A 225,085-nucleotide genomic window follows, 5' to 3' on the forward strand; every position below is an offset into this window, starting at 1 on the left:
AATGATGGAGAGGACAAGGAGGAAATTCCCTGGAGGGGACTCTGCCCCAGACCTTCAGAGCCTTTTCTGTGTCAAATGTCAGAAATGTCTCTGGGCGATGTGGCTGCAGGTCCTTCCTCCACAGGCACGACCTGGCCCCTGCCCCAGCTGTGCACAGCCAGGTCAAACCCCAGTGTGCTCAAACCCAGACCACAGACTGCAGCTCCTGTGGGAGACGTGACCCCCTCAGGATCCAGCAGTGATATTTGGCTCTGGCAGGACACAGCACCTTCTAAGACTCAAGTGAAGAAGGGGGTGACATATTTTGGGGGAAAAAAAAGACTCATTTCCACACACAAGCTTGTTGCGTACAGGATGCCAACTCAAGTGCCCTTCAAAATTTAAAATGCTTGGTAGAATCCAGATGGAAAGGCATAATCTGGAACCTCCTATGCTCTTATGACATTCTAAATTTGTTTTTTTTCTAGTTTTCCTCTGAGATTTGTTATTCTTTGTACGTTTAACTAATGTAACAGTGATAAATTGTTGCATCTTTTTTGTTTATGTCAAAATATCTCAAATAGAAAAGTTTTTCTCAAATAAGTAAACAACACTAGTACACATTTTGCTACAATATGTAACTATCTTACTGAAAACACTGGTACTCTTGAATGTTGACAATAATGATCCTTACCATTTGATTTCCATTTTCATAAGAGATCAGATTTTCTTGTCATATGCCATGAAGCTCAAATTAAATTAATTCTAAATATACTTTAAAAAAATTCTGATGTAAAGAATTTATTTACTATTTAATTTTTTACTTATTCTTGATTACTCTTATTTTTTTTTCTAGGACCTTCTTTGCCCTAAATATTGCTTAAGCAACTTGTCTTCATAAAAATAAATAAATAAATAGGTTTCCATTTACTGAAAGCACAGAGCAGTCATCCTTAATTTCTCTAACTTCTTCCAGTGACTGCTGTATTCATTTCCAAAAGAATGTTCCCTGAGACTTCATCTGGCAAACAAACACTGCTTCTAAGGTTTGGTCATGATTTTCCTCCTGTTCCAGTAGCTCTTGCCTAATCGGTTTGAATATGAATTTAGAGATGAATGAAAAATCTGTTATTCTATATATGTCAGAAGTAAAGTATAATCTCATTTCCCTGAGGGGAATTTGTCTCAGCAGTCTGGGAACTTGAATTGCTGATACAGTGAGTGCCTGCTGCCTCCCCTATTTTTCCTTCTTTATTGTGTCTTTTCCTGTACAAATATATACTGTTCAGAATTCCAACAAGAATTTGACCTTTCCCAAAGTACTGGCCTAGTTTAAAGTGTATTTTAAGCTATTTGCTTTTGACTGTGAGCAGAATCTGAATCCTGTGATAGGGATAACTGGGCAAGCAACTGTGTCCTTTAACATGAGATACCATCACTTCCTATTCTTACACACAGCTTCAGTCTGAAGGCCACTAGTGCAGTGCAAGTCTTTCCTTTGCTCAAGCTGCAGCAAACAGCAGCTGGAGCAGACCTTCCATGTCTGGCACTTGATCAAATACTTTCTGGAAGTAGGATAATGGATTTACAGTTTTGTCATTTTTGCCTTCGTTGTTTATTTCTTTGATCTTCAAATATCTCAGTTTAAAGGTAACTAATAATTATTTGGGTGTTTTCAAAGCCTCAGATGTGCTGCTTTGGATAGAGAAAACCCCTGTGAGGGAAGGGGCTGTACATCCCTGGGGTGGGGTCCAAGGAGGTGTGCAGCAGACAAGGAGGACCAGGACAATGGCAGGATGCTGAGCAGCAGAGCCCTGACCAGCTCCCCGTGCATCCCTGCTGTGCTGGGCTGCGGCCCCGCTGCTCCCACCCACACCCCAGTCATGGCCATGCTCTCCCCTTGTGTTTGGCTGCAGCAGGACACACTCCCACTGTGGGCACCCAGCACTGGCCCCTATTTCCATTCCATTTTATCCTTTCCATTTTATTCTGCCTCGTCTTTCCTGGACTCATCGTGTCTGTATTTTTCCACCATGGGAATAGCCTCTTCCCAGTTAAACCAGCCTTCCTGCAGCTTTCCTTCTAAGCACCAACACTGCCACTGTGCAACCTTCAGACTCACTAACTCCCAAGAAATCCTCCCATGTAACCTTTTGTTTATTCCCCACATAGTCAAATCTCATGTTTTAGCTGCACTTTTGCTATTGCAAGAACATTTTCTATTATTTTGTCCTTTTTTCCCCTTCACTTTACACACCCATTGAGTCCCTCATTTGCCATAGCTTTTTACAGCAGCTTCTCCCTCTAGACTAGTCTTTGTGTGTCTGAGACTTGGATTTGGATCCCGAGCAACTGGAATATATTTTCCCCTTGTTTTAAGACTCTCTGTAGGTAAAAACAGTTTTGCAAATTGAAACAAGATTTAAATCAGTATTTTTTTCTGTAGCAGATTTCTCCCTTTTAAGCACTGCTTTGATTTCCACAGTATTTCTTCTAAAGTTCAGCAGCAAAGTCTTGAGAGAATAGCAGCTTATTGCTTCTGTGATAAACTCTTATCTTTTTTATAATTTAATAACCCTGCCACTAAGCAGAAAACTTCTCTGTCAGTCTCTGTGCCTGTTACATAGCCTGGGAAGCAGCAACAACACTTACCCTGTCAGCTCTTAGGACAGCTCAGAATAAACAGCTTTGCAATTAAAGTGTTTATATAGTAGAGCCTCCTCCCTCCTTCCTCATTTAAGGCAATTTCATCAATCAACTGTCTTCTCATTGACTATTTTTCTGTAGCTCTCTGGCAGGGCTCACTCAGGCTTGGGATGTTTTCTCCTTGGTCTGGTTGAGCACCATCCCTCCCCTTCAGGATCCTGGACCACCTCCCATCCCAAGGCCATGGCCTGGAGTCGGGTGGGTCGACCCATCCTCCCCTGCCCCTTCCAGTCATTTCTTGTCTTTGCTGATATGGTTTCATTTCAGCCCAAGGCCAACCAAAACTGCAAGCTTGAAACACCCGTTTCAATGAGACATTTCCAATTTTCAGGATTCTTTGCCAGCAACTCTTTCGTAAACCTGTGCTGGGCTTTAAAGGGGTTGGTAGGTTTTGAGTACAAATGAAGTGAGTTTACCTTGAGATACAAAGCTAAACAGACAATAAACAGCTAATATAGCTAAATAGAAAAAAAAAGGCTATTTCTGAGCCAAGACCCCTTTCAATGCTGCATCCTCAAATCTAGTAACTGCCTAAGGGTGTTTTCAGATAAAGACAAATCAGCCAGCTATTGAGGGGGACAGTGAAGTTGCAACTGTCAAAGGTGCAAAGAAAACCAAGAGTAAACACCGTGCTTCCAGCTCTGATCAGATTTGGGACTTGCAATGCTGTTTGTAATGGCTGTGTTCCTTCACATGGGAAACTGCTCAGAGGGAAAACGTTGTCAAATGGAAACTGCGGAGTGATGGGGGCAGAATCACTCCTGATGTTCTCTGGGCTGCACTTTGCTGTCAGAAAAAGCTCCATTTCCTTTATCTCAAAGGGTTGAAAAACTCTGAGGCAGGGAGGAGATTGAGGGAGACAGGCCTTAATTACATTCTTCTTTCTCGTATGATTAAATATGAACAAAAGAACTACTACACTGCATATCCCCTGCACTGAGATCCTACTGCAAAAGAAGAGACAGAGCCAAACTTTGCCAGCAATCTTCTCATTTCATCAACAACTCTGTGTTCTGCACGTCAAAGTCTGCTCAGGATGACAAGAGAAGTAAACTCTACAAAATCCAAAGAAGGGTGTGACAGAGCTCAGCCAGACAGGGGGCTTGATTAATAATTCAAAATAATACTTTGAACACTAAATGGTCTTTCATGTTCCTCTGAACAGTAGTATAAATCTAGGCTGAATCTTTTCCAACAGGTTTGTGTTAGCTGTGACTCAGAAAAACCAGTCCCCTTTAAAGAGGTGTGAAGAGAGAGAGGAAACAGGTTTTTCCTCTGAGTGCTGCCTACAGCTTCTTGATGACTGCAGGTTAACCTCAAGGAACTGACATTGCTTACGTGCGTTTGAAAGGGAACCCCCCCACACAACTGCAGATAACGTGGAACATCAATGTGGGGACCGAGTGGCTTTGAGGTGACATCAGAACCTGAAATGTGTGGGTTTGGGGTGCATTCCTGGCTGTCATTTTTCACTTTCTCAGTGTGCTGAAACAAAAAAAGGTCTTTCTCAAGGCAGATTGGTTTTAAGTATAAGTGAAACAGCAGATGAATTGCCTCAAAAGGAGGGAGCATCTGGTACCATGCTGGTCTTTGTGCCCCAAACCCCCTTTGCAGATGTTTCTGGAGAGCTCTGCCCAGCTGTGTTGGGGAGGTGTGGAAAAAACACTGACATATCTGTTTGATATGGTGTCAAAATGCTGTCAGAATTTTGGGGACAATGCTGTCAGAATGAATACTGATGGACCTGACTGAAGATTGGTTGTAAAGGATGTTGATGGAGAAGATAAGAAATGAATTTGATGCAGGAGAGGAGAAGAAAGACGGAGAATTTCATAGGAAAGTAGAGTGGTGGAAATGATGTCCCAGGAAAGTGGCAGTTTATTCTGGACAAGGGTGAAACAAGAAGTCAGAAAAAGAGCTGGTGTGGTTGAGCCACAGAAAACAGGAGGGACTGGATATGTGATTCAGCTGGGACAGAGTAAGGAAAGGTTGGATCTTTCCTAGATGTGAAAGGAAAATTTGACTCCTAAGGCTACTGATGCAATTACCAGAGTCATTGAGAAAAAAATCAACAAGAGGTCAGGGAAAGCAGCATCCTTTCAAGGCTAAACGATGCAAAACCGCACATTCTGAGAAACATTTCCCACGGTTCAGGAATCCTTTGTAAACACAATTAACCATAGCTCTGATTGTGAGAAGAAAGACAGCTAATGTTGTGTGGAAAATGCACACAGAATGGCTCAGTGAAAATAAGGCTAATGTCAGAAATACAAGGATAGAGCAAGCAGTAGGGTGTAGCTGCAAGTACAGACAATATCTACTTAAAGCCAGGTATGTTAACACCATTGAGACACAGTTCTGCAGCATATGGTAATATTTCCAGAGGCAAAAAGTAACACCAGGCTCCCTGGAGCAGGCTCTGCTCTTCTGCAATAATTAGTGTAAGGCTTAAAAAAAGAAGTGAAGCACTGCTAACTCGCCAAATCAGCACAACAGAGGCTTGTGTTCCAGAGATGGTGTTTATTCAAGGGCTAATTACAGTAAGCAAGAGGCTTCTTAATGCAACAGTGTGAAGGGAGAAGAGATTCCTATAGGAACTGACAAATTACAAGGAATTTACCTGTCTTGTGCAAGTTTGTCTGTCCTTTATCATCCTCCTGCTTCTCAAATTGCTCTCCAAGTGCTGTGGATAACTGATGTCCAGAACTGGTGTCCATGCATTGAGGTTTGAACTCCCACATCCTACTGGCAGTTACACAGGGGGGTCCAGTGAAGTCCACAGAAGGTGTTTGGTGCAGATATCCAAAACCACTCTTGTGGCAAAGGATCTGGAGGCTCTTGAGATCATGTCACTGCTTTCCTGTGGGTTGGAGCTGGTCGCTGGAGTGCCTGCAGGCACACAAGAGGGAGGCTCTGTCCTCACAGCATTAACACAGGCATTTGCCTATGCAAATTGGTCTTTAATCTGCTGCCTATGTGGTGCTGGGTACTGGATGTGACACAGTGAAAAGCAGCACTGGACTACCCTAAAATCAATGTACAAGCTCACCTCCTTTCACAGATGGATTATGTAACAAGAGGCAATGACTTCTGATGTTGTGGTATGTTTGCAGGTCCTGATCACACAAACCAAGGACAGTGGCCCCAGCATTTGGTCCCTTCAGCAAAACTCCTCCCACTGACATTGGCTTTCCTGCCATCCATCTTATTTTAAAATGCTAGATGGTAATGGGAAGCTCCTTTTGGCTGTAGCCTTGTCTCACTACCTGAAGGGCCACACACATGGGTCACCTTCTCCTGGCCCAGACCCTGCTGTGAGTGCAGGGTCCTACACGCGCCAGGCCATGAAGCTCTGGGCTCCCACGCTACTGGAGGCCAGAGCTGTCCTGCTTTTCAGGGGGCAGCTGCTCCGAGTCGATTTGATCCACAGGCATTGCCCGCCCGATGTCGCCGAGGCAACAAGATCCCCAGGGAAGTGGGATGTGTTGCCATAGCAACACGATGCTCTTGCCTTCTGCCTCCTTCCATTGACGCCATGGAGGGAAAATCTGGGGCTGCTGGAAGCCCTGAGTCCTATCGGCGATGAAAAGTTGGGGTGGCCAAAGGAGAGCGGCAAAGACAGACATAAACACCTATTTGTAACCCTAATTATAAGCAGTTGCAATTAAAGGCTCCAGCTGCCGCTGCAGCAGCTTTGCCAGTGCTTACATTAATGCACTGCTCTGAATGAAATCATTTATGTCACATTCCTTTATTACTCATGATCACATGTTTTGCTTTATAGTTAAATTATGAATAATCTAAGCAGGATACATCTTAATGAAGCTGTCATTCTTATTCTGGATGTATTGATTCAGCAGGTTCTTTCAACACAGACTCTCTGACAGTTAATGTAATGAGCATTTTTAAATAACAGAACACTGAAAGGAGAAAGAGGGAAAATATATGACTGTCCCTAGAAACTGATGACTGCTCCTTTTCCAGAATGGTGGAAAATACTGATTCACTCTCCTCTGACCTTCACAGGAGAAGTTCAAGGCTGTTCTAGCTCTTTTTCAGCAGGTTTCCTGCTGTTCCAAGGCAAAGATCTATTATTTTCACACTAGTAGCTTCCACCAGCCGGCAAGGACAGGACCTTGCCATGTCAGGTATCACCAATCCAAGAGAGAGCTTGTCTTTCCTCGTGAGATATTGAGGAAAGGCTGGAAAGGGATGAATCATAAAACACTGCCAAGAAATTATGGAGTCCATGAGCCCCCTGGATATACAGAGTCCATCATGGACAGAGGCAGTGCCTGGTGTGCATCCTTGAACCAGTTGTCTTTTCCTGAAGCTGCAACACAAATATTAGGACAACATATCTTGTTAAGCTTTCACAACATAATTTATTTGGAATAACTGCCTTTGTGAGCAGATAATAATGGAAACGATCCAAGTATGAATGTACAGGGAGTTTTCAGAGTAGGGAAGGACTTCACACTAGTCTAGGACCAAGCATGGTGTGGCTGTGACTCTGGCACCGCCCCTCTGTGCACACCCCAACAGAAGCACTTCAGGCTGGCTGAAGGAGCAGGAGGAAGTACTGCAAAGGAAGAGTTCACAAAGCAAAGTGTACAGTAACAACATGATTAATTGCTCACTGCCATTGTTCAAAATTTTGCAAAAGCAGAACAACAAATCCTTTTGGAAAAACTTGGGATTTCTACAGTATATATAAATAAGTATGAAAGTAAATCTCACCATTTTAAGAATAAAGACACTTCTCTATTAAGTATCTTTCAGTGATAAAATAGAGTGTAAAAAATATTTCTATCATTGATAATACTCTTCTTTAATTAAATATATTTAGAATAATGCCTGACTACAAAGTACAATACTTCATAAGATCTGTATTGAATATTCATTGGTTCACAATTGCTTGTATGCTCTGAGGAAAGAGATACAGATTGAAAATATTTTACAGGTATTTACAGAAAAAATTTAAAAGGGATAATATTTTTGCAATGCAAAGCACTGAAAGGGGTTATTGGAGCCATTCAGAACATAGCTGTACATGCACGTCTCTGATATCACTGTTAGGATTAGGGAGATTGTTTGTATGATGTGTTTGCACCATCAGTCTCACCTACTGGCTGGCCTGGTATGATCAATAGGAGCTCTTAATAACTACACAAGGAAAAAATCCTTAAAAATTTATAGATAAATATTGCCAGCACGGCTATGAGGAATCTAAAGATCTTTCTGTACGGACACTAGATGTCAATGGAGAGACACTTCAAAGCAACTGCAACAAAAGGCAATGCTGCTGCATTTCTCTAAAACCACATTCTTCTTTTCCTCTTTTTCTAATGCAACTCTTCTGGGCTGATAGCCTTGGGAGTTAAAGTCAAAAACTCCCTCAGGAGCAGCACTGTACACGGAACACCCATTCAATTAGTTTCCTATGCAGACATGATTTAAGTCATAGTTGAAGGCAGCAAGCATTTTTCAGCTCTACAAACCAATCATTTTTTTGCTGAGACTGACAAAGAGGGATCTGGAAATGGTGAGGTGGCCTTATAATCCTCTGCTTTGGATGATAAAACCACCTGTTTCCTTGAATGAAGACATCCAAGCTGCAGTCAGACATCAAATACTTTTATAAAACTTAAGAACCTAAACTGAATCAGAAAACCAGCCTAGAAGTGAGAAGTTTCACGTCCCCATTATCCTCCCCTGAGATATAGATAGAATATATCATATCCCCTGAGATATGATAGAATCCTCTATCAACATTTTCATAATGTACACCAAAGCACAAGATGTGAAAAATGACAGTAAAATACAATAGGAACTGCTTACTGATTTTCTCTGAAAACTGGTTAACTGATCTTCATGCTGCAGTATGAGTTTAATTTAAACAAGTACTAACAGCTGTAATAAAGTTCATAAAAGGGTTTTCAGGTGGAAATATAAAAATTTGGGGATTTGGTGGATAAAGCTCATTTCTACTGTTGCAATCTACATTTAATACTGCAATTTCAGCACTTGGAATTAGTTAACACACCATGCCAACCTGTAAAATGAGCCCTTCATTGTAGTATTGCCCCATGTTTGTGTACAGCACTTCTGTGCCTGCAATGGATCTGTGAGCACCAAAGGGCAGGACACAAACACTGGGAACAGTGCAATGTGTCAATGGCTTCTGGTGGACACCAAAAAACATTGCCAAAGAGCAAAGACGCAGTGGCTCCTGTCTCAGTGAGAGATAAGGTGCTGCAAGAGGAGGGAGAGACTGAGGCTCAGCCTGGAAGGAGGCTCAAGGTGTCCCCCCAGGGGAGGCAAGCAAGATGGGGTGAGGGATAGATTGTGGGTATAGGGCAAACCTCGGAGGTGAAGGGAAGGGCAATTGTTGTTTGACAAGCATCTAGTGAAGATACATGACAAACGGGCAAATGCCACGTGTGAGAAATGGTTGATAACATTCAAAGGACAAAGGTGACAGCAGAAGATGTGAAAACCAGAGCTGTACCAACAGTGACAGAGCAATACACGTCTGAGTAGTGGCAGATTGGGACCCAGTACAGAAATGCTGATAACCTGAACTGCATCAGGTGGAAATGTGAGAAGATGGGGAGGGCACAAGTGTGTACATAGAGCAAAAGACAATTCCAGATTTGCAAGCAAAGGCTCAAGGAAGAAATAAATTTCAGAGCTCTTCGTATGACAAACCCCTCAACATCAACAAACTTGTGTTTGAACAGGTTCTGATGGAAAACACAGACAGAAATTGATAGTTTGGATTCAGATTAGTCTTTGAACAACTCACAGGGAAGTTAATTTTCTTTCTTCTCTTAAAACCAAACAATCTGAAAACCTTCTACCTTTATTTAGTAGCAATGTCTGTGTACTCTAAGGCCAACAAAGCCATCCAGCAGGATCAGGGCTACCCAGTGAGTGACTGACTACCATAGGACACGCACAAAGGTCTGTTCCCACCAGCTCCCTCTGCCCAGAATTCACACCAGCCTCTGTGAAGAAGTTCTTAATATAATGTTTTAAGTGCTGGGGCCAGACACTAAAGTACAACCAAAATGGGTACAGCTTTGCTTTGTATGCAAGAGAACCAAGTGCTTAGCTAAGTCCTTATTTGAATATCCCCTGTTTACACAGCAGTGCCGTTGCTTAGGGCTTCTCTGACGTGGGAACCATAAACTCTGCATCTGCTACGTAGTGTTGCTCAGGGTAGTTTAAACAACATGGTCAGCCCACATGTCTTATGTCACAGATACTACTTCTATCTAGATTCAGACACGTGCCATTTTACGTCACAAGTATGACATGACAGTCAGAGGTATTCCTTTTTACATCTAGATAACACATAGGACAAATGATTTACAAAATCAGGTGTTTTAAAGTTGGCATTTTCTACTGCCTGAAAAATTGTAATTGTTATCAACAGAATCAGTGCTTTCTGTGTTCATAAACTGAATTATGCCAATGAAAATCTGGGCATTTATACAGATGTTTCTCCCAACTTGATACTTCGACATTTATCAACAAATGCAGCAAAGCATCTTTCAAAGAATTATCCAAAATATTTTTGATGGACTAAAGGTAGTGTCAAGGTAAAAAATTTCAGCTGACACAAATACTTACATGCATTTACTTAAAAAAAAGATTGATTTTTTTCCTCATTTGTACTATTGATAGACAGTCCCATATGATTTGTTGAAGTACACAGTACTCAAGCTACTCACTCTAAAGGCTAACAAAAATACCTACTAAATCTTGCTTACTGTCACAAGCAAACCAGCTGGTGAGAGCACCAAAGTTTGGTTTCTGAGGTTTAGCACCTTCCTGAGAAGGAAACCAAAGAGAGGCAGGAGAAGCAGTTTCATCTGGCATATGGTGTTCAAGGATCTCTGCATCCTGGTGGTTAAGCCCAGGATCACTTGTTTGTTACTATTACTTCTGGTAAAAGGCAAACTCAGAAGGTTTGTGTACATTATGCACAAAGTTATATGAAGTTTATGCACATTTACAGCAACAGGAGCAAGCAGTGTGTAGAAAAACATTTGAATGTTAAACATACAAAACTTAAAACTCAGCATGTTTCTTGCAGTGAGGGTGGTCAGCCACCAGCCACAGGAGAAACAGAGCAAGGGAAGTGGGAATTTTTTCATCTCTTTATATCTTAAAATGAAGACTGGATACATTCAGCTCATAATGATGTGGCAGCCAAAAAAACCTAAGGAAACGTGTTAGAGAACTAAACAGACAGAATAATTTTTCTGCTGTGTAAAACCAGGGTGAGCCCACATTTTGGGATGCGGAGACCAGAACTGCACACAGTGCTCATGAAAGGCACAGAGGAGTTGAGCAGCTACAGAAAGGAGAATTTAATGTGATCCTGGGGAAGCAGCTGCTTTTGGAGGAGAGACTGGTAGGACTGTGAGACCTTAATTTTGAGAGGGCTGAAGCAAGATAAGAGGTTTACAAAAATCACAAAGTAGCAAAAAACCACAGGTAGATATAATTTGCCAAATCCTGGAATACCAGGAGTAGGGGGCATACGGGGAGAATGATCCAGATCTTAGAAAAAGAAGTGCTGCTTTATCTGACAGGCATTTAACTTCTGGAACTTGCTGCTTTGAGAAACCTCGGTCACTGGCTTCAGCACCAGGGGGATGTGGAAAATGTGAAGCTGTGTTCACTAATACCTGTCATCAGAATATTTAGTGTTTTCTTGCATGATCCTTGTACAGAGTTTGAAGGCAAGTGTAATTAATCCAAGATGTACATATGTTTATATAGTGTCTGAGCTCTGGCTGGTGCTGACAGGTTTATGAGAAGTGAAATATTACTTGTTATAAAAGGATTTATTTTACTTTTTAAGGAGCCAGTCAGGAGGTTTAATTTGATTATTTTTCCCCAGTTCAGGACTACACAGACTATTTTGCTTTTTCTGCTGGCAACTTTGCTGCTCCTGCCTGAGCAGGACAAGCAATGAAGCTCCACAACACTTTCACTAATGACACATCAAAGTCACATGGATCTGGGTAGAACAGGCAGGGTAAAGGGAAGAGACCTCACCATTTGGGAGCACAGACACGTGGTATATATGGGAATAACTTTCAGCCACTAAGACATTCAGCCACTAAGACATTATTAGGAGAACTATATTCTGAAATACATGTATTTTTTGATAGGAATACTGTGGTGACCAGCTTCATCAGCTACATAATTCTTAATCTAACTATATACTGGGTGCTGAACATGCCATGAAGCCAGAGGAAAGAAATTGCATTGGTCATGATGCCTGAATTAAAAATTTTATTATCAAGGGGATCAAATTAAGGCTGCAAGTTCATTTTCTAATTTATTTTCTACCATTCTTTTAATGTGAATGCTTATTACAGTAATAATTTAAAAAGTTATGCAAATTCAGGGAGAAGGAAAGCGTATGATGAGCTCTATGTATGCACAGCAGGCACTATAACAATTAACTTGATCACTGATGAGCTTCTCGTGTATTTGTGCCATCCATTCTGACGCTCACAGAAAAAAAAGTATATAAAGAAAAAGGATAAACTATGGCATAAATCAACTTGAAAATGTACTTCGTGTGACCTTGGATGCTTTTGATTTTGTCAGTTGACCTTCAGGAAGAGGATAAACAGAGCTCTGCTCTTTACTTTCCTCTGAAGCTGATTAATTGTGTGTGGACATATAAATATCAGAAGGCCAATACAATGCAGCCCTTCAGAGACTTAACAATATTTACTAGTAACACATTTTTTTCATATAAATAACCAGATTTATATTCACAGACACACATGACATAAAATTATCAACAAACATTAAAAGCTAACACAAGAGCTGACTAATGCCAAAAGCAGGCAGTTGTCAAGTGGCTGGCTGTTGTGCAAAAAAGTGGGAAAGAAAAGTAAGTGTATTCCCTTGGAATTAGACTTTCCCTTTCTTCCTTTGAACCTTCTTCCCAGTGCTTTTTACTGGTATCTGTTTCACCATTTCTACAGCATTTTAAAACTTTCATTTTTACTTCTTTACCACCAGCAATATCTTCAGCACCCAACCAGCAAAGTTCTCATCCGAAATCTAAATTTTGTGGGGGGACTAACCATAGTTTTCTTATTTATCAGAACCTTTCTCTGCACCAGTTCTGTCAGTAGCTGAAGTACATATATTGAGCAGTGAAATGTGCTCTTGTAATGTTTGAGACCATCAGACAGACACTAATGGTAGGAGTGGCAAATGAAAACTTTTGAAAAAGGTGATGGAGCAACAGTTGTTCCTGCTGTAGAAAAGAATAGAAATTAACAGAAATAGCTTGACACAAGATCTTTGAATAAACTGATGAGATGTGGCAAATCAACCTTCTGTGCTTTTTTTAAAAAATTGTTCTCTTTGTATGGATACACAATGTAATCTTACTTCGCATGAAAATATGGGATCTGTATTACAAAGAACACCTTTATGTGCCATAAGATTTGCAACTGGCCTCCCTCACTGAGAACAGCCAGTAAAAGCACTGGATGTGGTGTTCAGGGATCTGCTGCTGTGCTCTCTGTGCAGCAGTGATGAACAGGCTGCCTTTATCTGGGAGCGCAGTGAGAACCATCTGGATGAGCAAGGGGGACTCCTTGGCACATGAGCAAACAAAACCAAAACACACAGTACACTGCCTCAGACACTTCTGGGCTTCTAAGTGAAATTTTATACTTTGAGTATGAGTTGATTTCTCCTCTTTTATTGTTGAAACAAAAGAAGAATTAAATAAAAATATGTACACTGACAACATGCAGTGGTGTCACTAAGCCAACATCCGTATTCCCTTTGAGTCATGTTTGCACAGGCCTATTTTCTCCCAAGACAAGCTTCCCAGCAACATCAAACCTTAAGGGCTGATGGCTCCACTCCATGCAGCCCCTGGGCATCTGCCAAACCTCCCTTGTACACACAGATAACAGGTTTTGTACAACAAACACAAGCAAAAATCTGAATAAAGCACATTTTAACAGCATATGAACGGGTATCTCCAGAGCTCACACATATTAGCAATTATGAGGGCGACAAGGCACTGGCACAGGTTGTGCAGAGATGTGGATGCCCCATGCCTGGAAGTGTTCAAGACCAGATTGGATGGGGCTTGGAGCAACCTGGTATAGAGGAAGGTGTTCCTGACCATGGCAGAGGGTTTGGAACTAGGTGACTTTTAGGGTTCCTTCCAACCCAAACCATTCTATGATTCTGTGTTTCATTTTCCTGAAATTCTTTATCTTTAATGCTTTATTATTATCAGATCAGCACTACTGCCACCCTTTCAGACTATGTCATGGCTCTATTCAGCATTTACCAAAAGGTGTGAAGACCTGCACGTTGCTTCTCTTGCACTGACTTAAGACTGTTCTTTAATGATGTCATTCTGACAAGAACCAGGGGGTCATAGGTCCTAAATCCAACTTCAAGCAAAATTGGATGGAAGTTTGATTGGATCTGACCCAGGTCAAAACCCCTTGCTCTCCTGCTCCTGTGGGAGCTTTGAAACACCCTCACATGCTCTGTGAGGAAAGAGAACCTCTGTCCTTGGCATGGGTGAGGCCACACCTTGAGTGCTGTGTTTGGTTCTGGGCTCCTCAATTCAGGAAGGACATTGAGGTGCTGGAGTGAGTCCAGAGAAGGGAACACAGCTGAGGAAGGGTCTGGAACACAAGTCTGATGAGGAGCAGTTGAGGGAGCTGGTGGTGTTTAGCCTGGAGAAATGGAAGCTCGGAAGGGATTTTACTGCTCTCTACACGTGCCTGAGAGTGTAGCCAGGTGGAGATTGGTCTCTTCTCCCATGCAACTGACGAGAGGACAAGAGGACGTGACCTCAAGTTGTGCCAGGGGAGGTTTAGGTTGGACATTATGTGGAATTCTTTCACAGAAAAGGTGATCAGATATTGGAACAGAACAGGCTGTCCAAGGAGGTGGAGGAGTCACCGTCCCCGGACATGTTTCAGGAAAAGACTGAATGTGGCACTCAGTGTCATGCTCTACACATGATGGTGTTTGGTCAACGACTGGACTCAATCATCTCAGAGGCCTCTTCCCACCTAACTGTTCTGTGATTCTGACAAGAAATGAGTGTACGGGGTCACTGAGGTGAAATCAGAGAAAAATAAAAACGCAGCAGCAACGGCCAGGGGCCTGCCTGATCTCCACCGCTCCACACATCCCGCCGCCAGCTCTGGTCAAGAGGTTTTCCAACCCCGCTCAAACCCGTCCCAACGCGCCGTGACCGGGCTTTAACGACTCCGGCGGGCGCAGAACGGCGGGCGCCCATCAGTTCTCCAAAGAGCTGAACCATCTACGCACACACCCAGTCAACCACCCCGTCTCCTCCTGAGCCTCCGCCGCCTCCCGTGCCCGGTTCTCGTTCCCCGCTCCCGCCCCGGCCCCGCCGCGCCCCGCGGTGACGCACGCGCCCCCCCCCCCCGCGCACGCGCGGCCGCAGCCCCGCGCCCGCTCCCGCGCCCGCTCCGCGCCTGCGCCGCGGGGCCGCTCCCGCCCCGTCCCGTCCCTCCCCTCCGCGCCCCGCGGCTCGTGTGACCGGAGCGGCGGGAGTCGGTTCGCGTCCGCCTGGGAGGCCCCGAGCCCGCACCGCAACCGCCACCGCCGGCCGCGGACGCGGGGAGGGACGGAGGGAGGGAGGGAGGCGAGGCGGCCTCCCGGGTGTCCGGCACCATGAGCATCGAGATCCCGCCGGGCCTCACCGAGCTGCTGCAGGGCTACACGGTGGAGGTGCTGCGGCACCGGCCGTCCGACCTGCTGGGCTTCGCCGCCGAGTACTTCGCCCGCCTGCGGGATGCCCGCGACCAGGAGGCGGGCGGTGGCCGCAGGGTGGTCAGCTTCGACGGGGAGCCCATGCAGACCGAGTCCAACGGCGACGAGGAACCCGACCGCGGCGACGACGAGTCCGACTCCGACTTCGAGCGTAAGTGCCGGCGCTGCCGCTGAGGAGGCGCCGGGAGCGCGGGGTCCTGTCGGCGGGATGCAGCCAAGGGCCGTCGGCCGCCTCCCCGCCGTGGCCGGTACCGCTGCCGCGGCCGCCGCCGCTGGGCAGAGCGGGCAGCAAGGAGGGATTGAATGGGGGAGAGGCTCCGCCGGCTCCCGCAGCCCCGCTGTGCCGCCGCTCCCGCCCCCCGGGCTCCCCGCGGGCCGCCGGCGGTGCTCCGGGAGCCCCGGATAGCCCCGACACTCCGGCCAGAGCCCCGTCCCGGGGGTGTCCGGCGCTGCCCTGGGCGGCCGAAGTGCCCCGGGGTCTGACCGGGTATCGCCGGGCAGCTAGCGCGCTGCCAAGCATGTGATAGGGAAGATCATGTGTTATTGTGCAACCTCTTCTGTACTTATCTTTACATTTCTGTCTTTAAATCATTGTGGACGAGTGGTGTTGGGTTTTTTTCACTGAAACTGGGGTGGTTTATTGCCGCTGTTGTGTATTTAAAGTGGCTGTTATAAAGCACTGAAATAACTTTCGCTATTTAGCAACATATTAAAATTCAAAGCCATCTGTATATTGCTGTTTATACTGCCAGTCTCGAAGATGGAAAAGATACTTAACCTGAGCTGGACAATGAAATGCCACTTGCAATACTGAAATTTTTATTCTGTCAGAATTGTACTGTGTGTGTTGCACTATGCAGAGTGTTTGTAATTTGGGCTGTAATTGAGCCTCAGTGTGAGAAGTTATTTAAAATGCTTGTGCATGGTGGTACTTGGCACACCCAGAATTTTGGACCTGAAATCACTGGGTACTTTCTCATTATTAGAAAGTAGCTTAAAGAGGGGGGAAAGGTGAGAAAAGGCATGCTTTCCCTGAACTTTCAGTGCCCTCGTTTGAAGGTCTTGTGCCCTTGACCTATAACGTAAAGGTTTCTGACTTTTATTGATAGAGGATCCTCTTTTAGACCAATTACTGGATGTCACCTTGTGGATGAAGTGTGCTCTTAACATCTGCTCCCTGGTTAACAGTTTTAGAGAAACGAGAAGTTAAGCTATGGAACAAATAATTGTTTTTATTAAGGAAGCATTGAGACACCAGCTATTTTTGCAGCGCTTCTAGTCTGGGAACTTCACAAAGTAAAACACATCTTAAGCTCTTCAAAGTAGACAACCTAAACAGGACATGGAATGTATGAGAAGACAAGAGTGAAATGTACAGTCAGAATGAATTAAAAACCAGTTTGCAATCAGTGTCTGGATTTGGATGTTTTTTCTCATGAGGCAGAAGCTCTGTTTAGGGCATCAAGAAGAAAAGATGAGAGGCGAAGGGTAAAGACGTGGACACTGGTGGTGACTGAACTGAAGTTAAGGGAATGCTCAAGTAGGAGCAGAGATTTATGGAAATTACAAGTGATTTTTTGCCCTGCAGCCAAGTCAGTGGTATTTTCAAACATCTCTAAATATGAAGGAAGATAGAGTTTCTTGCAGAATGTGTTTTAAAATTAAACTCCAGGTTGGAAAAATTGCAGTAGATAGTTGGATGTAATTAAAAAAAAAAGTTCAATGTCTTTGTAGTTAATATTTTCCTTAAAAAAAAAAGAAACCCAAACCACAAAAAAAACCCCAACTGACAAAACCAAACAAAAAACCCACTCCACCAAAACATCTAATGTCTTTGAGTGCAATTTTGCTATTTTGTGATCAGTTTACCTAGATTTGTGGTTTGAACTACCATTTTCACAGAAGTAAGTGTAAAATTTTCTTTTTGAATGTTGCAACTTCAGCTGGAAGTTTAAATGTTTCCAGATAAAAATGTAAAAATTAGATGGTGGCATACAGCTTTTCAAATGCAGCTTTACATGGTGAGGCTGTCCAAAGCAGAAGGGTGGTTCCTTTGCTTCATGTTTCTGCTTATCATCTTTCTATCTTAGAGAGAAAATTAAATTAACAAGGTTGGGCATTGTCACTTGTTGTAGTAGAGCCCTTTGGGCAAGTGCCACTGTCAGTAATGCTGTTTTGCTTCCTCTCTGAAAACCTGTGCTGTTCCCTCCTTGTGGTTTCTCAGAAGCAATGCCATGTTCTCTGTAACAGCAGGTGAGGATCCCTCGGTAGGGTCAGAGAAATAATTGTTTCTTACATTGTTTAGCAGTGTGGGTGACAGTCAACCATGGCTTTGTGTTAATTAGGTTTCTGTTGTAACTATTATCTCTATCAATGAAAAAATGTTAAGTCAGAGGTTCTGATATCTGATGACTGTCATGGATAGGACAGTTACCTGTGCCTTGTGGAAGACAAGATCCTGGGTGCTTATATCTGCTTAGTATTTAAAGAACATGTGGAGATAGGGAAAACACACACAACAAGAGACTCAGATAATCTCATTGGACGGACCAGAGTCCCGTTTGTTAAGACTGCAGTTTTTCATCTTAGACAATTTAGGAAAGACTTCAGTGAATTTCACTGTTCTTTCCTAGGTTATGCTTTGTTACCTTTGAGTTGCTGTGACAGGTCAAATGGATGTTTTAAACATGTTTCCATGTCTGTTCATAAATAAAAAGATGAAATGGAGCAGTTGATTTTGTAAATCATTACGTTGAGGAAACTTAAAGCTAGTTTAAATAATTACCCTTATTGTATATGTTTGAGTAGGAAAGATCTTCACAAATAATGTGCTTGTCTTCATGTGTCTGCTTCTGGCCCAGTATTAAATCTGTGTATGTCGCTAGGCTGCACCTGCACACTCGGACTGAGAGAACGTTTTAGATAAGTTATGTGGAGTTTTTTGTATGCTCTGAGTGCATATGTTAATAGAAGCCAGAATAAGTCAGAAGGAGATCTTGGCCTGTGGTGTAATCCATGCGGCAAATGTCTTTGAGTAGTCATAGTGATGCCATAGTGGCATTCCATCCATGTGGTAAAAGTCACTGAAACTAGCTAGGCTAGCTAGTTTCAAAAAAAAAGACTTCTATTCTCTTGTGATGCTTAGGAAATGATTTCCAGGTTCGTCTCCTGTCTGACCACCCTGGAGTTTCATCCTTCATTTTAAGGACATCAGGATGTGGCTGTTCAGCAGAGTGCATTGTAAGGCATGTGTGGAAATAAAATTGATGATAGTTGTGGAGGAACCTCCAGAAACATTTATCCACTGGGCTGTGGCAGAGAATTTAAGATCCAAAGCTTTCCTCAGAGCCTTTATTTGATCGGTATAACTGCAAAATTGAGAACTTGGGAGGGTTGGAAAGGTGCAAAGCAAGACCTTCAAAAATCAGGCTGAGAATGTAACCAAGGACTGATGAGTATTCTTAAAGTGTGTCCTTGACCATGACACTTGTACTTTTAACAAGCAGGCTCTGAATGGATGTGCTAAGACTGTGAAATTAAAGCCACAGATATGGTCTGTTCACTGTTTGAGTCACAGCTTTGGGAAATCTGTTGAGGAGCACACCTGAAGGAAGGCAGAGGCTCTGCTTCCCTGTCCCTTGAGACAGCTGCACAAAGGTGCAAAGTGCTGCACCATTAACTTGCTGCTTTGTCTTATCTTTTGTAGCAATAAAACCACACCTGTATGTGTTCCTGGAGGTATTAAATACAACTAACAATGGAACTGAAATATTTTTGGAATTATGCTAACTTGAGCAACTCAGATGTTTCAAGTAATTGCAAGTATTTTATTGCAAATAAAATTTTTCCTTCTCAGGATTTCGCCTTGATATTGAAGGAAAGATTATGTGCTTTTCAGCTGCTCCCTGAGCAAAAGAGAACCCTTCTTAGTATTTTGCTTTTGAAATAATCCTCTTCAGTATGCTCTCTTGTTGTGAAGGGAAATGGTGCATATGAATCATGGACAGGTGAAAAGATTCTTTAGCTCTGCACTGAGCTTCTCAATTAAAATTCGAGGATTTGCTAAATGTCATCTTTAAAACATCAGTAGAATGTCTGAGCAGAAGGGAGTAGAGAAATGCTCTTTTACATTGTTAGATCTTGAATGTGATACAGAATGAGTTCAGTGCATCTTTGAAATATTTAACTTTTTAATTGTTAATGGAAACACTTGATATTAAACCTGTTTTAGATTGCTTGTCTTCTTATTCTTAAACATCATTTGCTTATGCTTTCTTATTCTGAACTGATATCCTTTGGAATTCCTCAGAAATCACTGTATTATATCAATCACAAAGCATTTATGCTCTGCCTACGTCAATTCACAGGTCAGGCATAACTCCTTGCTGTTTCCCTGAAATATTTCAATGAAACTTACTGAATTATAGAAGTTGAATGATGTTAAGACTTCTGCAGTATAGCATAAGAAGAATAGTGGTTCTGTTGAAAAATACTGTTGAAGTTTTCAGATGTAATTCAGGTTCATGGGATACTGCACATGTTGCTATGAGATACCATCAGCTTTAAAATGAAAGTACTTTGAACTTTTTACTAGTGCTTTCGCCTACCTACTTCATCCTTAACTGTTAATTAACTGGGAATAAAGCACAGTAGCTCTCTTCTAAAATGTGCAATACAAATTCAGTCCAAAGAGTAGCTACTGTGTTTAAAATCTAGGTAGCAGAGTGAGCACTCTCATAATCTGATAATTACTAGTTCTGCATACCTTTTTTTTTTTTTTAATAGTTGTTATAACAAAGATGTTTTGTGCTCTACTTAAGTAGTCTTTAGATTTTTAGGGAGGTGGAGGAAAAAGCTATAGATCAGCGCTGGGTTAGTGGTTGGACTCAATGATCTTAAAGGTCTTTTCCACCTTAAACACTTCTATGATCTAACTGTATTAAACCTTTGAATTTGGTATACAAAGAAAAGAAATGCACATTCTTGCTTTAAGTTTTAAAAGGTATGTTCGAGCAAGCCTAGTGACCTGAAGGTATGGAAGAAGCTTTAGAATTTTATTTTTTCTTTGATCTCCATCAATGACATGACATCAATTATAAAGCAAAGTATTAGTGATGCATCTATGTTTTAAGAGGAATATATTTCTGCATTTAATTTTCTAATTTTATTAATTCTGGCAGCATAGTATCTTGAATGAGTCTAACATAAAAAGTACAAAGTGAAGGGCTGCTGTTGTGCAGCTGCTATACTTGCACACGTCTTTGCTTGTACAGAGGCAGTTCTCCATGACTTAAATCTGAAGGATTAAGTAGAGTAGCCCCTTTTAGTACTAATGGAACTTCACTCCCTATATTTATCTTGTTCTCACGGGGGAATTTTGAAGATAAACTAAGTATTAAGGAAGACTGATTTTACTTTTCTTTAGTGGCTTAGTTGCTTGGACAGAACATGGAAATCCTTTTTTTTCCTGGAGGCCTTTTTGCTTCTGTTTTTGTTTATTGCAATAAAACAGCTTTTCAGCATTTGTTCTTAAGGTTGCAATTACTGTATTACAAGGTTAAACTAGGAATTTTTTGAATTAAATAATGTAGTTCTAAGGAAGCCACCAATTGTAGCTCAATGGGGCTTGAAGGAATGTTTCATCAGTAATCCTCTGTACAAAGGAAAGGTAATCAGAATGTGTGTGTAATACATCCTTACCTGAGATAGTAAAAGAACTGAAAGTATGAAATAAAGGGATAAAAGGTGCTGACTGGCTGAGAAACAGAGAATTGTAGGTGGGTTGACCTAAATTCAGATATCCCTGGATATTGCTAAGTGTATGTTGGTTTACATCAGGAAGGATGAACATCTATGTTAATTATAAAAACTAAGTTTCTTGAAATTTTGACATAGTATCCTTAGAGTTATTTGTAACGTCTTGCCCTCAGCACTGTTAATATTCCTGTAGCATCTATTAGATATTCCTTACAAGCTCTTGAGAAAGATACCCTCTTGTTTCAGTTTGCAGTTAATGGCTTGACATAATTGTTCTGCTTTAAGTGATCAGTATGTCCTAAAATGTGAGGAAGCATGCAGTATTTTTGTTTGTTTGTTTGTTTAAAATCTCATTTAAATTAATGTTTGTAGTCTGTTGCATACCAGTAACTTTTCACATAACTATTAGGCTTGTTATTTTCTGAAAGAGCTTTAGATAGTTGCTATAACTGTACAGATATGCTGAATTCTTAAAAGCATGTGTTTCTGTGTTGAAGAAGTTAATGGTAAGAAAAGTTGTATGAAACTTCTGAAATTATATTCTTCTAGCTGGTTCTAAAATTAAGCTAAAGGAAAATACCGTATATCAGTACTAGACATTGCACTGAACGTTAGCTTCTATTTAACTTTGCTATTTTTTGTTCATTTAATAAACTAATGTTAGAATGCTGGGGCAATTCTGTCAGTGTTCCCCTTGTGCTCATACTGAAGTTTTCTTGTACCCTCTTACCTATAAATAGAACAATGGAGATCTCGGGGAAGAGGAGGAGACAGCACTTCAAGCTATTCACCAGTCAGTCATTAAAAAGCGTTAATGTCTGACAGAGCAGTTGCTCATTATTCAAATGAAGACTGGAAATGTAGCCAAGATGAGCTATGAATGTTTCCCACTGGCTTCAGTAACATTTTCAGCTTCATGAATGATCATTCATATTTTCTTGTGAAAGAAGAGGGAGACAGTAATAAATATAACTCACAAACGTACTGGTTCCTCTTTTAGAGGGTTGTTATTCCTTCCTCTGTAATGGTCCTTTAGATTCCTTTAGTTATGCTTCTTTGTGTTCCATGCCTGTCTTTGCATCAGTACTTTTTTGGTATGTAGTAATTGTTTGGTGGTTTTTGATACATCGAGATTCTTTGATTCATGTAGATTTAATTTTTTTTCCTGAGGTACTGTCAGTTCCACAGCAAATGGTGTGTACTCTTCTCCAATCTGCAGTTTTAATGTCTTTATACGCCACTGTAATATGAAACAAAGAGGGGGAATAGTAAATCATAAAAACATTGGTTAGAAAAGCAACTCTGGGCGAATTTGGGAGACCTGAGTGTGGACAAAATGCTCATGTATAAAGGACTTGCACCAAGATAGTAATACTAATAAAGGTTGTGTGCTTATGAGGGCCTTTAATGAAAAAGCGTATTTTTCTTTTAAAAATATAGATCTGAAAGCGGGGCCATTGGATGGAAACTCCAGAAATCCATTGTGCCGAACAAGCAGCTGTTTTGTGGTCATTGGTGTTTTGCCTGTGAGAACTGTGGAGATGATTGCAGTGTTTTCTGCTGTAGTGGGAAGGATACTTAGAAGAGAGGAGATCTAGAGTAAAGCACCCTGTCTTACAGTGTTCGTACTGCTAGGATTTGGCCTCTGTTTCATAAATACACAATAAATTGTATATAATAAAGGCCGGCATTGTATTAGTAGCAGTTTTGCTTCTAGTCCTTTCCATACAGGGGCATTTCTTTTCTGTGTAGAAATGCCAAGTGATTGAGAGTGGCAGTTCTCTGTGCATAGACATGGAAATTCTCTTTAGGGGAGAAAACATCTTTAGGAGCAGCCTCTCTTCGAGGCATGAGGTAGGGACTTGCAGGTATCCCTTCTGTAGCATTGCTTTTATTGTCATTTAAAACCAACAACAATATTGGGGTTTATTTTGTAAGAAATGTTAAGGCACTCTCTGTTCTTTCATTTTATTTCCTGGTGGCTTGCAGAACAGCTTTGCTTCTGTTCAGAAATGGTCTCTAGCCTGCAGGGGCTGGCATGATGTCAGGTTTTGGTGTGAGGTCATCTTACAGAAGTCTAGAACCCTGCATTCCTTTTTGGGTATTAGTGAAGTCCAGACCAAGGTGGTCTGATCAGGGGCCTGACCAGCAACACTGAGCAAATAGTCACAAAATCTCACTCTAAACTGTTGTGTGAAGAAGGGTTAGGATTGCACGTTGGAGGGAAAGTGCATGTTCTCCCACCAGTCACTGTTCTGTCCTTCTGGATCTGAGCGGTTTTGTTGCAGAATATTGTAAAAACGTGTGGAGTTTATGTGGGGAATGAAATGTAGCTTTTGGATGAGGGTTGAGAAACTGCTCTGTAGTTTTCCTCTGTATTTTTAAATCAACTGTAGTGCCAATTTCCTCATTCTTGGTGATTGCATATTGACAAACTGCTATAAAGCAGGATGTCACAATGGCTCTTCATTTCCATTTTGGTTCTTCCTCCCTTGGGACAGCATATTGTTTTCTGCTTCCTATTGAGAAAACTGTATTCCATAGAAGAAATTAAAAAAAAAAACCCCACAAATATTTTTGTATTATTTTTCCTGGTGAGGCTCCAGTAAACACTTACTTCTGTGGCAACACTTGTGCTAATTATGATTGTTCAGGAAGAATTGCTTCCTCAAGGACATCTGTAGTGCAAGGAGCTGGTCAGTCTCTGGTTGTCATGGGTATGGGGGGTACCCTTCTCTGAAGGATGTCTCCGGTACAGCCCCCTGGAATGAAAATTCGAAGATTGAATTACCTCTTTTTTTAAAAATATTTTTGTATTTTTTGACAGTAATTGTTCAGAAACAGTTTTTAAACATTTTATGTTATCCATGTTTCTAATTAAAATTTTTAAGTATTTGTAAGACTCAAAGGTATCTCAGATTATTAAATTATGAAAGATGTCTTATTCTAATAGATTAACATTTAGTCTTCTGTCTTTCACACCTTGAGGGAAGGGTGGGGGAAAGATTCCATGCATATTTTTGTTACAAAATGCTAAAAATTAATGCTATTCAGTGGTGATGTTTGGAGACCAACTTCTGTAGTGTATAGAAATTAAGTATCACTGGATACAATGTTTTTAATTCTAATCTTGAGATGGTGTAATTATGATAAAAAGCCATAAACACAACTTGTATTTTTTACTAGCATCTCTTATATCCCTGTGAAGTAACTTTAATTTCTTACTGCTGGAAACATTTAATAATTAACTTCTTTACCAATTTTTTCATAGCACTGTGAAATAATGTAACTTTGGATGATGTGTACTGTTTTTGCTAGTGGTTTTAGCTTTTCTTAGCTTTTACATGCAGACACTTAGCTTTTCATAGCTGGAAGATCTGCAGTGTGTACATTTGTTGTGAAGCACTGTGTGACTCGGGGGAGTTGTATCCTAGAAATTCTGCTACTAAAAATCAGTTCATCTAGAAGCTGAACCATGCAGCACTTGCCACCTGCTGCAGCTCACTTTGCTCGAGGAAGTTTTTATTGTTACATCCAGATGTTGTCAGCATGAATGTTATTTGTCCAAGCCTCTTGCCGAGACTTCGGGCATCCATGAGCAGGTTTGGCAGGGTGCTTAGGGGCCTGGCTCAGTGGTGGGTTGTAGCAGTGTTGGGTTTGTTGGTTGGACTCAGTCAATGATCTTAAAGGTCTTTTCCAACCTAAATGACTCTGTAAAAGTGGATTTTCCTGGTCTGGGTAGAACACACTGATATTTTTTACTATTAACCCTTCTTAGGATAGAGAACATATGTCTGTCTTCACCCTTCCTCTTTCCCAAAAATCCTCTTCCTGTGAAAGTGCACAGGATGCAATTACTGGAAGTGTGTGTGTGGGGGGCTGTCTTGTCAAAATATGTTTTCACATGGAGATGATTCTTTTTACAGCTATATGTTTTAAGTAACTGTTGAATGTTGTTAGAAGTGTAAATCTGAAGGAAGAAAAGCTACAAAACTTTTTTTTGAGATGTGGTACAGAAGTTGTTTTTGTTCATGAATTTGGTTGTGTACCGCAGCCTAAAGATTGACAAGATTAGAAGTTTAAACAGTTTTAAATTTTAAAACATTTGTATTTATAATCCAGTCAAATTTGTTTATACTTTATTTACTAAAAGGAGCTGTAACCAATGAAACAAGGTTCACTTGTGAATTACTGATGAATATATTGTACTGGCAATGAAGTAGTACTTCATGTTGTATGCTCATAATATCATAAAATTGCTGGAGATGTTAATGTTGCTTCTGTGGAATTGCTCATACTCTTGTGTACATTCTCCCTGATCAGTATGTGTCACCCCTCAGTCCTCTGCCTGTCACCCTCCTGCAGAGCTTGGGCTGTGCTGGCTGCTGGAGAGGCATGGAAGGACTGGGTGCAATTCACATTTTGTTGTCACTACAAAAGCACCCGACAAGAAAATGATCATGAATTGTAGAGTCAGTTGTGCTTACACAGAGGATCCTGCACCTTAGAGATGAGGGAAAACAAGGCAGAAAACCTGCTGTCCAGTGCTGTGACTCTGAAGCTCCCACTACAGTATAAAATCCTGTAAATCCAGTGTACCTCTTCTGTCACTTCTGTAGATAAATCTGTATATAGCAAGGACACAAATTGTGGATTGTTGTGGGGGTTTTGGTGTGTTGGTTTTTGTTTTGCCTTTTTTTTTTTAAACTGGAAAGCAAATCACTTGAGTTCCAAGTATATGTAGAACTTCTTATAAGCAACTGACCAACACTTTCTGGTTTGGGTTATTAAAAATGTGGTGTGATACATTATACAATTTTTTTCTGCAATTTTTTTTAACGTATCACATATGGGAACACTAGCTATTTGAATAAATTTTTTAAAATTTCACAGATCAACAACATGTTGTCAGTCTTTTTTATAAAAAAAGACTGTAAGCACTTAATTAAAAAAAACCCAAAACTGTAAAAGTCAGACTTCCAGAAGAATTGAGACATCTTAAATTGTTGATCTTTTGAGAAAGACTGGTTTGAGAAAGGGCATTTACAAACTGTTCAAGCAAGAATGAGTCTTCAGAGGTGATTATGTGTGCAGGATAGAGTGCTAAACCATAGAAAGCTGATGTCGTAGCTGATCAGCTGATAATAGATGCCTTTTGTGACACTGGCTAAGCTGGTTGATACTCTTGCTGAGGTTTGTCCAGGATGTGGATGCTACTTTTATGTGGCATTACTAGAATAAGAATTAGTTTGGTATACTGCAGTAGTGTCAACATTGAACATTTTTAAAAATGCCCAAGAAAGTGCTCAGTTTGCAGTTATGAGGAACATGCCCATAGTAACAACCTGTAGAAGTCCAGGCTATTTCTCAGCCTCGCTCTTCCTACCTTATTCCCCTTAAAAAAACCCAGCCAAACAAATTAAACCCCAGCAGCCCAAAATCTGTGCAATGGCTGTGTCAGTGTTTGTAGTTACCTACCTGGAAGAAGGATGTCTGAAACTAGATGCATCTACCTGCAGGTGAATTTTATTTCTATTTGCCTTCTGGCCATCAGAACTTAAACTGGAAGCAAAGCATGAATTTTAATGAGCTGTTGAGTATCTTTGTGGAATTACAGAATGGTTGAATTTGGAAGGGGCCTCATCTTGCCTGACCCCTGTTGTGAAGCTGGGCTGCCTAGAGTGGTTGCCTAGGACCACGTCCAGATGGCTTTTAAGTATCTCAGAGCATGGAGACTCCAGAACCTCTCTGGGCAATTTATGCCAGTGCATGGTCACCCTCAGAGCAAAAATGTGTTTCATCATGTTCAGGTGGACCTTTTCTGTATTTAACTTTGTACCATTGGCTCTTGTCCTAGCACTGGGTGCCACTGAGGAGAAACTGGCTCCATTGTCCTTCAGTGCCCTTCAGGTATTGATAAGAACTCCTCTGAGCCTTATCTTCTCTAGGCTGACAGTCCCAGCTCTTTCAGCCTGTTCTCACACAAGAGATGCTCCAAGTCCCCCTCATCATCTTTATGGCCCTTTGCTGGACTCCGTCCCGTATGTCTGTGAGTCTTCTGTACTGGGGAGCCTGGAACTGGACACAGAACTCCTCCAGGTCTGGCCTTACCGGGGCTGAGTAGGGAAGGGAAGGGAAGGACCACCTCCCTTGACATGGAAACGTTGCATCAAAAGCTGTCCAGAATACCCTGGAACGAGTGTGCCTTGCATGGCACATACAGGTGTGCTTATGCCTTGAGTTAAATGTGGATGTGTGAGATTAAGCTCTGAATCAGCTTGAAATGACACTTGATTGAAATTCCTTGTGCTCTTTTATTCAGATCAAGTCAGATGACAGCACAACCTATTGCAGTTTTGCCTTATGTTAAAACACACTATGTTTCATCATTCAAATCAGTCATGTCAGCAGGAATTGTTAATGAAATGTGAAGTGACCCAGGCAAAGAACTGTGGGCTTTTATGTGCTTCTTTTACGTGTAGGATGCTATTCTTAAATTCTGCCTACATACCTATAATTAAACGGTCCTGAACTCAGGTTGACCTGGCAGGTATAGCTGTGTAACATGCCTGCTGGGTGTATGAAACACCAGGCCCTCTCCGTGTTGCTGGTTGTTTCTGCTGAGCTTCAAATCTCCTGTTCCATATTTTTCTTCTAAATTGCTCTTTTGTAGAAGTAGTTCAGTTACAGTTGTTTCATACTGTCACATGAGATACACCTGACTGAGAGTGACTCCAATGTGTTTTGTCTGAGACTAAACGGCTAAGAGGAGAAAGGAAAAGCTTCTTACTCTGCATCTCATCCGTGACTGTCCATGTTAATTTTTCCTTTCTGTTCTCATCCAAACTCAAGCAGACGAGCTGCACATCACGGATGAAATGCTAAGACCAGCCCTTTTTTTCCTTGGCATTGACACAGATTGGAAGTGCTGCTACAATCAGTGGTCAGTGATAGGTTTGTTGTGTGCTCAGGTTTGGGACTGAAACCTAGCTCTACCTTCTCAGTTTTTTTACTTTTTTACCTTTCCACTGTAATGTGTTCTGAAATGGTGGCAGATCTGCAAGTATAGGCTTGAAACTGACCATGTATGTATGCCCTGAACACAAACAATTACATCTTCCCCTTCTGTGTAATTTCCCTTATCTATGTTGGGAGCTGCTCTGAAGCTAAGAGGATCCAGTAATCCAATTAGTCTATCGGAGGAGGGCACTGGATCATGATGACTCTCTGTTCTGATGTTGCCTCTACTTGCATAATTATTTTCGTGGCAGTGTAACTGTGTACCTTAATGAGTTGTGGTCTTGAATTTTGTTTGATTTGTGTTTGTTAAAATACAGTGGCAAAGGTGGTGGAATATAAATTCCCCAAGAAAATGTATATTTCATGAAAAGCAAGTGTTGCTGTTCTTAGAGTTCCTTTGTCATTCTTACATACTGATTAGACTGAAATTTCTTGCAAGGTATCTAAGATCAGTGTGTCAGTATAACAACCAGTTGCTTGTATTGGACAGAACTTTGGTTTGTCATACAGTTTTCTCTCTGTAGATTGCTGCTTACTGCCCCATTTGTCAGAAACTTACAGCAGAGTACAGGCAGAAAATATGCAGATGACTGGGAAAATGTAATTTTGTGTTGCCATGGTTTGGCAAGAATTTGAAGCAAATGATAATGCTGTTGACTCAGGGTTGGTTTTTTTTTTTATTCCAATAAAAGGTAACTATATTGTTCGTTCTAGAATAATTAGTCTGACGTAGGAAAGTATCTTAATTCACTGATCACACCTGTTAATTGAATTTTTATTCAGGTGCTCTCAGGTCCTTAGCAATGCTTGAGTTCTAGATTTTTATAAATGCTTTGAGCTTCATTACACCATTTTGGTTGACTGAAGTTCAGTTATTGTCTCCTTTTGTATACAAGTTAAATTTGCTTAATTATCTATCATAGTGAAAGATGTGAGTGTTCAGTTGTATCAATTTGTTGTCTCTCTTTGAAAATTATGGCTGAATATGAATCATTTTGCTTATAAGTAGGTTAGGGTGCTAGTAAATTATATTAGTTATGGATATGATAGTCAATATTTGATTTCTCAAGATAGCTTTTATATCCTGATACCACATTATTTAAAGACACTATCAGTCTCAGTAGGACTTAATACTGAGCCTGCCAAGCAGCTGCCAAGTGCAGATAGCCAACATTTACATTCAGTGTTGTGTGATGGTAGCTGTGACACGATTCCAATTAAAAGCTTGGTCTGTACACTGCAGATGTCTTCTGAATATTAATGCTCATTACAGACAGAGCAGATGGAATCTCTTTAAAATACAATGCAGTGAATGTAAAATTAAGGTTGTGTTTCTAGTGAAAAACTAATAGGCAGTCAAAAATTTTCTTTTTTCTTTGTTTTTCATTGCTAACCCACAAGAATATCTGTGCATCATCATCATCTTTCTTTACATATAGGAGGAAATCAACTCTTCATTATGCATTCAAATAAAAATACAGCATTATGCCGTATTGAAGTTTTCTCAAATGCCAGATGTACCTAGAGAAGTATTAGGAACACATGCAACATCTGCTGTTGCCTCTGCCTAGAGGGCAGATAATAGTTGAAATGTAGGATGTCTGTAAGTTATTTGAGGAGTTGCTCATTGGAAAAGGCTTTGCAAAAGTATTTATAGGTGTGTGTGTGTATTTAACTGGGATTAGGAGGTGTTCTGTGTGGTGTATTAGGAAAAGTCCATCCTGCACAGGCTGGGTAGAACAAAACTGGGGAATGTAGAGAATGACAAGAATATCAGTGGTGCACTGCAACCCCGAAGTTAACTGTCAGAAGAGAGCAGCAATCCAGCTGGGAAAGTGTGTATTAGTCGCTGAAATATTCATGCATCCATTGCAGTTCACAAGACACGGAGTAAAGCCGCAGTAGTAGGAATAGATTTAAGGCCTTAAAAACAGGCAGGTTAAGTGTGGTATCGAAACTGAAAGTAGAAGGGTTTCTGTGGGAGTGGGAATTGTAACTCTCCTATTTGCAACTGTGTTTGTCTTTTCCTCTGGGCAGAATGGAGGTGTGTGAGGAGAGTGTACAGGGGGCAGAGGTTATAGAAAAGGCAGTGACAGGAGGTGTGAAATACATGGAACCAGTGCAGTGCTTCACTTGTGCCATTACCATAGCTGTGACATGCTTGTCTTCCACTCTTTTCAAACTTAATTTTACAACTGCTTATATCTGAGGCTATGTAAACACTAAAGCCAGTGCCAGTGATAATATTTTCTACTTCATCCCTATTACTTTATGAAGATTTCCCCCCAGATCTGTGTTTGGATTATATTTGTCTGTTGTAGTTATATTGCCTGGCTAATATTTCTCTCAAAGTTACTGGCCAAGCTGCTATGAAAAAGTTCCTGGCTTCACTGATGGTATTTATTTGATACATGCCTACTTTCAGAGAAATTGAGTGTGTGCTATTCCTGAGGATAATATTAATTTGGTAAGAGTGTTTTAAAAATCTAGACCACACTGGGACTGAGAACAGAGCTGCCCATGAGGTTTGGGAGAGGAGGGCACTGTCAGGGTGAAAAAGAGCTGTGTCTGGACCTTGCTGAAGCTGGTTTTGATGGTGATGTCCCAGACTGCAGATGTGGGGACCATCTCACTTACGGAGGAGTTTAGGAGTTGCCTGGTGAGTCTAACCTCCTGGTGTGAGAGGCCTTCAGTGGGTTGTTGCTCTTGTTAGTTTTTACAATGTTTAATGCATTCAGATGTTCAGAATAACGGCGGGAGTTTTAATTAGGCTTCTGAAAATTGAAAAACAAGTCCCCTTGATTGATTCCAGTGGCAGATCAGGACTGAGACTGTTCTCTTTGGAGCAATGACTTCAGTACCGTAGACATATACTTAGCAGTGGCTCTGTACTGTGATAGAATGCAAATTTAATAATAGTGAAACATAAAAAATTGTCTCAGGTTTATTGTGGGTTTTTTGTTTGATATTTTTTGGCTTGTTCACATCTTTTAGCTTACTCAGATTGCATTCACCTGTATACAGTTCATTATTTTGTAGAAAGAGATTTATGCAAGAGGCACAGCTGGAAATAATAAAAATAGACTGATGTGCTACATATAGTTAAATGACGTTTCTTATGACTCATTTAGGAATTATCTCCAAGATTTTCAAGTATGTTTGGTGGAATTCAGCTTTCCAAATAACCAAAAGTCTTTGGGGTTTGATGTTTTAAAAGGAATGAGGATGTGGAGTTAAGTCTTAGAAATCAAAACCACAGTAAAAAACCAGTTGAAATACAGAAAGCGTTGCTCTGAAAGAACTGTGTTTGTCAGAATCGAATGTTGCTTTAAATGGTGCTTCCAAAGTTTCTAATGAAAAGATTTCAGACAAAATTTGTCTTCATTAGGTTTCAAAAATCGTGAGTACCCTGAGGTATTAATCCTTCTGCCTCCTCCATCTCTGATCTCTGGTGGATCAGGAGACTGGTAAATAAAAAGATGAGGTTTGAAAGCAGGACTGGTAAGATAGGAAGAGTTAGTCAAGAGCCTTGGAAAAGAAGGCGGCTTTCTGTTCTCTGCCGCTGCATCTGGACATGGGGGTGAATTGCCCATGTTTCCTGCTGATTAGGAAATGCCTTGTGGTTCCCTAGATAAGATGCCACTGTCTTTTTCTGTATGAAGCATTTATTTTAAGGGAACTTCCAGTTATTTCTTCTTGAGATGATATTTCTGTTTCTCTGTAGTCTCATTCTCATCTTTGACCCTTTCTGGCTTTTCCATTGTCAGACAATCCCCGTGAAAGTCACATTCAAATATGTTTAGGATATTTTCTTTTTATTATCTACTTAATGTTGGGTTTGTAAGCTTAACTTTTCTGATACTACTAATGTGGCTCCTTAGCTTCCCTCTCTCTGAAATGCCTTCCTCTCTAAGCCTGCTCCTAAAAGCCCAAGCAAAATTCTCTTTTTCACTTGCTTTGCTGTACCCTCCAATGTCTTGCCTCTTCTGACAATGCTTTGAAGATTTGTCAGCTGCTTCTTGACTCTTCTGGTTCTTTGCTGCATTCCTCTTTCTCTGTGCAGTGCATAGATTTGTCTTTCTAATAATTGAAAACATTCCTAAGTCTCATTTCAGTCCCTGACAATCTCTGTTTTAATATCAGCATATGGTTATATCTTTAATCACTGCGAAATGTGTCCTTTTAGCTGAGATTGTACCTTAGCATGGGAAGTTTTTCTAATTTCATGTCTGTAAAGCAAATGCATGCCTTGTTGCTCTGTCTTTGATCTTCATAATAGAGATTACACTCATAAAAAATCAACACCAAAAAAAAAAGTGCTGTGTTTGGCTTGATCTGAGACATGTCAGCAAGAAATAGGAGACGGCTGTGTGGGTCATGTCATTGCAATGTCAGATAATGTGAAGTGCTGCTTGACAGGTATTTGTTCTCCTGTACTTAGGGTTCAGTCAGGCTGTATTAACTCCTGAATTCTGAGAGCAGGTTTATGGTCTTTTTTTGTGAGAATTCATGTCTGCTGAGAAATGTAATGAAAATAGTACCATGCATGACTATTTGGATTCAGTTGTGGAAAGAGAACATTGAAATAGTGATACATTGGAAAAAAGGATCTTTGATTTAAAAACAAACAAAACTCTTAAGGCCTTTGTCAAGAAGTGCCATCATAACCAGAGATTCACCCAGATTCCTTTCAGTTAGTCAAGCACTGATTTCTTTCTTGAATTTATCAGCTGTTTTAAAGTCTGTCCATTCCAGAGTGCATATTCATTTTTCTACTGTATTTAAAAAGCGAAAAAGAGCCAACCCAAAATAGCACAACAGCTTTAACTTCATAAACGTCTTTCTTTCACTGTCATAAATGCTTTGCTTGTTGAGTCAACTTTTCCCTTCAGAAGTTATTACATTCTTTCTATCAGAGGGGTTCTAAAAAACTTGGAAAGCAAGGGTCAGAGACTTTTCTAAAACGAGGCTTTCAGTGTTTCTCCATTTTGTGTCAGTAGTTTTAAAATCCAAATTTTAAAATATCAAATAAATTGGAGACCAGGATGTGTTGCAACTTTGTTTTTATGTTTTAATCTCTTGCTACTGTTGACAGCTGTTTTTCAATACTGAGAAATAACAAGGTGTCTGTCTCTGTTAATTTTGCTGCAGCAGAGAGGAAAACAATGTTTAATAACAATATAATTTTTGTTATTGTTTTCCAACTTAATAGATGTAAAAGTCTATTACAGAAGAGCAAAGCCTGTGTGTACCCAATCATGGATCATGGTTTCCATTTTTCTGCCTTTTTATTTTTTTAATGTTCTGTGCACCTCTCTTTGTTTCTGAAAACTCACTTCTTCCCTAGTGTTTCGTGACCTTTTGTCTTCCTCCAAATGTCTGGCATGCTTCAGCTGACACCATCAGGGTGTCTCCTGCCTGTCTCTAACCAGGTTCTGAGTTTCCATCCTCCTCTGGCAGGGGGGTGGGCAGAGGAATAGAAGGAAAAATAAAAGGGTGTCTGTAAAACTCTGACCTGTTTCTGTCTATTTTGCTCTTCTGAGAAGCCATGAGGAGAACTCTTGGGTTCCAGAGCTGCCTCTGAAAAAAATCAAAGTAGTTTGTAGCCCCACCCATGGTCCCCACCTTATAAAGCAGAGATGTGGAAGGGGTAAGTGAGAATTTGCCACTATCCAGCAAGGACATCCTGACAGAAATCATGGATACACAACTATTATGTTAGTAACAGTCACAGGGAACTCTGTTGTTTTACTTGTTGAAATAAAAGGTTCAGATTGGTAATTATTGAAGTACAGTTGCATATCTGATGATGAAAATTCTTCTTTCTGCTCTGGCATTACTTTTTAATTGCTGGGAATCCTAAAAAGCTGATAGTTGAATCTGTGAGTTTTCTCGGAGTTGTGATGGTTCCTATTTATGTAAGTCCATTAACATCTTGGTGTGTAGAAAAACAGTTTGACAGCTGTAGTCTGGCACTTCCTTATCGTAACTTGATATAACATTCCATAGAGACAGTCACGCCTCAGATTTATACTCCACTCTGCTTCTGGTATTTTGGCTTTAATGGTTTATAGTGTGAACTCGTGTTGTTTGGATAAACTTAATTGACTTGTTAAATTAGAACAGTTTACATTCTGTTTCTCTTTTTGTCTCTCTTCACATAGGATGATTTTGTGCTATGATTTGATGGGAAAGTACTCTGTAAATCACTGATTTGACTGCTTTGTTTTAATAAAGCTGGTATTTTGTGCCTATGCTCTTTGAGTACTGTACTAAGTTTATGCCACCTACTATGAGCTTTGCTCCATCTTCCATCAGGAAACCTTCAAAAAGTTGTTGATTAGAGTTACACAAAAGAGCTGTATTAAATATTTATGTGCACAATAGCTTAACTTGGTACGCTGCTATAAATTGTATTCAGGATCACAAACAGTCACGTGGGGATTTTTTTACCCTAGTTGTAATTAGGAAATGTTCATGGATCCTAGTAAAAACCAAAGTGCTGGTGAAGAAAGAGAAGTAAGTTTTCAAGGTATCTAGAACAGGGCAGTAACACCTAATAGTCTGCTGTCATGCCTGGAATACCAGTCCTTTGTCCCTCAAGTTTTTTTCCTGTGACCCTGAATTGATCTTTTGAGGTTTTTTTGTCTTTTCTGTAAGAATTTAATGTTCTTAGGATGTGTAAGAAGTGGGTAGCAGTAGCTGGGAGAATGATGGTTGTACTTCTGGTAATTTCAGGCTTGTGAGTAGTGTAGAGAAACAGCTTTCCCTGTTATGGTAGTAGTGTACATCTAAAAAAGCCTGATGGTGTTTCTTTACCAGTCACTTTTCAAAGTCACTGACAGAGAAGGGAGCCCACGCACTGTAGGAAAAGCATGCTTTTAGGTCTGGTTGTAAAGAGTAGTTTTGCTGTCACTTGCTTGCCTTAAATACTGTAATTGTTGGTTTGGTTTGAACACAGTAAAGAGAGTAATATCTGTGTCCATTTTTCACCTATGGGGCTGTATTTTATACCTGCTTATAACCATAGTCAGAACTCTTGTAAGTTAAGCATAGTGAGCCACAATTGAGTGTCAGATATTTCAAATTAAATCTCAATGCCAAAGCACGCAGAAGGATACTGGAGAAATTCCTGTTTTGTCACTTATGGAAAGTTTAAAAAAAAAAAAAAAAAAAAAAATTAAAAAAATCCCAGTGTCTGATTTACATCCCTAATTTTTCAAGTGAGAAAACTGAATGAAATCTAGCCACTGGCAAGTGGCAGTATAGTTAGTAGTAGCCACTAACTGCGTGGCACTACTGCTGTTTGATGTAAGGAACATTTTTGAATTTAAGTAATGGAATGTACAGTATTGATATATTTATGCAATTTATTAAAGTATTTTCTATTAAATAAATGTAGTGACATTCCTTTACTTTGAGCAAGAAAGGTTTTTCAGTCTGAAGCAGCCTTTTAAGTGTTCCTATCTAGTGCTTGCTTCAGTCTGTGCCTCATCACAGTATGGAGAACATGTACATGTTGAGCAGACATTCCTGATTTTTCTTGAACAGTGGAGTAGGATCATTGTCCTGAGTCACTTCTGGCAAAACTGTGGAATGCACAGCTTGATCTGCCTTTCCACTGCCAGAATCACTTGCCTTTGGCTGCCAGGGAGGAAATTGGGCCGTTTTGCTCTCTTCTGGTACAATGGTTTAATTTACCTCAGTTTTTGTTGTGTTTACCCAATTACTGTGTCTTGGTTCCCATGAGCCAAGTAAAAGCAGGAGCTGTGCCAAAGGTATGAGACATTTTGAACTTGAATATTGCTGCACCTGAGGTTTTGACATAATGGAGAGTTTACAATGCAATCATCTCACAGCAAAATCTTTTAATCTCATTATAGTTTCTGCAATTAACGTATAATAACATTCATGTCATTACCGGAGACATAGCCCGTGGTTCAGTCTGAGCCATGGCCCGTTGGTGTGCGGGCGGGGGGAGTTCTAACTGGAGATTAAAAAAAAGGTAATTGTTTCCTCTCTCAAAGCAGCAGTTTAATCTTGCTTTTGGAGATCCCAGATCGCTGAGTCGTACCAGGTCGGTGTGCTGGATCTACTGGATTCTTGTCACAGTGTGGGCAGAGTTGTACTCTGAGGGCTGTGCTGGTGTAAGAGGTTGTTACTGGTGTGTCCATCACTATTGCTTTAAATTAGGTGCCCTTTGGTGGTCAGTCTAGGAAGTAGGCTGTTAACAGTAAATGTATTATTCCCTTCCTCCCCACCTATTTTTTTGGAATCTGTCCACAGACCAGTGTAGGGGTATGTGGGACCTTCAGGAGTTGTTTCTCTTAGCAGTGCTCAATGCCAGGCTTTTCCTTCATGTAATTCTGATGGCAAGGATGCCATAGGAGTGGCTATACTGACTGTGCAATACTGAAAATTGTCATAAGCAAAGAGAGCTTTTCATTGGTAAGCCAGAAGGAAAAAAACACCAACTAATCTGCTCTACTAGGAAATGTCAGATTTTATCTCTTTAGCATAAAAATAGTAATCTGACAACACATAAAAGTGAATTTTATACATGTTAGAACTGTCACTGGTGTAAGAGATGCAAACTATCATTTTAATCTTAAAAGGTTTGTGGAGGCAGAATAATAGTACTCTCTTAACTGTCCTTAAAAGGGTATGTGTTTTTCTCATTTTTAACACTGGAAAACTTGATGCAGTTTTGATTACGCTGAACCCTGCTATGGGATAAAACAGTTAAGATTCTAAAAGAAGCCATAGTTGTTGAATTTTTTTTCTATGTTACACAAAGTATGCCAGAGTGTTCTGTAGTATATTAACTCTGTTCAAAGACATGAAAATGTTATTCTTAAACATGAGCAAGAAATGGGTATAGAAGTCACAAGGTGGAGAAAAAATTCTGTATGTGCAAGATAGAGCCCGAAATAATGTATTTACTCACTAATGGTGTTGATTATAAGTATGCAAATCTATCCATGAGGCTAGTTAAACATTTACTTAAAACTATTATGAGGTGCTTTCACAGCAAACTTATCAAGTTATGTTTTGAATGTAGTTTTTTCTTTTGTAATAAGTCACTTTGTAGTGGAAACTGAACTAATTGGTTTTGGTTCTCTCATTCTTCAAAACCTTAGAGAACTGGTAGGCATTTGACTGTGTCTCTGGACAAAAGTAGTGAGTGTTTCTGTTTCTTCCGGTCCAAACTGGTCAATTTTGAGTAGTTAGTTAGACTAGAGATGAGAGTGAATATACTGTTGCAGAGCAAATTACTGTCCAGAGCAGTTTTGTGTCACCGCTGGTGGCCACAGGCAGACCCATGAGGAAAAGCTAAGAACAGGGCAAAATGTATGAATGCTTTCAGATCAGGAAGTTGCACAAGTTTGTGTAATAAACCTGAATGGATCTATATTCCCAATGCCTGTTTCCCCTCAAGGTGAGGTAAACTTCTCACATCCATGGTGTCTTTTGGCAAGCGAGATACATCCCTCCCTTATTTGCAGGAAGGATTGCTACTGTTATAAATTGCTTAAAGATTTGAAGAGAAAGTTGCTTGAATTCTCAGGTTTATTATTCAGTGTTTTTGAACCTCTTCAAGCTTGATGTATGAAACACTGTGTCAGTGTTATTTTTGTAAGGATTATGTCATATTATAGAAGTTAAGATCTAAACTGTACAATTCAGAATAATCTTGCTTTTAATCCTGAGCATCTTTTGAGGCTGAGCATTGTCTCCCTGTTGATAGATTTGGCTGAAAACTCGATCGAATTAGTCTGATTATTCCTTACCCCCCCAACCTCTTTTGATTTCCTTTACTCTTACAAAAAAATACACAATAATAATTTTGGTCTTATTTTTCTGGTATTATTCTCAGTTTTTCATTTTCATATAGATGCAGGGTAGTTCTAAGTGCTCCAAAGAAGCTGAGTTCTTCTGTCTTTGCTAAGAAATCATTGTTCTCTATATTCTGGTGGTGCTGAGATACTCAAAAGTTTCTAACGTCTAACAAATGATGGGTCATTAAGATTTTTGTGGCATTCAATAAATCTGGCTCAGTGATGCATGTGCTTTGATGGGGCATAAAAGCTCCTCTAATTTTTAAATATTTAAAGAATGGAATAGAAAGGTTACAGGTTGTATCAGGAAAAACAGGATTGCCTGTTGAAGGGAAGACAAGTGGGAAAGCATGAAGCACTCAGAGTAGAATGATGTTGGTTGTTAGAGGTGAAGGACAGCAGGGTGCTTTGATTTTGTTCTGGATGAAACTTTACAGGTTGATTTTTTTTTTGTTTTGTTTTTGTTTTTTTTTTTTTTTTGTTTTTTTCTTTTTGGTGTTAAGTCTGAAGCAACTCTCAAAGACAGTATCTTGGTTACCATGGAAGGGGAAAAGGTGCTGTTTGCTGAAGGTTGGCTTAATGTCGAAATGTATGTGACTAGCAGAAGCCAGGCAGTTCATCCCAATCTAAAGTTCAAGTACCTTGTGCAGCTACAGCATGAGCAAAGAAGCAATGGGTCCTCCATCTCAGCCTTTTCCAGTTTCAGTGTGTGCCCTTGTAGGAGACAGCCTTGACCAGGGATGGATGACTGCAGTTACTGTGGGAGCACTGCCTTGGCAGCTCCACAGCCTGTGCAGTGTGGGAGCATAGAATGGGTTGGTGATAAGTTCTTTGGCTTCTGATCCACATTAAGTAGGTACAGCTGACCTAAAGTGCTGCAATGCTTTGCCATATTACTAAGTAAATGAGGCTGGTAACTGATGATAGGTTAGGATTGGATAATCTGTGTAGGAGGTATATTTTTTCAAAATTACGTAAAAAACCCCCCCTCAACCCAAAACTACTTACCATCCATCTTAGCATGTAATGGCCCTCAGGAATATGAAGTTTTTTTTGAATAAACACTTACTGGCTGGCAAGTAAATGGATGAAAGCTTTATACTGAAGCATTTTTAAAAGAGATTTGTATGGGGTTTGTGTACTAAAAGTATATAATGATTATTCAATTCATTCATTATACTTTGTAATAATAAATACAAATGTGTAATTTTGATTTATTTTTATTTTTTTCCAGCTCCAGTTGTTAACCGATACAACAGAAGAGTATCAGGTATGGTTTCTTTTTAAGAGTGTAAAGTATCTGAAATAGTTTTGAAATGTGTATCTGACTAAAGGAATTACATTAAAAATGACCTTACTCTTATTGCCTTATTTCTCAAAATATTTGCATTATTTTTATTTAAAATAATGAGAATTGTTTCTTAATTCGCTGTAGACACCAATGGACAACACATTTAGAGTAGTTAGAAAACAGAAATGTGGGGGGGTGCTCCTTTTTTGTATTGTTTTAGTCCCTTGCTTGTGCAGCTGATATTTATAGTTGTTGAATTAGTGACTGTTCACTTGTTCTAGAGACACAGATTATACTTTTTTATTTATTTGTTTTCTATCTCAACCAGTATGAAATGCTTTAATGAGAAACTGTTATCCCCAAAAAATTTCTTTACAAGTTGATTTTGAAGACTATTACATGAACAAAATGTTATTTGTAGATGAGAAGTTACTGCATTGTTTTTTCATTTGAGGTACAGTGTGAATTACTTTGCATGTGGTACTTTTTTTGTCTTCAAATATTTTACTAACATTTAGCTGGTCTAGAAAGTTATGGTTCTGATTTGACAAATATCTTTATGAAAATGCCAGTGTATTCAGTGTTTTCTCTCTAGTTTTGAGTTCAAGTCTACTCAGTTTGTAATTTGTGTAGATGATCTGACATGTTTTTGAGTATGTTAGTATGGTGGGGCAATATATATTGATAATATATATATGTGGTATATAAATAAATGTAAGATAAATACATGTTTATGTGCAAAATGTCCTTATACTCATGCAGTTCATTTGCTTTTGTACTGGTTGCTTGGATATGATTAAGGGTATGATTGTGTATTTATGCCACTACAAACAAATAACTGAGTATGAGAATTTCATAACTCCTAAAAATTGACAGTGCTGGTCATTTTGAGATATGATTACATGAGAAATCTAGGCAGGAAAAAATTGTATCTTGAATGATGGAGTTTGATACTCTGATAGTAAATATTGAAAGTCATATATTGTATAGTATCTTAATTTGGAGAGGCCCAAGACACTTCAGTTTCTCTGCTAATTAAACTAATCCATCTTGGAACCTACTGATGGAGAAAAATCTTAGAAATGAGGAGTGAATACATCTCAGATTTAAATTTATATAACGGCTGAGTTATTCCCAAAGTTAAAAAATTGAGCCTTAATCAGAAAGCATTTGTAATCTTTTTGACTTTGCAATACTGAAATGCACTGTTGGTGCTCACACAGCACTGAGTTGCTCTTAGTTAAAAAACAGGTTCTGTCATTTAGAGAGTCTAAAGGTTAATGTGAACAACTAAAAGGCAAATGTAAAATTGAATTGCTAAGTTGTGCAATTAGATTAAGGAGGACTGTTTAGTTGCTTAATAATGCTCCTGCTTCAGGAAGAGCTAAAATAATTCAGGGTTTACAGTTCATATTAGAATTATCATGGAGACAAACAATAATAGAATATGTGTATATTACTTCTGTGTGTTAAATACTTTCCACAAAAAAAAATGTCCGGTTTCTCTCTGTATACACTGTATAGGTCATGATCAGTGTGGGATTTGTTAAAATGCACAGGCAATGCAAACAGCATCCAAGTGTATACAAAGAGATGCAGTTTTCCTTCTCTTGGCAGGAAAAGTAGAGAAACTGCTGGTTTGGGGAGGGGGGGGGTTTGGTGGGGTGGTTTTTTTCACTCTGTACCTGCTGTGTCTGTCAAAACCTACACAGGAATGAGACTGCCTGGGCTCTGCTGGGTTACCAAACTCAGCCCCCTGCCATCATAGGCAACCACATTTTACAGTCCCTCGCATAAAATGACTGACTGATTTCCTGGGTTTGTGCTCTGAATTTGGTTTGACTTGTGTGTTAGATGCATTAGGTTTTAAGCAAGTTTTCATTCTGCAATTTTTGTAAGATAGCTTTTGTCTTTATAAACCAACAAATAACAGCAAACACTAAACCAATGTTGCCTTACAGATTACTCAGCCTAGTAGCTAAATGTTTCTGGATTTAACTAATGAAGTAAAGCAGAACAAACCATGGAGAAGAAAAGCTGGCATGTAATTCTTTTTGTAATTGCATTTAGTGTATTCTTTTCTGCTCTTCTCTTCAGAAGAGCTTTCGGCTAGTCCATGTTGAACCTTGTCAGTCCAACCAGTATTTCTGTATTTCCAGTGCAGTGTGTGTTTGTAAGGGGAATGAAGAGCAGAGCTCAGTTGCTTGCTATCAACATTTACATGCACAAAATTGCAGATTTACAGAGAATTAAAAAGGTAACATGGGATGTATTGAAGAAAAAGTCAAGCAAGAATTTTCTCTTTAAATATTTGGCTGCCTAGGGAATTACAGCATTGTCCTCATTGTTCACTAGGTTTTAATTAAAGGAAAAGTTGATAAAGTAATTGTCTATGTTATACACACAGTTTAGGACAGGCTAATAATTGTTCTGGTAAAACATTCAACTAGAGATATGTTCTTGGAGGCTAACAAGTGTTTATTATGCTCTCTTACACATAGCAGTTAGAGAATCTCTTTTAAGTTGCTTTATTAATTCATAATATTAAACTTGGAGTGTTTTCTGCTGGTCTGTTGTGATTAGTTGCCTGCAGATAACAGGATGATCATGATTCCCTTGGTGCACTATTGCAAATTTTAGAGATCTATAAACCCATAGAATAAATCTGTTCTAATGATTACTGAATTTTCATTTAGGTGTTTATTTCTAGTTATGAAACATATAAACTGTTTTGGCAAATACTGCCAATGTTGTAAATATTTAGCTGTTGTTCTTTAAAACTTACTCAAAATGGACTGTGCAGGAGGGTCATCCTGGAAAAGGGGGACTTATCTAATCATGTTCATGTAATTATTTATAGAAGTGCAGAGTGGTAAAGTAGTGTTCTCATGAAGAGAAACAGCCTTTTCCATGGAATGCTTGGAGGGAGAAGGAAAAATGAGAGCTTGATGTTATCCTAGAAATTAATCTAGTGAATAGCTGGCTTGTGTGTGGCATGTTTGGCCATGTAACTTGTTGAGATCCATGGTGTGCACACAAACAGTTGGTCAGCTCTAATTTGTATCTGAGCTGGTAGCTGATTTCATTAAAATGATCTGTTTGTAAAATCATAAGCTATATCTGTTGTAGGAACTAAAATGGAAAAAAACCACCTCACTAATTTGGAAACCTCGTAGCTCTAGGGTGCCATAGGCTGTGGTGCAATTTCAGTGCTAATTATCCAGTAGAGCTGTTGTCTTGCTGCGGCTCTAAGTGAGTTAGCAAAGTCTGAGCCTTCTGCCAGTGTAACCTGTGTTACATGGATTGCTGACTAACTCCCTTTGCCCAGGCTTGGATTGAATGGCCTGAAACCCTTATAAATTCCTTCCTCCCAAGAACTGGACTGGGTTGAAATTCATACTTGCTTCATTATGTGCCTTGATTTTCCTCCAAGCATAGCGGCTCCTGACAAACTTAATTATGTTAGTCACTTAATTTTCTGTAATGAAAGGCTGCAGAGCATGCCTGTATCTCTGCCCTTGGTTGAGGACTGACTACACGGCGCAGGGAGTGAGAAATCAGTGATACCTCCTTTCTCGATTATATGAAAGCTGTTTCAAAACTAGAGGAAGAGAGCATTGATATTTGTCCCATTATAACAGCTGGTATGTAACACTGAGGAGAATTTTGCTCCTGGCAGGATATGAATGAAAAGGTAATTGTGTTTTTGGAATGAAGAGTGTGACGCCCACTAGAGTCTCACTTGTGCATAGTTTCTCCTCTTTTAGTTTTAGCATATTTCAGAAAAGTTAAGTTATTTGATAGATTTCTGTATTGCCATTTCTAGACACCTTTGATTCATTCCACAGAACACCCACTCTCCAGCAGACTTGCTGATTTCTTCTTGGGATAGGAAAATCTGACAAAATGAAACCCGTACCATACATATGTCGCAGAAGGTTTTAAGCTTTTTTCTCCAATTATTTCTGTTTATCTGAGTGACTGGTATAATATATTTCTTTTGCCTTTGCCTGTACTCCCTCATGAGCCTTTCTTTGGCCCCAGTGGGATGAGATTACAGTTTTCACACTCAACAGCTATAAGCAGAAAATTGACCTATATAATCTAGGGAAGCAATATATGATAGTTATTTCCTTAATAGTAACATGACTGTCAGGGTCTGTGCCTGTTTTCATGTTAATATAGAAAATAATCAGATGAACAAGACTTGCCTCATTTGGTCCCTTTGGTGGGGCAGCTTTCAGCAGAGACAGAGTGGAGTGAGAAGGATCACATCTGTTCCTGGAGCTGGGTGCTAAACCTTCCCCTAAGATGGGGTTGCTGAATAAAGGTTTTGTATGTAGAGGTTAATTTTGTTTAAATGTTACTGAATCCTGTTTTCCTCTGTGGAACAAACCTTAGCATTGTGTGGGACCCTGACAGTCGCCAACTGTCAGTGTCCCCAGCAGATGCTGGATTCAGAATCAGTACTCTGGATATTTCTCTTGCCTCTAACAATCTGATGTGACACTATGGTTTGGTGTTGTGGAGTTTTTTTGGGTTTTTTTTTTTGTATTTGAGTAATTTTGTGTTTTGAATAATGTGTAAATCAATATTCCCTGTCAGTTTCTGGCTTTTTCTTTCCTCATCACATAAGCTTCCGTAAAAGGCCTTGAACTGTTGATTCTTCCAACTCACTGGTTCTTCTCTATTTTGACAATGGTGGGGATTCTTTACCTTGAACTCTTCATTAGTCTGGCTCCTGCCAAAGATGAGCAGTCATCTCATAACGTACATATGTTGCTAAAGTCTGATATTCCTCTGTGCTTTCAGTGCGATACAGCATTTTCTTCACACCCTGGCAAGATGAGATGTCAGGATATGATATTATTACACATAGTAAATTTCTTTTAGGAGCTTTAACAAAAGTCATTTTCTTATAAAACTTTTCTGTTAATTATTGCCACACAGCATGTTAGTATTTGGTAAAAAATACTGTTTTGGAACCCTGTTAAATTAGGACATCTAAGTAGCAGCAATGAAGCAAGAGGCAACACTTCTCTTGGGAGGTTGTTTTGAGTATTTGCTCTTGCAGAATACTATCTACTACTTCAGTGATAAAAATCTCATCACTTGAAATAATCAAGGGAGGAAGATGGAGAGTGATGATGGGCTTTCTCTGTGCTGTTCTCTTTGCTGTATATTTATCTGATTATTATCTGATTATTAGGTTGACTTGAAAGTCAGGATCTGGTTTCTTCTCTTGAAGCTATTTAATGAATTTCTGTATTGATTATTCATCATCTTACAAAACTGATGGCATAATAACTTCTGCTGAAAGATTTTTAGGCAGGTGATAAATGATAAGAGACTTAAGAGTTCAAAAATTCACATTTTTACAAATGGCACAGTTTTCCTGTATCAACAACCTGAAGCTTCTATGATTTTTTGCTAGCCCTAATGATAGCAAAACTGATATCATAACTAGAGTGAAAATAATTCATTTTAAAAAATGTTGATATGAGCAAAAGCCAAGCATGTGGGATGACAGATGAAAGTGGTGATAAATTGTGTGGGTGCTCTCCTGTAAGAAAGTGTCTGAATCATTATTCGTTAAACAAAAAAAGCTTGTTTTCTCTGTTTGCAATATTGGGACTTATTTAAAAATTCCTGGCATGTGATTGACATTCAGTGAATAATAAAAAGCTTATTTTTGGAAATTAATAGTCATGACTTCACAGTTAGTTGGATTTCACAGTGTTGTGAACAATTCTGCAGGGTTTTTTTAATGACATAAAGAGAAATACAGCACTGTGAGCATCCTTACTTAAAATTTAAGTCAGTGCAATACGTGGTCAGAAGAAATCTGATCCAGTCTGCTTAATGCACATAAGTGCTACAGTGGAGTGGAATTAATTAATATTTAATGTTTTAAATTTTTTTTTTCTTTCTTAATAATAGTTCATGGCTAGAGTGTCACATAAAAATTAGAAGTTGTCCAAAGTAAAATGTTTTAACTGAAATTAGCCCTTACTAAGTGGGAGCATAAGTATAGCTCTGCATATTTTAAAGCAAGTAATGCAGTATGGATCAGTTTTTCAAAAGTATTCAGATAGCAAAAGGTGGAAGTTATTAACTTCCATTAATTGTTTTACATTAAAGATCTTTAAAAAGCCTACATAAATGCTGGTCCATGTCTTTAGATACATAAATACTTTTGAAAACATCAGCTTTTAGCTGATTGTTTAAATAAAATTTAATTCCCCTTTGGTGGTTGGAATTTAATTTTTCTCTTTTGTGTGACAAAGAATTGTTGTTTTTTTTTTCTTTTGGTTTGAACTCAAGATGGTTTTTAACATGGGAATAAAAGCCAAAATGAAAATATTCCAATATGGTTTGTTGCACAAGAGACAGAAAGCAAACACACCTTAGGAAATCTCAAACTGCCTGTGACAATGCAGGCTAGAAAAGGCAGTTTTATACTTGGTGCAAAACCTGGTGCTGTGATGTATCTTTAGAGTGACCTCAGAGTCAGATGTGCTTTGTATTTTTCTTGTGAATATGTAAAGCTGCACTTCATCCCTATTTTAATATAAAGTTTCAGACAAAGTCACAGATGTTGTTAGGCTCCTGTACTGATTAATACACTCATGCAAGTTTAGGTTGCTGTAACTTCAGTTTAAATGTGAAATTGATTGAATAGTCCACGTAGAACAGAAAAGTTTAAACAGACCTGATTTAAATATGAAAAGTTGTAATTTCAGAAACTTTACTCAGTTGTTTTTAACACCAGAACCTTGCTGAGTCTGTGTGTACCCCAGAATAACAGAAAACTTCATAAGAATACAAAAAACCTCACTATAGGGAATAGAATGGCAATATGAAAACTCACTACAGGAAATACTAAAGCAATCTCAGGAACTGCTGTGAGCACTTTTACAGGGTTCTCATTTGAAGAGAGACTTGAATCAGGGCTTGACTTTGGGAGGTGGCTTGTGTGTGGGTACTTGGCTGCCTGAAGCACTTACCTGATTTGGTGTGTTTTTCCCACGTCTCCAAAATTTGGGAGAGGAAAGAGCATAATTTTCTTAAGCTCACTAATCTTCTCTAATGGAAAAACACAAAACTGGTCATAAGTAAAGCACACAGATTCCAACTGATGAAGTCCTACCCAGTATTAGTCTTTTGCCAGACCTCTTCAACTGTGTATTTCCTGCAAAGACAATCCATTTATTCAGTGAGACACTGAAGTCCAGAGCTGGCTGGAAACGAATGAGTTTGCATCAAGTGAAAGAATTACACCTTTGCCATGGCTGGTGCTCACCAGCACTGGAATTGCTCAGCAGCCACACAGGAATGGGGGGAGCTGCCAGGTTTTTCTTCAAGAGGTTGGACAGTAACTTCCCACATTTCCTGCTTTTCTGGTGTGCTAGGAAAGGAAGCAGTAGTTTCCAAGCACTGGGACCTGGGGGCTTCCACATCATTCCTCTGCACACAATCCTTTTGTGTCAAGCCACGCTAATTTCTTACTGTTCCCTGTTGCTACAGGTAAATAGGTGTTAGTTGTTCTATTCAGGGTAATGTGGTTTTTAATATATTTGGACATTCTCTAGAAATCTTTAAAAATCATAGATAGGTTGCTGAACCATTGATTTCAGAAGTGCCTTCTAACACTTAGACATCCTTTGGTTCTCTGTCATGATAGATGTCAGAAAGATACAGGTAATCTTCATTGCTAAATGAAATTTTAAGGCAAAGAGTGCTTCACTACACTTTCTCAAGATGATGGAGGTTCTTTTAAAATATTAGTTGACTTATTGCAGTTTTAGCAATTCATATGGCAGAATTGCAAGTATAAAAGCAAAAAATGCCTTATCTGTAAACTGAAAGAAAATTTCTTATTTCTATACTAGAAAAACACTTTTCCTGTTTTATTCCTAGCTAAATTCTCTCTTCTATCTACAGTTTGCAACTAAAAGCCTGTAAGCTACGTGCCTTTTTTTGGGGGGGGAAGGTATATATTTGAGCCATTTCTGGAAACTTGTGCTGTTCTGATGTAAACTGAATGTAAAATGAACATTCTCTGTGCTGTTTTTAACTGAGAAAGTATCACTGTTTCAGGCACATAAACATTATTGATGCCGAATTTCTGGTTTTATCTGCCTTGCTTACGTAACACATTTGGAAATGTGTTAAGATTTATGTGATAGGCTAAACCAGAAGATCATTAAAGCAGAAGGCTTACTTCTACAATTGTGAATCTGTGTGCTCTGAAATAGTAGTAGCATCATGTTTTCCAGGAGACCTTTTTTATGGATGACTATCTCATCGGTAAGGCTCTCTTAGAAGGCTTGAACAAGGTCAGCAGCATGTTTATCCATTTCAGTCTTCTGATTTCTTAACTTGCAAGAATAAAGCCTGCTCCATTTGAATTTCCCAGGCTTCACGACATGGAATAATGTGTAACTCCAAAATACCCTGCTACCATTTTAGATTTCTATTTATATGTAGTAAAGGGAATTGGAAACACAAGTAGCAAATTGTAAATTACTGTTTTAAGATTAAAAGGGCAATATTTTGCTTTTGGTTGTTACTGTGTCAGAGCTGTTTACTGCAATGATCAGCCACATGGAAAACCTTCTTTTCTTTTAGTCCTCTACCATGATGGAAGTATTTCTGTTGTTTTAATTTTCATGCCGACTTACCTCTTACTGCAAGTCCCAGAGCACACCAGTGTCTGATGGGATGTTGGGCTCTCTTGTTGTGAATTGAGACATGGAAGCCCAAAGGGCAGGAGCCCCAGTTGTGGCTTAGTTAGCAGATGGTTCTGTGAAATCAGGCAATATTGTCCCTTGGCTCCTCCAGCTGTACAGGAGAGACTTGCAGAGTGCTCTATTTTATCACCAGAGTGCTTTCGTCATAGGTCTTCTGGAAATTGTAAATTTTCAAATTATCAAAAACTGCAGTCTGGGAATTATAGCCTCATGAGTTTATCATCATTCTCCTGCAGCATGTGGCTTCAGTGAGGTGAGAGAGTATAACCCTTCCAATGTGTGAGCATGCAGAGAGGAAGGATAAGGTAAAACATTTGGCATAACTCATTATAACATTTATATGTAACTAATATATATAACATGTTATATGTAACTAATATATATAACATGTTATATGTAACTCATAATAACATTTATTATAATCATTATTATAGCTATAACATTTGGTATAATAAGGGCATTAAGTAAAAGTTGCACCTTGATATAATTAAATAGGCAACCACATGAAGCAAATACAATGATAAACAGCTGTTGGTTTAGTTGCCAAAAAAAAAAAGGCAAATGTCATGTTCATTTGGTTATGCCAAAGAGGTAGGAGAAATGCTTAGGAGAATTCTGTCTCTAGTCCTACACTGGCACAAGTTTTTTTATTTTAATTGCTCCTGAGTAGGAGGAAGATTTAAATAAAGATATACAGGATGAGGATTGTCTTCTGAAGTTTTGATGCAGTTCAGTAAGACCCTCAGCAAGTTGCCTCTTAGTTTGATAGGGAATGTCTTTTCCTGACAGGTCCCTGGAGCAGATTCCCGGGGTGCTGTGAAGCCTTTCGTCCGTGGTTTGTCTGGTGCTGTGTCCCTGAGTCAGTTAACCTGGGGATGGTTTCCAGGCCAGATCCTGCAGGCTGCAGAAGGAGTTAAGCAAAACAAAACAAAAAACCAACCCTGAACAAAGCCTACCTAGGAATAATAATTAAGTAGGAATGCATTGTATCTTGTTAAAAGTGCTTTATGCTTGTCTTTAAAATCTAGTTGAAGAAGTATTGTCTGCTTGAAATGCTTTCATGATATGTGTGTAAAGATATGAATCTAAAAGAGATTGTGATTATTTACTTTCTGTTTATTATTCTAGTTCTTTCATCATGAAAGTTCTCGTTTGCCCCTAGGGAAATGTAATTTTAAATACTTTGCCAAATCTTCCTGTAGCAGGGAAAAAAAAAAAATTTAATGGTTATTCTGCTGTAAGGCATTGTCTCAATTGTTTTACTGTACATCTGATGATAAAGCCTTTTAAAGAAACACTTAAAACCAGATTTTCTGTATGAATGTACTAAGAATATTTGAAAACTGCATTATTCAGAATATATAAAACAAATGCACATATGGAAATAGCTGTCAACCAATTATCATAATTTTAAAGGGCTTATTATGTTGCCTTTACTTACGCATCTTGGGAGAAAATATGTCTGTTCACGTAAAGTTGGATTTCCTGTGAAGAAAAAAAACCTATTATCATAAAAGGTGGCATTTATAATTGATTGTGCAGTCTGTTCTGAACTTGCTACTGAAAAGTAGTATGAAGTAGGAGTGTGTGACAATGGTGTTACAGTTTTGTCACAAGCCATTGTCGCTGGAACTATAGCATTTCTCTTTTGATGGAAAGAGAACAAGCTGGAGAAGTCTGATTTAGATAATCCTATTGGAAAGTCCATAATAGTGGTGAGGAAATGGTTATCAAAGATTTCTAAAGGCAAGATTAGCAAGCACTGTGACACATCATGCACTTCTCTTGGCAAAAGGGTTTATCCAGCTGTGAACTAGAGTGGAGCCTCTCCAAGCTCTACCTGGGACTTAAGTTTTGCTACTCTGTTAAAGTAATGGGCATAGGTAGTGTCCATATCAGAGGGGGGCATTTTCAGGTTGACTTGGGGCTGTAAGCAAGGCTTTGGGTAGAGCCAGCTGAGCATTTCAGCAGTGCAGGATTTTAGGGCCTTAAGCTCCATCAGTGGTCATAGGCTTCTTTGCCTGACAAAAGAAGCTGCCTGATCTGTGCAGCTTTTCAATCTGAGCAGGCTTTGGGACCAGTGGAGTGTGCCTGAACCTGTAATCCTGACTGGACAGAGCTGGTTTGGCACAGCCATACTGTGTCTGAGTGTCTTTGTAGTTAATCTGTAATACAGAAGAACTCTGCCTGTGAAGAACCAACTTGATTTAGTTTCCTTTTAACTTTAAATGACACTTGAAGCTGTTTAAAGAACTGAAAATCCATTCTTTTCCTTTCCCTCTGAAATGAATTATTTACGAATATTTCTCCACTGAAAAAAATCTTACACTTGATTTGACGTATTTGGCCATGCAAGTGGTTGCATGTTTGAATATTCTGCTTTGGTGTTTGACAAAGTTTGATGGGGGGGTTGTTTGCTCAAGTCCTGGTCATTGTAAATCATGTCCCAGTTATGCCTCTATGACAATTAAGAATGAAGTCAGGAGGTGGTACTGCATCTGGAGACCAGTCTTTTAAGACCCAAGATCTGAGTTTTGGCCTGATGCAGCAACGTTGGTTTTAACAAGAAAATTTACCCTTGATTTCGATCAGTTCTTTCATTAGTGAATTGAAGGCTGAAACCGCTGATTTTCCTGCACATGTTAACTGTTCTTTGGGTTTCAGTGTTGCTTTTCTTTCCAACCTGTCATAAATGTGAAAATGGCTCAGGTGGTGCAAATGGGTGCAGGTTCTGTTTCCTACTTGCTGGATCGAGGTATGAATCTGTCGTCTGCTTTGACATGGTGAGATCTTTCACTTGAGAAACAAAGTGCAATTTTTAAACCAAAAAGTTCTGAGCTAACCAGCAATAGAAGTGAGAGGAAACTTGAAGTTGTTTCCCAAGTGTGGAAAATCACGTTTAGCTGTGCCAGCAAAGACCTATGTATAAGTGCTGTTTAAGCTTCCTAATTCATGTGACTGCATCGTTTTGAAGTGCAACTCAGCTGTCAGAGAGAATGACAAGCCACTGGAAGTGGTCACCTTTCCAGCTGGCATAGTGCTCCCAGAAGAGGCTATGCATCTGTCCCTTGAGAGACAGACTTAGAAAATGTTTGAAGCTTTGACAAACTCAAATGCAAAGAACACTGCCTTAAACATAGTTTAAGATTACTCATCTGAATAGATAACTGGAAAAGCGGTTCTGCATGTACTGCTCTGGGTGGATTTTCATTAATGGGTCTGATAGAATCAATTGGAGGTGATGCATCCTCATAAGTAAGGAAGAGTGAATAGGATTTCACTCTGCAGTACAGAAGGTGGCATCCAAAATTGAAAAGAGAGTATGACAGGGCATCTATTTGCTACTTGTTTCAGTAGCAACAGAAATATTAGTAATGCATTCACCTTACATAAAACATAGAACTTTAATTTCCTTCTTTTGTGTGTGTCTGAAGGTCTTCAGGCCTCAGCCTCTTGGTTGTTGTTTTGAAAAAAACTGATCTTTCAGGGACAGGGATGGTGTGCATTTCTCTTGGAGGCTGAATTTACTTGCCAGAGCTAAATGCTCAACTGTTATTTGCATACAGATTTGCATAGAGTGCAAGGACTTTGATCTTGACAAAACATATATTTTGCAGAACAATATTATCTTGAGAGCGATTAAAACTTGCATAAACAAAGGTGGTGTTTGTACTGGCAAACTTGTCTTACTGCTTTTCATACTCTCCCCACCCCTTGCTTCCCCCTCACCCATCCACTACTGATGTCATTGCTGCAGCTACAGAGATCTTGGTTGCTTTCAGATGCTGTCACCTGCATAACAAAGCAGCGATGGAGCTGTATCATTTCTGAGCCTTCAGAAGTGTTAACAGATGTTCTTGAAAGCCAAAGAAGGTGTGGCATGAGAGAAAGCTAAACTAGCTGTAGAAGCTGCAGAAGCTAAGAGAGATTAAATGTAGATGGTAGGATAAAAGCCTGAATTTCTTTTTATCTCAAAGCTTCATAAAATTGAGAACTTTTTTATGTTCCAAAGCTATTTGAACTATGTATGGGTGGATTTGGAAGGAAGCTTGGTCTGCATGGTGTGAGCTGATAGAGCTGTGGATGTGTCACGCTGGTGTGTAACTTCCACTTATGAATTCTTGCTCAGCACTTGCTCAGGGGCAGAGTTGTGCTGAAAATCTCACCTAGGCAAGGTGTGATTTCAGCAGTCACTTCAAATTGTATGACGATACTGGTGAGCTTTAGGTTGCACACCATACTTTAAATTGCACATTAGGAAAACGTCTTCCCCAGGAGGGTGGTGGAGCAGGTTAGCAGAAAGATGTGCAATCTTTGCCCTGGGAGGTTTCTAGGTCAGCCTCACACTAGCATTCCAAATAGCTCCCCTTGGAGGGGTAGGTTGGACTGGATGACCTTCATTCAGAGAGAGATCCCTTCCAACTGCCATTTCAATGAGTCTGAAAAACTACACTTTTCAGGAGAATCTTGTGAGAACAAGCTTGCCTCAAGAGTCTGTTTTGTTGGGACACTTAAATAGTTAATATGTGAATTCAGTCACGTATCAAATAATGGGCCAAGGACGTTTTCACTTTGTCAAGATGAAAGATCAAATGTTTTTTCATTAGGACTGGCTGTACTGTAATGCACAAATGAATAACCTTCAGGAGTCCTGAAATTCCCTAGATTTCTGACAGGGATTGGCAGAGTTTAGGGTAGTCATGGGGTTCCTTCACAGCCAGAAGAATAGCAAAGCAGTACAGATAACATGAAATATTTTGAAGGTAAGACAGACACAAAGGTAATATGTTCAACTGTACAGACTTCCCCAAGTGATTTACCAATTAAAAATAGTAGAAAGAAAAATTGGACATATTGCAACATAAAACATGGGATGGGTTTGATGTAATGTTGCTTTTTCTTTAGTCGTGTTTTAAAGTACTTGGAAAATACTGTTGGTTGTTATGAGTAGTCTGAAAAGCTTTCTGTTGGCTTTCCAGTATATCACAATATTAATTAAGCTTGAGATCAAAAATAATAATTTTGTGTTTCTCCCCCTTTTTAACCATATCGCAACAGATATGTTACATTAAGTGTGACAGCTCTGCCTGCAAGTAAACAGGGTCCTGTCAATCAGAGCTGTCCAAAATTGAAGTCAAAATGTCTGGCCTACTCTTCTCCATGGAAAAAGAAATCCCAGCAGGAGGCTGAAGAATGAAAAGTATAATGGGAAGGCATTCTATGTGAAAGCATGGGAAGAAGTGGTATTTTGCCACATTTTTGTTGTATTTCTGTGGTGCCCATTCATGGGCATTACAGAAGCGATTTCCATATGTAGGGAAGGGCACTAAGTCCTAGTCTGTATCCTTGGTGGGCTTTGGGAGCTGTTTTCACCCTTAGTGGGTAAGATGAAATAGGGGAAACCTACATGGACAAACCTTAACCAAAGCCATTTCATACTGCAGTTATAGATGATTGTGTTGCTTTGATTGATGTGTGTTTTAAGATAAGGTTTTGCTTTAATGCTGTGGTTTTAGCTTTGGAAATAAAACTTGTTTTCCCAAGGAAATCTTGAATAGAATTTCGTGAATTACAAAGCATTTTTAGCAATAGCTTCCCTGCAGCTGAGATGGGAACAAAATCAAATTTGCAGCTTAATATTAAAATTTGAATGATAGAATGATCTTGTGGTACAGCGATCTCTGAATTCATAGATCTTGAATTTGCTTATGCACCAGTTACTTTCAGAAAGGTATAGAAGTGCATTTATAGTATGTAATATTGTGCTTAATAGAGAATTGGACTCAAATTTCTTGTAAGATACACTGGTTGTACAATAGGAAGAGAGTTTATTATCTCCAGTTTCACTATACTGTTTAAACCATGGAGCCTTTCTTCTTAGTAACTGTTCCTTATTAGAAAACCCAAAGCTTTTACAATAGACTTTGATCTTTAGTGTAAAATGGAAGGAGGAGGAAAGCTTTCACACCAAATTGCTAATAATGTTCTCTTTGTAAGTACCTTTGTATTGCATATTAAGTGGATCAGCCTATCAGTCCATGTTCTGCAGCTTTGTAGGCATCCACCTTCCCATAAACCAGTCATCTTTGGACTCTGGTGTGGACTATACTTTTTTTCAGCTGGGGAAGAATGCTGTTTATCCTTTGTGGAGTATCTGCCCTAAGTGTGGGTGGTTCTGTTAAACTAAAAGCATGTGTGTGGTAGGTGCGCTGTCAATACACTGTTTCTGTATTGTTAAACGGGTTTATTGTATGAGCAATACTTACTCTATAAATGCCTGATGCCTAATGATTATATGATTGTGTTTTTACATTGTAGTTTGATAAGTGGAGTGCTTGTTGTTGTATTTGAGTCTCCTCACTCTCTCCAGGGAAAAAAAAAGGAATTAAAATCCAGTGTCCTAGGAAAGACTTGTATCTTTTAGGTAGGGAGAAAAAAAATCCAAATAAAAAAATCAAGACACACAAAGCCAACCAAATTTTTCCTAGTAAATTATGCTAGAGTTTTGCATTTTTATAGTCCTGTTGAGTGCACAGTGACAGGGTCAACAAGCATGTGTACATTTTTGAGCTGTTTACAAGTTGCTGAATTCTAGACTTTCTGGATTTTTTTTTCTGCTTATTTTTATTGATGCTTTCTTAGTCCATTCAGCAGTTAGATGTCATTGCAGTGGGCTTCTGGGCATTCTGCTAAGTCTTCACTACTGTCAGGATGCTGGATGAAGTACAAGGGAAAATGCTTGTCTGTGTTTCCTTGTAAACTTTTGTAAGTAATGTATAACCTCAGAAGTGAGACCACCCTTATTAAAGTAAGAACACAGCTAGATGAAAACAGGACTGACTCACTTTCCTTGACTGTCTGTACAGGTGGGTAGAATGTGCAGAGCACCTCAACATGCAAGAACTGTAAATATCCATGAATTAATAAGAAAATCTGAGCTAGAACCATGGGCTTTTGGCAGCTAAAGTGTCTGTATTTAGTATTGTAAAACTGTGTAGTAGTGTAAGTGTTAAGATAACTGAAGATAGGCCTTTTCTGAGGAATTAAAACTGAACAAAAACGGTTTGAAGTTTCAGCAGCTCTGCATTATTGCCTCTCTTCCAGTTGATCCTGTAGGTATAATGATATGTTTGGCAGAGCCGTGTTCCAAAGCACAATAATGTGTGGTTTTCCACAACTGTTCTCATCCTTTAAAAAAAAACCCCACTGTGTGTAAATTTTGGAGTTGGTTTTATATCACCAATTGATGTTAATTTGGTTAAAATGTAGTAAGATAGAGGAACATGTGGGGGATGTGACTAAATATTATTTTTTCATAGACTATACTATGGTGAAGTGGATTGTTAATTTCCCAGGTTGATTTCTGTGAAAACATTATTTCTCTGTATGAAAAAACCTCCCAAAATATAGATACTCACTTGCAAATCAGAGTTGAGGTGGAGCAAGTGCCTCATCCTTCCTTGTGCTCCTTTTTTTTTAGTGTTTTGCTCTGTGCATTGCTCTGCAAAGAACAAAGCAGTGTAGCAGCAGTATTTTCCCCCTGCATTTTAGAGAAGATGCTTGTAAATGAATCTGAATGGAGATTGTTACGCTTTGATACCAGCTGAAAGGAAATCTGTGTCCATGCTTCAGAGTACTTGCTAGGCAAGATTATTTACTAAGTCACAGACTTTTTACATGAGAGTCTGAGAACAGCCATGCTGTGCCTGCTCAGAGAACAGACAGGATTTGAGCCTCTGACACTGTTATGACAAAATGAAAAGTGATTTTGTTTTTCCTGTAGGAAAATAGAAGAAATGTATTTAAACTGATTTGTTTGCTGTTCTCATGTAATTACTTCTTTTTACTTACCTCCTCTCTCTTTTTCTTCCAAGTTTGTGCTGAAGCTTTCAATCCAGATGAAGAGGAAGAAGATACAGAACAAAGGGTAAGAGTGAGGGAATCACTCCATGCATGGTTCTCTCTACAGATGGACAGGCAGATGTACATTGCCTTTTCTTACCACTTGTGCTTTTTGTGCTGAGTGTGGTGTGGTGACGTTGATAAAGTGACATTGCTTGGAAATTTTGAGCCACTTTGTCTCATGGACTTTTTTAGTCACTACAGCTTTAATACAATTTTACTTCAAAGGACTCGAGAGCTGTGCTTAAGTCTAACATGTTTAAAATTTTGGCTATTTTCCTTTCTTAATTCTCTTAAAGGCTTGTTGAGGCAATTGCTAGATCATTGATGCTATTGAGAAGAATTAGTTAAGCTTTACCACAGCTGTTTCTTCATGGGTGCTTAAAATTCCTCACATGCTTTTTTACTGTCTTTCTTGTCAGAGCAGTTCTGCCTGGGTAGGAGAAATGCTTGGTTGAAATATTTTAAGTCTGCAGCCACCTGTTTTTTCTCTTGTTCTTGAAAGCTGGGAATTTCTAGGAATTGCAAATCCAGATACTGTAACTGTATTTCTTTACAGATGGGTTTGTGTGACCAAATCTTGTAGCATGGTTGGTGAGAATCAATGTTTTTTTACTGGACTTCTGGCATTCCTTTCCACATTCCGTCGCAAGGATGCTTACACTTCTGCAATGAAAATCTAATTTAATTTCTCTAAAAAAAAGAAGGGATACTTCATAAATACACTTCATAAATAATTTTTATATACTATAAAAAGAAAAGACCATGAATCTGTCTGGTTATCTAAATGTTTGTAGACTTGGACACATTTATTCCATCAAAAGTCTTAATTTTCTTGACTGATGATTCAGTACTCCATTTTCTTTTAAACAAGGATCTGAGACCTGCTTAACTTTGGAAAATAACTTTTTAGAAATGCCTACTGATAGAACTGGTTTTTGGAATTCTTGTTATTCCAGAAATAAGAAATGTTAGTTTGGTGCATGTCAGGTAATTAATTTTTTAATGTATTTTCATGATTAGACCCTAACAAGTATATATATATGAACATTTTTATGATACAGTGAGTATTGATTCCTTTAACCTGATGTTTATAAATGGAAGGAAGTAACAAAAGATCTCAAACAACAAAGCTTTTATTTAAGCGATTTTGTTAGAAAAAAACCACGCTTCTTCAGTAACTTCTTATTGGATGGGCTGAGACTCATACGTGTGATATATGGTATAAACTCCCTATGGGCCAACAGTAAGTATACTGGGACTAATACAGCCAGAGTTTAGGGAGAAAACTGTTCACTTCTTCCTCTGTTTCATGTGCTCTCAAGCTTTGACTGCGGCTGTGGCTGTGTTAGAAGGGAAGGGAGTGGAATGGAAAAGGCATCCTCTTCTTTCTTGTCTTTTGTGACTGTTACTTTTAGTATGTTAATTGTCAGCATAATATTTTTCTTATGTATCTTTAATTCCGTTTTGCATTGTGTTTATATATATATATATATATATATATATATTTATATATATATATAAATACTGTTTATGCAAACAAGAGAAAAGGACTGTATACTTTTGACAGTTTAATTGTGTTCTGCTTTTTCATGATGAAGTTTAGTTTGTAATCATATTTCTTTGTTGTCATGACTGTTCTGTTCTACTTTGTTTTAAAGGTAGTTCATCCAAAAACTGATGAACAGCGATGCAGACTGCAGGAAGCATGTAAAGATATCCTGCTCTTCAAAAACCTAGATCAGGTAATAGCATTTTAAGGAAATCTTAAATTCAGTTAATTTTTTGTTAGGTACAGTTAATATGATCTAAAAGTCCAGACACCGTTTTTAAAGACAAGAAGGTAGGATTCTATTTAAAAGATAAAGAATATTTTCAGTGTAGTGGTGCCTAGAGATACTGCAATGAAAATTTCCAACTTCAGGAGCGCAGTAAATATTTCAAGTGTATCAGCAGCATGAAGACTGGCTTGCATGTTCATGCAGTGTATTTTTAGAAACTCAGCTGTGATCTACATCTTCAACTTTGAACATCTGGTCATTGAAAATGCAGCGAAAGTATATTGTTAATGGGCTTGGGAATTGCAAAGATGGTAAAGCAGGTCAGCATCAAGGCAAGGCATTTATATGGTGTCATCTTTCTTGGCTTTCACAGCTTCCCTGGCTGTGCTGCCTGCAAAAAAAGGAAGTTTAGTTGTGGCTGATCAGGGAAATCCAGCTGGAGCCTACTGTGCAGACCAGCATTATCCCATTTTCTGTGTGGGCTCCACATCAGTACCTGTCCTGTCTCATCTGGGGCTGGAATTGCAGCTTCCCTAAGACACAGACTACCTGGGGAGATAAGTCTATGGAGAGTCTTGTTCAGTATACTCCTGATCATGACTGAGGCTCTTAGATGGTGACCGTACAGGTAATTGACTAATAGATCATGGTGCAGTTTCTAGATATACATACAATGAAATACACGTACTGTCGACAGGAATTGATGTGTGTCCATTGCAGTGAAGCTGTGAAGATTATACCAAACATATGTGTGTGCTTTGGCACTGAAATACTATGAAAATTGAGCCATTTGGACATAAATTTGAGATAATGGCTCTTCTGTGATAGAAGTCTGGTTGTCTGCATTATTAAACTTATACTAATAAGCTGGAAAGGAGTGAGGTGCTAGTGGAAATCAACATGTAGTATCAGTATTACTTGTATTTTTGTACAGTAAAATGTACAAAAGCATGGTGCATGTTCCAGTTCACTATCCAGACCAAATGAAACGAACTCACCCTTGCCCAGCAGTAATGCTAAGGTGTGTTTTCTGATAGTTCACTTTTCCCCTTCCCCTCCTGTTTGTTTTCCAGGAGCAGCTGTCTCAGGTCCTTGATGCCATGTTTGAGAGGAAGGTGAAACCTCAGGAACATGTGATTGACCAAGGTGATGATGGAGATAACTTCTATGTCGTTGAGCGGTAAGCAGCTGTGCCTGTAAAATATAGAGGATGTTTCTTTTCAGCTTCTTAGAAATGGCAGGGAATGTTTACTCTACACGACAGTTTCTGAAGGAAAATTATTTGTTCGGTTCAATTTTTGTGCCCATCAGCATGAGCACAGCTTAACACCAGCCATATTACATGTCTCTAGACCAGGTTCTATTTTTTTCTGAAGGAAGGAGGGGGAGAACCAGCAAAAGTAGCACTGTGATAAGGGGAAGGGGTAGGAGATTACTTTCAGGAAGGAGAATATAGGAAATAAAAACCCATGGTAGTGGCTACCATGGAACAACCTGGACTTTATCCAATTAGTTTTGATGACTGACTTCAGAGAGAGTTGGGGTTGCTCTGCCTCTGTTGGTCGTGATTTGTATTTGCAGAGCTTAAGGTACCATTTTGGAATTTCTTGCATCAAGCAAATTCACATCATAATTTTGGGGATCACTTATATATACAACAGGCATATAATAGATACATGTGTGCATGGACATTTTGAGTATCTTTTACCCTTTTGAAAAGAAATCTGACTAATGTTACTTTGAATAACCATATCTAAAGAGTAATTAAGAACATGGATTTATTTCCTTCTGCACAACTGTAATGTTAAACAGAATATTACTGAGTGATTTATAAATGTCTGTTGGAACATGATCTTAGCAAACTGCTTTTGGTGCACTGTTATCTTGCTTATCACTGAAATAATGGCACTATTAATATTGTATGAAATGCTTTCAAAGCAGGTCTTCAAGACAGGTTGTTGCTTTTTGACTTGCTACTTATGCTGTGTTTAAGGAATTTGCAGAAGAATTTCTAGGTCAGAAATTGTTCGTTTGAAATTATTCTTGTTCATTTTAAGGACATTCCCCTTTTTGATTAGTGTAATTACAGAACATAAGGCTGCAGCAAATATATTCCAACCATATGCCCATTCCCCTGTCCTCTGCCGTACCAACCCCTTAGCCTAAACCAGTGCCCCATTTCTGCACTCTGGTATCTTCCTCAACTGCTCTCCTTCAATCCAATCCTATGTCTTTGGCTAGGCAGGCCAAGTCCCTGCTCTTGCCATATTCACCAGAGAGATCAGGCTGTTACAGATAAGAGTAAGGTAGTGCAGATCAGAACTTGTGGGAGCCAGAGCCACCAGTTCTGCAAAGATGAGACCTGTGCAGAACAGTGGTTCATAATTTTGAGGAAACATACACTCGGTTTGGCAGCCTCTCAAAAATGTTAGATACCATCAGTCTATCTTGATTTGTTTCTGTGCAAGGCTCTTATCCTGTTGGTTATCAAAAGCTCCCTGCTATGAGTTTTAGCCTAAAATGAAGAAGTGAAATGGAACCTTATCTTAGATATTCAGGTAAATGCTTCTATGGTCTCTGTTCTACTGATGTAATGTTATTCCACAACAGGTTTTTTCTGTCAAGAGATAGTTGTGTTGGTTTTCAGGCTTTTAGGTTTTTGTTTTGTTTTATTCCCAAGTTAAAAGTATGTGGCAGAAAGGTTGTACAGTGGAGGAAATTAAATTTGGTGTTGTCTAGTGACACCATAGCAGCCTTTGCTGTGAAGTAACTCGGCTGCAGCTCTTTTGTTGGCTATTTGGTTATTAGGAATAACTTCTGCAGTTAGGAATTTTCAGTCCCTTCTCCCTTTCCAGTCTTCCTCCACCTCCCACTCACTTATTTTTTCATGCAAAAGAATAGCAGAATACTGGACCTTATGGAAAACCACAATATTTCCACTTGTTTGCAAGTGCAAGTTCGGAGGACTCTGGCTCTTTCATGAGTAGGCATGTCTTGTTACTCCCAAGTAATTAATGCCTAAATATTCCTGAGGATTAGTTTCTTTCTGTCTAAATGAACAGTGACTTTGTGTTCTGGCACAGGCCTTTTTTTCCTTCTACATGCAATACTTCCTCACCAGATGGCTCGTGTCAGTGTGTTTCACCATGCACAGAGGGGCAGCAGGCAGGGCAGGTGCAGCCTGAGGATGCAGCAGGTGTTTAGTGCCCTCTGCATGGAGGGGAGAGCTCAGAGGAATGTGCTGCATGGCTGAACATGGGATGCTCATCGCTGCTGAGGAGGCACCTGCTGGGTCTGTGCTGATGGACCAGTTATCACTCAGGAGGGGCAGCACTGGGCTCTGCTGCCTCTTGGAACAGACTGATCTACAATCTTGCTGAACTGCTTTTTTGCTTTTTTTTTTGCCTGAGGGTTTTATATTTTTTCATGTCAGTACTTTTCACTTGAGTCCTTGGGCTTGTAATGATTACCATCTCAACAATTACACTTTGGTCTGTTTTTATTCTTCTTATCTTGCAGGGCTTTAGCTCATGGACTCTCTCACAGCTCAGCAACAGTTTTCTCAGTAAAGCTGAGCCAAGGTCACTCAGTGTTGCCTCACCAGTTCAGTCCTTGGGCTAAAGACAGCTGAATGCTTGACTGAAGGTTACGTGGTTATAGTTATTTGGAAATAAATAGCACTAGTAAGTGACTTTCAGGCTGAAAGATGGGGAGAAGTTGTTGTTGCTTTTGCTTAAGGTGCTCACATCTGGCTCTTCCAGATCGAAAAAACAGCTCTGAAGGTTGTTGCCTCTGGTGCCTCTCAGAGAATCATTAAATAGATATCAGACATTACAAGAATTAGTGACACTTTCCATCGACACTAATCCTTTTCTAGTTTACTTTTAGTATGCTGCTGGTTTCTTACTCTCCTAGGTGTGAGTAAGCAGTAGAGTATAAGAGGTGTCTGCTAGGATTGTTACAGTCTCATGTGCCTGCCTTCCTCACCTTCCTCACCTAGTACCATTTCTGGTCATTCTTTTTCCTTTTTCTTTTTATGTGCCTGGTGATGTTGTGGGATATAATACTATTTCTTCTGACAAAGATCTGAACTTGTCAGGAAAATTATACCTGTATTCAGTTGCTTAAAGCCAGGAAGGTGTTCCCTACCTGCTTTTCTCCTGGGCATGATACATTTTGTGAAGTGTCTTAAGCCAGTGGGTAGTCCCTGAACAATCTTTGTTGCCATAGCTAAGAATTAATCAAGCCTACTCCAACTGTATTTTTAATTTATTCTTTAAAGCCCTAAGCATGACAGTCCTGAAGGTGTTACAGACACTTGTTTGACCTTCAAAGGGCTAGCTTTCTGTGCACAGCCTTTTTTTTTTTTAATAGGCAGTTCCTGTGGTGTAGTTTGATGCAGATTTGTGTCTTGACTTCTGACTCGCTGTACTTGTACCTGCACTTCATCAGAGTAATCTTTTGATTCTTTGTAAATTCTGGAATAATGTTCTCTTAACTTCATTATAATGTAGGAAGTGTGCCTCATGGAGAACAGGGCAAGGAAGGCCTTTCAAATTTTAACAGGTTACAGCTGGGTATGAAAAAAGTGCAAGGAGATGTCCAGTGGCTGGACCTCTTGATCTGTTCAGAGATCTTGGCTAGATATCAGAGGGTTTAGAGCATTTTGGGGTTATGATATACCCCAAGCTGAGACAAACCCATAGTAGCAAGCGAGCAGTTGGATTGAGTGTGTCCCAAAGGTCCTGCAGCAATGCTGTCACTGAGAAAATGGGTAGAGATGGATCTGAGTCACTCTAAAGAGGCCTCACTGGGTAACACACATGCTGTGAAATGTCACTCTTTAAAGATGATGAAACTACTTCTCACCTTGGCCAGAACAGCAACATCAAAATACTGTGCAGAGGAAACTGAGTAGATCCTGCTCGTATCTATCCACAGTGAAATGCTTTATTGAGACAATTATGGTGAAAATAGTGTAGATAGAAGCAGGCGAGAATCGGGCAATTGGAAAGCTCAAAAAGTTTCATCTCACACAGCAATAAAAGGACCATTTGCATAACAGCAAAAAGCTGTTTTCAAGATTTGTACTGGAATGTTGTCTAATAAAAAGTGTTTATTCTGTTGTTTTCCAGAGGACTGTATGATATTGTTGTAGCAAAAGACAACCAGTCTCGCTGTGTGGGCCGCTACGATAATCACGGCAGTTTTGGGGAACTGGCATTGATGTACAACACTCCTAGAGCTGCCACCATTATTGCCACAACAGAAGGAGCTCTTTGGGGACTGGTAAGGAGAGGAAGTTGCTCTTACATGCATAATATTTTAAGCAGTAACTCACTGTGTCCAGAGCTTCTCTTGGTATGGCTCCTCTGCTCATAGGTATTTTATCAGAGTCTGCTATCTCATCTCCTGGCATGATAGATCGATCCATTGTGCAAATCTTTTTGGCTGACTTGCTGGAACAACTTGTCTGTAAAAACTATATCACTAGTTCTATCTGTCCCTTTATAGTTTTGCTTTTGCTGTAATTGTGGCTTTTGTTAGGGGGGAAAAGAGCCTCCTGGTTTTGTTTTCGTCCTGCAGAGGACAGTGGAGGCATTAATGCACTTTTTTTTGGGAGGAGGAAACAATATCTGAATGATGTCCTTTATTTTCAACTCACCTTCCTACCGTTTTGTCTCTTGATGGAATGGGAAGGTGTTACATATTTTCTTGAGGGTGTTAGTAATTTGAAGAGGTCAGAAAACTGTCCAAAGCTTTGTTTTCCTTCACAATAAACTGTCATGATGTTTCTGGTCCCTTTCTGTTACCTTGGAAGAGGCTCTTGGGTCAGCATGACCTATGAGATACCAAGCTAAATGATGGTGTTGCTTTGTCTCTAGCCCAGCAGTGCTGAATGTGAAGCTGTAGCCATTAGTTTCCTTTTTTAGTTCTTTTCTCTGCACTATTTGGATGGGATTATTTTCCCAGTGCCCTCTTACTCATCTGTGAGGGTTGGCATAATAAGTGGATTGTACGATCAACCGAGCCTTTGAAGCAAACAAGTGTTGTGTGCTGTCTGTGTGCCCTGGGCTCCTCGGCAACTATCACTGGGGGTTGGCTGTGTGTTGTGACCTTGATTGTAGGACTGATAGGCTGTTACACATGGCTGTTTATGCAATCTCAACGCTTGCTGGGAGATCTGACTTCTCTTTTATTTGTGAGGTGAAAGAAAAGAGTTTGGTAAATCAACCAGGGAGTAATGTCAGAATCTCATTTCTGGAAGAAGGCAGAACAAAGCAGCTAGCTACAAACTGAGCTCATTTATAAAAGGAAGAAAATGAGAAGATGATTCTTTGTTCCAGTTTGCCTTTGAAAAGAACTGCATAAATTGGGTTAATTTTGGATTTAGTTTTTCTGTGATTATGTTCAATTAATTAGCAAGGTGTAGATGAACAGGGACCTCTTGCTAGTCATCTGTTAATGTGAACATTTTATTAACTAAGGCTGCATTTTGCTCTCAAACTTCAGTTATTTCTTCCAGTTATTCTGTTTGTTGCCATGTTTTATTGTACTATTTTGTCCCTGATGTAATTTAAACATATTTTTATTAGTCTGCAGAAGTCATTGCTAAAGCTCTTTGGTTATGTGCCATTTGGGAAGTGTGGATTACTCCTGCTGCATTGCAGGCTTAGGCCAACAGAAATCTGGAAGGCTCAGCACAAGGCAGTTATCACAGTGGGTCCCTTCTGGAGGAGGGAAGCATCCTCAGCCTTTGCTGCTGAATGTGTCTGGGGGAACCTCACTACCACATATGCTGCCTTCACATACTGCCTTCATGGCTTGGCTTTTTTTTATTCAAATACTGCTGCTTCTCCTCCCTCACTGATACTCTCAAGCAGGTGAATTCTGATTTTTTATGTTTTTACAATCCCCCCACCGTTTCTGCATCTTTCTGCTTCTCCAAACATGAACGTTTGAAGAGACTTTTACCACTGAAAAATGCCTTTAAAAACTGAAAAAATCCCTTATGCTTTATCATCTCTTGTTCTCCTTTGGATAACAGTAATACCGCCCTGCCTTTCATCTTCCTCACCCTTCAATTTTAAAGTTCCACTGGTATCACCTCTGTTAGTCCTTATTACACGTATTTGCAGCATGCATCCCTTAAAAATATCCGCTTACTTGAAAATACCTCTTCACCTCAAAATGCTGCTGCTTAGGTACCAGCTGATGGTTTTGGGAACCGGAGGAATGGCTCTCAGGATGTTTCTACTAACTGTAGGTTTTTTGGTACCATTTTCCTAGCCAAATTTCTGCTTCTTTCCTCTGACTTTCTGATTTTTACACTTACGGCCCCACCTGTGCAAGGCAAACTGCAGCTCTGGCTAGGTTCGCGATCCTGCGCGGATCCAGACGGGGCAGACGCTATGAGAAACACCTGGTGGGCAGGTGCCCTTCCCTTCAGGCTGTCCGTGCGGCTCGGTTGCAGCTCTCCCGAGGCCGTTCGGGCCGGTGTTTGCCGGGGCCGATCGCGGCGCTGTGCGGGCGGTCCCGGAGCGCGCTGTTGCCGCTGGGCCGCGGCGCTCCCGAGCCTTCGGGCCCGGCCAGGCCCCGGTGCCGCGCCCGCAGCGCCGCCCTGTGGCCGCGGGGCGCGGCGGGGCTGGGAGGGGGATTCTGCCCCGCGTTTGCGCTTCACGAACGCCCCGAGCAGTTCTTCCTTGCGGGCAGCTGGCACTCAGGAAGCGGTCCTTCCAGAAGCCGGCTCTTGGATCTGAGAAGGTGGAGTGAACAAGCATGCTGCTGTTTCATATTCTGTTCCTGACCTGTTTGAGACCCGTATGAATCTCCAACTTTTGCCTTCTGTGACTCAAGTAGAGAAGAATCCAATTCAGACTTAGTTCTGCAGCTGCCTTAACAAGTGCTGGAAATGCCAGTTTACAAGTGCTGGAAATGCCAGTTTTCACTGGCTTCAGCAGGAAGAGCCAAACTTCTTCATTTAATGCAGATGTATGAAAGATATATTACCAAACAGGCAAACAAAACCCCAAAACTCAACTGGGAAAAACAGTATAAGATAGAATAAAAATTGAATTCCTAAATGGTTGTCTGAGAAGGACCAGGTCTTACAGCTCCCTGTTTTTCAGTTTGTTATTGCCAGAAGTACTCTAACAGGAGCTGTTGCAGTCGCTTTTGGTATCACTTTAGCAGCTGCTTTCCCAGCCCTGGCGTTTGCTGTAAATACTCGTTCACGTTTGTCAGTTCTTTAAACAGGGACCATTTTGGTGAAGAGGAATAATGTATTTCTCTGTGCTGTTTCTTGCAGGATCGGGTGACGTTCAGAAGAATTATACTGAAAAACAACGCGAAGAAGAGGAAGACGTATGAATTATTTATTGAGTCTGTGCCCCTTCTTAAATCCTTGGAGGTAAAACCTCTCAGAGACATCTACATCAAATTCTTGCATTAGCAGTAGCTCCAGTCAGTGTTCCTGCTATATCAGAAACCTGTCATTTTTGCTCAGAACAAAATATTAAGTGCTGCTTTGGTATCACATAGATTATACAAATTAATTTGTATTGCTGAAATTATTTTGTTAATTTGTGTAATATATGATACTAAAGCAGCACTTAATATTTTGTTCTGAGCAAAAATTTGTATTGCTGAAATTGTTTTGGTTTTTTTTTCCCCAGATCCTTTAATCATGGTAGCAATTTGCTGATTTTTATCTCAGTCTGATTTTTTTAAAGTTCTTTACACAAAAAACCCCCCCACAAAACAAAAAAACACGTATATGTGTATCAGGGAACAGGTATCAAAGTGTAGTTTGGAACTCAGGGCTGTGGTTTCCTGTGAGGGTGTGATACTGAAGTAAGGATACAGTCACTGGGATATTTGGCCTTTATCAGCCAGAAATGGTTTTAAATTTGAGACAAAGGTGTGGGCTGTGGTTGTCTTGCTTTCAGCTTAACTGATATTCAGGAGTTAAACTGCTAAAGGGAAGCACTGCTACCTGGGAACACAATGACACTGTCCTGTTGGGGTGTGTGGTGCCTGACTTTAGGAACAGTGTGTAAATTGTCACTTCCACTGATTCACCCTGTATTGTCAGAGGGCTTTTGGAACTGACCAGTTTGTTTTGGCATTACTCTGTCTTTGCTTTAAACCATAATTTAACTTTTCTTTGTTTTCTTATACTAAGAAAATCTTTTCCAGCATTAATCTTTAGTATTTGAGCTCTTAATCCCTTTGGGAGAAGATTACAAAATTGTGAAGTGTCATTAGGTGTGAACAACAGCCTCTACTATGTATTATTTTGGACATATGTTGTAGCTGTGGAAGGGGTAGATTATACAACACCTTCTCTCTCAGTGCCTGGCTTAAACTGGTTCCATCAATGTGACTTTTTTTGAGCACAGAAATGACTCAAATATTTAAAGATACAGAAAAATAACTCATTAGCACTGGATGGCTTTTTGCATGACACATTTCAGTTGAATCATGCATGGACCAGAATTTGATTTCTCAAACATAGGCAAGAGGAAGGTGCATTTGGGGAATGAATGGATTGATTACAACTGAATCATCTGCTGAATTTTAACTGTTAGGATTTTCTTCCTTTCTTGGTATGATTTTTTGCACTGCTCTGAAGCAATGAAATTGTTTTGCGGGGTTCTAAATAGGTGGTGGGAAACACTGGAGATAACTCTTATTTCTCCCTTCCTGTTTGTGAAGAGTCAAGCATGTTTCCTGGCATGCCAGGTGGGGCCTCCTGCCCCTGCTGCTGGGCATCCCACTGCAGGGCCTGCTGACAGTTCACAGCCCTTGTCCTTGTCATGTCACCTTCCTGTTCACTCTAGGAATGAGTTCTTGGACACAATTCCTCCTACACACATGTTCAAGTATATGGTGGTTAAAATATTTAAAAAAATGTTTTGCTGGTATTTCTCATTTAAGTTTGTTCTTAGGAAGTTTATAACATTTTTTCTGAGTGTTTTCTTCAATTTTCAACTGAATATTAAAGAAAATTATTTTCCCCCCCCCTCCCCTTTGCTCTAAACCAGCCAAATCAGGTACTTTTTAACGTGGGGGGTAAGACAAGCACAGGGGTGGGACACTAGATCATTTATTTCCCTGTTGATTATGGTTGTCTTGAGACCTGTGTTGCACTACTACAACAATGTCATTTTGGGGCTGTATTTATAAATGTTGTGTTTGTGTGTCTAGTGAGCGCCTGTTCATTTCAGGAGGGGTCACAGAGATTCAGGAGAGTTCATAGAGATGAACTATAATTGATTATTATTTTTAATTTTCCTCTTTGTTCCAGGCATCAGAGCGAATGAAGATAGTGGATGTTATAGGAGAGAAGGTGTATCAAGATGGGGAACGTATCATTTCTCAGGTACTTGAAATCTAAACTTCTCTATATCATTCTCCTTTTTTTTTTTTTCTGTTTGGAATTGACTTGCAGAGTTCTATTACTTGGACCAACTTGGCATTTATTCTTTTAATATTTCTAATTTATTTAAACACTTCTTGAATGTTTGGGGAATGGACAGTATGTATTTTGCTGCAAATTTATTCTATTACTTTAGCTTCTGGGTATTTCTTCTCTCATCTATGTTTTATAAGTAGTCTTTGCATGGATTCAAGATGAGTGCGCCTTCAGAAGCCGAAATTAAATGTCTATGCAATTTTCCATGAAATCCCCCATCTAGAGTTTTCTTAGGCCCCTATGACCAGAAAAAACAAGGAGTCACTAGCTCTAAGAAACTGTCAGGGTTAATTGAAACCATTGTTTTTCCTTGTGCTTTCCTGAGGTATTTCAGTGGTGTGGTCTGGCTTCAGTTGACATCCTTTGGTGGCTGGTGAATGTTTTGTCTGCTGCAGTAGATCAAGGCCAGGGAAGTGGAACATGAAGCTGGATGAACTCAAGCTATAACTATGTGATTTTTTTTTGGCTGTGACACAAATAACTTTTTGGAACACTGTTACTGATGAAATACTGTAATTTTGCATCAAGTTTAGCGGTGGGTTGCTGTGTTGTAAAAGTGCTCTAGTTCAAGTAGAAGTTAATGCAAGAAAGGCTTCCCTGAAACTGCAGATTTGGTTACAACGTTGTTCTTGTTGTATAGACAGAATACGACTCCTTGATAGTGTCTTGAATAATTGATCTTAATTATCTTGAATGTCAGATAACTGAATATAGGAAACAGGTTTGCTGATAACTGTCGAATTACTTCACTCCAAAAATATCCTCAGTTTTTAAAGTTGAAACTCTTGTTGCTTGAGACCCTGAGAAAAGTGAACTCTCAGCAAAATCAGAGCTTATAAATCAGTCTCAAAACTGGGAATTCACACCATCAGTGGTCCAATTACACAATTGATTTTAATCTTTTTTAATAACTGAATTAAGGACAAAGATGTAATTATCCTTAAAAGGAGGATTAATAGTTTGGGTAGGTCTGGGTGATGGTAATACACTGTTAAAGACGATGGAATTCTGTGCTTGGAAAAGATATGATAACTCTTACATTACACCAGTTGCATCAATACCAGGAACTTTTCTCTTGTGAGTAGTTTTACATTTTAATTACCTTTCTGGAATTTGACCCTTCAGTTAAGGGCAGTAAGCTTTAAAGCACTTGAAAATTGTTAGTAGTGTTATGAGGGTGTCTCCCACTCAGTTTGTTTCCATTCTTTTTAAAAACAAAGTACTCTTTCAGTAGTTACTCTTTCAGAAGTTATCATAGAGCATTAGTTCATGCTGTGATAGGTGGCAACGGTGAATGAGAAGTTTGCACTGGATGACTTATGACCATCCCCAGGAAGCTTAGCTAAAGGCCTAATTTTTTCTATAACTCCATGTTTAAATCTTACATCATCTTCTCCCAGCCCATATTTCATACTCCAGTCACAACCATTTCTCTCCATCCTTCCCATCACATTTATCTCCTTGACCACTTGACTTAATGTCAGATTTCTCTCTCTCCTCACTTTGTTTCAGGTTTTTCTGCTGAGCTGCTCCCGTTCCCTTATCAGTCTGTTTTCCAGCCTTTGTCTCCCTGAAGCCTTTAGTCCCTTTGCTTTTGGTTTGTAGCAGGAGGCATGTTGCAGATCTCCACTCTGACTTCCAGCCCTATGCCAGGCCCACAGGGGCAAATACAGAGGGAAAGTCCTTTCTGTCACAGATAAAACTTTAAAATTATAAAGTGTTGGTGAAGCTCTCCAGAGCAGATGTAAACTGGGATCACTTGAGGATTTGACACATGATGAGGTTGAGAGAGATGTGAAAAATGTTCCAGAACCTCTCACAGGATGACAGAAGAGTTGAGGTTGGGAGGGACCCCTGGAAGTCACCTTGTCCAACCCCTCTGCTTAAGCAGGGCCACGGAGAGTTTAATGGAACTTCTTCCTGCTGAAAGAAACACAGTTGCTAAAACCCTGTTTAATTAAAATTTGCTTCTGGAATTTCTAGGTTCTGCTTAGTTTTACTGACTATTGCCTACTTCCATTGGGATCAGAAGATTTGCATTTAAGTGATTTTGCTATATATCATCAATCTCCTTTGTGTTTTCCTTTTCTCCTGCCCTCTTACTGAATGATGTGCACTAATAGTTCCTTCCCTGTGGGCTCCTCTGGTGTATTACCCAACCAGTCACCTTTTAATGTTAAGAATCTGAGTGTTTGTCAATTCTAGCAGATTTCTGCAGAAGACATAGTTCAAAGTGAATGCATTAATACCATTTATGCATACTTTCACAGTCAAATAAAAAAGAATTTATTTTACCTTTTCTTCTTCACAGGGCGACAAAGCAGACTGTTTTTACATTGTAGAATCTGGAGAAGTAAAAATCTTGATTAAAAGCAAGGTGAGATCAAATTGAGTGACTAGGCTTTGTATTAATCAATCCCTGATTTGACTGATTAATACAAGAGATGTGAAAAAGTCCACCCTGAGTTATTTTAACATAGATTTATTATGCTGATCATCATTATTCATGTGATGTAGGTTGTAAACTCCCATATCTGTTCTGAAGCAGCCAGAAGTCATTTTACTGAATTGCAAAGGTCTTTTGCTTCTGTGTGCTGCTCTGCAAACTAACCTGATACACTCTCCCTGGCCTTAAGGTTGGAGATGAAACTTTTCTTCCATGATTATAGAAGACTGCACATTACAAAACGTGGGGTCTGTTATCTCTAGTGACACACTAGATGTTGGCATTTGAATGGATCTCTGTACAGTCTGAAGCAGCCAGGGGAACAGCCTGTGGTGCATGATAAAGCCTGTGTTAGGCTAGGTAACAGCAGTTCCCAAAGCTGTAGCAGTAGATACCTGCCAGCCTCAAAACTTGTGGGCTGGCACGTGTTTTTCTTACCAAGCTTCCAATTGAACATGTTGTTGAGGTGTTCCACCATGACTTGGGAGCAGCTAGGTTAAAGACCTGAAACCAAGGAGCTGTTGTACATGTGTAAAGTATCTGGGATTAACTGCAGCCTTGTGCAAGGACAGAACTGTGTGCAAATAATGAAACTGCATTGTTTGACAGACTATGACGAGTAAAGAAGCTAATCAAGAAGTGGAGATTGCCCGGTGTCACAGAGGGCAGTATTTTGGAGAGCTTGCACTTGTTACCAACAAACCGAGAGCAGCCTCTGCCTATGCTGTTGGGGAGGTCAAATGTTTAGGTAAGCAGATGGTCTATGTTTGCAGTCATCCTTTTCTGTTCTTTGCTTGTGTCATGGTCTGTGCTTGAGTGAGCAGCCATTCAAAACCCAGCAACTGTTTGGTAATTGGCAGTCAGATTCCAGAAGCCAGGAGCATGGGCTGGAGTGGAGCTCCAAGTGGAAGTTGCTTCCTCATGGCAGATTCTCTATTTTCTCTGTGTGTGGCCTGTACTTGTCACACATAGCCTTTAGGTCGTCTTTTAATATCACTGTGGGGTGTATTTGGCTTCTGTATTTATCCTTGAGATCAAGTTTCTATTTCATTAATCTTGTTTCTCCAAATAACAGTACAGAGGGAAATCAGAAATGTGATTCCTGTTTCTGTTGAATGAGGTTTCTGTTGAAGCCTCAGCCCTAAGTGGGTTCAACTGAAGGTTGGTGTTCTGAATTCAAAAACCAGATTGGTATTTGGTATCCTTTTTGACACAGTCTTGTTTTCACCTCTGTTCCATTACAGTCATGGATGTGCAAGCATTTGAGAGGTTGCTTGGACCCTGCATGGACATTATGAAGAGGAATATAACACATTACGAGGAGCAACTGGTGGCAATGTTTGGCTCTAGCATGGACCTGATGGATCCAGGGAATTAGGCACAGGGTACCTCAATGCCTTCTTAGTTCAAGACACAGAAAAGCCTCCTATCAGCAACACAACTCACAAGGACAACGGACACTACGGAACAGTTACTTCTGCTGTTTTCTTGGGCATTTTAGAAACCATAAACAAGTCTCAGCACAGATGGATTGCTCACTCCCTGCCTCCACTTTGCTGCTGATACTTCATTATTAGACCTAGATTAAAGATGATTCTAACCCTATGTTCACTTGGTTCAGAATGGCATCTGTCCAACAGTTCAAGTGCCTGATACGAAACCCAAAGTGTGCAAGATATAGAAGCCTCCTTCCTTCTGGGTGTTACTGTTGGGATAAATTGTCCCATCAGATTCTGTAGTGGGAGGTTGCTTGTTCTGCAGAGGCAGCCTGTGGAATACAAGCCTTTTACAGGCTGATTTCCCTCATCTGAAGCTTTCCTTACACAATATCAAATTTGCTTTTAATTGTAGCATCTGGGTTTGAAGTTAAAGTATCAATGGAACCAATGAATAAGATGGCACTGAAGTTTTGGTCCACCTGCTTAAAGGAGCAGGTAATAAATATAAAGAGCTCTTTAAACCAAGTAAACTTGAGCTGGGGACATGGGAGAGTCTGCTTAGCAACCAGATGCAGAAAATGTATTTTAAGTGTTTTCTGAGCAGCAAAGAAAATTGGTTTACTCTATGGTGTCCAACAAAGTGCAGTGGTTCAGATCAAATGGCCTGAAGGTGTCATAATTGTCATCTCCCCAAATTTGCTCCTTGTTCCTGACACTAAGTACATTTTGTGGTGGTGAGATCACAATATATGACCTTCTCTTGCTTACAGAGATCCTTTATACTGCTACATTTCCCAGGGTGCAGTTGTTGACTGGGTCAGTTTTAAAGCTTTTTAAGGAGGTGAATGTTTTGTAATTTAAATGAAGACTACTTCTGTACTTGTTTGCAGGAGCTTCCCCTAGTCCTAACATTTCACAGTATTTTAACTTCATTAGACACTTGATTGCTTCCAAATATCACGTTGATTTGCCAAACTTTTCAAAAGTTGGCAACATTTGACTTTGTAAAGCAGATGTCTTTGCTAACTACGCAGTTGGTGTGCTTGAGGAGTCTTTTTGGTTTAGGTGATAACTAAGCTAATGATCTAAAATACCTGTTAAATTTGCAGCATTTATTAGGTAGATTCTGTTTCAATAGCTTTAAGGACCTTAATTGGCATATGGCTGAGATTTTATCAGGGTATTATCTAAATAAGAGTCAGACCATAAGAAGGACATTTTTATGGTGTACAAATAGAATATATATATTAAGACATTGAATTTGGAGGTAATAAATCTAGTAACCCTTTGAATTTGCATTCTTCCACAGGTCATGCAAAACATACTGGTGTTTTATGGGGTTATAAAATTTTAATTGTGAATAGTAGTGTAACAGAACCTGCTCTTTTTATTCACGGCCATGTAAGCAAGAATGGAAGGATGCTAATCTTGAATTCCTGCTTTTAATTATTACAGTGGACATTTCTCTAAGACATGAGATGCTTAGCATCACAGAGTTGGTTTCTGGACACTTTTTTCCCCATACTGGATGAGCTTCTCCCATTTCCTGCAATATGAGTAAGATGGAAAGTTGATAAATTTGAATGACTGTTGTCCAGTTACTGTAATTGCAGTCATATTTTTATATAATGCAAATGATTTGTAATGGACACCACAGAACTTGGTGTTTCCATATTATTAAAGTCCTGGTCGTGATGTCTAGTGGCTGTTCAAACTGCATGTATTTTAGAACAGTGAATTTCCCTTGCTTTCCTGGGCTGTTTCTTTGTCATAAATTACAGCCAAAGAAGCAGCAGGTACTTTTCACTCATGCTTCCAAGGTTTAACACCAAAGACAAAAATAATTGTTTTCATCACAGAATTTAAAAAACCAAACAAAACCCAAACGAAACCAACAAAAAAAAAGACTAAAAAAAAGAAAAAAAACCACTCATCAGCTCCTTGCAGTGATAGCAGATATAACTTTAAGATACTTTGGGCTCCATGACAAAGGGTGTTTCTGAAGCCAGCTTGTGACTGTCCTGTGAACCAAACATGAACTGGTCTCTGAACCAGCCTGAGCTTCTGTGCTGCCTAAACTGTCATGTGAGCTAAAGAGAAACTTGCTGTGAATAATCACCAGCTGGCCTTTGTTGCTCCCAGGCAGAATATCCTCTCCTTTATCCAGAGGAGATTGGCAGGTTGGGCTGTCTTACAGATGGATTCTAGTTCTTAATGCCTTTGGTTCTGTGCAGGACAGGACTGTAACCTCAGCACAGGCAAACACAGGCAGTTGTTCCGAAGCTTAACCAAAAACCAGGCAAGGAAGGCAGGATTTGATGGCTTCTAAAATTCAAAGGAAAAGATGAGAATATAAAATCAAAAGATTGGGATCCCATTGTGAACAAAAACAAGCTTTTGAAATTTTACCTTTCTCTGGGCTCCCTGGAGCAATGGCATACTGGCCAATGCCATCCTGCATCCAGGGTCCGTGCAGCATCATTCCATGGTGTAGAGAGGCAGCTGACTTGGAGCTGATCCATTTAAGAATGATAATGTGCAATGTGCCTGATTAGTTTAGTCTAGTTTAACCAGCCTGTTTGTACAGTTTTGGAGCATGAAGGTAGTGGAAGAAGCTTTGGTGAGATACTCAGTATTGCCAGGAATCTGGTTAGAGCACCAGCAGTGAGCAAAATTGGGCCATGTGCGAGTGCTGATACCAAGTCCAGGGAGCGAGTACAGCACCTACCTGTGACCATCTGCCCCATCCCTGTATCTCAGCTCATTGCTTTACACTCTGTTCATTGCAGTTGTTACTGAGAATAAGCCCAGGTGTTTTGTTACCACTCAGTGTTCAATAAATCTGCCACAGAGTCTCTGAAATTGGCACTAAAGAGGGATTTAGTTTTTAATAAAACAACTCAGCAGCAAAGTGGGCACAGAGGATCATGTTCTCGGGGCTTAGAGGAAGACAGATCTCCTGTTTGTGATCCCTGCTTGTGATTGTTGTGAAGTCAGTTAGAGGAGCTTTCAGTGGTTAAATATCCTGGCACTTGGTATTTCTGTCTAATGTCACAGCACAGGTTTGACAATGTAAAAGAACAGAAAAGGGCAGAAGTGCTCTTTTCTTAGAAATAAAAGTGCAAAACTTAAAACTTTAAAAACAAAGTGCAATTTTGCACAGAGGGCAAAAAACCTCCGAAACCCCTTTGAATGTCACTTCCATTCTTTATTTTCCATTGGCTGAAAGCAGACTCTTGTTCTTGACTTGTATTTGTAAACTAGTCTTGCCAAAATACAAACACGTTGGGTTTTTTCACTTCAGATAATTTTTATTGTTACAGTCGTTGCTGATCATTTTAACTTTTTTCAAACCATAAATTTTATTTCAAGAGACCTTCCCTGTGGATTCCTCCTGGCACTCTGCAGCACTACACTGCTATTTCAAGAGGCAAGAGAAAGTCACCTCACAGGAGACACTCAACACAGCTTAGCTGGCTGGAGCTAATAATGCGCTACTAATTTTCCTCTGTGGGGCAGGAGGGGAATTAAATTCTGCATAAAGTTGCTACCTCAAGGCTCCAAGTGCTTTTAAAGGTCTTTCACTTGGGAGAATTCAATAAGACAGTTCTTAAAATTGGTCTGTTCTTTTGAGTGAAATGTTTTTTTTAATTGATTCATTGAGGGACCCTTATTTTAATTCATTTTATTTTTACTACTTGATTCTCAAAGGATGAACAGCTGCAAAGTTTGGTTCTTGCACTGTAGTGTCGAACACGAAAGAAAAATATCTGCCATATAAACATATGGTTTTAACAAGTTAAACCACTCTGGGGTTCAGCTTCACTTTTGGTTAATAAAAAACTGACCTGTTGTGTCCAGCCTTCCTGTACAGTCCTGTGTGTGCTCGTTATTGACTCGCTGCAGCTGACACAACCCCCAGCCTTACAGCAGCTCCCTGGATACACTTGGAATGCCTGAGTTCCTGTTGCCAGAGCCTCACAGAGAGCAGCACTTGCCCTACTGCAATAACCAAAAGAGATTTTGTACAGCACCTGATCTCCAAGTTTTGCTGCTTGGTGATGAAATTTTACTAATATCCTAAAAGTAATACCAACTTCTGTAGGTACTGTTGGTCCCAATAAAACTGGCTGCTCTGATAAGTCTGCCAAATTATCGTAGAACTGATTTACTGAGCATTGCAATAACTGGTTCTCAGTTCCCTGGAGGAAGACAGTATTCCTGAAGCTCTTGTGTTAGCCTACACTTAAAGCTACTGAATTTTATGTGGCAGGCTGCCTTTTATTTAACCTCACTAACAATCTGAAAATTACTGTGGTACATGTGAAATCGAATTTGCTTTTGCTGAAGTTTTATTTCTGAATGTCCAGTGGTTTATGTACCATTTTTAAGTCAGCCCAGGAACGGAGTTCAGGTGGATTGTGGTGCTAAGCATGAGAAAGCTCATGCAGGACCTTTGCACAGACTGAGCTGTGTGAAGGTGCAGGCAAAAGGTGTCCTGTGAGTTGGGCCTTGACTCAAGCACGTCATCTGTCCATTGGGCTACTGCAGTGTTACCGTGCTGGTGTCGATGCTAATTCCTGGATAAACCTTTTGGTAAAAGAAGGGAGATTCTCTGAATTTCTTTTGAGGATGTTAATTATTTCAGCAAAGCAAACGTACTTCCATCCTTTCTGCTGTTTCTCTGGTAAGGATACATTTCACGCCAATCTTTAGATCAGGTACAAGCTACTAAAATTGTGTTATCATCTGAACAGCTGTTGACTGGTGAGGTGCAAAGACAGGCTGCCAGCGTCGTTCTGTGCACTTCTCGAGTTGTTTCAGCTGTGTGTCCTTGCAAAACCGAGGCTGGGGCAGCAGAGGCTCCTCAGTGTTTGTAACCTGGTGCCAGACAGCCCCTTCAGCAGGCACTGCATCGGGACCAACACATTTATTTGGAGAAGCGAAGGAGCATCTCTGCGTGCCCGTCTCCAACAGCATGTTTGTGGTGCAGCGTGCCGTGTTTGCCTTAGTGAAGTTAAAAGCTTGCGTGCAGCACTTGGAAACACTATCTGTTCCCGCCGCTTCCCAGAGTATTCGTCTCAGACTCAGACACTGCTCTCGCTCTCCTCCGTCTGCAGGGCGGTGCCGGGGGCCCCTGGCCCGGCGCTCGGCGGAGCGGCCACGGCTCGGGGCGGTCGGGCCGCGCCTGTGGCGGTCGCGCGCAGGAGGCGCCGCGCGGTTGCCCTGGCGACAGTGACCCTGCGCGGCCGCCGTAGAAGGGGCGGGCTGGCGGCGCGCGCGGCCCGGCGGGGCGGGGAATGGCGGCGGCCGCGTTCGAGCGGCGCGTGCTGCGGCGCGCGGCCGAGCATCACTACCTGCGCGTGCGCTTGTGAGTGGCACCCCCGTCCCCCCGAGCCGGGGCCCCCACAGAGCCCCCACAGAGCCCGCCTGACCCCTGTGCTCTCCGTCCTGCAGGGAGCTGCCCGACGGCGGGGCCCGGCCGAACGCCGCGCAGTTCAAGCAGCTCGTGGTGACAGCGCTGAGGGAGCTGCACGGAGAGGTGGGATCGGGACCGGGACCGGGATCGGGGTCTGTCCGTGGCCGGCGGCTCCGGGCTCGGCCGGGAGAGCCTTGCGGGAGCGGGCGGTTGCCTCCTGGACCAGCCGCTCTGGCTGCAGAGCAGTGTCCGAGCGGTGGGACAGGGGCCGAAGGAGCAGGCGAGGCAGGGTAAATGTTCTGGGTTCGACCCTCCGGTAACCGGTTACCTGCTCGCCAGCCCTCGTTCTGACTTGCTCCTAGTGAAGCTGTGCATTTCTGTTCGGTGCCCGTAGTGAAGCGGCTTCAGCCATCCCTGGCAGTGCTCAAGGCCAGGTTGGACCGGGCTTGGAGCAGCCTGGCCTAGTGGAAGCGGTCTAATGGCAGCGGGGCTGGAACTGGATGAACTTTAAGGTCCCTTTCGCTCAAACCATTCTTTGATACTTGTTTTTAAGAATTTATGGTATTGATCCTTTTGCTGTAGAGAGGCTTTAAAAGAGGAACAGCTTTGTGGATGGGAAGGTCCAAAGTACTGTTTTTGTTCTGTTTATTGCTGGGTGACTTTAAGCAGGTTGCATCACCTCTGGGTCTGTGTTTCTCCAGGTGTAATGTGGAAATAAAAGTGGCTTCTAAAGAACTCTGAGAGGAAGGGTGCTGTTTAAATTCCAGTGGTGGTGTAGCTGAAACACTTGTGTGAGATTTGAGCATAATTGTAACACCTTTAATAATGTCATATGCTGGGGGTGAAATCAGTTGCTTATAAACCATGATAAGAACATAGGGTGATACTTACTAAAAACCATTTTTTTTTTCATAGGTTGGAGCAGCTTTGCCTGTTGATGTCTTAAAATACGAGGAAAAAACTTTGTCTGCCATATTAAGAGTTATTAGCAGGTAAGGTGCAGTCAGTACGAGCTTCCATGCCATGAAAGTATTTTTCATAAGAAAATAGAACTCTTAAACTAAGAATGGCCTTTGAAGAATTAAGCCTAACTTGCAGATACGTGCATACAGCATGCAGAAAATAATTACTGGTAACTTCGTGCATCAGTACATTATTCCTGGTTTAAACCAGAATGATTTTAATGGTTTTAAGATAGGAAGGAAGCACTATTGAAGTAGTGACTTTAAATCTCTTTGTGTAGTAAAGATGAGAATAGTTACTCTAAATGGTGACAACAGCTGCAGGTGATTTAGGTGATGAAGGAGCTTAAATGCACAGAGGGAACAAGAACAGGGCTGGTAAAGTGAACTTGAGGTTACAGTACATATCTCTGTGTCAAAGACAAGAGACTGCAGCCACTGCAATAATCCTTCAAGATACAGTTTTGCTACTAGAACTCTCTGGTGAAATTATCTGCTGTTAAACTGTTAAGGTTTTGTTACTCTTTGCATAACATTTTTTTTTATTTGAGATGTCTATGCTGCAGGAAAACAAAACCCCCCAAATTTTATTAATATATTTTGTTTTCTTTTTATTTAGTGGCCTTGTCAAGCTGTGGAGTGCTCTAACCTTGCTTGGCTTCTACCAGAACAGGAGGTGTGCTTTCCGGGTGCTGCAGGTAAAGCCCTGCGGGGTTGGGTGGCTTCCCCCAGATGTCAGCTCTGGCTCTAAGCTTGGCAGGCTGCCTAAGCCTGCTGCCTTTTCACAGAAAGATGGCCTAGATGCAAAAATGCCTTGGTTTGGGAATAAAGTGCCTGTCAGTGCCAGTGTGTGAGCCTGTGTTTGAGCAGTTCTGATCTTAAAATGTATCTTGTACAATGTGACAGTAGCGGCTGTCTCATTACTTTATGGTTTCTGTCCAGTGACAAGCCTGATGTCATTAATATATCTGCAAGAAAATAGTTTCTGGCAAGTGTTGTTCATGACCCACATGTTGGTCCAGGTTTTATTTTCCCTACCCCACTTTTTGCCTTTCTATTGGTCACTGTCAGCTGACCTTGTTTAACAATGCATGTATGAACGTGCACTTCCAGAGCTTATTTTTTTCCAGAGGATGCTGCTTAATAAAATGAGTTCTGAGAATTCTTTGTTTCTGAAGCCATGGCTAGACAAAAATCTGCTCAGGCATAGCTCTAAGTTTTTAATCTAGCATATAAAAGGAAAATTTTAAGTATTTTCAACTTCGAGTGCATTTGATGGTGGGGTTTTTTAAGGCTTTAGCTGTTCAGTTTCTGTTGGTTTTTTCTTTCCCCAAACTAGACATCTCCGTTTCTACTTGCGTTATCTGGCAACAGTAGAGAATTAGTCTTGGACTGAATGCGGTTGTTGGTTCGGCTGCATGAAGAAGGAGTTCCTGGAAATGTTTCAGCCCTTCAGGCATGGGATTTCTGGAGGGATTTTCCAACAAAGAGCCTTGACAAAGCTAACATTTATCAACTCACTACTTGGACATCCCATATTTCAGAATTTACACATAAAAGTTGGAGACAAAGCTGAACTTAGCAAGGCTTTTACACAGAATGATGTAGTTACTTTTTCTTATTTAACAGGTGACACAAATCCTTTGCATTTAAATGAAGAGTTTGCGAAGAAGTCTAGGTTTGGGAGAACTGTTGTCCATGGAGTTCTGATCAATGGGCTTATTTCTGCAGTTCTGGGTACCAAAATGCCTGGTCAAGGATGTATATTTCTTTCCCAGGAGATCCGTTTTACAGCTCCTTTGTACGTTGGTGAAGAAGTCACAGCTGCAGCAGAAGTGAAACGACTGAAGGGTTCTGTTGCACACATTTCTGTATCATGTCAGGTCAGAGAAAGTAGGAAAACTGTTATGGAAGGGATGGTGAAAGTCATGGTGCCAGAGAGTTAGAGCTGTTCATCATGTGTGACTTCAGTATAAAGTCCAGAACCAATGTACACTTGATTTTGACTCTTTTTACATGACATCACTTAAACCAGTAAATTTGCAATAAAAACCTTTCAAAATTTCTGAAAGACAGTGCACAAACTTAACCTTACTAGAACTGCATGAATATTAGAGCTTTTCCTTTTTTCACTGTGATGGATTTCACTGCCAAGGTGAAACCAACAGAACTAGGCGCTTGCTGTTACAAAGTGGCACATTTAGACAAGCCTTTGTGCTGCCACAGTGGGAAGTTTGGATTGGTAGCGCTCACACTGGGGCTGTTCTTTCTGGTAAAATCGCAGTCCACACCAGAAAAGTTCAGTTAAAACTTGTTCCTTCTGTACAAAGCAGCTGTATTGCCAGTAAGCACCAGGGGAGGGGACAGTGCTGTGGTCAACAGGCTGAACAAAAGTGGAGGTACTAACATGAGTACTGCAAGATGTGTTGTAATCTCCATGACAGCTCCAGGTGGTGTTTCCTCTGAAACTTGCCTCCCCGAAACAGTGAAGGAGGCTTTAAAAAAAATATATTGTCACACCTTGTACTTACGGTACTTGTGCTCCTAAGGGAAGACAAGCAAGGGCAGATGATTTGAGTACTAACTAAATGGCTTCTATATCCTCTCTTGAGTGTGTGAACATGGATTTCCCTTTGTCCACTGAAAGTACCTTGGTAAAGTAGATTTCTGGTGAATTCATTAGTAAATCATCTGGGTTACATTATTTTAATACTGGCATAAGATTATTGTACACTAAGAAACTCTTTTTTGGAATGACTGAGGCCATCAGGAGTAAGGCCTCCAATTGGTGGCTCATAGAACGTTCTGGCAAAGCGTCTATTATCCCCCCATCTTCTCTGCAGCAGAAAGGCATTTGAAACTTCCCTTGACTCCAAATAACCTCAGAAGTTGTCTGCTATGAAGAGAGAGTTTCTCCTCGACCTGTGATGAAAACTACTGGTAAAACAGCTGCACACTCTAACCCCAGCTGTTAGTGTGACACTGGAGCAGAGGGAGGGGTAATGTTTCAGGTGTTTGAATCCATGCCTTCCCTTTCCAAAGCTTGTAGTTTGGCCTGTTTGCAACCTGGAAGCAGTAATTAGGAAGAGGTTTCCTTATCTCGTCTGTAGGAGCTGCTTCACTTCCTGTTTCCTTCTGCCTCGGGTCATTGCCTATCACTGGCTTTTGCTGGACAAAGCACTTTGTCAAAGCAGGCCCCCTCCTTACCCTGCTCTATGTTCACCTGCCTCTCCAGGTGGGAAGTTGGCTTATGAAGTCCTATTAACAAAATTAATCAGATCTGTGCCTTACCTCCTGGGTCACTTGCAGGAGTAGTAGTCTGGGGAGTTGGGATTGCTGTTCCAGGCTGGCTGCTGAACCACAGCCACACAGTCCATTTTCCTCTCATTATGGAGCTGCAGGACAGAGGGATGAGGCTGTTCATGACACCTGCTCCAGGTGTACAACAAACTCCAGCTCTGCAGTCTTACAACATCTTACGTGTGAGTAATTCCTGTCTATGCTGTAAAAAGAGAAAATGCAGACAGGTGTCCGACTTGTAGTTCTCAAGCACTAAGTGGTAGTATTAAAATAGAAAGTTTCTTACGCTGTTGCAATCAAAGACACATTGTGGAACTCAGTTGCTAACAACTTTAAGTCTGTGTTTTGAAAAACAACCAAACCAAAAACCAAAACCCCACAAAAAATCAACTCCAAACCCTAAAATCTAGAAATTAAGTAGAATATATGGGATATTCTAATTATTTTATTAACTACACGAAATACCCCAAAAGGTAAAGAGCAGCAAGTGTACCAGCCCTTTTAATTTTCCCGGTGTCTCTGGGAGGACCAGCAGTGTCTCGGGGCTGATCCCCCCGGGGCTGCAGCGGCTACCGCCGCTGTCGGTGCCACCAGGAGCACCGGGCGTGGAAGGCTTGTGCGGCGGGGCGACTCGCCTGCCTTGCAGCCTCCGGTCGAGCCCCTTTCCCGTTCCTGCCTGCGGGGCCGGGCCGCCTCCTCGTGTCCCCATCCCGCCCGTGGCGCGCGCTCCCGGGGCGGGACCCGCGCGGAGCGGCGGCCGCGGCGCCCCCTGGCGGCGGGCGGCGGCAGCGGCGGGCGGCGGCGCTAAGGCCCCGCGGCGGCGGTGGCGGCGCTGCCGTGTTGACAGCGGCGGCCGCGCCGGGAGCAGCCCCGGGGAAGCGGGTTGGCGGCGCCGGTTCTCCGCTCCCAGCTCCGCTATGGCCTTCATGGAGAAGCCGCCGGCCGGCAAGGTGCTGCTGGACGACACGGTGCCGCTGACAGCGCAGATCGAGGCGAGCCAGAGCCTGCACTCGCACACGGTGAGTGGGGCAGGCCGGGCCGCGGGGGCAGGCGGGAGCGGCCGGGGCGGGGGGAGGGAATGGAGGGAGCCGGTAACGGGGGGTGCCCAGGGGTGCCCGGGGTCCACGGGGCCGGCCGGGGCACGGCGAGAGCGGGGCTGGGCGGGGGCCTGCGCTGAGCCCGCGGCAGCGGGGTTGGGGGTGGCCGGGGTGGGGGGGGGACTGCGCCGGGGCAGTGCGGGGTGGGCTGGGGGCGGGGGGCAGCGGTGCGGGAGGCAGCGGGGCCGCGACCTCGCAGCGCGGGTTGTAGCGCCCCGGAGCCCCTCGGTGAGATGCGGCGGTGCCGCCGCCTGGAGCCGAGGGTCGTTCGGCTCCTTCGCCCCCTCTCTGTCCGCGGGGTTCCCGGGGGCAGCCGGCAACACTCCCCGGGAGGGACCGCCGGGGGTCTGCGGGGGCGGCCGCTGCGGGGTTCGCGCTGTCTCGCGTCCGCCCCGAGCGAGGCCCTGTGAGTTACTGTAATTCCTGCTTTCCTCGGGGTGTTGCAGCCTTTGGAGCAGAGATGGGCTCTGGCTGCCTCGTTTCAGTGGCTGTGCTGAAGTTACACGTGAATGGGCTGCATTTGCCTCCGGGTCCTGCCGTGTGGCTGAGCGCAGGCTGTGAAGCTGCAGAGACCCCGCAGCCCCAGCCCCACTTCTTTGCTGTGGGGAGCGGTGACACTCAGCAGAACAAGCCCTGCCATGACTTGGGTGTCACAGATTAATTCTTCTGGGATGCCTAGGACACCTGCACACTGCTTCCATAAGAATGAGAATTGAACATACAGTAATAATCCAAATTTCATAATGTCCTGTTTGCAGTTATTTTCCACTTTAAAAACTGGGTTTCCTTTTGGTATGACCAAGCAGTAGTGTGAATCAGACAACTGGCTGTCATTTCTGATTCCTGCTTTAGCTGAGAGCAAGGGATGCTGGAGAGGAGGCCAGAGGTACCTCAGCAGCAGATATGCTAGTGGGAAGTGTGCTTTCAATGGAGAGAGAGTTTCCTTCTGTCCCTTACACAGCTCTGATTCCTGCATTGTGGATCTCTTCCTTGTTCTTTGCATCTGTTGCATACTCTTGACCTGAATGACAATAACTCTAGGTTCACCACGGGGTATACAACTAATTTACAGACTGTCTTACTAAATACTATTCATATAACTAATTCACACCTAAGAAGTGGTTTATTTTTTGTGTGAGGAACTCGCATTTACTGATGTTCTGGTCTTTCTCTGAACAGAAGTTATCTATGAGAAATTGTCTAGAGGATCTTGTGAATCTATCAGGCTGTGGCTCTCAATTGTTGCAACTCATTTTTTTATAAGTAAGACTAAAGAGGTTTAATTTCTGGCAAGTGTAATACTTTTTACCTGTTTCAATAGCTGAGGGATGGGTATGCCAAGTCCTGTGAGAAGTTGTGTAACTCCTAATACTCCCCAGTTAGTAGACCAGATTAACTTTCGTTAGTAACTTGTTTCCTTATTATGCTTTTTGTTAGTGCAAATGACAATAGCTTTTTGTGTTCTTTCCTTTGGTTTGCGTGATTCTGGTTAGAAAAGAAAATGTCACAAAATTCTTTCAGAATGATCACTCGGCAGAACTTTTTCAATCCAGACTTCTTGTGTTGTCTTGTCTGAGGGAGTGCAATAGCAAATGTTGCTGTCCTCCATCTTTCATCTCTGTATACTGTTACTAAAGGGTGTGCAGAAAAAATTATCTTCTTTACTCTGTTTTGTTCTGATCTTTTATTAATGACAGAATGCTGGAGCACCATGCCTTTTGATTTAAAATCTGTCTCTAAGATACATCTATTAGTAATTGTTTGTTTTACTGCAGAAGCTCTGTTGATAGCTGAAAGATGGCTTGAAGTGTGTGCAGCACAGATGGTTTATATAGAGCCAGTATGGGATAACAAAATACAGGAAGCCATTAACAGAGACTTTGTTTCTTACTTGATGTAAGTGGACTATTCTGTCATTTCAGATACTTCATCTTATGTCTCTGGTGTCTGAATAGTTTGCATATTGGTGGGTGATTCCATCCCTGATTTGAACTTTCCTGATTAAAAATAAGCTGCACAAATAAATACTTGTGTCTGAAAAGGTTTGTAAATTAAGCCCCTCTAAGAAATAAGGGTTGAAGTGTTTTTGTGGGGCCTGAAGACTGTATTTTACTTTGTTAAATTATAGTTAGAAGAAAGTAGGTCGTTAACTGAGTGCTTTTTAGGTTTGTTCCTCATCCCACCTCAAAGCCGTATCTTCAAAAGATTTAGATCTAAAAAATCCTTTATCCCAAACTAAGATTTGGAGAACTAGGCCTGTTCTAAAGCAAAAGCAGCCATGAAAAAATTTTCTGTTTTTTTTTTTCAGCAGCATATATTAAGATTTTATAATGTTGTTTAGTGTTGCAAGAGTTGTTTTAAACTTGGGTTTGTATTTTTTTTTCCTGTAGATCATAGCTTCTTAAAGCATTCATATGAAGATGGCTTAGGCTGAGTTTAGGTGCAACTTTAACGTGGCAACTGAACTAGTAATTATGTAAACCATCTGTTGGTGCTGAAAATAGTCAGTCTTCTGAAAAAACAGCTAAGGAAAAGGTGAAGAATTTCAGGAAAAGCTTTGTAGACATGGTGAAATATCACACAGAAGACCAAAGCTTGTGTCAAATGAATAGTTTGCTTGTGTATTGTTCTAAGCAGTTTCTGTTAATTTAAATTTAGTACAACAGACTGGGTAGGTGTAAACTTCATAGCATTGAATCAAGGGCTGTACTTGGCAGAGGCTGAGTTTCTGTTTCCTGAGGCTGAAGGTGAAACTAAACAAAAAGCCAGAACTGAAAACAAAACCTGAAACTACTATGTTCTTACCTGAAATCTCCAGAAATTTAAGAAGAGATTAAGCTACTATTGAAAATGTACTTTTGAGGATTTGCACTTTTTTCTTAGTAAGAGTATGTCAGCTCCCTGTAAATGGGGTTTTTAGATTGTTAGGGAACCAACTGCAAAATTCTCTGATAGGCTCACAGGCTCTCTGTGTTCTGTTCAAGTCAGAAGAGCTCAGAAGTTCTTACCGGAGTTAGTACATCTGAGCTGGAACATAATCTCCATGTTTCTGTGTTGCAACAATGAAGTTGTTCACTAAGGTTTTCTTTCTGTGTATTTATTTCCAACCATAATTTGAAGATGAAAATGATGCCTTTCTATGTTTGCTAAAGTTATTTCCCTGGGTAAGTGTGTTACAAGCAGTCTGAGTTTTGCTGGAATGTGCACTTAAATACAATTAATCCTATAATGTGGTGTTTGTGGAGTCCTTTTCATTTTGAAAGCCAAAAAAAGTACATATTGCAGGTGCACAATGACATCTCACTTAATAGATTCGAAATTACAAGAGCAAGCCCTGTCAGCTTCATTTTGTCTCCTGCTTTATGCTTCAATCACTAGCACTGCATCAGAGAGTAACTATGTAACTTCCAGGGGTGTGTTGGGCACCTTTCCACAGCCATGAGTCAGTCCCTTCATAGGTCTGTGTACCAACTCTTTTGTAGAAAATGAAGTTTTGTTGCTGTTGCATTCCTTGACTTCAACAGGAGCAGAATTACGTCCAATATATTAAGCCATTTGCAAGTGTCTCATCTTGATGCCAAATGTTGTGTTCTGACAACAGAGGCAATTTCAGCACTAGAGCTTTAATAAATTTTGGCTGTTAAACTTGCCTCATATTGCAATATTTTATCTGTGTATTCACTATTTAAAAGTGGCTTTCTTTTTAAGCCTTAAAATAGGATGCTATTTTCTTCCATGATAATCTAGACATTTTCCTTATAAAGAACTGCATATCTGTACCTTCAAGTCTTTTCAGCAGTAAAACTACTGGTGAGTTGTACATGTTCTGAACATTTCTTTATTCTTTTCTGAAGTGATTTTCCTTTTTCATGTGTTTCATATTTTGAAATTGAAGTAGTGAAACAGCCAATTTTGCTACAGCACATTGTTGTCTTAAAGGCAATTGGAAATGAAAAGCTGAAATAAATCCCTCTCCTGACAGACTTTCAGAGTTTTTAGTTTTCCTTAAACAATGATGAATGTTGACACTCATAGCTTTTATATCAGAAAAATGTTGGAAAAGCATTTATATTTTTCCTATATTATTCCAAATAGAAAAATGGAGCCACATATTTCTAGGACTGTAGGGTTTAGTTTAAAAACTTGTAAAAGACTTTGCACATCTACTTTACAAGGAATTCAGTCTTTCCAAAGTTGCATTCACTTTGGACAAAAACAAACATGAAGTTACTTTTAGACATGGCTTTACACAGGGAACTGTTACAGTTCACTTGTTTGAGGTTTCAGAAATGCAGTTCCTCCACTGGACTTAGTAAGCTTGATTACTCCCACCTCTCCTCCAGCCTGAGCTCACAAAAGATGGTTCTTTCATCACACCTAATTTTAAGTATTCCAAACTTACAGTTTTCACTGGCAATCTTACTAAATTAATATTGCATTTGTAGGTTCTGCGAAGATTGTAGTCAAAATATTAGTTTCCATATCATACTTTAGTAAATCCTAATTAGAATATTTTTGTTGGCTACTGAGTATTTCCTGAAAAATAATGAGTAATTTGCCTTTCTGGTGTAGGCCATGGTGATGCAGAGCACTGAAAATCTGTGATTTCTCATCTCTCTCCAAAGCTTTTTGTGTTCACTAAGTTTCATTACATGTAAATGTGTGTCCTATTTTTTCCCTGCAGTTGTCCTACTTCATAGCTTTCACTTATTGAATGGCTGACTCATTACTACGGAAGTGATACAGTGTGTGAGTGGTGCAACACACACACACCTGCATTGTTTAAAAAGTAGGGAAACGCCAACCATGGCTGCTGCTCCTGCCTCAGATGGGCTTAATGGCAGATTGTTCAATAGCAAATAAATACTGTGCTCTGTAACAGAGAGGTCTCTGAGCTTGAGCAGCTTTCCTGATGTTGTTGCTACTTTTCACATGGAAGATTTTCTAAATAAACATTTAAAAGAGCTTCTTACTAGAAATTGTTCCAATCCAGCCTACTTAAGCAGGGATTGTATTCATGCTTAATTAGGCTTTCCTCTCTTTAATGCTTATAAAATAAAGCCCTTTCAAACTTTTAGTTGATGTGACCTGAAGGTGACCTGGATCTTTATAATGGTTGGCTTTTCAAGCCTGTTGGATTAAACAGATGTAAAGCAGAAATCTGTGGAAAAACAGACTGGCTATCCTGAGTTGGAAATTTAGAGACTATTTGCTTGGGGAAACAGCATGTATTACCCAGTATTGTTGAGACTCTACATTTTATTATAAGAATCTCTTAACTCACCACTTTTTTTCTCCCCTATTTTGTCTCTGCAAAAGCCTTCTTTCCTGTTTGCTTCCTGTTTCAAAACCTAGGAATGGTGATAAAGAGCAATTGTTAAACATTTGGAGTGCTTTGCTGTGCAATTTTCACCCAGGAATGTTAACAAAATTTTGCTGAGGAAGGAGCTCTGAGCTGCTGATGCTAATGTTTTAATAAGTGCTGGATACCAGGGACTAATCTTGGTAAATTTTGGAAAAAAAACCCCACCTAAATCTTGGCTCTGCATGAAACTGGGTAAGTTCAGGAAAACATTAATCCCACACAGTGAGTATGAAACTGTTACTGGCAAAGGATTGGAGAAATGCAGTGTGGTTGTCACTGATCCATGTGGCTATTTGGAAAATATTCCTTTTCAGAAATTCTATCCAGAACTATGTAGTGCTAGGAAGATTTTAGGAAATGACAGTGTGCAACTGGGGTCACACAGCTTTCCCTGCTCCTGACCTCCTCCTCCCAGCACCACTTTCCGCTTTTTTTGACTAATTGGAGCAGCCAGGAAATGATCCCATAGGTAAAACTACTTTCCTTGGCATCTTTAAAAATGTATTTTAATCTGCTGCAGGAATATCAAGGTTGTGTCATGAAGTGGCTTGGCAGTACTGATAGGAAGAGCAGCGGATGTACAAACCTTACCTGTGTGGAGGGACGCAGGGAGGTTGTTTTAGGAATGGTTTTGTGGCCTGTCTTGTTGGAGACTCTTGCTGACAGTGACCTTGCTGCCCGTGGGCAGAATCAGAGCGGGAGGTTGTCTCTCTTCTGCAAGCTGAGACCTTTCTTTCCCAACCAGCAGCTGTTAGGGCTTCTTTGAAGTTATTTGGTAAACTGAGTCATAGGAAAAATTCTGAGCTATTCATGTAGGAGTGAAAGATGCCATGGGAATTTCTGCATGAGTGTAGCTGACCTAGACCTCCCTGAGACTGGCTGTTGATGCCTGAAATTGTTTGCAGAAGTGAACTCTGGTAATTACTAGCTTTTTCTGAAGGCATTTCCACCCTGTTTTCCTATGTTAGATGATGCTGTTAAACAGAGATGATCCTGAGGGTGCCTCTGTTTTCCTTATGCGTTCATTTATTTCCTATGGGCACAATCTCAGTCCCACTATCAGGCTGTCTCTGAAGAAGATTGTTGTAATTCAGGTTTTTTTTCCTAACCAAAACAGAATTTGGCAGAGTAATAAAGGCTTTTGTGCATTTAGACTTGAAGTATTGAAACTCTTCTCTGCTCCTATGGGAAGCATATATCAGTGGTGCTAATTATAATCCCACAACAAGCTTGTTGCCACATGGAGGCAATAGGAAGTATCAACTTCTCACTAGAACTCAGCATGCTATGGTCTGCTGATTATGTGTAGCCATGGCAGATACCGGGAATGGGATTGTATTTCTTATCCTGGCTTTTCTACTATTGCTGTTCTTTGACTTTCAATCTCATTACCAGCTTTGGGGAAAAAAACCCCTTAACCAACCCTGAAGACCATTTAGGCTTTTTCATTAATTGTATTGACAGGGTAGTGCTGAGTTGGACAACGATTTGTTATGCTCAGTGCTGATGGAGAGAGTGTGGTGAGGACTTACCTTTTCCATACAGACAGAACTAATGACCACACCTGGAGAGTGTTTGCTCTTCTCTTTCCAGTTGCAAACCCTGTGACATAAAAAAGGGACTTGATTAGTGCTTTAGGACACAAAAGCAGATATGGATGGGATGGGAAAATGCTTGAGTGAGTGTGGGGACAGATAGTTGTGGCCCAAATATGGTTTTATTTTAATATAATTTTATTGTGTGAATGATCTCTGAGCCCCGACCTGTTTATCACGAGGCTCTCCAGAAGAGCCATGTTGACCAGGGTGGTTGTGTGCAATAAGATGCTTTGATGATTGTTTAATGAATTTGTATTCTGCCTGTCCTGGCACATTTTCTCGGGGCACAATAGAAAATGACAATTACTGGATAAAGAGCAAGTGCTACAAGGGATTGGGCAATAACTCTGCTTCTTTCAAAATCCTAGAAAAGATGAATGACTGCATGTGGTGAATCATCACTGGCGTGGTTTTTCAGAGAAACAGCCAGTGTTCCTTTGAGACTTGATGAATAAGCAATTGCTGCAAATTTTTGTCTGTGTGTGAAGTAGCCTCTTCCTACTTCCCAAAATGCAGCAATGGTCACAAAACAAGAAAAGCTATGTTGGTGGCAAATATGGGTTTCCAGGTATCCCATGAATTGATTTCTGTCACATAGTTTCCAAAGATAATTACATTGGTTGAATGTCATCAGCTCTGTGGATTTATGTTCCTATTTATGGGAAATTGGGCTTCTTGTTTTGCAGGAAGATACCATAATTATGACTTCAAATGGGTAAGAGGAAGGAATATGAAGGGAGCATGTCAGGCTGACTTTCTGAAAATAGACACTTTAATTCTAATTTAACAGTTATGTGTCTTGGTTTGTGACATCTTGGATTTCTATTATTTTCAACTAAGCTGCAAGGACAAGAAGTATTTTAAATCACTCTGGTTTTCATGCTTACTTGTTTCTTCTCAAGGCTAAGTGGTTCAAACTTGCTACAGATATTTGAGAGCTCTGATAATAAAGGACATTTTAAGTGAATGTTAGAAAATAGAATAGCATTTTTGCCTCAGCAGCACTGGGCTTTGGAAGGAAATTTCAGTAAATAAAACCTGGATTAGTTAAGGTTGAATACACAAGGTAATGCCAACTGGTAATTGTAGCTTTTGCCTCTTGTCATAATTCTTGATTTACTGTACTTACTTGGTAGATGTTAAATGAGAATTTAATTCTGTGGAGGGATTCTCTGATGTGCTCCACATTTTTTGCATCCAATGGTATATTTATTTATTTATTTTTCAGTGTTACAGCTTTTCATTTAATTCCATTTGAGAGGGGAATTAGCTCTGTGAGGTTCAGAAGGCAAATTCCAAAACCAGAGGACACTTCCCGGTACCTGAAAGAAGTTACTTATAAATGCATGTAGTGGATTTTTAACTGTGAACCCGAATTTCTACTACTTCATGAATTAAACACTCACTTAGTTGGATTATCTACTTGGTATGCAGGTACATGTCAGATAGAGTTATTGTTACAGAATGGACAAATTTGGTATTAAGCACAAGGTGCTGGAAGTATCTTTTTTTTTTTTACTTGTTATTTCATTATTGTTTATTCATGATCATTTGGAATGCAGCATTAATTTTAATAGCTGAAAAGACCTGCAGATAATGCTCTGATTTGTCCTTTTGTTTGAATTTGAAATTGAAAAATTATTCAGCACTTCACATAAACCACGTTTGGTAGCTTGTCCCGGGGTGAATGAAGTCACCTGAGCTGTATGGCAGCGATGCACCGTGTGTTGCTGCACTGCAGGCAGGGCTGGTGGCACAAGTGCAGGGAGCCTCTTGCATGTCCCAGCCTGGGAATGCTGTGCAGGGAGTCTGTGTTTGGGTTAGAATTCCTCATTCTCACTTGGACTGAGTGGCTGCAGGTGCCTGGTGTGACCGGGTGTTCCCTGGGGGGTTGGTGGCACCCTGAGCCCCGGGGCAGGTCCTGCACCCTGGCTGAGCATGGTAGGGATGGTGAATGTGCTTAAAGGGCACTGGGGTCATGGTTTTTCCTACAGCTTTAGAGTGGCACAATTAGAATAAAGTGTAAAAGCACAGCTTCTGGTGTGGCTACTTCCTCCTCATCTGGCTCTGGGCACTCTCCAGCTCTCCTCACGGTTGGAAGTTTCGTTTTCTCCAGCAGCATTGTACTTTTTGGCTCTCCAGTTTCATGTTTCTCAAAGTAAATTATGTGGCCATGGAATTATATGTGTAATAAGACTTAGACAAAAAGAGCTGCATTTGTAGAGTTTTATGTATACTAATGACAAAGAAGTATCTATTACTACTTTTAGCCCAGATTAATTTTATTTCCTTATTAATTAAACAATGTCTAAAATGGAGATTATAGGATCTTATAGGACTATGTATCTATATTCTGATCTGTATATATAGTATAATCTATATTCTAGTATCTCTGTGTTATAGGATTCTGTATATCTATACGATCCTATAGGTTTATAGGATTTCCTTTTCTAGAAAAAGGACTTGCCTTGTTTATGATCTTTGAAATATCAAAAGTGTTTTCAAACTGAAACAGAGTAGGGGTAAGTAGGGTACTTTTTTGAAGTATGTCTGAGTAGGTGTGGGAAATACTTAATATCTATTTTTGAGATAACTGGATAAATCTCAAATTATGATATTGCTATATTGACCCGGTATTAGTCTACAAAAGGTATAGTAGAACTTGAAATGAAGAGACTGAAAAGAATTGGGATTTATGAATATAATTGTGGTGGGAGAATAATTAATTCTTAAAATTCAAAAGTGGTTCACTGAGATTTAGATATATCTGCATAGCTAATATATAAATATTTAACATTAAGCATGCATTATAAATGAGGAATTAACATCATGAGAAACAGATATGTTCTAGTTACTCAAGCATCTTCCAAAGCTTTTGTGGTAACCCTCGTAGTACAAAAATAATGAAAAGCTGTGCAGCTATGGGTATTGACTGGCATTTTACTTTGTTATGGTGGTGACAATAATTCCTGGGGGTACTTATTAGATACTGGAGGTGAGTAGTGAGAGGTTTCTTCGGCTGTTGTGTGTAGAGATGTGTGCTGAGTATGCTTTTGCTGGCTTTTTCTATAACTAAATTAAACTGCTCAAGTGCTCCACACGTCTGCAAGCTCTTGGAACTCTTTTGTCTTCTATGCTGGGAAAGCAGAGCGTAACAACTGTTAGGGACGGGTGGGTGTGAGCAAACCCAGCTCTGACTTTCCCCAAGGTGCTGGATATGAATTTTCTGGGTTTGAGTGTTAGTGGTCATATTTGAAGAAGTACCTAATAACTTTCTTCAGCTCATTAGTTCTCATTTCTAATGACTTTTTCCTTTTATTAGGAATACATAATCCGTGTCCAGAGAGGAGTTTCAACAGAAAACAGTTGGCAGGTAATTTCTTAAGTTGTGGTTTGTGTAACCAGGATTCTTTTTTTAGGAAGAGTTTGAAAGTTGTCTATTCCTAGCTTTTAAAATTTGAGCTGAAAAGAGAAATGTTGATTTGGAATTGAGAACATGAAGTGCTTGAATTCCTTTGGTCAAAACTAAGAGAAAAACAGTATTGCTGCCAGCTACAGAAGGCATGTTTGCTGCTATTCCGAATATTCCAGGGAAAATGCCTGTCATATGTTTCTACTGTGTGTTGGTACAACCATAATTTTAAAATCTCAAATGCCAGTTTGCCTTTCTCAGTGCTAAAATTACAGCTCTGCTGGTATGAGACCAATGAAACCAAGAAGTAGTAATGAAGATGAATGACTATGAAAAGTTGTTACATCTAATATGGTAAAAATGCCTTGTTTGCAGACAACTTTGCTCACAAATACTGTTTTAAGATAATTTTTAGAAATGCATTTTCTGTCTGATTGAGTTGTGATTAAAAACTCTTTTTTGCTCTCTGGCAGTGTGACATAAATCCAGCAGTTAGGCATTTGTACAAAGATTGTAAAAGAAGATGATCGTAAATGGGAATTACTTTTCTCTGATGGGATTTTGAGGAGTAAAATGCTAATGGAAAAAGTAATTTGTTTCCTGAACATTGTTTTTTATTTTACAGATTGTGAGGCGATATAGTGACTTTGACTTACTGAACAACAGCCTGCAGGTAATTTTCACTCCTCATATAAATTAAAAATGTCATTAGAAGGATATTCAAAATGTCTTGTGGTATTTTTATAGATTGTGGTGAAGAAAAAATAAAAATTCATGTAGCTGTAAAGAGAAATTGTGATTTCAAATGTAACTTGAATGTGTACTTTTTCACCCTTAAGTTTTCTCTTGTAAAATTTCAATTTTAGCATCAAAAGGATCAGTTTATATAGAAATGGAGGAAATTGGCAGATACTGAATCTTTCCCTTCAGTCCTGTGACTTGTTCCGGTTTTATGTGTTTTTATTTGTTCTTCCTTTGATTTGGGGAAAGCCAAGGCACATACCAACCTTATAAATTCAGCATTGAAGTGCTATGTGTCTCATTATTTATATTCCTCTAAATCACTACCAGATGCTGCTTCTCCTGTGATGGTTTTCTGTGTCACTGAGGAGTGTTCCTTGGTCAGACACTGGACTTACTGTGTGTTTTCTTCTGCTTTTTAGGACAATTATTTCTTTTTAGTTTGTGTGGGAAAAAGCAGGGTGTGTGAATGTGTTTGGGAACACAGGGGAAGCAACAGTGATTAACATCTACAGCATACAAACTCATTACTTGAGGTTTCGATACTGGTCAAACAAGACAAAAAGTGAATGAGGATAGATTCTTGTGACTTTAAAATTTTTCCCTTGTTAAATGAACTCAAGAGCTTAATACTGCTTCCACTTCTTCCCTCCTCCCCAAATCAAACCAAATCAACTATGTGCTTGATGAACCTCGGTGAGCAAAACCCTGTAAGGGTGTTGATTTGTGTGCTCTGAGTGCCCGCTGTAACTGCTTCCTGTGCTGCAGGTGGATGGGGGCAAATCAGTCATAATTCAACAGATGCAGCGTGGTTGCCTTGTGGAATTACTCTGTTAAATGTGCAGTAGCACGTAGGAACTTCTATCATGACCTAGAAACCTTCTCTGTGGTGTGCTGAATAAATGCAATACAGAGGTGTCTCCTGCTCCAGAGGCATCCAAGATTTAAAATTAGACAAACACCCACGGGAACACAAGTTGAGATGGTACTAGTCATCAGAGTACCTTGGGGTCATTGTGGTCTTAACCATAGTTTTGATAGAGATCACAGAGAGAATTTTGTGAAAGTTTTAAAAAGAAGGAAGAGTTCACTTTGCAGCCACCTATAACAAGCTACTCTTAACCATGAGGGAATAGAATGTGTTAAGGCATGAAAAGGCTTTGTTGCCTTCTCATTTACCTTTCAAATGAGGCAGCTTTAGTAGAGAAGGCAATGGACCTTTAAGGCTTAAAATCCAGAAATGACAGGTGCTGCCAAGTTAGGCCTGTGTGGCAAGTCTATAAAGTGAAGGTAAATCGGTTATGTATGATGGAGTTTAGAAAGAAAAGGCCTTTGTATCTGAAATAGAGGTGAATGATAGAAGTGTAGGGTCCAGGATATTATCTGACAGCAATTTGCAGAGTGGGACAAAGGGGAAATTTGAAACAAGAGAGACTAAGATCCAGGACAAAAATCTTAGCTGCTTGGATGACTGGAAGACATTAAAAAGGATTATCAAAATGTACCTCTCACTTCAATGGGAGGATATGAGAGGGTGGCTAAATTAGCAGGCCATGTGCTTTAGCAGTTGGTCTCCTCCAATGGCTCTTTTCTCTCACTGTTTCAGAGTTTTTTATAAATTACTCTTTGTGCTGCTGGAGCTGAAGTTTCCTCATCCATTAAGACAATGCAACACTCCTCAGATGTTTCTATCCAAAACTCTAAGCAACAATATTCCATCACAATATTCAAGTACCATGACATATTTTTAAACTCTTTAAACCCCCATTTTGTGTATATTGAAATTAGAGTAAACAAACAAAACTCCAAACAAAGCAACCTTCCCAAAAGAACCAATACGAAGATACCGAACCCTAATCTTTTTCCTTCAAAGGTAAAAATCTGCTGGAAAAATTGCTGGAGTTTCTTTTGGGTGTAAAGCCCAAGTTCTACAAGTTCTTGTGGCATGCTTGACCTCTCTGTATGTTTGTGTGGATGTGTTTGAGCACAGCTGCAGTTGAGTTGGAATGTGAATTTTCTGTTGTTAATCTGGTACTACCTATATGATAATAGTAAGGATTGAGAATTTCAAAATTGTCTAGGCTAGGGAATGCAGTCCTGCCAAATACCTTGGAAAATAATGAGGTATATGTATGTGACCCTGATCTGTATAAGAAAGTTTCAAGATAGATTCCCTTAACTCTCAGTTGTACTGGATTGAAAAGCTTCTTCCAGTCGGTTCTGCGTTTCTTCCTCTTTACTTATTTGACAGAGATCAGTGGAGATCATTGGCTGCTCTTCTATTTTGTCAAGTGAAGTGCTGGTACTGGAAGTACTGGAATTCACAGCAAGATATCTGGCTTTTGTGAAGCATTTTATTGCAGCTTTGAACAGACATTCCTGAGCAGGCTGTGGTTTGAAGATAAGAATGTTAATTCCCTGGTTCTTCCATGGAAAAGCCCATCCTGGCTTCAGTGGTGAGCTGGGGCCACTGAGAAGTAGTGTCTGAAAGCATGTGAGGTCTTTGCAAGGTCAGGCCCTCAGTGAGGTGTTCTTCTGTGGTGAAGTGTTCTTGCTGTGCTGTGCTGTGTGTTTTGGCAGATTGCTACAAAAACCTGGGCCTGAATGCTACTTTCTGCTGAAAAATAGCGGAAGTCTGATTTATAAGTTTTAAAACAAGTAATAGTGGTTGGAAAACATGTGAATTAGAGTCAGTTTCTCTCTGATGGTAGCTAGCTGTCAGGTCAAGAAGGTAAAAGGTGATTATGATTTGACATGCTTTTTAAGTGAGTAATACTAGGAAAGGACTTAGTTCTTGTTTAGAAACTCAGTTTTGAATTGAAGTAAGAGTGGTCTGCCAAAGGAGAGTTGTTTGCCTCTGGTGTTAAAACTGATTTGGTGAATTACTGGCTGTAAATGATACATGGTTGCTTTTGGATTTATTCCTGGTTTTTATTAACAGCTTCTTGTAATTCAGACATAGTTATAGTTCTTTTTCAGTCCATAATTTGAAGTCAGAAAACGAGAAGTAGGAGAAGTGCTAAAGTTAGTAGGAGACAACTCCTGTGCAAATGAAGGAGGTAGAAAGGAAGGGGAATGCTACTTCTGCCCTAGTTTGTTGTGCTAATTTGTTACCTTTTCCACTGGTTAAAATGAAAGTTGTTCAAACGCCAGAAGTCCCTGTCTTCTCCCTGGTGAACTGTTTGCTTTAGAAATGAGGTTATTGCATCTGGTGTAATTGATTCCTGCAACACACAGTTCTTAAAGATAACTCCCAAGGAGATTCAGCTTACCGAAGGCAGGTGCTTTCATCTGCAGGACAACGATGTGTTAACAACACGAAAAATGTATTCTGGTAATTCACATGATGTAATTGAATATAAACACTAAAGATGATCTCTTTGATCTGATTTACACAAGGCTTTGAAATTTTTTTCATTGTCCTGCTTTGAAGGATTTCTCTGATTTTTTTTCCAAAGTTTTGGATCTGTCAGTATAAAACAATTACTGTACATCCCCTGGTAGATTGCAGCTATTTCTGGGTTAGAAAATGGGTTTAAAAAATGTACAGGAACAAATTCAGAAGATAAAATGGAAAAGCTGCACTATATTTGAAATTACAGATTTAAAATACTAACAGAAAGGGCTTTACATTACCTGCAAACACAGAGGCAGAGGAAGGTTACTAATCTGCACTTGATGAAATAAGAAAGCATAGATCTTACCCGGAAAAAATGGTAAGGTGGGAATTGTTTTTGTGCTGTGGCAGAAGTATGTCATAGAAAGAATCTAGCTGAAAATTGTAGCCATTTAGTATCTGAAAGTTTCGTGTAGTGATCTTAAATATATGACTCACTAGGAAAAAATTGTCTCCTTGTATTTTCAGTGTCATTCCACTTACTAATCTCTTCACAGTGGGATGCGAGCTGTCATCTGGCTCTGATAACGATGCTTAGGAAAAATATAAAAGCTTGTACATACACAGTACAAAAAGAGTTATCCAGTAGTTAGCTTGTTGCTGAGAGTCTTTTACTTTCTGGGTTGCTAGTTTTATATTCTTTAGGCATTTTGAGAGCAAGGTTAGTAATTTTTCCTCTCTTTTTAAGATCTCAGCTCTAAGTCTACCTCTTCCTCCAAAAAAGTTGATTGGAAATATGGAGCGTGAATTCATCGCTGAAAGACAGAAGGGACTCCAGGCCTATCTGGATGTAATTACTACCCATCACATACTGTCTAACTGTGAACTGGTAAAGAAATTCTTGGACCCAAACAGCTATTCTGTAAATTACACTGGTAAGTAGGAAATACAAAACTGTGTTACCATTTGACTTCAGCACGTGCTGTGTATCTTCTGTGAATGCTGGCCAGGATCTACACTGAAGCATGGGGGAACAATCTTCAAAATTATCATACTGTGCATGTGACTATTTATGATAATGCTTCTCCAGCTCTGTGCATGGATCCTGCTGGGATTGTCAAATCTAAATATTTGAATTATTTCACAGAGGAGTGAAGAGGGTCAAGATCTGTATAAGCAGAACTTGGAGGAGGGGTAGTTGGTGAGAGTGACATCTACTCTTCACAATTCATAAAAAATGAAAAGAGTTGCTCTTGGGAAATAATTTGTCTGCCAGAGTGTAAGGTGGAGTTAAGTTTGTCAGCTTAGTGTTCTGTTTAAACAGCCCATCTTCTGAACACTGAATCTTTGAAGAATTGTGGTTATCTTGTCCAGCTCCTACCCTTGCTATGGCGTGTGAGACTTCTAGAACTAATTGTTTGAGCTAGGTTGAGTACTTTTTCAAGGCTAGACTAAGCCAGCCACCCTCTTCCCACAAATACTGGAAAGTCACTGCATTCCTTAAAATGATATCCCAGTGATCACTTTCTTCATTACTAACTGTTTCTTCTTTGAATTTGTCTTACTTCAGCTTCAGCCATTGGATATCATTAAATATTTGTCTTACAGACTGAAAAAATTTCCTCTTAGTGATGAAACCCACTCCACAAATTTAGTTCATAGGCAAACCAACTCTTTGCAAAATGCAAAACTTGTTTTCTTAGAAGCAGAGCCTACTGAAGGAGGAACTTACTGCTTCCTTTTCACTTGTCTTTTTTTCTCTCTCTTTATATAACATTCTTGTGTCTTCAGCTTCAAAGTGCAAAGAACATTTCCCGGATGTTTATGATAAGCTGTGCAGGAGTTGTAAATTATTAGTGACTCTTTAAGGATGCAGTATGTCTGGCTAGTGCTGAGCAAGCAATTTAAATTCTCAAGGAGACATTGTGACTTCTGTTAATTCTGAGCACTTTCACCAAGATGTTTTTCCTGCAAGTTGCTGGGAAGCTGGTGACACATGTCATTGCTTGTGGTGTTTAGAGACACCACCAATTTGTAATTTCTTAAATACTGGAGCAGAGAGATGGTATTTATTGCACTTTTTTCCTAGCATATTTCTAAAGAAAGAAGATACAATGCAGCGAGATCAGCGCATCCTTACCTTTTTGCTGTGTTTCTGTGCCAAGATAAGCCATGTTAGAGAAAATTCCTTGTTGGCATGATTCCCTTTCTCCCCCTGACTTCTCATTGAGATTTCCCCTCAAGTCACTTCATGAATAAACCAGTTGTGTTCCCAGCTGTGGGAGAATTCACTAACCAGGTGGGTGTCCTCCCCTGGGCCCCCAAAATGTATGAAGACTCATGATAGCTGGCCAAATACCTCTGCCTGCACAGAAGAGGGCACAGTAACACATAGTGAAACAGAACTAATTAGTTTACATAAACTACACTTAGTAACAGCAGCATAGATGGATGTTAAAGAGATAAAAGCACTTTTACAGGTATAGCAGAAACACTTGGTGTTCTAATGTTGTGTACACCTAATGTGGGAAATCTGAGCTGTGATTTAGACTTGGAAATGTAGATCCAATACAGATAGAATAGAGATTGGTAAGCTAAGTTTTCCAAGCAGTGGTTTCTCTTTTTTCTCTCTGGATTTGAGTTACCAGGTTAAAAATGCAAATGCCCTCTGTGTTTTTATCTGATTTCCTTTCGAATTGATTTTTCTGGCTTTTAGTCTGAATCCCTGAAGGCTTCTTTCTGGCATTGAACCTTACCTCATATGTTGATAACTACATTATACAGTGTCTTAAAAATATTTTTTTCTTCTTTTTCTCCCTCTTTGTCTCCTTTTTTTCTTTCCAGAAATTGCCTTACAGCATGTTTCAATGTTCTTCCGATCAGAGCCAAAGTGGGAGGTAGTTGAACCATTAAAAGATATAGGTAAGAAGGGCATGTGTGCATGAAAACTTAGCTGATTTTCTTCCCAGCTATATGAGTTGTCCTAAGATTCCTATACTGTCTTTGCTTGCAGACCTTGTTCTGCCTGTAATCAGTGTTTAATTAAAGCTGCTGCTGACTTATTTCTTTACTTTTTTTGTAGGTTGGCGAATACGTAAGAAATATTTCTTAATGAAAATTAAGAATCAACCAAAGGAACGGCTAGTGTTAAGCTGGGTATCTATGTTTTCATTTAATACTTAAGTCTTTCTCAATTTCACTCAAAGTTTGATTTTGACTACCATGTGTGAGTGACAGGGGAGAGAGATTGAAGAGCTCAGGCTTTGAGGGAGCTTTGGAAGCCCTTAGGTAGATGTGTGGTGTGAGAATTTCTTGTATTTCTTTCCTCTGGTGCCAAATCCAGTTTGGAAGTTCCTGTGCCTGGTCATTTGTTCCCAAACCTACACCTCAGGATTCTTTAGTTGTAATGATGTGGCTGTTAACCACAGTATAAATTTTCTCACTGAAAATAATGAGATGACCCTTTTTAAAGTCATAGGTTTTCCTCCTTGGATCTTTAATTGTTCTGACAAACTAATGGGTGAGAGGGGCATGAATTGCTCCTTTAACAACAGTTGCTTTTGCTCCTGTGCTGAAATGTGTTGCCCTGTTAGTTGTATGAGCACAGCTGTTTGTGAGACTTCACTGGAGAGTGGAGGTTACTAAAGCCTGTGGGAGAGGGGGAAGTTTTTCTTGCTGCAGAGGAACAAGGTGCCTTATCAGTTCCTAATGTACACAGTCCCCCAGTTTAGGGTTGGCAAAGTTCATTCAGTGGTAGTAATGCATATCAGGTCCGTGGGAGGAGAGAGGCAGTAATACTTATTTATGGTCAGACTGTTTGTATTGTAAAGCCATGGTCTTATTCAGCCTCTTCAGGTTTCATTCTGTATGTGTAATTTGATTGCTTGCTCTTCAAAATACGCCTTCAAACATCTGTACTAATTTGCCAGGGTAGAACATTTGATCACATTTTCTGTATGGAATGCAACATGTATTATGAGGCCATTCTTTTCCTGTTTACTTCCAGGCTGATCTTGGCCCCGATAAGTACTTGTCTGACAGAGACTTACAGTATGCTGTGAAACTTCTTTCTTCCTGTTCTGTGAGTATTACTTGACGATTTTTAAATTGTGCTAGCACAAAAATGTGTGTCAAGGACTGATCTTGGAAAAGCACATGTAGCCTAGTTAACATAGTTTGTAATTTTAAAGTTGCTTTCATTAAAGGTTTGCAAGCCTTTTAATTACATTTCCCATATACTATGAGGTAACATGTTCTCAGCACAAATAATAATCTTGCAGGATTATTTCAGGAGATTCAGTGTTGTGGTTAATTTGATTTTTTTTCTTCTTGTGCAGTACTGTGAGATCATGAGCTTTTATTTCATCTCCTCAACACCTTTAGGCTGTTAGGATAGTGCAGTTTAGGTGTAATTGCTAACCCGTGAGCTGGGATATTCTCAGGCACAGTGGATGAGGCAGTGGAATGAGTATCATTATTTTTTCAGTTCTTTGGACTCAACACAGGAGCATCTTAGTAGAGCTGCAATGGAGACTGTACAATTTAAGCTCCACGTTATAAATCCGATATGCGTCTCTGCCTGGAAAAACTGGCAGTTGACTCCAAAAGGAGCCTCTGGAGTCTCTCTTTAAGGATGTTAGCCGTATGAAAGACTGGCTGAAATGGATTTGTTTTGTTTTTAATTTATATGTTAATTGAATAATATCTTTGTGAAGTTTTCTTTGCATTTACTCCAGGTTAAGACTGAATAACTTGAGTTATTCAGTGTCACTGACAGAATCCAATTTATTACTGTAAATATACAATTCAGGCTGATCTTTTCTTACTTGTGAATTGAACACAAATGATTTAGAAAATCCATCATCTAAAATTTACCTACAGTTTCTTCTTTTGGTAGCATCCCTATATTTACAAAATCACTTTTGCCACTGCCAACGAATCTTCAGCGCTGGTTATTAGACCATTCAGTGAAAAAGGGACACTAAAGGACCTTATTTATAAGGTAATTTCGTCCCCCTACCCCCAACTCAAATGGCAGCACATATGCTGCAATGACCATACATATTTTTTATACAAGTGTTTGCCATCAATTGCTAAGCAAACTAAAACAAATACTGACTTTTCTGGGCATGATACTTGATATGTGTGTTTCTTTTAAAGGCAAAGCCAAAAGATCCATTCCTGAAGAAGTATTGCAATCCTAAAAAAATTCAAGGTCTTGAACTTCAGCAAATAAAAACATATGGAAGGCAAATATTAGAGGTACATTTTTTGTTTTGCTTTATTTACCAGCTTTTTTGCTTTATTGTTTTGGAGGCCAACTGGTCTAACTACAAAAAGTGGACAAACTTTTGAGCACACAAGCTTTATTTCAGCAGCAGACTTCAAAGCTAAATGTAAATTGAGATAATCTGCTCAGTTGAATTTAGATATATATGTGTGAGACCTTTTATGACCCCCCAAAAAAATGCAGTGGAGCTTAAATGGGAGAGAGGTGATAATATAGCGTGTTCCTTGTGTAAAAAGGGAAAGAAGTAACTCATAGCCTGCAGAACATGTGCCATAAATTCATGGTTGTTAGTGTGTTTTAAAATTTTTTTTTTAACCAAACGATCATATTCAGTAGAATTTTAAATTTTAGTTTCCAGATCTCTTTGGGAGGTGTCCATAAGCCTGCTTTGAGGATCAGCATCAAATATTTGTTTTGTGAAAAGTACTACCAGTGATATGGGAATGAATAGTCAGCCAAAGAGGATGTAGATAGAAGATCAGGTTGAGTGAGCATTCCAATGGGAGCTTCGTTTATTATGTGTCTGCTTTAGTATTGGAGCATTTAAGTTGATGATCTTATGATCTTGAGATCATCAGAGCATCTTGTGATAGTGCTTCTCTATTGGTTTTTTTTTTCCAGGTATTAAAATTCTTGCATGAGAAAGGATTTCCTTATGGCCATCTTCACTCTGCCAATGTGATGCTGGATGGGGATACCTGCAAGTTACTGGATCTAGAAAATTCCTTGTTGGGACTTCCATCATTTTATCGATCATACTTTTCACAGTTTCGGAAAATTAATGTAAGGTTCAGACAAGGAATTCATCTGACTCTTATGCAAATCTTTATTCTCCACCTTTGTTTCTGGAGAACTGACTAGAATGAAAAAACTTCTCTCAAGCCCCCTTTTTTTAATCTGAGCTTTTCTTCATCAAATCCCTTTTCTGCTTCCTCCAAACCACTGTCTGGCTGCACAGCAGTTTTGTTGCAGCACACTGGAGTGAGGCTGAGGCCAAAGGTAAGCAGGTAGAGGGGGAGTGCAGGTGAGTGTTTTTATGAAAACAGTGCCAGCACAAATAGAGGTAAAGTGCAGTTGGTTTAAAATCTCTTTCCACCCTGGTCTGTATTTTGTCAGAATGTGCATATTGTCTACTACAGTTTCACTTGTATTTCTGTACAGTGAGCACAGCTATTTACTTGTGCTTAGCTGGGAGCAGTATTCAGCCTTGTCTTTGGTAGATACTGTGAAAATTGATCAGATGCTTGCAGATCTGTAGCTATTGAAAGGTTATTTTTATTTGTTTGAGGGGTGTCTGTTTGACTGCAGGCTTTCAAAGCAAAATATTTATCTTACTGCAAAAACATGAAAACAAATTTGCCCTGTTGCAGCAACATCTTGCCCTGCCTTTAGGCCCTCATTGTAATAAATTCTATGCAGCATCACGAGATAGCTGCTTGCTGGCCTTGCTAAACGAGTTCTACTGTGTTGTCAAAGAAACAGTCACAAGTTCATGGTTAGTCCAAATCTGTTAGTGCCATCAAAGCCTCTTCAAGTAAGAGGAGCCTCTTCTGTTTAAACATGATTCAGAAATCTTGGAAATATGCTGTCTGGGAGCTTTGCATGTATGTACAGCTTGCACATGCCTAAGGAGGAGCAAAAGAGACTTTCCTAAGTTTGGTATGCATTTTTTCCCATTTTTTATTTACTTCCTTGTAAAGTGGCAGCTGGTCATTTGGTGAATCTCATTCTTTGCTGTTTGACTTAGCTAGGAAAATGCGCTTGGTTGGGGTTTATGTTGGTGTATGAATTTCTAAACTGCTGTGTGAAGAGTTTACTACTTCACACATTTTTACAGAACTACACTGCTCTCCCATTTTTACCATCACGTACAGAAAGACAACAGAGGCTGCTTTAGTTTGTGGTGTGAAGATTTCATCTGAGCTACAGTTATGCAGGGAAATGGTTGTGGTTAGGAGCTGCCTTAATGGTTCCTCTTTTCTATCTTGACATGCAAGATCACTGGTCTAACCAGTTGAGAAAAACTAACAAGTTGTGGTTTTACTTTTTTGTTCCCCCACAGACTTTAGAGGGTGTTGATGTTCATTGCTTTGGACACTTACTGTATGAAATGACCTATGGAAGACCCCCAGACACGATTCCAGTGGAGAGCTTCCCCCCTGCTCCATCAGTGTTTGTTGGTTAGTATGCAGTGCAGAATATCTCAGTCACAGCTGCCTGGATACATTCTTAGACTTTACCTATGCTGAAGTGCTGTGAAATAGCAGCCTGAGATCTTTGCACCCTGTGACTGGTGCCTTAGGTTTTACCTCAAGGCATCATGACCAGAAAGAATTAGTAATTTGGTCAAATAGAAAATGTGTTCTTCATAAAATATATGTAGTGTATGAATAAAACCTTTTTAGCTGAGTGATAAAGCAGTGTTTAGCAAGTAATGAGATGCCTGGATTCCCTTGCCTCATGTCTAACATTCTTGAAAAGCTTCTATGTGTAATAGTAATGCTATAATAAAAACCACATGCCACAGAACTTCATCACTGCTTGGTTGATGCAATACTTAGGGGAGCATCACACAGCAGTGCCAGACGTTCATTCTAAATCGTTTGCTATCCTGCTGTGCAAAAATGTGTTCATTCTTATTCTTTCTTTGGTAGTGTCAGTGTTGGAGTCCATTCTGACTTGTGAAGCTCTGAAGAATGGGATGCCAGCTGTCTCACGGCTCTTACAGATGCCGTAAGTCCTGTTTGACTTGTTTTATATTCATAGCAACGTTTTAAATTATTTTAGGAGGAGAAACTTTCTGCTCTTGTTCCTCTTTAGAAAGGTTTGCTCCTTTTTCTGAGGGATGTGTCTCAAGTGGAGCTTGATAGGCTTCATAGAACCCATCCATTGTTAATATGTGCATTTAACATTTCTTTGGCTCTTGGTGTGTTGGAGCTGTTATGTATGCACTTTATTTAGCATGGTTTAAATTAATCCAGCCATTAAAATAATGCAAGCATGATTGAGATCATGTACAGACATGTACAGGTTTAAAGGATTTAGAATAAGGAGTCTTTTTGCATGTCCCCTTCAGACCTACTTCAGTAGATTTTGCTATCAGTTTACTTAGGACTGGTGAAATAGATCTCTTACTTTGCTCAGCAGTGACATTTAGACCTGCTCTGGGTATGAAATGTAGTATGGAAGTTCTGTCTGGTTTCTTGCAGGGCTTGCTTAGGGATTCTCTGAAGCATAGACAGAATACATTTCCTTACAGGCTGCCTTCCCAGTATGCAGTGGAAGGGTGAGGGCAAGCATGGGGCAAGGCCAGGGTGCAGAAAGGGAGCACTGTCAGTGTGTCACTGAGTGGGGACCACACCTGTCTGCAGTACCCACCCTGCCTGCAGTTAGGGCATAGCATTCCAGGGAAATTGCCGTCCCTGTGCTGTGATGTGTCACCAGCATGCTGAGCATGGAACCACAGTTCTGCTGGGAGGTTCTTTTATTATTTCTTAATGTGGGATGCTGTAGTTGGGGTCTTCTAAGTGGCAGATTGTCCATACCTAAATCTGGGTCTGATCTCACAGCACAGATTGCAGCGCATTTAGAGCCTGCTCTGAGGTTCAGATTTCCTGGTTGGGAAGAGTCACTGCAGCCTTCAATTCCTTCTTCTCCTCCCTTCCTCTGCTTTTAAAGGTGGGAGGTAGAGAGAACAATGTTAGCAGGGGAGAAATACTATAGGAAAACTCTGTGAATACAGAAATATACAGGTGTTTAAAGATGTCGAATAACAATCTATGCCCAGCTGCATTTGATATGTAAGATATTAAACTTTATTCCCTTTATACCAATACTCTTTACAAAAGTGTTCTACATAGATATGCAATGCAATTAATGTAATTTAAAGCAAGTAACATAATTTAAATATCTATTTATTATAGCCATAAGAACATGTAATCTGAAAGGGTCAGAAAGTCCTGTAAACAAGGATGAACTTCCATGGATTTTTGGAAGTATTTTAAAATTTGCTTTATTTCTGAATTTTTCATTGAATACTCTCCTTAATTAACTTGATTCTAGATGTGAATTTGTTTTCTCTAGTATAAGCTTGTAATAGTTTTCCACAGGGAACAACAACTCAGAAATATTTATCTTAGAACCAGGATTGAGGTCTCTCTGTGACAGTTTTCTAGTATGTTCTCCAGGACAAAGTATCTTGGAATGGACTAACCAGTTTATTTTCAGACTACTATTGCCCTCTAGTGTCTTTGTTTTGGATGGAAAAGGATTAATCATTTATGCTGTTTCTGCTGACACTGTAGAGGGGAGAGCAAAAATATTACAATATTTGCTTTAGTTGTCTTTTCTAGAGGACAGACAAGAATGCAGATATTTTCAAATGTTAAGTTCACTTGATCTTTCACATGTTCCTTGTTAATTCTAAGACAAGAGTTGTGCTAAGAGAATGTTTTTTAACAAGAGCAATGATTTTGTTTAGGTGAAATTTAAAATAAAGTCCCTGGAAATTTTTTGTAAATAAAGAGTCCACATACTTTTAAGGAAAAGGTATTGTTTTTTGGAGGGGAACCCTCCTCTGCCTTTGATAACTGTACCCATCCTATCCACTTTCAAAATATCTCACACAAACCAGTTTTCTCTGCCTTAAGTAGTGGCTACATTCTGAGGGTTGGGTGCTGCTAATTTTACACGAGTGCTTAGAAAATAAAAAGCAGTATGTAGAAACCTGTGGCCAAGGGTTGAGGACAGAGAAGCAAAAGGAGAAAGAGGGGTTTAAGTGAACAGTACCAACAGTATTCTCGTTATGGTTTTGCCTGTCTCTTGGGAATAATATTCCTCTTTTTTTCTTTTTTTTACCAACTCACAGATTATTCAGTGATGTCCTGCTAACAAACTCCGAGAAACCACAGTTTAAGGTAGAGTTGACCACTGATTTGCTGATGTTTGTGGAAGTGCCAGGATGTGGGTAGCTATGTATTAATTGACAGAGGGGGTTGAGGAGAGCTGGCTTTATTTGCCTCTATGGCTATTGCCATCAGTGTTTGGATTCCTTTGCCAAATTGTACCTGTGAACATTGTGCCACCCCTTAGAGGAGGGCACGATGTGGTTCAGGAGTGTTCAAGAGCAGCTGCTGAACTGGAGCCCATTTGTGTAACTGATGGTGATACTCTGTCTGAGCAGAGAGACTGAGTCATGTGGGTCCCTTGCAGTGAGAGGAAACACATTGCAAAGGCCTGTGGAAGCTGATTTTGCTACATAAGACCATCAGCACCTTGCTGCCAGCTCCAGCACTGGGGCATTTCAGGAGCCATGTCTGGTCCCACTGGAGAGCTGCCCCGGGCACTTCTCCTGGAGGGTATGTGCCCTGTGTCTTGTGTTGTCAGCCTCATGGAAGTTTGGAGATGTGACTGGAGTCTCAAAGTAGTTATCAGTCCTTGCCTTTCGAGTATCCCTTCCCAGGGTTTGGTGTTCCTTTGTCCCTGCTGATCTGTAGCTAGATTTGGAGTAGAAAAACATGCATCTAGAGTCGTCTTTTCTGCTTCACTAAAGGAACAGTGTCACATATTGGGGCTTTAGATGAGAAATGTGATCAGATGAATGGTGAGTTTTGATCAGTGAAGTTGTGTTTTCCTTTATCACATTTTGTGCTATGATTTTGTTCCCCATTCTGTGTTAGATTCCTACTAAGCTAAAAGAGGCATTGAAAATCTCCAAGGAATGCATAGAAAAGCGATTAACAGAAGAACAGAAATTGGTAATGTCTGCATTTCTTTATTTCCAACAGACATTTCATTTCCTCTTACAACTTTTACATGCAGAAAGTGAGTTTTTACTCAAAAGTGATTTTGAGTAATAAAGTCTTTCATCAACAGATTTGCTTTCCCAAAAATGCAATATGAGGAGTTCTATAACAGCTGTTGGCTGTATGGCATTTCACTGTTTTAAGTGGTGCAGCTTCACAGGTAGTGGCTCCCAAGTTAGAGGATAATTTTAACTTCAGTATGAGCCTTCATCTTCTACCAGAAACAGTAAAGATAAAAACTAAAAAAAGGAAATCCAAACCTGCGAAGTGACTACAGTGTGTTTTCTTGTACCCCAAACATGTTGTTTTCAAACATTTAAGATCTTAATATGGTCTTCTATTTTTTCCTTAATTTTAAAGATTCACCAGCACAGAAGGCTGACAAGAGCTCAATCTCATCATGGCTCTGAAGAAGAAAAAAAGAAAAGGAAGATCTTGGCACGAAAAGTAAGCCATCTTTAAATAGGTTTTTCCCACAGAAAAAGATGTGTATCTTTTTTAATGTTTACCATGCACAGCTTTAGCCATAGGTACATGACTCTACTCTTTCCTGTGTTTTCTGCACTACTTCCTGGTTGTTTTCACTTCTTTAGCTAAGGAGTAGATTTACTAAAATGTTTTAGTTACAGTGGTAGCTGACTTGCATATTGGTGCAGCCTGTTTGAGGTTGCTGTATGAAACCAGTCTTAGTTAACAGCTGGTACCCAGATGAGCTGCTCTGCTCTGTCCTTCTCCCTGGGGAGGTGTTGGAGCCTGTTTTACTCTGCTCCTGCAGAACTGTCTGTGTTGCTCTTCCTTTCTGGGGTGGGGTGGGGGGGATGAGTTTTCTGCCTTTCCCTTGTAGTCAGAGGGCGCTGGAGTTCCCTGGTGCCTGGCTAAAGATATTTGAGCACAGAACAGCCTTGCTGCCCTTGTAATCACGTCAGTGTGTGCTGGGTATGGGGAGAGGGATGCTGAGCATTGAAGAACATTGTGTGATACAGTGGATGGCTGTTACAAATCTGTGTCAGTTCAATCCTTACCATTGAAAGTGATTATTCATTCCTATCGTCTATTCCTTTCTATCTGCTCCCTTTTAAAGAAGTCAAAACGCTCTGCCAATGAAAGTGGGGAAGAACACTCAGCCAAATACAGCAACTCAAATAACTCAGGTAACTACAGAGAGAAGAATTTGCTTCTACACAGCTATGTCAGTTTTTTTGTTATTACTGTCATTTTCTGTCTGAAAAGATTTAGGATTGCCAACACTTTACATATTAATATTTGACTACCAAAGTCTGATACCACTGCTTTGGGTATTTAATAATAGATAAATTGAGGGCTTAAAAATATTGTTGATGTTATATTTTCAGCTGCCTAATTTAAAGTAATGTCTCCTTTCTTCTGTGCCCCATTCGTCAAAAAAAATTATCAGACTCGTCATTCTGTTTGATACTGGAGTTGAATAACAACAACATCCATTACTGCAGCTATTAAATAATGCTGTCTTCAGGGAGACTCTCTGGTGGTCAATATTCCATAGTAGGTGTTAAAATGAATGAGAAAATTGTCTGTTTAATTGCTGCTTCAGTGCCAAAGTCTAAAACAAGAGCCTTTGACAGGTCTTCATTTAGTTAAAAGGCATGGTTGGTACTAGGGAACAGATTACCAGAGTTGATTTGCTTGGCTAAATGTGTCCAAAAGAAGCTTGTTGTGGAGTACAGCAATTGACTGAAAATCATCTCTTAGGAGAGATGGAGTGCCCTCCATGCACTGGCACAACTCTTAAGGAAAACAGAATTTGTATGCTGAAATCCAACAGCTTAAGCAACAAAAAAGAAATGTTTCCCATTGAGAAATATTGAGTGCATTTCTTATGTGTCTAGGGCTTCTCTGATATTCTGTACTGTAAAGGCACTGTTACTGTGAATGGGAATCTTCCACAAAAGATGAGGAAACAGGATTGGATCTTCAGTCAATAAAGTTGGCCTGCTTCCAATAATCTGTCTTGTCTGTGTTGAACTGCAATGTCACAGCTGTAGTTACTTGACTGTTGTTTTATTTAGCAGGCTCTGGGGCGAGTTCCCCTTTAACATCTCCATCATCCCCCACTCCGCCCTCCACAGCAGGTAAGTTCAGGAATCATTACAGTATTTATCTTTTTTATATTGTTTTTTTATTCCTCTCTGCTCCTCAGTGGTGGATGTTATTCCCAAGGATGATTAAGGGATGATGGTTTTCAAGGATGGAACATGGAGATGACAGTTACCTTGTGGCAGCCTGAGTGTGGGCATGTGCTGTCTTTGAGGGTCATAGAGAACCTTTTTATAGTTTTCTTTTTCATTTAATAACCTTTCTTGAGATATACATGATGTGATTTACCCAGAGTGTACATGCTTGCCATGAAGTCTGTATTACTCCAGGCCTACCCACACTGCTACTTTCCAGGCATTTTTTGGGCCTCATGTTGCAGTATGCATTTGTTCTGGTGTTTATGGTCTGTTGACTCTGAAATAACTGCTTGTTCATCCCTTGTTTCTTTGTATTGTCTCTTTATTCCTGTACTGCTGTGATGTATTTTCAGGAATTTTGGGTGTGACAAATTCAGTGGCTTAAGCTTCATAAATCTCCCCAGTTCTGCTACAGCCCATTGATAACCCAGTAGAGTTGGTAGAAACAAGTTTAGAAACAAGATTGATTGGAGTTAAAAATAATACCTTTATTATTTTTGGCCAGTTCTGTTTTTCAGTTTGCTGGGTGGCTGTGCAGAGACTTTTGCTAATGTTTAAGACAGGGGTGGGAAGTGGTGAAGAATCTGCTTGAGTGGGCAATAGAAATGCTCTGAAAGTTAAATTACAAATCTGGATATTGAGCAGTAGTGGATGTGCTTCAGTCTGAAAGGCTGGAAGAGGAGCACTGGCAAATATTGATAACAAAAGATGTTAACAGAGTACATTTCTAGAGAGGAAGCAGCTCATGGAATTGCTGTTTTTTATGGTGATTCTTGCCATGATTTCTAGTCCCAGGAACTTTCTACACAGCACAGCTCATTAATTAAAGCAATGCAATCAAATTTGTGTTTGCTGTGGATAGTCTTTCAAAAGACAATGCAGTCTGTGTGATGTAATTCAAATCAGTCATGCTGAAATTCAAATCAGTAATTTCTCCTTCAAGTTGAGGGCATGAGAAGTGTGTATTGTAGGAACTAACTTCTCCCAGTTAGCCTAAGCAGGATAATGACTGTGTTGCACATAACAGTGCTGTTCTCTGGATACACTGACTCTGAGCTGGAGGATTTGCTGCCAGTTCTGTGGGCTTTAATAAGGAAGTAGCTGAAATGTGCCTCCAAAATGGACAGATGTTTAGAAAGCATTTTTTTTCCCAATAAAACTACCATTTAGTTATGTTTTGACTTGGACTTGTTGGAACTTGGTTGAAAGCTTTTTCAAGTTTTAAGCATGGGATGCAGGTTTATGTGCAGATGGGGATCAAAATAGCTCAGGTTTGTGCTCAAAACTTGTCTCAGTTCAAACCATATTGTCACAGTGTGTTTGTTGGTCATCTTGTGCCAGTGTGCTCCTGATGACTTGTGGTGATCAGCCCTGTCTGAATGGTGCTTGTGGCCCTACCTGTCCTCACATTGGGAAGTGCGTTAATGAGCTGATGGCTTGGATGCTGTTTATGAGGTGTAAAGCCAAGTGTCACATTTTCAGGAATGCTTTTGTGAGTAGAATTCATAGAAGAAATTTCAGATATTAATTCTAAGAGAAAACTAGATTTTTTTTCACCAGCAGTGTTGTAGCTTTAGCTGTTCTAAGCAAGTATGCTATTACTGCCTTGAGGAAAGACACACTGGTCCCATGGTAGGACTTTATTTGTGACAAGTGATACATCTGTAGCGTGCATTTCTCTCTTCTGGTTTCCTTGTACTTACTAAAGATATTTACCTCTATACCAAAATTGCTTATGGGTGCCAGTGTGGGGAGATGATTCTCAAAAAGGCATTGAGGCTTTCAGTCTGTCTGTCTGGTTTGGTATGGCTGTGTTAGAACTGTGGCACCTCAAAGCATCCTGCTGATACAATACCATGGCAAAACTAAGGCTGATGAGGAAAAGTGCCCTCAAGAGAAGCTCTTGCTCTCGTCCTAGCCTGTAACTAGTCATGTAGAGTGTAGGTATGTGAAGAGTGAGAGACACTGACCAAGGGGGAACGGGCTCCAGGCTGACATGCCCTGGGGTTTCTCACATGTTGAGAGGTGCTTTGTCTCTGAACAAAGGCCTTGTGAGGCTTGGCTTGCAGCAGAGTGCTTGGGAGAGTCGATGGAAAACAGACTAAGGAATAAAATGATGGTTGCCTTCTGCTGTCTAATGGCAGCTGCAGCTGTAGGACTGAGAGCATGGCCTGCTCTGAGGGGAACGGTGCCTTCTGGAAATGTTGGCTCTCATGGGCTGTTCTCATTGGTGAGAATGTTTTGGGCTGGTGGTGTTGCAGGTACTTGGCTAAATAGCGATTGTTAAATCATGCAAGTGACTCTAATGTAACATCGTGTGTTTCTGACGTTCTCCTGGTGCGGTTCTTTTTTTTCTCCACAATTCTTTGCTTCTGTGAAAACCTGTTCATTTTCTTTGCGGCTAGGATCAGAAGGGATGCAGAACAGCGTGGTATGGGTTATTTAAAATTTCACTGAAATGAGCCAGTAACATACAGCAAGATCTCTTTCAACAGAGAAAAATTTGGAGAGTGTCACTTTCGCTTCTCTGGGCTTTCCTGCAGGAATAGTGAAAGAGTTGTACTTAACAATTTTTTTCTGTGCCAGTTATTCTGAATCCTTCAGTATGACATATGTTTCATTGGCACCCATATGGTGCATCTTTCCTGCCCCTCACCTTTCTGTAAAACAGTTGGAATGCTTTGGGAAGTGCTTTTCCTGAGTGTCTCTGACCCATAAGTGTGAATTCAGGTGTTAATACAGCAGGAAGTGTTTCTTGAACTGAATGGATTTTGTCTTCTGTGGCTAATCTTCCTGCAGATTTTTTGCTAAATCTCTCTAAATGCACTTTAATCCTGTAAAGCTTGAATTGTGGCATGTGCAACTGAAAGCATGTATGTTGTATTTGTTGATAAAGTATAATAGTGCTTAGAGCATGGAAAATTGTGGTTCATTTTTCAGAATTGGATGAAGTATTGTAAATGTAATATGAAATAGTCAGTCTGCTGTCCTCATATTTGTCAGTGAGTAAGAATGTATTGACTTCTATACTAACTTTTCAGCTAACAGTATCTGTTTTCCTTTGACACGAGAACTGGATGATTGATTGTGTCCTCTCTCTTTCTCTGCTGTCTTCAATAGAGCATGCATCATTTTGAACGTGAATTTTCGGAAAAGTAAGCTAATGCTGATTTATCTCTTTAAAGATGCTCTGTTTCTGAATGGGAAAGTTGGATGCAAATCTTGAAGTTGCTTAGTATTGGGAGGGAATAGAAGAAAAAAATTTGAATGTTCTTATGGATTACTTTAATGAAATACAGCATCTTTAAAAACTATCACTAAAATTATTTTCTTTGTTTGCATCCCATTCTCAGCCAAGTTTTTAATGCTGTTTGCACAATTGCTGTCACTTTATATTCATAATTAAGTTTTTGTTTCAATTCAGGCATCAAGTTTACAGCATCTGATTTACTTCCTATTCCTTTTAACACACTCTTTTAACAAAAATGTCCCTGTAAAAACCCTTGGTAAGTTCTTGTTTGAGTGTTTTATTCTTACAAATGCATGAATGAATAAAATGTGTGTTTGCAGGCAACATCTTTCAACATATGTATTGGAAGTGTCTCGTGATAGCTGAGCACTTGTCTCAAATGTTTTTTCTAGTAAATACAGGAAAATATTTCACTGTAGGGCAGAACAATTTCATCTGTAGATGTAAATGTATATGAATACGTGTGTTTGAACTAAGATTTCTTTTGCATCACTTGTGTCAAGAAGGGAAGGAACAGCTTGGTTTTGATTACCTAACTGAAATGAATGGATTTGAAGATTTTTGAATCATGCTCTTAATTAACAGGTTCAACATGTAATGTGTTCACGGCTAGTCAAATACCATTCTGAACCCTGTGTGTATTTATGTCTTAAGGTGGAGCTCAAGTGTGAGGGTGTAATTCTGTGTTATGTTTTCTAAGAGTTTAAGTACCTGATGTTGTCAGCAGCTCAATTTCAATAATAGTGAGTCCTGAGGAATTTAACAATTTTCCAGGAAGAAAGGTGATCTATGCCCCTACTTCCCTGTCTTTTCTAGTCTTGTAAAATAACCAGATCAAAATTTCAAGATAACACATGGAATCTTGGCCTAATAATACTGAGTGATCCAAGCATTTTGTGGTTTTTTTGCCCTCAGTGTGTCAAACATGTGCCTTCCTTCACTGCATGTGTTACCATCGTATTTGTATTCCCTGGCCACTGCTTTCGTGGTCATTCCCTATTGCATCTTGTACAACTACTTGCATAGTCTCTTTCAGCCTCACCTTGCAATTCCAGACAAAATTCTTGTCTTTGTTCTCTGCACTTGCATCTCTTTGAAGCCATTTCTTTTGTGATTAGCTGCTCTCAGTGCTTTTACAGCAGTTCACCTTATCTGTTTGGGCGTAGGATCTTGGTTTTGTTCTTCCTTTGCCAAATGCCAAGTTTTTCTTTCCTGACAGTCCATCTACAAGAGACATAGGACACTCTAATGCTGGGAATGTTTTTTCAGTATTTCTAATAGTAACTTGATGCACATCTTTGGCAAGTGTAAAAAGCAGATTTGGAAATGTTAGGCGGCCCCAATATGCAATTTGTTTCAGTTTGTGCTGCCATCCTGTAAAGTTTTGGTTACTTCAGAAAGCAGTTGATCCACATGCAACAGGCAGGTTAAATTGTTTCATTGATCTCTGGTATTTCTATTAGGACTTGAGTATTTCCTCTGGAAGGGAAGAGAGTAAAGATGAGCTCAATATGGACTTCCATGCTTTGTTTTCACAGGCGGCTTTCATGCCAATGATAATTTCTCCTGAAGAGCTGGAAGTGCTACAATCACAGCACTTATTAATGTACACTGGCAAAATTGGATGCTTTATGTGAATACTCTGCATTTTGAGCTTGCTCCCATATGGGAAAAGTCGTTCTTCAAAGACTGGCACAAATAGAAAATGAGGGAGTTTTGAATTATGTCTTTCATCTAGTATAACTGCTTGTTTTAATAACAGCAGTTCTGTTTTTACTGTTACTTGTTAGTCTAAAAACAACTGTTGGTGAGGAATTGAGAGGCAAATGGAGCACAGAGAACTTTTGTCTGCTTTTTTTCTGTAGTTGAGCTTTATCCTTCATCAAATCCCCTTTGAGTCTGAGTGGCATAATGTTGCTTAATTGCTTGATATTTGCTCAATTCTAACAAGCAGTTCTCCTTCAGGAACAACAGTCTTTTGGTTACCTTAATGTTGTTTTACCTTGCCCAGTATCACAGTTCTTGCCACTTAGCAGTATATTCCTCTTTGTAAGTCAAAGCTACTGGAAGCAAGTGTTAATAGGTGCCATTTGTCTCTTTAGTCTTCCTGTGGCATAACTCATGATCTAGATGATGGAATTGACATTCACTGCTGAGTAGTTCCAAGATATGAATCATTATGCCCCTACTCCTTCCAGAATATGAGACAATATAGGCCCATTATTTTACTTGTGTAGCAATGATGGTGCAATGTGCAGCAGCAGAACTGCACAAGATCAGGGTGCTTGGAAGAGCGCCTGGGGCAAATGAGGCCACTTGCCTGGATCTGAACTGCCAGGAAACACCTCCATGCAGGCCCTCACTGCTGGACCAACTGCACGTTCCACTGTGGGCTCTGGCTTCCCAGGGAGTCAGGACATAGAGGCTGAGGCAGGATGAAAAGCACAAAGTGGATGTGGCTGGCGTAGAGAGCAAGGGACAGAGTACAAAGGTCGCTAGTGGGAACAGGAGAGGCAGGCTGGAGGTGTGTGTGACAGTGTTGTGATTCATTCAGTCTGTCAAAACAACCATTTGTTACAACATGTTTGGAGAAAGTCAAATGGAACTGTGGAATTGTAAAACAATTCCAGAAAACTCTATCTGCAGTTAGTACTTTTAAAATGAAGTATAATCTGACCAAGCAAAATGGTCATCACAAATACAACAGTGATGTGGTCCTTCATTCATAAGAATGTAGAGTTACATAAGTAAGAACAGGTAGTAAAATTTGCTTCCAGTCTTTGTTACTGTTCATGTCCCAAAGAGCAAACTGCCTCCCTAGGGCCAAATAGGAGAAGCTGAATCTGGGAAGTTCTGTTAAGTGATCTCTGTTTTCCTTGGTGCAAGATCACATGTGAGTCATGTTTTGCATCTGAGTCCTGAGGCCCTTCAGGCTTCATTTCAGAGGTATCTCAGATGTCACAACTTGCCTGCAGATAGAGGCATTTGATCACTTTGGCATTTTCCATCTGTTCTGTTCTTCACACTCCACTGGCATTCAAGGGATGACGTGACTAGTGCAGGACTGACCAAGTCCAGCCAAGCAGCCGCAGTCCTCTGTGGCAGGACATGCCCAGCATAATCAAACTCCATCTTCTCTCCCCAACTTCACAGGAGCATCGTCCATACCCCCAGCACCGCCCCTGCCACCAGCAGCTCCTGCCCCAAGCACAGAGGTGCCGACGTCGCGGCCCGACGCAAGCCGAGGAGCCTTGCTCAGCTCCATTCAAAACTTTCAGAAAGGAACTCTGAAGAAAACACAGACGTGTGACTACAGTGCTCCCAGGATCAGCTGAGGCCACTGGTCACTCCAGGATTCAATTCCCTCTCCCCCTCCTGTGCAGCAACTGACCCACCAGCACAGAGCAGCTGCAGCTCCATGCTCCCTGGTTCCAGCTTTCCTCGAGTAGCAGCACGGCCCTGCCTGAATTGCTTTGCCATGCTGGGATAAGTACTCCGGTCTTTACTTGGCTGCAAGAACCTGTGTTCTCAAGCTAAAGTTTCAGGGGTACAGCAACTTCTATATAGCTGAATAAAAGAATTCTGAAAATAGGAATGACCATGATGATGGCGAATTAATGCATTTTTCCTAGCTCCATCCCACCCCTTTTTTCAAATTACAGGAATGTAGTTTTAGTCTGCTCAATTTTTCAACTCTCTTCATGCACTTGTAACTCATCTTAATTCTTGCTGCATGGAGTCAACAAGTCTGTTTTACATAATCCAACTCTTAAAGCATACTGCACAGGTGAGGGAACAGGAGAATTATATCTTATTCCCATCATCTTTGCTGGTGGAGTTAAAATGCTGTCTCATTAAGCTTGTTTAAATGGACATCCTACCTGCAACTCTAGGGGCAAGTGTTTTTAAATGAGGAAGCAGCTGAAGTGGGACGTAATAGGGCACTGGGATGTTACTGTTGATTTAATTAAATGCGAAGTTACTTCAAGCTAATTCTATCATTTAAACTTTATTGAAAGATCCTTTTTGATTTAAAACCTTAAAGAAATTGCACTTTAAAGGATTATAGATAATCCATTTTTTAAAATTCAAGTACATCAGTGTTTGTTACTATGCAGAGAATGTCTGTACAAAGTTTCATGTAACCTGTGATATTCAGTCATTTTTATTAAAATCTTAATGGAATTCCTTCAGCAGTGTGTGGTGGGTATGTTCATCTGGGACTGAACCTCCAAGCCAGACTTCCCAAGAACTGAACAGCACCTCTGCTAAAGGAAATACCCTGGAAAATACTCCTGGCTCTTCAGAAACAGGACCCAAGCTCTTTTGTCTGCTGATTGAGAGATACTTCCTCTCCCCCTGTTCACCTGAGGTGCAGAGCAGGCCCCACTGCACAGGCTCCTCAGGGCAGCTTTCCCTGTGTACCAGAAGCTGCTGAGGGAAGCCTGGCAGAGCTCCCTGGGAGGCAGTGATCTCCAAAAGGCTGCTCCGACGGCTTCCCAGCTCTTCACACACAATCCACACACCTGCTGCTTAGGCTCAGTGCAGCTGAATAAACTAACTCATTTTGCACTGCAAGAACTATAGCTGGAGTCTGCTGTTGTCAGCCCAGGCGAAGAGTTAAAAAAAAAGAAACCAGAAAAAATTTGAACAGTAAAAGCAAAGCATCTGAGCACATATTTTTTATCACTGTTATGTGGCAGCTAGTAAAGAAAAATTAGGTACTGTTTCCCATCACATACTGGAAAGACTCACAATTTTTATTTCAGCTCTTGTACAGAAGCCTTTCTGCATGTGCAGAGTGCTCTTCAAACCAGCCACCTTCTCTTAACCCAGCCCGTGGGCTGCCACAGCCTCTGCTCAGAGCTGCACTGAACTGCTGCACTGACAGGCTGGGCTTCATCTGATCAGCCTGATCATTCCTTTTTAATGAGCCTTGCAACCATGGGCTCCTACAGCCATACAGCATTCAGGGCCTGCTCTTGCTCTTTGCAGCTCTGTACTCAATCACTGCTACAGCAAGTTCAACACAGCTCCTCTGGTACTTACCAGCCAAGCAAAACCAGAGGATTTTTACCTTGCTCTGAATTTAGAACAGCACTTCTCCACAAACAGTAGCACTAACCCGACTGTACTGTTGAACAAACAAGCATTACCACATTGTTGCATACATGAAGTGTGGCTTTGGGGGTAACTCCATATAAATATTTTGGGACGTCACTATACTTTCCCCACTGTACAAAAGTTCATGGAGCTTATACAACAGAAATTATGCATACAACGTGCCCAACACCAATAATGCCTTGTAAAGCAGGACTTTAAAACATGTATTTACAACTTATATATTCAAAGCTTTTTTCACTGCAAATACTATATCCTTCACTTGAGGTATGCAGTTATCCTCTAAGATTTTTGCGTAAGGCATGGGGACATCGGCACCAGTGACACGCACAGCTGGAGCATCCAAGTAGTTAAAGGCAGGTCCTGAAACAGAAAACAGTGTCAGGTTGCCAAGTACTACAGTTTTGCCTTAATTCAATTTCTTAATTTTACTCTAGTTAAACAATTTTGTTCCTGTAGCTCTAATATTCCAGAGTGGTGTTCTGGCTTGTTTGTGTTCATGCACTCTGGCGTTTGTTCATCCACCCTGTGAAAATCCCTAGAGCAAGACAGCTCCAGCTCGTCTGACATAACCTCTGCCTTTGCCTGGCTTCATCAAGAATAATCAGGATTTAGAGTAGGGAATGAGAGCAATGTACTGTGAAACTCGGTACCTTCCATGATCCTGGCACAGATTTCAGCTCCTACTCCAAACTGGGGCCAGCCTCCTTCTACAGTTACCAGATGGTTTGTCTTGACCACGCTGGCTTCCACCGTTTCGATGTCCATTGGTCGAATGGTTCGCAGGTTTATAACCTGGGGGAAAAAGGGAGAGTGTGAGCCTTGGTGTGATCTGAGCCTGTAACTGTTTGGGTACAGGGCCCTTCAGCACTTTCAGCTGTTCTGACTCTAAAGACAAGACTCACTAAAATTTTGGTTCGGAAATGTGAAAGGCACATGCTGTTAAGGTACTTAGAAGTATTAAGACCCTTGTACTTAATACACTGAAGTTTTGCAGAACCTGAACATGAACTTTTTTCCCCCAGTTCAGGGGAAGAGAAGGGAACCCAAATCCCACTCACCTCACACTCTACACCTTCTTTAGAAAGTACAGCAGCTGCTTCCATACAATGGCCAACAGGTCTTGAGTGTGACACTAATGTAACGTGAGTTCCTAGAACAGAAACAAGTGTCAGAAAAAACCTCTTTAAGATTTAAAGCTTTTTTCTAGACCTCAGGCTCCTTTCAAGGTAGCATTAGGATTCACTTGCAAATTTAAGGTTCATAGATTTGTTTGAAATACTGAGCCCAGACATACTATGGAGAGAGGAAGGACCACATTAAGACACAAACTTTACCCTTGAATTCAGGGAACTGAAGAGGTATTTAATATAGTTTTCAGATTATCCTTTTCAAACATTTACATAATTTAGAGGTAAATTATGAACAAGTGGGCTGGAACACTACAGTGCTCTCTTTTTGCATTTTTGACCAAAATTACATACTTAGGTGTGGAAAAAACTGTTTCAGCCATCACCTACCCAATTTCTATACTACAGAACAAATCCTTTATGGAATCCTTTAGAAGGGTATAGTTTTAGCTGAGATATGGACAATCAGGTGATATTTCCTTGTAAGGACAACAAAACATGAAACCACACTACTAGATAAAAGAACATTTGAACACTTAACATTTGAAATACTTTTCTGTGCCCAGTGATAGCAGCATCCTGAACAGCCGAGGGGTTAAGACAAGTCCCCAAGCACATCAATTAATAAGGAAACAAATGTATTCTCAGCTTACCTTGCCTTTCTATTTTAGCTTTTCCAATGGGAATAACAAATTCCTTTGACTGTGCCTGTTCAGACATTTCAAAGGGAACACCATACAGTAATTCATTTTCCAGCATCACAACTAGAAGGAAACATACTTGGATTAACGTGTACATCTGCAGGCACAGGCCTGCACTGACCATTAATGGTCCTGCAGCAGCTCAAGACCATAAACCCATCCAGGCAACAAGGGAGTGAGGACTATGTTTGCAGAAGCAAGTAAAAAAAAAAAAAAAAAAAAAAAAAACCACAAATCTAAGTCTTTACTTCAATAATGAATTATTTAAAAAACTTTCCACAGCTACTCTGAAATGAGGCCAAGTATTTTACTTTTGGTACACGACAGTACAATTGCTAGTTTTAGAAAGGTCTCACATTTCTAATTACTGTTTGTGAAAAATAAAGACAAAGGCTTCCCTGCTCTTAACTAATGACATTCTGAATTTATCACTTGAATTTCATGATCTGTAAAATTGAGTTACGTAGGCGCTATATATACAAGATCTCCTTCTAACTCATCTTCATTCTTTTTAATCCCTTTATGATAGATTTACAAATGCTTCCAGATTTCCTGGTTGATACCAAACTAGCACTAAAACTGTGTACCCATCAGCAGCACAAAAATCAGCCTACTGTTAGCATGGCAGGGGACTGTTAGGGAAAGCATAAAGCCCTCTGTGTCTTTTTAAGTACCCTAAAACAGCAGTAAATCAACCTTGAGTGCTTTAGGGTTTAACCAACCTTTGTTTTTGTGGTGAAAACAGACATTCCTTAGGATTGAGTGCCAGGTATTGCCATGACCTGCTTGTGCTCACCTGGATTATCATCCCGTATTGATGCCTTCAGCAGCCCTTTGGCATCTTCTGCGCTCCAAGGACTGACAACTTTGAGGCCGGGGCAGTGCCCATACCAGGCTGCAAAGCACTGGGAATGCTGGGCTGCAACGCCAGCTGATGCTCCGTTGGGGCCTCGGAAGACAATGGGAACAGCGATGGATCCCGCAGACATATAACAGGTCTTGGCAGCAGAGTTGATAACCTGATCAATTGCTTGCATGGAGAAGTTGAATGTCATGAATTCACACACTGGTCTCAACCCTGCCTGTTAAATATACTGAAATGTATTACCATGTTTTTACATAAAAACAGTTTAATTTTTAAAACCAGAAGTAGAGAAATGCAAATGTACAAACCATAGCAGCACCGACAGCAATTCCTGCAAAGCCCATCTGAAAGAGAAGGAAACCAAGGGGTAAGGATCAGGGAGCTTAAGATGATGGAGGGATGACCAGGGTAAGAGACAGGGCAGCCTTACCTCGGATATCGGGGTGTCGATCACCCTTTTGTCGCCGTACTTCTTCCAGAGACCCCTGGAGATCTGCAGGGCAGGAGGAAGGAGTCAGGGCCCGACTGAGGCCCTTTCCCGGGCCGCTAACGGCTCCCACGTACCTTGTAAGCACCATCGTACTGTGCCACCTCCTCGCCCAGCAGGAAGACGCGCTCGTCCCGCTCCAGCTCCTCATCCAGCGCCTGGTTCAGCGCGTCCCGCACCGTCACCTGCGAGACAGCGGTAGGCGGGCTGGGCGGGGACACATTCCCCACACGCCGGGAGTCACCTCAGCCCGCGGGCGAGGTCACCTCACCGCCCGCCCGCTCGCCCCGGGGCCGGACCCTTCCCTGAGGGGCGCGAGCCCCTCTCCGCGGGCAGCCCTCCCCGCTACCTGTATGGCGGCGGGCGCGGAGAGGCGGAGGCCCCTGCGCTGCTGGAGCCGCTGGAGCGGGGGCGCGGCGCTGCGGCCGTGCGGAGCGAGGCGGGCGCCCAGCGCCAGGTGCCGCAGAGCCGCCGCAGCCAGCGCCATCTTGCCCGTGTCCTCTCGCCCTGCGGCCGCCTGACCCCGCCTCCCTCGCTCTCGCGAGAGCGCCCGCGGCGCGCGGCCTTTACGCGCCATTTCCGGCACCGGGGCCGTCGGGGACCCCCGCGGGGCCGCGCGCCCGAACGCCCCGCCCGCGGCTCCGGCCGGGCCCGCGCAGCCCCGCGGGGACGCGCCCGCGAGAACGTGCCCGCACCTCCGGGCGGCCCTGAGGGCGGCGGGAACGCGCGTCCCGGCCGCGCCCGTCCGCCCCGCCCCGTCACCGACCGCCGGGGCGGGGCTCGCCGGGACACTCCCCCGCGCCGTCCCCGCCCGCGCCGGCGGCTCCGCTCCGGCGGCTCCGCTCCGGTCTTGGGCGCAGTCCCCGTCGCTGCCGCCGCCGGGCTTCGCCTCAGCGCCGAGAGCTGCGCCCGTGAGTGCCGGGCCGGGCGGGAGGCGCGGGGACGAGCGCCCGGGGCTGCCCCGGCTCGGGGGCGGTGGTGCGGGGCGGGGGCCGCAGCCGCGGTGGGGAGCGCGTTACGGGGCGGGCAGCGGGGCAGGTGCCGGGCCGGGCTCCCGGGGCCGGGCCGGGCACAGGGAGCGGAGGGCCCGTGATTGGGCGGGGGTGGGACAGGTGTTACGGGGGTCCTGTCCCCGGTCGGGCTCGGGGAGGGCGCAGTGGGGATGCCCTGGTGGGAGCCGCGGTGCCCGGCGGTGATTTCTGGCAGGGAGGGTCTGGGACCCATGGGCTTCGCTCCGGGCGGGGAGGGGAGCGGGTCCTGCTGCCCCACGGGGAGAGGAGGCAGAGCTGGGAGTCTGTTTTGGGATGGGGGTGAGGCCGTGGCCTCTTGGGTCACTTGCGGGGAGAGAGGCAGAACGGGTTCATTTCCAGCGTCTTTGCTGAATCACTGTGATCCGGTGGAGAGTTCTTTTACCACGAACTCGTTGGCTCCTCTGGGATGGAAACGGCTGTTCCTCGGCTCTTGCTGAAGCCCTGAATCCCACTCTGGGCTTTCGAGGGGGATCTTGATGGGATTTCTGTCCCATCTTGCTGTCATTCCTTGGTCCGTGTGCGTGCTAAGCCCCATCAGTGTGTGCAGGGAGGCTCGGTGTTTCTGACACCTGCCTGCCGCCAAAACTGTTCAGAGGCGTTGTTTCCTCATTGGAAAAACACTGGTTAATATCACAGAAGCAAAGTACATGGATAAACCCCAATTATTATCACAAGTCCTGGAAGCGTGGGTGCCCCGGGTTGCTTCAGCAGGACCAGGCTGGATATAAGAGTCTTCCTTTGGGTCTCTGATAGGAGGGCCAAAGTCATACTGGGATGTGAGCTCTTCCAACAAGAAGCAATTAAAATAAAGGTTTGAAATCTGGACTTAGGATGTCGTAGAGCTCCTTGGGAGGGAGGAGGGAAGGAAACTTCAGGAGCTTGGAATTTATAGTGAAGCAATTAAAAATAAAGGAGTAAAAATGCTGAGTGGCTGGCGTGAGCATTTTCCCATCCTGCCTGAGGTAAAGACTGAGTATTAGTAAAAAACAGCTCAAGAAAAGCAAGAACTAAGTTAACTTCTAATAAACTGCATTTGTCATTATAAACTGGACTTGTAGAAGGTGATAGGTGCTTTCTTTAGTGAAGCCGATCTGCTGAACTACCAGAAGATCTGGTAACTAGTTGTTTTGAGAGTGCTCCTCCTCCTCACTCCCCTGGTTAGGGTGGCATAGAGCTGGAGCTCAGGGGTTGCTCTGCAGACCCTCAGCTCACTGTAGTTCGGTGGACAACAGTCAGCACTGGTGCTGCTCAGTGTTTGTTAGTTCAGGTGAGTCACCAATAATTTACAGCAAGAACTTGCCTTTCAAATGTTCTGACTGGCTGGGAAAGAGAGAGGTTGTCCCTGTACAGTGTAACTATGCTGGGGGATGGAGTTTCTTCTCATCTTGTGAGATCTTAAGTGTGAGAGGCAGGGAGCTCACAAAGGGGGTGAGTAGCTAAAATGCCAAGTGTATGTTGGAGTCTTACCTTGCTCTTTTAAATTTTTAAGTTGCCATTGCTAGAATTCCTTCCATCTCTCTATTGACCTAGAAATCAAAGGTAATGCTTGAAGTTAAACAGCCTGTGCTATAATATAGTTACCAAACTGTCCATGGAAGACTATTGCTACAAGTGAATCCCTTAATTCTTTTGTTTGAAAAACTAGATGAAGAACATTCAGAGCAAATCAGGTGGTCTGTGCCTCCTGACTTACAACTGCTGGGTGTATTTCTGCTCTTCCTTTGAGTACCTGTGTTACACCAGTGCCGGGGGTCTCTCCAGGAGTGGTGGTAGCCTGTAGTCCCAGCAGTGCAAATGCCTGGCAGTGCTACTGGCATCCCCTGGCCTGGCCTGAGCTTGTGTCTCTGTGTGTGTGTGTGTGTGTGTGTTTCCCCAGATGCAGATGTTCATCTGACTCTTAAATGCTTTCTTTGAATTTCAGCTTGCAAACTGGTTTGCAGCTCTGTTCTGGGAGAAGCCCTGCTGAAGTTAGTGGCACTACCTGTTGCAGCAGTGTTGCTGATAAACAGCCTTGTAATCCTCTGAGTCATAACATATGAAATAAGAGTGAGCGTTTTATAAATGCAGGTATCCGGTTTGGTGTGTCGAGTGTAAAGTGATGACTTGAGTCCTTTTCTCGCTTCTCATTGTGCCATTCCAGTTCTGGCTGTACGGGGCTGTGGCAGGAGCCCCAGTGACCGTGTCACTGCTGTGTGTCCTCTCCCTGCATGCAGAGCAGTGTCATGACAGCAGGACTGTGGTTTGACACCATCCGTGCACTTCTGCTCCTACCAGAGAGGGACATCCCGTTCGGCTTAACTGTGTCAGCAATTTGTCTGACTGAATTTCACCTCAAGTATTTTTTGTGGTTATTAAATATAGGCTGCCTTGGGATATGACTGTGTCTTGTCTGTAATTTGCTGTCTGGACAGGAGTAGCTGCATTCGCAGGGCTATCCCTGTGTGCAGTCCATTGATGTGTGACACAAGGACAGAGCTGGCTTGAGGCTGCCTGTGCTGGGAGATGGATGGAGTGTCTGCCCACCCCCACTGATGATCACTGTATTCCATTCAGGAAGATTTAAAGCATTGTTAAAAGGGCACATGTCATGAAGGGCATCCATCTTCAGCCTTGCTGTGATGTGGTTGGTGATTAGCTCAGGTTGTACCCAGACTAAGCTACTTTCACCTGTGAAGTTGTCTAGAAATTCAGAGCTCCCAGGCTGATGAGGGAAGTAGTGAATAGTTGGGATCACACTAGGGCATTTTAGGATGGCCTCCTGCTATCATCCTTTCATGCGGTGCATCTCGTTCCAGCACTGGTTTTCTGGGGAGGCCTGTGTGTGCCTTGTGGTTCTGGGTCCTTACGCAAAGGTCACCGAGATTTCTCCATGCCCCTTCTATGTTGAGGGCTAGGTTTGTTTCAGATAATTGCTCTTGTAAATTATTCACTCCAGTGTTACACCGCAGTGCTGTGATCAAAGATTAAATCATGCCTTTGCACAGGCTTGCAGTGTCATTCTCTTTCTTTCCCTCATGAAGTCTTGATTCATCTGTAGTGGACTTACATGCTGACCAAAATAACATCATATTTACCAGTTAAAATAACACTGATGGACATCTCTCTCTGTCTTTGAAATATCCTGGATGTGTAATTTGAGTTAATTTTATTAAGACTGCAGATCTCTTCTGTCATGATTACTGGCGAGGTTTCTGGCTGGCTGCATCATTTCACTTTCAAGTGAGTATCAGAAACCTGTACCAGTCTCATATGGTTTTAATGCATCTGCGTGTTATCCTCATCTTGTACTTGACCAGAATAGCACCTTCAAGGGCTGGAATTTAAAAAGTCTGGTTTATTGCTAAAAGTTTACAAACTGTACTTGAGTGACAGTTCAAAAAAAAACCAACCCAAGAAATCAAACGAAACCAAAACAACAAAAGAAAAAAAAAAACAAAAAACAAACAAACAAAAAAAAAAAACAACCCTGAAAGAATTCACTTCTTGATTTGTAAGCAGTTAAAAAAAATAATTACAGAGGTTGGCAAAAGAGCTGGTGTTCCAGGTTTATCTGCTGTTGGGGGGTGTGCTTTAATGTACTCTCTTGAGGCATGCTGTGTCTCTTAATTTGTAAAAATAGGATCCTGGTATGACTTGTTCTGTATCTTAGTATTCCTAAGTCTTCTGTTGTCTGACCTCACTATTTTCATACACTGATTTTGGTTTTTTTACTCTTTAATCCACCTGAGATGCAGCTGAGGCTGTGCTTGTGCTGCTGGGTCCCAAAGACCTGACCTGCTGGACACTGTTTAGCTCAGGCTGTGGATTTGGGCAGGGCAGCAGAGCACAGAGAGGTGGGATGTACTGCCTTGTTCTGTGGTGAATGAAACCAACCTCATTTCGTAGGATTGAGACGGGCAAGTTATCTTACTTGTTTGGGAATTAACTGTGAACCTTCAGTTGTTTTGGAATGTGGGGCTCTGGCTTGGCTAAGTCTTTGTGCTGTCTTTAGCTGGGTGGCTGTATGTTCAAGTTTGTTAGTAAAGAGGATGGGACCAGAATCTTGGGAACTGTGTGGTCTTTTAAGATGTAAAAATAAAGCTGAGAAGCTCTACCCTACTTAAAACAGGCTGACCTAAATTTTCAGCAATTCTAGCAGAGAGGCAGGCTCTGGGTAGGAATAAAGGCTTACTGATGACTGGCTTCCCTGTCCTTCCCTGGCTTGACATGGTTGACAGGCCACCTTTGGCAAATCAACACTGGTGTCTGAGGTCATTCACTTCCCCCTTCCCCGAGTTGCACAACCTGGCTGTGGATTTGCCTTGTGCTCATATGGACAGTCCCCTTGTTATGCAAGTCAACAGTTCAGCATCTTCTGGGAAGTCACAGCATGAATCTCTTCTCAAATTGCTTTTGTTGGAGTGTGTTGACAACATGTTAGATGTCCTCTGGCTTGTCCCTGCAGAGATTGCTTTTGAGAGTAGGTGTCTGGGAAGTCCATTCATACTCTTTGTCTGTAGATTAATGTTCTTGCTATCAGTTGCACTTCTCCACTACTGAATTATTAATTCTGCAGTGAGAGTTTTTTTCTTCTTAGTGTTCATTGACTTCCATGCATGATTTATTCTTCTGAGCAGTTTGAAACTGGAGCATGGGAATGTTGACTAATATTAACGGATCGCATGTGTGACCTCAGAGGTGGCTAAAGAAACTTTTTTTAATTGGGAAAATGACATCTGTCTTTCAAAATAGTCACAGTTTCCCAGGTGAAAGGTTGCTTGTGCAGTTGTATTACCCTCAGAGGTACATTGCTTGTTATTCAAGAAAACTGGGATGTTCAGGCAACTGGTGGAGTGGTTACCTGTGTGCTCCAGAGACAGTCCTGTGGGTAGCGTGATGGGAGAAGGGGGAAAAAGTGGGTTTGCAGATTCTCCTGCTAATGTGACTTTGTAGCTGAATGCTTTCCTGGCAGAGAGCCTGCCTTTGACTGGAAAGCATTCCCCTTGGTGTTCTTGTAGGTACTGATCGTCTGCCATGTTTTGTTCTGTGTTTGTGTGTGCTTTTTCCTGCAGGGAGGTAAGAGGAGGGGAATCGTATATCCTTTCAGCAGCCTTCTGTTAAACTTGGAATACCACAGTTCAAGCACTTGAACAGATGGATAATGGAGACTGGGGATATATGGTGAGTGCAAGTGTGTGCTGTGTGCTACAACTGGGCTTCCGAGGTCTTGCAGCAAAAATCCTTCCAGATCTGCCTTCTGTAGATCCAGAGCTTCAGTCATGAGAGGGAAATCTATGCCTGTTAAAACAGCCTTACAACAGCTTACTCACCTTCCTTGGAGTGCTGCACCTCCTGTGCAGTTTGTGGGCAGTGCCCAGGTTCACATTTCCTAGGGACAATCAGCCAGGACTGAACTGATGCCTTGAGCTCACTGCTATCGTTTTCCTAACACAAAGGCCAAAAATAGTTTGTGCTTTCTGCTTATCATTTTAAGGACTTTGTCATTTTATTTATAAAGAAAAATATTTTTCCTTGTAAACCTTGTCTCAAACTAGACAAGCACATCTTATTTTCCTCCCCTTCTCATTCTGCTGCCATGCATATGTCTCTTTTCTCTGGCTGGCTGCAGTCCTGGTTGTTAGAGTTGGTGGCCAGATGGGATTTATGTTCCTTTCTCTCTTGCTTCCTCATGTGCTATCTGGAATCTGATGCAGACTGGTTTGTGCTCTGGCCCCCTCTTCTATGAGACATGCTAATTTGTTAATAAATACTTCTTTCTAGAGTTAAAAGCTGAAAGTTCTTTTTTCCCCTTGCCTGTTTTAATGAAGCCTCTGAACCAAAGCATGGATTATTTTGATTGTGAGCTCTTGGACCTATGTTTAAACTTGCATCGTCTTCCTCTTTTGAGGGAGAAAAAGAGGCTTAACATTTGTTTGGCTGATTTTTTTCTTTCTTTTTTTTTTTTTGGTTTTGGTTTTGTTGTAGAATGAGAGACAGATTGTGAAAGTAGGGAACATTGCTGGGCCTCATTCTGACTAACTTGTTCTTCAGGAAATTTCTCTGTTCTCATTTCCCCATCTGTAGAATAGGAAGAAACTTGCTGCCCAAATGCAAAACTTGCTCCTGTGACAGTAGCTCAGTTGTTAAGATTTCTAAAGCATTCTGGAAATGTGTGTTCTGCATGCTAAGTATCATCCTGTCTAGTTGCCAGTTGTGCCTTGTTGCTAGGTGGCTTGGATTTGTTCAGGTTGGAACAGCCCTTAGAGGCATTGAACAGGAGAAGTGTGATTCTCTCCAGTTTCCCAGCAGTATTTGCCATGTGTGTCAGTGAGGTGATCGAATCTTCTTGTTGGGGCTTGATAAACTCTGCAATTTCTCTCTTTCTAGATGACTGATCCAGTCACGCTAAATGTGGGTGGACACATGTATACGACCTCCCTCACAACTCTAACGAGATATCCTGACTCAATGCTCGGGGCCATGTTCAGGGGAGACTTCCCCACTGCCAGGGACTCTCAGGGCAATTACTTTATTGACAGAGATGGACCACTTTTCCGTTATGTTCTTAACTTTTTAAGGACCTCAGAGCTCACTTTGCCACTGGACTTCAAGGAGTTTGACTTGCTCCGGAAGGAAGCGGACTTCTATCAGATTGAGCCCTTAATTCAGTGTCTTAATGACCCCAAGCCTCTGTATCCTGTGGATACCTTTGAGGAGGTGGTGGAGCTGTCCAGCACCCGCAAGCTTTCCAAGTACTCCAACCCGGTGGCTGTGATCATCACGCAGCTCACCATCACGACGAAAGTCCATGCACTACTGGAAGGCATTTCAAACCACTTCACCAAGTGGAATAAGCACATGATGGACACCAGGGACTGCCAGGTGTCCTTCACCTTTGGGCCATGCGATTACCACCAGGAAGTGTCGCTCCGAGTCCATCTCATGGAGTACATCACAAAGCAAGGCTTCACGATCAGGAACACCAGAGTCCATCACATGAGCGAGCGTGCCAATGAAAACACAGTGGAGCATAACTGGACTTTCTGTAGACTGGCACGGAAAACAGATGACTGATTCTGACTCCACAGGAGCCACTTCAGTGATTAGCAACTTAATTGGACAGTAAACCCAAGAGAGTCTGGATTTTGACTAAAGCAACAATATGGGCTTTTTTTATACGACTATTTATTGTTTATCAGTGAGGACTGGAGGAGTTTCATTCTCTAGCAGCTCAGTTCTTTTGTGCAGTTCAGAAAAAAAACCGTGCATGTGCCTGTTCAGTCAAGACACCTTTTTGTTTGAAAGAGGGAGTCCGAAGAATTAGTACGATAGGGTATTTTGTGTCATTAACACAATTCTCTGACTCAACTCAAAGTGCTAAAATTACCTCTTGTTTAAATGGTTTCTAATCCATCTAATGCTATGACACTGGGAGCAAGAAACAAAAAAGATTTTAAAATGCAGTTGGGGGAGAAGCTGCTATTGTGTAGACTAATTTAGTTTATAAATCAATAAACAGTATTGTAATATTCTAGGAAAACAAATCCCACCCTTTAAAAGTACTTGATAAGTACAGTTTCTTACAGTTATGACAACTGTTTCTTTCTATGCATATAAATCAAGCAACCAAATATTATCTGTAGCCATGGAAATATGATTACAAATATTTATATTGGATTCTAAATGCAAAGTGTCCCTGTGGTAGAATTCATATTTTTAATGCCTGGTGCAATATTATTCCCAAGTGTAATGCCTGCCAGAAGAAGCTAATAAAAATGTGAAATACAGAATACTGTTTTGTATTTTCTTTTTGTCTTTTAGAACTCTCATACTTAAAAAAACAAACCCAACCAAACAAAAAACCCCACACCCAAATCCTGTTTTTTTGTGCTGCAGAGTAATTCAGGTGTTCTGGTAGGGCCCTGTTTTCTTCCATTAATGATGTAATTTGTTCCTTTTTATGTTAATCAGATGATTAAAATGTCTTCATTATAGACAAAGCCTGTATTCTGAAAACTGCTTTAGATTGATAGATGGCAAATATTTGTACTGGCTAAAGGGGTAGGGATGGAGGGAACACAGAGCCTAAATACTTGTAGCTGCTAATAGAGTTGCCTGGTTTGTCAGCACTTTATCTACTGACTTTATATATATAATTTTAACTGCAGAAAGCTTTTTCTGGTGATGTTCAAGTCAAGGCACTCAAGTTCTTTGGCTTTACTCAATTTCATATAGACATTTCTACTTATCCTGGTCCCTTCGTCGTAGTTTTTAATAGAATTTCTGGTTATGCTCTAACTTGATTGCAGCTGGGAGCTTTCCATCCCATATCTGGCTCTAAAGTCCTATCTTGGGGGGTATTTCTCTGTCATATTTTGTCTCTTCATACATTGCAGGTTTTTGACTTATGTAATAAGAGCAGCAGTGAGAGCTTTATTCTTGCTATCAAGGAGGGAAGAGAAGCAGAACTGATGAAGCTCAGGAAAAGTTGTTTCTTTCTTGCAACATGTGGTAAGAAATATCCATGTTAACTGGCATTGAATTATAATCACAAGATGTTCCTTGCAACACTTCATTTACTAGCAAATTAATGACTGGCCTGGATCAGCCTGCTCTTTCCATAATTATGAAGTATAATAATTAGAGAAGCAGTATTCCAAATAATACACTTTATTGGAGCTCAGGATTTATAGAAAGACAGTATGAGCAGCTCTAGTAATGGGAAGGTAAATTCTGCAGACTGGAGATGGCATCAGCTTTGTCTGCATCTTCATTAGGCAGGAATATTCCAGTATTGAGCAAATCAAGAGCTATTTTAATTGTCAGAACAGATGTGCTTTCTAATACACTTTCTGATCGAAGAGAAGAACTTGTTCCTAAAAATGCAGGATCTTAATTTCACTGTGGATTTTTCAGTGAAGTTGGTTGGTTTGGGTTTTTTTGAAGGCACTGTATGGTTATAACACACTGAGAGAGGGTTCACAGTGTGGTGGCATTTTTTTTTTCTCAATCATCATGTAGTAGATTTAGAAAAAGAATAAGAAAGCCAAATGTGAGAGTTTTGATGCTGTCAAGACACTTGATAGAAAGGCTAGAAAACAGTGAACTCTGGACCATTCCTGACTAGATTGTCTCACAGCAGCGGGTACCACGCAGCGCTGTTGGCATCTGTCTAATTGCAAATGGCTGGCTGAGAATCTTTCCTACTTGTTGTAACTAAGTAAGCAACTGATTACTGATTATTAATTCTGATTAGTCATTACTGATGCTTCATAAATGTACTGCTGCACAAAGAACAAGAGGAAATGCATGCCCTTCACTTGGAACATGGTCTTCATAATTTCGATAGTGTGTTATGCAGAAGTGGCTTCAAATACCTCTCGTAGGCTGGGCTCATCTGTTCAGAAAGAGAATGTGGAAGGGAATTAATGGCAATTAAGATGGGAAAGGCTATAATTTTTTTCTTAAGAACAATCTCTGAAATACAGAAAGCTACACTATTAAAAAAACCCCAACCAACAAACCACCAGCTACTTCAACTATATGTAAGGTCTGTTCCCCTATATGTGCTGTTCTTCATAACCAGCACGCCATACTCATCCCAAAGGGGACAGCATACTATTTAACCTCAGAAAATATGCTTGGAGTTGAATGTGAACTGAAGGCAAATTTTGTGTTCAGCTGTAGCATTTCAAAGGGATACTGATTACCACAATAAAAATCTCACTCAAGGCCAAATGAGTTTCAAACAGAGCAATACATGTTTACATCACACATAATTTTACATTACTCCACAGTATGGATGAGTTGAGAAAGCAAAGTGCTAAAGACCATGAAGGATCAAACTGCCTTGTTTAACACTTACACTCTTTCTGATTAAACATATTATTAAAACTCCCAAGTTTTGCACTAGTAAAAGTATCAGTGTATAGAAAATACCCTGCCTTTAGTGCTGTTCCATAGTAAGTAAATACACTTTTATTTTAGCTTATTCTGTACAATGTGATACAAATCCGTGAAACAAAGAGGAATTAAAAGCTCTTGTCTCGCATTTATATTGCTTTTGTTAGAAGAGAAGCAGTTTCTGCTCTGGCTGCTGGGGAAGCTGCCCAGCTCTAGTTCATCCCTACCTGATTGGTGGGTGACTTCTGAGCCCACTCGTAGAGCCGCTGGTAAACCTGCCCATCATAGCTGCCCAGTGCAGAGTTCAGGGTCTTGTCTGTGAAGTCAAAAGCGTCCACCAGTGGAACAGCGTCCTTCCTACGGAGCACAGGAGTCACATTCCTGTTACTGAGAGGGTACTGCTTTGCAAGATGGGAAAATAAAGATAAACTTGAAAGTCATTTGCCCAGGTTTCTCCTGGAAAGCTTGTGCCAGTTGTCCTCCTTTACTGGGGGGGAAAATCCTGCTTCTTTTGATTCCTCAGAGGCATCTCTAGGTGACCCTGCCTTGGCAGGGAAATTGGACTAGATGATCTCCAGAGGTGCCTTTCAACTCTTAACAATTTTGTGATTCTGTGATGTTCTACTAATGCCCTGAGCTGTCTGCAGTGCCAAGCGGGTGTTTGCAGGGTCTTGTAATCACCTGGGCTCCATCCCTAATTCAGGACTCAATCTCATGTCAGATGTTTTCTCAGTAGTCTCTGCCAGTTTGTAATTTTGCTTTTTGTCTTTTATTTTTCTTAAGCTGTATGTGTTTGTCTTATAAAATGGAGTAAGGTTCCTACTAGACTGCTGTGAAGTTGCTTTGGTGATCCCCAACCTTCATCTACCTTTCAGTATTTCTGTTACCTCATCACGAGGTGTTGAGGTCTTCTGTTCATGTCTGTAAGAGCAAAACAACCCTGACCCATCCAAGGGCTCATCTAGCCCAGGGGCCAGTCTGACAGCATGGAGAGACACAGCACAGGCAGCATCTCCTAAGCAGGAGATGGTTTCTTTTTCCTCATCTTCCCATCACCTTGGGTATAGGAAGCTGTGCTGGCTGTACCTCACACCGGAGGTACCAGGATGCAAAGTGGTTTGCTCAAATGTTGGCATTTGCATCTTCCAGTTCCTTTTGGGGAAGAGCTGTCTGAGGGTTTGAGAAAGGCTGGGATTTTGCTACAGACCAGGAAGTGGTTGTATCCTTTCTACTAACTGTAAATATGTAAATACTCCATTCTTGAATCCTGTTAACAAGACATGGACTAACACAGAAATTGCAAGGAATTCCAAAGACTGTGTTAGGCTTTTGAAAATGTTATGTTAAACTTACCACTTAATTCAGATTCTGCTATCAGTTCTGAAAACCCTTGCTATTTGGCTCAGCTCTGTTCAGCTCTTGCTTATAGCGTGTTCTTGTTTCTCTCCAGGTGGCTTAGGTAGAATTTTACATACAGTAGCAACTCCTGTGCACCGTAAGTTATTATGTCCTAAACAAACAGCACTGAGTAGTGAAGATTGAACCCTTTGTCAAAAAGCCTCTATGGGTGTTGTGGTAAGTGAAAACCTTAACATAATTCAGAATTCAGAGAGTTGGTGATAAATGGTGTTGAGCAGATGCATCTGAAGTAGCTGTAGGCAGGATTGTTTGGGTACCAATTGCAGCTCAGCCATGGCAACAGAGTAGGCTGTATTAGCTGTGGCTTAAGCAGATTTTGCAATGTGTGATGGGTTGCTGTGGCTGCCTCCTGCCAGTGTGCTCTGACTACATATTTTCCTGCTTTCACTCTACTGCAGATGGTAGAAAGTGTTCATGACTTCTTCATTTATAATTTAAGATTTCATGTTACAGAACTTTAATGATTGCAGAGGAGCTGGACACTTGGGTCTATTTTGCCATTGAAACAAGCTCTGAGTAGATGTTTCAATCAATTTCTAGTGCTGCCAGGCAATGAAAATAAAAACTGACTGAGGTGAATTGACTGTGGAGATGTTGCCATAGGTACGGCAGCACCCTTTTATATCTGTCATGGGGATAAACTGCATAGCTGTATTGTGTACTGCCAAAGTAGCTCACCGAATGACAGCCAGGAGGTCCAGGTAGGATGCTGTGACCATGTCCATTTGAGCTGGAGATGTGTATCCATCGTGCAAGAAGGCTCCTGTATTTGAGAAGATCCCATGTAGTGCAAAGAGGTCACAGAGATGTTTCATAATCTTCTGGATGCCAGCCTTGGTCTCGAGTTTTTCCACAGTTTCTGCAAAGTTTTTCACTGCAATGTAGTGGCAGTGAGCCTGGAAAACAAATACAATCAACAGTGAATGCACCTCAAAACACTTTTAGTAGGCCAAGTGACTCAAGTGTTCTTGCAAAGAATGTAAAACCTTTTCATTTCCCTGGCACTTCTCCAGTCTGTATCCTTTGTTTGCTGGGTGACCAGGCCTTTTGCATTCCTGGCTTACAGCGACAGCAGAAGACAGAATATGTAAACAGTCAACACTGTGGTATTTGTAAACTCCAGAAAACTGCTTCAGAAATCATGGTAGTACTTATTCTAAATACTTCTGATGAATTTCCCTAAGAGTTTATGTGAAGGGAACACATTGGAATGTGCTGTGTTCTAAGTGAATGCTGGTTGTACATCAACAGGAGAAAACTTCTGTTGAAGACCTTAGACTCACGGTACTTTGGGATCAGTGTCTATGAGACTTCAGCTCCAGAAACACCATTGTCACAGAAGAACAACCAAATTTACCTCCCACTTTTGTGGTTTTAAGTAAACTGGTAATTTCTGGGTCAGACACCAGTAGAATGTCTGACCCAAAAATGACAGAAATATTAGCTGAGGTGCAGAGTAGATGAATTAGGCTGACTCCACCTGTCTTTGGAGTGACTCTTGCTATGTTGACACTGCTGTGGGTGGTTGGTGGTGCTGGGGTCTGTGTGGGTTCACTCCCCCACTGCACAGTTCCCCTCCAGCTGCAGGTGTAAGCATGGCACACCTGCACTGCAGCTCTTCCTGCTGGCACGGTGAAGCAGCAGAGGTGGAGGCCAGTGTGAACTGCAGAACCTGCCTGAGAAGCTGAGTGGCCCTGAGTGGCTACTCAAGCAATTAACCTGTGTGGAGTCTGCCCAGTGTCTGAGCCACTCAGCTGAGAGCTGGCAGGCATCAGTTCATAGAGTTGCCATGCCAGATGTGTGGGTCAATCTCCAGGGAAGGTATGGAATAAGAAGTAAATAGAGAATTGCCCCAAGAAGGCAGCAGTATATAAAAATTTGAAAGTTATGGGGAAAATTGAAGGGGTTTGGGTGACTTTTTCCTGTCCCTGAAATATTTACAAAACTTTGGGGGTGTGGATCCCATTTTCTGAAGAGTCTAGCAGCAGCATTGACAATACCACAGCCAGCCCTCTGCATATGTTAGGCTCTTCAATAACAGTTAATGATGTTAAAATAAGTTATGGACCTGTTTCAAAATCTTCTTTTCCTCGAGGGAGGAAGGCCTTCACCATAACTGTAGAGGAATTGCACTTAATTGCATATTAAAAAAAGAATTTCGGTTTTTGGAGATACAGAACGATCAACGGATTTAGTTTTCATTGATATTTAGGGCTTTTATCCCCTTGTTTTCTTTTCTGCTTAACTCTAATTCACCCTTGTTTTAGGGAACAAATGCTGCCGTCCCAAAGGTACTTCAGCTGAAAGCATCTCTTATTAATTTGATTTGTTTTATCTTTCAGCAGTAGTTAACATTGCACTTATCACTGGTTTTCACTCTTTTCCCTGCAGTTATCTTTCCAGCAGATGGAAGAAATACCAGGCATGTTTCACCTTTTGCTGTGACTCCATCAGCTTTCAGTGGAGTGGCTTTGGGAAGACTTTTCTGGGAGCCAGAAATGCTGGATTCTTATAAAAAGATGAGTGTTGGCTGGAGATGGTGGGTTTTTGTTGCAGGATATGGGAGGTCTGATTCTGCCAGTAGTAGCAGCGTAACTGTGAATGTATTTTTTCACCCTTTCATTTCTCCTAGTCTTTTTCTACCTGGCCTATACAGGCAGCAAATTTTTCAGATCTGGAATTGTTTCTTACTACAACTTTTCCACCATGCAGACCACAGTGACAATCTTTGTGGTGTCTCTTAGATGTCAACAGGAAACAATAAACAGCACTGAGGTTTTAAGCTAATCATGCCATTTCTGTTGCATATTGTTTCATAATGACCAACATCAGATATGCAGATAAATTCTGCTAACCTTTGCAGCCTGCACCAGCTGCACTGTGCACTGGTTCCACGCATCGTGCTTTTTGACTCCAGACTGAATCAAGTCCTGTAGTTTTTCTGCTGTGCTGCTTGTGAGCCTGGAAAATTGAAAAAGCATGAAGTATATTGTATGTGAATGTAGCATCCCACATGCATGAATTTGCACTCGGGAGTTATGTGTGACTGAATGGCAGACTGGAATTTCTGACATCTGAAGTTATCTACACTCAGTATGAGTGAACTTAGATTATGCAAAATCTAAGTATAAATTGTGAGAAGAATGCAGACCACCCTTGTACTGAAGGATTTCTGCCTTCTCAGCTTCCCGAGTAGTTTACCAGGGGTTTGGCTAAGCTTTTCTTGGGTTGTGTGTGTGCAAGGAGAGTTTGCAAAACAAACAGTAATACTGGACAGCTGTTCCATTACGTTTCTCCTTTTCTACACAGGGATTCAAATCCTGTTCCCATTGATACTGAAGCTTTTGGATAAGTGGCTGTTTTTACACTGGTTTCAATGACAGCAGTGTTGTCCTTTAACCTGATTTGCAGAGGTGACACCTATACAGCCCATAACTGTGTACATAATTCTGAGACCACTCATGGTACCATTTTAATTTGTGTTGAGTTGCTGAATGTGTAGTTGAAAGGCTACAGACAGAATGAGAGGCTCTGTTCTTGCTATGGTTTAAACTGAAAACAAACATCACTTTCTCAGGTATGTGAAATTTTAACATTCTATATAGAATTGCTCAGCATCCAATAAAGATTTTACTGGATGGCAACTCAGTGATGTGGTCTGGGATTTATTTTAATAGTGCCATCAACTTTGTGAAATGTAGTCGTTTGGTAGCACATGGCTTAAAAACTTCTGAGTGTGAAAGCCTCATACTGAACATCTGACATGGCTGTTAATCCTGTGTAGCCTTCCTTTTCTTTTTCAGGAACAGATGGTGCCAATCCTTGTTTAACTTACGTTATTTTATGTTCCTTTAAAGCAAGGAAAAAGCTGTGCTCTTAACACATTTCTGATGTCAAAGAGAGAAATCCTGTCTCCCGTCCTGTGTACTGACCTGACTGCCACGTGTTGATAGGCCTCAGTGTAAATATCTGGACTGAGAAAATCCAACTTGTTCTTGGCTGGACACTTCCCGTGTTTCACTGCAGCCAGGTAAGTGACAGATGGTGGCACAGGCTGGCCAGCACTGGCTGCCATGAAGCATTTAATCAGGAACCTGGGAAGAGGGTAACAGTCAGAGCAGGGTATGGTGGTGATCTCCTCACAGCAAACAGTCATGCAAAAAGTAAATGGGCCCAGGTGAGGAGCAGCAAGGTGTGACCCATCCCTTCAGTGGCCCAGAATGAACAAGTAATGACCTTCTGTTTTGCATGTTACTCACAATAACCTGACCTGTGGTGGGTCTCAGGGGTGGCCTGTCTGCCTTATTTAATACTACAGCAATCCATAATGGTAATTTTTTCAGCAGAAACTTGCTGTGGCTATTAGCAGTCTCAGCAGTGTAGTGATTAGATACATTATCAACTCTGCAACCTGAGTCTCAATGCTCTGGAGCTTTAATGGTGATTTGGTCTTCACCTCTGTGATCCCCAACACACAGTCACATTATGTTAACACATGAGACCCTTGGAGAGAATTTACAAGGAGCATTCCCCACTCCCTTAGTTTTTTGGTACCTCTGCTATGAGCTAGACTGACCAGGTCTGGAATTAAAAGGGTACAGCATTTTTCTTGACCTTGCTGTTGATCTTGCAAAAAGCAGTAATGAATGCAGAAATGTCTGCATGCAGCATAGAGCTATGTGATGGCTCTGACCCTGGGAAGTGCCCCGATTTTCTCCTTCTAGTAAAAACATACATTATTAAAAGTTCAAGCAGCTGTAGTTTCTTTATCCAGTATTTCATCTACTCTTGATAATCATCAGTCTGCGTGTTTGGAGGAAAGTGATGTTCTTGAAGCATGACTCATCCACTTTCAGTATCCAACAACTTTGCTTTCTCTGAATTGACCTCATTTTACCAATATTGTGTTACATCGTACCATTGTTGCATTGGTTGCTTAAAAAATTAACCACAAAACTTTCACAGCAACACCTTTGCTGTGCTACCAGGCAAAGAGGAAATGAGGTTATGCAGAACAGCACCTGCAGACATCCCCAAACCAAAACCAGAAGAGATAATCCAGTTCCCATACACTTCCATGCTTGTTAGACTGAAGACATGAATAGTTTATGTCCTGAGCTGTATTTTTAGAAGGTGCTGTGAGAAAGGAGTAGCTGGTTTTACTGGTTTTGGAGAAGTGGTAAAGGCTGAATAAATGAGGGGGCAGGCTTTTAGATTAACATATTTGAATTGTTACCTGGCAGCTTGCAGGAGCAAAATGGTGTTTTCTCCTTCATAAATACAAGAGGCAAGTATTTTGGTATACAAGGAAGGAAGTCCACTCAGCAGGGAGTAGCCATGGCCCCCACAGGCCCGGAGACAGATCTCCACTCCTGCAGTGCAGTGCTGAGTGATCACAGCTTTAAAACCTGAAGATAATGCATGTAGCTATTAAAAATGAGAGGTAAAAGCAGAGTGTTACTGGTGGAATCCTCAGAATAAGTTCATTTTTAAAAATTTTGTGCAGTGTCTAGGCATGAAATCCCTGTCAAGTCTCCCCCTGCATGGTGGTAGCACCCAGTTCTCTGAGCCTGGCCTTTGATGTCTGCCTGGGATGCTGCACACACTCCTGCTAGGCACACTGTGGTCAGTTTATACATTTTTGGGTTTCTCTCAGCCAGTTCTGGGTTTGGCCACCTTTGTTCAGAGTGTGTTTTCATTTCAAGCACCCAATTGCAAAATATTCTGTGCATTGTAGATGGAGTTGTGTAATAACACTTTGTGCCACCAGCTACTTGGAACGAGGCTTTCAGCCAATGGGCATGCCTTTCAAGGACTTTTCACTCTGCAATGGCTCCCAAAACAAAAAGTTTGGGGTGGTAGAGCGAATGCTGTTGCTGACTAGTTGTGGACCTGGGACACGTCATTTGAGCTCTTAGTGCTTCCTCCTCTACTTCTCTAGTGGTGAGGGGAATGCTTGTCCAGTTTGCTGAAATACTTTAACATTTAGAGATGAAAAGTGCTGAATGAGCTAATCCTGCTGCAGCTCACCTCTGGCAGCATGTCAAAGTTCTTCTTCTGGATCTCTATATACCCCCTGTTCAATAGCTCCTGCAGGTAGTCATTGATGAAATGAAAGGCATAGGCTGCTGCCAGCTGGGGCAGCAGTTTCTCTTGCTGAGTCTGGTAGTCAAGGATTTTTGCTTCTTGTTCCCTGTTGGAAGACAGCTGATGAAGCAGGGAAAGTGTGGACATGGTCACAACTACTGTTACTTTACCTGCTGCAGAACAAAATGGCATTTTTCATTACCAAGAAGCAGTGTGTGAACAGGACTGAGCTGACAGTGTGGCAGCAAATCTGCCCAGCTTGCTGAGCTATTGGAGAAACAAACCCAGAAGAGCCTAACAGTGTAGAAAAGGCACTGTGTGGTCAGTCAGTACAGAGGGGAACAGGGACTGCAGGACAGCAAGTTGTTAGGTGTTCCAAGAAAGGCAGTGGCATTGCACCCTGATAAACTTTGGCTTTTCAAATGGAGTCTTTGTGGCCCGGTGCATAGAAATGTTTCCCTGAAAATATTTGACTCTGAATTATTTGAAGTCTTCTGAGCTTTTGTTGGATGTTCTTTATCACTTCTGCTGTGGTTGGTACATTTAGGGCTTCAACTGATGGAATTGGTTATTACAATAGTTCAGCTGCTGTGCTCTTCTGTTTGGTTTGTGTTTGAACAAAACCATGTTTTCACTAGAATCTTTCTGCTTTTGAAAGGAGATTTAAATGGAAATCTTTGTAATCCATTCAAATCAATGTATCTCTTTAAAAATAATGGGGATTCAACCCTGAATACAATTCAGTGATTAAAGTGTGGATATTGGATTTCTGGATGTTGGAAGGTACTTTAATGTTGCATCCACTAGTAAAACTCTATGGAATAAGAATTCAGCAACTTGTTCACTTTGTCTGGATTCTGCTGAGTTATGGGATTACAGGGGACAGCCAGTTATAAAGAAATAAGGCCTGTGTGAGCCACTGACCTATTAAAAGTATGAAACTTATCTTGGAAAGAACTGCAAACATTCTCTTGTACTTTGACTGAAGCTCATTAATGTAAATAATGGGGAAGCGTGTTTATCATGGCCTGTCTGGGCCAGGAAATCAGCCAGTGATGGGCTGAAAGATAAGATGAAGAGAAGAAATACAAACTGGTGTGGGGGAACACAGTGTACAGTCCCCTTCCCACGGGGATGCATGGTATTACCCAGGCTTTAGCTGGGACTGCCGGCGAACCACGGAGTACCGGATGGCGATGGTGCAAGCCTTCATTAGGGGTGTCAGAACCTCGTCTGAAATGAGGGAAATGCGCACTGTTGTCATTGTGAAATAATTAATCTTCTGTGACCCCTGTCTTACATAGGTGCCATCTGGTCGAACCTAGAGTAGAGAGAAGCTGTCAGATGCTGCCTTCTTCAGTACTACTGTGGTTGTGTAATCACTATGCACGGAATAAAATGGACATAAAAATCCTTCACTGAATTCAAACAATGTTTTTATGTATGATAGATGAAAGATACCCATTTGAAGAGACAAATTCTTACTGTTTCTGGCAGAGGTGGGTTCTGCCTGCCCTATGATCCCCAGCTTCTGAATGTGGAATTCTTGACACTGACTTTCATTTAGGATTCAGGTACATTCTGCCCTTGATAAAACCTCAGAGACTTGCTGACACTCAAAGGAAGCCTTTTGTCCTGAATTTAGACAGGTCCCTGTTGTCTCTCTGGCTGTGGAATGAGAGTCTGATGGCGAGTTTGTGATGTGAGTCCACACATACCTCACAAAACTTGCTCAGCATGTTCTCCCTGGGGATGTGCACATTCTTCAGCAGGAGGTAGCCATTGTCAATGTGCTCAAAATTCATTTTGGGACCGATGTCCCCCGCAGTTACGCCTGCAGCAGGAGAAAACACAGCCTGCTTACTTCCACTTGAACTTTTTGCTCCCCATTTTGTGTCAAGATGGAGACCTCAAAAGAAGGGCACAATCAGCTCTGCTTCTTCCCCAGCATGGTGGGTGATCTTGCCCAAGGGATGAAACAAGCATTCGAATGCCTAGTGGTAGTTTGTTGCCATGATCCATGGACAGATGGATCTGTGCTGGCTGGGGTCAGAACTGAGGTATTAATGCTGAGGTGCTCAGAGCAGCCCAGGATTCTGATTATGACAAGGGCTTGGTCTGGATATGGCTGAGGATATGTTAAATTTCCCTTCAGATCAAAATGCTGGGCTTAATGATAACTACACCTTGGGTATCTGTCTTGGCTTGGCTTGGCTTGTTTTGGCAATTATATTATCTCCCTGGGCCCAATGTTTTAGAAAACATTTAAGGGCAAAATAGGCAGAGCACCTGCACAAGTGATGCAGTGTCTGGGGTCGTTTACCTGGGCAGAGTGAATGGTCCTGAAGGCTGCGTATCTGCACGATGAAGGGATGGATGCCATAGCACTTCCCATGAACATACAGCTGAGCAAAGACCACTGTGTGGGTTGCTGATCTTCCCACTGTGAGAAGAAAAACAGCCCCATTCCCTTAAGATAAGATAGAGCACAAACACAGTTAAGAGAGGTCAGTACTAATTATGTGTTGGGTCAGCACAGGTGTGCACTGGAAACGTAAATCAGCTCGCTCTTAGCTCTCACAAGTTGCACCATCATTCTTCCTCTGTTGCTGCCCATGAGCCTTGGATTAACAGTTTTGTAACAGAATATGAGAAAAAATAAACAGTTTTGAGCTAATGTAATGCTGAGAGTGGGAAGTGCTGTGGCTGTTGCAGTGACTCCAGTTAGTGTCTGTGAAATATCTTCCTGAAGGGAGCCAAGATTTTCACACTTTGGTTGTCTGAGTATTATTTACAAAGAAGATTTATTCCTGCAGAGGCAAGAGCTTTCCTGAGTGAAGTTCTTCAGCTTGCAACCCAAGGGGTTTTTGTAGATGATGGTGGCTCCCTTGTGGCCTTTGAACTTAGACAATCCCCTTTCTCTTACTTGCTTGTCCACATGTGTCTCTCTTATCGAAGTCTTCTGCTAGCACCAGGGCCCTCAAACACAGAGCTTAACCAGGGTAGATGGAGTAACTGAAGGAGGCAAAACCCAAAATACTTTGGTGGTACTTACTGTCTCCAGGCCACCATTTCATGGCAGAGATCTTTGGCGTGTTCAGTATAAACTCCTGAGTAGCAGTATCAAAAACTGCTGTTGTTTCCAAACCCTGAAGATAAGTGCCTTTAAAAGAAGAAATTTGAAAAAGATCTATGTATGTATGTATCTATGTACCTATCTCCTGGTATATCACAGGGATGGAGAGAGTGAAGGATCCCTGGAAGCTGGCTGTGGGTATTATCAGGGTTTTGTGGTTTACCCTTCTGATGAGAACCATGAATGAGAACCCCACCACCCCAGTCCCAGTCAAGGATGGACAGTTTGGAGTCAAATTCCCATGAGAATTTGGGCTGCAGCCTTGTGTCATACAGAAATGCTGTTTTTCCTGCAACCTTACCGTGTCCCAGTTCAGTCTGGGCGTAGCTTCCAATGAGCTTGTGCTGGGTGGCGAGAGGAATCCACTTGGCAATTTGTTTGTCAGAGCCCAGCACTGAAATACTTCTCATGAAGACACGGTGAAGGAGGAACGCAACATCTCCTGCCAGTGCCCTGCAGACAAGGCACAAGGGGCGTTTCTAAGGGGATGAAGTTCCAGGCATGTGATGAATGAGGCAGTGGCACTGCTGCGGTCACCAGACAGTACCACCTGCTGCCTTTTGATTTCTGCCTTGTCATACCTTGCCCAGCACCCAGCATCAGCACAGCATCGCAGGAAAAATGCCCTTCCAAGCTGCTTTTGTTTCTTCTTTCATAACAGAGTTTGCTTATGTGTTGCTCGCTCATTATTTCACTTGGTCTTGGAGGAATTATCTGTTCTGAGTAGCAGATGCTGAGCTAAAAGCACAGTCCAGCTCCAAAGCTCCTGAGACTCTGTGAGCATTTTGTATTTTTATTTTACTTCATAGGATTTTATTTAAGTCAGATTTTCAGGCTGAACTAAAAAGAAAAAACAAAGCAGCACCCTCCTTGAGAAACCTCAAACCCTAGCAATTAACTGTGGGGCATATTAGACTGAATTACACAAGTAGGTATCTGGGATCTGGATTTCCTGAACATTCCCATTCTGGAGAAATACCATGGTATGTTGGGTTTGTTGCTGTACTTTTTGCTGTTTGTTTGCTGCCCATTGCTGTTAGTGAACAATACTGGGGTTCACAGAGATTTGGCCTGAATTGAGATGTTATTTTCTTGTGGAAAAATTCAAATACATCCAAGAAACCCCTGGTTTGTTGTCTGGTCAGGTCCTTTGCCATCACCATCTGCATACATCCTAAAATGCACTATTCCAGAAGCTGTGTATGGGAACTTGGGTACAGTGATTTCCATGGCACAAATGAGAAATTTATGTAAGCTTTTTTTGTGTGTGAGAAATAATAAGAAAACATGAGGAATATGATTATATCCCTTTTCCTGGGATTCCTCAGAACATGACTGAATCACCTCACAGATACAGGTACATGTACAAGTAAGTGGCTGTGCTGTTCTCAGTAGCTGAGTGGCTGTTAGCATTGCTTTACTGCAGTGCTCTAGAGAGCATCTCCTTTCACATAGATACCTTCTATTGTTAACAAATTACTCTGACCTTTCTTTTATACTAGCCCTGAGAGAGAATTAATCATGCTGAAAGAGTGTGTGTGGGGGGGAAATATGAACAAAGACGTTAAAGGGAAATTGCTTTGATTAACAGAAAATGACTTAATGAATCCTTGGCAGCCTGGCCAGAAATAACGTTCCTTTAGCTGCTATTTGAAAAGCTGGATTTTAAATTGTGTGAGTGATTCACTGTGCTGGGCACTGGGAGCCAGGATTCTGTCGTAAGAGCTTGGTGCTCACCTGGACTTTCATCAGGCAAGAGCTGCCCTGCCAGACAGTTCTGCTCCAAATCCAGCAAATGGGACAGCACAGGGCTGGCCCTGACGCAGCCCTTGGCATTAGGGGGCCTGATAAAAGCACACCTGGGTGGGAGAAAGTGTGGATTTTTTTTGTTCTGAGGGAGCAGTGGGAGCTGCTTTTTAATGGAAATATAATGGTCAGGTCCAAGAGCTCTTCATGGTACATTTCCCCCTTCATTAGTTCCACTTGCTGTAGGCAGTCAAAAGCTCAGCATAAAAAATTATCATCTTTCGTGTGATGGGGACAACTTTTTAGCAGGGCCTGTTACCATAGGGGAAGCAGTAATGGTTTTGAACTACAAGAAGGTACATTTAGACTAGACATAATGAAGAACTCATTTTCAATGAGCATGGTGAAACAGTGGCACAGGTTGCCTGGAGAGCTGGTGGATGTCCCCTCCCTGCAAACATTCCAGGTCAGGCTGCATGGGGCTCCAAGCAACCTGATGTAGTTGAAGATGTCCTTGCTCATTGCAGAAAGCTAGACTAGATGACCTTTAAATGTCCTTTCCGACCCAAACTGTGCTATGAGTCTATGAAACACCAAAAAGTGGCTCTGAGTGTCAGCAGTGCTGTGTAAGGGACAGGCATTACCCTTCTGAGTGACACTGCTGAACTTGGACCTTCCTACTGGGTACATGATCCCACCAAACACAGTGTGCCCTGGGCAACAGCCAGCCAGGAATTGATTTAACAAAGGGGGAAAGGAGGGGCAAGCAACTGAAATGTAGAGCTCAACCCCACACAAAGTGTTAAGGAAACTTTTAAAGGAAAGGAATGTGAAAATATTTTATCCTCATTTACCTACACTCACTAAGGTGAGTTTTTTCTTTTTTGTTTTCTTTTTTCCCTTAATAAAATATGTGTTTTCTAAATACATAAAATGTAATCTTTAATTTATTTAGATGCCAGTAATGTAACTGAAACAGCATCACTTCCAGTTCTGGTTATACATTTAAAAATGTCTAAGGGGTGGTATGAGAGCTGCAGCACAAGTAAGGAGGTTGCTGAAGTGGAAATACCATATTGTGGCTGTGAACTGCTGTGATCTATCATATCAGTACCCATGTGCTGCTCTCTGAGAAGCTCCTGGTCATGTACCACCATTTTCCCTTTTCCCAAGTGTGCTGCTAAAGTAAAAACCTGCAGTACATTTTTATCCAAACCTATTTTGTCAGCTGTTGTTGTCAGCTATTTGTTCAGCCTTTGCTGAAGCTGATTCTTGTTTGGAATACAAAGCTTTTAACAAAAAATTATTTGTACATTAAAAAAAAAAAAAAAAAAAAGAAATCACCTGTAAATGTACTTATATTCAGGTCCATTCTCAGTCCATCCCATCTCATGCATCTTTTTCTGGAGATGAACAGCCTTCCTGACGGCTGATTCGTACCTCTCATTCTGGGTCTGGAAATACTGATTTTCTCTGCTAAATACAGGGTCGGATTCAATAGCTTCCACTGCAAAGCAACACAGAACAGTTGTTTCTCCGGGGGCTGGGAAAGTGCAGGCAGTGCCTCAAGCCATGCTCGGGAGGAGCAGGCAGGACTGGACTCATGGATACTGAGGTTGTGATTTTTAGGGTGCCTGCAGGCAGGTTTTGTTTTGCCAGTTCTGGCTCCCATGGCTGTCACATATAACTCTGCAAAGCAGTGGGTTTGGGGAAGCAGGAGGGGAATGGAGTGGGCCTGAGAGAGGGGTCTGTTCAGTGGAAATGGTGACCCTGCAGGGTAAGGCACCGCCCCTGGTCAGGGTGGGAGAGGTGACTTCTGGCAGAAGATACCAAGAATCCTCCAACTGCTGTGGGGGCAGTAAGGGCTGTGGTGAGCTGCATTAGCCAGAGGGTGGCTTATGGCCGGAGCCTGCTGGGTGTCTGACTCGGGATGTTACCAGCCCACTGCACTGCTGCAAAACAACACAGAGTCACTATTTCTGTGTCAGCCTGAACACTCCCCTTGTCCATTTTGCCTTAAAACCTTGAGTCTATTCATGTGGAAGGTTATACTGAACTCCAGTGGCACTGTGAAAGGGGTGATCCCAGTGGCTGTGCTGTTTTCCTTTGCTAAGTGTGTAACATGGATGCAGTTACAAAGACAACAGGGAGGGTTTTTTTCTTTTTTCCTCTGTTTCTTCCGAGCATACAGTCATTTTTTTGGCACACCCATCATGAGTGAGGGCAGCTCAACCTGGTTGAGTCAACCCACGCAAGAAATTCCCCACCTGGGTGAGCCCAATGTGCCAAGGAGGGAAGCTGGCTGTGGTTCACATGTGATGTGCATTTCTGCACAGCAGCACCAGCCCCTGCACGCATTTCCCTCGCACACAGATGCTCGATCCTCAGTTCTTATATTCCAGTTTAACCAGTCTTGCCAGAGACAGGGAATGGGAGCAGGGAGGGGGAAAAGCTTCAGACAGCAGGAGTGGCTGCGGAGGAGTCGTACTGATTTACATGAAGAGAAGACTCCAGCTCCACACTCCCACTCTTTAAAGAGATGGATAACAAGCAAATGCCCAGGAGCACATACCCCACCGTGCTGCAAACGAGAAGCAGAGCAGCAGGACACAGGCATGGCCTGTGCCAGCCCCCACCAGGGCCTCGTGAGGCCACTCACCCACTGCCCTCCGTATCCGCGTCTGCTCCGTGCCGCCATCCAGCAGGGCCGTGAGCTTCTCCACGCTGAAGGAGGCTGTTTGCCTCTCGCTGGCAAGGTCGGGGTTCACGCTGCCAAGCACTGAGCCCTGTGGGTACTTGCTGGTCTCCAGGAGAGCCATCCTGGAGGCTGCGCTGCTCTAGAAAGGGATGGGGCTCCTCTGACACTGGCACCCGTCAGTGGATGCCTGATGGAGATGTTGGCACAGTGAGGGGTGGTTTTGGTAGGCTGGCCAGTATTCATACAACCCTGCACAAGGGTTTCATGAATATTTAGGCACTATGCTGTCCTCATTGCAATGGATAATCAAGATTTATGGCACTTTAAAGAACTCAAACAGCAGGTTTTATGACGTATTTTAAAACATGAAATATTTTTCTTTTCCCCAGGCTGTCCCTAATATTCTATGAAAAGTTCATGCTGGGATATCCCACAACTATGTGTTAATGTTTAATAGAGTTTCTGGCCCAGGGGTCACAGGCACTGGTGGCTCTGCCTGTGTTGCCTCTGTCCTTGGGGCTCAGCTTTACATTAACCCCTAAGCCCATGTTAGTGAGATTTGTCACAGGACACTAGTAAAAACAAAAGCTGTGGTGAGTAGAAAATAAATCAGATTTTTCCCTTGAAGGGAAAAAGGCTGCTCCCTTTCCAAACATCAGATTACTTTAAGAAATACAAACTCTGGAAACCACTGCAAATGTGTTATCAATTCCTGCTTTTTGTGATATTCAGGCCTTTAATCCAAGGTGTCTTGCTGGAGAGAGAAAAAGCCTCGGGGGCACGCGGCGGGCACACAGGGTTGGGGTAACCCGGCGCTGCCCTTGAGGCGTCACGGGGAGCGCGGGGCTGGGCGCCAGGGACGCCTCGGCCTCAGCTTCCTCTTCCGCGAGGCTGCGTGAGGAAAACGCGGTTCCTTTCTCTCCGTGCAAACGCAGCCCCCACGTACCTCGTCTCCGGCGTCCTCCGTGGAGCCGTCCGGCTGCTGCCTCCCTGCCCGGGCCGCGGCTCCTGGGCCCTGTCCCCGGAGACGGCGCCGCGGGCCGCGGGTGTTCCTGCGAGCGCTGACCTCTGCTGGCAGGAAAATCCCTCAGCTCCGAGCGCTCAGAAGGCTCTCCGCTTCGAAACAGGACTTTCTGATCCCGCTTCAGGCAGCTGGCGCGTTGGAGATTTCACTTCCAGCTCCGTCACCAAAGTGACACCCTGCCCTTCTTCTGGATGTTTTTAATTTTGGTTTATTGTTTTCGTAGCCTGCTCCGGGTAGAGAGCAGCACCCTTCGGGCTGGCGCTGCCCCTTGCCTGGGGGTCTGACGTGCTCAGGGTTTTCCCAGCTCTGTCATAGCACTGCCCTCGGCCCTGACCGCAGCTTGGGGTGCAGGTCTGCAATGCGGGGCTGTGCCGGGGGCGAGGGAGCTTGACACGGGGCATGTGCTGCCCTCATCTCCGGCGGTCCTGAATCTGTCCCTGCTGGTGCCCCGTGGGCAGGAGATGGGAGCTCACACCCCTCACACCCTGCTCACCCCAGCTACAGCAGGATGAGCCTGACGGGAAAGGAATCCAGCAGAGGATTCCCCCTGCCCACAGCCCATCGATGGGTCTGTGCTGCCGCTGCAGACCTACGCTGGAAACTGCTTTGTCAGGGAATGAGGTGGAACGCGTGGGGTTCACATTACGGAAGGCTTGCTTTAACGTGGGAAGTTAAGCAAAGGTTGGGAAATTGGATGTAGTTTTGCGTAACGATAATTTTAAGCCTTGTTGAACCAAGCCCGGCAGTCACGAGGAGCAGCAGTCAATGAGAGCAGCCGACTGCAATGCAGTGAGTGGTTCATGGGCAGTGGAAGGTGTGTTAGGGATCACTGGTAGATTAAAGATGCCTTGTGCTCCATCACACTCCCAGAGTGACAGGGTGTCCTATGGATGTGCCATGTTCTGGTCCGTACTGCACAGCATCACATCCCACAGTGACTCGGGGTCATGAGTGCTTGGGAGGCAGTACATCTTTTTGAAGTGCTCCATGGGATTTCTCCATCTGCTCTTACATTTCCTTCTTCTGGAGTCAGAAGTGCTTGGCCTTGTGCTTCTTGAATGCTGTTTGCAATTCAGCGAGTGAGTCTGGCTCTCCTGAAGGGAGGGTGAGGGATGACAGATTGGAAAAAGCCCGCCCCTGAATCTCTTTGCAACCTGATGTTCATGCAGATTTATATTTGGGCAGGCTCAGGTGCTGCCTGAGTAGGTCATTGCCAGTCTGTGTTAGTGAGATCTGAGCTGGAGAGCCACCGGAGCTGCACACCCAGCTGGTCTCCGAGTGCCTGTGGATACCCAGAGATCTCATGGGCTGTGATGAGAACCAACAAAACCCACAAGAGCACCTGGTCATGGTCATGGTGTGTTGGAACACACCCTCATTATTATGGTGCTGATAATTTTGTATTTTTGACCATTTTAATTAGGCTGGATCTTGCCAGTATCGTGGCAAATTCAAGGTTTCATATAATACTTTCATCAACACAAAACTGTTCAGTCTGTGGCAGTTTTAGATCATTTTGGGAAATGATCTAAGTATGGAGAAATACATAGGATAGGCAGAGGCAAATTCCCGAGAAGGAGTGTTCAGCCAGGGCCAGTCTGAGGGTACCACTGGCTTGAGGAAGAAAACCAGAACTTGCCATTTCTGAGGCAGTCATGAGGAGTAAATCAGGCAGTAAAATGTAAGTGTTCCTTGACAGGAAATTTCACTGCAGCAAATTATCTAGGAGCACTTCAGGAGTGAGTGCATAGGAGAAGAGATCTCAGCATGACCTGGATAAAGAGCAAAGCTGGTATTGAAAACTCTGGCAGTAAGAGAAATTCCAGGCAATGGAGCAGTTTGAGCATAGCTAAAAGGTTACTATCTTTAAAGAGCAGAAGTGATTGGTTCTTACTCTCTTCCACAGAAGAGGAACTGTCACAATGAATGACTACCATTGGCATGGTATGGAGGTGTGTGATCACAGTAAGGAGTTTTGGGGCACAGCCCATTGAAACCTTGCTGCTTGGGGCTACGAAAGGTTGATAAAGCATTATACAAAGCCCTGTATGAGTGCCCATGTCTCATGTCTAACCAAAGGCCTAGAGAAGATTTGTCCCTTTGGAAGGTTTATGCCAGGAAATGAACTACACAACCTGCCATGGTAGGGTAGCAAGGGAGCTGTTATTACAAGCATCAAAGAGGTGGGACGATGTTTTGGAAACCTGACCTGAAGTACAGGTTAAGCAAATGAGACCCCCAGTGAGGAGCTGACTGGCACACCAGTGCCACAGGGTGTGGAGGGTCGGGAACACCACATACCTCTCAGTGTGGCAACCCCAGCAGATACCTGTTGTCAGAGAACGCATCCAAGCACCACCTCTGCCTTGTTCTGAGTCGGATGTTTGCATCTGTGCTGATAAAGACGTTGCTAATGTGACAGAGAAGTCCTTTTCATTTGCTTCACTGCATTCAGTGTGACCTGCACATGTGAAGCATCATCTCTTTTTCTTATCTACTAAATTTGTAGTCTTTGGTTGATATTAAAGCAACTTTAAAAAGGTTTAAAAATAATGAAATAGGCTCGTTGGTGTGAGGATTACTTGTCAGTTCAAAAATGTGTTTTTAAATTAAAACCAAGGATGTGTTTCCTTGGCTTTGTGTGGATTTTACCCTGCCAGGCAGGTGGGCATCCACAGTCAGTTAGAAATCAGATTGGAAGTTTCAGCGCACAAAGACTGATTCACAATTTGTGTGCCCTTATAATTTCATCAAATTGAGATGATGTCTGGGGATAAGCACTGGCTGCAGTATTGGGGGCAGATGATGAAAAGAGCTCATTGGTGAGCGAGTTAACACAACATTAACAAAGGAATTGGTGTCAGACTTCACTGGTTTTTATGTTCATTCCGTTTATTTGGCTGTTGTCTGTTTGTATCCTTGGAGCTTTTTCAGTTCCTTGTGGAAAAGAGCAAAATATGCAACCATAATTTAGTTTATTTCTTCAGAAGTGTCCACATTAAACTGTGAGTTAATTCAGTAGAGGTGCATGACATATAGTTTTATATAAATGTATAAGCACCAACACAGAATACAGACTATATACCACATATAAGCAACATACACAGTGCAAAAAATTGTCTTCCATCAATACTCTGATAATCTGTGTCTTCTGGATACACCAGTTTTATTCAGGAATGTGCTTTAGGGGCATAGGAAAAAAATTAATGCAAAAGAAATAGAGACACAAAGATACCCCAAAATCTTCCTGGTGATGCCTACACTGATTTTTTTTAGGGTGCCACCTCCTCACTGCTGTGCCATTAAGCATAAGAGCATCAATGAAAGTTGTACGGGCTCTGTGTCTGAGCCCAGCCGGGGGTTATCAGTTCAGAGGGGTGAGAAGAGCTGTGCTGGAAAATGCTGTGATGTTTAAGCCAATACTTCAACAATAGAAGGATCATTTCCCATGTACCATCTCCGAGGGGTGGAGCCTGGAGCTCTGGTCAGGGTTGAAGCTCTGTGTGCCTCAGGATGCTGCCTGCGCTGGCTGCCCCTGCTGGCGGGTCCCAGCTCACAGCCCGTGGGGCTGTGTCGGGGTCGGCAGCTGGGTCTGGGCTTTCTGCTGTCTCTCCACTGCTGGAAGGATTTGCTGTCACTCTACTAGCCCCGACTGAATTAGGACAGCGTGACCTGGCCCTCCCTTGCCCTTCGGGACACCTGCTGGAAATGACCCAGACACCCCTTAGCCACAATGGACCGTGTTGGGTGCAGCCCCTCTCTTTGCTTCGTGGACACTGCATCAAAGGGAGACACCTTGATTTATTTTTGCCTTCCAGGTAATATTTGAATACTTCGGAAGAGCAGCAAAATCCTTTCTGCCTCTTCATTGCTGACCTTACTGGATGGCTCCCACCCAAGGACTTGCATAAATGCCCCTGTCCCAGCCTGGGTAAGCTGATAACACTGATTTCATTGGTGCATATGGAGCGACAGATTGCCTCTCCTGGAGTGCATTTCCATCTGTGGCAAAATTACAAATTAATTTGCTGAATTTTTTTGAGCTCTTTGATCAAGGTTACTTAATCTGTGCTATAACTCCTCACAAAACCTCAGCACAGTAATTCTGGCTTGTTACTTACACCGATGTTATCTATGGAGTATCATGCAGGATTCGTTACAGCTATATACAAGCACCCTTAGCAACACCTTTTTGTCCTTGGAGAAATTTGGCTTTCTTTTCCCTGTGAAAAAATACTGGATGCTGCTTCTTCGTTATGGTTTTAATCATAACCTGTATAAAAAGCTTCACAGTTGTAAATAACATAATAGATCCTTTCAAATCTTGTTTGACCCATAGTGACAATATGCACTGGATTTCTGAAATAAAATCATGTTTAGAATAAGCATATGAGCAAGGGCCTTAAAAACTACAGCAGAGGCAGTGCCATGAGATGGGGTGCTCAAGGACTGAAGCTGAGTTAAGGGCCTTTATAGTCCAGTCTGTCACAAAAGCTCTATACCTGTATCACTGCTCTTGACCTGTGATGTGGCTCAGATACTTTACTCAAGCTGCCAGGTCAAGCAACAGCCCTCTGAAATGAAACATCCCACTGGACCAGGAGACTAGAGAATGGATTAGTAACTTTTTAATAAATATGTATAAATGCCCAGTTTCCCTTAAGTTACATATAGATCCACTGAAGATGTGAATAGTAAATGTTGATTAACCAGGTATTACCTGCCCAGCTGAGGAGGTCCACTGAGGCCGTTCAAGAGCCAGTGTCCAAAGGCAGTTGGTGAGTTATGCTGTTCAGGCTTTTTATCAGGGTTGATGTGAGAAGCCAGAAGCTGAGATATTCCTGAAAACACACTTCTAGTTCTGGATGTGGATATCCCAGGGCATGGGTGCTCCCTGAATGTGACAGGCTCTGTCCATACATGGTGCAAATGCACCATCCACCTCAGCTTGGCTATACCAGCAGCAAGAAGAGTTTTAGCTTTGCAATGTGGCAACTGCAATGAGGCAGATCTGACCTCTGGAAAAGGGGATGAGAAGCAGTGACAAGTAGTTTTGCATTAGGACCTACATGCCCTGTAACCCCTGGTGCCTACAGGCACCAGCTGTGTGCAGGGTGGTTAACAGGACAGCCTGGCAGTGGTGGGACATGACCACATCACCCCCTCTCCATCACAGGACATTTCTTGTGGGTCCCTATGATAGGACATGTCCAGCTCCTGGGCGAGGGGATGAAGCTCAGTAGTGCAGGGCCAAGAAGCAGTTTGTCTGTCTGCCTCATCCACAGGGATCTGCTGCCTGGTCACTGCTTCCATGGACACCCATGCTGGGAACACGCAGCCTTTGCTTTCTGCACAGAGCATTTGCCTTCCACTTGGGGTATTGATCGAACAGCCCAATGTATTTTCTGCCTGAGCACAGAACTGCCTAAAAAGCCACTTTCAAACGTTGAAACGCAGTTTAAAGATGCTTATGAAGTATAGCTGCACCTGCCTGTGCTGTACTGGTAAGGGCACACAGAGGTTAGTTTTTCTGATAGTACAGGTGTGCTGCCAAGACACACAGCCTCAGCCAGGCTTGACTGGCACACTGGTGCAAAGCCAGTGACCCTTGGGAAAGCCATTATGGTCACCTGGGCTGTTCTCAGTAATACACAGGTTGTCCCTTTTAGTTACCAGGTTTCTAGGAGGCTCTCCAGAGCTGCAGCTGCCCTCTTGTCCCCTTGTGCCTGGCAAACCTGCCTCCAGGAAGAAGCAGGAGTCCTCCAAACTGTTCCTACACAGACTTCCCTGTCTTAAATATTTTTTGTGTCTCTAGAGTTAACCAAGAGTTAGCTGGTGATTAGTGTGCACCCACAATCTGGGGGGAAAATTACACCATTCTCTCTGCATCCACTTGTGTGAGTACTTTGGTAAATACTGCACTTTTTCCACAGTGATTCCCTCCTGGTCTGGGAAAACCTTTTCTGTGCCTTCTACTGGAGCAAGTGTTAATAACCGCAAGTAGCCCCGGTGGCATGGCTGGGAATGTCCACCATGTACAGAGATTTCAGTGAGGGTGGTGGCGCTGGCCTTGGTAGGATCCTGATGGGTTTTGGCAGAAGCTATGCTGCTTTCTCGTCTCCTGTCACCGTTGATGTTCTTCTCAGGTTTTCCTTGACTTTAATGAATTCTGGTGCATGGTCTTCCTGCTTCTCCTGCTCTTTCTCCAGCTGTAAGAAAGATTTCATTGTGCACATGAAAGGACAAAAGGGCATCAGCTATGTTAAAACAGGAGGCTTCATTATTGCTGGGTCCAGTTATTATTGACCAAAGCTGAATGAGTGTGTAGTGCACATGTGGTGGCTCTCTTTTGACAAGCCATCACATCAGACCTATGTTCACCCTTAGTCTCTCCTTCTGTCCTGTTCAAACATTAATTTTTTGTTTCCTCCAGGGAGGAACATCTCCATCAAAAAAGCGGGGTAGGGCTTCACTTCAGACCTGGTATGGGAGAGGGAGGAAAAGGTTTGAATCCTTCCCAGCAAAGGAGGCCTGTGAGCCTGGGAAAGCTCTCACCATTAGGTATTGTCTAAAGTGAGGAATGTAACTGTACTGCCTTACTTCTATATGTGAAGTCTTTATGGATCTTCCATAAACCACCTTGTTTCATATTCCTTGTTCTCTGAGAGTTCCAGGCTTTGATTTTCAAGTGATCTCAGCTTGATGGACATTGTTGTTGTGTTGTTAATTAAAAGAAACTGGTTTCATCCATTTGCAGTGCAAATACGGGCAAGTAGGAGAGGCAATGACTTTATTCTCAGTGGTAATTAGCCTGCTCACTGCTTGCACTGGTTTGGGTAAGAGGGCAGGCACAGACCACCTAGGGCATGGCTGTGCTGCTGTCAAGTGCACAGTGAATATCGCTTTCCCCAGGCAGAATTTTGGCCAGGGTACAGGAAATGTTCCCCAAAGCAGTTTGGGTGAGATTGCAGCAATGTTTCTTCCAGCACTTCTGCAGCCTCTCACCCCACACTGCAGGATCCTGAGCCCTCCTGTGGTAGGTGCTGCAACAGCCCCCATGCAGTTTAGGGTTCTTTGAACTGGAAAAAAACGCCCCACAGACACTGTGTGAGACCCAGAGGAGACCCAGGGCAGTGGTGTGTAGTGGGAGTCCTGGGCGAAGTGGTACAAACATGGTGGATCCCACTGTGAGGATGAGAGTGCTGCAGCTGTGTGGGGCAGCAGGGGAGCATGTATTTTGGCTCCTGTTTTATGGAGAGGTAGCAGTGCTATACCTTGGGTTGAGCCTCAGCCTGCCCATCTCCCCTCTGCCATATGTCGGGGTGGTTAGGATAACCCAAGGGTGGCTGAAAGCTCAGTTCTACCTGATCCAGCCTCTGGTGCCTCTTTAATAGCTCTTTTTCAAAAGGAGACTGCAATTTCTTTGCCTCTTCCTCTTCCTTCTTCTGTTTGATGAGCAGGTCTCGCCGTCGGTGCTCAAGCACTCGCTGCAGCTCTGGCTTGCTCTCCACGCCCAAACCTCTGTGGATAAAAAGCAGATAAATGAGGGCCAGAGCATCTATACCTGAGGTATAACCACTGCCAGCCTGGCAACCCCAAAAATTGTCTTGGTCCTAAATGAAAACACGGGAGAGCTGATCCACGAACCAGCCCTGACCCACAAATCCATCCACAAGGTTTGAGGGTATTTGATGGTGCCTCGGGCTGCCTGCTAGGGGTGGCCTGCTGTTCGTGTATGGCACGTGTGGTGCTGGAAGTTCTGCTGATCCCATTGCACTGGGGTACCACAGCTTTCTGTGTCGGCTGTGAAAACGGGACCTTCCGTAGGCTCCTGCTGTTACTGGTTTTAACGGTGTCAGGTGTAGATTCAGCGGCGTCGATAACATGTGCAATAATGACGATTTTTTTCCCACCAGCAGGGGTAGTCATTGGGCTGCAGTAATTGTCCCGGCAGCTCCTTCCTTCCCCGCGCATCCCATCTGAAGCTTTGAAGCTTTGCTTCATCTGAAGCTTTGCTTCGGAGCTGAGGGCAGACGACTCCCCTGCTGATATGGATAGTTTGGATCAAGAGGCCGAAATGAACTGTCCTTTTCTCCTGGAAGCTGGAGGGCTTGCTGATGGCGCAGGTGCCTGACTCCCCTTTGGCCACCTGATGCATCTCAACCCCTGTTCTGGGAGGGGTGGAGTCACAGGAAAGGAGACACAGCAGGGCCATGAAGGCAAGGCATAAATGTGTGGTAAAAAGTTGGAAGGCATTCCCTGAACAAATTTCAGAAACTTCACACTGTGGATATTGCCATACCTGAAGTAGTTATGAGAGTAGTTTTGGGTGGTGTTTGGTGTTCCTGTGGGCACAGGTCTGTGTTGAGAGAGGAGGGGACCTCCCCATGCCTAAGGGCCTGCCCAGGGTGCAGGGGGTTGCGGAGTGCTGTTAATGTAAAGTTCCTCCTCAGCACCAGGAAATATCTGTTGATCAAAGGCTGGTTGGTTTTGGCCAAGGTTATTTGAAAGTAGAGGCATCAAACCCTATGGGCTATGGATTTCTTGGCAGGGTGGCAGATGCTGAGGTGGTAACTCACATCACGAGAAGCTGAACTGGCAGGGAGGAGAGAGGAACCATCCTCTCCAGATACAGCAAACCTCTGCACTGTCACAGCTTGCCTGGGGCCCAGTGCTTGCACCCTTCCAGTACCACTTTTAATGATAATTCGCATTGTAATTTCTTTTTTTATGACAGGACAAAGTTCACAGCAACATTAGTGAAGGCAGCCATAGCCTTGGCCCCAGAGCTTTCATGGTGGTTTTTGAAGGCAGGAATAACTTGGATGCTGCAAAATTACTTTTCCCAAGGCTTGAGAGAAGGAAAACCTGCCTTGGCTTCCTGGAGACACAACTTGCAATGTTGCCTGCAGATTTGTTGCTATTCTTTGATTTAATGAGCCTGTGTTGTTAGTGCCCAGAGGTGTTGACTAAGATAAGGATTTTGTTACACGAGCTGCTGATTTGAGTTACTTCTCCCTGCTGCTGTAGGGGGAAAAACCAACCAAAGCAGAAACAGGAGCAAGTCATAATTCCTTCTCTCTCCCCTTCTCCCATCTCTCCCTCTATGGTAACATTTAGCAGGAAGCAAAACTGGTGGATTTGAGAGTGATGAGAAACCAGCAACAATGGATTACTTTCTGCAGTAGGGTTTGTTTCACATATTTGCTGAAAAATACTTGGGAGGTCAGAGCCAGAGCAGGGAGAAACTGATGCTTGAGAGGGGCCACATGGTAGGTGGTGCAGGATGGCTGTGGTGGAGCTGCTTCCTGCCAGTACCTGGTGGCACACGTGGATGGGACACGGGGGCAGGCCCAGAACTGGAACACAAAGCGATGATGTGCTTTGTGTTTGCCAGTATGAAGTGCATCTCTGATGCCACAGGGTCTGCACCTCCTTCACTGCCACTCTTCTCTGCTGCTTACATTAAAGGGATTTCTTGTTCCTTTGTTTCATCATGGTTAGACCGGAATAATGTTCTGCGAGATCAAAGCCAGTGCTGGTGGGTGACCCTTTAAACTGAGCAGTATCACTAGGGAGGAGATGGTCACTCTCAAGCCAGGGACTTTTAAAAATATCTGGCTGGTATAGTGACATCTGCCTTGATGCCAAAGAAAGGTCCCTGTAATTCTTCTGATTCTGGGAAAAATCGAATCAAACTCAAGCCCAGCTAGTGCCAGTATTGATTAATGCACCCTGCTGGCAGGCTTGATTGTTCACTGAATTAATATACGTGTCTGGTTCTTGTGATGACTGCAGTCCTTTAGAACAGAGGCTGTGCTCCTTTTAATTAGGCAGCCAAAGAGCTATTGTGTCAGGGTATTTCAGGGTGTTCAGAAAATGTCAATATAAAGCCAGCAGATTTCTTGCTGTGCATAAAAGCCTCTGAGCAGAATATGATTTTATTGCACTGATGTTCAGACAGCTGCCGCAAAAGAATTATACAGTTGTAGTTTCTTGATCATTGGTATGATTTTCCTGATGTTGTTAAAAAAAGAGTTAAATTGGGGTGATAGGGTAGGCAGGAATATGAATTTGCCTGTCTTTACCCATTTGATATTTAGGGAGTTGGTGAGTGGCCTTCTTGTACAGATGATCTCACCCCAGTGCTACCTCAGCTTTCAATGGCTGCATCCAGCCTGCACCTCTTCTTGCCTCTGGGTTGACCTCCAAGTGCCCAGGAATGCTGTACATTGCTGGGGACTTGGCACATCAGTGATGAAGATAAAAAAACCAGAAAACCTCCAAGGGACACCAAAAAGGGGCTGTAGGGATGCCTTGCATCTCCCAGTGCTTGTGACTCTAAAAAGTGCCAGCCAATGCTTCAGGATGGCAGAGCAGGGGCTTTTTGTTCTGCTTTTCTTTTAAAAGAAATGGTCACATCAGAGAAAAGAGGAAAGGATACAGCAAAAGAGGACAGGATACTGTGTTTGTTTGCAAGTGAGGGGATTTATCGTGCCCTTCCAGCTTGCAGTCTGTCACTGGCACCTGTGTGTCAGCTCCTGAGCTCTGACAGCTCAGCACCTCTTGGACTGCTCCAGTGGCAGACTGTGACCTCCTCTTACCTTTTGTGGTTCATCAGCAGCTCCCTATGCAGCTCTTGATGGCTCTTCGAGGCTTTTACAGGATTTAGGAGCTTTTTAGGTTTGATGAGGTCTGGGTTTCCATCTATGTAGTCTGGGTGAGTCAGGATATTCCCACCATCTGGTTGCTCCCTCTGTATTTCTGTGTACATCGATGCTGGAAGAAAAAATGAGGTGTTTGCATGAGAAGTCTCACTCTGCTTGGTGTGAGAACCCTGGGCAAGACAGAGGAGAAGATCTGGTGCTTTTCCTGGCTGCTCGACACCCATGTCAGTGTCTGAGTGCACATGCCTTCAAGTGCTGCTGTGGGTTTCTTAGAGGTTTTTAAAAATACTCCCTTTGCGTTGATGAGACACATATTAATTAGATCACTTAAATTACTTGCCAGCCACTCGCTTCAGTGGCTGCAGAATTTAGTGCCAAGGATTAATTAATGTAAGACAGGTCTAACTAAAACTGGAAGCAGCCATGGATGGGGACTGTGTTGAGCTGCTGCTTTGGGCATTCTGGATGAGGCTGTTGGTCACATAACACAAGAAGATGCTGTGGGATTTAAGGGGCTTCTGAAACATTGGCCTGAGGAAGTCCTGCTGTATCTGAAATCTCTTGTCAAGGAAAGATTTTGCTGATATCCTGCTGACCTATTCATCAGGATTGAGTCCAGTGCCAAGAAAAGCATCTTTCGCCCATGCAGTCTGTGATCATGCTGCAATAATTTGTATGTTCTGGATGTAAGAACAAGACCCCACTGTTTTGGAAGGGATGGCAGCTTGGATTTCAGGCAAACCACAGGGCATGTTCACTGTTGATGTTTTCCAAGTCCTTTACATTTTCTCTTTACAAAAAACTCCTGTACAAAGCGAGTGCAAAGCACAAGGTGTAAGATAAACTGCATGTGGTGGGCTGCATCTTTAAATGAGGAGCACAGTAGGTCTACCTCCAATTATTCACTGTATGGTCTAATCAGGGGCTCAGAAAGAGCAATTTATTCCTGACTATTCACTTGAACAATTTGGAAGTTTACCAGTAAGAACAAAAAAAATCCCAGGAAAAGGGTGTAGGCAGCTTCATGTCTTTAAATGTCTCATTATTACAGTATTTTTTGAGGCCTAGTGTGAAGTTATATGGGTTGATGGAGCTGGAAGAAAAACAGTTGTTCAGTAATGTTGCCTCTTTCTCTTATTTCAATCTCATGTATAAAAGGAGTAAAACCTTTATAAAAGAGAAATCAATAAAAAAGCCAAGAGAAAGCAGGCTAGGTCATTCTTTCATAGTCAGTAAGCACTTAAAAATGTGAAGTGGATTGCAATCAAACAGAAATGTGTAAGGAATAATACTGCTGAAGAAAAGATTCAATATCAAACAACTTCTTATTGAATGTTAATGTGGCCAGTGCCCTACTGGTTTGGGAACAAAGGAAAACAAATCAGAGCCCATTACAGGAGTGTAATTGGGGTGAATAGTTCGGTACATATTTAAAGGGCACTTGGAAGTTGGAACCAGTGATGTTTTGTATCACATTATTTTCCTCTAGGATCACACATCACTGCTGGCAGAAGGGAAGGTGGTGTGGCTTGATGTTTGGTGTCAAGTGCCAGGCTGACTCAAACCCTTGTGGGGCTGGACTCCCCAGGCTGAAAACTGGGAGCTCAGCCTTGCCTTCCAGAGAGATGCAGGGACTGAAGAACAGCCAAAGGTTAAGGCAGTGCAATTTCATGGCTAATTTTTGTTAGATGAAAGCCAGGTTTTGAACAATGAGAAAACATATCAGATTTTCACTGGGGTAAAATTGCTTCTTTTTTTTCTTGTACTTTTTTTATTTTTTCACAGAAGAGGCAGAGAAAAGACAAGGAAGGAAGGAAGGAAGGTACAAAGGCAAAGGTTTGTTTTGGCATGAATGAAATGGCTGAACTTCTATTTCAAATGGCAAAGCTATACCTTCATTTTTCAAACAAAAAAGGCTCTCCATGGAGTAACTTCAATAAAATGCCAGGTTATTTTAATGGAAACACTGTTTTTGGAAGCTGTGTTAATAGACTAGACTCAGTGTCACCGTGTCATCCCACTGCCCTTTCCTGCTGTTCCTGTTTAGTCCAGAGCTGCCTTCAGTGACACAGATGCCCACACTTGGTTATGTGTTGGTACCAAATCCTAATGCATGTCAGGAGAAGGGCTGGGACATGTCCATCTTGGATTTGTCTATCTTAAATCCACCTGATGTGCTCTGCTGGGGGATAATGCAGTGAGTAGCAAGTGTGGAAGGATTATGCAGCCAACCAAGCCTGAAGGACCAACCTGAGTGTGTAAATGGCTGAAACTCAAGTGGCTTTGGTATTTTTCTCTGGACCAATTAGCTCTTAGGTCCTGCTGCTAAGCTGTGCTGGCTTTTGGGGCACTGGTGCAGCACTTTTATTAAATACTGTTCTCCCCTGCCTCCACGATGTATGGTTTTTCCTTTTGCAACTCAGGAGTGGGAGTCCCTTCTTCCCTACTCCAAGACCCAGATCCTGGGAGATTTGCTTGGGCAGGCTTTCCCCACATCCACATAGGTCTAACACCCAGCAATGTACACCCCATGGAGTGGTGTCATCCAGGCCGTCAGTCGAGGCTTGTGGTGTTTCCCCAGACACCCAGGATGATCAGGGAAGGGCCCCCCTTCTCTCTTATGTGCCATGTTGAGGGAGCACCGTGGTGAGCCTGGAGGTTTTGGATGGGCTAATGTGGCTATTTCCAGACTGCAGCATTTTAACTTTGCATGACCGAGGCTTGCAAAGAAGCAGCAATTTATCAACCTATTTACTGAAGGCAGATGGGGAACTTTTCCCTTAAACTAGTACAAATTAAGAAAAAAACTGAGAAGGAAGGAGTGGGAGGAACTGAAATGGACGGGAAGCTTTTCTGGCCCAGTTCTGTTAAACCAGCATGTGAAAGTCCTCACGAGGAGTGCAATTTGCCTCAGTAAACTGCAGGTACCTCTGTGCTTGGTTTTCATTGCACTAGGTGTGCCTAGGGGTGTGCAGACACCCACCTCGAGGCTTCCCCGGGTGTCTGTACTGCTGGCCCGGGGACAAAGTCAAAGCCCTGACTGGGACTGGAAGGAGTCTTGAACCTCTCTACAAGAAAAGCACTTTAAACCTTCAGAAGCCCTCAGCCTGGAACAGTTCAAGGAATGTCTTCATTTGCACTGAACAGAAAAAGAAAAATGAGAGTATAAAAATACCGGTGTGTCTGGAACACAGCTTGGGGTTATGCTGGGGGTAAGGACGGGGCATCCTTTCTCTGGCAGGTTGGCAAATAGGACCTGGTGCAAAATGTTTGTCGGGGATTAGATCTATCATCTCTGGTGTAATGCATGTCTGTGTAAGGGAGACACAGTGCTATCACGCTGCTTTTTGTCATTATTTATGGTGCTGGAGGTGTATATCAAGCCAGGTCTCTGCAGTGGATTTACAGCAGGATGTCTGTTTTTGCATTATTCAGCCATAGATCAATGAACAAGGCTCTGCTCTGGCACCTCCCTGGCCACCATCATAAATCAGCAAAAGGTGTTGGACATTTTTATTTTGTTCTTGGCAAGACATAAACAAAAAAATACATGTGGATGTTAATACCCTCTGCTGTATTGAGGAAGACAGTGTGACCTTTTAAATAGGTTTGCTCTGGAGTGTTGCTTATAAAAAGTAACTCTGCTTCAACACACTCAGGCTTTTGCTTGCTTTTAGGTATTTTCCCTTTCCTCATTTCTAGAAGCTTGAGGCTTTCTAGAGAAGGTATGTTTCCAGCTGCTTTTCTGTTAGTAAAAAGCAAGACTGCCAGGATGAGGATGCCAGGGACACGGCAGGTATTTGGACATCACACATGGATTTATCTCCTCTCTCAACTGTACTGTGAAATGAGCCTCCAGTCTCTTCTAGTTTTCTAGGAGACCACACAGTGAATTTTCAGCATCTTTGAGGTGGCCCAGAGACCAGCCACCCTCCTGCCCCAGGGTGTGGGACTGACTGGAGGACAAAAAAGACATTTTAATATCTTGGCCTACAGCAAAGCCCAAATTCCTGCTCAGACCACCTGGAAATACTTATAAATCCTCCAGTTCCTGGGAGCATTGCAATAAAATTATCACTCTGCAATCCTGGGACAAATTGTTTCCACTTCTGATTATGCTCAGCTGCAATCTTTTTGGGAAACAGGATATCAGGCAGCTTTGGTGCAGCACTAAATGCTTTTGAAAGCATGAATGTTGCAAATATATATTAAATATGCTCTACTAGGAGTGTAAAACAGGCTGTGCTGCTTGGGGTGCCGAGTGGGTTTTGTGCAGTCCCCCAGAACAAGGAGGAACCTTTTAGCCTGCTCCTGGAGAGGAGGAGGAAGAGGAGGGAGAGGAGGTGAAGGACTGGTTCATGCCCAAGGACATGAGGGTTTGGGCACGGCTGGAGCTGGGCTGTGCTTCTTTTGGCTGCTGGTGCTTTTTGGTTTTCGCTCACAAGGAGGAGATGCCCTTTACAGAGTATTTATTTAGGATTAACTTGTCTCCTGGTGGTAGATTGCCCTGTGAGCCCCTCTGCGTCAGGACTGTGCACTGCTGCAGGCAGCCTGTGCTACCGTCCTGTCGGGATGGAAATAATCCCCAGGAATGTTAAAGGGATTAACAGTCCTGGAAAGGGCATGTAACCTGAGGGATGCAGCTCTGCTTACTGCTGCCTACATGGCTACAGCTGTTCTTTACAAGGGGAAAAACTAAACAGGTTGGAAATGAAGTTAATCCGTAGCTGTTGGGTTTAAAAAGCTGTAGAGTGGAAGTCTGGGGTCCTGCCCAGCACCTGTCAACTCGCACCTGCACAGGAGAATGGAGGGTGCAGCAGGACAGCAGCTGCTTTTTGCAGGTTTTATGTGAAATGCCCGACTTGTGTTTTGCCAAGGTCTCCTTGACATCCTGCCTGCTCTGACATCTCGTTTTAACCCTGCATGTCCCTCAGCCCTTTTCCATGCCACCTGCATCCTTAAACTGCAAAGCTGTCAATGCTGCCTTCTGCAGCACAGGTCAGTGTTCAACTTTAGCTGAAATCTAGAAAGCAAATGTAGTTCACGGTGCTTTACTTCTGCTGTCTGTGTCATTTGAGAACTGATTTTCTAACTAGAGCATCTCAGAAGAGTTTTGTCAATAGGGCCAGATGATGACCAAACTGCTTTTTTAAAAAATATTGTATTGGCATCCATTTCTGGGCAGATATTTTGTGAAATGCCACTCATGTAAAAACAGTCAGAAGGCATTATTTTGGGAATGGGATCTATACTCAGAGGACACTGCTGTCTGTAATCCTGTGAGACCCTGTTACTTGGTAGAAGGGATAAGACTGGGCAAAAACCTCAGGATATCCAGGGTCAGAGGCCTGGATCTGGGTTTGTAATACCCAAAATGACCCAAAAGACCACTTCCTGAGCAGAAATGATCAGTTAAAACTCTGGTTACAGAGAAGAACCTCTGGTTTTCTGGATGCCTGGGATTTATTCATGAATGCGTCTTTTTTAAAGAACCAGGAGATCAATGAAGGGCTGCTGACAGCAGCTGGTCATACACGTCCTGCAAGTCAGGCAGCTGCAAAACCAAAACAATAGTGTAGGCCAGCAGAGCGAGTTTAAAGCTATTTATACAAGTAAGCTTAGCCTTGGAGGCAATGCGAGTTTCTGACACTTTTAACTGCAATTATGGGGGGAAACCATCCCTCTTCTGGGCTACAGACCCCAATAACATCCGGTCCCTGGGGAGCCCTCCTTTCTTCAGGGTGAGAGGACTGTCCCTCACACCCCTCTTGGGAAGGCTGAGAGGAGCAGGGCCTGTCCTCGCTTCTTGAAAGAGTTTGCACATGCAGGTGGAGGTGTGTGGGATCTTTAAACTGGCCTCTTACTTTTAAGTACTTGCATGCTTCTCCCTGTTAACTAGAAATTAATTTTTTTTTCATTTTAGAGCATGAACTCGTTGTCAATGCATTTCCAGTGTCTGAAGTGGAGCTGGCGTTTGGCTTTACAGCTTTTCTTGTGAGAGAGTAATGGCAGAAAAGGTCACGCTGTGTATTAAATCCTACAAAGAATGAAGCTGGAAGTTTGTCTTTGGTTTTGGATTCTTCAATTGACAGCACTTGCCAATTTGCATGATTTTTCTAGTGTTAATTAACTGTATTTTAGAAATACAGAATAGCTGGGGTCGGCAAAATGGGAAAGAATTGCATATCAATCTCTGAAAGCCCCAAAGCTCTGTCTGATGACAGCAGCTTTCAGGTGTGCACCCACACTGCAGAGGATCAGCTGCCAGGAGGACAAGAGGTTTGACCTCAAAGTCAGGCACTTGCTTTAGGAAGCCCCTTTCTGCATGGTTGGTGGGTTCAGGGCAGAGGGAGGCACCCAGGTGTCAACTTCAGTGAGTCAGATGTGGGTGCTGCTGGATGGGGAGGCTCGCAGTGCCTGGATGCCCTTTGGTGGGCGAGTCCCCACAGCTGAGCCCACAAAATGTGCCTTATCACCCCAGAAATCCGTGTGTTGCTGTTACAACAACCTGGAACAAAACACCTGTAATTCACATTAGCCTAATGACTGCTGTGGCTTACTGCCCTGGTGATGGATGATGATGATGTTAATAATGATAATGATGATGATAATAATAATAATAATAATAATAATAATGTGAGCCCAAAGATTGGCAGATGCTAAACATTACCCTCCCTGGGTGAGATGGCACCAGCTCCCATCCTCACTGTGATTTTCCTCTCCTCTGGTTCTAGCTGTGACAGCAGCTCGGGAGCACTTCATACCGATGGACCTGGCATGCTCCCCCATGCTTGTCACCAGGCGACCGTACCTCTGATAAATGATATGTGTGCTCTGGGAAGGAGTCAAAGAGCCTTTGTCTGCTTTTAATCTATAGTTTTAAATAATTAAGCAAGGCTAATTCTGGTATTTATAATGCAATAGGGTGAGTGTAACTTGATGTGGCTGCTGTGGAAAGCAGTTCCCGGCTATCAAGTGGCTGCCTCAGGGCAGCAGGCGCTCACACCCCAGGGTCCCCTCCCCTTCACTCAGCCCTGACGGTCGGAAATAAACCGCACGGGGTCACAAGGTCAGAAAGGCAGAGAAAACCCTAATGGAAATGTAAAACCGGGCTGGGGGACACATCCCTGCAGCTCCCAGCACTGCTGCCACGTGTCACCGCTGTTCCTACCTCTGTGTCTCTGCTGAGCACATGCTGGCGATGGGGCTGCTCACCTGTACAGCCAGTGCTCCCCTCCAGTACAGCCAGTGTTCTCTCACTAGTATAGCCAGTCTCCCCAGTTTGTCCAGTGTCCCCAGTCCTGCTTACCCTTCCTGAGTCCTGTGCCAGCACCGCAGCCCCCAGGGCCGGGTCCCCCATTTGCACCAGCACTGCACCCGCCTAAGGGAGCACAGAGCAGGTGCTGGACTCAGCCTGGGCTGCTCATGTGTCACCACCTGCTATCACCCCAAAGGTAAAGGACTCTGGATGTCACCATGGTCACCCGCTGAACTTTGCGTTCATGCACATGGATTTAGAAGAAAAAAATCGCACCAGGTTTGAGGCTTGCTGAGCTGTCTGGGATGTCGAAGTTACCAGTTGGAAATGCTTGTACCGTCAGGCAGCAGCAAGTGCCTCTGCTGGCAGGCAGGACTGGGTGTGCTGGTTAATCATTTCATTTAATTACCTTGGACTGTGATAAGCAAAGATAGCAAGGCTGGGATCTTAGTCCGTTAGCAATCACCAAGACGTCCCATGCCTTTTACAAGCAGCATGTGGAGCACTGGTTTAGTTTTGTTAGACAGTGGCAGATGCCTAGCAGTCCTTCTTGACAGTCATAAACTTAGTTTTAATATCTCACCAAATATTTGCTCTGCGCATTTACCTGCCAATGACAGAGATGCACATCAATCAGTAATGAATGCTTAATGTTAGTTCAAAGGTATTTTGCTAAATACAGAAAGTATCCGCCCATGTTGATTTGTAGGGACTGCATTAGCCCCCTATCCAGCCCAGTGCCTCTCCAAGAAGAAGGTTTGAATTGCCGGATGGGTATTCTAAGGGAATTTCTTGTGGGATATGGAAAGGCAGAAGCAGAAGGGCAGCTTCTCAACCAGTTACTGAAGCATTAAAGTACCATGATATCTCAAAAAAATTAAAACCGGGTCCCAAGTCACCTGTATATGCAGTGCAGCGCAATGCCACGGGATCAGCAGCGCGTCCCCGCAGAAGGGAGCACCAGAGAAGCGCGGATCCCCTGGGGCAGTCTGGGGGCCCTGGGCTTACCTGATTTCCGCAGCGAGGCCCTGGGAAGCCCGGGGGGCAGGTGCTGCCCTGTGCCCCACGACATGGGGCTCTGGGGGCTGCGGCTGCCGCTGCTGCCCGGCTGCACTCGCGCTGAGGTGACTTTTGGCCGGTCCCCCGGAGCTCCTGCCAGGTCCGTGCAGTGGCAGCAGGGACGGAAGGTCACGTGGAGGTGGCTGCTGCACCGGGGCTCCCTCCTTGCTGCTCCTGCCACCCCACAAGGGCCTCACTGAGGGCTGGAGCTCAGCTGGCAGCAGCCGGTGGCCTTGCTCGCTCTTCAGTGCTGGTCCCAAACGTCCTTCTGCTGCACCGAAAACTTCCCTTTGCTCTCTCTTGCCAGATGATGTTTTCCCAGGATAGATGAACAAGCTAATCGCTTTTTCTCCCCAGAGCAAACAGCTCTGTGCGTGCCCAGGCACCCGAGCTGCCTGCTCGGCACAGCCACTGCTGCTGCTGGAGAGGTTGTGTCCCTGCTCCACGGAGGACGATTTCTCCTCAACGTGCCTTAACCACGCTCCTGGAGAAATCAGATCGCCCCAGAGGAAGCCGCACGCCCACTCTCTTTAGCAACCACTGCAACAGCCAAGCCGGCACCAGGGCAACCGCTCGAGCTATCGTGATTATTCCCTGGCATGTTGCAACACCCTGTCATCCACCAACTGCTGCACGGCCCAGGGGGAGCAGCTGCTGCACCCCAGGGGTAAAGGCTGCGAGAGGGAGAAGCAGCCCCTACACGGGGCCGTGGGTGTCCTGGTGGCATCAGAGCTTGTGTGATGCCACAGCATCGCTGCCCCAGGTCTTCTACTGCTGAGCTGCAGCCCCTGCCTGTGCTGGGCTTCTTGTCCCCATCATCACTCTGGCTGGAAGGTACCATGTTGGCTGTCCCTGAATTGTCACAGCCTGGGAAACCAAAGGCTGCAAAGGTGGGGGAGAAGAAGGGGTTAAACCACTCCAGCAACTCCTTTAGGCTCTTCAGTGGGTTCTATGGTCCAGTTCTGCCCAGGCTGCCCAGTACCAGCCTGCAGATGCTCAGTGTCCCAGTCCCAGGAGGGTCAGGGATGAAGCAAAACTGTTTCCACCCAGAGGAAGGGGCTAGGGAAAGCTGGGGGGCACCACTGGTGTGCCCAGTGACCATCACACTGCGGCACCCAAGGGTGCACGGTCCAGACCATGTCCTGGCCTTACCCTCCTGGCCCTGTGAAGGACTGGAGAAAGAAGCCAGGTTCTCATGGGCACAGGGGCACTCTTTCACTTATTTTCACCTTTCCACAGTTTGCACGTCTCTACATCCCAAGATTTTCCCCCATCCCAGCCATGTTTCCCAGCCAAGGGCTCAGCAGCACCAGGTGTGAGAAGCCCCAGTCCCTCCCAGTTCGCCTCCAAACCTCTTTGAGGGTCAGCATGGGCTGCTGGCACTCACCTGAGCTGCCACTCCCTGGCTTCTTGCTTCTACTCAGACCCTTGGACTGAAGGGAATATTCTTTCTGGAAGAAAAGAGAAGAGACAAATGGGAAAAGACTGTACAGGTATTGCTGTATTACAGGAGTTGAAACACAGGAGAAGTTGCTGGCCCTTTGCTACGAGAAACTAAAAAAATTATTATTTTTTTAACCTCTTCACCGGGAGCTGTTCAGTTTAATTGACATGGGGCCTCAGATGGAGGAGAGGAGAGGAGAGGAGAGGAGAGGAGAGGAGAGGAGAGGAGAGGAGAGGAGAGGAGAGGAGAGGAGAGGAGAGGAGAGGAGAGGAGAGGAGAGGAGAGGAGAGGAGAGGAGAGGAGAGGAGAGGCAGCCTGGTTCTCATTCCAATGTGTGTGGTGTGTATCCATGTACTTGTGAGCGTGGTCAGCCCAACCTGTCCAGCCATGGATTACTCACAGGCAGAGTTTGGAAGACCCCACACAGCTTTTGCACCTAAACCAAGGCTGTGGCAAAGGAGAGGCCTTCAAGTGGGGAGGCTGTGCAGTTTTTCTGCTAAAGCTGTGACCTCACAGCCCATCTGGGCTTTTTGTGGCCCAGCAGACTCCCCTCACATCATGCATTGTCCCATGGCCTGGCTGCTCATTGCACACTCTAAAAATACCATTTGGCTCACTTTGATTGGAAAAGGAAATGGATGCACATCTGTACTACTCCTCTTGGGTCATCTCTGAACAAGTTTCAGGTCTGTGAGTTCACTGGAGAGGTGTCAAAGGGGGAAAAGAGCGTCGATCTAAACCTGATTTGAGCTCCCAAGTAAGTGTGGTTATGGCTGATGGATGTGGGAACAGAAAAGGGCTGTGATCCATCAACACCTGCTTTTGACTGAGTAAAACAAATCAGAAAAAGGCCAGCTAAATTTTCTGGATATATTTCTGATGCACCCTGGTGCTTGACAAGCTGCACATCTGGGCTGCTCTCCTGCAGAGAGAAGGATGAAGTGGGTTTGTGGGGTGCTATCCTGAACCAAGAGACTTTTCACAGCAAAGCTCTTTTTCTGGGAGCTCCTTGCAGAACAGTTCTCTTTGATATCTAAATTAGTAAGCAATCTACCCCCCGTGCTCCTGTGTCTTTGAGATTAACAAAAAGCCTTTGTTTTGCCCCTGTAGTTCCCTGAAGGTTACTTTGTGAAGGTGGTTGATTGCTGGGTGAGGTTTATCTGGAGTGGCTCCTGCAGACAAGGAGTTGCGTCATTCACCAGCTGCCCCCCTGTGTCTTAGGAAGTGGCTTCATGTCCTAGGAGAAGGTGACATGGGGAGCTCATTCCAGCATCACCCATTGCATCTCATGTACGTGGTATGGCCCCGTGTTGCTGTGAGTGCTGCAGGAGTTTGCAGGAGGGGTCTTCTTTGGGGGTATCACCCCAGAGGAGTGAGCCCAGGCTGTCCCTGAGTCAGGAGCTGGCAGAAGACCCAGGCAGTTCTTTCATGGCTCTGGGGTAGCCCTGGAACAGCTCTGGTACTTGAGGGCTCATCCCTTGGGACTTGGGCTCTGCTGTGATGGGGGAAGGACATGGTTTTCTCATTCAGTGTGCACATAAAGAGAAAATAATGCTGTACTGAATGTGCACCTGGAGTGTCACTTATGGGTGGCTGTATGGTTATTAATGAGTACTAGGAACAGGAAAGTTGTTCTGGAGAAGCCCACAGCTGGGTTCTTGTTACCAGGGCTGTTCAATTAGATGGACTTTTAGCTGCTGAGTTACTGTGCTAGCAATGTTGGCTGCTGGCTGTCATCTCTGTGCTGTGGCACCAGGAGCTTTCTTGTGTGGACATGTCTCCTGTGTATTAAAAAGCCGCAGACGCGTCAAGTGAGTTCCCAACACCAAAACTGGCTCTCCCTGGATGTGCAATGCCACCCACCGATGTGAATGCAGTGACAATGGGATAATGCTGTCTGCTCACCGAGGAGCCCGGGTACAGCTGTGAGTGACAGAGCAGACAGCTCTGCCTGGTCTGCCTTCCTGGATCTTTTTTAATCTCCACTCTCAGCACGGGGCTGGGACTGCAGCATCACTGCCAGTCATGTCTGGCTCCTAGTCCACAGGCAAAACTTTGCTCTGCTGAAGTCAGCTAGGGCTGGACTCGAAGGCAGATGGCGTTTCACCTCCTGCTGCAGGGAGGTCCTGGAGGCTGGTTAAACATTTGCTCTGCTGGGTTAATGCTTGATGTGGGCTGAGGTGCTGCTTGTGGTGGTAGGGACTGGCTGTGCAGCGCAGCCTTCCCTCTCACCCCGTGGCACCAGCTCCCAGCACAAACTCCATGCAATCCCAGTACAGCCTCAGAAGTCATGCTGGTTGCACTGTGGTGGTGACCTTGGCAGTGGCAAAGCCAAAGGCAGGGGATGTGTAGGCTGGTCAGACCATGCTGGGTCCCTGGTACCATGTCACCTCTTGGTGCAGGTTGGTAACACAATCCTGCTAATCTCCACTTGAGCCATTAGTGTATTTGCAGAGCAGGATGGCTTCTCCTCGCACCTCCCTGGCTCACAGGGGCAGTTAATGATTGCCCAGGTGATAGAGACTTTCGCTTGCTCCCTATGGGACAAAGCAGGTTATGACACTCTGTCACCAGCCAGATGGGCAGGGGGCAAGGAACTATAGGAGTCAGAGGGCTTAATTTGTCACAGCAAGGGCTTGGATGGGGAGTTTGTGTTGCAGTAAATGGGCAGCAAATGCCTATTTCCCAAACCCTTCTATTTCCATGTGAAAATCACTTCTGTGTGCAGTGTGACTGCATCTTGCCAGGAGTAAGAAGAGAAGTAGGAATAAAATCTAGTATCAGATAGTAACACTGTGCCCCTCTGCAGCTGAGCAGAAACAGTCCTGGAGACATTGCTGATGGGAGCAGGTGCCACTTCCAACCTGCGGGCAAGCTCCTCTTGCCTGGGATCCCCATCCTGCTTTGACCATGTCAGTGAGGACACCCACTGCTTCAGCTGGAATTAGCCTGGTGATTAAGTGGGTTAAATCCCACAAAACAACACAAAGTGTAAACAGTAAGTAGTTCCATGCCTTGTGTGTACTATTCTGTGTTACTCCCAAAGATCCTGGGCATCACTATGTGCCTGTAGGACTGTGCCTGGCCTTGACACGGATGCACAGCAAAGAGCTTCTGCAGGAAATGTCTGGAGGCAGTATCACAGGCATGGGCTGCCTTGAACCACCAGCTCTAGCCACTATCCTTGTCCCTGGCTCCCCACTGGGGAGTGCAATGCTCCTGCTTAAAGCTTAAAGCCAGCCACTTTGTATAAACCATTAATTGGTGTTATCTGTCCCACGTGTGGGTGCTGTAATGTTTACTTGTAGCACAACTGACAGTAATTTTGGACTATGTTTGTGCTCTGATGAAAGCAGGAAAAAGAGCCATCAGCATGGTTGGAGTGTGAGCCATGGGAAGGGTGATGAGAATGGCTTCAGGTAGGTTCAGGCACCAATACAGGTGCCATTAAGGTGCAGCATCAGAGCATCTGTGTTGCACTGTAGCCAAAGTCTGAGCTAATGAATTAGGCAAGAAATTGCTGCAATCAGGGTGATAAAGAGGTATAATAGTGGGCAAAATGCCACTCAGGCTTATGTAACTCTCCCACAGATCTGGTTTGGGAGGGAGACACCATTAGCAAGGGTAGAAGTTGCTCAACCCATTTAGAAGTAGGTGGACTCAGAGAAAGGTACTTTGTCCCTAAGGTGCTGTAGCAGCTGCTGACATCGGTGTTCAATGAATGAACACATCCATTAATTAAAATAGTCTTAGTGCTGAACCCAGAGACTCTGAAAGGAATTCTCATGACCTAGAACAAGGGTCACTGATGGCTGACAGATTGAAGCCAGCATTTGGTTCATTGATGGCTGGCAGATTGAAGCCAGCATTTCTGTGTGTGATGAAGGCACAAAACACATGATTTAGAGGTTAGCGAAAACTGTATTCTACCATTACTTTTGATTAGTCCCAAATACCTTTTGCTTTTCTCAGTGCTCTGTATGAAAACCTCTCTTTATGCCCCTGGATGCAGAGATACCATCTGAGCTGTTGCCCAAATCTCCTGTGTTATTGCTGAATTTTGGTCTATCTGTGCTCATTTGCAGCAGCTGGGACCGATCCAGAGACATCAATGAAATCATCCACTGGAAGGAACTTTGGAGGATTAGTAAGACTTTTTCCCATCTGTGATGTCAATGCTCAAAAATCTGTCAGCTCGATTGTTTTGCTGCAAAGTCCTGCCATGTGAGGTGTTGAGGCTTATTTGATTCAGCAAGCTGGGGCACATGTTTGCTGGAATGACACCGTGTTCTTGGTAACAAGAAACACAGAGAAAACCAGCACAACCCAATGTCTCATACTGCTGCTAATGCCCTGAAGGCATTGGCCAAAGGAAGTGCTGCAGTTTGGATGAATTTCCAAAATTTCTTGAGGGCTTGGAAAGGCAGTGTAACACCCTGCTCCTTCCAGAGCTGGCAGACTGGGCTCTGCCTTCCTGGTGGTGGTGATGATGAAGCTACTCTCAGGATTGTTGCGAGAAACTTCATGTTCCTTTCTCTTGCAGAAGCAGAGCAATGCTGGGTTTGGGAGGGTTACTCCTCGACAGGGAGCTTGACTGTGCGCATTCCTGTGCTCCCTGCTCATTATGGGACATTGTTACATTGGCAGGTTTTGCAGTCAGGACTGGCAGGCACCCAGGAGTCGGTGTCCAGGCACATCCCAGCATTCCTGGGCCAGCAGCAATGAAATCTGCTGCCACTGCACTGCCCTTGTCATGGGAAGGAGTCTCAGAACCACCACAGCATCCAGCGCATGCCTCAGCCCAGCCCCATTGCTCCCTGTCCTGTGCTCCGGCCGCTCGGACCGCTGTGTCCAGCCCTGCATGCACACCTGCCTAGAGGGAGCTGTGTTTTCAAACGAAGCTGAGCTTGTATTGCTCCTGGTCCCTGGCCGCAACCATAGCTGATTTCACTATCATATTGCAAAGGACTCTAAGAAATATCAAGTTATTGGTGTAACATTTCATTACTGGTCTTTTGACCTCTACAAGTCTGCAGCCTTTCTTAGGTGGAAGTGAGCTGAGGGCAGATGCATGTGGTTACTCTCACAAGAGCAGCCAGCAGCCTCGAGGATTTTTTTGACCACAGGAATTTGTAAATGTAGGCTTACAGAAGGGGATCAGGCTCTTGGTCTGGCTGTAGGGTCAGGCTGACACTCCTCAGCTCCTGTGCCAGTCTCTGGGAGCACCAGCCAGGTGGCCACTTTGCTGCCTAGTCGAGTAGAAAATTGTAAATGCTTCAAATAGTGCTTGGTGTTATTTTATTCATAAAGAAAACACAATTTGACACAGATGAGTGGTGTGCTGACCCCTGCCTGTCTTTATCAGCAATGCCATTCCCCCTCCCAAATCCCTGTGGCCCCCGAAGGCAAGCACAGCCCTCCTGTGGTGTGAAAGCTGGCAAATCAAGTCCCATTTCACTGACTGTCAAGAAAAACAGGACAAAAACCCCAAAGCAGGGAGGCAGTGGCATGGGGATGGAAGCTTGCTGGGGCTGCCAGCCCTGTGCCCGGGAGCCCCGTGGAACTTCCCACCACGGCTGAGCAAACGCCGCTCCCTGGCTGCTCCCGGCACATGGCTGGGGAGGTGGAATGTGACACACCAGACTTCAGCAGAAAATTTCCTGCAGATTAATGAGAGCAATCAGTGTCAGGGCTCAGCTCCACGGCAGGCGGTGCACAAGGCTCATTTGTCAGCATTCAAGCTGACTGTGAAGCCCGACATCCCACTGAGAAGGGCATGAAGAGGCTCTTGGCGCAAAGCAGGGCAGTGCACACACCGATGGACCTGCTGTTCCCCCTTGGTCCCTAAGGAAATCCTTGCTTACAGTTCAGTGCTTTTTAGTCTGGTCCCTTGCAAAGTGCAGAGCACACACCACCTCTGGATACCAGGGCAAAGTCAAATTGTAGCCCTGTTCACTGTTGGAAATACCTGTATCGCCCACCTCAGTGTTGTCAGCAGCAGTTAAATTGTTGCTATAATGGATAAACCATTTTTTACCTGTCTCAGGAGCTTATTCTTGCCCTGTACTGGAGGTACACTGCTGATATGAAAGACTACTCCACTATTTCTGGGAATGCTGCTGGTTGCACAGGAGAAACATCAGTCACTGGCACAAAAAGGCTCCAACAGCTTTGGAGTGAATTGTTGTCATGCTGCAGAGAGACCATTAGGACGCTCTAAAGTGCCTTGAAGAATGTTGTTTTGCGAAAAGTGAGGCTTATGCCACATGATTAATATGGACAGTGTTTATTTCTGGCACAGTGTCATGCTGTTCTAGAGCTTCCAGGCTCCAGTGGCATCATCACTCCATTTCACAACTAGGGACCATATGTTAGGGGCCAACGATAGGGCTGCCATCAGAAATTTGATCTTATGACACTGCCTTGTTGGGCTCTTTACCTGCTCAGGGTCACTTGAATTGGTCCTTATCTTGGAAAAGGTGGAGTTTGTGAAAAGCAAGGGCAGAAATGCTCCATCAGCCCCAGACTGGTAGCAGACTGTCAAAGCAGAGCGGGGTGGTCTGATCCCCGCGGGCAGCGTGTGCCAGCTGGGTCCTGTGTGGAGGCGACGCCAAAGGAAGGGGCCGAAAGGGAGGAGGTGTGGCTCTTATCTGGGATGAGATGTGTCCTGCCAGGCTGCAAATACCACCGTGGGCTGCAAATGGGTAAGGCAGCGAAGGAAGACGTGAGGGATGCCTGTTAATGCAGGGTACAGGAGGAGGCAGCAGATGCCACTTAAGCACCCCCCCAAGGAGCAGAGTGAACCAGCGAAGCCTTTAATTACTTTAATCCATTTTTTTTCAGGACTGCTGAGCTATCCCAGAGCCAGCAGGTGCAGCATTTCCCATGTATTGTTGTTCTTGGTCTTCCCACAAGCACATCGTGCACCTCCCTTCAGTCTGAGCCCTCTCTGTGACTCCCTTGCAACCCCAGTGCTGCAGGCAGCATTGGTCAGCGCTGGATAACCTCTGCTCTGGAGGAGGGGCTGGCAGCACACTCCTCTGTGTCCTGCCCAGCACCCTCACCCATGGATCAAATCCTTGTACCACTTGTCATGCATGAAGGCAGAGTTTCAATCTGGGCTAGCTGTGTCCAAGTCAGTTCCCTGTTTCACTGAGCCCATTTGAGCTCTCTCAGGACCAAAATGTCAGCCTGTTTGGAGGCAGAGAGTGGGTTATGTTAGGTGTTGGAGCTGGTTTACTGGTGCTGTCTAGGTGCTTGGGATGGAGAAGTAAAAAAGAAAGCTGTGATCTCATTCTAGGGGCTAGAGCAGTCCCATTGTGCTGAGTTTGGCTTCTGAGGACTGGGCTGCTACAGCATGTTATTCACTTTAAAAGCTACAAAAGCCCAGAGCAGTGTCTCTACTTAGAGTCTCCATGTGTCACCACCTGTGGGACTCTAAAGGGTTGAAGAAGAGGAGGGCAAGAGGCAGGATAAAGTCACCTTAGAGGGTTTCTGTGGAGGTTTTGGGACTAACTCTGGCCCAGCTCTCCTAGTCTGGGCTGTGCTATGTCAGAGAGATGAGAGGACTTAGAAATGCTTGCTGTCTTGTGATGCAGAGCTGTTATTTTCTGGGTGTGTGTTATTTTTTCCCAGAAATGGGCTTTTTATCACTAATGTCTCCACTCTTGAGGCACTTTGGGACTTTACTGGTGTGCCTCTGTGGCTCTCATCCCTGCCTCTCCAAGCAAGGCTTGTTGCAGGCAGCACATGCAAACCCTTCTCCCCAAGAAGAACAGTGCTCAAGGACACTGAAACATTGTGGTTGCTGGTTGCCATGTGGTTTTTGGATTTGCTCCTGGGGCCAGTGCCACCAAACAGCTGTTGGCATTCTGTGAGTGTCAGTGGGACTTGTTCTGCTCAGGGGCCTTGGCACCTGCAGCCCCTCTTGCTGACAGTGGAGCAGCCCTGGAGCCTTGGCTGATGAAGGGGGGACAGGTGGGGCTGCAGTGTCAGAGCAGGCAGGGTTCCTCAGAGGGCTCTTGTGCTGCCCAGGCACAGGGATGCTTTCAATGAGCTGGCAGGGACACTGGCTACCAGCTTTCTGAAATACTTGTCAGAGAGAGCCAGGAAAATCCCACTGTGCCTGCTGCTCTGTGGAGCATGATGGAGCAGAGGTGTCCCAGATGACTGCCTTGGAGTAATATTTCCTCCCACATGAGACGGGCTGCTGGACCATGGATCTTCTTTGGGATGTCACAAGGGGCTGGTCGTTTCAGACCTCTTTGTCTTTCTGTGGCACAGGCTAAAACATTTCTGTGGCTGGACTGTGGGGATCCCTCACTAGTGGGGCAAGTTGTGCTTGTGAGGAAATCCCACCAGCAGCTCCCAGAAATGCTTGTCCCCTCCCGCTCAGATGGAGAAGTTTTAAAGGATGTTCTCAAAGCCCTGTTTTCAGCATGGGAAGCCAGGTACTGTGGTTTGCCTGAACAAGCAGAGCCTCTCTCCCTGGCACTGGCGTGCTGCCTCTTGTTGTTCTAAACCAGCCACAGAGCAAAGCTCCCCGCTCAGCAGCAAGGCTAATCCAGGCTCATCTGACATTAGTGTAAACTGACACTCTTGGGAATTTGGGAACAGAGAACTTTCCCTGGGGAAACAGCTACCATGCAAACTCTGCCTTGGAAAACATGGAGAAAAGAAGTGGAGAGGTGCAGGTTCCTGGGAACAACCTCTTCCACTGCCAGAGGGTCTGGAGCATCTGCCCTGGCATCCTGGGGATCTGTTGCTGGTGAGGCTGTGCTTGCAGATTATTTGAAGGGTGTTTGCTGAGGTTAGATGGATGTCAGCCATACCAGTGGGGCCGAAGCCCTGCAGAGCAGAAGAATCAGCAGGGAATCATCACCAGCTCATCAGAGAATCAGCACCAACTCTGCAGCACCCATGAACCAGCCTGTGGCAAAGTCCTTGCCTTCCCTTCAAGAGAAGGGTACCCCAGCAAGGGTCTGTATCTTGCTGGAGCCCTGCTGTTGGCTTGGGCCCACAGAACACTGGTGATACAAGAGCAGGTTTTTTGGGACTAGGTGCAGCCTTTTAAAGTAAAAATGTCCTTGGAGCCACGCTGGCAGCCTTTCCGGTCCCTTTTGTTGTGGAGCTGGGGATTGCCTTGCACTCCACAGTCCACTACTGTAATCCCCTTGGAGTGCTGTTCTGGACTAAGCTTAAAAGAGGTGCAGCTGAGACTGCTAATGCAGGCAGTGCTGGCGAGTGGTGCTGAGCCCTGCTCTGTGCTCCCTGTGGGTGCTCTCTGGGCTTTTGCTGATAGATGGGTTCAGGACTGGCAGGTCCCTGTGCCCTGAGCTGTGCTGGTTCTGCAAGGGCTGGGGGAAGGGGAGCTTTCCTGCCTGTCACCTGGACTCATCCTGCTCTTCAGGAGAGCAGGATCCTGCTGTTCATGCCCCCCCTGGAAAGGCAGCAGAAAGAGCTGTCTTGTTTTCATCTCCCATCAGCATCAGCCTAAGGGTAAAGCACTGACCCAGGAGCTGCCAGTCAGACATCCCTGCTTGGTGCCAGCTGGGCAGTGGCACAGGCTTTTGTCAACCCAGGCAACATTTGGGAGGCTGAAATGGGAGTGACATCTCTGACCTTTTGGTACCCATGAAAGTAAAACTATCTCAGCTTTTAGGAGCTGCCAGGAAGCTGGAGAGCCTGAACTCCCGGCAGTATTTCAAAGCCAGGCCATTCAGTGCTGGGCTGTGGTGGGATCGTGGTGTTTCAGAGAGAGGGAACAGTGGGGAAAGCTGTCCAAAAGCAGTCTGGTCTGGTGGTCAGGAGGCTGGCATGGGCTGCTTTGTATGCAGCAGGGCTTAACTGGGTGGCGCTGAGCCAAGCCTGACCTAACCAGCTTATTTCCCTGCTTCCAGTAATGCCTCTACAAATGCGCCGGGGCCTGAAGGTCACGGCCACGTGAGCAGGGGCCTGGGGATTAGCTGTGGGCAGAGCATGGCTCCTCCTGGGTGTGTTATAGCCCTGAGCCACAGGAACAACTGCAGATCCCATGTGTGCTGGAGCCAGCGTGCCACTGGTACCTGGGATGGGTGTTGGAGCAGCACCGGGCTGGCTGGGAGCAGTACCTCCTGTAGCTGGCACTTGTGAGAAGTCCAGAAAAATAGATAAATGTTTACTAATCCCACTTCAACTCTGATTTTCCTTCTGGGTGTTGGTCACACTGGCCAGTGGGTTGCTTTTTCACATGTTTGCCCTGCAAGATTGTCTAGCTCTGGTTTTGGAAGAAAGTCTAGCAGGTTTGCAAAATTGTGACAGGCACTTGGTTTGGAGGTGCCCATACATCTGAAGGCCTCAGTCATGCTCAGCTGAGCATGAAGGGTCCCTGGTGGGGCAAAGGGTCACTGCTGTCCCCATTCCAGTAGAAGTTACTGACCTAGTGTGGTGCACAAGTGTGTTTCTCGTAGAGCCGGGAGATGAGCTGTGGAAGCCTAATTCCAGATCAGGGCATCGCAACTGAGCAGTGATGATGCATCTCTAGGCACTGATGTAATCAGCCATGGAAGCAAAATGACATGCAACAACATCCTCAGCACAACGATCTCTAGCCACCCTTGCAGGGCACTGATTCCACTAAACTGTTTCCATTTGGAGCTGTTTGACCGCTCTCCCCAGGGGATTTGGAGGAGAGGGATACATGTTGGTGCTGTGGGACCTGGCCCAGCTCCTCCCTGTCCTGGGAGGGAGCTGGCACCAATTCTCAGGCCAAGAAATACTCAGGGCTTGCTCTGCACTGCATCTGCAGGAGACATCCCGGAGGCTGCCGGATGCATTCAGAACAAACCTGACATTTCTCCCCAGAAAGCCAAACTTTGTCCTAATGCAATGCTTGCAATGCTCTGTTCCCCTCCTTGCTGTCCTGAAAGCCCCGGCAGGCCCCGATGCTGAGCCCATTAGATGGAATTACTTAATCCGGCCCTGATGAGTGGCACCCACTCCCAGGAGCGGGTCCCTTCCCTCTAATCCCTCGCTGCCATCAGCCGCCGTAGCACGCGCGGGGCGAGACGAGCACCACGTGAGCAGATGGAGCCCTCTCCATCGCATCCCGCCACCACAGCCCTGGGGAAAACCGCCCCGGTACCTTTTTCCCGTGAGACGCCCCCATGGTCGGATGTGTTGGCTGTGCTCCACTCTCCGGGCTGCCGGACCGGCCGGCTCTCTGCGGTCACGGCCCCGTTACTCCAGGGGGGACAGGCGGCCGTGCTGCTCCCAGCCCCTCGGCGGCTGCTGTGGGGAGACGTGCGTGAAATCCAGCCCGTCTGTGGCGGGGTCGGGTGGGAAAGCTTGCTTTTCCTCCCTTCTTCCAGCACGTGGAGAACTCATTTTCTTCATGCACCTAACGGCTGGCTCGCACCCAGGCTCTGCCCGGGCACAAAGGCAGCTTTCATGCTGTGGATGCCCGGTTTCTAAGCCGGGATCCGTATTTTGAGAGGCTGTGGAAGATTACAGTAATTGCACTTGACAGGGCAAGATGTCACAGGATGCGGATTCGCCCAGCTGCGGCCCGGCACCCGCAGGTCCTTGCCTGTGGCATCTTTCCTAGATACTCCTTTGGTGCTTTTCCCAAATGAACCCCCCAAAATAAAGGAGGATTATCCCTCTGCTGCCCATCTGCATCCTGGCTCTTGGCTCCTGTTACAGCACTAGATTTTGCAAACTTTGCTTCTGCATACACCCCAGGCTGCCCGTTTGCTGCTGCAGCGTTTTTGCCTACTGCGACCCCAGGTGAGCCCCGGTTACCTGAAGCTGCTTCCTGGGAGTCTGGGCAGGTCAGGCTTGTGTTTGGTGAAGACGCTGGGGATGTGGCACAGTGCAAACCAGCCAGGTAGGTGCCTGTCCCTGCAGTAGTACAGCTTTCAAAATGCCAAGGTACTGCAAAACCTCATTTGGAGATTGCTGTCCCTGCACCCACTGTCCTTTTCAGCTACTTTTAAAGAAATGAGCAAGTTCAATTTGACTCATTAATCCATATTTATTCCCTGCCTCTCAGTGTCTGGATATTTTAAAAACTCTGATTTATTTAGCAGGACACATTGACTTTGGCAGGAATGGCTCTTCAAAACACTGGTTGCTACTGAAGGTCCCTGCACAGGAATTGCACTTTTAAGCTCTCCCTATTTCTTGAAAATAGTGATGTACCTTAGTAATTGCTCTGTGATGGACTCAGAGCTAGTTTTAACTGCCTGTAGCATGCTGAAACATAAATTTCCTTTACTTTGGCTTGAAACCAGATTTCTAATGTGCATTGCGAAGGGGTAGGAAGGGTTTCCTGCGCCTGAATGGGGCTGGTTGTTTTTGGGGCTGTAGTTGATGCTGTGCTCTGGTTTACCCTGTGGAGCCACCTTTACAGCTCTTGGGCTGTTTTCAGTTTGGTTTATGAGTGAATCTAGATCCTTTGAGGGGCTTAAAATAGTTGGCATATTTATGCTGGCAGCTCGGTGGGGCTGTTGTGTCTGCTCATTGTGTTATTTCTTGCTGCTGCCACGGGTAGGGATGATTCAGCGCTTGGGATTAACCACTGTTGTTGCAGCAGATTTAGGGATCGATTTATGGCTGAGGTGCCATCAGGTGTGTGCTAAGAGCATGGGAGGATAAGCTGGGATAAAATACTACACCTCTTTGGGGATTCCTCTGTGATGGCTGTTTTGGGGTATTATTTCAGTTCTGCCTTTGGAAGTTCTTACAGGTGTTACATGGTTTATGTGGGGATTTTTCCTTGTTTAGGGAAAACCAATTGATTGGTAGTGTTGAGTTTTGGACCCAGGGTTTCATCCTTCAGGTGGCCAGCACAGAACAGCCTGTGTCCTTTCTTGGCCTTATCCTGACTATGCTCCTCACTTCTGCTCCCCTGGGGTGACCTGAGGGCTTGGATAACCCTGTGAACTGCCTGTTAGGAGCTATGCAGGGGCTGTTGGAAGCAGAGAAGGCTGTGCAGGAGTCTCCATGCAGCTCCAAATGCTCCAGGAGAAACACTTCATCTTCATGTTCTGCAAAACTGCTGGTCTGCTTCAGAGAATGGGGAAAAAACAGATACGATCATCGGAAATTAAAGTCTGTACATGATGCAAATTCATCCCTGTCTCTGATGGCAGATAAGCCTGGCTGTCACCCGTGCAGCTCATCTGATCCCAGTAGTGCTGGGGCATAGGGAGGGTTGGGAAGAGACGGTGCTTGGCTGATGCATCTGGACAGGAGCAGGGGGCAGAGGCTCCCAGGACCTGCTCGGTGTTGGGCAGCAGCGTAGGGACTGCTCTAGGAGGACTGTGGGGCTTTCCTGCCCTCCCTTTGGGCAGGGATCTTTCCTCTCCCGGTGGTGTCAGCTGGCCCCAGGTTGGGGTGCAGCTCCCAGTGTGTGGCTGACCCCAGTGGTGCCAGCCCGGGTTTGTTGTATCGCTCCAGAGTGATGCTGGCTCTGGCTCCGCTGGTAAAAGGCTCCCACCTATTGGTTGTGCTGCACAACTTCAGCTGCCCAAGGATCCTGCCTATCCATCCATCCATCCATCCATCCATCCATCCATCCATCCATCCATCCCTCTCTGAGGGCAAAGCAAGCCTGGCACATCCCTGGCATTAACCTGACCCTTGATGGGAATGTGTCACAGAGGATTTAGCTTGGATAATGATACTTTGGTCTGCAGATATTAACCTACATTGCTGCATGATATCCCTGTGGACTTCTGGCCTTATTGTGGCTGTAGGAGCCCGTGGGTCATTGGCAAGAGCTCCAGGGGGAAACCACCAAAGTCTGAGCATCCCCAGGGATGGCTTTACCCTGTGCCATGTGGGGAGGAGAAGCACTTGTGTGCAGGGCTGTGGGATGGGTGATGGTGATGCTCGACTGGTGGCAGAGGACCTGGCATGCTGTGCCTGTGGGGAGAAAGTGTAAATTATGCTTGAAAATGGAAGTGAGAAGGTAGTGTTTTATAACTAGAAATCACAGTTAAGAAATTTACAAAACTTTTACAAAGTTTTTAGTTTAAAGGCAGAAAAATAAAATACCCCAAATTGTCCCATAGATGAGGATGGCTTGGTTGCAACCTGGCCATGTGTTTGCTCAGGCTCTGCAGGCACTTGTACAGCTCTTCTCCAAGCCCTGCACAGTTCCTGCTGTGAAACAGCCTGTTCCCATGAGCAGGCAGCAGCTGCTGGACTCTGTGACCTGGTAGTGGAGAGCCCATGATGGGGCTGGTGTCCCTGTGTGACTGGTGAAGCTGCCCTCCATGGCAGGCTGGAGCTTGATGCTAGTCCATCTTCCTGGGGGCACAGCCCTCCATCTCCAACAGCTCAGGCCAGCCGTCGTACTTATTTGTCTCTTTGTCATTTTTAATGTGCTGCAGGAAAAAAGAGAGAGAGAAGATGAGTGAGGAGGTTGGAATGGCACAAGTTTGCAATGTGGCAAAAGTTGCAGCTCGGTTTGACGTGGGGGATAATGTCACTGGTCCTTGTCTTCTGCAGAGAGGTAGGCGAGATGTAGCTCAGGAGGTGCCGTGAAGAGGATGGAGCCTGCAGAGCTCGTGGCAGGGGAGGGCCATGTACCTTTTCAAAGGGGCTCTTGTTCATCAGCCCTTTTGCTCCCAGGAAGACCCAGTTGTCCCGGAAGCCCAGCTTGCCCACGTGGCTGCTGCCCAGCTCGGTGAAATATGCCTGTACTTTGTCATTCATCCTGAAAGAGGGTAAGAAGGTGTCAATGTGATGCCAGGTGGGTATCCCCTCTTTTACCCTCTCTGTTGGTGGCAGCAGCATGTCCAGCAGCATGTCCAGCTCCCCCAGTGTATTTCTGGGGAGCCTAGTGTTGCTTCCGTGGGCAAACTCACTTTGTGGCAGCATCATCGTAGCTTGCTGTCAGCACAAGGGTGCCACGCTTGATCCCTTGGAGGAAGGTTTGCAGCTTGGTAATGTCTGGGAGACAAGAGCATTAGGGAGAGAAAAAGGGATTTAGCAGGTACTTCTGCATGGTAGCTGGGGGAGCCTCCTCTGGGTTGGTGGGAAATAACCTGACTGTGCTGGTGCTAGCCAGGATTTGGGGCCATGGGTTTAGGGAAGGGTGGGCTCCCAAATGATGCATTCCCCATCCCATGTTCCCGCCTGGGCTCTCCTGCAGTGCCCAGGACTGATGTCCTTCTTTTGGTGTGACTGCAGGGGGGGAATTCTTCCTAAACTTTGCTTGCTAACTCTGAAATCTAGTTGTGTGAATTTACTTCCCAACACAAGAAACGCTCGGCCGCAGAGCTGCCTTCCCTGCCGGCATGCCTTTGGCTATATTGGGGAATTATTCCTCATCCCGCGTCTGTGGGATGCCTGAATCCAAGGCCCCATCTAGTGGCACATGAGCTGACTGCTGCCTTCTTCCCAGTGCCTCTCCCACTGAGCATCTCGCTCGCGAACTTGGCTGGAAATCTCATTATACTGGTGATTCTCCTTCAAACTCCAGAGTTACCAAAATTAGGTTGCAAACACAAGCAGTATAAAGGGTGATTGAGGGGGCCACGTGTCCCTGAGCTCCTTCATTTATCCTGCTGCGAAAGGTGCAGGGAAAAAGCTGCTGCTCAACCACCACCAGCATTCAAAAACTGTGTTACAGGTTGCAAAGTATCCGGATTAGTGTAACTACCTGATCTTAGAAAGTAACTTTCGCAAGTCTCAAGTGCCTTGGTTTATTCAGGTTAGTGAAATCATGTTTTCCAGGCTATTACATGCATGTAAAAGGAGAGAGAAGCCAGTCTTGGATGCGGAAGCATTCAGAGGACTCCAGGCTTGATGGTCTCAGGAAAAGCTGGGCTTTTACCACCCAGGCTGGCAAGTCTGGTCAAAGTCCACTTGACTTTATCATTAAATACATGACAGAGAAGCAACAGAAGTAGCCAGCAGCCAGCAGTGCTGGTGTGAGCCCTGGCTGGGAACCGCCAAGGAGCAGAATGACTGTGCTTACCTCCGGAGTACATGTCAAATGAGTCGGTTTTCAGGAGCTGCCCGGTTGTTCCTGAAAAGTTAAAATTGAGAACAGAGCACAGTGAGTTTGCACTGGGGTGGCTCTAGGCTTTGCCTGGCCATGAGCCTGGGGTTTCTTGCAAAATGCTTTGCTCTTCCCTCAGTGTGTTGTATCTGCTGCAATGGTGACTGTGTTGCTTGGAGGAGTTCGTGGAGCTGGTTGTGCATGACCCAGGTGGGTTTCTTCCCTTCTCACTGGCAATGCTTGCAACCATAATTGTGGCTGTGCTCCCCATGAAGCACCAGATGGATGTGCTTTTGGCTCAGCCACAGTGCCTGGGAGGGGGTCTCCAGTGGCCCATGCTCTCCTGGGGATGGAGGGAGAGTCCCTGGCTGTGGGGAGAAGGGGATCAGTGCCTGCCCAACTCACCATTCACCAGTGCAATGTTCAGGCCTCTGCCAATGTTGTTTTTCACGCTGCTCATGAGGCTGAAAAGGAAAGCAGAGATCACCAGTGAGTGCAGGGATGCCCCGGAGGTGCTGATGCCAGTGAAACTGTGGTGGGGTGAAGTGGTTGCAGATGGCAAAATACCCAGAGGTGGTAGCAAAGAAATCTATTTAAAATTTTTTTTAGCCACAAATACACTGTGATGGCCATCGATGTGTTTGGCACAGGCCAAACTTGCCTTCTTGAAGGCCAGGCCTTCAAGCTCAGCCACGGCTGCCTTGTCCCTGCCATGTGCTGCTTACACCAAGTCTTCAAAGCAGATCGAGGGTCCCACCACATTTGCAGCACCACTGATGATCTTGAAGGCAAAATAGTTCTGGGGGCAGCTCTTCTGGTTCCCACACTTGTGCTGGGGCAACTTCTCACCTGTGAGGGAGGAGTGGAGCTGAAAGTCATGGCTTTGGCCCCATGGGGAGACACTGGCCATGTCCCTGAGGGGTTGAGCGGCGCTGGCACTAGGATACAGTGGCCCACTAAGGGGGCAACACCTGGATCAACTTCTTGCATGAAGGAGGCTTGTCCTGGGGGTGGGACCAGTTGCTTATTTGAGGTTTATGGTGCCAAGGCCAGGTGCTGCTCCAGGTATGACACATGGGTATGTGCCAGGAGCATTCAGAGCTGGTGTCCAAGGCAAACCCCTTGGGGCTTTTCTGTCCAGAGTTTCCCCATTCTTGGCCAAGACAGGGACCCACCAAAGACCCCGTTGCTGTGTGCAGTAGCAAAATCCCCCACATTTGGGAGAGTGGGATTTTTTGCCTCAGGGAAGGGGTTCTTGAAGGCAGCTCTCACTCTTCCACCATCCCCCTGAACCCTGGAGTGGAGCTGTGTGATGAAGTCGAGAGCAATACTCACTGCTGGGCTTGTTTGTGGCACCTGTGGGTAGCAAGCAGAAGGATTAGACACCCTGGGGAGCTGCTGGCTCTTTCCCAAGCCAGAAGCAGTTGTTCAGGCACTAACTCTCCAAAACTGCTTCCCATGGTTGCAGGCATCCCTGGATCCACCCACCCCAGAGCAGCTTCCCACCATGCTGTCCCCTCCCTGCCCTAGTGGTCAGAACTGGTGGCTAAAGCCTCAGCCAGAGAATGCAAACACGAGTGGTCAGGGCAGTAATATCCAGCCCTGGGGGCTGGCTCGCAATGGAAACCCTCGCGCCCTCCTTCTGCATCCCTCTGGAGCCCGCTGGTGCCTCACCGAGCCAGCTCCGCAGGCTGATGGCTCTCCAGCTGCGGTGGAAGTACGTCTGCATGATGAGCCACGTGCCCAGCAGGGTGATGAGCAGCGCCACGTACCGGATCACAGCTGCCAGGTGTGGGAGAGGAGCGGGCTGAGAGCAGCCGCCGCAGCCCGGGGCAGGCACTGGAGCATCCCTCTGGTTTCTTGGGATTTGATCCGTGTGTCCCAAGGTTACCAGGCACAGGGTGACAGCCAGTGCTTGCATGGTGTGGGAAGGCAGCTAACAATCCCTCACCCTCCAAATGGATTCTGATCTCATAATTGCCATCTCTCGAGTATGTGGTGATATTCAGGCATTACTGCTCTACTGGGAGGCACTATTCATATTTCTTTCTATGTTAAAGTAAATCTGATAATTACTCAGAAAGCTATGTAAATCCAAATATTTCTTATGTTCCCAGTGCTGGGAAGGCTGCTATCCCCCAATTAGTCACTTGCTACAGCCGAGCAGCTGCTGATCCAACTGTGATTGGCATTTGGCTTTAAAGCAGCGCTCATCAGAGCAAAACGTTCCAGTCCTGCATGGAAAGAGAGTAGAAAAATGTACTTTTATTGCAGCTGAATGGCTCTTATGGAGCCAGGAATGTCTCAATAGCCATCTCTTCGTAGTCACAGAAGGTTTCACTGGGAAAAATACAACAGGCTGAAATCTACACAAATCTTGTAAAAACCTGATGCTTTTACAAAGGCCCTTTCCCATGTCCCTGGCAGGGGAAGGGCAGGGTTGCTGGGCTTGGAAGGCATCGTGTAAATGAGAATGAGGCATAAAGAACTGTACAAAAACAGACAGAGAAAAGTAAATATGTGTCCTTCCTTACCTGTTACCCGCATGGTGGTGGGCAGAGAGAGCACAGCTGGGAGAGGCTGACGGTCACAGGTCAGCCTGAGGAAAGAAGGCAATACCTTAAAGAGGGCCTGTAACCCACCAAAGCCAGGCAGATTCTAGATTAGAAGGTAATTGCTATGTTTAGTGATATTTGCAATAGCAAGGACGTCATCAAAGATGTACAAATACTTATCATGCACATGTGCTTGGTCCCACCCTGATTAAGTCCTGGAGCAGGCTGCACTGACCGAGCTCGCTTCCTTCTGGAGCCTCAGAACCCTTCCCTGTGTCTGCTGCCCCATGTGCTCCTGGTTCATTCCCTGGTCTTGGTAATGGGCCAGGCTTTTCTGTTCTGCTGATAGCAATGAGGTGGGCACTTTCAATCACAGCTTTGCTGCATTTCCTTCTGGGATGATGCAAAGTAGATTTCAAATATTAGGGACTGCAAAATGCAGTCTGAGGACAAGCTGTGATCTGGCCTTGCCCAGTCAGGGGAATCTCTGGGAACAAGCTTGTCTTCCTTAAAATCCAAAGGAAAAGGGAAGAAGGGTAGCACCATTGTGCTGAGGAGAGCAGCCAGCTTTGTGGACACCTGACTTAAACCCAGAAATATTTCCACTTGGCCAAATGCTGGAGCGTCTTCACACCGTGGACAGGGTGTGGTTATAATTTGGAGCATGAACTATTTTCTGCCTGGGAGGGTCCGTCTGCCTCGCTCTGTCCTGCTGCCACCCTGACCGATGGGACAGGCACTGCCACCCCACACACTGGGCTCCCCCAGGGGCTGGGACCACTCCTACCTTTGAAATTCGAGGCTGCAGTCTGTTGAACCTCTGTTCTGGAAACCACACTGGAGTCCTACGGTGAATTGTCACTTGTGAGATGGGTGCTCAGAGTTAACGAGCCTAATGTTAACTAAAGCAGCCCTTTAGTAATGTTTGACAGAAAACTAGTAAAAGAGCTGTGCTGAGAGTCGCTTTTCCTGTTTGAAGGGTAAATAAGGAGCAACGGGCTGTAGCAGGGCTGGGCTGAATGTTACTTTCAGGCTGCTGCGTCATGAGGAAGGAGAGAAGAGCTTTTCCTCCTGCCCAGCCCTGCTCCATGTCCCCTCCCAGGGCTTGCTGTTACTGACCGTGGCTGTGGAGCAGCCTTGGACCCTGGGCTGGATGGACCTGCATTCCCCCTCAGTGCCCTGAGGAGATGCTCCCCGTGGCTTTCCCTGCACCCAGGGGTGGGTTGCAGCATCACTGTCTGGGGTTTTTAGGCAGCCCTGCAGTGACGTTTCAGCTGATGTTTCTGGAGCCTGGCAGTTCTCCCCATGAGACCCCTCTGCCGTGCCCACACCTGCTGTGACACTGTGGCAAGGATGGTCTGCCAAAGCTGCTCCAGCATGGAGCTACCAGCTTCCTGTGGGACACTGTTCCATCTGCATTTTAGAGGAAGCCTTGGGAGGTATTTGTGTCCCCCCGTGTACCGCGACAATGTGTTTTTGATAGTGTATCAGCTGAGCACACTGGCTCCCCAGAAGCATCTCCCTTCTCTCTGCAGCTATTCCTCTCAGGGGAAGGCTGGCCCTGAGCAGGAATTTGTCCCTGTGGGAGGTGGCAGGGGGGTCCGTGATGCCTGAAGCCCTTCCCCACACCCCAGCCCTCAGCACAGTTACTCTGAAATGGATTTTAAAGCTTGTGTCAGAGCTGGCATGAGCACACCCATTTCACTGAGCTGGTAAAAGAGACACAGACCTGAAAAAGGAAAGCTTAAAGGTTTTGGAGGACAAACGTTGCCTGTGGCTGTGGAGGGGCAGCACCAGGCTCTTCTCTTTTGCTCCTTTCAGCATGAAGTTTATAAACACAGGGACCTTCTTCACATTTCTGTCTCCCCATCCCAGTGCCTGATCGATGGTGGGGACAGAAAATGGGGCCAGTTCTCACAATCGTCAGACTATTTGTGAAGACATCAAAATTGGTATTGGTTTGGGAGCTTGTTGTCTTCCCCACAAGTGCCATGAGCAGAGCCTGGATCTGGTGAAAATTCAGACCTGGTCTGTGATTTGAGCACAGCGAGTGGGGCAAAACTTCCACTGGGTTTGCCAAACCTTCCCTGTTTGGTCCCCAGTGCTACAGTGAACATTGGCCTCACTGGGGCCCATTGCACAGTCCTCCCCTTCACCAAAGTTGTGTTTTTTCTTTGCACATATTGATTTCATTGCAGAGGAAGAGAAATGGAAAAATAAACCAATAAATGCCAGTGCTTTAGGGAGGTCATATATTTATTTGGGCTATTTATCTTCACCTTAATCCCAGATAAAATTTATTGGGTGAAGTCCCTGGGTGGTGAAATTCCTGGAACCTGATTGCATTACAAGAGGGTAGCCCTGTCTTGGGATTTCTATTATATTATTTTTTAATTGTTTGCATTGATAATTTTTTCTTTTCTTCCTGGGGTTGTGCCAGAATAAAAGGTACCTGTGCTCTGGCATCTGCCAGAGAGCTGCTGGCAGGAGAGGGAGAAAAAAAAAGAATTGTGGTAGGTGTTAAACAGAGTTATTTGTCTAATAAGCCTGAAACTTGCTTGCTTAAAAAAACATTCCAGGAACAAGAAAGTTCTTGGACAAATATTGCTAAACAGGCTCCTGGTGTTGTAAAGCAAAAGCTCCACCCAAGCCTGCTCTGGCCTGAAGTGCCGCTTGGCGGAGCTGAGTTACTGCTGCTGGGAGGAACAGCCAGATCCCTGCCCTGCCAGAGAGGTTTTTCAGGATGCACCAGGTGAATGTTCCAGTTCTCCCTCAGTAGTGCAGGAAAACTTCTCTTCTCCACAAACTTCTGCCTTTTTTTCCTTTTTTTTTTCCCCCTTTTTTCTTGCTTTTGAGCTTCACATGTCCCTCTCTCTCCCAACAGGTCCCTGACTGTGAACAAAATCATGTTGGTGCAGAGTGGGGATGCGACTCTATAAAGGGTGACTGCCAGCTGCCCACAGCCACCAAGTCACCTGTCCAAAAGCCAGGATTTTCCTGCACAGCTGAATGCAGAGGTGCAGAGGAGGGACTGGTGGGGTGGGTGCACACAACCTCTGTGTTCAGGGTTTATCACCACAGGAGAATAGAGGATGCTACTGTGCCATATTCATTCTCAAAAGGAATCAGTCTGACTGAGCTTTGCTGAGTTGCTCAATAGGATGGTGCTGTTTGCCAGAGGGCTTATAAATTTCTTTGCTTATAAAAATGCTTCACTAGCTGCTGCATCCACTAAATGGCTGGAGAGGGCATCTTATAGCAAAACTGGCCCCGGCACAAGCCCACAGTTATCCAGGGTGTTGACCAGTGTTGGCTGCTTTCTACCACAAAGCACTTGGTACCTTGTGTCCTCCTACACTTCCGTCTAGTCTGGTTTCTCAAAAATCCAGATGATGCCATCAGTTTTTTAAAGGAAGTAATTCTGTCCCTGCTGGCACTGTGTGGGCAGCCAGACCTGGTCCCTTACACCATCTCTTTCAGCAGTGCAAGAGAAAACAGATTATATCCTCAGCAGCAGCTTCACCTTGGACGAGCCCCACATTTTGCACAGTGAACACCGTGCAAATTCATCCATAGCCGTGATGACCTGGCCCCTACATCACAGAGCTGATTCCAGCACATCGCAGCTCCCCGTTGACACAGGGAGTTCATTAGTTCTGACCGTGACACCAGTACAGCTGCAGCCCACGGAAAGGATGCCAGCACATGGGGCTTCTCCTTAACCTCCAGCCTACGAAAAGGAAGAACAACTAAAACCTTCCCCATGCAACCCCCTAACCTGCCAGTAAATCAAAAGAAAAGTGCTGCAGGAACACATTATTGCTCTAAAAGACGCATTTCCCCGGTCGGGGATGGGACAAGCCCACGTACCGCTCAGTGTCCCGGCCGTGCGGTCCCTCTGCGCGGGCTGTGCGGGCGCTGGCGCATCCCGGGAAGCGGGGGCTCCATGTGCTCGGCAGCGTGGCGGGGCAGCTGCCCAGCCTGCCCAGCCCTCTGTGACTCACGGCACCTCCCCGAGCCTTATCTCCCTGCCTGGTGGGCGGCTGGGCACAGCCCACGGCGCACAGCGGCCGCCGCGGTTGGGAGCACCTCTCCCGCGGGAGGGAGAAAACACTCTTTGCTGCGGCCACGAGCTCATGCGTTTCCTTTGGAGAGTTTCTTCACTTTGGACCTTGCCTTTTTGGCACGTCAGAAGAGGAAAACCTCTCCCAGGGTGGGCACCAGCCTTTCTGCTCTTTCACCAAACCAGCACATTGGGCTGACAGGGGGTGCTGCAATGGGAACAGGTGGGCGTGAAGCCAGGAGTGGTGTTCCCCAAACTGGGGTAAAACCAGAATAACCTGATCTGTCAGGATTTCCCCCCAGCCGTGCTGCATGTGTGTGGGCTGGCCCTGAGTCCTGCTTCTCTGGCTCTCATTTACAGGAAGCTGGAGGTTCCTTTTCCAAATGAGCATTTATTTATCCAGCAACAGTCCTGAACTCTAAAGGACTCCTGAGTTAACTAGAGATATAGATTTAGGACGTTTTCTTTTTGATCATTTATTGTTGTTATTATTGTGGTTCTGAATGAAGAAATCACTCCTGAAGTTAGCACTAGGGGCTCTCTTATTTTTTCCAACGTTGAACCTTGTTTATGTGGCAGCCAAGAACAAAAGTGATCCCATTCCTTCTTTCCTTTTTCTTTTCCATTTTTATCACTTAGAAGAACCAAATGGTTTCTCTTGGAGCTTTTAAAGCAATTTCCATCTAAGAACCAGTGGAGGAGATGTGGGGCTGGCAGCAACAGCGCTGCCTCTGTGACTGCAGCTTGCACAAGGCTGGAGCAGAGCCCCTGCAGGACCAATGCTGCTTCCTGATAATTAGTTTAATACCTGAGGGTGATCTCTGTATAAAGCTGTGCACTGAGCTTTTCTTTGCTTCCCCCCAGCTCTGGTCCTCAGTGCTGGGCAAGAGGTGCAGGGGGTGCTGAACACCAGGGTAAATCACAGACTCCAAACCAAACCCTTCCACACAGGGAGAGCAGAAAAGCAAACACATGCCTGGGCTCTGCATTGGGATAATTATTGCTCTCGCAAGGAAATTTTAGCTGTGGTGAGAGTCTGAGCTTAAACAGCACAGTCTAAATCAAAAACCTTCTCCCTCTCCGGGGAAATATCCTTCCTATTAGTTTGTTTAGCTTCTGGCAATAACTGGCTCAGCTCAATAACAAAGTGCCCCAAGCCCTGGTGTGCCACAGTTCTCGTCCCTGCTGTGTCCCCCTGCTTCCTGCCCCTGCAGGAGCAGGCCCATGGCATGAGGATTGTAACACCCTGGGGGAGGCCTGTTCCATGACAAGTTTTGCCTTCTGCTTCAAGGGACCTGAGGCCAAGTCCTCTATGGAGATGGAGGCATTTCTGCTGCTTGCAGAGGAAATGAACAAAACCCCTCAGCAAGGCCAGGAGCCTCCAACAACGAAATCTCGTGAGAAATGCTTCTGCTCTCTGGAACTGAACATTTCATCCAAGATGTCTCCCTGAAACCATGGGAAAAGATGGAGAACTGTGGGCTTTCCTTGTGGCACACACTGGTGTGGAGAGTCCTCATATCCCATCTCTGCATCCTGTGGTAGCCCAGGTTTTGCCCATCCACTGTGGCACACAGCAGAAACGGGCTTTTAAATCCCACCTAACATTAGGGAATGTGTCAAGTGCTGGGAATGGGGCATCAGCTTAGTCTTGACTCAGCAAATAATTAACTGGTGCAGTGCAATGAAATTGCATCAAGTCTCGTTCGCAGGCTCCCCCAGGGGGTTCCACGTGACATAGAAAAAGAGGAATTAAGAAAAAAATAATAGATGTGGCATCAAAAAAGCTGCCAGACTGGGGAATGAATAATCAGTGGTGCAAACTCACTGCACTGTGATCAGCACTGGGGTAGGATCAGCAGGAGCAAGCTGGCAAGTGAGGAGCTGCTCTCGTCCTCCTCCTCCCGCCATGTGTCAGCACTGGGTGCGTTGACCCCCAGCGAGTGGTGGGGAGCATTGGTACGCTGGTGCCAAGAAAAGTGGCTGCAGGACTGTCCCTCCCAGGATATGAAAGTTCAGCACTGGGAGAAGGTTTCCCCAAAAGATCCCTCGTCGGGCTCTGCAGTGCCCAGGACATGCTGCTTTTCAGGAGTGTTCTCACGGGGATAAATTCATGACAAATTCTCTTAGGAAAGGTTTGGCCACTTGATAAGCACAGTGGGTGTACGGTTTCAGATTGCTCCTGCCGAAGTACTGCAGATGTTAAGTGTAGCACATCTGAAAGAAAAAGATCTGCAGCTTCTGTGTTTGTCTTGGGTTAAACACCACCTGCACTTCCCGCATGCCACATGCGAGGGGTGAACGAGGGTGAGGGCTGTCCCTGCAGCCCACACCTCCCAGCTGAGCTGCTGTGGGGGATAATTCACCCTCCACTAAACCATCCTGCTCCTGTACTCACCTCTCCTCTCCCACTTTTGCAGAGGTCAGTAATCAGCACCGTTCCATTGGCCAAAGAATGAATCATACCAGCAAACTGATGACACATCCCGAAGGTTTCAAGGGTGACTGAGCATCCGGGTGAGACGCCGGCACTGTTTGCTTGTGCCGGATGGGAAGAATTGCGTGAGGATAAAGTTTTATAGAAGGGATAATATAACAATATCGGACAGAAACGTGAGGAAGCAGTTCTCGAGAGGAGGCAGGTGCTGTTTGGCCGGTGGGGGAGTCGGATCGCGGCGGCTCCCCCGGCAGCTCTGTGTGCCGGCTATTGGGGGTGCTGTTGTGTAGCGCATCCTGCGCCCGCCGAGCCCCGCGCACCGCCCACCGCCGGCTCTGCTGCTGCGAGAGAAAAACAAACAAGGGAAATCATAGCCGCTTTTACTACTAAACGAGAAATTAGCTCGTGCGGTGCTAAGCCCCTGGTCTGTGGGCCCAGCACAACCAATCTGCTTTTATTGTTTTGCAGGACTGCTCTGCAACCGAACGATGACAAATACCAGGAATTAGCGCAGTGTAATTACTCCGTATTAGCTGAATTCACAGTATAGACACAGATCATAAACAGCCATTGATTATTCCTAATTTCACATTTTTACCATTCTGAATCGTAGCAATTATGCCTGTCCGAGAGAATTAGCTTCTCTTTCAACCCTGCAGGTTCACAGTCACTGTCCTTCCTTTCAGAGACTTTTTTACTGCTGAAAAAAAGACCATTCAACACAAATCCCTCCCTACTTCTGCAATAAAATACCCTCTCCTTCCCCCCTCTCCTCAGTCCCTAAATCCCTCTGACTTTGCAGCCCAAAGGTTGCTCCTTTTGCTGCCAACTGCCTCAAGATGCAGGTGGGTGCTTGGTGTGTTCCGCAGCAGCAGTATTTCACAGTTCATTTCACCCTGGGTTGTGGCAGAGGCATCAGCAGCCCCGGCTCTTGGTGCAGGTGTTGCAAAGATGCCTGTGGGAAGGGGTCTGGGCAGCAACAAGGTTCCACATCCATCTCCTGTTGTCGGTTGGTCCATGCAAGCAGTGCTCCTGTTTAAGCAAAGATGCTTAAGGATCATCTCTTTTTTGAAATAGGCCAGGACACGATTTCCAAAAGCTAATTCACACCTCCGGTACAATTGTGTTGGGGGCCTCTGTCTCCAGGGAAATGCCTGCACCCTTCCCAGACAAGATCTGTGGCAGAGGCTAGTAGACCTCAGCACTTCCTTGCTACACACTGCAAGGGTATTAAAAAAATGAATGTAGATATAAATTATTAATATTTGCATGGGAAATTTCTAACCCTATTAGTATCATATCATTAAATTTGTTTCTTGCGCACAGGCAGTGATTTCATTACAAAGGGTAGCAGAGCGTAATGCCAGCTCTGCTGTGCTGGTTTTGTCAATTAATGATGAGAGGGAAAGAATCTGTTGTTTATCAATGGCAAGGCCTTTGGGGCTTTTCCTTTTGCTTTGCCCCTAGTATATACTGAGGGGTGGTGGGTGACTGCCACCGGGCACATGCTGCACTCGCAGATATGCTGGGGTGTTACGCTGGAACTGGGGGGCTTAGCCCAGAGGAAAGGAGGCTCAGGGAGATCCTTACTGCTCTCTACAACTCCCTGAAAGGAGGCTGTAGCCAGGTGGAGGTTGGTCTCTTCTCCCAAGTAACAAGTGACAGGACAAGAGGAAGTGAACTCAAACTCCGCCAGGGGAGTTCTAGATTGGATATTAGGAACAATTTCTTCACCAAAAGGGTTGTCAAGCATTGGAACAGGGTGCCCAGGGAGGTGGATGAGTCACCATCCGTGGAGGGATTTAAAAGATGTGTAGATGTGGCTCTTGGGTCATGGCTTAGTGGTGAACTGGGCAGTACTGGAGGAACAGTTGGACTCGATGATCTTAGAGGCTTTTTCCAACCTAAACAACCCTATGATTATAAAGTTCTATAAAGGGATGAGGGTTGAAAAGTCTCTGGTCCAAAGCACTTCCAACCGCTGGCATCGGACAGGGAGTTATTTATTCCAGGCAGTGGCTGTGGCCATCAAGCAGCAGCAGCAGCAGTTTTTTATTGCATCCATTCTAGGACACTGAAGAAAGATTATGCATGCTTGCACCATGCCAGATTTTTATTAGATTGCAGGCAGGGGTTAAACTGATCCTTGTCAGCACAAATATAATGCCCAGGGTGATGGGAGCAGCATAAATTGAGGACAAGAGGTGGCCGCTTTTACCGCTGCTCTCAAGAATGCTCTGCTGTTTTACTGCATCGTTTGCTCTTTAATTGGGACATTTCCCTCTGGCCAGGGGATGTCTTTCCTTTTTTGCCAATGAGGTGCAATAAATAAATGGGCTGAGGCACAGACTCTGAGGGGAGGTGAAGTACAGAGGGCAGATGAGTGACTGTACCAGAGCCCTTTGAATGTCCCCAGTTTGCCACAGTGGCTATTCTGGTACATCTTTCCCAAGCTGGGGACACAGGAAGGGGCTGTCTTGTGGTGGCAGGGGGTCTGAAGTAGTGCAAATCATACAGGTGCTTAATCTATTCATCACCTCCACTTTTTTCAGAGTACACGTCATGAGGTGATGGACCTTAGGGCTGGGTCAGTGGGGTGTTTGTTTGTGGCCAGTTCTGGTATGTCTGTGTCATTGTAAAGCAAATACTTGAAGGAGCATGCAACAGTCCTGCACACAGGGCTGGCCAGACCTGTTGATTGGTTACAGCAGAGCAGGATATGGGGGTCTGGCACATGGCCACCCCAGCTTGGGGCTGCAGGGCACCTGGGGGGTCAATAAGATCCTCATTCAGCTGTCCTGTTATTATTTACCTGCAGTAGTAGATTAATTAGATATCTTCCACCCCCACTCCCCTCCCTCCCTGTGCTGGCAGGAGAGGAAATCCTGCTTTTGTGCTGCTAATGGATCTCACAGATCTAGTAAAACATTACAGTGCAGACAAAATGTCTCTTTAAAAGTGCAATAGAAATTCAAACTCTCCACTGAGAACAAAGCCAGTGGGGCTTTTTGCATCTCCTGTTTTTATTATATTCTGTAACGTTTGTAAAGTAGATCACTTTTATCGAGGGAGTCTATCTCCTCTCCCAAGCTGTAATTCCTAGACCTCTTAAAGAAGATTTCTGCTCACAAAGGAAATAAAAGATAGAAATATGATGCTCTCTGACATTTGAACACACTACTGAGAATCTGAATTAAAAGGAACAAACTCAGAAAGTATCATTTATACAGCAATCAACTTTAAAAAGTCACCATCTGCTAAGAGTTACCACCTGGTGTAGCTGTGTCTTTATTGCCAGACAGAGAATAGGAAATAACTCAGGGAACTCTCCTGCACCTGCTGGGCTTTTCCTGGCACCGTGCACACTCCGAGCCGTGGTGGCTGGGGAGCCGCAGGGTGCCTCTTGCAACTCTCCTTCTACTCCAGCTCACTACAGAATATAAATCTGAGTACAGGTGCCATTAGCAGGGATGATTTGGGGTTGTCCAAGTTATCGCTTAATATCAGCTTTTCAAAAAGTCTAAAGGGCAAAAGAAATGACCACAGCTGGAACAAGGGACATGGATGGGATTTATATTTAGAAATCTGATCTTTTTCCTTGCTTGCTGCTCACCTCCTTGCTGTCCCCCACCCCAATGACATTTCCTGGTTTCTCATAGCCCTTTCTAGTTTTGTCTCCTTATTTCATCATAATTGATGGTAACATTACCAAGTTCTTTGCCCTGTGCAACCAGTCTAGTTCTCACCTTGCAGTATTTTGCCTCATTTTGGTCTTCCACTGCTCATCAGCTCCTAGAAAGGTTGGGAACTTATTGATATAAAAATTTCCCATCAAATTTTATGTCTTCCACAAAGACCACTCTGTGTTCAGGTGATTCTTAGCACAGTTTAATCCTCTGTGCTGCCACTGCTCAGTGTCACTCACTCTGTCTTGGTAATTGTGATGGTTTCCCTCCGACCTCTCCATGCACAAGACTCTATGGCAACACAATTGCATGCACAACTTCAAGTCTTCAGTTTTTTTTGGGAGGAACTGGGAACTGAGCTACATTCATGAGGTGTATCAGCTGAAAAGTGTGGAGAGACTTGTACAAGTTATTTATGCATTGTCTGCCTTGAGTTTTATACAGCAGCACTAAGTGCTGGGAAGCTGCTGTGGCTTTTCCCCACCATGTTTCCCATCACTGCACATTTATCACTGACTGCTTGGTTCAGATGTAAGGAAACAAGGCACAACAAATGAATTAAGAAAAAAAGTGTCCTTGCAAGTTTCCCTTGTGTCTGTGCTGTCACTGAACCCCATCACTGCCAGGGCTGCTGAGGAGCATCATCTTTATTTAAGCTGATGCAACAGCACCTATCATGGCAGGCAGTTGGATTCCTCTCCCCTTTTAGGAATTTTAAGCCTCTTACCCCATTCCCTCAGGAGGCCGCTGTGTCCTGTCTCCTTTCCAAGGTCTTGTCCTGTTGCAGAGGCAGAGTAAGGGATTATAGAAAGTCATGTTACTTTGTGCCTGGTGGGGAAGAATGCTTTTGTCCTCACCCTCAGTTATCCGTCCCTGTGTGTATTTGCAGATTTGTGCTGGCTTTGGGAATGAGAGTGCCCACAGTCCTTGTTGACTTGCTTTAAGGGTTTTAATTGCATTTAATCACTAAGGTCTAATTAAAGTTTGAAGGCTTTATTTGAGGGCAGTTAATAGATAAATTAGTTAAATTAATTGTGGCTTGTTGTATACAGAGATACCCTTGGTTTGGCAGAAGGGCAGCCAACACATGCTCTGATGACAAATATTTCCAGCCTGGCCTGTGGGTCCAGAGTACCCAAGCCCCTGGGGCTTGATGGTTCGTTTTACAGGGTGTGGGGCTGTGAGTGTCTTCTGCTGGCTTTCTATCATCATCTTCATCATCACTCATACAACCTCATTTATTGCAAAATGAAATAACTCTTTAAAAGCTGGATAGGAATCTGCTGTGAAGCATGTAAACAACCTGCACAGGGGCAATTGCCAAGTGCCAAAATGGTCTGTTCAAGGTTAAGCTTTACATTTTAAGCTTCTTTTAGGTGGAGGATAAACCTCAGAAAGATTCAGAAAGCAGAGTGACACTGCCTTGAAGGACACTAAATAACATCTCAATTTTTCCCTATAAATCAGCTGCCTTGGGAGCCCACACTACCATTTCATTGGTGACCTGCTTTGGATTTATCACCAGGAAAAATCAACATGCACTGAATTGTCTATAATCCTTCCTCAGATGGAGGGGGTTGAATGAGGTGGGATTTTGTTGCTTTGTTGAGATGAAATGTAATTACCTTATGGGCTTTGCATGGTGTGTTAAATTCTGCCAGTATTAAAGCGTGGTACAAGCTATAGAACTGTGCCAGTTGCTGAAGATTTATGGAGTAAAAGGTATAATTTCACACTTCACTGCATTTTATTTTGAAGTTGGATGTTGACATGCTTTTCAGTTGTTTAGATATGTTTATTTAGCCCTTACTCTTGGTTGAGACAAGTAGGCTGGGGGATTTGACGCGTGAGGGGCTGGAGTTGCCTTCCTCACTTTCCAAAGGAGACACCTGAGAGAACATGAATGCCATGCTGGAGCCCTGACCCAGCATCCCTTATGGTGACAATGCACCAACAACTCAAGCATTATGGTTTTAGAGGGTGAAAAGTCTTTGCTCTGTCTGCTGTATTTCAATAGTTTATGTTTTCCTTTGCTGTTCTCAAGAGCCATGATGCAGTTCACAGCCAGTTTGGCCCCAGAGCGAGTGGCTGATGCTACCAAAGGAAATGATAAAATTTGCAAAAGTACAAATTCCTCCAGAGATTTTCAAGCCAGACTGGCCAAATATGAGGGCCATTTGTGTAACACATCACAGAGATTCCCTCATAACTGAGGCAGTGCATGATGCTGTTCTCACATCAATAAATGGCACTTCAAGAGCATTCAAAAACTCACCACTGGTGAGAGTCTTTATAGCTGGACTCCTGTGTTTGACTCAAGAGAACTGATAAAAGAACTAATGACTCTTTTTAATGAACACACACACACACTGCCCCCCACGTATAGCTGAGCCAAGCTGGGTGAAAACTCCTTGCACTTCTGTCTGTACTTCCTTGAAAACTGCGTGGCTTTAACATCCATCAACTTCTACGTAGGGCAGCACAGCAACCAGTTCATTTTTAGTAATGGCAGCACGTGCCATTTGGTACCAGTGGTTAGTTGCTTGAAAAATTCTATAAAGAAATTTTTTCATGTAGCTTCATAAGAAGAATCCATCTATTTTTTTCCCCTTTTGTTCCCACCTCCAACAGTCACTGAGGGTCCATCCAGGAGCTGCATGGAGGAGTGGTGCAGTTCCTGAGGTAGAGTCAGGGTGAATGCAAGAGTCAAGGCCTTTGGGCTGCCAGGGGTCCCTCGCCACAGCTCTGCCATCCTTGGAAGGGGAAAGTGTTAGTCCAGACTAAAGACACACATATTTCTCCAGTCAGTGAAACCCAAACCCCTCACGCTGCTGACACTGTGGTGAGCTGCTGTTCTGAATACCTCAGCAATTCCTTCCCAAATAACCTAATTTTGAAGACTGGTGTCCAATAGCTGCTGCCCTGGCACACTAGTGATGTGTGCTGGGGAGAGGTGCTGTTGGCCCTGATGCTGCTGGACACACAACATGTGGAGCATTGGCTTCAGACCAAACCCGGGGCTCTTCAGCACCTTTGTCTTTCAAGTGACTCTCCCAGATCCTGTGCTAAGCCACTCGCCCAGGAGGAACACCTATTTCAAGAAAGACTTTCCTTTTGAACAGGATTGACTAAAAATAGCCCAGATCCAAGCAGCTGTTGGTGAGCTTCCAGCGTGCCTCAGCTGTAAAGCTCCAACATGAGGGAGCTGTTCCTGGAAGAGCCATCTCGTAATGCAGCACTGGAGGAGAGTTACTGGAAAGGGCCACCCTATTCTGGCTCTGTGTCCACAACAGGTTTAGGTGACAGTAAGCAGCTTCCTGGCCCTGCAAAAGCCTTTGCAGTGTGTTTGGGGCTTTCTGCTGCCATCAGTCAGCTGCCACCCAGCCACCGACACCTCTCTGGTGCTGTACATACAGCCAAGCCCCACAGGGCTCTCCCACCTGCACCCACACACCCCCAGCTTGGAGATGCACATCTAGAGAGACTTCCTTCTGGTAGTAACTACTGGATCTGCTTCAGAAGGGAAGTCCCTGTGTAAATCCAGTGCTGAGTTAACTGAATTGCAGCTGCTTTAGAGTCAGGGGAAGGGCTTCTGTGGAACAGGCACTGCAGCTATGGTGATGCCTATGCCTCTGTACTCCCTCATTAGGTGTTTTCTGTCTCATTACAGGTAAAAAATGACTATTATTAATATAATTTTCATTTTCCCCCTAATAATTTCCTGAACTCATCAGCCTTTTCTGGTAATGAAACATCTCCCTTGTGCCCTGTTTCACCTGCTTTAATATTACTTCATGGGAGTTGTTATCTCCTAGAAAACATTGCAGTGCACTGGAAAACTGTGGGATAGAGCTCTGTGGGGTATGTACAACACACAGCCCCCTCCCAGCCAACCCAAGCACAATGGGCTGATGCTGTGCTCACAGCAGCATCCTGAGTTTAACTGTTTAATAAAGGCTCACGACTGTTTTCTAAGAGGGCCTACATCTATAATTATTTTCTTCATGAAGTAATTTTGGTTTCACAGGTAAACACCAATCTCAGCAATTTCCACTTTTAATACACAATCTGATTTAGGACTAAACATCCTCTGCCTGCTAAATAGGTATTTATTACAAACAAGCTGGCCTGACACCCTTCCTCACCACCCAGGTTTCTCCCCACCCCCCATACAATAATTATGGTTCTGGGGGGGAAAAATATGTTACAACACATGCCTGAGGGGGGCCTGAGCAGTTTAACAATGTTTAATTACAACATTAGCAGTGTGGGTGAGGCATACAAGTAAACAAGTCATAAATCAGCTCATAAAAGGAGCAAAATAACCCCCTTCCACCCACACTGGCTGCAGATGGCACTGAACAAATGGTGTCCTGGGATGCACAGGAGGTTTGCAGATCTGCATGCCATCGAGCTGGTTACAACCACAAATGTCCCCAAGAGCTGGGTGTCACCTCCTGTCCCCCCAGGACTGACCCTTGAGGGGATGGGGTGGTCCCACTCCCTCATCCCACACAAGATTGGAGCTTTTCCCGTGAGCTTTTTCCACCAGGATCAAGGCCCTCCTGTCTGCTTGGCCATGGGCTATTCCACTCATCAACCCACTGCAAATGGTGTCATCTCTCCAGCTTGGTTTCCCTATGGAAGCAGTGATGCAACACCTGGACTGGTTTTTCAAGAGAAAATTTGGGAATTTCCATGGGATGTGGTAGCTGGTGTCACCCTGCCCACATGAGGGGATTGGCATCAGATGCTTATCCAGAACCACTGTGGTCAGTAAACCGTGAGTTAAGAAGGATTTACATGACAGTGTGAGAGAGCTGTTAAGAGCTGTTAGAGTGTGCTCAGTGATCCAGCTACAAAAATGTGCCAATGTGCTTGATAAAAGACTTTAACTGCTTTAAAATATAGTTACGGGCTATTGCATAAAGGAGAAACAGTATCTTAACTATTCACAGGCATTGAATGTGCTTTGCTTTATCATGTGTTACAGTGATTTATGCAAGATATAAAAAACAATTGTCAAAAATGTGGAAGAAAAATTCAAAGCGAAAAGCACAGCCATTTGTTCTGATAACATCTGGTAACGTGTTAATGCAGGGGAAGAGAAACATCAGTGCTGCAAATGGAAAGGGACCATTCAGCAAACTAAACTCTTCATTGGGAAAAAATGTTCCACAAAATAATAATTATCCATTAGCTTTAAAATAACCTGCAAGTTAACAGCTGTTTTCGTAGCATATCACACGTTTTTCCAGGGGAAACAAATCTATCAATAAGTGAATTTGTATTTCTTATGCTCTTTGTTTTCATGATTGGGTGAAAACAAAACCTTGTTGAAGATAGAAAAAAAGATGCCTTAGGAGAATAAAGGGTTATAATTCAGTCAAGGTTTCATAATTGCACTGCATACCCACTGCAGTGGAAAGAGAGCCTTGAGCCTGAAGATTTTGTGCAAAATCCTTCATTGTTACAGGGCCTTGCCAGTTCATATTATGTGGTTTATGAGGTGTCACGTAGTTGTACATTTTAATCTCCTGGCACCGAGTTTATTGCTGAGAGGACTGCAGAGCTGGAGGTGTCAGAGGACCAGCAAGGGGAAGCAAATTTGTGAATTAGCACCCTTATCCTTATTTCACTGGTTTCTTTATGTAGGACCCTACAAATGTCTGTTGCCAAGATTTTCTTGGCTCTGGGGTGCACATGGATGGGGTCTGAGCCAGCAGAGCCCAAGGAGGAGAAAAGCACGTCCCAGGGAGTAGGGTGGGGTGCAGCAGCTCCCCTGGGCCACCAGCCACACCAGGGCTGGGGGCAGTTCCCTGCCACAAGCAATGGCAGTAGCACTGTGGTTCAGCATCAGGACTCTGCCTGGCACTCAGTGCTACAACTCCAGCTGTAAATTTGACTACAAACATCTCATTCCCATTTAAAGAATGCATCATTAACCTGTAACAGTGGCAAAGTGTTCCCACGATTACCTTCAATGTGATGAGTGCACAAAGTGATATCAAGCCCCCTGTTTCACTTGGAGGAAGGTATAAATACCTTAAACACCTTCTATCTGTGTGTGTGTAGCTCTCAGGTGGCTCTGGAGGGGAAGTGGCAGCAGGAGATGGGATGATGGATCCATGCGAGCTGACATGCTTCTCTCGCGTGTCTCAGCACCTGCCGTGTGTTGGTTTGCTCGTGAGCTGGAAGTTAACAGGAGATATCAGCAAAAGATGACTCCTTGGAGCACCTTATGGACTGATCAGACACTTCCTTCTATTGGCACATGAGGATTTATAGATCATATTAAATGAGGTGTAATGCACAGCAAGTGATCAGGGCACTGTAATGTATCAATGGCACGATGAGCTGCCAGGCCCTCACCACTCCCAGCCCTGCTGCCATGGCAGACACCCAAGGGCAGGATGAAGCTGTTTCAGACAGAGATGGAGGATTCTCCATGCTTTGCACTGGGCTGAGTGTAGAGTCCCAGTCTGGCTCTAAGTGTGCACAAGGGAAGGGTCCCTTGCATGTATGAAACACGTCCCTCATAATAACATCTGTCATTGCTGCTCAGGACATGATACCCTGGGCTTGCATCTGGGGGTCTCACAGTAAGGCCGTGTTTAGCTCTGGCCCCTTTGCTATCACCCCAGAGAAGGCAGCACTGGGACTGGGCACCCTGGGACCCTTGATGCACTGGGAGAACTGTGTGGCACTGCAGAGGAGCAGCAGTTCATTGAGTATGGCAGGAGCCCTTCATGGGTGTCCAGAGTGTCCCACATGGCCCCTGTCCATCCCTGTTTTCCTCTGCTCAATCCCAGCAGTATGATGGGCAGCCCCAAGCAAGGATGTGCCTGCACACGGTTGGAATGACTTGATTTTACCCTACTAACATTTCAGAGCATGACACAATGGTATTCCTCCTCAGAGGCCCCTCTCAAGCCCCAGTGAGAAAACAACGGCCTAATGTACAGGAAAATCTTGCATGGGATGTTTCCTGAGCTTTATGTATTCATTAGAAAATTACCCAGTGCCATAATAAATGCATCCAGAGCTTTGATATTTTGCACATCAGGTGGTAAAACAGTAGCTGAGAATAGATTGCCTGGATGAAGGTTTCTGCCTTGAGTGCTGCAGCAGCAGATGGTCTAATAAATATGCAGTGCTCTAAAACGACGTCAGTAATTTCTGTGACCTCAGGTTCTTTGGTCTCCCACGCAGATAAAATGCACAATCATCCAATAATAAACTTTTTCATCAAAAACCCCCCTAAGCAATGTAATGTAAACATCTTTTGAAGTACACTAGCACTTTGTACTGCCGGAGCCTAGCCAGGTTTCTTTATGAAAAGTATTTTACTGTGGCTCTATGGGTCAGTGCAGAGGACCCACTATTGGCATAGCCTGAACCTCTTCTCTGGCAGTGGCCAGTCAAGGATACCTGTGAGGATTGGGATGAGAACACAGTGTCAGTCCCCAGGAGCACTCAAGCCACAATGCAAAAGTAAAATTCCTTTTTTTTAACGGCTCTCGATAGTATTTTTCTTCTGCTGTTTTGTAACCTGTTTCTGTAATCTTTCAAACCTGTCTGTTCTTCAAAACTCCCGGTGAAAGAACATGATAACAAATTAAAACCCTGAGATCTTCTGAAGATGCCACATCTGCAGGGATGGATCACCAAATGCTCTGGCTTTAGCAGAATGCTCTGCTCCCCTGCAGCCCATGCTGGACCATTGTGCCCGATGGCCAGGAGCCAACAGCAGCTGTTCAGGTGTTGTCATCTCCTTCCCCTTCCAGTGCTGAGGGGATTTCTGTGCAGAGATCTTGGAGGACGCCAGTGCAGGGGCTGTGTAATCAGAGGGACCTATGTGGGCCACATTTTGACAGAACTAGAAAAACAACCTTTATTACAAGCATAATTCTGGTGCCCTTAGAACAAAAAAAAGGTGAAACTGCTGCAGAGCTGTGCTCAGCTGGGACACCTGGTCTTTGCATTGGCCTTGTACTCACCTCCAAAAACGTCTCTCAGCACCTCGGCATCCCTCGCCCAAGTCCGCTCTCATCTGCCATGCAGACTGGATGGCACATACCTGCAAAGGGATTAAAAGCATCACAAGACTGTTGATTCACCACTGATTTACCACAGGAACCTTCATAATCATTCTTACCGTGTAGTTTAATGTCCACAGATTATTTGTCTGCTTGAAAACTGTCAAACTTGGGAACAGAACTGCTTTTAGAGTGGTGTGATAAGAGCAAAATCCTGCTCAGGTCTTTGCATCCTGGGCTGCTGCATGTGAGCCCTTGGGAGCTCATGGCTGTTCCTGGGTTTCATCCAGGACTTCTGCATTTGTGCTGGTGACAACGCCTGCAGCAGGATCCCCAAACATCACAGTCAGAAATGCCTGTACAGCTGCTAATGAGCAAGTTAAACACCAAATAAGAAGAAATGACAAATATTGTTGTTACACTTACATATTCCCATGGGTATTGTGAAGCCAAGCTTTCAGTTTATCAGGGAACTCAATTTAAATAGACTTTTTCAAGGTCCTGAAAAAAGCGGCAGATAAGGATGCCAAGTTTCTATAGTAACCATGAGAAAAGCAGTGATTATCAGCAATACCACATAGGAAAGACAGACTGGATTGTTTTTTTCATTTTACATGTAGCCCATTGCTTATAAAAATTAAGCCCTGTTTTGAAAAAAAGAAATACCATGGAAAAATAAATTGAATATGAAATGCATTATGCAAAATTATTTTCAAGGATTTTCCAGCCCATGTATCCTTGCTACTTGAGTCAGTGTTTAGAGGATGTGCCTTTGAACAGAATGCTTTATGGCTGAAGACTATGTGAATAATAAAGCATGACTTTTCATATTTTCTTACCTAGTAACCCAGGCAGCAGAGGAGAAAAATCAATATTGATTTCTTACTGTAAGCTCCTTAGGACAGAGTGTGTTCTTGTTTGGCATAATGAGGCTCAGAGGTACAGACAACACTTGGGTGCAGCACTGCAAGATTATGAAGTCCTAGAGAGGCTTGGAGGATCCCACATGGGTGCACAAGGTACCAGGCTGTCAGTGACCTGCACCTCAGGGCTGCTGCTCTCCACAGACACCTGAAGGCTGAAACCTGGTAGTTTGGCTGGACTTTGGAGAAAACCCTGGTAGATGGACCTAAGAAAAAAGAATGAGAAATGAGGAGAATCATTCCAGCAACATAGAAACACACTGCTCTGGGCTGTGTTTCAAAGCAATAAAATGTGTTTTAAAGATTTTTTCTTCCTTCTGAACTATCTGAAAGCTGGTTGTGTTTTTTAGCAAGCAGAAACAAAGCAGAGATATCAGTCACATCTCACATGTGTAAGGAACATAGAAAGGCCTGAGAGACCAATTGATTGACTTTTGATCTGCTGACTCCAGCAGCTCTACCAAGCTAACTTCAATTCCTATATTTTTAATGCAGATCCAAGGAACATTAATGAAGCCTTACTAAAATTTACTGCATTTCAAAATTTCTGTTCCCAAAAATCATAACTGATGCTGGGTTTGTAGAAATAAATCCCTGCAGTTTCATTAACATGAAACTTTATGCCCAGACACAGGTATTTTTTTTTACCTGTTGGAAAACATGCTCTAGTGAGAACTGTGTGATTCTCATGGGCTCAAACATTGCACATGACTGCTAAGAGCAAATCTCTGTGTTCCTCATCACTTGCCATAACTGCTGGCTTTGACAAATTGGCTCAACAAAGCACCTGCTGCGTGTCAGCAGTGCTTTAGTTTGAGGTTCACAGGATGATGATTAAGAAAAACATTGTGAGCAAAACTCAGAGCCCTTGTGAGCCTCCTGTGCTGCTCAAGCCAGAGGTGTTGTTCACAGCATCAGGGCAATCAATCCCCACAGATACTGAAGACATAAAGCTGCTAACTAGAACACAAAGGGCAAGGATCCCAAACTGCTGATTTTGAAAAGCAGGGTACAACTGCTTACCTATAAAATACTGCTGAATCTGAAAACAGATTCTATTTGTACTTGACTATGAACTGGGATCAATAGACTCACCCTGAACCTACTGTTGCTACTCACCTGACTCCTTATCTCATTAAAGGACTCCCTTTTGCCCAAGCTTTGCATGCCTACTGGTGCACTTCTGTATGTGACTGGTTAGTGACTGCCTGCTGTGAAGCCAGGACAAACACAACCACCCAGACAGGTGCTGGCAGACAATCCCTCTGACACCAGTATGCAGCCAGTATTTAGTTGGGTTCTTTTTTCCAAGACAGTGGCTATCTCAGAAACATCAGGGACCCAGTCTGGACTCACAGTGGTGCCCTGCAACACCCAACCTCTCCTGTGAGACATGTGGCTATGAAAGAAAGCTAATAACATGTTTTAAATACCCTTGCCACAGACAGAGGGAGTGTGGTCCTGATCACTAAATGATGCCAAAATGCCTAGATATGCACAGGCATGTACAAGCCAGCATCTGATTTTTGAAAGTCAAAATTATGATTTCATTGAACTTTTAAACTGATGATGGTGTTAGCAAGAACAGGTACAAATCTTTCTGGCTAAGGTGGGGTAAGTAAATTATCTCAGTGCAGTATCTGTCTTCCTGTGGATTTCAGTGCTACTCTTCCTCCAGTCAATTTGTGATGATATGTTTGTACCTGCCACAGAGCCAAATACACAATTTGATCTTATGCCAAGCCACTATTAACAACTGCATTTTCAATTGATTCTAGGATATTCATTAACTGGGATCCACAATTACATATAATTTACAGGCATATAATTTTAAATCACTTGCAGTGAGCTTACTAAGCTTGCTTTATGACATTCAAATACATTATTCTTAAAAATTCACTGAGTAGTCAGCTTGAAAATAATTACAGTGGGTAGCACTGGGTATAATCAAGTAGAAACTTAGAACAAGAATCACCAGAAATGCCTATAGATCACTTTTGCCACGTGGCTTTCACATTCCCTTCTGCTGTCTCCAGGAAAGTGTTACGTACTGAACTGGTGGACTCCAAAGCTCTTCCACTGACTCACCTCCATTACAGCAAAACTCCTTGGACTTCTCATGTCATGGACAACTCCTAAGCAACACCTTTTCTCCTATACCCAGCAGCTGATGTTTTAATGATTTATTTACCCTTTAGGCAAGTGTCCTGTTGGTTGGGGGATGCTCTTAGCAAGCAGCACTGCACTTGCTCTGGGGCTGGGAATGTCAGGCACAGCTCGGAGCCAAGTAGCAGCCAGAAACTTCAGGGTCAGGTTAACTGGATTTTAGAGCAAAGTACAGTACACAGTATCCATGCACAGTAATAAATCCATGAATAAATAAAACAAATAAAATACATACACAGTATTTGACTAATTTTATATAATGATTTCATTTCCAAATGCTACATATGGTCTGTTTTTTATCTGTATTCTTTCTCTGTGGTCAGTAGAGGTATTGTACATACCATAAAAGCAAAATATACACCAATGCAGGCAATTTAAAACTCCAAGTTGGAACTTTAGGACCCTCACTGAAAACTGCACTGAAGCCCAATACAGATGTGTTAAATGAATTGCATTATTTTATTGCAAGGTGTAATGGAGAAACTCACACAAACATGTTCGACCTGCCCTTCGAGCACAGCCTGCCACATGGATCACATACAGACCTCCTTGCCTTACCTGAAACAAGGCTCCAGTTTCTGAGTGTTGGACCAATCCCTCCCTGCTCTTCAGCCCTGTGTTGTTACAGCTGTAAAGCCAACGGTAGCTGATACTGTCAGCATCTCACCCCAATTAAAAATACACAGTAAGCAAGTAATGTTTTGTTTTTTTGAGTAAAACCATAATTTACACATAAATACCACCAACCTTCTTGATTCAGTTTCATTTGTTTTCATATGGAAGCTGTGAATATTGGAAATAAATTAGACTAACAAATAACTGTCTTAGACACAAGCAACTTTTATGCTATGTGATTTTCCACTGCATTACAATTTAATACAAAGCTGTAAAAATAAGACATTGTTTGACAAATATATTAATTTGGTTGCAAAACTATTGTTTAATTTAAGTTTTAAGTTATATAATAAATTATATGGCTCAGTCAGATTTTGCAAGAAGTTAGAAGATAACTATGAATCAAAGTAATATCCTCTGGTATTCTGACTATGCCAATTTGTAGTATTTCCCAGAATTTGGGTCGAAGTAACAGTTCAGACATGGATCATACAAAAGAGTCAAAGCTTCCTCATCTTCTTCAGCACTGAGGTGATCTTCACCTGTGTGAAGCGGAAAAAGTAAGAATAAATCACTCTTATTCCCTCAAACAATAACATGGAAATATCTTTCTGTCAGATGTGAGATTTTTTCTTTCAAATGTATAATCTTCTGACTTCTGAATTGTTGCCTTCAAAGTAACAGCAATTCACATTTTTATTATATTTCTGAAGACATGTACTTAACTGAGGTGAAAATAGGTCAGCTGGAGTTTGCTTAACAACTGGAATTTTCAAAGTTCAATGGAGCAGTTCACCAAAAGTACCTTTACTAATAGTGAATCAAAGTATTCTTAACTGGTATTTTCCTCAATAACCTCAATAATTTTTTAGCTTGAACAAAGACTTAGGGCCTGTAAGACTGAAAGAATTTGGATGTCTGGTATCCACTATGTCACCTAAATATCCAGGACAGGTGAATCTGTACAAAAGATCTTTTAGTATCAGAGAGGAAAAAAAGATCCTTCCAGAAAATAAAAATTTTAAATCTAGCGTGTCTAAAATTATATAAACACAAGAAAGTTTTCAGGTAACAGAAATTAACCTTTAGTCTAAAATACACTGATAAAGCCCTACTGGCTTTTCTTACAGATACTTTATATATTGTAGCTTCTCTTCTGAACCTGTCTTTCATATAAGCTAAATCTAAGTCATATGATCCTACAGCTTTTTGATAGGAGATAATTCACAGTTGAATGCAATCTGTATCTTGAATTTCATCATAAATGTTCATCCCACACTTAGCCTGCTAATACCGAGTGCTTTGTATGCCCTAACACCTCATGATAAATAATGGCCTGTTATGCAAATGGCAATGATTTCAAGCATTCAGAGTCTATTTACAGCCAGGATCACACAGCAATATATAGGTTACATTATCTGGAGACCAGAAAGTAGGTTGGTGCATTTGATGCATACAGAAGTGTGCACTTTATCCTTTTAGAAGAGATTTCATTTTTGTAGCATGTAACAAATACCATCAGAAAGAAACTGTCTTTCACTGTAACCAAAGACAAGAAGGTAAAGCCAAATTGTTTCCCTCCCTGCTGTGGGAGCTTCATCTGGCCTAGGAAGCTAAATGAGGTTAACTGGGATATTTTGTTTGGACAGCTCTTGGAAAAAGTTATGCAGTGCAGAAAGAAGGTAAAGAACTGAATGTCTTTTTCTCCATTTCAGATCACAGTACACAAGCAAACAGTGTTCATGCCTCACTCCCTCGCACAGCCTTACAATTTCACCTGAAACCACGCTGTTATTTCCACTGCATTCTTCCTTTTATTATTTTGCTTTTCATTGCCTATGCTTTCCTTCAAAATTATTCTCTTTTCTCCCCTGAGCTTAAATGTCCCTCCTGCTTTACCTTGGAACTGGCCACTCAATATACTCCCTGGTTTGAGTTAGGAATTCTTCAGACCCATCAGAGATATACCTCTTTCCCTGTGTGACTTGAATTCCTACCAAATCAGAATTATATTGCATCCAGGACTAGCTGGATTTATACCTTTATATCAATAATTCCCTGCAGGTATTTTCATGTGACCAAAAGAAGAACTTAGTTTTCTAGACCTATCTTGTTTTTAAAGTCAGGCTTCTTTCTTTTAGCAGCTCACAAGACCCCCAAATGCATTATAAGGCATTTCTAGGTGTTGCAACAAATTTCCAATGGCAGCATGGAGTTCAGTTCTGAACAGACATATGAAAACCTCACTGCTGTTCTTCTTCCTAAATAGAAGTACTGCTTAAATTAAGTGATATTCTTCTAAAAGACTCCAGTAGTACATAATGGTTGTGTTAGAAGGTGTCTTTCTTATTTCAAGTGGGCAACCTGACCATATGTAGGAAAGAAGTGCTTGTGGCCAAATTAACTGATAAACAGGTCACTTTCAAAGAAAATTTCCATAGCTGTTCATATTGCCCTGCCCACACTTTAGGGGCTGAAGCTGCTCAGAATTGCATGAAAAAACCTCTTGGCAGTTTAATTTGCATCTCAGGGTGAAAGCAAAACCAAAGCTTTTGTTCTTCAATCACTAAAAAATTATACGGTATTTTAGGTGAGAAAATAACTTGATTTTAAATGAAAACTGAGGTCTGTGATGTACATTACAGAGGGATGAGTATTTTTTTGTTGAGCTGAAAGAAGACTGAAAGTAGCTGGTGTCTGTAAATACCTGTTATGCTAAATGAAATGCTGTCCCACTGAAATCAGGGGAGCTATTGTTTCTCTGGAAAAAGACTTGCTGAAGATGTCTAAATCCATGTAACAAAGAACAGGGCAGGCATGTGGCAGCTTTTTCTGAGCTCGGAAATGAATGTACAAATAAATGTGTTGTTATTTGGATTATGTTAACAGTGTTTGCATAGTCACCACAGTCTGGAGAACTAAACTAAATCATTTCCCTTTTCCCAGAAATACATTTTTACCACATTCTAGGTTTTAATATTAGAAAACATCTTGTAGAAATCTCACTTTAAGATACATGGATCATAGTCTGACCCTGATGGAAGTCAAGTGCACTGCATCAGCTGTCAGCAGATGGTGTGCTGGAAAGAACACTGCTGATATTTTCTCCAAGATGATCCTTGAACACTGAACTACAATGATCAAATCTATACTGTAATTATGTACTGCAGGATTACTATATGAATACTGTCAGCAGCTGTAGCCCAAAAAAGAAGACTGTGTGGGTCCTAGAGTTTTTATAACCTTATTCCTTGGTCTTAAGACCAAGATACCATAAAGTTCCAGAGAATCTATGGCTCTGTCACTGTCACTTACTGTGGAGACTTTCTTGTTATGTCAAGATAAATGAAACTGTCTATACCTCAGAAATATCAATGCCCAATATGAAAAAATCTATGGAAATGTATCATATTTATGAGTCGAAATTTTCCTCATTTTATTGGGAAACCTGTTGAATAGAAGACTACTTCTCATTGCATCTCACCATTTAAATAATGGATGGTGCAAATATTGAGAAAGGAACTACAGAGTGAAATGTTTTCTTAGAAAGGAATCACCTTTTTCCCCAAAGTTAAGTCTCAACTTGAAGATTTTTTTTAAATATAAGAATTGACAAATCTTTTATTAATTTACTAATGCTATACTGTTTTTCTTTAAGGATACTTTTAGATAAAATTCCTATCTTGAATACATTATGACTCATTGCAGATTTTCAGAGCTTTTGTTATCCTGTGATACTTGGAACACTGGAAAACTGCACAGACAGAGAAGATAATCTTGGGACACTTCCCAGCATAAGAATGAAGTAATTTTCCAATGTGATACTAAAAAATCAAAAAAAGGTGAGGGTAAGCAGGGCAGCAGAATTTTCTGGAATGGATTTGAGCATTCAGTTTGTTGTTCAGATCTGGTATGTAATTGTCAGTAATGAACCAGCTCTTTTGCCGCACAAATAACTGACCTCAAGTGAAGTGATTAAGGAAAAAAAAGTTTTTCCCAAAGTCCTTGAGATATATCACAGGACACAATTTATTTAGCACCTCTTTCAAAAATGATACTCCAAACCATCTAGTTATCATCCATCAGGATTTCTTTTTAACCAAGGAAAATACCCAGATTCTAGTGTTTGATGGGGATGATCTAATCTGGCAGGCCTTTATCACACAGCACTGCAGCTTCTCTGCTACTTTCATAGAGAGGGGTGTCCAGTAGTTCAGAAAAAATCCAAACTGTCCTGTTTGGGGAGGGAAGGTCATGGACTGGTTTTGTCGTTCTCTCTTGGAGAAATGATCACTTCATTACAGCACGTTTTTTTGTGTATCTGGAGATAGAAAAATTTCTGTATGAAGTTATCAAAATCACAAACATCCTGCATATAAATGATGATATAAATTTGACTGAATGAAGGTACTAAAATAAAAAGCCAAAATAAAAAGCTATGGTATATAGGCAATTTCTGTTCTCCAAATGTGTAATCAAAGGCACATGATGTAAAATATTTCAGCTTAAAGGAAAATGAGTTTAGGAACAATACACAAAACCGTTTGGAAATTCTAGTGTGGATAACAGGAGAAATACAAATTCCCAAATATACTTCTTTTTAAAAGCTTTTAAAGTTAATAACACAGTTTAAAAAATCTACAAAAGTTATGGGTTTAATGCAACAAGCTTTGGATTTCATAATACTAATGAGAAAAGTTCTCTGGGACCTTTCATGAATTTTTGTCCAATGTACCTATAGCTCAAGGATGACTGTTCAATTCTGTTTGGCTTATTGAGGACCCTTAACACTACATATTACTTGATTCTTCAAAGCAAGGTCCCTTCCTGACAGAAAAATTGTATTTTGCTGTCACAAACAATTACAAATCTACGTCTATGAAAATGTTCCCATTTTGAGTGGCATAATTTATTTTAGACAGTAAATCACTGAGATGTCTGTACCCCTTGGACAGACAAAATACAAGGGTCCAATTTATGAGAGCTCCCAATGAATTCCTGAGACCTGAAGAAAAATGTAAATGTCTACCCTGGAAGTGTCCAAGGCCAGGCTGGATGTGGCCTTGAGCAGCCCGGTTGAGGGGAAGGTGTCTTTTTCCATGGTGGGGCGGGGGGGGGTAGGGGTTGGAACTGGACTCCAAGGTTCCTTTCAGCCCAAACCATTTTATGATACTCTATGATGATGATTCTACCCTGTTTCCTAAGATAACTGAAAAGAAAAAAGGGCATTTGAGGAAAACAAGGTATTTTCTTTATTGTGTCGTTGACTTTCCAGTTTCAGTGAAGTTCTTTACCATCCTCTAAGCAAACACCATTAATAAGCAAAAACCTGTAACTCTGGTGACAATAGTCCTCAGGAAATCACACTAAGATTTCATTTAAAGCTAAATCTGCATTTTTTCTTCATAAGAGAAGTATCTCTTATGCAAGTATAATCGTGCCTCTGAATAAGAATGTTTAGTCTTTGTGTTCTTTCTTATGTAGGTTTGCCATCCCCATTAGCATAAATTCCTTATTTTTAACAAATAAGATGCATTTTTTATGAGTTAATCTGTATAGAGTCAGAACATCAGGAAAGAGCAACAGCATGTTATTCTTCTAGCAGAGGCAAATAATACTGCATGGAAGACTCTGCTACCTTGAGCTGAGATTAATAAACAAGGGAATTTGAAACCAAAAAGTAGTAAGATAGAAAACTATGGGAAGGCAGTACCAGCACTACAGAAAGAACATTTAGAAATGTCTTTCTACCTAGGTTCTTTTCATTGTCTTCATAAATTCCTACCTTGAGTATTCTGTTTTGTTGAAGATTTAGTGTGCTCTTCTAGTTGTTGGCTTCCAGGAATGATGAGGGGACTGAATGCATTTAACCAGCTCCTGTAAAATAAGAATCAAAATATCATTAATAAAAGCACAGTTTGTGTTGCTATTTTTTCTAATTATTTTGATTATTAAAAAAAAAAAAACAAAAACCAAAAAGAAATTGCAGGTTGTCAAGTGTTTTGAAACAAAATCAAGCTAGATTTTATTATTATAAAAATAGACTTTACAGTTAATACAATTATTAAACATTAAGGCTTTCTTACTTCCTTAGCCTTTTCACCTGTTCTGTTCACATTAAAATCTGTGGTTTAGGTCAGGTTTGCTTTTCAGATTTCAGCTGGTGTGGGTGTCTCAGCACAGGGTGTACAGGAGGTGTGATCTGTAACACAGAGTTATCCTTTGGAAGCCTACAGGACTGATCAGAGTCTTTTTCTGAGGAATAAAAGCTTGGAATGAACAACCTGTGGGAGTCAATTTGATTAAAAATCCTTATCCTCTCTAAGGAAAGAGGCTCAAAGACAATCACAAGATGTGTTTGGTTTGGTTACCACTGACTTGGCAGTGCTTGGTGCCCTTGCAATAGGGTGACATAGAACGTGGTGTAACATTCCCTGTCTGGATGGGTGGTGAGTTAGAGCTGAACTTAAGACAGGAAATGGATGCCACTAAGTTTTCTGAAGAGGAAACGCTGGATTGAGTCTGAATGTTGTCGTTGATATGGGGGAAAAAACATTCTTAGGCAAATACATTATAAATAATTATATCCATTTCCTATTGTTATAAAATATTGTATGTAATAAATAAAAATTCATTACTGAACATAACATGATTCCACCCACTGGCAAGACAATATAGAGGACTCTTATCACAGGTGTCATGTATCTATTTCACTTCTGTAAAGAAAAAGATTTTGATGGGATCTTCATCATCGAGGAGAGAGTACTTTCTTGTCCTGTTCATGGACAAATTATGTCTCTCCTGGACACTAGTGTGATAACTTCTAAAAATTATTTTCATGCTATCATACATTCATGCAAAGTTCAATGTTCCTTTCACATATCCCACTTTATGAAACACTGTCTTTGATTGTTACATCTCAGAGAAAGGAAAACAGAACAGCTGTTTTTATTGTTATTGTTGTCATGGCTTTTTATTGTTAACTGCAGTGCAGTGACCAAGTCATTCAGATTATGCTATCAGTCAGAGAAAGATAGCCCTGGAAGGACACATCCAAGTCACAAAGACATTCTTTGTTCAGGTGGCCATGTTTCGTAATTTTTTCCACATCTGAAATGAATCCCCGCACACTGTGCATAGCTGCTGTTTCCTTACGTTCCCATCTCTCCTCTCCAGCAGTAAAGAGCTGTAACACATTAAAGCTTCCATATCATCATTAACTAGACTGAAAAACTGAAAGTCAACACTTGAACACAGAATTTGAGGGACCTCAATGAACCACCTCATCTTGATAGAACCAGATTCATTTTTTTGACCAACCTATTTCACTGCAAGGCAAGAGGTATGGAAGAGAATAAATTCCCATATGTTTGCTTCATGTTGATGGGAGCAGTACAGCTCTAAAAAGTAAATTAAACTTGGTTTGGGATTGATTCAATTTATGTCTGGCTGTTCCAACAGCTGGCACGAAAGCATTATGCATGTGAACTTGTGCTACAGGCCAAGGAGATTAGCCAGAGCTGTAGAGGTAACTTCAACATCCATGGCTTTGTCTAAAAGGGATAACTTTTTCCAAAGCTTGGCAGATTTCTTTACATTCCAGACTGTAATTGTCTCAACTTGATTGTCCAACACCAAGGAAACAGGTAATACACTTCTATTTTCTGAAAGGCCTTCATGATCTCATGTACAAGTTGCTTCTGTCAGAGAAATCTGGCAAGGCTCAGTCACCTGGTACAATTGCTAAAATATGCCAGCTGCTTTTTTTTCCTGTTAGTTTTTCTGCTACTTCTGGACTTGTTATTGATTCTACATCATCTCCTGTTGGCCTGTGTGCATAATCTGGGTTGAATCTGGGGACAATCACCTATCTGTTTGCAGTCAAAATGGAAAAAACTAATTTTCTGCCTCAGGAAACAGAACTGTTGGTGTAGAAATCCAGCAAGCAGTATATCAGATTTAAAGGAAGAGATATTGGATTTTCCATCATGTCAAAATGCAAAAAACATACTTTAAAATTTTCTTACACTGTCATATTATTTTCACATATATGGCCAACTTCACAGCCAATCCTTCTCTTCTGCTGTTAGCTAAGGCCAGTGGGAGCTGGTACAACCAATGTACACAGCCATATGTTTACCTAGACTTCTCATTATTAGCTGTCTGTCATTGCTCACCATATCTGCATTCCCTGAATGCAGCCAAAGGCTCTTTGTTTACACCAAAGCTTCAGAAGTTAAATGCAGGCTGATACCTAGTAGCATGGTAGAATATATTTTCTATTCCTGTCCCTTGCATGTGTGGTTTGATCTGCCTCAAAATCAGCCACCATAAACACTAGAATCTGACCATCCTCACAGGATGTGGGCTGACAGCACAAAGCAGCAGCACAAACCTGATTCTTTACAATTGCACTGAAACACAAAGTCAGCAAAGGCAAAGGTGATCTCTCAGAGAAACTGCATCAATTTTAGGGAAGGTAAGGAACTCCTGTGAGTGCCAATCTACACCTCTGCTTGCCAAGCTACCTTTCCTTCCACATTCACTACAGCTTTTGCAAAAGGCAGCCATGTTTGAGAACCAGAGAAGAACTAGAATATTTCTGCTGCACAACTGCGGGAGCAAAAGTACAAGGAGAGAGAAAGACAGTGCTCACTTCTAAAGAGAATTACCTTAGTCAGACCAACAAACACAGTTACAAAATATAAAAGCTTTAGAGTACATATGCAGTTATACAGGTCTGGTACAAACCACAAGCATTTAAAGATTCCTGTTTTTCATATAAAACATGTATCAGGGAATTCCTAAAGAAAGTAGTTGGTACCCGTAAAGCAGAGAGGATGTTAGCAAGAAGGAAAGAAAGATATTAAGGTAATTACCTCCAATGAAAAAGAAAGAGGCAATTCATTTAGAAAACAGTGAGGGAATGAAGTAATAGTATGTTGTTAAACCAGTACTTGTGCTATAGCAATAGTTCTTATTACTCAGGAAATTGGTGAATTTTAGTTTGAAGTCTCATATCTGGAAGATCTGCATGAAACATTTAGTCTGAGAAATCAGAGACGGGGTGCTTTTTGAGTATCTGGGTAATTTTATCTTTGGTTTTGTCCTTCATTTATTGGAGTCAAATATTATTCAAAAGTGTTGTTCAGTTTCATATTCATATTTATTTTGATGTATCTGATTCAGTAGATGAATAATTACTTTTTCGAGGAGGTACAAGTGTAAGATCTAATGATTTGATGGTTCTAGAAGGAGGCAAAGAAGTTTTTATCAATGACAGAAGCAACAGAGATGTGTTGGAAAGTTTAATGTTTCCTATTAAGACAGTCTTGATTCAGCTCATGTTTTTTTCTTTCAGTGTCCAAGAAAAACAAATAGTTTTGCTATTCAACCACCTCCCACCAAGACAAGTAATCAAAACTTAACAGTATTAGGGATTCATTGTTGACTTAGTATTACTTTCAAGAACAAAACATTTTACCCAACATATATTAAAAACTGGTTTACTACTTCGGTAAGTTAGTTAGCAAAGTCTCAGTTAGCCTCCTAAAATCTTGAAGAGAAATTAAAAAAAAATCTCATGCATGCTGAAATCTTCCTGGTCAAATTACAGTAGGGAGTAAGCACTGGCAGCTGATGGATAAACTTCTGAGGAGTGGGTTTACAGCAGGAATTCTGACAGATGCTGCAGCTGAGCAGTCACAACAAACTTTCCACAGTAAAATCTGCAGCTGCTTTTAAGAAGCAACTAAAGCATGTTTGTATGTGTGTGTGTGACAGAGGGTTTCAGTGAATTTTAAAAAAGCATCCTGAAAAATGTGTTACACCTTGACAAAAGGTTGAGGACTAGCATGGAGGCAACTGGCAATATTCTGAGAAACACAGTGGTCTGTGTTCCTGTTTATTGTGGTTTTATTCTGAGTCAATAAAGAGTATATATTTTTTGAGAACTTATTAAAGAAGCTAGTTTATCTCATTAAAACAGAAAATTTAATCACACATTCTGACTAATTAAAAACGCTCTATTTATGCTATCAATGCCTCCAGCTGTAATCAATACAATCAATGTGCAATGAACTATCTAGAGCTTACTGATAACAGTGTGGAATGCCAAATACTGTCTTTTGACATTGTGAGCTGCTTTGTAGGAAAGCTCAGAACAGCTACCACACACACTCAACAGCATCATGTACCTTTAGTGCTTGCACTGAAATTCTTCCTTATTCTGAAAGCTATTCTCCATACCAAAATATAACGCAAATGTTACATAATCTTGTTACATTTTTCTTAAAAAATATTACTTAAAATTCTTTAAAAATACTTTCAGATAATAGAGGTCATATAGTGAAATATCACATGGCAGCTGAACTGTGATGGAAAGCAAGAGAATCTTTTGACCTTATGAACATAATTTCAGTTTTATGACAATATCTTAAATTTTGCAGAAAAAAGGCCTCCATCAGCAAAGTCTGTTGAGAGAATTAGCGATGCTTTATTAAGTAGCACTTATCAATGACAATGTCTTAAAATTATTACCATCAACAGAAATCCTTAGTATCAGAAGTTTTTCACTGAAATCTTAATGAACACCTTTGATACTTTGATTTTTTCACAGATACTTTTGCAGACTGGGAGACTGAGAAAATGTCAAATCACTTAGTATAAAGATTTTTACTATTGCACTGACTTGAGATAGCATACTTTATTGCATTTCTTTTGGATCAAATTTAAGTTGTATTATTTAAATCAATGGGATCATTTCATCCACTTTATTAACAAAATTGAAATGCTTGAAAGTTTTAGTATGGTTTTGTCCAACAATCTATACCAAAATTAAAAGGAGTATTTGTTCAGCCTTGTAGTATACTGCAAAAGTGCAAGGCAAGGGCTCCATTATATCAAATCAGGGAATGAAAAACCAGCATCAGTTTTGTATCATTACCAACACATCAGTTTGACAGTCTATTCAGCACCTGAAGGGTACAGTCATTAAAAACACAAAAGATCGTATTTAACTGCATCTACTTAGTGAATTTTTATGAACTTAAGAGGAGAATGGACTTGTGCCTGAGTGAAAGAAGAGGAGCACATTTGCTGAACTGTGTTTTTACACTTGATTATTTGACTAACTGTGGAGGGCCAGAAAATGTGAATATATGAATCAAGTGTAAAAATATTTTAACAAAAAAAAGGACCAATTCCTGACATCTTGCTATCAACTTAAATCTCAGTGCATACTTCTGCTGTATTAGCAATATTTAATACCACATGGAGCATATCCTGCTGCAAATGCTCAAAGTGCATAAGTGATATCATACCATGATGCACTGAATGCAGAGTGCCAGCTCACATCTAAAGTATGGTTCAGTTCTGCTAAGATAGAGACTTATTTTCCTCCTTGTGCCGGTTTGGACAAATTTGGAGGAAAATAGCCTCTGATAGAAGGCAGGTTACAACCATCCCTCCCCCACCAGGTTTGGGGAAAAAGAAATTTTCCTCAGAGGAAAGTGAAAGAGATAAAAACTATTTATTTAACAAACACACAGGAAAAGAATACTAATGCTCAATAATAAAACCTCTTGCTGTGGAGAGAAAACCTGGGAAAATTTCAGAGTCCTTCCATAGTCTCTCCCCCTCCTTGGAGCTGCGTTGTGGTGGGCCCACCTCCAGGGCCTCGGTGAAGACCAGAAAAAGAAGAGAAAAAACCAAAGTCCCAGGAAAACAAAGTTCAACTCTCCATCTCCCTACAGATAAAAAGGAGCTGGAAAACCTGGCTGGAAAGCAAGCAGGGCACTTCCTCCCCTCTTGCTGCTGTTGGAAGCAGAGGAGTCTGTGTATCTTTGTGTCCTTGAAACAACTGTTTGAAAAGTTTGCTCGGTTATTTTTCCCTCCCCCCCTCTCAGGCTCAGTTTAAAGGCACAGAAAGGCACAAAGTTAATTTCTGGGCATAGAGCAGCGATAGGGGATGCACATCATAAAGTCACCCCAAGACACTTCTGTTTTTAATTATATCTACTTAAGAAAATTTAGTAGAGACTATTTCAATTCTTAGATAAATTAATAAAAAGTCACCTGGCTTTGTAAGACCCCTCATCTATTCCCTGATACATCTCTTTTTGGACCATGCATTGCTGGTTAGGCTCCTCTAGATTAAAAGATGTGAATTTTCCATTATTTCCATATCTGGTCAGCTTCAGGCACATGTGTAACTTCATTAACTTATGCCAAATTACCTACACACACCTATTTTGTTTGTGCTTAGTCATATGTTAATCCTGTATTCATAATGGGAGGTCTGAGCTTCGGGTTTATTTTTTAATGGAAGTACCTCCATAGAAATAAACTCTTCAATAATAGCTTCAGTAGTGAAGCAAGGACTTTTGTAGGCTATTAATAAAGAGATTTGTTTGACATATGTGCAAAACACAAACATTATTTGAAAATATGTTGAAGCTAATTTCAGGTACTGCCACCACATATGACTGTAATGATTATGAAGTCATCTGAGCTTTATGTTGTCTATTATTGTATCTAAAATGCTTTGAACAATTAAATTCTTGAACATTTGTAAGTTTTTACATAAAAATTCCATAAACTGAGACAAATTCAGTATTAATTTATACATCAATAATTGTTCAGTGCTACTCAGTTCCACGTGGGGAAACCAGCATTTTTAAAATGAAAAACTGAGTGAATTCACAGAAGAAGAAGATATACTACCAAAAGAATACAGAATGTACTTATACATAAAAATCAAGGATTTTTGAATGCATATTTTAACAAAAATCTTGAAAAATAACATAAATATATATTTTCCTATGACTTTGCATGAATTGGAAGTTCTATTTTGAAAAGTATTTAAGGACAATCTGGCAATACATTGATGATTTTAAAAAAAGCAAGCCATGACCTACATTGTGTTATTTTCCTGGAGTGCTACTGTAGTTTCAAGATATCATTAAATCAGCACAAACCAACACTTATCATTTCCTGCACATTTTTCACAGTGAGCTGCATTCTGACTATGAGTAATCTGTTAATCTGTTCTTTGCCTCACAATCCATCGAAGTGACAGATTCATTTCATCCCTAATACATAATATCTTCATTTACTCTATGCCTTACTGGAACTTCCTTTTTTTCCTAGCACTAAGATTGAGAAAATCACAAGCATATTTAGAAAATGCCTTTTCCCTTCCTCCAAACCACTTCAGCAAGTCCATTTTGCCAAACACTGCGCTTCTAATGGAAGCAGGGACCTCCTTAAAACCTAAATAATTTAATTGTCCATGAGTTAGTAACATGAGATCATAAAAAGTACAACTGTGCAGGGAACACTTGAATCTGCTCTTAAAACCTTAAATCTCTAAATGAAATATCTTAGGCTTGCTAGATTGGATTCAAGGATAACAAAGGAGATGTGAATCCTACTTGCTAAACAAGATATTTAGATAATGCTAGGTGCTACTATAGTTATGTACACTATAATCATGCAGACTGGTATTTGCTGAAAATCTGACCTGTCAATGCTTTCCAGTTTCTGTTTCACTATCAAAGTGGAAATGATAACTTTGTGCAGGTTATTAAAACCATACACAGTCATCTACATCTAAAAATATGAATGACCTGAATTTGGAGGTTTAACAACTTAGTAATTAAAATATTTTGCTATTTGGTTGATGTTTTGTAGTTAAATACATGAAATTTCTATCATAGCTTTGTTAAATGGAAGGAACATGTAATTTTACTTAAAGACTGAACCTTTAGATCATCACCATGTTAGTTTGCTGTCTAGATTATAGTCTTGATATTCACTAGCAATATAAATGGCACTAGTAGAGAAAACCAGTGTTTTAACATCTGAGTAAAATACTAGCTCTTTCTTCCTTGCTAGTTGTGATTCATTTATCAGAAGATCAGCTGTATAAACTGGAAGTAATGAATTTGCAAAGGTGTGTCAAAATTCCTTTGTGTTAATCTAATCTAAGCAAGTAAATTCTAGTAACTACATTAGATACTCATTGATAAGTGAATCAAATGGATTTGCACATTTAATGAAGTGTCTTTTAGGTAGGATGTACTTACTTTTTTACATATTTTTAACAATTAAATAAAATTTTAAAAAAAAATTCTATTTTACTGTTCTACCAGTTCAGGAAGCACCTGAATCTAGTGACTAAGAAGTCTTGCAATTAAAGTAATTCCTTTTTCCATAACTAGCCACCAACAGCATCTGACTGTTCTGTGCAGTTCCTAAGGCTCTCCGAGTTTTCAGAAGATGGACTAAGACTTTAGGTGCTGACTTGTGGCTGGACCAAAGCAACCCATCATCCATAAACACTGGAGATACCCTGGAAAAAGCCACACCGGCAAAGGGCCATAGCAAAAGTTCAGCTGAGTATGGAAAGAGAGATTGCAACAGTCTGGAAACAGGGATCTCATTCTTTCAATCTGACATATCTGAGAGGTAAAGTCTTTTACTGCCTATTGTCCATCTTAACATATAAGCAAGGCCTTTGTTTGAATGGCCCAGGAATATCCAGAAAAAGTGTGTGACTGACAATAAAATTATTCTCAGGAAGTCCTGAAGCTGAAAAAAAAAAAAAAAAAGAGAGATACAGAAAAAAGAGATAGACTACCTTACATGGACATGGATGTAACAGCATGTTGGAAAGTTTTGCCATGTTTTATATTTAAATCCTTAGTGCATATGCTGCCACATTTTTCCTTGTTCTTAGATTCCCATACAAGGGAAAGCCATTTTTGGATTATTTTAACAAGCTTTAGCATGTTAGCCACTCGGTTCTCCATAACCTTTCTGCAGCTAGGCTTTTTACCATCATGATT

At 42.9% G+C, this 225,085-nt stretch overlaps 9 protein-coding genes across 17 annotated transcripts in view; 4 read left to right on the forward strand and 5 right to left on the reverse strand.

The window, feature by feature from the left end:
- The first annotated feature begins 15,241 nt into the window (after positions 1–15,241).
- Positions 15,242–75,593, forward strand: PRKAR2A (protein kinase cAMP-dependent type II regulatory subunit alpha). Its single transcript, XM_082288892.1, has 11 exons — positions 15,242–15,664; positions 39,364–39,399; positions 56,048–56,100; positions 57,737–57,820; positions 58,930–59,036; positions 62,992–63,145; positions 66,165–66,266; positions 68,166–68,240; positions 70,645–70,710; positions 71,389–71,527; positions 72,024–75,593. The coding sequence occupies exons 1-11, from the start codon at positions 15,415–15,417 to the stop codon at positions 72,155–72,157; spliced, it is 1,200 nt and encodes a 399-aa protein (XP_082145018.1). The 5' UTR covers positions 15,242–15,414; the 3' UTR covers positions 72,158–75,593.
- Positions 75,594–77,502: 1,909 nt separating this feature from the next.
- On the forward strand, positions 77,503–80,124 carry RPP14 (ribonuclease P/MRP subunit p14). Its single transcript, XM_082289092.1, is given in 6 exon segments — positions 77,503–77,589; positions 77,676–77,760; positions 78,553–78,629; positions 79,219–79,297; positions 79,939–79,948; positions 79,951–80,124. Coding segments are annotated over 6 exon segments (348 nt in total). The 5' UTR covers positions 77,503–77,518; the 3' UTR covers positions 79,977–80,124.
- Positions 80,125–82,710: 2,586 nt separating this feature from the next.
- On the forward strand, positions 82,711–117,860 carry PXK (PX domain containing serine/threonine kinase like). 5 transcript variants are annotated; one of them, XM_082288924.1, is made up of 19 exons: positions 82,711–82,918; positions 93,282–93,332; positions 93,997–94,044; positions 98,198–98,384; positions 100,294–100,371; positions 100,532–100,605; positions 101,456–101,530; positions 102,347–102,451; positions 102,610–102,711; positions 103,361–103,522; positions 104,802–104,919; positions 105,394–105,472; positions 107,607–107,655; positions 108,418–108,495; positions 108,904–108,990; positions 109,625–109,694; positions 110,589–110,651; positions 114,178–114,259; positions 117,157–117,285. In XM_082288924.1, exons 1-18 carry the CDS (start codon positions 82,817–82,819, stop codon positions 114,231–114,233), a joined length of 1,584 nt encoding a protein of 527 aa, XP_082145050.1. In that variant the 5' UTR covers positions 82,711–82,816; the 3' UTR covers positions 114,234–114,259; positions 117,157–117,285. The 5 variants fall into 5 exon arrangements, with proteins under 5 accessions (XP_082145050.1, XP_082145051.1, XP_082145047.1 ...); XM_082288925.1 differs by having other exon boundaries at positions 110,592–110,651; XM_082288921.1 differs by lacking the exon at positions 114,178–114,259 and having other exon boundaries at positions 117,157–117,860.
- Positions 117,861–117,986: 126 nt separating this feature from the next.
- PDHB (pyruvate dehydrogenase E1 subunit beta) lies at positions 117,987–122,899 on the reverse strand. The gene is made up of 9 exons (XM_082288926.1): positions 122,657–122,899; positions 122,385–122,492; positions 122,251–122,313; positions 122,129–122,164; positions 121,752–122,037; positions 120,908–121,018; positions 120,186–120,277; positions 119,778–119,919; positions 117,987–119,487 (listed from the first exon to the last, which is right to left on the reverse strand). The coding sequence occupies exons 1-9, from the start codon at positions 122,882–122,884 to the stop codon at positions 119,342–119,344; spliced, it is 1,212 nt and encodes a 403-aa protein (XP_082145052.1). The 5' UTR covers positions 122,885–122,899; the 3' UTR covers positions 117,987–119,341.
- Positions 122,900–122,920: 21 nt separating this feature from the next.
- On the forward strand, positions 122,921–131,069 carry KCTD6 (potassium channel tetramerization domain containing 6). Of its 4 annotated transcripts, none has more exons than XM_082288928.1 (4): positions 122,921–123,218; positions 125,260–125,405; positions 128,390–128,498; positions 129,705–131,069. In XM_082288928.1, the coding sequence occupies exons 3-4, from the start codon at positions 128,472–128,474 to the stop codon at positions 130,389–130,391; spliced, it is 714 nt and encodes a 237-aa protein (XP_082145054.1). In that variant the 5' UTR covers positions 122,921–123,218; positions 125,260–125,405; positions 128,390–128,471; the 3' UTR covers positions 130,392–131,069. The 4 variants fall into 4 exon arrangements, with proteins under 4 accessions (XP_082145054.1, XP_082145056.1, XP_082145055.1 ...); XM_082288929.1 differs by lacking the exon at positions 122,921–123,218 and adding an exon at positions 123,726–124,766; XM_082288930.1 differs by lacking the exon at positions 125,260–125,405.
- A 902-nt stretch (positions 131,070–131,971) lies between these two features.
- Positions 131,972–149,397, reverse strand: ACOX2 (acyl-CoA oxidase 2). 2 transcript variants are annotated; one of them, XM_082288870.1, is made up of 15 exons: positions 149,253–149,397; positions 148,268–148,493; positions 146,953–147,115; positions 144,164–144,315; positions 143,782–143,889; positions 143,050–143,169; positions 142,445–142,560; positions 141,875–142,047; positions 140,670–140,832; positions 139,876–140,066; positions 138,572–138,733; positions 137,495–137,600; positions 135,318–135,535; positions 133,448–133,577; positions 131,972–132,714 (listed from the first exon to the last, which is right to left on the reverse strand). In XM_082288870.1, exons 2-15 carry the CDS (start codon positions 148,425–148,427, stop codon positions 132,652–132,654), a joined length of 2,025 nt encoding a protein of 674 aa, XP_082144996.1. In that variant the 5' UTR covers positions 148,428–148,493; positions 149,253–149,397; the 3' UTR covers positions 131,972–132,651. The 2 variants fall into 2 exon arrangements, with proteins under 2 accessions (XP_082144996.1, XP_082144997.1); XM_082288871.1 differs by having other exon boundaries at positions 148,268–148,445; positions 149,253–149,386.
- A 6,034-nt stretch (positions 149,398–155,431) lies between these two features.
- FAM107A (family with sequence similarity 107 member A) lies at positions 155,432–180,904 on the reverse strand (the record flags this gene model as incomplete). Its single annotated transcript, XM_082288708.1, has 5 exons — positions 155,432–155,539; positions 156,695–156,851; positions 159,935–160,109; positions 169,702–169,765; positions 180,881–180,904. The coding sequence occupies 5 exons, from the start codon at positions 180,902–180,904 to the stop codon at positions 155,432–155,434; spliced, it is 528 nt and encodes a 175-aa protein (XP_082144834.1).
- Positions 180,905–184,040: 3,136 nt separating this feature from the next.
- Positions 184,041–187,673, reverse strand: FAM3D (FAM3 metabolism regulating signaling molecule D; the record flags this gene model as incomplete). The annotated part of the gene is made up of 8 exons (XM_082288792.1): positions 184,041–184,130; positions 184,336–184,462; positions 184,614–184,698; positions 185,729–185,779; positions 186,158–186,216; positions 186,478–186,601; positions 187,088–187,108; positions 187,427–187,673. The coding sequence occupies 8 exons, from the start codon at positions 187,671–187,673 to the stop codon at positions 184,041–184,043; spliced, it is 804 nt and encodes a 267-aa protein (XP_082144918.1).
- Positions 187,674–210,665: 22,992 nt separating this feature from the next.
- CFAP20DC (CFAP20 domain containing) overlaps positions 210,666–225,085 on the reverse strand; it is a gene marked incomplete at both ends in the record, with an annotated part of 67,449 nt that continues 53,029 nt past the window's right edge. The window contains 2 exons of the mRNA XM_082288472.1: positions 210,666–210,778; positions 216,022–216,113. Of these exons, the coding sequence (XP_082144598.1) occupies positions 210,666–210,778; positions 216,022–216,113 (205 nt within the window). The remainder of the gene's footprint in view (positions 210,779–216,021; positions 216,114–225,085) is intronic.

This window comes from Coloeus monedula (genome assembly GCF_965178545.1).
Source record: "Coloeus monedula genome assembly, chromosome: 11".
Lineage (NCBI taxonomy): Eukaryota > Metazoa > Chordata > Aves > Passeriformes > Corvidae > Coloeus > Coloeus monedula.

Coding starts and splice junctions, on each gene's coding strand:
- PDHB (XM_082288926.1), bottom strand. CDS start 122,884: ATGGCGCGTAAAGGCCGCGCGCCGCGGGCGCTCTCGCGAGAGCGAGGG. Junction 122,038..122,128: donor TTGCTGTCGGTGCTGCTATG/GTTTGTACATTT, acceptor TATATTTAACAG/GCAGGGTTGAGACCAGTGTG. Junction 120,278..120,907: donor AGCTAAAATAGAAAGGCAAG/GTAAGCTGAGAA, acceptor TTTCTGTTCTAG/GAACTCACGTTACATTAGTG.
- PXK (XM_082288921.1), top strand. CDS start 82,817: ATGGCCTTCATGGAGAAGCCGCCGGCCGGCAAGGTGCTGCTGGACGAC. Junction 98,385..100,293: donor CTATTCTGTAAATTACACTG/GTAAGTAGGAAA, acceptor TTTTCTTTCCAG/AAATTGCCTTACAGCATGTT. Junction 100,372..100,531: donor TGAACCATTAAAAGATATAG/GTAAGAAGGGCA, acceptor CTTTTTTTGTAG/GTTGGCGAATACGTAAGAAA.
- KCTD6 (XM_082288928.1), top strand. CDS start 128,472: ATGGATAATGGAGACTGGGGATATATG. Junction 128,499..129,704: donor ATGGAGACTGGGGATATATG/GTGAGTGCAAGT, acceptor CTCTCTTTCTAG/ATGACTGATCCAGTCACGCT.
- ACOX2 (XM_082288870.1), bottom strand. CDS start 148,427: ATGGCTCTCCTGGAGACCAGCAAGTACCCACAGGGCTCAGTGCTTGGC. Junction 143,890..144,163: donor CCAGACTGAACTGGGACACG/GTAAGGTTGCAG, acceptor CTTCTTTTAAAG/GCACTTATCTTCAGGGTTTG. Junction 143,170..143,781: donor GAAATGGTGGCCTGGAGACA/GTAAGTACCACC, acceptor TTCTTCTCACAG/TGGGAAGATCAGCAACCCAC.
- PRKAR2A (XM_082288892.1), top strand. CDS start 15,415: ATGAGCATCGAGATCCCGCCGGGCCTCACCGAGCTGCTGCAGGGCTAC. Junction 66,267..68,165: donor CCCTTCTTAAATCCTTGGAG/GTAAAACCTCTC, acceptor TCTTTGTTCCAG/GCATCAGAGCGAATGAAGAT. Junction 70,711..71,388: donor AAATCTTGATTAAAAGCAAG/GTGAGATCAAAT, acceptor ATTGTTTGACAG/ACTATGACGAGTAAAGAAGC.